At 36.2% G+C, this 279,767-nt stretch overlaps 6 protein-coding genes and 1 non-coding gene across 12 annotated transcripts; 2 read left to right on the plus strand and 5 right to left on the minus strand.

Annotated features, from left to right (window-relative positions):
- Nucleotides 1–8,902: 8,902 nt before the first annotated feature.
- LOC129247168 (sodium/potassium-transporting ATPase subunit beta-2) lies at nt 8,903–182,038 on the minus strand. 5 transcript variants are annotated; one of them, XM_054886153.1, is made up of 8 exons: nt 181,875–182,038; nt 164,721–165,603; nt 67,484–67,624; nt 55,868–55,987; nt 48,770–48,936; nt 48,577–48,687; nt 48,042–48,207; nt 8,903–9,736 (listed from the first exon to the last, which is right to left on the minus strand). In XM_054886153.1, the coding sequence occupies exons 2-8, from the start codon at nt 164,848–164,850 to the stop codon at nt 9,633–9,635; spliced, it is 939 nt and encodes a 312-aa protein (XP_054742128.1). In that variant the 5' UTR covers nt 164,851–165,603; nt 181,875–182,038; the 3' UTR covers nt 8,903–9,632. The 5 variants fall into 5 exon arrangements, with proteins under 5 accessions (XP_054742128.1, XP_054742127.1, XP_054742129.1 ...); XM_054886152.1 differs by having other exon boundaries at nt 181,590–182,038; XM_054886154.1 differs by having other exon boundaries at nt 181,950–182,033.
- Nucleotides 182,039–211,229: 29,191 nt separating this feature from the next.
- Nucleotides 211,230–222,184, minus strand: LOC129247223 (cytosolic 10-formyltetrahydrofolate dehydrogenase). Its single transcript, XM_054886256.1, has 4 exons — nt 221,878–222,184; nt 212,779–214,487; nt 212,321–212,708; nt 211,230–212,143 (listed from the first exon to the last, which is right to left on the minus strand). Exons 1-4 carry the CDS (start codon nt 221,881–221,883, stop codon nt 211,514–211,516), a joined length of 2,733 nt encoding a protein of 910 aa, XP_054742231.1. The 5' UTR covers nt 221,884–222,184; the 3' UTR covers nt 211,230–211,513.
- A 5,924-nt stretch (nt 222,185–228,108) lies between these two features.
- LOC129248742 (putative gustatory receptor 39b) lies at nt 228,109–232,627 on the minus strand. The gene is made up of 3 exons (XM_054888358.1): nt 231,722–232,627; nt 229,471–229,641; nt 228,109–228,189 (listed from the first exon to the last, which is right to left on the minus strand). The coding sequence occupies exons 1-3, from the start codon at nt 232,625–232,627 to the stop codon at nt 228,109–228,111; spliced, it is 1,158 nt and encodes a 385-aa protein (XP_054744333.1).
- Nucleotides 232,628–250,103: 17,476 nt separating this feature from the next.
- On the minus strand, nt 250,104–257,191 carry LOC129248099 (dynein axonemal assembly factor 1 homolog). The gene is made up of 6 exons (XM_054887534.1): nt 256,768–257,191; nt 256,337–256,707; nt 256,173–256,271; nt 255,921–255,985; nt 255,776–255,861; nt 250,104–254,641 (listed from the first exon to the last, which is right to left on the minus strand). The coding sequence occupies exons 1-6, from the start codon at nt 256,964–256,966 to the stop codon at nt 250,275–250,277; spliced, it is 5,187 nt and encodes a 1,728-aa protein (XP_054743509.1). The 5' UTR covers nt 256,967–257,191; the 3' UTR covers nt 250,104–250,274.
- Nucleotides 257,192–260,089: 2,898 nt separating this feature from the next.
- On the plus strand, nt 260,090–274,712 carry LOC129247114 (uncharacterized). 2 transcript variants are annotated; one of them, XM_054886048.1, is made up of 12 exons: nt 260,090–260,443; nt 260,507–260,807; nt 262,672–264,024; nt 264,081–264,596; nt 264,733–264,850; nt 264,929–265,064; nt 268,572–268,701; nt 268,766–268,978; nt 269,496–269,564; nt 272,464–273,207; nt 273,266–273,730; nt 273,821–274,712. In XM_054886048.1, exons 2-12 carry the CDS (start codon nt 260,717–260,719, stop codon nt 274,276–274,278), a joined length of 4,293 nt encoding a protein of 1,430 aa, XP_054742023.1. In that variant the 5' UTR covers nt 260,090–260,443; nt 260,507–260,716; the 3' UTR covers nt 274,279–274,712. The 2 variants fall into 2 exon arrangements, with proteins under 2 accessions (XP_054742023.1, XP_054742024.1); XM_054886049.1 differs by lacking the exon at nt 269,496–269,564.
- A 1,818-nt stretch (nt 274,713–276,530) lies between these two features.
- On the minus strand, nt 276,531–278,670 carry LOC129248381 (THO complex subunit 5). Its single transcript, XM_054887907.1, has one exon. The coding sequence runs from the start codon at nt 278,586–278,588 to the stop codon at nt 276,648–276,650; it is 1,941 nt and encodes a 646-aa protein (XP_054743882.1). The 5' UTR covers nt 278,589–278,670; the 3' UTR covers nt 276,531–276,647.
- A 457-nt stretch (nt 278,671–279,127) lies between these two features.
- Nucleotides 279,128–279,321, plus strand: LOC129249668 (U2 spliceosomal RNA). The gene has a single exon (XR_008582705.1). It is a non-coding gene; the product is annotated as a U2 spliceosomal RNA (small nuclear RNA).
- The last annotated feature ends 446 nt before the right edge of the window (nt 279,322–279,767 follow it).

The raw sequence follows: 279,767 nt of genomic DNA on the forward strand, positions 1-279,767 counted from the left end.
ACGTTCACGATCCTTCGGCTCGTTTTGTTTCTTCTTATTTTTGGTTTTTTATTTTTTATTTTGCTCTACAACTTCCTGTTTGCTGCCATTACTACGCCAATGGTGTGGATACAACCGCTGCTACAGCTCAACGCTCCTTAACTTTTTTAAAACTCTTTGCCGCCATTTACTTTATTAACATTACTATATTATTGAAATGTTAATTTTATAAATTTAGTGTTTTTTTTATTTACTTAATTGTAAATTTTACAAGAATCTTAGTTTTGTTTACTAATTAATTTTTCACCATTTCAGTTGCTACCAGCATTGCATATTTAACATTATTCTCTTCTTTTAATAAATTTAGTTATAATTATCTTAAGAGCTAAACTGCTTAAATTAGAAGTGTATTCTCTTATTAATTTTTTGCTGCTAATTTTTTCTATGCAAATTTTCATTTTACTATTTTAAGTAACTAGTACACCGCTGTCCGTCAATTTTCATTTAAACGTACAATTAAAATAAAAATATTTTGAAACTAAGAAAATATAAAACGAATAATGCAAAATTCTAAAGTAAAGCAATATATTTTTGAGCACGAACAGATTCAATTCAAAAATTAATTTGCTGCAAAATAAAAAAATTAGAAACAATTTAATAAAAAAGGTCCGTTCTATTACTTGTTGTATTTGTTGGGAGCAGCTGGTGCCGCTGGCGTTGAGTTTCTATTGTTGCAATTATCCACGCCCACAACTCACCTGTTGTTATTTTCTAGACTCTACTCTCTCTCTCTCTTTCCATTTTCCCCTTCTTTCTCTCCCTCACACACACTTTTACTTTCTTTTGTTGTGTGAGATATTTCCCGCTACCTAATACAATCTCTTCACGTTGTGTTGTTGTTTAATTTTTAAATATTGCCTTGAATGCGTATTCCACTCTCATCAATGTCATTTTGAGGAAACGTGTTGTGTTTGTAAATATTCGATACCTTAATGTAGGTGGTGCCAATGTGGTGGTTTTATTTTGTGTGGTGTGCTCTGAGTGGTGGTGGTCTGTGATGTTTTATGTCCATGTTTATGTTTTTTCTGGTTTACATTGTGACGATAAACTGACGACGCTTCTGATAAATTAATTTCCATCACCTGCTTATAATTTTAGTTAAGTATTGACTTTTTTTTATTTTTATTTCATTTTTCAACAACTTAATAGTTAAACATGAAAAAATGCATTCAGATTTATAAAACTACAGACACATTATTAAAGTTGATTAAGCTTTCTAAAATTGCTGATTTTCGCACACAATTTTTTGGCGAATTTTACTGGTTTTTTTGTTTACAACGTCCATTCAACAATTACGCATTTTTAACATTTAAAATTTTAGTGTGCTTACACACGTCTTTATGCACCTATATGTATGTATGTAAATAAGCACGTATTGCGTAAGTGTAATGCATGTGTTTGTGTGTGTATGTGTGTATTCAGTGAGTGAGTGTGTGAATAGCTTTGCATACACTCAAATAATTTTTACATACATTTGTGTAAAAAATGGCAGTTTATTCTCCTTTCACATTTTATTCAAACATATCCTTCATCTGTCTTCACATTTTCTTACGAACAACACAACGTGCAAAGAAATGGGAGTTTTCGGTATGATACTCGCGCGTTATGCATGGGAATGAAGCATTTGAGATATACAAATATTTTTAAAACAAATGCATGTATTTGGAATGAATGGAATATTCGAAACACTGGCAGTAATGTCAAAACATACCATACGACCATTAGTTTTCTGTACGGCATTTGGTATGATTGTAAAGGAAACTAGTGGAATTTTTGAAACACTAGTCATGTTTTAGAAAGTTGTACTTACTCAACAGTTTCTTGTAAAGAATTAGTTTTAATTTGAAAGGGAATGAATGGAATTTTCGAAACACTAGTCATATTCTAAAAAGTTGTACTTACTCAACAGTTTCTTGATAGGAATTAGTTTTAATTTGAATGAATTGGAATTTTCGAAACACTCTGAATTTGAAAATGCAGTTGATAAAATGATTGAATACAAGCTAAATAGCACCAAAATTAAGCATTCTTTTTATTTATTCACTTAAGCAAATTTTCGTTCCAAATGAAATTAGTAAAATTCCGGAAGTCGTGAGACAGAATTTGATCTAACCGAAATTAGTATCGTTCTTGAAAGCGTATAATAACTGCTGTATGAGCCAGAATAATATCAATTTTTTTATTTAAGAATCCATAACAATTAACCATAAAATATTAGCACTTTCGAGCGCTTTTTTTATTGAAGTAAATTGAGCTTTACAACACGTCCCGTAATAGCGTAATTTTTAAGAAGCTACAGTACCACTCGTAGTTTGTATGTACATCATGCAAAAATGTGTTAAATGCAACATCAGAAAATGTTCGAAACACAGCATTTAAGGGCCAAGCGTAACTATTTTATTCTCTTACATCTTAGCAATTTTCACATCAAATTAAAGCGTGCCATTTAAATTCCATTCAGGATAGAATAGAATTTCATAAGAAGTAATAGAATTTTTTGATACAATTCAATTTTCTACAATTTTATCATGTTTTGAAAAAAAAAAAATTAAAATCTGAATCTGGAACGATTGGAATATTCGAAGCAAAGCACTGTTGGCTAAAACATACAGTGCTAAATGGAACGGGAATTTAGTAAATTATTTAATATATAGCGTCCAGTTCCCCTGCACGGAATTTCGTACTCTTCTTCTTGCTTTTTAGTCTACGTAAAACTCTTCAACATTATTACTCTCTTTCGCTCTGTGTTTATAGTTGAATCAATAAAAAATAAATACGTAAGTACGACTAATTAAGTTTTTGTTTGTTTTATTATCATTATTATATTTGTTTAGTTAGCATACGAAAAAACATTTACTAGCAAAAAGTTAACATTGTTTTCAATTATCATTAGCAATTTTACTTTCGTTGCAATCCAACACTGCTCTCACCGCTCTCTTTAAGTTTTTTCTCAGCTTTATGATATTTTTTGTTTGTTTATAAATTAATCGCCCTTCACTATTTCGTATTTATTTATATATATTTTTTTTATGCTAATTCAAATAAAATTATACAATTTTCGCTATATATAATATAATATGCCTATTGCCATTATTCACGCTGCGTGGCAGTTACGTTAACGTAACAAACACCTTAACAAACACTTACGAAATCATACTACCTTAGTGGAATATTTGCTGCTTGACTGACACTTCCTTTGTGTAGTTGCTTTCGTATGTGTTGTTATTACTGTTGTTATTGGATGTTACGTTGCGTCAGTTTATCGTCACAACATTGAAATTGATTGACGTATAAAAACGTAACGGCGCATGCACCAACAGCGGAATAAAAAAGAAACGCCACTACAAGTGACAATTGAGGAGAGCATGCGTGCGAGAGCGGTACATACATACATACGTATACTCGTATTACATACAATACATAGTACATACATTTATGGTTGATTAGGCAGTTTAAATTTGCAGTAATAACGTTGCGCGGCACTTTACTTGCGTTACGTTATAGTATGTATTGGGTTACGTGTCAACAACCAGCACAGCACAGCGTGAAAAGCCCATTTGCATTTTTTTATTTATTTGTATTTTTTTCTTTTTACTTGCATTTAATTTTTAATTATATAGTTATATGTACCTTTTTTTGCTTTCTGCTTTCACACAAATCATATAGATACATACATATATATTTATTATATTTATAATTAAATTTTTTGCTTTTGTTGACTATATACGAAGTTACACACAGCTTACATTGGTTTTGTTTGCTTTTTCTCTTTTCTATGCTATTTATTTTCATATAGATTATTTTGTAGATCATTAATTTTTACTATGCATTTATTTATATACTTTTTTATTATTATTAAAAATTTATTTACGCTCTTGTATTTTCAATACTTTTCTAGTGATGATGTTGGATGAGCTTATTGGCTAAAATGTGAGAGATTATGTGGGTGGCCAGCTGAGTGAGTGTACCGTTTGCTTGATTGGTTGAGTAAGTGAGCGCTGTGAGAGCGTATGTTTTCAGTGTTATTAGCGAACGTTAAGACGATTCAACATAAAGTGTTGCTGTCTTGGCTAATATCGGTACAGAAATAAAACACATAAATATAACACGCTTTATTAAATAATGGCGGAAAAATATTGATCTTCACTAGATAATTAAGTAAGTGATTGTAGATGGTGAACTGAGTAAGAAATGCTTTGTACGAAATGTAGGTGTGAGAAGTAAGAGTGAGAGAGTAAGACAAAACGTAGTTAAGTACATTTTGGGCACACCGAGGTTGGTGTCAAAAACAAGTTTGAATTTTAAGAGACCAACTTTGTTTTTATTACTCGTTTACTTGAGCTGAATTATTTCATTAATAAAATTCCGGTTTGTTAAGATTTGTATTATTTTTTTTGTTTGTTTTTTACTAGCTGGTGGGCATTTACTATACTAAATAAGTGTATATATATATTTTTTAAAAATATATTAGATTCTATAAAGCTGGTTGGTCATTTTGTTTATTTTTGGGTGGGTGAAAAAGGCATAAGCGCGAAAAATACTTTGATGAAATTATTAAATAAGCGAGTCATTTGATGCTGGCAGAGAGAAGTAACAGAATTTTGTGAGGCTCTTAAAATATGCTCTACGTGTTTACGCATCAAAGTGAAAACCCTTCAAGAAAACTGGTTTTATGAACCATTTTTATTTATTCTAAATAATGCTTTGGTTTTAATATTGGAATGGGGCATAATTTATACGCAATTGCTTACTAATTGGCTTTTGAATTCCGTTTGTTTTTATTGAAATATTTTTGTTTTTTACTTTCCGTCAAATGCAGCATACGCAAATCACTCATTCCAAATAAAGAAGAATGAAGAAGATGAGCGGGTTGACCGGGTGAATATTCATTTCAAGGAATTGTTTGCTTTGCCTTGAAAGTTTTCTGCCGCAATAATTATGCACCAGCCCAATATAACTCTTTTTACCATTTTCAAAGAAGTAGAATTTCAAATTTAGAATAGAAAATATTTAAAAAATTTAAATTATGATGAGTTCTATACTCTACCATTTAAAGAAGAAAATATTTTCGAAAAATATAAAAACTTTAAAAACTTGCCACAATTTTGCATTATATAAAAAATTATATAATTTTACAAAAAAATTATAAAAATTTTAGACAAAATCATATAAATTATAAAATAATAAATTTCAAATCAAAACTTAAAAACCAAAATTTCATGAATGACAAAAATATATTAATCAATTTTAAGGAATTTTACGACCTAAGCAAAAAAATGCCTTTTTAATACAATTAAAATAAATTTTTTAAATATAACTTTGCCAAAACAAAAATTATATGTATTAAAAAGTTTAATTAAAGAAATTGAAAAACATTTTTAATGTTTTAAGGTTTTAAGATTTTCTGAATTGACAATCTTGATTTGCCAAAAAATGGTATACACATATGTATGTATTTATAATTTTTTTTTTAACATTTTAAATTAAAAAATTTAGTTAAATAAATTGAGGTTAAAAAAGTTAATCTACAAAATCTTAATTGGCCAAAACAAAATTAAATTTTAAAGTGAAATATGTGAAAAAACCTTAATTTAAAAATTTTGAAAAATGAGGTTAAATAAAATTAATAATGAAAAATTATAAAGCGCGCTTAAAAAACGCGTTTTTAATAGAATAAATATACATTTTGTAAATATAAAAATTTAACAAAAAAATGTATATGTATGAAAAAGTTTAATAAAAAAATTGAATAAAAAAATGTTGTTTAATAAAAGAAGTCAATTTACAAAATCTTAATTTACAAAAATATGTATACGTATGTATTAATTTAAAAAATTTAAGTTTAATGAAACAAAAGTTTAATTAAAAAAAATTTTAGAATTTTTAAATAAAAAACGTAATTAAATAAATTAAGGCTGAAAGAAGTCAATTTGCAAAATCTAAATTTACAAAAAAATATATGTGCATGTATGGCATAGTTAAAAAAATTTAAGTTTTAATAAAATAAAAGTTTAATGAAAAAAAATTTTAAATTTTAAATAAAAAAACGTAGTTAAATAAATTGAGGTTAAAAAGGCAATTTTCAAAATCTAGATTTACGGAAAAAAAGTATATATATTAGTTAAAAAAATTTAAGTTATAATAAAATAAAATTTTAATTAAAAATTTTAAATTAAAAAATGTAGTTAAATAAATTGAAGGGGAAAAAGTCAATTTACAAAATTTAAATTTACCGCTAAGTTTCGAAAGTTTTAAATTGAAAGATGTAGATACATAAAAAATGAAAACCTTAAACATTTCTTAGTTGATGTTAAAAGCCTAAAAATTATGAACAAAACTTAAGAAACAAATATTTAAAACAATCTTAAAACAAGGCAGCTGCTTGCGCTGGAAATTAAAATTTAAATTGGTAATTTATGCACTTTTTAAAATTTTTAAATAAATAATAATAATAAGAATAATAAAAATAAGAAAAAACTAAAAAAATCGTGAACAATAAATTTTAATTAAATAAATTTAAAATTTATTTAAAAAAAAAAAATTTAAAATTTATTGTTTAAATTTAAAATTTATTGTTTGAAACTTAAAGTTAAAATATGCATTTTCAATATACATACATGGATACATAGAAGTGCAGCTTTGAAAGCTTAGGCGGAACTTTTTGTATATAGAGAGATTCGTTACAGTGTTGTTAAGCGTAAAGTGTGTGAAGGCTGAACACTTTTGTTTTTGGTTTTCGATTTCGAACACAGTTTAAGTACATTAACCATTAAACAATTTAATTCAACTAACAAAAAAAAGATTACTGAAAAAGTACGCCAAAATATTTAATACTTATTTGTGAAGCATCTTTTTGTAATTTTGCAGCTCCTTTTTTTAGCTTTTTTGCTTGCTCTTATTGTGTGTCCCCGTTGTGTGTGTATGTATGCATGGGTTTGTATGTGTTTTTATGTATGTGGTGTATTTTTGTTAATGTTTAATTATTTTTCACATTCTTTATTTACTATTATTTGGTTTATTTTATTTTGCAAATTTTCCTATTATGAGCAATTTTTTATTTTCTCGCACATTCAATCATTTTTTAAACTGTTTCCTATATTTTCTGCTTTATCATTTATTTGTTTAATTTTCTCTAGTATAAGAAGTGAAGAGGATTAAATTTTATGAAATTCTTTTTGCTTTCAATTTACTTTAGCATTCTTTGCTATTTATGCTTATTTTCAATTTCAATTAAATATTTTCACTATTGATTTCATCAGCATTGCGTCAATGTCAGGTGCGGCAACAGCGCACGACATTTGGGAGCTTCACTGCTAGCTGCTTTTTATTACTTGTTTTAGTGTTGTTTTAATTGTAATTTACTAAAATAATGGGTTTTGTTTTTAATTTTTATTTAAAAATCTACAATTTATGTACTTTGTTTTCTTATTTAATTATAATTTTTTTTAATTATATTTTTCTTTACGTTTATATATTTTTTTTTTATACTATACTCTTTTGCTGCTTTCTTCTTTATTTCATACTTTATTATTATTTAGTTTGGTTTTTTATTTTAAGGGGAGGGCGCTTAGATTTTAATAACAAATTTAAACAAATTTTTCTTTGCATATCTTTCCTTTTAAATACTAATAATAATTTAATTTATATAAATTTAACTTTCACTGACACTAAACAGCATTTACAGCGCATGCGTGTGTGTGTGTGAATGAGTGTGAGGTGCAATGAATTTGTTTGTGTTTGTGGGTGTGGGTGTGGTGTCATATTGTACATGTAGCGTTAAACATATTCATACATATATTGGATACTTGTATGTGTTACTGGGCATGCCCAGTTATTCTTTTTCGCTCCGAAAAAAAATCTTTCATGAGATTTTTAATAAAGAAAATTATATTATAATTAAAAAAAAACTCTCATGCGATTTGTTTCTTCTAGTGCTAGCGCTAATTGGTTTGAAGCGCGCGATCAAACTTTTTACGGAGGCATTTTTTGTTTGTTTATGTAGTGTAGTTTGCTTTGAAATCATATGTTTCTGTGTGTATGTATTGTTATTTACTTTACTTTAAACGGTTATTTTGCATTTAAATATTTTGCTTATTGTTATACTCTCTTCCTGCTTGCTCATTTTGCCACTAAACTGCTTGCTCCGCTTTGCGTTAAACATACATACATACAAATCGCTTAGAAATTGTTTGTTTTTGTATTTATATATATGTACATATATATATATGTATATGCCAGTGTAAGTACATAGTTTATATTTGTTGTATTGTATTGTTTGTTTGTTGCTTTTGTGTTTTTTTTCGCTGCGCTGGTTTTCGTTATTTTTTTTCATTAAAATTTCTCTTTTTTAATCATAATAATAATAATATTTTTTTTTTTATTTTTATTAAACTCGCTTTCTCTATTCAAAAATATCAACAAATCCTAATATGTATTCTCAATAATTAAAATCTACTAATTTTCAAAAAACTTCTTTTTTACTTTGCTATTTTAAGTAGGCGTTAAAGTAAAGAAATACATAAGTACGAAAAAAAGCTTTTGAATTATTATCAAAATTGTAAGCACATTTTGCACTTTGTAAAGCATATTTTTAACTACCCTTTTTCTTACCATAAATCGAATTATTTTTATTATATTTTCAAGTTTTTGCAAATTAAATTTAATTTAAAAAAATAACTTTTTTCCTATCGCTGCAGTGTTTCTTTTGCGTTTTGTCTATATTTTTGTGTTTTTTGCCATTTTACAATTTTTTTCAAAAATTAATTTATACGAGTACGTATGTACATATGTATGTAATAAATGATGCCTTGTTACGCTTTGTCTATTAAATTATTTATTTATAGTATTATTTCTTGCTTTTCGTTTTTTTGTTTTTTCTTATTTTTCATTTTTATTTGGGTTGCTCTCGCTCTATTTTGCAGTTTAATTAGATTGGTTCAATGTGTTTTGTGTAATGTTTTTCTTCGTTCGCAAAATAAATATTTAGCTTTTTTATACTATGAACTTCTTTTTTACTATTTTGCTCACATTTTTAATTTATTTTAATTCATTTATTTATTTTGCTGTTGCTGTTGTTTTTTAACTTTGTTTTCACTGCTCGCATATGCGCCAAAATTTTGCTCTTTATTTTAGTTATTTTTTCGGCCTGTTGTTCTTTGGTTGTTGCTGTATTTTTGTCATGCATTCTTTATCATCTTTCTCTTCTCTCTTCATCTTTCCCTCCACCCCTTCTTATCCCACTTAGCACACATTGCTTGCAATCTACTTGCCTTTGCTACTTTGGCTACTCTTCCTCTCTCTTTCTCTCTCTCTCTCTCTTTCTCTCTCTGTTTCTTTGATCTTTTCTCCACTTTTGCCTCCCTTTCTTTGCATGCTCATTTACTTAATTTTGCTACTGGTTGTGTTTATGTTATTGTTTTCTTTTAATATCTGAAGTTTTTTTTATTTGCTGCTGCGTTTCTTACTTCTCCTGCTAAGTATTCTCTTTGTTTTTGTTTATTTAATTTAATTTTTTTAAATTATTTTTGGTTCTTGTTATGGATTTATTAATTTATTTTATGTGCTTCGTTCTCTTATTGGCTCCGCGCCATTTCTTAATCAACCATCAATTCGAAGTGGACGGATCCTCTCCTTTCGTAGCGATCGTGGAAAATGTTGCTGGCCCAGGCTTTGCATTCAATGTTGATCAAAACGCCGGCTAAAGGAAAAGATGTAGAAAACATTAGTAATAAATAAAAGTTAGCAAACATTTTTATAGAAAAGAGTAAACAGTTTGAAAGCCAACGATAGACTCGACATTATCTTACGTTTCCACCCGCTCCGTAATGAGTCGGATTTAAGTATATCCGGTCAAGAAATGTCAACCCAGTAGCACTCCCGGTACATGTATGGGGAATATTTATGTTGCTAGAACAACAAAAACAACATTTTCTTACAAGCAAGTAAGCGGTCAAGGAGAACGCACCATCTTCTACTCAGCAACTATTAAAGATTTTTGGCGGAAAATTTGGAACAAAAAATATCGAATAATAAAAAAAATTAAATTTAGAAGAAGTTAGGAACTTCGTTGTATATTTTCATAAGTCTTGCACATTTACCAGAGTTTGTACTTGATTTTATTTAGGAGGAACGAATGGAGTTTTCGAAACATTGTGCAAGTTTTTGTAATATTTTCTTAAATTCTAAAGAATTAAGAATTTGTTTATTCATGGCACATTGAGTTTTGTGAAAAGTTGTGAAATTCGCACTCTCTAAGCACAAACTGACATTGTCACAACGACATTGTCACAGGTCACTGCACATTGCGTAGTCATCTGCAAAGGATTGGGATATGATCCACTGGCTACTGTTTAAGAATTTCACCGACAATTACGAATTCTAATAAATTTTTGGAAACTCTCCAAATTTAAAAGAATGTTATCTTGATTTGATTCAAGCAAGTTGAATTGAAAATTTATAAAAATCTTAATTTTTGGATGTTTTCTTTTGTTGTTTGACATAATTTAGCGTATTTTCATATGAAGGAACAAGTGGAATTTTCGCAACATTTACTTTGGAATAACTTTTACAGACTTTTAGACAGGAATAATAAAGTTTTCAGATGATAACTGATTTTACTGCGCGCGATATATGGGACTTAAAAATCGTAACGTTCCACTTATTGAACTTGAAATTCCGGCGATATATTTTCACTGAAAGTCATAATATTCGCTCTATAACTTGACTTGGCTTAAATAGAATAGAATCAAGGCAAGTTTTTTCAGTATTTATAAATGATTTGAAACTGTAGATACCTCCATAACATCAAGACGTATACCACAAATAGCCAAACACCCAAAGTGGGTGAAAACGGCAATTAAATATATATATATATATATATATATATATTTCATATATCATATATATATATATATTCCATTTTTGTCCAGCTTACAAATTTAAAAACATTTTATCTTAATTTGATTTCAAGAATTTGAATTCAAAGTTTAAGAACATTCTGATTTCTATCTTAGTGCTATTAATTTCGTAATAGAAATAGTTAAAATATAGGCATTTTCTTTTGCCTTTTGCCATAATATAAAGTATTTTTATATAGAGGAACGATTGGAATTTTCGAAACATTTACTTTGGAAAAATTTTTAAATACTCGTACAGACTTCTAGACAGGAATAATAGACTTTTCAAATAACACTGTTTTTTTGCATCCACAATTATATTTTGTTAAAGAATTTTACCGTAAATTAAATATAAATTATATTACATCCTTGTTCGGCTTACAATTTGAATTAAAAATTTAGGAAAATATTGACTTCTATGAGTAGTGTGAGTAGTGCTATTAATTTGGTAACTCATACAGTAGAAAAAATACACATTTTCGAACAAATATGTGTTTTCCTTTGTCTTTCGTTATAATTTAGGGTATTTATGTATAGAGGAATGATTGGAATTTTCGAAACGTTTACTTTGGAAAGATTTTTGAATAACTTTTACGAACTTCTAGGCAGGAATAATAGAGTTTGCAGATAATAAGTTTTTTATGTTACAATTTTGGTTATGCCTTTTTATTGAAAGTCATAATATTCGCTCCATAACTTGACTTGTGTTTATAAAGAAAAATAAGTAACTTATCAAAAAGACTTAAATAGAACGTAGCCAATTCAAAATATTTGCTAAAACCCAAACTGTTCTACAGCACAAAAAATTCATTAAATCTCCACATTTAATCGTAGCACGTTTTGGCAATTTTGTCGATAATGAAGGTTTGTAGAAGTATATGTGCAATAAGTGTTTTTTACAAGTAGCGACAGAAGCCCTACTCAAACGCACACTTATTTCCTTATATTTTTATTTTCCTACTTACTGTTCAGCTCCATTTACTTAGTAATAAATACCTGCCGCGCAAGCAATCTGTAAGGTAAAGGCCAAACTTCTTTAATAACTTGTCTGCCTCATAAGCCGCCTTCGCTCATCAATGATGCCTAAAAGCAGCTTTATCAATGCAGAGAGTTGAGTGCTACTAGCAAAAAATACATATAAATAATTCCTATGTTTCATTTTGATAGAACTCGAACTCATGCGTTTCCATTAACTATGCCAATGTACTTTGCGTAAGCACACTCGACCACAGCACAACATTTGCTTGGTACTTAAGGAAATTTCCATACAGCTAAACATGTTTATGAGCAGAGTAAGTAAATATGCAAGTGGATGAGAATCAATAGCCCATTTACATAATCACCCCCATATTGCTTATATATAGGTAGCATACCATATGTCCATGTATGCATACATCGAGTACACACTTATCAGTGAAATCGAATCTAAATGGAATGTCGTTTTTGTAAATGGCTCTTTAATCGTTTAAGTAAATTTGTTCTACTCCAAAAAGCTTTTTCCCAAATCTTTTTATGGCTGCCTTATCGGGCGTTGCCATAGCTCAAGTTTCTGCACCATACAATCAGACACGGCTGAGTACGGGCTTGTAAAACATTGTTTTTGTTCACAGAGATTAAGCTTTAATTTTTAATTGATAAATCAGCGCATTGCAGTCACTTAGAATTAATTTTAAGACCCATATCCATAATTATTTATTAGAAGCGTATGCGCTGATTGCTTTTGTGATTACGTGAATTGTCTGATAAGGTACTGGCTGCCTCATTTAAATAGCTCAGTAGGTATTCAGCTTGCTGGTGGTTTATTAATGAGTCTCATTATATTATATTTTTACTACGTTTGAGTTTGATGAAAAAAATGCATGTCAGTTTTACTTCTAGGAGGGCATGAAATAAGTGTAGGAGAACAATATCTTCATCTGCAGGAATCATTGTGTTCGAACAAAAAGTAGTTCTAAATCTACCAATTTTTTGAGTAGTCCTAGAATGTTCTTAAAATTTTAATAATATTTTGTATCCTGATCTTTAGTAAAAAAAAATTTGCCCGCTTATATCCTCCTTGCAAAACTGAAATAGGCATAGAGTAGTTTAAACTCTTCTTATTTCGTTTTCGATGAATTTTTTACATATCTGACATTTAATACCTGATGTGAACATCCATAGGTATATAGAACATGGTCTAAGGGTAGTCTTTCCATGGAATGGTTAAATTAGATTTAGGTTGAGATTTATTGGAGGTTTGCACTTCGACCTCATGGCTTTTTGTGCCCTCTACTCGTCACAGTACCTCATCCAGACCCAGTTCTCTTATTAAACTTAAGATAGATCTAGGTTGAACTGAGCGTGTTGGCCTTTCTTCAGGCGGTAAATGGCCGAGATGGTTCGTGCCATAGCGCTGCACTCAAGGAGAAAGTGCATTGAAGTCTCGTGGGATTAGTCGCAGAAACGACAAAAAAAGGGGACCATATTCCGATCATCAGATGACAACGCGGTCTGCAATGGCCTATGAGAATGCCCGTGAGCATTCTTAGTCTCTCCGTGGTGAGAGTTATGAGTTTTAAAAAGCTCTTTTGGTTGTACCTCCAGTAAAAATTTCGCCTGGCATATCCCCATAGTTTGGTGCCAAGAATCACCGAAAGATCATTTTTGGATGTATTTATAATAACTTCCCTTATCTTTCCCTCCATGGAATGGTAGTTTTGGCGTTCTTTAAAATTTTGCTGAGACAGTCAAACTTCTGAGAAAAATACCTGTATACATGGTTGAAAGCTAAGATTCCTGGTCTAATATTTTTGTTTTGATTTTCTTTCTTATACTTATAATATAATATATTTGGTGGCATAAAATTAATCATCCAATTTTATTTTCTAATACATTTTTAAACTAAAGGAAAGAAAAACGATCTTTATTTTCATTGCTTGTCTGTTGGTATACTGCGGCTGTCTCGCTTACGACTGTCAAATATGATTTAAATGCGACGCCATTTGCAAAAATTTTAAAACTTCCGATAGGGTGATTAATCCTTACATCCCTTATTGAATACATAGACCTACACGCTGTTTGAATATTTAGAAATTAGAAGTAACTGAATGTTCTCCAATTCCCCCGGTTTAAAACTAATTTTAATTTCTGGAAATAGCGAGACTTCATCAAGTACAAGTTGTACAAATTTTCAAAAATGCCCAAAAACGATATTTTTTCAGTTTTTTAACCTTTCAATTCTAAAACATGATGGAAACATTTTTATTCCAGATTAAATCGAAAAAACTACGAGACGTTTTTTTGGCGCAGAAAGCGTTGAATTTCGTAGGTCTATTTTGTAATTATACGAGTAATAGATACACCAATAAGAGAGGGCCAATACCAACATATGGCTCCGAAGTATGGTGCATGATGAATTTAGTAGAAGAGTTTCTAAAAGTATTCGAAAGGAAAATACTGCGCAAAATCTTTGGCCCGAAGTGAAATTAAGAAGCTGCGAAGCAACTCAAGCAAGTTCAATAAATCGCAGAGGATAAGATGGCTGGGATATGGGAATGGAAAACCCTCGCGCCTAAAAACCATTATAGACTAACGCCGATAGCGGAGAGAAAAAAGGGAATACCGCGTAAAAGAAGGATAGACTGCGTTAAAGATGATCTGAGAACAATTGGAGTGAAAAACTGGCGGTTACCAGCAAATGATAGAGAAGCCTGGAAGAGAATAGTGGAGCAAGCCAAAACCCACCCGGGTTGTAACGCTGACTGATGATGATGAATAGCTATTATAATATTAATTTATTATTACTCTGAACTCCGAACTCCGAACTCCATTACACAATTTCTGACATTGGTAAATAGAAACTTTTAAAAAAGGCCAATTTTAAATGTACTTTATGTCGATGATTTTCCAAGGATACCGGCCCCTTATTCCTCTCCTGTCATTCAGTCTTTATGGATATACTTATAAACGAGTATGTATGTAGTGTTTTACATTTCTGAGTTTAATCGTTCGAGCGATACTAAACGCTTAATATTTTCCTCTCTCATATAACATAACTCGCGTTTGCCGGGTGAACATCAAACGAGTATTACAAAAAAACAAAATATCAACAACTCCGTCTTTAAAATACTATGACTTCTTAAGTACCTAAAACTGAAAACATGTTTTCTCTCTTTCAAATTAGATATCGCCATATGTTTCGACTAGGAACGTCATTAAATTATAATGTTACATTATTTTGTGTTCAATTTATTAGGAAGGATATAAAACAAAAGAGAAAAAACAATATATATAAGGTATTGATTATTTAACATTTTGTATATACATACATTATGACCGTCTATGTGGAAACGAGCGATATTGTGTTCCAATTTCATTAAGGCTTCTTGGTAGACCCTCGTTTTTTCATAAATATAATCGGAGTATCAGTGTGAGTTTATGAAATATCAACCTCAATGCCAACTAGCGACTCCTTTTTTTGGAAATATATGCCTCTTATGTAATTAACACACAGTTTTATCAACATGAATCAAGACGAATTCTAAAGATGGATATTATAAATATCTTGATCCCAGCACCGTCTAGTAGGAGAAACTTAAATTTGACCAAACCCATACTCGTCACTCACATTGGTTTTGAATTTAATCGCAGAACTGTGTAGTTTTTCACAGAATTTGTGTAGTTATTCTGCTTTTTGATTGGCGTGGTAACCGTCTGAGAAATTTGGGTCGAGTGCAGCAACAGCAAGATACGGCAGTCATTGCTTCTTCGTGCTATCCGGCGCTAGTTGGACACACCAAGTTCTTCTACGCACGATATTCTCAGCGCAAACGAGTAATTTTTTTTCTAGCTATGCGGTCGCTCCTCGGCAGGTGATGGCACACCTCAGAGAGTATTTTTGCCAATTAAAAACTCCTAATGAAAAATCATTTGCCGTTCAGAGTCATCATAAAAACTGTAGGTCCCTAGATTTGTGGACAACATAAAGATTCACACCACAAATTGGAGGAAAAGTTGAGCCTAACACTCAATTATACCTTTTATGTATTATATATTTATGATATTTTAATATTCGTATATTTATTATATTATATAATACTTGTCTGCTTGTGTCCGTGTAGCGAAGCATTCCGTAATTACATATTTGAACAAACCTCAAGTAGTCTCATGACAAACGGAAGCGGAAGCAGTACAACAACTTGAATTTTTACGCTGATGAAAATTAAATGCCAACCGCAAATAATAAGGCGAACAATGATAAGTGGAAAGAAAAGAAAAGGAAAGAAAATAAAAGAAAAGTGGCACAATGGTAAACCAGAATTCATGATGAGATTGTATTATATTTATATGAAATATGTATATGCGAGAAAGCGTGCATACTAGTAAGTATAGGGAGGGGTAGATAAGGAGACGTATTATCCATGCAGTGAAAAGCCCAACTCAAGAGCTCGTATTTGATGGGGGATGGGATGATGATGACTAGTACGAAAATGGCTAGAATTGAACCAGTTGCGAAATAGTCAATTTTAAGTATGTCTATTCCGCTATTATTATAAATAGATAAAAATGATTACAATGTTAAAGGTGTATTCCAGTGCAGAATTTTGAAAAAATCGAAATTGTTTTTCATATTTTCAAAGTTTAGACATATAAGAATATGTCATTCAGAGGATTTTTGAAAATTCCTATTATTTTATGAGTTATAGCTTTTTGGGGACAAGGCATCGGTTCCGATCCGTGTTGTCTGAAAACTTTAAACGCGTTTTTCTCGAAACTACATTTTTCAAAACGTTTGACATGATATCTCAAGTTCTACTTAACGGATTCACTTGAAATTTGGTGTGAGTCTTCTGAATACATATTTCTATCGTACAAACTATTGATTTAACAAAACAAAAAAAAATTGTTTACTATTTTTAAAAAATTCAGAACTGTCCAAAAAAGTAGGAAAAATATACTATTTATTTTTTCGCACAGCCGTAATTTAGCAAAAAAAAAAATTGTTTCCACTTTTTTTTAGTTAGAACGATAGTGGCATTCATCTAAATTAAAAATCTTTTTCATTTCTTAGTTTCAGACCATTCGAAAGCTTGCAATCTTGAAACTTCCCACTTCAACAGCTTATAAAATTTTCAGTTTTTAATTTTTTTTATATATTGTTAAAAGATTAATAAATGTCTGGCAAAAAATTGATATATATACTTATATATAATTGGCGCATACACTCTTTTTGGGTGTTTGGCCGAGCTCCTCCTCCTATTTGTGGTGTGCGTCTTGATGTTGTTCCACAAATGGAGGGACCTACAGTTTTAAGCCGACTCCGAACGGCAGATATTTTTATGAGGAGCTTTTTCATGACAGAAATACACTCGGAGGTTTGCCATTGCCTGCCGAGGGGCGACCGCTATTAGAAAAATGTTTTTGTTAATTTTGGTGTTTCATCGAGATTCGAACCGACGTTCTCTCTGTGAATTGCGAATGGTAGTCATGCACAAACCCATTCGGCTACGGCGGTCGCCTCGGTAAAAAATTGATAGTAAAAATACTTTTCGTTTTTTATTTATAACACCCGCAAAAACACCTCAAATTCATGCCTCTATGTACACTAGAATATCCCTTTAAGGATGCTTACAAAGAAGATTAGATGCGATAAATTGTTGATGCGATAAATTGTCTGTACCGTGAATCCAAAAACATAAACTTTTCATTACTTCAAAAATTTATTCTGAAATCAAACGAAAGGCAATCTGTGAGACAAAGGACAATGTACATAATTGCATAACATAATTGAAAATTAAATACCTTGAGATATGCTATTTTTAAAAATAAAATCTTATCCATTCGCACAACAAATTTTAAGATAATAAACAATTTTGTGTAATAAAAAAATATTTTTAAAACTCTGGAACTAGTTTAACCGATTTTATATCAAATTTAACTAAATTTTGATATACTTTTGCAACTAGTCCTAAACTAGTAAACTTCGGTAAAAATTTGACTAGTTGCAATTTTAATCTTTATGAAATAGTTGATTCACTAGTATAATGCTGATGCTTATTAATTCGTTAAAATATATTGAGATATGCTATTTTTTAAAATAAAATCATATCAAATCGCACAATAAATTTAGAGATAAGAAACAAATTAGAGTAATAAAACAAGCTGTCGAAACGTTCGATCAATTTTAGTCAATTTTAAATTAAATTTAATAAAATTCTTATATGCTTATGTAACTAGTCCTAGACTAGTGACTTTCGGTAAAAACTGGCCTAGTTACTTTTTTATTAATTTTGAAATTGTTACTTGACTAGTATAATTTTGATGCTTATTAGTTCGTTAAACATCATAATTCTGTGGCACATGCTACTAGTTCGTTAATAGACACTCGTATGATGCTGAGGCTTACTACAGATACCATATTTAGTACGACATCGCCATGTTAAAAACATCAGTTGCTAGCAATAAAAATAATAATATACGAACTACTTCGGTTGTAAGGTAGTTCAGAACTAGTGAGTTTGGCTGCAGGAATATTACGGCTCACCGCTGTATGTACATATATACACATTTGAGCATATAAGAATAAATGCCATGAGCATAAAGAAAAGTTGAGAACAAAATTATACAAATGGTTATGTGCGTATAATTTTCAATTCTAGTACACTACGAAAAAGGGGACGGAAGAAGGGAAAAAAGGAATTTTTCTTATTTTTAATTTTGTTTATACACTTACAGAAATTTCCTGCACATACCTATGTACCTAACAGGCACATGCGATACGCTGCTGCAATACAGTTTCGCTTTGGTATATACATTTTTTATTGTATTTTTATTTATTCTTTTCGCCTGCCACAAGTGCTTTTCGTTCTTTTCGTTGCGAACAAATAAAATATAAACACATTTGTATATACAAGACCAACAAAACGCTAGCCTTGAAGCATTTATTGTGACAATTGCAGTCAGCAAACACTCGCACACACATATCAGTTTGAGTGAAATACCCGCAGCTGGGGCGACAGGCAGTCTAATACAAGAAAAGTTGCTCATACGCCCCGGAGCATGAAAGGCGTATTGTAGTTGAATACATTGGTGTTATAAGTACATATGCTTACATATTTACGTACTGTAGAGTGTGTTTAAATACACAAATAGAGAGGCTTTGGCAAATGTATGTCAAAACACGCTTTGTACGTACTTATGGATGTATGCGTGCATGTACTTTTAAGATGAAATCATTTCTTATAATTTTCGCTTTATTGCGTTTTTTGTGAAGAAAATTCTCTAGTTCACAATTTTTTTTGCTCCCATTTCCACTATTGTTATTCCTAACATAATTTCTTTGAATAATTCTTCCACATTTTCTTAGTTATTCCTAACATAATTTCTTTGAATAATTCTTCCACATTTTCTTAGTGGAAAATCTTATTCTTATGGCAAATTTAACAAGCGTTCTCACCATTACTTTAATATGAAAAAGTAGCCATGTATGGTTCAACATTTTAGACACGAATTTAAAAAAATATATTTATTTTATTTTCTATTGAATAGGCTTAATAATTCTGGTTACATAGGTGTATACATTTTTATATAGGTACAGGTTGATTTCGAGCGCTTAGCACCAGTCCTACTGTAGCGCTCAATGTACTAACACATCTATTGCCATTAGATTTACACATTAAAACAATAGCTACTTGCAGCGCGGTGAGACTCAGAGACATAGGAAGCTGGACAACAAGGCCGTACGGTCACAGCAAGATCCTCCTACAGGGACCTCCGCAGCTCAAAAACGGATCAGACTACACAGTCCCCGACCTCAACTTCAAGAAAGGCTTTACGGTACGTTTTCCACCGAGAGCCGAGTGGAGCAAAGGAGAGGTGATTGGAAGACACGATATCGAAATTTATACCGATGGTTCTAAGATGAACTGTGGTGTGGGAGCTGGCTTCCATTCGGAGCCACTCAACCTATCTCAATCAATTCGTCTTCCTGATTATGCCACCGTGTTCCAGGCAGAACTTTTAGCGATCAGAGAAGCATGCAAATCCCTAGAACTCTACAAGGTAGTTGGTGCAAGAGTAGCTATCTTCTCAGACAGTCAAGCAGCTATTAAGGCCTTAGACTCCAACTACATTTCATCCAAACTGGTCCTACAGTGTAGAGAGGAGCTGGAACTGCTCAGCCATTGGCTTGAAATTACCCTGATATGGGTTCCCGGTCATAGGAACATACGGGGCAATGAGATAGCGGATGAGCTGCAAGAAAGGGCTCGACACTAGACATAGCAGAGGCGGTGGCAGTTTCCACCCCACTGAATACACTAAAAGCATCTATTGCTTCACACTATCATGCTTTAGCCTAAAGAAGATGGAAGCAAATACCTACATGTATTACAACAAAAAACACATGGCCGTCATACAAAATCCAAAGGACGAATGACCTGCTAGGATGTTCTCGGCCAAACATTTCACGTATCACTGCAACCCTTACAGGACATTGGAAAGTAGGGGATCATGCAGCTAGACTCAATCTACCCTTCAATCCTATCTGTAGAAGCTGTCAAGCGGAAGGGGCGAAGGAAAGTCTGTTCCACTATTTATGTGAATGTCCGGGACTAGCCAGGGCACGACTCCGATCCTTCGGTAAGCCTTTCCTACAGCAAATTAAGGAGATCTCAGTCATCGAGATAAAGGATTTGCTCCTATACTTGGACCTCACTAAAAGGATCTGACTTGGAAACAAAAAAAAAAAAAAAAAGAAACATATCATCATTACACGAGATAGCGGTAGTAAAACGGTGCTGGTCACTAATTAGGAGCATTTCAGCTCAGAAATGTTCAACCACCTCAACAACAACAACAACAACAACAGGTTGATTTGTGTGGCAAAAAATCATTCACATAAGGAATTGCAAACAAAAGAAATACAAAGATAATTTTGAGCAAAAAGCGTCAATCATATATACCTCAAATATGGAAACTAAGAATAATTTATGGAAAAATGCATACATTTTAACTTTTTCCGATTTATTAAGTTAGTCACCGTAAACATTATCTAGTCTGATCACCATTCCCAGTGGCTCATGTTTGAACTCTTTCTTTCGCATTTTATTAATATTTTTTTAGCATTTCTGGGGGTTTGGCGTCGATTTTCTCGCATATATTGGCCTTCAGGGAGTCAAGCGTTTGATGTTTATTAGTGCACACTTTTTCTTTTAAATATCCTCACAGGAAAAAGTTCGGCCCTGTCAAATCAGGCGAGTGAGGAGGCCAGTCCAAATTTTTCTATTTTTGAAGATGAGACGCCAAGAAAGCGTTGAACGAATGCTTGATTTTTGTTTTTTGTATGGAAGAAAATACCCAAAACCGCAATATAAATTACTTAAAATCAACTGGATTTTTGAGGTACTTGAAATTTACGTTTTATTATACAAAAATTCAATAAATTGCATACTGGAAAATTTTCCAAGCAATTCTGACAAATATTTTTTGAGTCTTTTTAAATTTGCTCAAAGTTTGAAACTTCGATTCGATATTTGTCAAAGGATGAACCATATTTGCATAAAAAAATTATTAAAAGTAAATAAAAGACAAACGAATTTTCAAAACTTTTCAATAATCCTTAGTTCTATAGTTATTTAACGCAGTGTATGTAGTTTTTTTGGCATATTCTTGATAGTACTGGCGGTTACCGATGATTTCCACATGGCTAACAAAGCAAAAAATTTATTGCAAACGAAATTCTTGAAAAATATATTTCGTCATAGGCTGCAACAGTTTGAGCAACACAGTCCACCAGCTTTTGGACTATTTTCTGTGGTACACGGTGAAAGATTGAACCAGCAGTATTTGAAATTTTGAGAAGAAACATTCGACGCTAAATTGTCGAGATTGCGACCAAAGTTGTTTCGAAAGTTAGTAGTCGAAGAGGTTTGGAAAGTAAATTTTTAGGTGGCACAAAATTAATCACCCTATCGGAACTAATCAGTTGTACATAGTATACAAACAGATAAGCAATGGAGCGTATAAAGATTTTCACCACTGAAAATAATTTTTTTATTTAGTAAAAAAGTTATTCAAAAATGAAATTGGATGATTAGTTTTGTTCTACGTTGTATATAGTATACAAATAATTGCTGGCACTTGAAATATTTTCACTTAGCGTGCAACTGTTTATAATAACAAAAAATCGCGGTCTGTATTGAATCGCTCGATATTTCTTGTTACTATTTCGCTAATATTATATAAAGCGGCCGCCGTAACCGAATGGGTTGGTGCGTGACTACCATTCGGAATTCAGAGATAATGTAGGTTCGAATGTCTGTGAAAGACCAAAATTAAGAAAAAGGTCGCCCCTTTGCAGGCAATGGCAAACCTTCGAGTTTATTTCTGCCATGACAAAACTCCTCATTAAAATACCTGCCATTCGGAGTCGGCTTGAAACTGTAGGTCCCTTCATTTGGGAAATAACATCAAGACGCACACCACAAATAGGAGGAGGAGCTCGGCTAAACACCCAAAAAGGATGTACGTGCCAATTATATATATATAGATATTTCGCTAATTTCCCAGTTTTCAAAAAACAAAATCATAATACATTGACATGCCCATGAACAATAAAATGCGAAACGGAATTTCACTACCTACAATTATTTATTTTTGAAGTTTTTCTGAATTTTTCATAAAGATACCCTTACTCAAGGGTATGTTTTGATATAATAAAAAAAATGTATACAAAAATAAATGACCTAGTCAGTCACTTCCAAAATCGTTTATATTTTCATTTAGCATTTTAAGAAAAAATGTACTATTATTATTATTTATTATTTATTTATTATTAAATATGATCAAAAAATTATTAAAATTGATCGAAAATTGGAGCCAGTAACCTTTTTTGAATAAAAAATCTCCGATGTGTGACAGAGATATTTTCATCTAATTTGCATTTCAAATTGTGTTTTTGTTTTTGTTTTTTTTTGGCTTCGCCACTGACATCGGAACATGATTTCTATCAAATTGTTCAAGTCTTCAAGGCATATCATCGAGTTTGTGCTCTCAAGTGCGGATGCTTTTGTGTGCAGAAGAAATTTCTCTTTTATTTTGTTATTGTTGGGAACAGCGCTGGAAGTCCTTTAACTTTTTCTTTAAAATAATTTCGTTTACTACCACCAAACTATTTCATTAGAGGCCACCGCTATTCTACATCCATCCACTCACACATACACACAAACCTAAATATAAATCCAGTACTTGAGCCTTCATCCTCAAAACTACCAACAACTATGCCAGCATCTTTGCTATAAGAGTCAACAAAACCTTTTTTGCCCATATCTGTTATTTTGCCTTACCCCTTTACCCTATGCCAGTTGGAAGCAGCTCAACATTTGCCACGCCAATTTGCATGACATCTGTATTGGATTCTCGCTTGCTGCTTGCTTTCATTGAGTTTATATCCTACAAGTTTTGCTATATATTTTAAAAGTTGTACAACAACGCATATTTACATACTTACATTTGTACACTAAAAACAAACACATTTACGTACTTACTCATTTTTGTGTCTTCCGTGCCTCATTTTGATTCTCGGTATTTGTCATAAAACTGTCATTCTATGCTTTTTTGCAATTTATTTGTGGGTGCTTGCAGGCTCTATTTTTTAATGTTTACTTTTAACTTAATTTTATTTATTTGGAATATTTATTTACTTAAGTAAGCGCTTTTTCGGAAGGATAGAAAAAGGAAAGCAGATTTTGTCTGTAATAAATATATAATAAAGAGTTTCATTGGTCCTTTTTTTATTTGAACTGCACAAGCAGAGAAGATGGCAGTCCGACCAAATGTTGTATCTTACTCTCTGTTCCCTTTTTTTCTCATTTTAGTTTCTTGTATTTAATTCGATTTACCAATAAAGCGAACGTAGCTTCGTGGGTTTCGTTGGCTGTATTATGTCGTTGGAATGGATACAAACGTTACGGCTCTGAAAGTATTCGATGTGGTGCCAGCTAGTGGTAGTAGAGGATGAGGAATGCCTCCGCTACGTTGGTAAGATCAGGTGGAGAAAGATTTGGTTTCACTTGGTTAGTCGAACTGACGCCGGCTAGCACGAGAAAGAAACAACTGGCGCGTTTTGAGGTCGACCAAAATCGTCATCGCGTCAATCAAGAAGAAGAAGATTATTGGGTGTTAAAGATATAAGTCGTTCATCCTTCCTCACATTTTTCTTAAGTTCGCATACCTCATCCTGCCGAAGGCGATGCAGAAGCACAAAATATATTCCTTTCATGCACCTTAAAGCAGGTAGGGCTAATGAAAGTGGTAAGGGTGGTGACCCTATTCAGGTTGTTCCCTCGGAAGTCGATTCTACGTTTCTGAAACAACTCGGATTTATATCTTATTATATCATTTCTCGTACATGTATGAGGAGTGTTTATGCTGCTGCAGCAACAACGCCAACCATATTTCGGTTGCCCATTTTACAAATTGTCGACAGCTTCATCGGATCAATCATGGAACACTTCTAAGTAAACTCTTTGAGGTAGAAGATAAAATATATTTAACTCGCTGCAACTCCTGGTAGCATTCCAATAAATACCATCATTTTAACTTTGGTCTAGATAGCCGGGGGAGAGAGTGCTAACATAAAACGGATGGCTGGCCAAGAAAAGTCTGGTCAGAGCGTTTTCTAGCCTACTGCTCAGAAATCTCATTTTTAGATACTGATATCCAGAGAATGAAAATCTGCATATTCCGTCAGTTGCATTGTTGAATTGGTTTTTTTTCCTTTTTGGGTGTTTGGCCGAGCTCCTCCTTCTATTTGTGGTGTGCATCTTGATGCTGTTCCACAAATGGAGGGCCCTACAGTTTCAAGCCGATTCCGAACGGCATATATTTTTTATGGGAGCTTTTTCATGGCAGAAATACACTCGGAAGTTTGTCATTGCCTGCCGAGGGGCGACCGCTATTAGAAAAAACTTTTTCTTCATTTTTGGTTTTTCTCCGAGATTCGAACCTACGTTCTCTCTGCATTCCGAATGGTAGTCAGGCACCAACCCATTCGGCCATGGCGGCCGCTATTTGGGTATCATACTTACACCAAAAAATGACATTCGGACTACAGTTGGAAGCCAGAGAAAATGCAGCCAAGACAAGCATTAATTGCACCTGTAAGGAATCTTGCTAAATCTCGCTAAAAAATAAATGGAAACTTTTTCGAGCTGTCTGTAGATCCATGCAAATGTATGCTGACCATGCGTTGAATGAGATCGACAAACTGCAAACAAACATCATAAAAAGGATCCTAAAGATACCAGACTTCACGCCAAACTATGCAATTTTGCTGGAAACAGCAGCTGAAGAAAGTCACTTTTTTACATTGGGTCTTCACATGAAATATATTTTTAAAACTTTATTTGAATATAAAGAAAGCAGACTTCCGCATAAATTGTCACAGTATTTGGTGGGAAAATCATTTAAATGAAATGGGCTCAGAATTCGGATTAAGTGGCACATCCTTCGCTTATAGGTGCTGACAGAATTAAAGGCCAAACACAGCAGAGAACATAGCAAAGAGGCACTCGCAAGTGCATTATGCATATGCAAATACTTAGTCCAAAGAAAGGCCTACTTAAGAAAAAGGAATTCGGTTTGAGGAGATTATGTTAAATGTCCAAAAATTCGGAAACTTGGTTATTTTATTTATATTTATATAAAGAAAATGGCGACGACAAATTGTAATGTCTTATTAACATATACATTTATATTAAAATAAAATTAAATGTAAAACATAAAATTTTTGAACTTTCTGAAAAAAGAAATTTTACTACTACGAGGGGTGCCTTTTATATGCCGGGATTAGAGAACAAAAACAAATTTTAATCATCGAAAATTACTTTATTGCTTTTTAAAATATTCTCCATGAAGATTTATATACTTTTGCATGTGTTTGAACCAATTGTCGAAGCCCTTTTGCCACACTGAATGAGGTACCTCCAAAACATGCATTCTGAATGCCGCAACCGCTTCTTCAGGTGTCGAAAAACGTTGACCTCTCAGTTTGTTGCCAAGTCAGGACTTTACGGCGGATGACCCATTAATTCGATGTTTTGGGTGCTGAAAAATGCAGTTGTTTGAGCCGATGTGTGAGAGCTCGCATTGTCCTGGTGAAGAGTGATCCGTCTTTGGCGATTGGTTTTCCTAATTTCTTGGAAGACAACTGGCAAACAAATGGTTGTGTACCACTCAGAATTTACTGTTCTGCGTTGTTCTAGTGGAACGGTTGCGACATATTCAGTTTTTCCGAAAAAACAGGCGACCATTTGCTTGGAAGTGCTTCGTGCGGGAACAACTTTTGTTGGATTTGGCTCATCTTGAAACACCCATACAGTCGACTGCTGTTTATTTTCGGGCTCATACGCGTAAATCCATGATTTATCATCTGTCACGATGTCATAGACGTGTTTCGAAGCCCCGCGATCGTATTTTTTGAGCATTTCCTACGACCAATCGACACGAGCCTTTTTCGAGCGATTGAAAAATTGTGTGGGATTCAACGCGAACAAATTTTTTTGACAGTCAAACGTTTATGCAATATTGAATGTATGCTGGTCCCACAAATGCCTATGATTGTCTCAATCTCACGATAGGTCAAATGACGATCTTGCAATATCAGTTCGCGCACAGCATCAATGGTTTTCGGAACAACAACTGATTTTGGACGACCTTCACGAAATTTGTCTTGGAGTGAACTACGACCACGATTGAATTCACCATACCATCGATAAACACTGGTCCTTGATGGAGCTTCATCTCCAAAAAATGAATTAAGTTCATCCATGCAATGTTGCTGAGTTAATCCACGTCGAAAGTTGTAAAAAATAATCGCACGAAAATGTTCACGATTTAATTCCATTTTTGGACCGAGATGAATCTTTTAAGTTACTGTAAACAACACAAATAGCGCTGGTATTTCAAAACGTTCTGAGTACGTAAAAGCCCAAAAATGTATAACTTTGCGATACAGCTGTCAGTTGCCAGATTGCAACACCAGGGTTGCCAAATCCCGACATATAAAAGGCACCCCTCGTACTAATCAATTATACAATCTTTACATATCAATTAAGTGGATGAATCAACTAGCCCCCGAATGGTGCACGTACAATTTATGCTCTATTCTTATATTCACTTCGATTGTTTGCTATTCTGCCATTGCATTCACAGTTAGTGAATTCTACAGAGTTATTTGCTGTGTGGTTGTGGTACGGTGTGATTGACTATCAGTTGGTTATTTGAATAAAGTAATAAAGCAATAACGCTGAAATTTTGCTAGGTTGCGCGTTTACTTTTGATTTGCTTTTGTTTAAACTTTTTCCATTTATTTTATTTCTTCTGGACTGCTTGATCTATTGATTGATTGCGAGTGTGCGCTGTAGGCGGCCAAACTGTATGCCATTTTACTGGCTGCAATTTATTTGTGGTTTACCGCTTCATGTGATTTTTTCGTTTCTCAGCATACTTTTTATTGTTTTTCCTTGCATTTCTTGTATTTGCATTTTGCTTGCTTTTTGCTTCTGTGTATTGAATTTTAATTTGTATCCATCGCCCATCAATGGCGCAAAACAATGCAAGTTAATGCATCTACGGAGTATATGCGTACTATTTACGACGAGAATGCACACACATACATATGTAAATTCATATGCTTATATTGTTGTGTGTGCTTACATAAATATATCTTTTATACAATTTTACTACATACAATATGATACTAATATAGGTATTAACCACATATCAGTAGAATGTTTTCATTTTATTTTTTTTGTTTTTTTTATTAAGTCCTTTGCATCTGTTCTTAAATATATATATACACACATACATTTATAAAAATATAATAGTGATAATCTATTCGCGTATACTTGTAGTTCCTGGGCTTACAACAAAGGCCATTAAGGCCATTATTGTTGTGGCTGAAGCACAGCGTTAATGAGTAAATTACTTATTTATAGCATGCATATAGGCGCCATTTATTTAATAGTCAGCTATTGTAATGAATAGAGCTACTCCTGTGCACACATATGTACATTCATATTTATACAGAAGAGGGAAACTATTTTTATTCTCAAGGTGCTTGTCTACTATAATATATTATTCTATTTTTCTTACATGGAGATTATGTGAGAGAAAAATTCAAGAAAGGCGATTTCATAGGAAAATAAAAACTAGCAAGCGCTGCTAAGTAGAACTGCTTATACAAGATGGCGCAAAACTACATATCCAATTTTGTGTTTAAGTAACTTTTTTACTAAAATAAAAAAAAAATAAAAAAATAATGCTGAGTGATGTAAATCGTTTGACGCCCTATACTACAATAGGAGTTAAAATAAATATAATAATTAAAATAGGAGTCTCCATTTTGACCTTTACGTGCTCCATTGCTTGTCTGTTTATATACTGCAGCTGTATAGTTTACAAAAAACAAGCATAATTGACATACGGCATAATTTGCAAAAATGAAAATCTTCCGATAGGGTGATTAATTTTGCGCCGCCTTGCGCACAATTAGATAATGCTAAATACTACCGATATAAACACTCGATTTCTTGTGCTATAACAAAATCTGCTTTCTCATAAAATACTGGAGAGGCATCACGCTGCTCGCAAGTATTATTCTGGATAAACTTCAACCGGTCGAAATGTCATTACGTGCCGTCCCCAATGAAGCTGCGTAGATCAAGGGGATAGTTTTAGTATATTTATTGAACAATCCTTAGACTGGAAAACTCCGCTTCATATGGTGTTAATCGATTTTACGCAGGCTTTTGGTATCGTTAAATGCACAGTAAAATGGTCTTCTCTGGTGAAAAGAGTTCCTACAACAATTGTGCAGTTCATCAAAGCACTTTATCATATTGCAGACGTAACAGTTCTTCACAATGGTGCCACCAGCACCCCATTTAGAAGAACGCCCGGTGTAAAACAGGGCTGCCCACTGTCGCCATTTCTACTCGCGGTTACACTTGATGAAGTGACGCTTGTGTGGAAAAAAGATGCTATGGATGACCTGGACTACGCGGATGATATTTGCCTGCTTTCGTATAGAAATTTCGACATGCAGGTCTTTTCTAGCCTCTTTAATGAGGTCTTTAGAATGTTGAATTCTGAGCAATTTTTGGTCCTCAGTTAACTTGTGCGGAATGAAACGTGCACAGATCTTTCGTAAGTCCAAATGATCAGTTAAAATCCGATAAATCGATGTATTTTTAATAAATTTACGAACGATTTCGATGATTACTGATGGTTTTGGTATGTTCATTGTCATTTACATCCTCACAACCATCTCTAAACGTTTTTCCGATTTAAAAACAAAATTTAATATTAGCTCTTTGTTCCAAACTCATTTTTGTACCGATGACACAAACATACTGACACTTTAGACGCAAAAACTTCGCTTCCACTGAACCGAATGTTACCAAGCTTTCATTGGAAGTCAGCTAAGGATGTAACTTCCAATGCACTAACTCATTCAAAAGATGGCGCCATCAAAAACATTATTATGACGCAAGTCTTGCTTAGTTTGAACTTCATCTTGTGTGTAACCGTTATGATTCAGCATTCAGGGATATAGGGATATTTTTTTTCTAAACACTTACGGCTCTGCAAAAGAACAACCAACAAATCTCTGCAGCAGAGCTTTTTTGTAAAAGATGTTAGTTACAAAATTAATGTTTGATGTGTCTAATGAGATATTTTTTTGCTTGGTACAACTCTGTTAAGCCCTGAGCATTGCTGAAAATTTCATGAATATATATTTTTTATCTGTTAAATATTTTTATTTTAACATTAATATTATTAACATTTTTATTTTAAAATAAATATCAGCAAAATAAAAATCAATTAAATGCATTTCTCAGTCAGTCTATACGGATGGTTTTTCTCTCAAGGTTCATAGATGTTTTCAATAAAAAATACACAGTTGCGTATACTCGTATAACCGTAAATAAATACTATTCGAAAAATAAAAAAAAATACACTCAAATCTATATATAAGTACAAACATACAAGTACTCGTATAGGTATGCAGCAAGTCTCAACGAAAGGCAGCTACAGAAATCCAAGTAAATTTTTAAGAGCCTTCAGGTAAGTACATACGTACCATACATACATATTTATGTTTATACGAGTATAATAAAAGTATTTACATATATTGCATATTACGAAACGGAAAAAGAAACTGGAGTTGATAGCGCTGATATTTACAGCTCTTTATGTCTGATTTCCGTTTCAGCGCTTGTGTAATTTATTGTTTGCTTTCGCCGAGTCAGTACAGCTGTAACTTAAATATAATACATTTTGTGGATTTTATTCGGAATGAGAGCAAATAAGCTACGGAAAATATTGCGATGTTTGAGAAATTTGGGCAAGAATATTTAAAAGAAATTATATTCAAAAACTACGCGGATCTAATTCTCGACCCAAATTGGGAGACGTCAGAATTCGTTTTAGAGGTATGGTTCCTTCGGCAAAGTTTCTTATTTTGATCCCTAGAATATGATTTTCACAGAGCAATGGGCGATTTTTAAATCGACCCGCCCTAGTGCACATAGTTCGCACATAGGTAGGTAGGTAGGTAAGACGGCAAGAGTACCCCAGGTACACTACAAGTAGCACTTACGTGCCGTTTTGATACCATAGAGTGGACCACGACCTGTGAAAGGATTTAGGGAGGAGAGAAAACCGTCTACAGCCATCCAGTGCTGTTGATGTAGCGAAGGAGAGAAAAGGGATCTAGGCTGGAGAATTTCTTCAAGTCATCCCCAAAGGGCACGCTAAGGAATCTCAAGCGCCTAGCCGCCAGAGCCGGACATTTGCAGAGAAAGTGTTCCACCGTCTCTTTCTCTGCAGGATCCCCACAGCTTCTGCAATAGGGGTTGTACGGAATTCCAAGCTTCTCTGCATGAGTGCCGATCACCCAGTGACCACCGCAATGAATTTGGAAATTGAATGGCGGGGGATTCCCATCACCTTAAGCGTTCTGTTTCTATCGTATTGAGGCCATAGTGCTTTTGAAATAGCACACGATGAGACAGACCTCCATCTGTCTTGCGCTTTTTTTAGAAAGAAATTGTGTAGTTCGCACATAGTTCCGTGGAACTTTTTATACTCTGAGTCAATTTCAGACGATTAAGGTTTCGCGAAATTCGCAGAAATATTTGAAAGTTATTAAAACTAATCCTCTGAAATGTATTTTTCAGATTTTAAGATTGGATTACTAGCGAAAGGTTACTACGGAGATTACTTTGAAGCGCATAAAATAAATATTAATGAAAATGTTTGTGTAAATTTTAATTTTTAGATTAGATTAGGATGAAGAGAATACACTTATACTGCAATATTTACCTTCTTGATCAAAAGGATCTGGGAATAACCACCAGAGGTCGACTGGCTTGGGTTACATTGTTTTTGGGTGGCTGTCACATCTGTGATTAACATTCCCACCAAAATTGTATCGCCATTGCTTGACAGTTGTAAAAGTTACCCCGTCTTGAGCAAATTTACCTCTGCGCGTCTTATCAATTTTTTTACAGTTTTAAAAATGGATTTGCATTTGTAAAAACGAAATTGTATTACATTTTGAGTTTTAAATGGATTCAATGGGACGAAAACCTTAGAAATGTTGGAAAATTGTTTCGGTAATGATACTTTAAAGAAACCAGCCGTTTGCGTTTGGCATGAACGCTTAATAAGGGATCGTGAGCCCATTGGGGACGATGAACTTAGTGGCAGTGTTAACATAAATAAAGTGAAAGAAAAGTTTATCAATAACAGAGCAGAGCACTTGAACAATGCTTATGAATCCGTTCAGGGCATTGCAGTTAATGATTTGGTTTAGGACATATTGCTACAAAGTCATGCTCATCAAACGCATCATCATGGAGATGAGACGTAGACTTATGTGTACAATACGCAATCCAGACATTAAGCGACTGAGTGGAGAACTCCGAATGAATTAAGACCAAATAAACCACGTCGTTTTCAGTCAAAAACGAAATTGATGCGCACGATTTTTATGCATTACAACGGTATTGTACACCACGATTTTTTGATAGAAGGTCAGACAGTTAATGAGACGTTTACGTGAAGCAATTCGCCAAAAAGGAAGGATTGTGGGAAAACAACTCGTGTATTTTGCACCATAATAACTCAGCGTCGCTCAGTGCCTTCAATATCCGTGAACTTTTGACTAAGAACGAAACGAGCACCATCCAACAGCCATCGAATTCAACTGATATGGCTCCCCTGTAATTTGTTTTGTTTAATCGAGTCAATAAACCACTACGGAAAACGCGTTTTAACAGCCGAAAACAAATAGAGGAAAAATCGAAGACGGCTTTGTTGGCTATACCGAATGTGGAGATCGAGAAAAGTTTCGAGAGCTGGATCAAACACTGGCATAAGTGTGTTGCAGTTGATGGGGAGTACTTTACAGGCGATAATCTCACTTTTGGGGATTAAACTTGTATTTGTACGAGTATATTTATTTCTCGTCTCGGGCCAGTGGATTGGCCACCAAGGTCGTGTGATATCACACCATTGGATTTTTATTTGTAGGAGTATATAAAGTCTAAATGCTTCGTGGACAAACCAGCTTCCATTGAGGCCTTCACTACTAAAGTTATTCACGAGATAACGACCGAAGTCGGCCGAACTACTGCGCAGTTGAAGCCAAGATTTGTAGGGAACTATTATTTTTTTAAATAAAAAATAAAGATTGCCCAATCAATTTGAATTTTCGTTGCTTTATTTCAATTTGATCACCCCTTTTAAACCTCAGAATCAAAATACAAATATCAAATAATTTGTATATATTTCGGGAACTTCTTGGTGAAGATGGTACAGCAGTAAAAGTTACTCTTAAAAATGTCATATGCTTATTTAATAATGGATTTTTTATAGTAATGCTGTGTACTCAGTGTTTCACTTTCTCATTGATTTAGTTTTTAAAGGACTTTAAAGTTTCAAAAGATTAAATTAAAAATAAAATGGCTATAAATACTTACACTCACTCTATGAAATGAATATATAGATACGGAACGAATGAGAATATATCTAGCTTTAAAAAACAAAAATTCCTTTTACTTTCCGCCAGGATATATATGGCCCAATAATGTCCTTTGAAAAATGTATCCTTAAATATCCTTGAAATTTCTAACGAGTTATTTACGAAACAAAAACTCTCAAAGGTACTCATATATGTGGTAACTCATACCTCAACTTAGTTCTTCTTGCAGCTTTATAAAAACGTAAACAAATAGTTGAACTGCCTTCCTAAAAAATCAAATATACGCAGTGGATACCTTCGCATATATTTGCCCATTTGTATATAGAAAAATACTAAAGTGAGTTTTGATGCTGAATTTTTATTTTAAGGGTACATACATATTTAATTATTACATCGTTGCATAATTTCTCATAGCCCATCAGTTGAGCGAAAGTCCACCCAACATAATCTATTTAAAAAATGTCCCCGCACGTGCCTTATACGAGTATTTCATACCAACCGCATTTTTCCACACTAAAGATACTTTTCGCTTTGTTTCACCCTTCTAATATGCCGACAGATTTTAATTGTATTCCCTTAGTCACCTGCCGACTAAGTAAACCGGCAATAATGAGCACATTTAATCCCATTAGTGTAGCGTTGCAAGCACGAATAGTGGCGCAGACAATGAAGGTTGGACTGCAAGTTACCAAGCAGCCAACCAACTAGCCGACCGCCAACCAACGCAAACAGTATTATGCATTGCTCGTATGCAACAAAAATTGCAGCTTCAGGCAATCAAGCACTAAGTCACGTACTTCCCGGTGTCACGTTGCTGTCATTGAGGACCTTAAGGGATATAGGTCGCGCATAGTTTTTCTTTTTAATATTTCTCATTTTACACTGCAATTCAGTGCTATGGGGGATTTCGCGAGAGTAAATAGAATTTTAATTTTAGTGACTGTTGTAGGCGATAAAGTGAGTATGTTTGTGTGTAGTGGAAATGTTTATGTAAGTGTTCAAGGTAAAGCGTCTACTCCAATTACGTTGAAGATGCAATTCTTTCCTTTGTGCATGAAGATTTATAGATTAAAAGCTAACAAGGGCAGGAAGATGTAGAGTAAATTCCTTGATTTACGTAGGTGTGAAGAATATTGGCAGATATCGTAAAAGTAGAGAGTGAAATCATTTGATTCCATTTCATGCTTTGGAGCTCATTATTGGCACCTTCAGCCATCTGTACTTTAGAGTGGTAGAAGTTTTCTCTAAAATTGGACCCCACAGAAATCAACTATATGCCGTTCAAAAAGTGGCTAAGTTATCCAATTCCTTTAAGAAGTGATTCTCCATATATCTCAAGCACATTTTTCAAGTGTAAGATGCGCGCTGTAGATACTCTGCTTCTTCCATAGGTCTATAGCTGCTACAGAATTTTTTATGTGAGACTCAAACCCTGATGGTCGTTAGCGCACACCGGCCCCGTTAGTATTTTCGTGAGATTTTATATATTCGTTTTCGAGAGCCTCAGTTAGTTTCATGATCTTCGTTTATCGCTGCATCCAGATAAAGTTCAGATTAGTGCAACTGCTGTTTCAGCCTTTTTCCCCGGTGCTTTAGAAATTTCGAAAAATCGATTTTTTGTTTTTCGATATTTCGAATCTTAAGAATATACTGTGAAATTTTCATACGAAAATTCCCAATATTATAGATTTTAACTAGGTAGAGAGCAGTTCGCGCGCTCTTGCACTTCAAACTTTAAGCTCATTTATCTCCAAACGACTTTTTCGGCGTGGTCAAATACAAAACCGCGTCATTTTGTGAATTTTTGTTTTTTTTTATTCTAGTAGTGGGACGTAGCTTCAGTCATACTGTTCAATATTTTTTTTGGTTTTTGTGTTTCAGATAAATAGAAGAGCCAAAATGGGCAACACCGTCCAAGTCCAATTTTCGGGAGGGCCAACTTTAGCGCCATTTTTGAAATTATTAAAATGAAACATTTTTTTTCCATTTTTGTATGTAAAAGAAGTTAAATAAAAAGTCTAAAAAATTTAAATATCGTTTTTCATTTTTTTACTACAAAAAAAATTCCTGAAAATAACCAAAATTTTGGAGCTCTAGACTACCGGGGCCGCTTAAAGGGAAAAACTTTTATGCTCTGCTTGGAAGTCTTTTTCGAGCTCTCATTTGTTTTACCATTTTACAGAAAACTACTTTGTCCTAGAATCCAGTACAGATTAATGGCTCTGGTGAGTGTATTTTTTGATTAAATGATCGGAGCGAAAAGAGTTATTCGGGCACATCCAAGAGTCAGGTGCTTCGGCTCTTTTCTGCCCGTTGCTCCTTAATGTATTAATATAAGTACAGGGTGGGCTAAATAAGACCTACTAATGACTTAAGACTACTGCCTAGCAGTATGTGCAGTTGAAACCACAAATTAGTATACTACTCCGGCGTTGGCCGCAAAAGTTTTCAATCAATGTTCTGTAAGAAGCTCCTGAAATCGATTCCGGCGTTTCATCCTTGTTTTCGAAGAAATATGGGCCGATATCTCTAGTGGCCATAACACCGCACCATAAAAGTGATTGTCCCGCAACAGATATGAACAATCAAATTCTCTTTTAAAATGCTATAAAAAAATAGTGAGCGTACAGAACACTCTCTAGAGACTTTATATTAATTAGAGTGATACCGAGCCATTGACTGAGCCAGTTGAGTTCCTCTCTACACTGCACTTAATTCTTGCACGGACTTATCAAACGACCCTCGCATATGGAACATGCGTCAAAACCTCTCAACAACTATAAGCTCTTAGTTTCCGTCGGTTCAATTGAAGTGATTGCTTTAATCTCATTCATAGTTGGTGGTGGATTTTCTGGGTCAATCCCACTAAACACAATCTTTGTTGGAGTCTATTCCGCTCTTGCTATCATTTAAGAAGCTTGAGCTCGCTTTCGCTATTGTCCTACGCAATCCAGCTTTAATTATAAGTAATCACCCACAGAGGTCTCCTTGGTCGTCTTTCGTGCCTCTTACTATTCGTGCCGAAATTTGAAATACGCTGTGGCCATGAAACCTCAAACTCATAGAGAACACGTTTTCTAATATCAGTCGCCACTCTGCAGGCTATGGCAAATTTCCAACTGTATTTCTGCCAAGAAAAATGCCTTCTTCGGTTCTGAGGTGGCATAAAATTGTAGGTTCATTTGTGGAACAACTTTAAGACACACGAACATATAGAACGAGGAGCTCCGCTAAGCAACCAACAAAGGATGTAAGTGCCAATGTATGATGCTTTCATATATTTCCATTTTCCGCTGGGTTTTCACGGGAAATACGGTGGCCTTACAATTTTATTATATTAAATTAACTTTTACTGAACTCAAAAATGATCTAGTGGAAACAGCTTTTGCATAATTATTTATTCGTATGTAATGCAAATAAAATTGTACTTTACTGGGTTCCGGGTTACTCTGGAAGAAAAAGTGACAAAATTGCTGATGAACTCGCTAGAACTCTACTGTGGTATCAACTGGCCAGAAGACAGATTCAGGATAAAAAGTTGGGAAAATACTCAAAGAATTACCCATTGGGAAGTCACACAAGAACTTCGTCAAACTAAAAGTAAATAAGAACTTTTACCTACAAAGACAGGGAACTGCATAACATGCGTAAAGTAGACATAAGGAAAATAGTTGGTTTTCTGACAGGTTACTATTACTCAAATTACCATCTCCCAAAAATACACATAGGAAATGAAAATGTATGTAGACTCTGTCTGGAGGAGGTTTCATCACCCTTCTTTTTGGACCTTACGACGACATAGACATAGTGCAGCGAATAAAGATCCAGCGGGTATGTTGCCTGGGTCATGTCGTTCAAATGGATACAAACGCTCCGACTCTGAAAATATGCAATGCGGTGCCAGCTGGTGGTAGCAGAGGAAGACAAAGACCTCCTCTGCGTTGGAAAGATCAGGTGGAGAAGGACTTGGCTTGGTGTGTCCAACTGGCGTCGGTTAACAAGAGAAAGAAACGATTGGCGCGCTTTGTTAAACTCGGCCAAAACGCGTAAGCGGTTATCGCGCCAATTAAGAAGAAGAAGATAAATCATCTAGTGGTCTCTTCTGGTAAGCATTTCGTCAACCTGCTTCATTTCCTTTTCAAATCAAATTTGCTTTCTGGAGCATGTGAACTTACGAGAATCGTCCGCAAGCTATTTGAATTTTCTATTCAAAAATCTGTTCCCGTTTGAGAATAGCAATTCATTATTTTACCTCCTTCTGGCAATTTCTTGTCCTTAATTATAAATAAGTGAGGTTTTTTTCATTTTCTTTTATTTGACTAAGTATGTATGTGAGGGTAAAAGCACAGGCACTCAATAATACCAATAATTACAGTACCCCCCAGCTGGCACTAGTTTTCTTGTAAATACATATTGCCGTTAGCAAATTATCTTTAAATAGCTCACGTTCTGCCACAAACACACATACCAGCTTATAAGGAAAACAATCACAATTCCACCTTCGCATGCTAACCAAAGGAACCCCACCTTTTTGACAGCCAATAAAATAGAATAATAGCAGCAGTGCAATCATAACCTGCAAAAATTGAAGGCTTACAGTTATGCAATGCATAGCGTCGTACGAAGAGGCTCCGCTGCAACTATGCACACACATACATATATACACGTATACTCGTATATATGGAAGTGATGATGACATAACGTGACATGGTGCCCTTATTCCAATATGCAAGAAAAACAGCAACGAGAAATAAAACAACAGCGAACTGTCATACAATAACTGTAACAAAAACAATTTAAAATAACAAAGGGGCATACTAAGCGTACATATGCATTTATGTATGTGTGTGTGTATGTAAAAATATGCAGGTGCACACAGACGTGAAAAAATTCAATAATAATTCGGTTATTTGTGCACCCAATGCAATTCTAGCACAGAAATATATAAACCGGATATTTTATGGGGCGATTTCAATTACGACAGGGACTGAAGGATTACATCATAGCGAGAATGTGGTGAGGCAACAGGGATTAATAAAAAAAGCTGCTAAAATTTATATATGCAGTTAAAAGTAAAGGGTGGACTCTTTTTTTGTTAGACGTATTTTGACAGTAACAGCTATTTAGCATTCAAAAAAGTAACGGAAACTCAAGCCCATATTTCCTTACACTTGAAAAAGGATTTCGAAATTTTGAACATTTTTTTCCGAAGTGACTGAAGAATGGCGCAAGCTATGCCTTTATTGAAAAAAACATCGCACAGATACATTCTTATCTTAGCGGCTGTGTGTAGAAAAAAATGTCTCACATCTAGGTATCTAAAAACCCTCATGTGTTTATTTATTACGCGCCCAAGGCAACAAAAGCTGCTGCCTACTTAAATTTACTGAAAATTGGGCAGTAACATACCAACGAACTTTACTTATAAGATTTGATAAATTTTGAAGAAAGTAGAAGAATGAGAGTAGTAGTAATATTTTCAAAATGCGTGCACTGGGTATATTAAGCTCTATAATTCATTAAATACAAGTATGCACAAACTTTCATATTTTTGATAATTTTCTCCCATTTTCATATTTTTCCATATTTTTTTAACACTTTTTCGCATACCGAGTAAAGTGTCGACAACTATTGCCGCTGGAGGGTGGAGGCTCGCGGCGTCTGTATGTATATAGTATGACAGCATTTAAGTTTGTTTCTACTTTTATTCAAACTTTCTCTTCTTCTCTTCCCTCTTCTTCTCCTTTACACATTGTATATATCATATTTGTATATTGTTTTATCGCTTTTGTTGCATAAATTTCATTGTTCGGGTTCTTGTTTTTTGTAGTTTTTATACATAGCATAAAAGTGAAGCGTCTGCTGCTCTACTTAAGCAAATACTTGCACTATCTGTTTTGCTTATGCAAAAGATCTCTAGCAAAAACAAAAAAAGAATGCAACAATTATGTGCAATAAGCATAGTTGACTTGGTTACAACTTTTGAATGCCTAAGTGGCACATTTGCCTGTGAACAACCTAAAGGGTGTGTTGGTATGTATGCAAAAAAAAAAATCAAAGGAGTGCAAATCCATGGAGGACTCAACGAAACGTCGCGAATAGCAAAAATTTGCACGACTTTTGGTGTAATTAGAATAAACTCGTTTAATGGCTTAGAAATGCTTGATTCACATTGATGTCGAATATCGTACCATTACGACTCTTATAAATGTGACTGCGTTGCAAACACAACTGTAGCGGTATATAGTAGGCGCATTCAAAGCTTTTGTATGAGAGATTCACTCGTGTAAACTGGATAAACTCATAAAAAGGAAGTAAACTTCAGCGATTTGTTTAATCACGATATGCCGTCGCATTGTTTCTACTTTGGTTTGACATAATTTTATTTCCATACATATTCGCTTATACTTGCAAGCAATTCAGCTTATGCGGTGAATGTTCCGGACTTCTTCTTTTATATGTACAAGTATACCTAAGTGAGTATCCAAATGCACATATACAGGCAGAGCCAAAAATGTTATGAACAACATTTGCTTAACAGAAACCATGGTAACATCAAATTAAATACGGTTATATGGTATGTTGGACAATTTTAACATTTTACAAACGAGGTTAGCTAAAACTTCTTTTTTTACTAGTTTTGCTTCCGATTGTATTTCATTTTTCTTTCTTTGATTTCAGGTTGGTGCACTGTGTGGTTTTATGGATTTTAGTTGCGTGCAGAGCAATGAATAAAAGATCGAAGAAAATCAGATATCGCAAAGAAAAAAATGCAACTAACTTCACAGCCGTTGCTAGGGGCATCGATTTTCAAATGAGAAGAAACGTCAAATATATGAGGATCGCCCCAGAACGAATTGGCAAATCTTGGTAAGTAAGGTGTTTTAAATAAATTAACACACATACAATTATATTGCCAGAAAAAACTTTAAACATGATTTACTTACCCTCATTGCAAAGACTTTTCGTTTAGAAATGCCATAACTCGGCAGGCACTTAACTCGCAAACGAACTGTCAGTTTTCGCTAAATTTTTAATGACATGGATTTTAAAAGGTGTAAAAAAATGTCGCTGATATCATGTCGCGCAATGAGTGCGCTCGTGAGGCTACTACTTTGCCGTGAGATATATATGAAATTTCACTCATATTTCACGGCAATGCAAATTGTATGGATTTTTACCGCTACTTCATGTGAAACACAATCTTGGTACAATGCTTCACTTTTAAACAACCCACCACTTTTTAGGGGCTCGAGTTCTAGCTATGTAATATTATTTCTCAGAGGCTTTGCTGTCGTAAGTTCAAAAGACTGGCTTGTCTGTCATAAAATTCATTAGTTTAAAAATTCTTCAGAACGACCAATAAGATTTATACACTTGGAATTTCCTACGAAATGGTAGGATTATTTCGCGTTAACTTATTGGCTTTTACGCGGCTTTTAAAAGTAAAAATTTCCAGTATTCGTGGTTTCTTTTCTTCTCACTAACGTATTGCATTGTTTTTGCATGTTTTTGCATCTGATTGCGAGGTTGTCGTTATTTTGAATGTGCAAGAACTTTTGTATGCCTCTTTTTTAGAAGCCAGTTTATGCAAGTTTTGAATTTAAATAGCTATGAAGTTTGGTTATCAAAATCGAAATCTATAATAGAGTGAATGCAATGCAAACACAAAAGGTGTTGCTGTTGTTGCATCAGCATAAACACTCCCTACATGAGGAATGCTTCTAGAAAGACAGTCCTTGGCCGGATATACCTAATCCGTATCGTTCCGGTATTGTAGAGCCGACAACCGTGGGAATATAAAATCGATGTTGGAGGTGAAGACAAGCATTGCAAATATCGTTTGGATTTCCAATAAATTCCCACGTTGATACTTGCGAGTTTATTGCAAAGCTTATAAATACTTAAAATGTAGAAACTTTAAATTTCGCCAATAAGAAGGAGTTAATTGCCACCAAATTTACGTATTACACAAATTAATAAAAATAATTTTTTAGTTTTCAAAATTTGAAGATTTTAAGTGTTAGTATTTACATAAAAAAGGAAAGTAAATTGCTGTTGTAAGTGTATCACCTATGAAAAAATTTGCTCCACTGATTTTTCTATTTTACTTCTTTGTGGCAGGTTTGTAAGGAACAACTTGGAAAAAATGGTGTTGCCAGATTTTCGAGATTTCACAAAAAAAAAAAATGTTACTTAAATGAGCCACATTAAAGGCATTTTTCAAAGAATGTTTTAAAATATTCAATTTAAAAAATAAAAATAAGAATTCGGTAGAGTTGCGCCTATCGAAAAAAAAAATTTGAAAAGGCATTCAAATATACTAACACATGCAATATAATAACAAATAATGGGGCGTGTTTAAAAAAGTATGAGAAATACTTTTATGTACTGTTGCCATTTATCAAAAAAAAAAAAAAGAAAAACTAATAACAACCAAATAAATCGCCTTCTGCTATTGAATTTCCAAATTGAAATATTGGATGATTCACACATTTTTTGTTATATACTGAGGTGCATTATAAGCTCGTCCTGAAAAGACAAAATGGCAATGGGGATTTATACTTCGACGTTTTGAAGTGTCTGTGTGAGACAATGGGCAAGAAGCGACTGAACAATTAAATAAATCATGAAACCATAAGTGGATTCTAAATCTTTGTAGGCGTTGGATTTTATGAACGAATTCGCAGTAAAAACGCCATTTATGACATCAATCAGCCACTGAATTTATTAGATCTGTCCCGTATGCCTCTTTACCTTTCCCAAAACTGAAATTAAAGCTACCCGTTTGGAGTTTTTTGGGACTATAACCGAAATTATAGCTGGCAGCATTGAAAGCGATGGTGGAAAAAGCATATCAAAACTACTTCAAATGCCGAAAAGAAAATGTCGGCGCATGGTATCTGGAAGAAAATATTTTAGAAGTAACAAAGTCAGTGCTTAAGAAAGTTGTTTTTGAAATTAGTTTGGGAAAAATAAATCCATTATTGTAGTGAAAATGTTTTGCGCAAACGGTTTACAACTATTTAATGGTCGATCTTTAGCTTCTGGACAATGATAAGTTTACTAACATGCCGGTCGGCTTCGATAAGTTCTGTGATTTTATCGAAATTTTCTTTAACAACATAAATGCACGAACAGAATCGTCGAAACCGAAATTCCACGCAATTAGCTATTACAGTATCGGCACCATGAACTCCATTCACAATTTCAGTGACCTGGATTGCATTTTTGCCTTTATCAAAGAAAAACTGTAAAATGTACGGAATTTTCTCTTTGCTGACTTCCAATTGACCGATTTTGGAATGGTAAGTGTGATGTACGTTCATACTACAACCAGGCTTAATAAAAAATATATTTTTCTCTTAAGGGGTAGACTTCTCTCCGAAGCCGCAAGACTCAAAATTTCTGAATTGAACGGTATTGGTGCGTGCTCAATTTTCCATTATTATTATTTTTATTATTATTATTTTTTTTATCATTATTATTAACTGCTATCGCGTTTGTATTATTTTAAATTGATAACAGCCTAACAAAAGATAGCTCACAAGCCCCTCTGTTCACGCTCCTCCTTAATAATTCATCGTCGCCGCACCTGTACTTCAAATTGTCGTTACAGTTATCGAATTCGCACTCACGCTATCTCAACACTGCAGTTGTTGTTGCATTCGCTAACGTCGCTATTGTCTTCATTGGAGCTACCGTTTACTTATCCCCACTATCTTTGCACTTTCCTTTATGAATTGATGCTGCCCAATAACTGAAAATGCGAATTAAAACTATAGAGGTGTAATCGGGGCAAATAGGGTATCAAGAGGTATATTCATAGAAAATTACGCAAGAAATTACCAGAAAATACTGAAGATTTTTACAAACAGAGTACCCGATCTTGTTACATAACCTCAAATATAGCAAAAAAGTCTTTCTCTTAAGAAAAGAGTTTCTCATAAATCACTCATAAATTAAATTGTACTTAACCATAACACATTTATTTAAAAAAAACGCGCATTTTAAAGACAACTTGTCACTCATAAAAAAGCTCTTTAACTTAATTCAATAAAAATTTGGTATTTTTATTATCTTTAAATGGGCATTTTAATGCGTTTTTATATCCAAAGCTAGGCAACAATGCAGTAGCGAGAGAGAGATTTGACTGCTGGAAGGAGAATAACACCAACAATAACCGAAATCACGGGTAATGTGAGGAGATGTTAAAAAAAGTAAAGCTAAATAAAACTTAGTGAATTATTGAATTTATTTTTAAAAAATGTATATTTTACAAAATTATTAACATTACATTTTAATTAGAAGAGGAGAGAAAAATATCATGAAATAAGAACTAAAACTCCGAGACTAAATAACAAACAAATTCTAAATCAAGTTAAAAAATTGGTAACCTGGCCATACTGGTGCTAATACAACATCGCTCGATGTTGAGAGCAGAGTAACGGTACCCCGATAGGCGCCACCTCATTATTCTTTCCATCACGAACATAAGCATAATTTTGTCAAACTATTTTCGCTTATTGCATTTTTAGCTCTTATTTCAGAAAATCATAGAATAGGTAAAAAGTGAAATAGCAGGACATTTCCATTAAATCATAAGCATCTTGTTGTTGTTGAAGTGGTTAAGTATTTCTACTGAAATAATCCTAATTAGCGCCGAACTCCGTTGTAATACCACTGATCTCGTGTGATGATGTCTTGTTTTTTTGTTTTCTTTTTCTCGTAAGAAAGATCCGTCTTAGCTTATGCATATATTTCATTTTAGTAATAAGATCATTCGATTATCTGACGCCGAATAAAGAACAACATAAAATTACAAATAATTAAATTAAATATTTGAAAAGCGTTATTTAACATCGTGAAAAGGGCTTCGCGATTCACCACCTCCTTAATCTATCCTTTCCACCTTGGTCGCTTACTTTCTGGAAGCTCAATTTTCGATGACAAATTCTGTATAAAGTTTGACTGTATATATTGTACCATACCGGAGATCTGTAGTCAAGTGTTATTATTACTATTTTTGGGGATTAATAAAATTGTTGCCTCTATAAGAGGATAGGTATTAACTTTTTTAGGTAAAAATTCCTATTATTACTATTTTTGGGGATTAATAAAATTGTTGCCTCTATAACAGGATAGGTATCCTCTTGTTTAGGTAAAAACTCCTAGACAGGTTTCAGCATCTTGCCTCATTCCTATATAATTTTCAAAAGCATTCTGACACAAGTGATTTTCAAAATATGTACATTATTTATACTTTTATTTATTACTATCTTTTTATTAAATCCACTGAACATACAAAAACTTATTTGCTTCATTGTAATGAATTCTAAAATAAGGAATTTTGCTTTTACTAAAAGTTGGTTAGCCTGTTGCCAAAAAAAATTGTATTGCATATCTGAACCTCTCTTTCTATCTGTTCAAGTGATTGCTCACAGAATTAAAATCCTAAATGACATCTGTCAAGCCATCAGAAAGTCAGTATTACCCATAATAACGTCTCTATTGTGACAGCTGTCAATTACCACAAAGCAAGTGGAAGCAGTGTTGTCATTCTCTATACACGCGCTCATAACAAAACCCACCTGCTTTTCCGTTATTATCGACTTATCATAAATAAATGTATTCAGTTCATGCCAGTCAGTAGTAAGGCTGCAAACAAAAACATAACATTGACTTTCCTTTCTTCATAATATTCCTCATGGCTTTACATATACAGCTGTTCAAGTGAGCAGATTCAATACTTTTCATTGGCATTATTTTATTTACTCAATATGTTTTTAGCAGGTATATTCATGTTTCTTGCTACAACAACTTGCATTTGGTTCTGTACAGTACATTTAAAAAAATTATTGCATATTAATCAAACTACTTCGCTCATAACATTTTTTTTATAATACATAAATGCCTGTTGTTTGAACATTCCAATTCTTGTTAAACAGTGTTGTCAGTGTGGGAAAAATTCTTTTGTGTTTTATAATTTTAACAGTTTAATTTTATTTTAAAGTAACCTGGCTTGCACCAAATCCCTAACTGGTCATTTCTGAAGTCGCCGCCATATCTGCGTTAGGTGTTTGCTCCAGCGAACGTTTCGCAAAATAATTGCGGGATACTGAGGTTGAGAGGATGGCAATTGAAAGAATCACACAATTCATAGATTTAGATTTAGCTTTATTGAGGGCTCATCCATACCCAGTTCCCTTATTATTAAAGATAGAGCTGGGTTGTACTGAGCGTATATGCCTTTCTTTTGGTTACAAATGACCGAGATGTCTCCACCCTACAGCGCTGTATTCAAGGAGAAGGTATATTGAAGTTTCCTTGGATTGGCCACAGAAATGGCAAGGATCAGTGGAAGACATCCCGATCACGTGCAGATGACTATGCAGTCTGCAATGGCCTATGAGAATGCCTGTAAGAGTTTTCAGTTTCTCCTTTAAGAGAGTTATGAGTTTTTTGAACCTCTCTTGCTTGTATCCTCCAGTAAAGATTTTGCTTGGTCTAGCCCCATAATTTGTTGCTAGCTAATATCCCTTAGCCTTAGCTCTTCCCTCCTAGGCTACTCCTTGATGGTGTGTTGTTCCATAGCAAGCAAGGGCTCGGGTCCTATTAATAACGAGGCTGCATTCTCTCTTGCCAATGCGTCCGCTACTTCATTCCCAATTATACCTCTGTCTGCTGGGACCCAAATTAGTCGTATGCAATTGTGCACACCTAACAAATTCAGTTTCTTGATAGACTTAGGGAAGAGTTAGGATTTAATCTCGCAGGAGAATAAAGCCTTGAATGTCGCTCGAAATGGCAATTCGTTCATTCCAGAAGTTTCTGTCCAAGTTAATTTCTGCACATAGACAGATGGCACACACCTCCGCTTGGAAGATGTATGGAAAACTACCCATCGGCATAGGACGCTTGGTTTTGGGGCTACATATTCCAGCGTCTATGTCTTCTGGTGTATTCGTGTGTTTCGTTTATCAGTGCAGGGTACACTCCTGGAGTTTCCTTTCAAATGCAGGTGTACTCCTGTTTACCATGTCATCCAGTTCAGTTCTGAACTTCTTTTTGAATTTGGTGACTTAAGTGGTATCATCTCTGGGTAGCTGGGTAAGTGGGAACAGACTCAGTGATTCCTTGTTCTTAGATAATATCACTTTAACTTTACTTAAGCTTTCTCTAGTAATATTCAACAGTACTCTTGGCTAATAACTATGGCTGGATAACTACATGAAGGAGTGTCAGCTCGAGTATCATCTCAAACTTTTGTAAGATGCCATTAACCAAAGACGAATCGATAAGAAAAGTCTTCCAATCAGGGTTTTTCCATAAGTTATCCAGTGACCCAGAGCACTCAGTGCAGTTACTAAAAATGAAGTGGATGGCATTGATTTCAGCATTCAAAATAGCATACGAGACAAAGTGACAAGGCGTAGGCGCATCCACTCGCGATTTATTAGGTATGGCACCATATATTTTAGCATTAACTTCAATCCACCACGACTTGTAGCCGTGAAACACTTGCGGTGAAAAATGTGATGAATAAAATTATCTAAACTTTAAATTAAGTAGTGAAATTTACTGCTGCCACGTATTCCAATGATTTCAACAGATATGCCGTTTGAATTCAACCTTTAGCAGTTGCCGGTGCGATTCGCTTATACAAGAATTAGGATTTGACTTGATTTGGAGAATCGGCGCTTTGCGCAACTTTTGTGACCATGGTGAAAAGATTTCTACAGGCCAATATTAGACCGTTAACCGGCTCTCAGCGAATTTGACAGAATCAGCTTATGGGCTGACGTAGCAGGAGTTAGGAATTGGTTTGTTTACTAAAAAACTGAAATTGTGTTGGGGATATACGAAAAAAAAGTCAATACAACCTACGTCCATATTACTTTGATGCCGACTGATTGGATGAGCGTGTGAATCATACATACATGTGAAATGATCGTGCAGAATTTAGCTACCGAATCTTCCAAGTGACCTGGCAGCCGAAGTTACTTGCACAATTTTGTGGCATGGTAAATGGCCAAGCCTGGTAAATCTATCATCCTTTTGTTGTGGCCATCTCATGCGTCGTGAAATCGTTGTGTACATGCAGACAGAGAAACAAAAACAACGCATGCCTACAAACTCTCGAATAAATAAGCATAACATAGCCCAACAGTTTTGCTTTAAATTAATTTTTATATCAACCCAAATTTTAGTGCAAGTCAAAAAATTGCTTTCTATACAAATCGTTCCACCCTAATGCTCATAATTGTATGTGTTTACAATATGACGAAACCAAATATGTCAAGATGAGCTTGGACAAAACTTTGTTGCGCACTCACTTCAATCCATATGAGTGTTTCCTTTTCAATGATCCCCTACAAAATTGTATAGTATTTTTAAAATTTCTACAGAACACTTTAACCCTCGAACCCTTTTGTATTGACATTTTATTAAAAATAGAAAAATAGAAATGATTGTAAATCTCTTGTATTTCCTTTTATTTATTTGGAGTATTTTTTATAGATTGATGCGAGTGAAACTTTTATTAAATTCACCACCTTCACTTTTGCTATTTTTGGCCACACGCGTTACACTTTTCGGCAGCCATCATATTTCAAAGCCAAATTTCACTTTTGTGTTAGCTGTCAATTACCACGCGGCAAGTGTCTGCTCCACACGCGCGTATAATAAAACTCACCTGCTTGATAGGGGAATTAATTCCCACCATACCTTAGCGCGTAATCATACCCTGTCAAGCCAATAAGTGCTGGTAACCGTTAGTGCTATTTATTGTTGATAAAAAAAAAAACAATATTGCCTCGTAATATTTTCCAGCGCTTTGGAGGTTAAATTTAGAAAATCATAAAATAATAGAAAGGTAGGTAAATTAAATATCCTCTGCACTGAAGAGGTCTGCGTGGGTCACACGCATTGCTTTGCGCTTGTGTTTTTTTTTGTACTTAATTTACCATTAAAACATCATTACTAATCGGTCTACGTTGACATTCAAGCTGTTTTCCAGTTTCAGCTCATTAATTATACAAAAATAATTGAGATTATTTTCATACGGTTCTACTCACTTTCAACGGTAAATTGTACGGCAACAATGGGTTGTACATAACCTTCGATATTTTTGAATGGGAAATAATAGCCGGGGAAACCCATACGTGGGTAATAGTCACGAGATTTGATATTTTCCACATCAGCAGGATTTTCGCCTTCGCACGAGATCCAAACGACATTAGTCTGAAAAGAGGAATCCGACAAAGAAGATGTAAAATTAAAACAAATATGAGGAAAAGCTTAGAAAAATAGCAGAAATAAAAGGAAATGACAATTACACATCAGTCGACCCAGCTCAAAGCTCATTAGAGTAATGAAATTATTTTTAGCAATAACAAAATTCCGATATAAAACCCAAAAAAATAAAAATATTTTTTTTCGTATCTTAACTGCATTTTGAAAAATTTATAATTTGTTTTTGTTTTTTTTTTTTCAAATTAATTTGTAGTTCCGCATATAGACTGTAATATTAATAGCTTATAAATGAATTGGTTTAAATTTAAGTTTCTCATTTTTATTGTTTTATTATTTTGTAGTGCTCTAAAGACTCACCTGATTTGGTCGCAAGCTCTGTTTCTCTGTAATGTGATTTTTCAGTTCGACAGGCATTTCTTCTGGCAGAGCTTTCGAATCGTTGTAAAGAGACGGTTCCCAGTTGTAAATCTTTAAATGCAAGAAAGATAAAAAAACAGTTATATGTAAATAATTTTTTTTATATTATTTTTATATTTAAATTTCCCTTTACCTTGTTCAACTTAAGGAATATGCATGGCCTAGCCTGATGATAGCCGAAATTGTTCTCCTTTGTGCATGGAGCAAAAGAGTTTGGATCGAAAGCGCATACCTTACCCGATGTTGGTGGATTCTCAAATGAGCAATTCATTTGATTCTGCTTGGGCAGATTTTCATAGGCTGTGAGTGAAGTAAACATTTTGCTTAGTAACAATACCATTAAAAGATGGCGAATGAAGTAAAAGGTAGAGCATAAAAACTACGAGCTTTAATGAGTAGAAGGAAATAGCTATTTAATTTGCTGATAAGCAAGGTGGCGCAAAATTAATCACTCTATCGGAAGATTTATCATTTTTGCAAATGACGTCGTACGTCAATCATGTTGGACCCTTCTGCACAGACAAGCAATGCAGCGCGTAAAGAACAAAATAAAGATTTCCATCACTCAAAATTAATTTCTTTTGTATTTACTAAAAACATGATTCAAAAATACAATTGGATGATTAATTTTGTGCCACCTTGTACAAACTTTCGAGCTTGAAATAATTTTTAAAATTTTTTCATACTCATATCTACTTTTTATGTGTACCTAAACTAACTCAATATTGCCACAATATTCGCTGAGCCTTTGAAGCGTACATGGCATTTGAAGTTACTAAATCTTGCAAAGTTTTACTTTACATACTTTTACATATACTTATAGATACTAGCAAACCCTTTATATGTTAGAATAAGATTACAAGCATATTTGTTTGGAAAATTAGTAGCTGTAGCAATTTTTTGTTTCCCTTTTTCTACTGGACACACTCACTTTTCGGCACCGCTAAATATTATGCCAGATTCACCATTAGGATAACATAAATAGAAAGCAAAATTTAAGCAGATTAACTAAAATTATAAGCAAAATTATACACTCATAGTCAATATAATAGAAGCACTTTAAATTTGCAATTTATTATACTAAAATTTAGTGGGCTATAAAACTGCGTATACATTTTTTTAAATTCTGATTAAAAAGTTTGAAATTTGTATGCAAATGTAACAATTTTGTATTAATTTTGTACAGAGTTTGAAGTTTTCATTTAGACGATATTTGTTGTAGAATGAGTTGTGCTTTTATAAGAAATTAATGAAAATTAATAGAAAGTATAAAAAAGTAATCAAAACTGGTAAAAAATAATGAGTTTCTGTTATTTTGACTAAGAATGTATGTATGCATTATTTAATAAATTTATTAACCGACGAAGCCTAAACCACAGTCCTGATAGCATTACATGGAATATAAATAATAAATCGGCGTCTAATTTGTTGGAAAAAACCATGCCCGTCGACCGGATTTTATGTTTACTATATCCACTCCAAAAGAAGGGTGATCCTGAAATCTGTGTCAAGTACCGCGATATAATTCTAATGTATGAAGCTCATTTTGTGAACGAAAGTGTCTTTCATTAATGAAGTGATTAAATTTGCTCATTGTGCCCCTAGAATTATAAAAATCTAATAACTTGGATATGTGGTCTTCTTCTTCCTTGACTTTCTTTTTTGGGGTACCGTGTCGTGGATTTGCCTTGCTGAAGCGTCTTATTTCATTCGGGAGACATGGCTAAGCCAGAGAAACTGTTGTATTTTTACACGCATAACTATGCCCATGTCCCTATATAGCTCATACAACTCGCTGTTCCACCGTGCACTAGACATCTCACAAACGCAGAGTGGACCAAACAACTTGCGGAATTTTTTTCTTTAGAAGGCTCCCAAAACTTTCACTTTGAATATCAGTCTGGTCCTTCGAGAGAAAGAGATATTTACTTCTCAATTGCCTACTGAACCCAAAGTAACACCCGTTGACAAGAGTTATTCTCCGTTTGATCTCCAGGCTGTCGTCATTTTTGGTGTTGATGCTGGTACTAAGGTAGGGAGTCCTTCAGTTCTGCAAGTACCAATAGTTAGGCGGTACTTTAGTCTGTGGTACCAAAGGCAATTTTAAAATCGACGAACAGTTGGTGTGTATCGAGATGTTTTTCGTGGGTCTTTTCCAAGATTTGGCGTATTGTGAAGATTTGACTTAAGGTGGACTTACCAGGTTTGAAGCCTCACTGATAAGGACCAATTAGTTTGTTAACGGTAGATTTCAATACACTCAACAGGATCTTGTATGCGATGCTTAATCTAATACGATGATAAATCTACTATTGATCAAATATTCACGATACGTGAAATCTTAAAAAAAACCAAAAAAGGCATCGGAATACACCATTTCAGTTTTGTAAGTCCTTTTCGATGACAGAAAAACAAGTTGCCAATTTTCCGCTATACTTATTGCCAGTATCCCCGCAGAACGTATTCGAGCAAACAGAATGAAGTTAAGTGAAACTGTCATCTTGATCAAATTTGGAACAATGCATCATAGAGCCATTTAACAGTCAATGGGGGTGCAAGCAGTTCTTCTTCTTCTCTATCAAGTGTCTTTCTTTCATCTGATGTGGGAGTAGATTCTTCGAGCTGAAGCTTCTAATCGATTAGATAGCAGCTAAACCTATAAAACCGTATAGCAACCGGGCTGTTTATTTGACTTTAAATTGAAAAAAGGCGTAAAATATATGGATCTGAACGAGTGTAATCCGAAATCCGACGTTATTAAATTATGATTAGTATTAGTACAATATTTAATTATTATTCCTGCTTGCGTTTCTATAAAATACAGCTCGCACAAGAATTCCAGCCAAATGGCCGACCTTTGCGTGCGATGGTGTGATGGCGGTCATATTAAAAAAAAAAAAAAATCCGAAAATTTTGAAATTATCTACCAGATTATAATAATAAAAAAAAATCATTCCAACAATATTTCTGTTTTGTATTATTATTTTGAGTTCTCAATCTCGTAAAAAGCACCCGCCGATATTTAATTTCCGCATTATATAACTTGACGAGTCTGCAGTTTTAGCAACTTTCGTGCTCTTGATATTGGTTGCATATGAAAAATAGTTGTTCAGATGCTACTCTCTTAACAAGTAACTGGATCGTGCTTCCAATCTTGTAAAAATACTCGAAACTTTTATTAACTCTAGCTACTGTAAAATTATATATATTAAGTACGCTTGAATTTTTGAGTAACTGATGGGAAGAACTTCGGTTCAATCGCTCTATCTAGAACCTCTACAACATCTAATGGAGCGGAAGCCGCTGTATTGAATTCTATGTAAATTCTTTATTGCCGATTGTCAAAGCTGTTTAGATATCGGAAATAAAGCAGCTGAGTTGCAATCCATAAGAATTTACCTCGACATACTCAACATATGTGGGGCATGTAAATTTACACCTCCTGACACTAACCATTTATTTCCATGCCGCCTTAAGCCTACTAAATTAACACCTCTCTCCCATTTGAACCCAACAGCATGCCACTCTCCTGGCCCTACCGTTAGATGAGATAGGCGATGACAATGGTGGCTATACCGTACTGGCTTGATGGACTGCTACAACAAAAACACCACAGGCACTATTAACTCTCATGTGAATATCTTCATTGATAGCCAGTAACGCTTTAATATGGTAATATCCAATTATTTCTGTAGACTATCATACACACCATGGGTAGGTGAACTTTACTACTGACAGACAAGGAAATGGAAAGGAATGAGCGGGTCGATCTGCTGACCAAAACTGGTTCAGGTCCATCGGCGGTTTACATGTGGAACAGCCATACTTCTATAATCTATTTCATTCACACCAATGAAATCGAGGGCGAACAAGTCATTGGATGCTATTAAATATCGTAATTAAACTCATGCTCGGCTCATATAACGTAAAAACCTTCCAAAAGTCTATTTCTTAACGTTCCAAAGGTTAAATTATAGACTAGTAATTAGGTGCTTAGACGTTTACGAGACACTGCCGTACACTACCTCATGCGGTAAATCTAGGGCTGATGCAAAGTGAAATGAAGGTAATGCTAAGGGTAGTCTGGCGCGCCTTCTTTTTTACTGCCCAACATTTTGCACATCGACCCTTAGCTATCTTTATTCTGTATTTTATTCTTCTTCTGATTGCGAGAGACGGACAAGTAAAATTAACTATATACGAAGCATATAAACGGTTTATAACATCAGGGAGCAGTTCTGACCTATGTGGAAGCAGTGTTGCTTATAAAGGTGCGAATTTAACAAAACCTAACTTGTTATAACTCAACAGCTATATGCACTCAATTAGTAAGATCGGCCAAAGATATGTGTGGTCACAAGTCATAACAGCATTACTGTGTTTTTTTTTTTGCATTTTGCAATAAACAACTTTAAGGGTTTACATTCCTATTCAAATAGAGGCAGTCAAAATTAAAAAAAAAAAATTGGATTTTTTTTTGCATTTTCTTAAAGTTTATATCATAAAAATATTGTGAGAAAATTTGAAGTGAATCCGACAATACTCTTCAAGTTATTCAACACTTGACAAAAGTCGCTCGGCGCTTCGGAGCGTTCGAAAAACTTTAAATGCGTTTTTCTCAAAACTATGTTTTTTGAACTGATGATCACTGTAAATTAAACACCGCTTGGTAGATTTTAATAAAATTTATTTATACTGCTTTGAAAAACATAAAAAGCTTGAAGGATTTTTTTCTCAAAAACTTCGATCTATTTTTAACAATTAATTGTCGGTTTATTTCTCGAAAATCTGAAGAATGTTTCTTGAGGCCGCCATATTGTTAATTTTGAAAACAAAAGCAGAAAAATTATTTATTAATAAAACAAATTTCTCTTTTCCGATTGATTTTAGATGAATCTCCAAGGACTTGTGATGATTACCGCAAGGAACTTCTGCAGAAACGGGATCCACCAAAACAGCAATAACTTTTACAATTATTAATTTTTTTCTTAATTTGGCTCAAGTCAAATCGAAACATGACTTATTAATGCTATGCTTTTATTTTTGTAAAATAAAGCAATTCGCTAGCAAAAAAAAATTATTGAAATCATCATTTTTTCGGACCTCTGAGTACCCCTAACCCCTTAATTTTTCGCTAACCGCTGAAACGAAACACAAGTATATCAATTTCTGATGCCGTATGGTATACTACTGTGGGCAAAAAGTAAGGTGAATTTATTTGTCAAACTTCGCGGGATTAAAATTTCGTTCTAGTTATTTTTTTCATGAGTTGGCAGCACTGTTAATAACATCTGGGCCAACTTTCATGTGAATGTCATTATCAGTAATATATTTACGCTTGTGTTTACCAAACGACCAAGAGTGCATTTTTCGATTTTTACAATGTCTGATTTGATTGAGCAACACATGACCAACACGTCAATAAAGTGAAGGAGTTAGTGCTCAAAAATAGTCGGTTGACTGTTAAAGACCTTACTGATATAATCGATATATCAGAAGGATCTGTGAAAACCATTTTGAAAGACCATTTGGGCCTACGAAAAGTCAAATCTCGTTTGGTACCGAAAACTCTCAATTTCTTGGAAAAAAGTCGTCGCGTTGATGTGTGTGAAACAATGCTTTCAGACTATCAGGACAAGCTCAAATGTATCATTACGGGAGATGAGACTTGGATTTATGCTTACGACCCTTAAACAACCGACCAATCAAACGAATATCGTGCTAAAGGCAAGGCCAGACCGAAAAGAGCACGTCAAAGTCGTTCAAAAATAAAGGTCATGATGACAGTTTTTATGGGCCAACAATTCTTGGTTTTTGCATCACCATAATGCACCGTCTCACACTGCACTCGTTCTTCGTGACCATTTCGCCAAAAATTCCACGCATATCGTTCCGCAACCACCGTATTCGCCTGATTTGGCTCCGTGTGACTTTTGGCTATTCCCAAAACTTAAGAGACCACTCCGGGGAACGCGTTTCGAGTCGATTGAGAAGATAAAAGCTGAATCGAAGAAGGTGCTGATGGCTATACCGGAAATGGACATTTGGCATGTTTCGGGGATTGGAAAAATCGTTGGCATAAGTGTATTTCATCGAGAGGGGATTATTTTGAAGGGGATGAAATTGATTTACAAGAATAAAAAAGGATTTTTCATTTTACAACCAAGTTCACCTTACTTTTTGCCCACAGTATGGAACATTAAGGGGTTAGGGGTAGTCAGAATTTTCAAAAAATTGATTTTTTGTTTTTTGCATTTTCTTGAAGTATAATGTTTTAAAAATATTGTGTAAAAATTTGAAGTGAATCCGACAAATACTTTTCAAGTTATTCAACAATTAACAAAGGGCGCTCGGCCGCTCCGGAGCCGATAGCAAAACTTTAAATGCGTTTTTCTCAAAACTATGTTTTTCAAACTGGTGAACACTGTAACTTAAAAACCGCTACGTAGATTTCAATAAAATTTATACAGCTTTTGAAAAACATAAAAAACTTGTGCCTGATCGAAGGATTTTTTTTTTTTCAAAAATTTCGATTTTTTTTTAACAATTAACTGTTGGTTTTTTTGCTCTAAAATCTGGAAAAAATTTTCTGAGGCCGCCATTTTGTTCATTTTGAAAAAAAAAGCTTCGATCAGGCACAAGATTATCTATTAATAAAACTAATTTTTCTTGTCCGATTGGTTTTAGATGAATCTGCAAGGACTTGTGATGTTCACCGCAAGGGACCTCTGGAGAAACGGGCTTCACACAAACAGCGATAACTTTTGCAATTATTAATTTTTTTTTTTGAAATTTTGGTGAAGTCAAGTTAAAACATGATGTTTTTATGCTATGTTTTTATTTTTGTTAAATAAATTAATTAAGTAGCAAAAAAAATTCGTGAAAATCATCATTTTTTCGGGCCTCTGACTACCCCTAACCCCTTAAGATCTTACTTGTACGAGTAATATCTCCCTTTCGACATAGTTAGAGTTGCGGGGTTATTCCTTGTGATCACATATGCATATATTATTTTTTATTAACGGGTGTTTATTGAAAATATAATTCACTTATGAAGTATTGGATTCCGATTGATATATTGTACATTTTAAATATAACTACAAAAAAAGCAGTTAAAAAATCTTTCTAGATCTAAGACATTCACATAAACTATGAATCCTAAACACTGCACGTATAACAAAAACCACATTTAAAATTTATTTAAAATAAAATGCTAGAAAATTATACTTACAGTGAAGGAATGCAGCAGTTTCATCGACCCAGTATTTGTAGTTTTCGGGTTTCGATTTCTCATACCAGATTAAAGTACTCTCAACATTTGCCTCTGGGGGCATTGGTCGAAAACCAAGACCTAAAAAGTAGAAAATTTAAATGGATATAATAAATTGTCTGAACTCGACTTATAAAATGTTAATACAAGGTGGCGCAAAAATAATCACCCTTTTGGAAGATATATAAGCTTTACAAATTACTTCGTACGTCAATCATATTTGTTACTTCTAAACTAAACAGCTGCAGTATGCAAGCAGACAAGCAGTGGAGCGCATAAAGGCCAAGATACAGATTTCCACCACTCAAATTCATTTTTTTGTATTTACAGAGTCCGGGGCTCGAAGTATAACCAATTAAAAAGGCCATAACTTTAGTTCGGAAAATTACTTTTATTCAATTCAAAGTAAAAAATGTTTGAAAATAATACAAAATTAAGAATCAATTTACTTTTGCTCAATACGACCACCTTTTGCCTTGATTATGGCCTTGAGACGGTGCGGAAACGAATCGCAAGCTGCCCGAATGTGACTTGGTGGTATTTTGGCCCACTCGCAGACAATGGCGTTTTTCAGCGCCTCGAGGCTTGGGAATCTTTTAGTTCGAGCCTTGCTCTCCAAAATGGCCTAGAAGAATAATCCATCGGATTCGCGTCTGATGAATTTGAGAGCCATTGTGTGGACGTTATAAGGTACGGAGCGTTGTTTTTTAGCCTTTCTTGGTTCACTTAAGTTTTGTGAGACGGTGTGGAGTTCTGTTGAAACGTCCATGGACTGCCACCGAAATGTTTGTCATCCCGAAGGTTCAAAGCAAACTCCAGAATACTTTCCCGATAATATTTCGCATTTATCTTGACACCAGGCCGATGAAAACGATTAGAGCGCGCCCATCTGCGGTTACTTGGGGCCAAACCATTACCTGTGGCGGGTGCTGCCTCCTGGCTCCCGCCAATCCATGAGCCGAATTTTCGTATGAATTTTCGGCGGCTTAGAAGTGCTCAGTTTGAAAAATTTTCTCGTCAGAAAACACGATGTTCGGAAATTGATCGCTTTCGGTCAAACGAAGCAACTCTTTCGCTCTCTCAAGCCTGACTTTTTGCTGCTTTGGGGTGAGATCATATTCCTTTTGGGTCTTGTGAGGCTTAACTGTGAGATCATTTTTCAGTATGTGGCGGATGCTACGCTCAGATATTTTCTGTTCTTTCGCCATTTGCTAGGCACTTCATCGTAATGCAATCAATAAAAAATAAAACAAAAAAAAAAAACCTTATGATAAAATTTAACAAAAACTCGCGAAAACATTTGATATTTTTATTTTATCACCATATATATTCAGCACAAAAGGGAGAACAATTCAAAACATTTTTTTACTATGGATTTTTCCTGTCAATTGTTCGCGTCAGTAATTTATAATATATAGTTCCTCGTCACTTTTATAATATATAGTTCCTCGAAAACGAGATTGAAAGCATTCTATTCCCATTTAATATTAAATATACTATTGTAATATAATCCTAATATAAACAATGTAGTCGTTTAAAACAGTGTTGAAATGAAAAAATTTAGAAAAATTTAAAATGTTCCTTATGTTTTACCGCCTTGCTCGGACATTCCTTGAGATAAAGTAACACTTTATTTACCCTTATAAGCAGCTAAATCTCATTTGGAATGGTTTACAAAACAAAGAGATAAGGGAAAGATAAAGTAAGTTTATATGCATCAACCTATAAAAAACTAGTTTTTCGGCCCTAAGTCAATATTTTGAACGTCAATTCAAAATTTCGAATATGCAGTTTTTTCTATTTAACTAGACCTACAATGTGATATACATATATCTCGCAGGAAGTATATTTTCACTGTCACACAGTGTAATTTAAAGGCGGCATTCAAGTTACGTATACGCCCTACCCTCGCATAGAGAAATTGCAACATCTACAAGCAGATGACACATTTTAAGCAGCAATTTATATGATTAAAGCAAAGTCAATTACTAGGCAGCAATAAATTACAGAAAACCCATAAAATTTTTCATTCCTGCAATTAAAGTCACTTATAAATATACTACAGCTGTGCCCACGCGCGCATTTCAATCACCACATTTTTACGTTTAGGAACCTAATAAAAATTCGATATACACATTCAAACTTTGTAAGACAACATGTGCACGCAAATGGTGCCGCAGTAAGAGCAGCAAAAAAAAAAAACGACCAGCTGAAGTTGCTGGCGATTAAATTGAAAGGAGCACGCACCACCACCACCAAATGCTTACTCAGCTAAAATAAATTAAATTAAAATTACAAAAATTCAAGCTAAAATTTCGGCAGCGGGGGAAATAAGACGAAAAAAATATTCAACATATTGTGGATTTGGAACATGGCAGGAGGCGCCTGGCTATACATAAAAGAAATAAATAAAATTGACTTCAACCCTGGCTTGCATGCGAGAATATGTTGGAATATTCAAAAAATCAATAATTGGATGCAGATTAAGCTTTTGCTATCAAAATAGTACAAACAAACGAAAGGGAAGGACGACAAAAAACAAATTTGTATTTGCAAAAAAATTTGCATCTGCAATTTTTTGGCATGTCTTAAGATATATGGATCTTTAAGAAAAGTTTTTTGCACATTCTTGCATGACTCTTCACTAGAACGCAGTTGGCTAGAAAGCAACTTTAGTGCTATAGAAATTAAACAAAAATTTCTAAAAGACGATGTTAGTTACATTACAATGGTGTGCGGTAACTAAATTGTGACGACTCTCTTCAACGGAGTAATAACTTTGACTTGTGTAGTCCAAGTGACACATTTTTGTTCTCAAAAGAAGGAACGAAACACAAAGCAACATCGAAATCGTATGATTGGCGTAGCGCAACCCTCTCCCTTAATTCAAATTTAATGCCCTCGCCAGCCGTAAAAAGCAATCTATAGACCTTTCAAATACTGCTATCAAGACAGCCATGGGATGTTTCCTGATGTCCCACATTGCACACCTTCACAACGAGGTTTCCACGCTCCCAGTCAAGGAGCACAATAAAATACTCAGAAAGCAGTTTCTACTTGGATGCTACTGTAGAGATCACCGGGGTAGATATTTGCTAGAGCCTGAACCACCTTCCAGGTGAATCAGGAGACATCTCAACGACTACACCGACGAGATCAAGAACCAAACACAACTACAACTACAGGACCGGACACTGTATAAACAGACAGTCAATATTTTTGCGTAGAACTCCTTTTCGCATGGGTGGCCTTCGGCCGCGCTTCAAAAAAAATAACTCCCATCAGCCCAACTCCGGCTACGCAATCCACAGTATTTTTGGGTAGAACTCCTTTCCGTGTTAAAACCATTGAACTCAAAATTAAAACGTCATATGCGTGTGTGTAAGAAGTAGGCACAATAATCCCCATCCCCATCATTAACAGTAAACTGAAATACTTCATTTTTGTTCATATTTTTGTTTTCATTTGCAGGCATCCGGCAACACCATATTGTTGTCATTTCAATCTTCTTCTTATTCGCGTTTAAAATTGTAAAATGATTGTATGGACAAATGCATTTGCATTTAATTTTAATGAAAATAATTCGAATATAAGGATAAAAATAAGTAAAAACACGCGTATGAGTGTATATTTAGTGAATTTTAGTAAAGTGTAAAAAAATATATAGTGTAATGTGCCAAATTATAGTGAAGTTCCCGAGGGCATTTTGAAGGCAAATAATTACAAAATTATTATTTCCAGAATAATTTGGCGTTATAAAGAGTGTTCCTTAACACCTCACTAACATCTCCACCAAGTTTCATTAATAAAGACATTATATAATATATATATATATATAATTGGCGCGTACACCCTTTTTGAGTGTTTGGCCGAGCTCCTCCTCCTAATTGTGATGTGCGTCTTGATGTTGTTCCACTAATGGAGGGACCTACAGTTTCAAGCCAACTCCGAACGGCAGATATTTTTATGAGGAGCTTTTTCATGGCAGAAATACACTCGGAGGTTTGCCATTGCCTGCCGAGGGGCGACCGCTATTAGAAAAATATTTTTATTAATTTTGGTTTCACCGAGATTCGAACCAACGTTTTATCTGTGAATTCCGAATGGTAATCACGCACCAACTTATTCGGCTACGGCGGCCGTTAGACATTATAGTTTGCCAAAAATTGCCCAATAGACATTATTATGAATCCCAGCGGACTCAATTTACATGTCCTCTGACCCACTGACCTAACACCCCTCTACCTCTGGGCCCACCCTGTTGCAACAGCACGCTTCCTAAGCCAATCATTAGACAATGATAATCGGTGATTACACTTCACTGGCAGGGTCTAGTGAACTACTGCAACAACAACAGCAAAATTAAGCTCAGACGGACAGTTCTCCGTTACCGGAGCGACCCGGATTTGTATCCGGCCAAGGACTGGCACACCAGCAGCATACCCCGTACATGTATGAGGAATGTTTATGCTGCAACAACAAACAAAAAATCACTCATAATTTCAATTTTAAAACATGCTTCAAATGCTCGCATTGCTCACCACTTTTCATTCCGAATTGTGGGCAATTTTTCCATTTGAATAAGTTTTTTAGGAGTAAATTAATTGAATTTTAGTAAGTATAAAAATCGTTACAAAATTTCTGTCGTCGCACAATTTATAGATATGAGTCTTAATTCGTCATCATTATATTCAAATTTTTATTACAGAGTTTGGTTTTTTATATGAAATTTTCAAAGGAAAAACTATTATAAAAACCTCCGCTTTAAGTCTTGCCAGCTGGTGTTGTTATTCATTTCTTTACTTCAATTTCACTGTCTCGAATGTTGCCGATTATGAAAAACAAGAGAGTTATTCCAACACACCAATTTGGCTTTCGCAAAAATCATTCTATCGACCCAGTTCACTGGGTTGTTAGAACCATTGAGTGTGCCATAGAGGAAAATAAAGTTTGCGCAGCCGTGTTCCTTGATGTCTCGCAGGAGTTTGACAAAGTTTGGCATACTGGTTACCTCTATAAACTATAAATCGAGGAATTTTTTCAAAGAATTATTGCAAAATCCTTTCTTCCTACCTTGATGGCAGATACTTTCGTGTCAGATTTGACAACTCCTATTCTTTATTACATAAAGCAAGCGCAGGGGTACCTCAAAGAAGCATCCTAGGCTCTCTCCTATACCTCTTGTATACGCATTACTTACCGATCCACGAGCAACACGTTAACGCAAGCTTTGCAGATAACTCGGCTATCCTAGCAGTTGGAAAATTAATCAAGACCTCAACTACGAAATTGCAATCAGCGGTGAATTCGATTGCAACATGGGCCAAAAAATGGTATATCAAACTTAATAAATCAAAATCGGTGCACATTGTATTCGGCCTGAAAAAAAAAATATACAAGCCAGTCTAACGAATCTTGCGTGACTATTATCCAACGATTCCAAAATAAAGTGTTGCGCAATATCGTCAATGCTCCATACTATGTGAGAAATCTCGACCTATATCGTGATCTTGGTATGCTGCTCGTCACTGACATGGCAAAAAAGTGTGCCATGGCTCACAGACAACGTCTAAGTACACATGTCAACGCTGAAGCATTGGCTTTGCTCCAAATACTCATCGTCGGTGGGGCAAGCATAACACAATTTTAGACCAGATGGACACCTGGTAGCAGTTGTATCTTAAATATTTTTTACATTCATAATGAATTTATAAATATTGAGGCATCTTAGTTTTTCCTGCTTTTAACATATATGTTCAATAAAAATTGCTCTTTAGTATCTTTACTTAGTTGTACTAAATGTAATTTCTAAACGCTATTCCGTTTATACTTTATGATGCGTTAATAATAAAAAAATAATAATAATTTAATTTAACATTGTTATATTTTTATTTACTCTTATTTTGTAACATTTGATTTACAATATTTCTTAATATTTCTTTTTTTTTAATTCTTTAATGTACATTTTTTTCTTATTATTATTTTTTATTTGACTAAATTTTATTTTATACTATTTTATGTTTTTTTTTCCATTTTTTATTTTAGTGTTTTTTTGTCTGTGTTTTTTTGTATTTTTTTAATTTTTATTTGTTTTCTAATTATTTTTATTTTAATGTTAGTTGAATTCATTTTATTGTAAATACATCATTTTATGGGGTTTTTCCTTTTTTTATTTATTGTAATTTATTTTTACTTTAATTTATTTGACCGAAAGATAGAAAAAGATATACGTAGCGCATTTTAAGTTATTTCTCGCGTTACTTATTTCCTGCTACTATCTTCTTGCAGTTTATTTTATATGCGTACCTCTCTTACACATTTCTGTTTCGAGTGGTGCTGTAAATCTTAATTACCCTACAACACTAATTATGCCCACATAAATCTGATTTAGTTAAAAGTTACAACACCTGATGCATAATTACATGATAGTAGGTAATTAAATACCTCCCACTGATTGTAAGCAAATACATTTAATATAATAAAGCTTTTAATATAAGAAATGTAATTAGGTTTCCATATGTATTTAATATACTAGAATATTGGGTTGGGATATTTAAAACAGTAAAAAGATCAATTTCTAATAACACAGGCAGATGGTGACAGAGCGTATACGTGACTTTTGTTAAAAAAATCAAGTACATAATAAACCTGTAGAACCGACGAGTGTGTACTTTGAAAATATTATCGAAGAAATAAATACGTAAATACGTATATGGTATAGAATCCTAAGTATAGCAACTCCATTCTCAAAAACTGTATACGCTAATCTCCGGAGCGGATAAGCCGAATTCGACGAGATTCCTCTGATAGATAGAATAATCTGAGAAGGTTATATGCTACTTTTTTTATTGAAAATATTATTATTCAGGTGGACTTCAAAAATCAAAATTATGGGTCAATTCACCTCACATTCAGAATATAAAAAGTTTTTCCAGTAAATTGTCCAGTTAGTTGAGACTCGGATTGAGATATTTCGAAAAATTGTGTTTATGTTCCGTTCTAGTTCAAATTCAGAATATGCAAGAATGTTATTTAAATGAACACAGGCTAAAAATGCTCACTAGTACGCACTATAGTCGAGATATTTCGAAAAGAATATGGTTGGTTTTAGGTCAAATTTAAAATATATGTTATTAAGCGACCCTTGATGAGGATGAATGAAATAATAGAACGCTTGAAGAGCTCAATATGCGCTGATTTCGCTTAATATCTGTTTAAAAAGAATCGACGTTATATCTGTTGAAAAAGAAGCAAAGGTGTATAAAAAAACACTTGAATAAGAAAGTGTTAAAATCACGCATTTTTGACCTTGAAATAAATTCTACTTTATTTAATGTAACGTAACAGTCGATTCGAATTGCATTGAAGCTTACAAAAAAATTAAATTGGCTTTCATGGGCGTTTGAACTCTGAAAAACGAAACCCTGTCTGCTTGTTTGTTTGTTTTTACACATTTGTTTCCAAAAAAAAATTAATCGGCGAATTTTCATGGAGTGTTTACATGTAAATTAAGTGTAGAGCAACAGAGTGTAGAGCAATTTAGTGGGTTTATCAAAATTTATTCACACACGCAAAAAAATTAGGATTCATTCTTGACTCTAAATTTACATGGAGTTATCACATAAATAGGGTGGTTAGCAATGTGTATGACAAACTGCAAAAACTAAGAGTATAAGCTACATTATGTCAGTTGAACCCATAGAATATTCCTGTTTATGAGCCGGAAAATTATTTTCCTGCCAGGAGTTGTATTTTCATATAAAAAGTCTTAATTCGGAAGACACTTACTTATTCATTTGAGAGGCTGATATCAGTAAGGTCATGGCGATTCCATAATCCAGTTGTGCCAAAATACAATACCTTAACCTCTTCTAGGATATTTTTCGTCAACATCATCAGAGTCTGAAATCCATTACCTGAGTCAATAAGCGCTGGACTAGACAGACCAACTACAAGACACAAATGTATAAATATTTTGTCTGATTATAGGCGGCCGCCGTAGCCGAATGGGTCGGGGCTTGACTACCATTCGGAATTCACAGAGAGAACGTAGGTTCGAATCTCGGTTAGACACCAAAATTAAGAAAAAGTTTTTTCTAAAGGCCCTCATAAAAATATCTGCCGTTCGCAGTCGGCTTGAAACTGTAGGTCCCTACATTTGTGCGCGTCAATTATAAGGGTAATTTTTTAGCTATTATCTTTTTAAACAGTTCGTTTAAACAGCTGACGCACGTTTCGTGTTTTGTTTCACTGTCAAACATCTTCAGTTTGGTCTATAATTTAACCATAAATCGTCTTACAAACGAACAACGGTTGCAAATCATTGAATTTTATTATAAAAATGCGTGTTCTATTAAGAAAGTTTAAGATCCACTTTTTTATCGAAAAATTGTGTTCAGCGACAAAGCTCATTTTTGGATCAATGGGTACGTAAATAAGCAGAATTGTCGATTTTGGAGTGAAGATCAGCCAGAAGAATTGCAAGAGCTACTAATGTATCCAGAAAAGGTCACAGTTTGGTGCGGTTTATGGGCTGGAGGTATCATTGGACCGTACTTCTTCAAATATGCTGCGAATCGGAACGTAACTGTGAATGGTGAGCGCTACCGTGAAATGATATCCAACTGTTTTTTGCCCAGAATGCAAGAGCTTGACTTGCATGACATGTGGTTTCAGCAAGACGGTGCCACATGCCACACAGCACGCGTAACAATGGACTTGTTGAGAAGCGAGTCCGGTGAACATTTTGTTTCACGTTCGGGACCTGTCAATTGGCCACCCAGATCGTGCGATATAGCGCTTTTAGATTATTTTTTGTCGGGCTATGTTAAAGCTCATGTCTATTCAGACAAGCCTGCTTCAATTAACGCATTGGAAGACAACATTAAAGCATTTATATGTGAGATACCGGCCGAAACATTGGAAAGTGTATGCCAAAATTGGACTAAGCGGATGGACCATTTGAAGCGCAGTTGCGGTCAACATTAGCATGAAATATTCTTCAAACATTAAATTATATGGACTGTACTATCGATTTAAATAAAAATTTCATGCATTTTTCTGAATTTTACGTGTGTTTTTTTGAAAAACTTTCATATAGCTTTTAAAAAATCACCCTTTATATATATAGGATATCGAGCCTTTACACTTTCCTGTTTCTTCCTGTACTCATACTCAATTTATATAATGCATAAGTTGACGTACTTCTAAAAAACTAAAATCTTACTTTGTACTTCATGAATAAGTAAAAAAATAAATATATTTTACTTTCGCTTGACGTAATTTCTCTTGTGCAATAAACCTCATCACTTTCAATATATCCGTGGAAGAGACATTACTTTTCCTGCCTTTGCGCTAATAAAAAACCAAAATGTTAGTTTTTGCATTAAATGTTAAAATAGACAACGCGCTAACAACTGCTAACATAATTATGTAAACACATTTTTTTAATACGGTATTTCGAGCGAATCTTAACTGCTGTTTACGTACCATATATCATTTGACTGAGCAAACTCATATGAAATTATTGTTGTATCAAAACCTGTAAACTCTTTCTCAGAAAACTGATATTGCATCTTTGCTTGCCTAACAGAAAATGTAATATAAAAGACGTATGAAAAGTGAGTGACATTCTTATGAATGTAAGCATTTGCAATGCATATCTTCAGGCGCATCTTTTCTTATCTTTACGAACGCGAGCGCGGAAGCGTTAATTAAATTTTGTGTGGTGCAATTTTCGTACAGCAAATTACTTTTTATTTAATTGTTGACATAAACATAAAAGTACAGAGCTCTTTCTACCATAAATTAATTTCCAGTGATTTTTTTTAGATGCAAACTTTAATTTATCTTCAAAACTTTTATTTTCATTTCAGCTTTTGTAACTTCATGGCGCCACGAATCGCCTTCGGCAAGCTCGATCTGCCTCCTACTTCGCGTCGTCCTATTCAATTGCTAAGTAAATATGGGTTAAAATATACAAACTTTTCTGGACCAAATCTCTTTTGCCAAGTACGGTGATGGCCTTAATCATACAAGGTGGCGCGAAACCAATAATCTAATTTTGTTTTTGAATAGTTTTTATACTAAATAAAACAAAAAAAATATTTTGAGTGTGGAAATCTTTATTTGGTCTTCACTCCATTGCTTGTCTGTTTGTGTGTATACTGCGGCTGTTTAGTTCACAAGTGTCAATTATGAATTGCATATGTTGTCGGCAAAAACTATAAATCCTCCGATAAGGTGATTAACTTTGCGCTACTTTGTGTAAGTGATATTGCTTTATTGATATCTAGCAACGTAACACAGCATAACAAAATTTGGGCTATTAAAGACAAATCTGAATATGATAAATCTTATTTGTTAACAAGGTAGCACAGACAGTTTGGTAGTCACTTGCCGGCAGCAAAGCTAACATGCTAACATATGCCTGGTATGTTGGAAATTTAACATACCTCTTAATTGCTGTTAAGTGCTCTCAGGTAATAGGCTCTGGCTCTGAGCACCTAAACAATAAGCAAAAAAAAAAAAAAAACAGCGAGAAAACCTAGGAGACTTGTGCCTAACTGAAAATGAGAATCGATATTGACAACAATGGTTGACAGCCGAGAATGGAAGAAAGTATGGAAATTTCCTTTGTAAAAAAAATCTATCCGAGAAGTTCATAGAGTTGTTTGTTGTAATTTCAAATAAATTTGGAACTAAAATTAATATGATTGGTCATATGATTCTGACTATTGCTCATCATGAAAAAGCCAAGAGTTCTATCTCCTGTACACAACAAAGTCCATAAAACATGGAGCGGGTAACTTGAAAGTTTGGAGATCATTCTCTTGAAGTGAAGTTGGCCCAATAGGGTGACGATTTGGATAAATTTGCTTATCTTGATATTCTCGCAAAGTTGATGCAGCCATATTCCTTCTAGTCCATGCCATTCAATTGGTTATTCATGCATTATAGCGCCTCAAAGCATGCAGCAAAGGTGGTGAAAAATGGGATTTTCAAGGAAAAAAAATGCACTTCTGGATTGGGCAGCTCCATTAACCGCATTGAAAATCTGTAGAAGGATATCGAGGTTAAAATTGGGCAAAAAGAAAAAATGTCAATGCTCCTATAGCTTTACTTTTTAAGTACAGAATGCGTACATCATTTGGAGAGATGCCAAAAGTAAGTAAGTAATAGAAAGCTTACCTTGCAGGTGAGAAGCAGTTTTGAAAAAGGAATGGATGCTCAACAAAATACTAATCAGGTAAGAAATTAATAATTTGACGAATTTGAAATAATTAATTTATGTTTTTCTTGCAGATCGATAAAAGTGCGCTATTTCAGTGCCCAATTCAAAACGTGATAAATTTTGATTTTTTCGAAATCCTTATAAGAGAAGATAGTATATTTTTATTTATTTTTCGCTTTTTTTTCTTGATAATCCTGAAATAAAATAATATATTTAAAACAAAAACTAAAAAAATAAATGTTTTACTAGAACATCCAGCAAAAATAATCATCATTTTAAGTTATTGAGGCCGAAGTGTGATATTTCTTTGTCCGTAGCTGTAAGTACATATTTTTATTACTCACCTGGATTTGAGCCAATCAATCCATCGTCCATTGTCCACTTAGGTTTATCCACTCGAAGTGTTTGATAAAACACAGCCAACATGGCAGCGAAGAATCCAGTTAACGCCGCATAAAAAATAATGTAGAAAAATAAAATTTTTGCTGCAATGAGAAAAAAACATAGAAAAAAGGAAATTAGTTAAATTGATAGGTGCATTTGCATTAACTTAGCAATTAGAGAATTGTTTTCCATAAAATATTTGTAAAGAGTCTTTCAAAATAAAACACGTAAAAATTTAGACTCTTTCAGGTTTCGTTTTTTTTCATTCAAAATATGGCCCTTAGCAATCATATGCGAAAATTTGAATCATTTAAATGCCCTGCTGGTAGAATCTGCCGAACGGTCGATCCATGAATGCCTTATTATTGCGAACGTCGAGATAACGATGTTGATTGTTTTTAACATAGTAACACTTTGCGCTAGAGTCTAGCAGTCCTCATTCCACACGTGACAGGATCAGTTTCTTGAAATTTTCTCCCCTTCCTTCGGATTGCCGATTTATTCGAATGATTATTTTCATAAGAAAAGTCATGAATTTTGTGATATGCTGTTCTTAAAGAACAACCATTTTTATAAAAAGTTTCAATAATTTGAACGCGCTATCCTATCAAATGACAAATATCAAAGATGACATATCAAAGCTACCGTCTAGGAATTATTCACTACTGACAACTAGGCGTCACTTTTAAAAGACCCTCTATTTTCATATACCATGCATGTTTATTATCGAGGCCCATATGTTCACACGTACATCAAATATTGTTCACGATCACATAACTCCTGTCAACTTCAATTGCTCTTAAAAATGTAATTTTCTTATATCTCTCCACTGACTGAACTGTACATTACAGCTTAATTAAAATTTTCAAAATTTAATTAAGTCATAATAGGCATCGTATGACAAGCATAAGCTGTTATAGAAAAGCAGCAAGGCTGAAAGATAAGCTGACTACTAGTGTGGTTGAGTAATATGAGAAGAAAGGGCAATAATTAAAAAGTTGGTATCTATACGTAACTGCATACTACTGTATGCACATACATATAATACACACTTAGCATAATACAGGTATACAGATATATTTATATGTAGATGCGCAAATACTTTTCTAAATACTTGTGTGAGCGTATAATAAATGCAATATGCATAGAGAGAGAGAATTGCCGTAGAATGTGGTAGAAAAAAATCTTTCTTTGTGAGATCGATGCGGGCGGCATGGGCCTGTAACTTTCAGACGGTAGTTTGAACTAAAAATGGCTGGAAGGCTTCTACCAGAGAGGCGCAATTTGCAAGTTGATGCAATGCACCAGAAGCTTTGTGAGAAAAGTTACGATTGCTTGATAACTCTAGGGAGATAAAATAACATTTTAAAATACAATACAAAAAAGTAGATTAAGGAAATTTCACCGAATATCATGATGCACTGATTTTCGGGTAGTGCACGTAGTTATCCATCTCGTGTTTACCAAATGGAAAGCGTTTTCCTTCTCCATAGTTAGCACTCAGACTCAAGATTAATTCCGTAAGCAGACATGTCTTTGCAGAAAACGCGCACGGTAGGTGGCGCTGGTGTCGATACACTTAAGGAAATCTGTCGGTCGAATTGGTTCATATTTAGATGAGAGAACATATTTTTGCAAAAATTTGCTCCAGTAACTATTTTATTTTTGCTGGAATTGAGATATTTAGGAAAATAGTTTTCATTCGATCTGATACATAGGTATTACTTCGACTAAATGGAGGTAGGTGAAAACAAGGACGATGAAAAACGAAATTGAGTAACTTCGTCTGCCACGTCACATAGGACTCGGCAGCAGAATTCTGCTTTCCATGGCACATGTAGTAGACGAGTTAATTGTTGTTCAGACGACAACGAAGTAACATAGGTGGAGACTGTATTGATTTTATTCGTATATCACCAACACAGTCGCAGATTTTTCGTAAGCAAATCACAGTCATGACTCCGATTACAATGGCCCATCAGCTGATTCTTTCAATTCGCTGAGAGTCGGCTAATCTTGGCCACACCTCTATAAATTTTTTCACCAATGGGGGAAAAGAGTCATGGTGACAGTTGGTGAAAAAATCTGTTTAGTTCAGAAAGGCAAAAGTACAAGTAGTGAATACAAAATTTCACATCACTTACCAATGAACGGTAGATTACCATAGAAATAACAGAATCGGCGCGATATCAACTAATCAGTTTAGTTGCGCTTGCCTGTGAATCATTTAATACCAAGTGTTATATTTTTAACTCTAATCAGTGGATTTTTCAAGTGAAGGTATTTATCATTAATTTTATGCTTTTTTCTTTTTCTCATCAATAAATGGATTTGGAAATTTACATGATTTAGATTAGTTAGGTAGGTGAAATGCTTGAAATACCGCGTTGAGTTTTTTTTATTTAACCTGGTCATGGAATATTAACCGCAGTGCGACGCCCACGCAAGCCACACTCAATCAGTGGCAAGACAAACTCGAATCGCATAAGCATGAATCGAGTTGCCCCTCCAAATCAACATCAACGAGCATATCGCCGATGGATGACAGCCACTAAGCGAGCTCTCCATCTCTAAGTATTTGGAATACGTTGTAACAAATACCGGAGTCAATGAAGATGTGCAGCAAAAAGTAAACTCAGAATGATTAAAATGGTAAACCGGCGTGGTATGCGCCAAAAGGATGCCACTCAATCTAATTTGGAAAATCTATAAAATGGCTGTTCGTCCCACCCTGTTATATGGCACCGAAGGTTGGCTTCTAAAAAAGCTACACGAAAGAAATGAAAATGCTGAGATGGTCAACATCGTTCACAATGCTGTAGATTCGTGTAAGCCGTAAAACAACATTGATTGAGGATCCAAGAAAGCCGTCTACGCTGGTATGGTCACATCCAGAGAAAGCCTGCATCGGATGTGTCAAAGAAAGCTCAAGATATCGTTGTGGTGCTGAAGAAGCCCAGGCGACGCCAACATATATGGACGAAGCAGATATAAAGCGACAGAAATTTTGAATAGCCTAGCTTCACATAGTTGATAGACTGTGCGATGTATTAAAATACAAGCACTCCTTTTGTACCTATAAGCTTTTAAAAAGCTAAAATGGTTTATAGATTTCACTCCACTTGAATACAAAGCATGATATGAGAGGATAACGGTTAAGAATGGGTTAGCTAAGGGGAACATACCGACTTTCTAAAGTAAATTTTGCTACCATGGGAATTCTATGCCCAGAGGTATAAACATTCCACCTTGAAAACAAGGAGACATAGTGAAGACTAGGGGTAAATACTATTCCTATAGGCAAACCAAAGGAGTTTTATATCGATTCAATCGTTTAGTAAATGTTAAAAAAGTATTCATGTAAAAAGGCCTGAAATTAGTGTTGAAATATTCCAAGTTTCTGCACACAACAGATATTCATGCTTTGGACAGAGCGAAAAATCAGGTTCGATCAGAGCACTAATTAGATTGTCTACATATTTAATAACAATAATAGCGACTACATTACACTGAATCAGCAGGCTCATTATGCAATTCAAATGATTTACATAAATGTCAGTTTCGAGAGGAGTAGGAAAAATCCACAATACTTGCGTTTGCTGAAGTAATAATAAGTCGTATATCATAGTAACTTAAATCGACTTAAGGGGTTACGCCACTCTAGCTACTGTAAAAAAGCAGTTTTTTAAGGATTTTTTTTACATTGAAAGAAAGGTGCCAGGAAAAAACTTTTTAAGTATATTATTAAGCATGTATTTAAGTGTAGTTACAAATATTTTTATTGAAAAATATTACAAAATGGCGCCTTTGGAGTGAATCTCTGAACGCGCCCTGCGAAAAAGGCACTTCACGGCAAGCAGTACAACTGACGTAAATGTCCACCTAAACCAAATTAAAAACATTCTTCTCAATCGACGTGAGTATAGCTGTAGAAATACGTACGGGATTTTAGAAATATTGAAATTTGTGTATTTTGCAGATGTTTGAAGTCAAAAGTAGAATTTTTCGTCTAAAATGGAACCGTTAATTGTTTATAAAAATTTTTCTAATTAATTAATAAAAAAATCCGTACGTATTTCAGTGCGGAATAATGTTCTAAAGATCCTTGTACAATTACAAGTGAAAATATTAAAAATTGTTTGTGTTATGCTGCTTGCCGTTTTGAAAAATCACGTTTTGAGATAAACACGCTTTAAATTTGAATAGTCGGTTCAGAGACGTCAGAGGCGCTCGCGCAAAAGTGCGAAATATTAGAGATAAACATTTTTTTCACGCATAGGACTTTTTGTTTTATATTCTAAAGAGTTTAAAGCATCTTTTAAGCAAAAAAAAAAAATTTCGATATTTTGAAAATCCTAGAGTGGCCTAACCCCTTAAGATAAAGTGAATTTTTTTCCTTAATAGTGATCTAAATACAAAACCCTTAGCGTAATTTTGTAATTTCTATTTATTATCGCTATTCCTAATTTATGTTTGTAGAAAATTAATGTGAAGACTGTTGCTGAAATAAGGTAAACTAAAAGTATTACAGAATCAGCCCATAGTTTCTTTCATTCCACTCTTAACTACTAGTCTTAAAAATTATCTTATACAAAATAAATCAAGAGATAAAAATTCAGAAGTTTCTAAAATCTCCACACAAACTCTCACCTGCGAAACATCCAAATAGCAATAACAAATCAGAAATGCAATCAGTGTAATCCGGATTAAAATAAGCTTTTCTCTCTACTCATTTCCCCTTCTTGCTCTCACAATCACTAACAATTGCCATGAGTTGCATAGACAAATTTCTAGTTTCATAGAGCTGATGCTAATCGAATTCGGTTCTATCAGCTGTGGCGCCGAACTGTTACCGCAATGACCTTACGCACTCTCCTTCCCTCCTTCCTGTCTTTCTATATATGTATCTCTATCTATCGCTTTCCGTCTGCCAAAAATGTTATTTGAAATTTGCCTTTGAGGGGAAAACTGGTAACCACAAATTAATGCTACAGCTAAAATTGCTATTTGTGTTTTTAATTTTTTTCTTAGGTTGCCTTATTTCAAGGCGTTAGCTTGTAGACAATTTATTTTAGTTCACCTGTAGTCTGTGTATAAATGTATGGTTCAATAGAAGAATTTGCATTTTAATTGAAAAGACAGCGAAAGTAAATATTGGATATTAGACGACGAATTCGAAAGGGATGGAAGGAACTATTCAAAAATATTGGGTGAAGTAAAAAGTTCTCAATATTGTTTCGCTTTACTTTGGCGATAAAATTATATACAATACGAGGTGTGTTGAAACAATAAGGTGAATTTTCAAAATTTTGCGGGCTACATATCTTCGAGACGAGTGCACCAATATAACAAAAAAATAATCGAAAGTCGAATGTACGTAGCCCGCGTAGTTTGAAAATTTGCCTTATTTTTATTATTTATATTTTTTTCATTAACTACTATTGGAGCATCGATGATCTTCATGATTTTATTAACATTTTCACCGACTGTTCTACCAAAATGAAATCGTTAAAATCATTGTTACCTGTTATCGTCGAGATAATAAAAGTTAAACCTGCCATAAAAAAACTCCTCACAAAAAAACTAAATTATCTTTAAATTATCACTTTTAAATGATCACTTTTCGATTGCGGTTATAAAGCATTTGCACTAAACTTTTCCACGTAGATGAGTAGAAACGGGCGAATTGCTATTCTGAGAGACAGTCAATCGTCACATTGAATTTACTAGCAACGCATAATGGAATCCAGCCCAAATGGATCCCAGGACATGGAGGTATACCTGGGAATTAAGTAGCAGATGTATTGGCTAGGGAGGCTGCGACTTCGTTATTAGTAGGACTCGCGTCTTTCTTTGCCATGGGGCAAAACGCCATCAAAAAGTATCTTAAGGTTACGAGATGTAAGATGACGCTAAACTGGTGAAGCGAAGTCCTTACTGTAGGAACTGCAGGGAACTTATATCCTTCCTTAACGGCAAACTGAGAATACTCAATGGCGTTGCGCAAGGGCTGAAGATTTGATCTACCGACTCTTGGCGTTCCTGGGAGCAATCTCAGGAAACTCCTAACACTGATTTTGGTTTTTGAAGATATTTAAAAAGATTGCCTGGCTTTAGAAAGAGTTCGAATATCATTCAGCAAACAGTGCCTGCTGGTACTGGGGGAAGCGCACTTTGAACATCTAATGTAACTTTGCTGATTTGTTTTGTTTGTTAAAATATAATAAATAAACAGGTGATGAGAAATAAATGTTTCAGAAAAGAATGATTTGCCGTATCTCCAAAACCGACAGTTTTTTTACCCATAGAATTTATGTAAATAATTGGAAGGAATAATTATTAGGAATGTATGATTCATAAGGTATTCAGCCGAGCTTCTCCGACAATTTTCAGTGGCCATCTTTATGTTGTCGCTTAAAAAGAGGGGCCTACAGTTGTATGCCCCCTCCCAATGTTAAATGATTTTACGCGAATATTTATCTTAGCAGCAAAACACTCGGACGTGCGCTGAGAGGGGCAGCTAAATATTTCCCATAATGTGTCATATTCACCGTAGCCATTGAGCCCGTCCTCAAAACAATGGTATGCTCTCCTTGCTGTAAGCTGTATGTAATAGAAGGCTGAGTATTCACAGCGAATGAGGGATTTCTACACGAGGGATATTTTTCACTGAGCCACCTCTGAAGAGAGCTCCAGCTCATACATCCACAAATGGAGCAAATTTGTTACACATCTCTCTCCCTCTCTCTCTCTCTCACTCTGTTCACTTGACTCAAATTAACACCTATTCCAAGAATCAGCAAGAGTTTAAGGAGTACACTGTTAAAATGAACTGGAGGTATAGTAATCAAAAAACAGTTAATCAAAAAACCGCCTGAGTACACAAAAGCAGAATCACATTGAAATAAGTTACCAAGCAGCCGTAGTCATCTAGTTAGCAAAGTCTCAATTTGATGCCTTTCAGCGATCTGTATTTGAGCTTTGACGCAAGCACAGGATATGTCTATGAAAGTGGGCATTTAGAAAGGCCTGTCATACCCAATGATTATGTCTCTGTTTGCCTGTTAATGTGCTTTTCCCCGTAAGAAGGCACAACTGCTACAGAACCTCTTTTTATATTGCGAAAATATGCTTGTTGTTGGTATAAAAAAGAGCAAACGAGCAAACTATTCCTGACTTACAGGAAGGGCAGCAGTTTGAATTACATATTTCCAGGAAATTTATAGATATGCTTTGTAAACATTTATATGCATGTGTGGTGGCATGTGTGTGCATATAAAAATTGTTGGGCATAACTCTTGTTATTTCGACATTTCAACTCGTCAGTAACATACACACAAGTTACTACCGATTGCCAAGCACTATTTCTATTTTCTCTCTTTTTATGTAATTAAAATTGCTTCAAGGACTCTGACTAACAGATATGTGTATATGTATAGGTATGTACACCTGTACATATGTATATCTACATTTTGCTCTACAAATTCGCTTATTTCCACGAAATCCTACTCCGTAATCTCAAAACAATTTAAAGTTAGCTATCACTTTATTAAAAGAATGAACATAGAAAAATAATTACTGCTTTACTTGTTTCAACTTTGTTGCTAGTAACGGGAAAATTGCTTGTAATAATAATAAACTAAAGTGGCAGCAATTTAATTTTTTTTTTTCCTAGTAATTTTACAATTTATTGATTGCAAATGTTGACTGTGCTTTCTGCGCTCTTCCAACCATTTGTGTAGGGAGAAGGGGAAGTGGATGCCAAATCTTTTGGGAGAGCGGGCAACAGTTGACTACAAAGCACTAAGGCTAACTTAATGGAATTTTCTTGTTCGACGAAGTGATGTTTCTGACCTTTTGCGGTTTGCTGAAGTTATTTTGAAAACACAATTTACCATTACATTGGAGGAAATTGGGAAAAAGCAGTAACTAGGGGGGTAGTGGAAGTCTCTTAACACTATTCTTGAACTGTGAATAGAAATATGGAAAATAGGAAAATTTACTAACACTTAAGGAAAGAGAAGTTGAGAAATGAGAAGATGGGAAGATGACTCAGAGCAAGAAGTCTCACCTATAGAGTAGATGTATGCATGAATTTGTGTAAGCTGATAAACGAATTGGAAAGAAATTGTCTTAAGTGGTGTACTCAGTCATAGAAAGTCAGCAGTAGTGCTTCAAGCTAATTACTACTACTACTAGTTTTCTTTAAAAAACCCGATCGAATAATATTTGCAATCGCTGAGGAATTAACTGTTCCTTTCAAACCAGGTGTTGACCAAGTTAAGTTAAGTAAGACGGGCTGCTTTTAAGAGTCCACTTAGTACCCACAATACCACTCTGGCAGCAATACTATTACTTGCTTCTGGTATCGTAGCAAATTACCGATTACTATATAAATATCAAGAGTCGTAGTTGAATGGATTTGCGCTTGACTACCATTCGGAAGTACGCTTGGTTTGAATCTCCGTACAAGAAACATCAAATAAGAAACAAAAAGTTGTACCTAATAGCGGTCGCCCCTTTGGCAGGCAATGGCAGGCCTCCGAGTGTATTTTTGCCATGAAAAAGTTCCTCCAATTGCATATACATATGTATATATAATATATTAAATAAATATGGCTAAAAAGTATCGCGCAAATTCAAGTAACGTGTAAAAAATTAAAAATTATAAAAATTCGAAATTTTTTTTTTACTTTTTATTATTGAACGGAAATTCATTTATCATTTTTTTATTTTTTTTTTTTTAACTTTACAAATGGAAATGCACGAAAATTAATATTTTTACATTTAGCATAACAAATTAAGCTTAAAAACTATTCTCACCAACCAGGTCCAAAAGACATAAAAAATCGAAATATTTGTCTGATAGGCGACTTCATTCTTATCTAATTATATTACCCTCTTATTAAATATTTGATATGCTGCAAATGTATTGGAGTCGACTTTTTCAAAGTTTTCACAGCGAGAGATATTGCGGGCATTCTAAAATCTCAACTCGAAAAAATACGCCGAACTGAGATTTACATGGCTTACTTGGACACGATAGAATGAATTTATGATGAATTTGAAAAATTGAAGTAAATGTTGCAAGAAAGCGAGCATCAAGTAAAAAAGTAATGAGTATTTCCTTGCAAGTACAGGTAACGCATAACCCCGAGCACTCTTCTGCCCTTGCGGAGTCCAGTAAAGATTTTGCCAAACGGCGAAAGCAATCAGCACCTTAGGTGAAACTGAGCCTAAGCTGTGCGAACCCTCTCAGAAGTGACAGTTCATAAATCTAAAACTGCCGATTTCATTCGTTTATTTTATCTATTCGAACTGCCGGTACTTTAAGATTTTCATTAATTTAAAATTTTCTAAGGCGTTCCGGATATATTAATAATTATATAACTAGGGACTTTTGTATTTGCCTCTGCAATACTATTTGTATACAAGAAATAATCGCACAAGTGCCTATAACCATCAAGCAATGAGTTTCGCCTTTTCTTTTTTTTTCTTTTCAATTTCATTACATGGACACTTCTGTAAGACGATCCTCTCAAGGAACACCAAACTCGAAATTTAACCAAAAAGTTATAATTTAAACTATCAAACATTGATGAGTTTGGGTAGAGTTACAGGCCGAGGGAAGAGAAGAGAGAAAGATGCACGTGAATTATTACCTTTTTATTGCGGCTTTATTTACTTGAGCTGGATAGCTTAATTAGTCTCAGTGCTGCTAGCAAAAACGCTGCTACTAATTAATGCCAGCAGCAATCGCTTAGATTACACTCACCGCAGGCGTATAATTTATGTGGACTATTAGGCAGAGTGTAATTATATCTTGAGGATCAGCAAGTCTATGAGAAGAGTTTTCCTTTTATGTGTGATGCGCAATAAGCATTCAGCTTGGTTGTGGTACGCAAAAAGTGTGGACTATTTCGTTAGTTGGTTGAGAGGTCCAGCATTTGATACGCGAATGAAATAGAGAGCAAAAAATTCGCTCAAACAAACATGAAGTGAGGAATACCTGTGTATAAGTATTTTAACAAAACTCAAGATCGAATATGGCTTTGAGATAAAATAATTGATATGGCTTGAGAATGAAACATTAGAGCCACAAATTACTCCAAAGTCTTGATCTCATCCGCAGATTGGAGGACATTATTAGAGATATAATTATAATAGACAATTGTAAGATATAATAGACAGTTGTAGAATATCACGCGATTTAGAGTAAGTGACTTGAAAATATTTTTAAAAATTTAATGCGAATATGTACACCAAGGAACGAGTTTAGTAAGGTCAGCTTCGAGCCAAAGCACATCCTCTCTGTTTCTTATTGAGCAAAAAATTTTAAGTCGTCTGCATATAGATATAGAAAAGCAACCGATAATATTATTTATAAATAACATCGTTATATTCTCAAGAAATAGGAAAACTTTCCTAAAAATTGACAAAATTGCGAACAGTATTGGCCTTTTTGTAAACGAGGTTAAAACCAAATATCTGTCGAAATCGAGGCGGCTTGCACAGATGCTAAATTTCCATGTGGGAGCTTATACTTTTGAAGCACTGCAGCATTTTAAGTATCTAGGAGTTATGTTCGCATGTAGCGGTGATTCAACTTCCGCTGCCAGGGATCGCATTAACGCCGCCAGCAAAGCGTATTACGCTCACCTTAACTTGTTCATGTCCCGACTTTTGTTTAAAGCTACAAAGTTAACTATGTACAAGACCCTTATTCGACCAATCCCAACGTATGGTTGTGAGGTATGGACTCTTAAGGTTGATGACTGCGCACAGACTGCTGGCATGGAAAGAAAAATTTTAAGAAAGATCTTTGAGCCAATAAGAATGGATGATGATACCTACAGAATTCGATTGAACTCTGAACTGAACATTCTTACTCAGAACGAGAAAACTGTGTGTATCCGTATGCCTGCTGGCTGTACCGTGAAGAAAGCCTTGACAGGAAAGCTAATGGGCGTGAAGTCCAAAGGCAGACCGAGGAACCGTTGGATAGACGCACAATGGAACACGATCTTAAGAAGTTGGGAATACGTCAATACGAAGCAACAGCTCAAGAGGAGCAAATTGAAGGAAGCTTTGACGCACCCCGCGTAGTAAAAAGAAGACAAACTTTTAATGGAGTTGCTATGATGAGAAAGTTCTCAAAGAGAAGTACCAAAAGTCCGTTCACATAAGTCTGGCATGAAGGCTTCAAAATTAAAATTATATCTAAGATGTTCTCAGTAGAGACATCCGTAAACTGTTATCAAATTACTTTTAAGTCTTATCTTTAAATATTAATATAAGTAAGGTTTTACAACCATAGAAATGAAATGAAGGAAATAAAAATGAAAAAAAAAAATTCCTGCAACAATTTCCATAATTGCTCCTTTCCACACTATTTTTTTATACTCAGAAAATATTTAGTCTTCCGCCTGCATGTGTCTACCCTTTTTTTTATAGAATAAATGTGGAAAATATTTCACCTCACTTTTGCCGCACTTGCACTTACTTGAGTATTAACATAAGCAACTTATGGCTGCATATATTCGTAGTCGCAAAGAAGGCAAACGCGTTTCTTCCTTGTTTTTATTCGTTCTTTATTTCTTCCACTTTCCTTAGTTACAGTCATTATGCGGATACTTTTAAGAGCACTTCTGTGCGCGCAATTTGTAAAAGATATATAGAATGCGCTTGAAGCTCAAATAAATATACGCTGAAGGCAAGCAACGATACAGTAAATGTTGTAAGTAAGTTGATGTATATTTTTAGCAAAACCATAAGCACCATTATTACTCGTTCTGCGACAGAAAACCAGATAAGAGGTAGAATATAATAATTTTTTCAAAAATAATCTCGTTTAATTTGAATAATTTGCAGTGTGTTATTTGTTGTTGTTGTGTATCATAAACATTACTCCTACATTTCCCAATGGCGCTGGAGTGGCCGGATATAAATACGGGTCGTTCCGGTAACGTGGAACGGATTGTCGTGGGAACGTAAATGTGTATTACTCAAATATAATTCCGTTAAAATAGGCTGAAATGGGCAAAAAGTACCCCCAAAAATATTTGCTAATAAAAACGATTGAACATTTTGACTTCAATTTCGTTCAGGAGCCGGACCACTCTGACGGCTAAAAATAATTTTTTTTGAGGAAGTGCATGTAAAGGGCTTGTGAAAAAAATAATCCGTAATTGTGAAAGTGGCATAGGTAATTTATTCCTCGTTACAAGGATTTCGATTTGAGTAAAGTAAAAAAAATTCTATTATTATTCAAAAATGTGTTTATATATTATTAAAAAAAAATGTTCAACTATATTTAAAATATATTTTAAAACTTAAAATATTATTTAAATATATTTTTTTAACTATATTTAAATAAAATTTTAAAATTTAAAATATAAACATAAATATTAAAAAAAATAAAAAAAAATATGAACATGTCGTGCCACCACATTTCTTTACTCAAGGATTTCGAGTGAGTTATATGCCGCAGAATATATCGAGGTTTTAGAGGCAATAGTGGCATCCTCCAGATAGTATATGCGGTGACAGTCCATACATCATTCAGCAAGACTCTGCTCTTTCACGCAAGGCGATGGACACTCAAGATTGGATGGCTCAAAATTTCCATAGCCACATGACACCGAACTTATGGCCGCCCAACTCCCCAGACCTTTATCACGTGAATTACTACATTTGGACTTAGTGTGAAACCAATAACTATCCCCATAATACCATTTCTTATCTAATGGCAGCAATTAATACCGTTATGGTCAATATGAATAAGGAGCATCTGATTCGGACATGCAATCGTTTCCGCACCCTGATCGAAGAGGTTATTGCAGGTAATGGACATTTTATTGTATGATTTTATAGATATATAATAAAATAATGTTATCTAATGTGAACTTTTATTAAATTTTGTTCAAAATAAAAGCTAATTGGTTTTACTACAAAGTTGTCCTCAAATAACGTAGGCACACGGTATTTTTGGCCTAAGCGACACGAGACTGAAATGGAAATTTATTATGAGTGTTAAGTTTTCCACAAATTTCGCAAAAAAAGGATATTTTTTCTATAAACGAACTAAATAATCAACATACAAATAATTCAATATCATATTTTTTAAAATTTCCGCTGACTCTGGCCTACTGATTGAATATAATATCAAAATGCGATATCTCAGTGAAAAATTAAGATATTTAAGCAAACTCAACGACATTTAAAAGAGGAAGACTTATACTTTAAAATACTATGCTTACTTTTTTATGAAGAGCAAAATCTGCGTAGCTACATAACCTCAAAAATGGGCAAAAACAGCGTTTTTTACACTTTTAGGTTAGGATATCTCAAAATTCTGACGTGATAGAGCAATTTAAGCCCCGGATTCGGATTCTACGCAAAAAATTACTTCGGAAATGACACTACACTTTTATAGGACATTCCGAACTCATTTTTTTGCAGACCTGTGTAATGCGTTCCCATTTCACTTTCGTAGAAAATTAGGCGGCATTTTTGCTCCTAAAAACACACCAAACAGCTTGAACCTAAGAACCGGATGGTGTCCGGTTTTTTACGCCCAAGCGCTGATTTTTCGGACCACAAATAAGCAAACAAATTTTGTTTATTAATTTAATCGTCGAGTTGAAAATGCGCCTCATTTAGTATTTGAACAAATTCAGAGCCATTTTCGACGTACTCCAAAACATAAAAATATAAAAAAGCGATTGTGAGTTAATTGTACCTTATTATTATTATTATTAGAAGGCCATTACGCACTGCGACCAGAGCTGATCTATTGTGAAACGCCTATTTTGTAACCCTAGAGTTTTAGGCTTTTTAAAAATTTTAGTTCTACCTTAAAGCAAAGGAGACAGCGTTTTTATGCAGAATTTTTCTTAGTCTAACACGATTAATTTTTAAATGCCTATATCTGCGGCGTCTTGTTGCTCTCATGCTTATGAGCGCACTAATGGCAACAGTAATAATATTCTCGGTTGAGATAAATGTAGATATTGGAGATCTATTCATGGGAATAGATTGTGCTGTCTGAAGGGTTTGAATAAGGAATATAAACCCTACTGCGAAGTGGCGGTTTCTTAAAACAAGTATATAAAAAAATAATATCTACACAAGTTAATCATTCTACTTTCTTTTTAAATAAATTTTAAATATTAAGAAAAAAAAAATTAAAAACAAAAACAAAAAATTAAATTAAAAAAAATTGTATATTAATTAAAAAATTTAAATAGAAGAAATGATTTTGAGCGATGTACATTTTTATTTTGACTTTTACGCGCTCCATTGCTTGTCTGTTTGGGTGATTAATTTTGCGTCATTATTTTGTATGTAATTTCGTTTTGCAGTTCACACTGTTTTTTGAACGCGGCATCTACTGTGAAAGTAGGCAAGTTTATGTTTTTAAATTTTAATTTTTTTTAATTTTTTTATTTATTTTATTTGTATCTTTATTTTTTTCCAATATTTTTTTAAGCATATGAAAAGATGATACTGAACTTTAAAGTAATCGCAGCCACTATCAAAATACTTAAGATGTTATTAAAAAAGAACCCACCCCGGGGCTCATCCTTGAATATTATTAATTACCGTAGCTTGTTTCATTTCATAAGAATTGTAATACTTAAAGTTCTGTAGGGCATACAAAATCTGGCGGCAACATGAAATGCTCTATTTACTTGTATATACAAACACATATACGCGTACAATTACAATTTTCTCAACTACAGTTATTATGTGTAAATATTATATGTATGATACATCTGAACAATATGTTTTTGCTACGCCAAGGCTGAACAGTAAAAAAACACAAAAAAAAATTAAATATAAAAATGATATGAAACTGTAAGCTAAAAGAAAAGACAAAGTACAAAAACAACATAAAAAACAAAAAAGTAGATATCCATCTAGAGTAGCGAAAATGCCAAATTAGATTATGTAATTTGCGAGTGAGTAAAGTGTAATTTATTTGCAACCTGGCAACAATGACGAGCGTATAAAAATAAGAAAGTTAAAAAATCAAAGCAGGTGGAGGTGCTTTCAGGCCTTCCTCCATATGTTTGTATGTATGTATAAGCATGGCTGTGTTGCTTGTTTTTGAGCCGCGTTAGTACAAGGCCAAGTGAGTGCTCAGTACACATACTACAACAACAAGAACACCAATATTGCGCATATATCTACATACACTTGTGCGCGCTTATATTTGTAGAGATGGCCGTTTGCTTATTCACTACTCTACAAAATGCGTGCCTTTTCTCCTGCTTTCCATCCACTGCGATGACCCACACTTACGTTTTCTCTGGCATAATTTATTGTGAGCGTTGCCGAAGGTAGCAAAGAGCGATAGGAGAAAAGGTGCAGAAAGTGAAATGCTGCCAGCAAAATACATTCGTACTGAAATAATCGTACTATGTATGCATGTGTTTCTATGTATGTATATGTAAACGTCTTTTGTGAATTCTTTCTTATGTGAAAATATCTACTCAGCTCTAATGGCGATGCGTTATGCTGAAAAATCACCAACATATCAGCAACATTATATTCCTTCTCCTTTATGTACGAGTATGTGTGTATGTACGTAGTCATGTGAAACACAATAGCCTTTATGCTTCTATGAGATGTGTAAAGCGTGATTGAGACGGATAAAAATGATTGCATGTGAAAATTAAGGAAAGTGCAAGTGATTGTACAGGTCAAACAGGGGCGAAAAAATTGTCACAGGTGATAAGTGATTTCCGTTACTTGCACTACTGGTATTTACGCGTTTAATCAATTTGAATTTATGTGCATCGAGAGAAAATATGAAAATCGCCAGTAGCTGTTGTCGATGTCAAGGCAGTATTTGTCACAAAGGATCTAAAAGCAAAAAAAAAGTTTACTTCATATTGCACATTAAAAAAAAATACCTTTGAATCAGGCCCCATACCTTCATTAGGGTGTATATTCAGAATCGAAATTAAGCCGGCTCCTTATTTGTTAAAGAGAAGTTTAAGGAAGACCATAGTTCTTTTTAATGATAATTTAATTAGTACCTGGATTTTAGCTTAGAACCGGCTTTAAATTTAAACTCACCACAAGCTGACACTAAATTTGGTTTTAAATAAATTGAAATCTGTCGATGAACGTAATAAAAATTCTTCATTTTCATGACGTTGAAGGAAATTTGGTTTTAAAAAACGACAAAATATTGTTAAGGTATCCTAATCTATTAAATTAAATGAAAATGTTTTTTATGTTATAAAAAAATTACCAAAAATCAACGTGAGCTTAGAGCCACTTTATTGTACCAAATTCAGTGGGCTATACAACAACGCCCTTGAAATTTTTCTGAAAATACGGATTAAAAAGCAGAAATTGAAAATTTGAAAATTCTTAAAATGTTTGATTCTTTTAGACAGATGATTTTTTACGAAATATATTTTTATAAAAACAAAAAAATAAATAAATAAATAATCAGAACATCTGTTATTATTATGAACACAAGTGTATTTCCATATAGCAATCATTTAATTATATTTATTTATTTATTTAATTACTTATTTATTAAAAATATAATTATGAAAAATTACAATACATTACGAAATGAACTAGCAAATAAGATTGGCGGCGTAAAATAATACCAATCGATTTTTTACTTAATAAAACAATTGGCGGCCGCCGTAGCCGAATGGTTGGGTGCATGACTACCATTCGCCATTCACAGAGAGAACGTAGCTTCGAATCTCGGTGAAACACCAAAAATTAAGAAAAAGTTTTTCTAATAGCGGTGGCTCCTCGGCAGGCAATGACAAACCTCCGAGTGTATTTCTGCCTTGAAAAAGCTCCTCATAAAAAATATCTGCCGTTCGGAGTCAGCTTGAAACTGTAGGTGCCTCCATTTGTGGAACAACATCATCCATTTGTGGAACAACACCAACCCAGAAAGGGTGTATGCGCCAATTATATATATATATCAACAGTTGGGTCTGATGATTCGGAAGGAAGTTGGTATAGTCAGAAAAATTGATGCAAGGCGAAAAGCTTCATCGAAAAACTCGTTCCTATTGTATTGTATGCAAGAATCCAGTACGTCAACAGCACTCAAGAATCTCTTATTTTCAGTAAGAGCGCTTCAACTTTTAAACTTTTTTGAATAAAACACAAACGGTTTGACTTTTTTAACTAATTTTTTTTTATTATCGAGTTTGAACATATACATTTAAGTATGAAATTCGATTTCTTTTGCATGACCACCGCGTGCACGTTTTACGAAGTCCAATCGTTGAACCCAATTTTAGACCACTCTTTTGCATAAATCGGCCGAAATTCCAGCAATTTCGCGTTCAATATTGGCTCTGACTCACAAATCGTCGCCGGCTTGTTACTGTAGACCAATGACTTCACATAACCCCAAAACGGGACGGCTTGTTAAATGGATCGTAAAATGGCCGTAATGCTCTTAAAGTAGCAGCAACAGAACGATTATTTTCATAAAAAATTTGCACGATTTGCAATCGTTGCTCAAGTGTGTAGCTTCCATGATGAAATGTATACTAATGAAGTTTACAAATGGCAAGCGAAAAATAAAAAATATTGCGTCGCTCGCCCTCCCTATCGGAAAAAAGTTGAAGCGCACCTATTGAACAACCCTATACATCTTTTTCTTGCCTTCCACCGAATTCATAAATAAATATCACTTCATATTTTAAAATACATTGCATTGTTATCCACTTTTTATCAACCATCTTCGAAATGAGTCAAAATAAAGAACAAAATAAAAAAAATCCTTTTTTGACAAACCAAAATATGTTCAGCGATTATTTTTGCTTCTGTAGGTAGCTCAATGCACGCCAGAACCAATGAAAAAGGTAAGAAATTTAAAATATATAGCTGCGGTACTTAAAAATGAATTACAAATGTGGCACAATTGCCACATATTCCCATAGAAATGAAGGTGTAACTTTTTTTTCGTCTTGTTCGAGGATCCTTCTTGGACGCTATCATAGAACAGGTATCAGCTCGAATTTCGGCATGGGTCTTTAATCTATATGTGAAGATTGGCAGCTTCTCATCACATTAAAAAATATTAGAATTTCTGTTATTTTTGGCAAGAGAGCGGATGTTGAAGACTGACGGCATTGGCCCTTGTCATATAACTGACACTTTGATTAATTTGCAAAATCTAAAAATTGCAGACTAGCCCCAACTCTTTCGAACTCAACCTCAGACAGGCAGAAGTCTTCCCGTCTAATATACGCTTTCAGAGATACCAAGGATCTACCGATGTTTGCCTGGACCCTCCGCTACAAAGGGAAACTTTATCCTCTATCTGAAAATTCGGCTGAAAACTTAACTAAAAGAATCATCTTATTTCTAGTAAATACAGCTCGCATTAACGATGGTACAACTGACCTCAATAGCCTTGTTCTATTGCAGGATTAATCCCAGTGGACACTTTGGCAGAAGAAGCAAATGAGGAGGCTATTTGAATTCGAGGATAGAGCAAGGCGTGACGATATTGCAGCAGAAGAAAGGATTTTGCGCACTGTCAAGACCGGTGGAACAGATCACTTTAGTTAATACCCGATCCAGGCGACGTAGTTAGGAAGCAACCATTTCTTTTTGTTCGGTGAGGTAGGGTTCAAAATGCCTTCGCACTTACAGCGACCGTCGTCTACTGCATCGTGTGGTGTGGCCTTGCCCATGCGGTATAGGTATCTCCGGAAGTATCCGTGGCCTGCGAGAATCTGAGTTAAGAAGTAGTTCACATCCCTGAAGTTCCTCTGGAATCATTTGTCAATTGATGGCATAAATTTCGCCGTCCATCTGCCACTCAGTTCAGTGTCCCATCGGCTTTGCCACCGCAGCATGGTTTGGCATCTCCGTTCTGAGAAGCTAGTGATGACGTGTTTCTTCTTGGAGTTCCACGCATCCATTCGTTCCCGGACCATGAAGTCGACGGGTATCTGCCCGCTGATCACGAAAATTGCAGCGCCTGAGACAGTGCGGTAGGCTGAGGCAACTCTAAGTGCCGCTGTTTGTTGTATAGCTCTAGTCCTTTGCGTCTCGATTTGCAGTTTAGCACAATTCCCCATACTTCGCTGCCGTACAGGAGAATTGAGCTTGTGGCCGCCATAATGTTTGCCAGTAATCTACTTAGAATACTCGTGACCTTTGCTGCTTTGATAAGCGCATGCCGTATCTGGGTCCAGAAAGTAAGCCTGCAGTCAAGTTGAATACCTAAGTATTTCACTACTTTTTGGGTCACTAAGGACGTGTCGCTTATTTGCATGCTGACCTCGAGTGGCATGTGACCTCGGTCATAAGGATCACTTCGGTTTTATGTTTGGCGAGTTCCAGGCCGTGGTCCTCAAGTCATATTTGCGTCCTTAACCGCCGCTATATCATCCGCGTATCCTACTAGATATGTATCTTCTGGCATTTCTATGCTCAATATCTCATCGTAGCTCAGATTCCGGAGAACGGGGCTGAGAATAGGTCCTTGAGCTGCGCCAGACGTTATCGCTTTGGTTTTCTGACCATCTGGTGTGTCGTACAGCACGCTCACTCAGGTAGCTCTGGCGAATCCTTAGCAGGTATGCAGCTATTCGAAACCTTTCTCGTAGTGCCTTTATAATGTCTATCCATCGTAGGCTGTTAAAGGCGTTTCGTACATCAATCGTGGCCAGGACGGGGATGTGGTTCGGGAAGTGGCGTCTGCCTTGAGCGCTGCTTACCACCTCTTCTATTACGCCAAGGGTTGATTTCCCCCGTTGGAAACCGTATTGGCTTACCGATAATCCTCCTGCACTCTTAACAGACTCTGCAAGTCTGCGCTGTTTGGCATATGAGGAAGCAACCATGGGCGAAAAAACTACTGCCTAACTCAATTCCTTTCAGGGCACGTGGTATTTCGATAACAACTCTATAGATTTGGTTATGACAGTTCACCAAACCTCAGACCTGCTCAGAGAGGGAAGAATATGTTTTTCACGTCTAGTGACAATGCCCACGCTATGATACCGAAGCCTCTAAAATCTTATATGGAGAAAGCATTGTGGATTTTATGCTGGACGAGAATCAAACTGGAAGGGAATCTGCGCGCATGTAACACTTATTCATAATAATCTAAGACGCGCGGGTTTTGGTAGGCGTCAACAATAACTCAGAGCCTTTGAGCTAACCAGCCCCGTGAGGTAATACCTTCTTGGCAGTTCCGCGGGGAGGGTGATAGGCGTAGCTGTGGGGCTACAAGTTGGGCACGCTGCTATTCCAATATAGCAGTACTCATGAGAGTTTCCACTTCACGCGGCGTCATCCCAAAAAAATGCCGTGTTCGCTAGATGCTTTATTAGTTTTCCTTCGAATACTCCACTCCATTTAATTAATTTTAGCAGCTTAACAAGCAAAAAAATTTATTTTCATTTGAACTCCTCCGCTTCCAATAACTTATTGCTCCAACTAAATAGTTTCCGATCGTCATTACAGAAAATTCTTTGGAAAATTGCTTACTCAGTTTAGGGCTATAAATAGAAATCATTTAAAGAGGTGTGCGAGATGTGTGTCCCACAGCCACGAACCGCCACACGTCCAACTCACACGCAAAAATGCTTTCTGCAAAGCTTGGTAGATTCTTACTTATTTGCGCCCGTTGCACTTCAAAGCATTCTTCAAGCGTACACGCCCGCCCATACAAATTCTCAATTATGAGCTTGCGAACACGCACAAGCAGTTAGAGAAACTCGTACGAGGCACTAAAGTAAAAAGGCACAAACCAACAAGTAAACACGCAAACAAGTAAAAAAAAAAAAAACAGACAAAACCAAAACGAAAATGTAATGAGATGAATAAACCGAATGTGGAAAATGGGAATTGGAATGTAGGCAAAAGTCAAAAGGCAAGAAGCAGTGGCGGAAAGTGGAGTAAATCGGATGCGCAGCGTTGGAGCAAGCATTGCTGATTTGTTATATATCAATGCCGTGAAGCTAAAAATATATGAGTTCTTTGAGTTTTCTGCTTATTTTCAGACGCACTATTCATTGCACCTCACCTAATATTTAAGACGGTTCCAGGTAGCGACTTCCTTGTAAATTAAAATCGTGATTTTAAATTGCTGCTATTAGTTTTTACTGAACTTGAGGGATACGCAACAAAAATTATTGGAAAAATTCAAAGAGAAGGCAAGATATTTCTTTACTTTAAATTGAACCATCGATCAGGGTAATGGATGCTCAATGCATCTGCATGTAACCGGTTACTTTTTCGTGACAATACAGGTTGGAACTTCACTTATTGCTAAAAGTGGTCAACGATGAACTATGTGACTTCAGCTGTGTCGGGAAAAATCCGTAACGATAACTGGTATAGCACGCGTTGGAAGAAAAAACAGTGACCTCAGATGGCCGCACTAGAATTGAAAGAAAAAATATGAATACAGTAAAACGTGCGGGGAAAACTTTTCATAGATTGGAGCACTAGATTTGAGCATTCGTGAATATAGAAGATTGATCCGATAGAAGAGAGAAAATTATATTATTTTTACTATCATTGACTAAAATCTGCCTGATAGAAGGTACTTTATTGAATTAACAACCTAATGCTATAGAATGACAATGAGTTTGGAGTGCTGTAATGGATGCCTTACTACTTATCTCTATATGCTATATGCTCTCTATGCTACGAAAAAAGAGGTTTTCAGACCAACATGTCGATTTGAAGTGTTGCTTAAGTGTCACATAGGTTTCAGTGCTGCGGAGAGGGACGATTGTGAAAGGACTCTTATTAAAAAAGAATACAGGTGTTGATACCTAAACTGCAGATCTTAAGTTCCAGTGACGGTTTCGATACGTCATCTATCAGCGAACAAGCGAGCATTCTGATAGCTAGAACTGACTCCCATTCACTGGTTCTATAGTGGATGGATTTCTAATAGTCTCCAGCACACGAACCAGCATCTTTTCCGAGACGGAAACTAATTAGCCGTTACTTACAAAGTGTTCGCTATATCTGTGACTGTTGGAGAGGGGTACAAAGTAAGCAATGGTGTAGGTAAAGTGCTACGCTAACAAATCGGATAGCGAAGGGACCTAACAAGGCCTACACGAAAGATTAAACTCGTAAGTACAGTACCGCTACAATTTTATGGATCACAGGGCATGCAGCTATAAGGCTATAATCAACCGACTTTAGTCACAGAAACATTATGACCACAGACATAGTCCCAAGACTGTCTATTTACCAGTCATAATAAATTGCATTTGTACCTGTTCTGGATGGGCCTGTTCAGAGAAATGGAATTCCAAATATGTACAAGGCATCTCAAAACTCGCCATATAATTTATGTAAATGTCTCGCTTTGACTAGATGTGGATCAATTTAAAGTATATTAAAGTATGTGTAGGTGGCTGTATGGTTTTTAAGAATGTAGCTACTAATGACCTCTATGCTTCTTAGCTCTCATTAGTTTGAAGCTTCCTTGTGATTTGGAGGTTATCGACTTCAGATCGGGATATAAAAAATCTTTTGGATAGCATGCACCTCTATTCTTCTATTCATGTCATATCGAGTATCATTTCTTACAAGATGTGACAATTAAGCTTCGAAAATTTGTCACTGAAACTCAAAAAATTAAATTTCAAACAAAATGTTATTATCGACCTTCGCCATAGTCTCCCTCATTATTACAAACTCGCTTCTAGGATTCGAAACACACTTGATAGTCTTCCGAAGTTAGCCCCTTAAGCAGCTCGATTACAGTTTCTTTGACCCATTGCATGCCGCTACGAGAATAAGAAAAAGTTTCGAGTTTTAACGAAATTCTCGTGACTTGACTACCACATTTTATTATTATTTATTATAGGTAGGTAGGTAGGTAAGATGGCAAGAGTACCATTATTTATTATAATTGTTCATAATTTTACCAAAACATTATTATTATTGTTATTGTTGAACCTTACAACAATACATCGCTTGTCTATAGAGATTTTATGTGAATTGGAGTACCTCATCAGGCTTTTAGTTCCTTATTAAAAATTGATTAAGATTTGCTCTGGCTAAGTGTACGAGTGCTTGCTTCGCGGGAGCTGCACATTCACAGACAATGTGATCTGGAGTTTCACCATGAAATTTTCGAAATTGAAGCAGCAAGAGATTTTGTGACTATTAAAACACTCAGGTTAAAAATCCCATTGTATTTAAAGTTCTGGGAAGTAAAAGGGTAGATAGTCCAGGAGGCAAGGAGAGAAGTAACAGAAAGAAAGAGAGAGGGAAGGTAGAGACAGAGAGGTAACTAGACCTGTGAGACTTCTATAGATTCCTTGGCAAATCTGAAAATGTTCTCCAGTTTTAGAGACCGAATAATACTCCTTCCCATGACATCGGAATCCAACATTGAAGAGAAAGAAAAAGTGCTCAGTGCTATTCGCCTCCTTAAAGCAATACAAGAAAATCCGGTCCTCAATAATTCCAATTGTTTTCTTATGCGGACCTCATGTGTTGTGTCCTGTAATAATACCGACCATCAACTGAACGTCTTTTCCTCCAAGTCTTAGAAGAAAGTTCGACAGTTTTCAGGCTTGTCACAAAACACTTTGCAGTTATGCAGCATTCTAGACCGGACTATAATTTTTTACGGAAATTGCATACATAATCGCTGATCCAATTAATGATTTCTGCAGCATTGATTCCAATTATTGGTATTGGTCCCTGTGGGGTAATCACTGATCCAGAGTTGGCCAATTCATTGACAATTTCATTCCCGTGAGCACCGCAGTGTCCTGGAACCCATATAAGTATACGCTTATTTGGTCTTGTAACTGCATTAAGCTTCTTTTAACATTCTTGAATAATCTCTGAGATTTGCGTTGTTCTCCAGAACCTTTAGTGCAGCCTGACTGCCACTATAGACTCCTACCTGTTTCCCGCTCTATGCCCTCTCAATTATCCATTCTGCTACTTTCAGAATGGCAAAAAATTCCGTTTGGAAAACAGTTGCCATTACTTCCATAGCGTAATGATACTTATTAATATCATTTAAGTACCATCCGCCTCCAGAACCTATTTCATTCATGAACCCATCGGCAAAGAAAATATTTAGCATATATATATACAGGGCCCGCCATCTATCGTTACGGATTTGAACTAGGTATTATTTGAAGAATGGTAACACTTAGCTGGCATCTGATTTGACAGAAAATTAGTTTTATTCTTCCGCTGAACGAAAATGGTTGTGTATACGCTCAAAGAACGCTGGGAAATATTGCGGCATTACTTTGAAAATCATGGTACTGTTGCAGAATGTGTACGAAAATTACGTACGGCAATGGGAAGAAGAAAAGCACCGAATGAAGCGTATGTGCGTTACTTTGCGAAAAAAGTAAGAGAAACTGGGTTGCTTATTGACAAACCAACGCGTGACCGACCAAAAACCGTGCGTACACCCGAAAATATTGCTGCTGTGGCCGAGAGTGTTCGTGAATCACTAGGAACATCAGCACCAGGAGCAATTGATGCACTGAAGACCAACATACGCGATGTCATTGTTGAAATACAGCCGCATACAATCGAAAATGTGTTGAAAAATTGCACCGATCGTATGGGATGGTGCATGGCTAGCCGAGGCAGCCATATGAATGAAGTTATATTCCATCATTAACCGGAAGGATTGTACTTCAAAATAAAAAAAACAGTTTGGAAAAATATTGAGTAGTTTCTTTTTTATAGCATTTTTAATTCCGTAAAGTTATATGGCGGACCCTTTAGATATATAATTGGCGCGTACACCCTTTTTGGGTGTTTGGCTGAGCTCCTCCTCCTGTTTGTGATGTGCGTTTTGATGTTGTTCCACAAATATTTATCATACATTTCGCAAAAAAGGTAGATACTTTTTTCTACCAATCATAGCTTCCTCAATTGATAACGAAGACTGCAATGTCCCGTTAGTGAATATGTATTAAAAGTACATAAGTCTCTATCATGGTCAAATACGATCCTATATTTAATGTCATTCTAAAGGGAAGAAGAAACTGTTTGGCTCATCTCTGACTTGAACTCTCCACCTAGTGTCGGACGTTTTCCGTGTTTACATCCGCGCATAGGAAAAATATGATATTGCAGGATTTCATCAGATTAAATTTGTTTTCTCTTTAATTTCGGATTTCTTGTTCCTAACCACTTTGTATTTATTCCATTTCTTCTGCTTCCATGCGACTCTAGACCAAATTTTCCTTCCCAAAATTCAGAAATTCCCATTTAATTTCCCTTTTTAATATCAATCGATTGTCCTGCCTGACTCAGTAATATAAAAATGCTAGAAAATTATGCATCCAACTCTCGTTTCTACTTACATGTATACCCTCGAATAAGCAATAATCCACAATACGCACACATCAAATCTATTGGATCACCATTCCACCCTCCCTCACTACAAACTGCGAGTGTCCAGCGGCTATGGTGTCCCGCGTGGGACAATATATTATACTCGTACTCTGCTTTTGGTGCGGACTTATTTTTCTTTTAATTATCAGAAGTAAGTCTTATATTCGAGTATAAAGTAGGCAATAGAAGAGTGAGGTAATGAGGGAATAAACTGAAATGGAATTAAAGTATCAACTAACCACTGTCCTAAAACGTTTTTACTTTTTTGTTGTTCTCGACGTAATTATTCCGCATTTCGCCTGGATTCAGCATCTCAGTGGTCTTTAGAGATTTGGCTTTTAGTGTCACTTACTTTTGCTTATCACAGCGCTTCTAAAAGCACATTCATGTATGTATGTGAGCTCGTGAACGTATGGGTGTGAAAATGTTTGTGTATATCTATAAATATAATACAGGGAGATAACAGAGCCTCATTGGATCAGCAGTTATTGGTGGCGCATTTGCAAATTTTTTCTCGCATTTTTGACTTTCACTTTTAAGCGGATTAGCGAAATGGCGACTTATAAAGTTGGCTTATGAGTTACTTAAACAAATATTCTGCATTTTTATTCCCGCGTTTTAAGCAAACTATGTAGCTAAAACGAGCGTATTTGCATATGCAAGCGAATACTTTATTACATTCTAAATTAAAAAAGTTGAGAATAAAAATTCAAAATAAAATAAAAACCTCTTTTACCTCTCAGATAACCAGGGCCGAGCAGTTCGAGCCTACATCATCGACCATCTCATTGCATGAATACCACTGCGTCATGCCACCATGGGCTGGGTAATGATATATCTACGACTATGTTCACATTGTACTCTACATTCTTATTGTAGCCGATTCTATGTATTGGAATGACTCGGGTTTTTCTCGACCACGAGCAGCCGCTCCAGTAAACTAGCCGTGTCAAGTGAGCTGAACCTCACCCTCATAATGCACTCTCGGCACTGCTTTCAAACAGCGTGCGATCAAAATCTACGACGACAACAACGAGGCTAAACAAGCGTTAAAGTGGAACCCGTTCCAACAAGCAGGACCATCAGCTGAAAGACCTTGTACAACCTGGCAAAGATCAACCGAATCCGAAATGGCAACTCTGGGCTTATCATGGAGGGAACTGAGAGTTATAGCGCAAAACCGTACTCGCTGGCGATGTGGAATTGTTGACGCCCATGCTTCACAAAGGGTTTAATATTTATGGGTGATGAAGAACCATTAATGGTACCAGTAGTTGACATCAGCGGTGTGAGTTTTTCTGACTATGTTCAAGTGGATGAAGATGTTGCTGTCTCAGGATCACTAAACGATGGCGAAATTTTATCTGCGACAGATGCGAATGAAAAGAGCAACGATGAAGATGAAGACGATACACCAGAAACTTTGGCAGAGGTGTCAGTTAAGGTAGCAAGAGCCTCATTCGATAACTTACATACTCCACAAAACGAAACTGAGGAAACAGCATATCAGGCATTTTTTCTCCTTTCTCCTTTGCTTCGAAGCGAACCTGTATAAATGAGTTCTCTCCAATTAATTCACATTAGGAATATGTAAAACATTAGCAATGAAATAAAAACACTTGATAACTCGAAGTTTTATTTATTTTCTCTTAAAAATTTCGAACCATTTAATATTTCAAACCCTCGATAATTCGTAATATTTTAAGTGTCCCTCGAGTTTCGAATTAACGAGAGTCGACTGTATATTTTTTGCTATCCAGGAAAAACTACATTTTCAGATGAGACTTAGTAGTGCTATATTGCTGCGTACCTATTTTTTTATTTGCTCATCAATAAAATTTTTAAAGCACTTTAAAGCTTCAAAGTCGAAAACGTATACAGAGGTATCCGTGGCGTATACTTTATGCCAAATGAGGGGAGTTCAACTATAACGTTTTTTTTACGTTTTTATAAAACAGGAGTACAACAATATATATATATATACATATATGTCTTTAACATAGAATAAAATACATATATATACACTTCACTTCAAACTCATGGTCTTGTGTGCCCTCTACTCATCAGAGTACCTCACCCAAGCCTAGTTGTTTTCATAGTGTGCAGTCTCAGAGCAAGGAAGGGTTTCTGGTCCTATTGTTGTCAATCTTTTTCCTGTTATACCTCCTGTGTCCTCTGGAACCCATATAAGCCGGAGATATTTAACTTATAAATATATATAAATTTTTTCAAAATAATTCAAAAATTCATTGGGAAATTTCAAGATACATTTTTCAAAGGATATTTGACCTGGCGCAAAGTAAACGAACATTTTTATTAATAGCTTGATATATCCTCTTCCGGTTGTTATCCATATTAGTATAATTTAGTTAGTATAAGTATTTAAAACTATTTTCTGAAAATTTGGTACTTTCAAATTTTAAAGACCTTTAAAAATAAAATTGATAGGAAAATGGAAAGCTGAGTATGAAGCATTCCTACATGTGCATATGCAATTTTTCCTGTATAACTTTTACTGTCGCATGATGTAATATACGATCTCATTATTAGCTGAACCTATCCGAAAAGACAGTATGGCTACTTGTGGACTGTTTCAAGGCTAAATCCTCTCAGAAAGCCAAAACTTCCAAGTAAAAGACACCAACAGAGTCTGGTAATTGCATAGACCTCTCCCTCCTGACATGAATGTTCGCAAAAGTTCTTCGGATTATACTTCAGGGTGCATTTTGGAATCGTCCGTGAATATAGGTACCCCAAAGCGGGGAGTGTACGGTAGTGTATGGTTGGAAACATTGTCTTAAAGAAGTTATCAAGGAGGATATGCCATTTAAGATAGAAAACACTTTGCAATTTCTCCACCTAATTTGGATATTTACTTTAAGAGGAGTTTAGAGTCATAAAAATGTTCGTGCTTGGCGAGTACTAAAGGTAGAAAAAATCGAGTTTTCTTTATTTAGTACTCGACTCTAAAATGTGATACACGGTTGAGAAGGTAATTTTAAGTGCTATATAATAAAGCCATTCGGAAATGCGCCGGTTCAAGGGCTTGGAACTCCAAAGGATAGAAACCAGTTTTTCTAACAGCGGTCGCCACTCGGCAGGCAATGGCAAACCTCAGAGAGTATTTCTGCCATGAAAAAGATTCGCATGAAAAAACATCTACCTTTCAGAGGCAGCTTACAACTATAGATCCCTCCTTTTCTGGGAAACTATCAAAACGCACAAGAGAAACCGGAGGAGGAGCTCGACTAATCAGCCAATAAAGGGTTACACAAATGTTTAATTTCAAGAAGTGTTGTATTTAATGGGGTAGATATTGAGTTATTTGAGTTGAGTAGTTTAATAAGGTATTTCAGAGTAAAAGAATCTGAGAATTATATGAAGTACTCAAAATTATATTTTCAGCGATATATATCGCTTTCAAATTGAGTAATATAAAAAAGAGCTATGAAAAAATTTTATTTTAACTGTTTTTAGTTCTCACCAAAAACCAAAATTTTTATGATCCCAATGATATTCTCATATTAATCTTTCAAACTAGATGGAGATAATATTATACTTATTAACGCGACAAAGCCGAATGTTCATATGCCCGCACTTTACTAAAGTGTCAGCTCAATTAGGCTTAGAACTCTCAGAAAAGAGAGTTTCTTTGTTAAATAGATTTGTCAGTGGCTGGCGATAGATGCCCTTTTTTTATTTATTTATTTCAAGAAGTCAAGAAGTCAAGAAAACATGACTGACTAATAAATATTAATGAAAATACATATATATTGTAATTAAATTTCAAGCGTCCATCTAACTAAACAAAAAGAGAGAGTTCAATAGCACAGAAAATTCCTTCTTTGAAACTAAGAAATCTACAAAGTAAAAATTGGAGATCTCATTAAAATCAGGAAGAGTCCATTCAATAGGAGTATTACTGGCGTAATTTGCATTGAGCTTATTTCAATTGAAAGGAAACCCCTTACAAAGAATTATGGGAAGTTTAAGAAAATTAACACTCCGTAACAGAAAGGGACAATCAATGTCAGGCTTAATAACATTGAAAACAATATAGAGATTTTCTACTTTCTAAAGACTTCAAGTTGATCAGTAGTAAAAGTGAAGTGTAAGGTGGAATAGGAGCAGCAAATTTTAATTATCTTAGTACACATTTCAGAGACACTTTTTGTCCTGCCTCCTGTTGACTAAAAATTTATGGTATGGCTTCCAAATAGTAGACGCACTTAGGCCGAGCCGTGAACTGCTGCTCATGAGAAAACCTTTCGGAAACTTAATTAGTTTTATTTCTCTTCTCTTCCTAAAATGTGTTTTTTATCTTTCCTCGTATGACCATTAAAGTTGGTAAAGCTTACTTGGAGGATAGGCAGAACTGAAATCTGTTTATATACCCCAATAATTTTCAAGTCAATATTGTCAAAATTAGCACTGTATAAAAATGTGTGAGCTCTAAAAATAATAATCATTTGAAGCGCATAGCGCTTACATAAGCGAATGGCAATGTAAATACTAGAGTGTTAGTGTAAAATTTCAAAGCTGTGAAGTAAAAAATTTTAATTTATTTTTAACAGGCATATTTTTGGAGAAAATATTAGCAACAAAGTGGCAGAAGCACATACCTATTAAGAAACAAAACAGGTAGTGAGAGTAAGCACCCCAGCTAATTGCAAAAAAGGTTACCGAATTGAGTTATAGCAAGCAAGCTTTTAAGAGGAAAATTCTCTAGGATATGCGGCTTATGACACACATTTATATAGTAGATACTTGCATGTGTATGTGTTTGTATGTACACTTTCAAACGTACGTTGCTAAGTGACGTAATTCAAATAAGGGGAAGTTGCTAGGCTATTGGCAATCAAAAAAGGGTAATTTTTTTGTTTTGTTTTTTGTGTATAGAGAAAGGAGAGTGAGCGTTAATTGCGGTTGCGTAGAAAATAGTAGGAGCTGCATAACTGAAAATATGAGAAATACTTAGTATATCAAAAGGCAGCAAAATCATAATAAGAGGTGCAGAGAAGCGTAAGAGTATATTCGTGAATGAAAACTTACTCTTACTTTCACTTTGTTGTTCTCTTCGCTTCAACTAACTACGGGAAGCAGATACAGTCGCAACCATGCGCAGCAGCAATTGCGAGGATTAATTGCTACAACTGTGTATTCAGGCATATCTGTATGACACGAATTTAAATTATTGAGAACTTAATTTAAATAAATTTTCGCACTTTAAATTGTGCAAATTATATAGTTAGTAGAGCCTATTTTATATTTTTGACAAAATGTTTTTAAAAGGAGATTTTTTTATTTTGTTCTGTAAAACAAATCCTTTAAAAGATGTGAAAAATCGTAATATAATGTCAGCTGTAATATTTGGTAAAATTTTATGCCGCGGGTTTGGGACTGTATCTCATAAAGAGGGTTCAAGATTTGATCCTTTTCAAAACTGTGATGAATGTCTCGCAAGATAAATACTTCTGTGTATGCAAAGGGTGTTCAGATTGGAGGTACTTTTTCCAATAGGGGGTTTTTGACAGATCACGCGTGACTACTGACAAACTAAATACGTACTTTTTGTCAATACTCATTGACATTTCATCATGGAAAAACTTACAATTGTTTTACGAAAATCGGCACTCTGTAAAAAATGTGTTCATTGCGCGCTTAGGCCAACTTATGAGTCACATAACCCTTCTACCGAACTCAATATTCTGCAAATCATTGGAAAAATTTAGAATAATTTTACATTATTGGATGATACTCGACCGATTAGACTACGTACAGCTCGAAGTGAAGAGCATATTCCGGCTGTAAATGAGAGTTTTGCCGAAGACCCGGAAGAATCGACTCGGTGCCGATCGCTAAACTTGAGCGATTTTACGCAAATATCTACGCGTATAAAATACCGCTCATCCAAAATTTTAAGCCGGCACTTCCAAAGCATCATATTTTCAGCCGTTGGGCTCTTGAGAAACTCGCCGAAGATCCATATATTGGCACCCGAATTTTATTCAGCGATGAGGCCAATTTTTGGCTTAATGGTTACATCAATGAGCAAAATGGCCGTATTTGGGCTGAAGAGCAACCCGAAGCCATTCAAGAAGTGTCATTACATCTATTGAAAATAACCGTTTGGTGCGGCATATGATCTCGAGGCGCCAATGTAACGATGATAAACGACGATACCAGAAATTGCCACAACATTGGCTTCCAACACGACGGTGCTACTGGTCATACAGCCTCTAAAGGAATGGATTTACTGCATCACCGTTTTGGTAAGCAATTTATCTGTTATCTCGGACCAGTGGATTGGCCATCAAGATCGTGTGAAATCCCACCTTGGGATTTTTTATTTGTAGGGGTATATAAGTCTAAATGCGTTGTTGATAAACCAGCTTCCATTGAGGCATTGGAAACCAACATTACTAAAGTATTTACGGAAGGCCGAATTCCGGCATACCCCTTATGAGTTAAACATTTATAACATCTTCATAATTGTGAAAAAATTATCGAACCGCATGCACAGAATCGGGCATGAAACTAATAAATATAACCGTATTAAATAAGGAATTAACAAGTTGATTAAGAGTCGATAAGGAGCATTAAAGGTCGTTAGGGGAAACGCAAATTTTTGAACTAATTTTCTAAGTAATATCCAATTAAAATCAACAGACCCCTCTGAGCTTGTTAAAGCTGCAGAACTTAATCGCTCAAGCACAATTCATCATAAAGGCGTACAATTGCTGTTACAATATTGACCTCATCGGCCATAAGAACCGCGCTGTTAGTTCTGCCTTTTCTAAGCTGAGTAAAGAAGTAAACCGAATGGGTCTGGTGGTGAATGAAGACAAAATGAAGTACATCCTGTCATCAAACAAACAGTTGACAAGCCGTTGACAGTTGTGATTTTAAAGTAGTAAGAGACTTCGATGAAGCGACGCTTTGAGTATTTGAGACAAAGATTCTGCGTAAGATTTTTGGACCTTTGCACGTTGGCAACGGCGAATATCGCAGGCGATGGAACGATGAGCTGCATGAGCTTTATGACGACATAGACATACCCCAGCGAATAAAGATCCAGCGGCTACGATGGCTGGGTCATGTCGTCCGAATGGATACAAACGCTCCGGCTTTGAAAGTATTCGATGCGGTACCAGCTGGTGGTAACAGAGGAAGAGGAAGGCCTCCTCTGCGTTGGAAAGATCAGGTGGAGAAGGACTTGGCTTCACTTGGTGTGTCCAATTGGCGCCGGTTAGCACGAGAAAGAAACGATTGGCGCGCTTTGTTAAACTCGGCCAAAATCGCATAAGCGGTTACCGCGCTGTGGTGTAGATGTTTTGGTTTTTTTCAATCGTGCAAGGTGTAAAGGTTACATTATGCTTCAGAAAAAATGACCTAACAGGTTTATTTTTGGTGAATCCAGCTATTTGTTGCAGCGTTTCAAAATAAAGTGAAAGGAAAAAACTCTTTCTTTAATGCTACTAAGACCAAAGTGAAAGTTAAACGCAGACACGGGTAAGACTCCGTCAGAAAATATGAGATTTGCAAGTGGTCTTTCGATTTCTTTGAAACTTTGGGAAATATTAGTTCTAGGTAAGATACATTCGAGCCTAAAAGGATTTTGAAAAATTTTCAAAATTGAGTCATCTACGCCATGTTGAAAATCGGGACAGTGTTTTTTTCAAAAATCAATATTTCTTGAACCGTTGGATGGATTTCAATGCAATTTACAGACAATATAGAAACAAATAAGTAGTTTAAATTAGTATTATGTTAAAAAAAAAATTTCGAAATTTTGACCAAAAAAAAGTCAAAAAAAATTTTTGAATCAATTTTTAGTTGATTTGGCCAGTTTTTTAGATTTTCTGTTATACACGTAACGATTCCTTATGATTTAACCTTTATTTTGAAAAAAAAAATTTTATGGTGTCTATAATAGTTCTCGAGATATTGCGATTTTAGTCGTTTCAAGAAATATTGATTTTTGAAAAAAAACACGGTCCCGATTTTCAACATGGCGTAGATGACTCAATTTTGAAAATTTTTAAAAATCCTTTTAGGCTCGAATGTACCTTACCTAGAACTAATATTTCCCAAAGTTTCAAAGAAATCGAAAGACCACTTGCAAATCTCATATTTTCTGACGGAGTCTTACCCACACCCAAAACATTTGTTTTGATTATGGACTTTCCGTTCAAGGAAATTGTCGAATAAATAATCTTTCAGTCGAGAAACTTCTCTCTTGATAAATAAATATTTAACCAATTTATTGGGAGGGACTTTAGAAAAGATATATCAAAAAGGCGAAACGGTACAATTTTCACCAGCCTACACACCTACAACAGTTTGTCAAAGGCTAAGCATCAAACGTGCCTTCTTTGCTTACCATTTTATTGCCCTCTTATGTTCCACAGTATAAATCTGCACTATGGCGTTTCTTTGACTTTTTTATCGCCTACTGTTTAATGCCGGTGTCACCAATAATCTCAAAATTGGAATATAAATCACGCTGACTTATATGCATCAGACCATAAATCAAACAGCAAGCGAACAAAAGAAAAAACTCAAGGGAGAAAAACTTTGGAGAGCAGATGTGATAGCTGTATATTTGCACATAAGCAATGGATACCTTTGGTATGGAAATTGGAAAATAGAAAAGTAGCAAGCAATCAACGGAACCCAAAAAAAAGAAGAAAAATAAATAAAAAGGAAGTATGTAAATACAACAAATTAGGAATAAATTGGGAGATTTCTCGCTCTAGTAAAAACGTGTAATAAAGCATTTGAACGGAAGGGGGCGCACTTGTAGTCGTTCTAACATTTCTACCTTTGAGTAAATTAACATTTTTCTGTTATCTTTTAATGTCATTAAATTGAGCTATGAATATTTTAGGTGATGATAGTAAATATACAGTACGGTAGGTTTCTAAGTAAACTAACGGGATGTTTCAAATGCATAATCAAGGGCACATTTGAAGGGTGGGTTCTGCACACATCGGGTCTCTTAAGATGTTAGGCCTCTATGGCGGTGGAAAATAAATACTATACAGGGTGAACGATACATTCAAAACACCATAACTTTTTTGTGTGAAATTAGTTTTTATTGATTTCAAAGACAAAATTGTTCAAAAATGTCGATAATAAGTCGCATTCACTTTGACACCAGGCTCGATAAAAACGATTGGAGAGCGTCCATCAGCGGTCACTGCGGCCCAAACCATTACTTGCGATGGGAAATTGCTTCGAGTGGCCATACGTAGGCTCAAATTTTCGTATGAGCGTTCGGTCAAGTAAACACGATCGTTTTGAGTGTTTATGAACTGCTCAATTGGGAAATTTTTTTCATCAGAAAACACAATGTTACGAAATTCGCTACGTTCGTGCAAGCGCAACAACTCCTTTGCTCTTTCGCACCGAACTTTTTTTTGCTGAGGTGAAAGATCGTGTGCTTTTTGGAGCTTGTAAGCCTTGGAGCTTGTAAGCCTTTTTTGGTCTACCTCCATAGCGTTTTGCAATGCTACCAATATCATTGTAACGTTTTATACTGCGATACAAAAACATTTTATTCACTTTGAGGTGACTGAACTCACGAACAATGGCTGGTTGTGATTTTCCAGCCAAATATAACGCAATCAGACTATTACGTAAAACTGAGACGCAAATGCTTTTGATGGCTTATAAACAATATATTGAACTGTCATTAGAACAATTTTGACGTTGATGTCATGAGCTGTTTTACAGATACAAGCAGTGTGAAGTTCGTAACACTTCATATCGTTCACCCTGTACATATGCATTTTTTTCTGCGGAACGATGAAATATAGCACAATTCTGAATAAATTATTATATTTTTATAAAATAAATTGAAATTTAAATTATTTTTGTTAAGAACACTCTCCAACTACAGCTGTAATTCTTAATTTATTGTATATATGTTTGGAATTTTTTCTGCAAGTCAATGAAATATATCAAAACTCTGAGTAATATATTATATTTTTCTTTCAAAATAATTTCAAATAAATTTAAATAAAAAAATTATATATAATATTTTTTTATTGAAATTTATTACTTTTATTTTTACGATAAATGAAAACAATTCACTTGTACTTATGCATCAGTAAAGCAGCTGATGTGATTTTATTCTATTTATTGGCCTCTAAATTTTAAATTTAAATTTTGTTTAAATTGCGCTATACTGTCAACCTTTGTTTAAGCTTTCTAAAGATTCTTGAGATCAAAAGCAACACAAACAATACATTGCTCTTGTTGTTTTTCCTCTACTGCTATTAGCTGTTCAATGTGGCTTTGTTCGAACATTTTTTATAAAAATAAACCGTAGCAACATGTTTCTCTGTGCTCACATATTTTAGTTACTTTATTTATTTACAATTCTCGTAATATTTTTCATGCAAACTCTTTTTCGTTAATTTTTTATTAAAATATAGTTCATATGACAATAACTTTTGTACCAGAGCTCAAAACTTTGTACAAAACTCACAAAAATTTCACAAATTTCCAAATAATCTCAGCAAAATGCATTTTTAGACAAATTCTATGTATACTATTAAATATAGGCCATCTAAGGTGACACAATTTTAGCCACTCTATTGGAAGGTTTTTAATTTTTTCTGTCGCTCAAAATAATTTTTTCCTTTATTTAGTAAAAAAGCTATTGAAAAACAGAATTGGATGATTAACTTTGCATCACCTTGTATAATAAAGTGTAATCTAGAAGCCGCTGGAAAATCGTGCTGATTTTTGCCAATTTTTTTTGAAAACGGTGCTGAGAATTTTCTTCCATATAAAAAAATCAGTTCTTCCATGCCGAATAGGATGGACTTCAGTGCCATGACTGGAAGCATGTAGATTTAAGAAAATTACAAATCTCAAAGCCAAATCAATCAGACAGCAGTTGAAGTGTCGCTCAAGTGGGACTTAGAACTAACTCAGCAAAAAAATTTTGAACCAGAAAGAGAGCAAGAAGAATATTGGGGAGGTTTTGGCCAAGTAGTTCTGTCAATTTCTGGTTTGCTTTTTGGTTCTAATGGAAGGCCCCCCACAGTTCTGCGCTACTTGTGAATGGCAGCTAATGGTTGGAAGCGATTTATCATAGCAGCCATGCACTTGGGGGCTTGTTTCTGCTTAACGAGAGTCGAACGCAATTAGCAAAAGATTCTACGTCATTTGATATTTAATGCTCATATTAGCCTCGAGCTGGAGACCAATTGAATATAGCCAGAAATAATGGTAGATGCGAGCGCGTCAAGAAGGATGGGCAAATCGAATATCTGTCGCTGAAAATGAAGTTAGCGCGCCAATCTAGAATTATTTCTTTCTTTTGGTAGGTCAAGGCGATATACATGAAATAATAATTCAGAATAATACGATAAAAGAATAATTTTCATTAAAAAACAAAAATAAACAATTAATTACTTTAAGTGGACCCGGTGGTCTAGAAATTTAAAAAAATCGATTTTTTGTTTTTTCGATATTTCGAAAGTGTAGTATCTTAAGAATATACTGTAAAATTTGCTTGCGAAAATTCCCAATATTATAGCTGCTACAGCCCATTAACCTTATCTCGCAACGCATTTTTTCGATCTGGTGCTGTCAAAAAAAAAAAACTATTCGACCGAATTATTTAAAATTTTAATATGTTGTTCACAACATCAATGGCTATCGCCCGTACTAGAATAATATTGGGTAGTCGAAAAAGTCTTTTCGTATTTCGAATCAAACTTCAACTCATTTTTTTATATTTATAATGAACTTTATTAAACCAAATATGTACCATTTTGGTCGACCACCTTTTGCCATTTTTCTTCTAGAGACATATTCCATCAGTGTAAAACTTTTGTGGCGAAAAACTGCGGCAAGTAATTTTCACAGGCTTCTCTTGAAGCCAACTTTACTCCATTAAGGGAGTTCTGCATTTACCGAAACAAATGGTAGTCCGATGGTGAAAGGTCAGGGCTATATGGTAGATGCACCAAAACTTCCCAGTCAAGCTCTCCCAGTTTTTGCCGAGTCATCAAAGATGTGTGTGGTCTAGCGCTATCCTGATGGAAGACGACGCCCTTTCTGCTGATCAGTTCTGGCCGTTTTTTTCGATTGCTTGCTTCAATCTCATCAGTTGTTGCCAGTAAAGTGTAGAATCAATCCTTCGAGCAGGCTGGAGTAGCTCATAGTGGATGATTCCTTTCCAATCCCACCAAACACACAGTACAACCTTTCGAGGCGTCAATCCTTGCTTTGCGACCATTTGTTGAGCTTCACCACCCTTGCCCCATGATCTTTTACGCACATTATTGTCGTATTTGATCCACTTTTCGTCTCCTGTTACCATTCGCTTCAGAAATGGTTCCATTTCATTTCGTTTCAGCAAAGAATCGCAGATGTTAATTCGGTCCATTCAATTTTTCACAGACAATTCATGTGGTACCCAAACATCGAGCTTCTTTTTGTAACCAGCCTTTTTTAAATGGTTCAAAACCGTTTGATGATGAATGTTTAGTGCCTTGGCGATGTCATGGCAGCTTATGTGACGGTCCTGGTCAATCTTTTCCATAATTTCATCGACTTTTTCAACGATGGGTCGACCGGAGCGAGGTGTATCTTTCACATCGAAATTTCCAGAACAGAAGCGAGCGAACCATTTGTGCTACACGAACTGATACAGCATGGTCTCCGTAAACATCACAAATTTCATTGGTGGCTTGCGTGGCATTCTTCCCTTTTTTATACAAAAATTTCAAAAAATAGCGAATTTCTTCATTATTTTCACTCATTTTTGAACAGCTATAACTTTTTTTCAACTTCTCCGAATTTAATTTTTTTTATTAAATGAAGCTTAAAATGTCACCTTTCTAACACCATGTGATATGACACAATGTGATTGGTAGCACTGGAGATAGATGACCCCAACGACATCTATTGACAAAATACGAAAAGACTTTTTGACTACCCAATATTTATATTTCAATCATTTCGTTTTTTTTTTTTTTGGTTAAAAAACTGAAAAAAACCGAGTTTTAGAGTATCAAATGCAAAATCGCGCCATTTTGTCAAATTTTTTTTTTTTATTCTAGTACGAGACATAGCTACAGTCATACCAATTAATATTTTTTTTGGTTTTTGTGCAATTTTTTAATTTTGTATGTAAAAAAAGTTTAATAAAAAGCCTAAAAAATTTAAATATCGTTTTTCAGTTTTCTATTATAAAAAACCATCCTGAAAATACCATAAATTTTCGAGCTCTAGACCACCGGGACCCCTTAAATACTTAAATAGAAATTTTTTTTTTCTATGACAACTCGTGTAACCTTCATACAAGATTGGATAAAATTAATCACCCCAGATTTATAATTTTTGCAAATGCCGTCATACGTCAATTATATGTATTTGAGACTCGCCAGCGAGTCGGCCGCCATATACGAGCAGACAAGCAATGGTGCGCGTACAGGTCCAATTAAAGATTTTCATCACTCATATTTGTTTAAGTAAAAAAGTTATTAAAAAACAAATTTATGGTGATTAGATGAATAAATAAGGTGGCGTAATGATTTAACCAACAGCCGAAAGCCTCCAAAGCTAGGGCTGCACAAGTTTTCGATTATGTAAACATTTTATTGTTATGTAAGCTTTTATAAAATAAAATTTTAAAAAATAATTTCAATCATGTTCTGCCCTAGTGATTAACTGTAAACACAATAGCAATACCATAGGATTACGTACTTTGGACGAATTCTTCGAAAATTGTGGCGAGGCGCGGTTAAAGTTAGGGCAGAATCAGCCGCTAAGGTTATACCGAACAGGGCGCCTTAAGATCAGGTAAATCTACCATAGGTCAGGCACTTCTAGCAAAGCAAGTTAACTTCATCACACTGCGGGTCATACATACTCTTATACCTATAAAATCAAGACCTTGTTAATTATTTTGAAGCCATTTGCTTTGTTTGCATAATAAATGCGATTATTATGACTGCCGAGTACAGCTGACCTCAGCAAATTTAACAGCTTTTCAATTTAGAGCATTCTAATGACTGTTGTTGTGGCTGCTAAATTTTAGTCATTTGCAACTTGTCCAGAGAGTTACCATTGCTAATTGGGCTACTAAAAGTCACGCATACAAACATATGCAAGTAGGTGCATTTATGTATGTATGTGTGTATATTAGGCAGCGCTCGTCAATTCGCATATTTATGCGGAAAGCAGTTAACGCCAAACAACAGATTTATTATCGCCAGCCATCAGGTCGCCAATACGAGTATATAGTACATGAAATGTATGTATGTATGTATGTATGTATGTACATATATGGATACATACTAATTGAGCGGAGAATCAATAAGTTTCGGTCGTTTGTTTTCAGCTATAAAATAAAAAATGTAATTTCAATATTGGCTCGTGCATAAAAATGTTATAAAAGCATTTTCTTAAAAATCTATGCACGTAATTGAGTGTATACGTATGCAATATATGTATATGTATATATCGGGTGTTTTTTTAGCTGCATGAGAATTATTGATATCGATAAGTATGGTTTGACAGCTGAGAATGGCGAACTTTGTTGAAATTTCTGCTGAGTAAGATTTGGTAAGCTATCATGAATCGTTTAACGCCAGAACAACATATTACCGAGTTGTGGAAATTTACTTAAAAAAAACGCTTGCGAGAACTGCATCGAGCACTAGTGGCGTCATCGGTCTTTATTTCGCTCGAAATGAGGAAGGAGCTGCCGTTACGGTGAATGGCCTGGGCTATCGACTGAAGTTTTGTTTCCGAATATTAATCCGCTAAACATCGACGACATTTGGTTCCAACAAGACGGCGCGACAATCGATTTATGGCAATATTAAAGCTACCATTGGCACCATACGGCCAGATTTATTGGAAAAAGCAGTCAAAAATTGGGCTGATCGAACTGAACTCGTAGTTACGGCGTAAATGCCATGAAATTATCAACCAAATTATAATAAAAAAATTAATGTCAACAATATTTCTGTTTTGTATTATCACTTTAAGTTCTCAAGCTTCTCAGTTAAAATTCCTCGAGTTAAAATTTTATTTGATTTAATATTTAATTTATTGAGTTAACCACCGAAAATAATATCGAAAAGATGGTCACCATTTCCAACGACGCTCATTTGAACCCTACTTTGAGCATTTTCTTAAGCACTTCTAGGATTATGGCGACAATTTCACGCAAAAATTGGTCTTCAGGCAGTCGAGTGCTTGAGGTTTATGCAAGTCTTTCTTCTCCCTAAAGAGATTTTCGGAATGTTCCGTTGTGATGAATAATGGCGCACCTCCACAGGATTTTTGCGCGCATCCACAACTTCCCTGTTCTCCAAATTTTGTATTCGAATAAGACACGTATTCCTGCTCGAGAAACTTTACGCTGTACACTGAAGGCGTTGAACGAATGCAGTATTTTTGGCAGTACGCTCGCTGAGTTAAAATATTAGATGAATTATTTTCAAAATAAAATTTCCCAATTTCTGCGCTGTGTATCACTTCATGGTAAAAATTGTGCCGCACAGGCATTTCTAATATAATGTAGAAGAATCAATTCGAGCAATATCTTTCTAAGTGAGTGTAAGTGTATTTCTGCCATGAAAAAACGAATCTTAAAAAATATCTGCCATTCAGAGTCGGCTTGAAACAGTTTTAATTTTCCACTGCTTCATGATTGGAAAGAATAGCATTCAAGTGAAGTAATGACTTAAAAAGTGTTTTGGGACATCCGCTAGATTCACGGATCACTTCAATCCGGAAACAAAACGATCGTCATTTGAGTGGACAGCAACAGGAAATCCTCGTCCAAAGCAGCCGAAAACTCAACAATCTGCTGGAAAAGTTATGGCTTCAGTATTTTGGGATGTGTGTGGTGTAATATTCATCGACTATCTTGAGAAGGGAAATACCATCAAAAATGAATATCATTTAAAGTTTTTGGAGCATTGGAAAACCGAAATTGTGAAAGAAACGTCGGCATATGGCCGAAACAAGAGAATGTTTTTGTTTCATCAAGGCAACACACCATGTCATTGTGTCAGAACTATGTCAATTGAACTTCGAATTGCTCCCACATTCACCGAATTCACCAGATTTGTCTCCCAGCACACCTAAAAAAATGCTCGCCAATAAGAAATTTCGCTCAAATGAAGTGGTTATAGCTGAGGCCTTTTTTGAAGCAAAAGATAAATCGTTCTACAAAAGTGATATGGAAATGTTAGAGCGGCGTTGGAATGATTCCGTTGTTCTTGTTAGAAATTACGTTGTTGAATAAAGCGAATTTTGAACAAAAAAAAATGATTTCTTTGTTAGGCCTGACTCATGTGTTATAAGCACAAATAAAGATTTTTCAGATTATCCAATGCTTTTTTTCACAAAAAGTTAAAAAAAAAAAATTGAAAAGAAAAATTTAATTATATAATAAAAAAAATGTTTTTTATTTATTTATAACCATTTATGCATTACTAAACTAAAGTATAAATAATATGTATTAGCGACAATAACTACAAGGCTTTCAGTCGGTTTAGATCTTTAATTAATTTTTTTTTTTTTAATTTGTTTTAACTTTATTCTGTATACTGTCTATATATACTGTGAAATATCCTTCCTAGTAAAAAAATTTAACATTTCATACGTAGCTCTTAGATAAGCTGCATCGGTCATTTCTTTTTCAACTTTGTTGGTTAAATTTTGTATCCAATTTTTTTTTTTTCGTTAAGCATTGGCATTCTATTTTTTACTCTTTAACTGTCACTAGTTGCAGATGCCTATAAGGTTGATAGATACTGGACTTTTATATATATATATATATATATATATATATATATATAAATATTATTGGCGCGTACACCCGTTTTGGGGGTTTGGCCGAGCTCCTTCTCCTATTTGTGGTGTACGTCTTGATGTTGTTCCACAAATGGAGGTTCGACCGCTATTAGAAAAAACTTTTTCCTAATTTTGATCTTTCACCGAGATCCGAACCGACGTTCTCTCTCTGAGTTCCGAATGTTAGTCACGCACCAACCCATTCGGCTACAGCGGCCGGACTTTTATATATTGATAATATTTATAGCTTAAAATTCCTCAAGTTTTCGCTAAGCTACTTGTGTCGTTTTGAAAAAGTATGTATGTTGAGTATGTCAAGTTAATTTACATATTTATATGCATATATAAGTTTCAATTGTCAATACCAGGTATCATACAATTTTTTTTAATATCAGGACTATATATCTATGGTAGAATAACTACTACACAGTGACTCATTGACAAACGTGGAAAATTTATTTCTTTCCTATTTAATTTTAACGTGATAAAAATGTGTAGACTTTTTTTTTAAATTTGTCGAAGCTCGACATTTGATTGATATGATTTTCATAAAATATAAATCAAATGTCGAACTTCGTGCAAGTTTAAAAAAAAATTCAACAAATTTTTATGAGAATATCAAAGTTTTTTATCAGAATTAAAAAAAAATGGGTGCACATTTTTATAGCCTATTGAATATTGTGTAATAAAGTAAAAGTTTGAGGTGGCGAGAAAGTCGCCTTGATTTTTTATTATTATTTTTTTTTTGTTTTTGCTTTGCTATGCTAATTTTGTTGGTGTTTTCTTCCTTATAGCAGAAATATCGAGCATTCGTTACGAGTATATGGAGAAAATTGATAGGATCACCAACAAAAAAAATTATCCCAAATGATTTCTAAACCACTTCAAACGTGCACTTTATTATATCAAATTTCTATGGGCTATAAAACTGCTTCTACTTCTCTAACAGTGCTGGAGTCCACAAAATTTACAGCGGCGTTAGAATTGCAGAAGTTATTGACATTTTGTACCATCATTTGCTAGGAACTGTTTGATTGCCGCAGCTTACGCTTCTTGTATGCTATAGGCGGCACTTACACGTAATATGCATGCAAATTTACGTGTTAATTCGTGCATTTGTATACGTGCTAATGGCTAAACTCCCAATTTTGACGCCTTCATTTGTAATTTTACACCCAGAGGCACTAATATGCCAAAATAGCGATAACAACTACAATGAAGTGGCAGGCAGGCAGCAGTAGCGAGTCACTCGATTGGTGAGGTGAGAGAAGGGGGAGTGTTGAAAGGCAAGCTATAGTCATTGTCAGAATCATTAGCGAATTCCATAAACGAGGAGAATTTCGCACATGCAGGAAATTGAAGGCAGTATGACGCGCGAAAAAGTAATGCATACATACATACATACATACATACATATTTACATGTATTCATATGAGTTTACTACCAAGAGAAAGGGAGCTTGGCTGATAGCAAAATCACAAGAAAATTCAACACATCAAAGATGCTTACGTGAGCGCTGATGTGGTAGGCGTTAATAAACCGATACATATTCAAGATTGCCTAAGTATGTACATACATTCAAACAAATAGATATGCAATAAAATATTAAACTTATACATGCATGATCTATTTGCGTCTGCATCAATAACAATCGAAGGCCTTTCATGCATCCATCCATCCATCCATTCATTTATTCACTCATTCATTGGTGCTTGCACATTGAGCTGGCAAACAGTTGTTGATTTTATCAACAGATTCGTTGAATATGTCAATTGATTGCCTGTCATGACAACTGGCTATTGCTGTTCTGTTATTGTTGATGTTGTTCTGAATTGTTAGTGTTGAGTGCACGCTATTCATTTACTCAAGCAACATTGTCCCCATCATCAATATAGCCATTGTTTTACTTTATGGAAAAAAATATGCTACTGTTGCCGCTGATAGCTTCAATGATGCTCTCGGTTGCTACTGATTGTTTTTGTTTTTTTATTCTACAAATACTCGTTTAGCATTTTCCACGTTTTTTTACTATGCTTTCCCTCGTTCATGTGTTAATATTTTGTTATTGATTTGTAACAATCCGCTCGTTATAAATATCATATTTATTTGTATCAATTAAGTAGCCGGCTAGTGGCAATTACAGACTTCAATTTATGTTCGAGTGTGATTTTTCGGTGTTATGATACTTTTTTTGTTATTAGAAAGTATGCAATCGTTTATTTGTATTTTGCATTTGGAATTTAAATGGCATCCATGGTATGACGTTAGGCATTTAGTTTGTAGTCAGACATTTCCAAAATGAGTTGCTTTTCACTTGAACAAAGCTGGGAAATATTCAAATCGAATATCGAAGATCGAGTAATTAACCAAAACGGTTGGCTGCGATTTGATTCCATTGTTAAAAGTTACTTACTTACTTAATTAGTTGGCAACTACAACCGATGGTCGATCTTGGCAACTACCAAGATATTGCGCCAATCGCCTCTGTATTGCGCTCGTTGGCGCCAGTTAGAAACACCAAGGGCGGTCAGATCGTTGTCGACTTGGTCTTTCCAATGTAGATGAGGACGTCCGTTGTTGCGAGCCAGTACATCCGCTGAATTCGAATGTGCTTTATTACGTGGATGTCGGTGTACAGCTCGTGGTTTCATCTTATTCGATATACATTATTCACGCAAATCGCACCATTGATCTTGCGAAGAATTTTTCTCTCGAATGCTCCTCTCGAATACTCAGTAGCTCCAAATTTAATATTAGTTTCGAACTATCGTAAATAAATTGAGCGGTGGGAATTAGACATATGCAATATAAAATTTATCAGATTCTATTGGGTACTGGAATAAGTTTCCGTCCTCTCTTAGTCAAAGTTACGAATTAATTACGAAGTGTATGCCATTGGAAGCTACAACTTTACACCATCTTTCAGGCAGCATACGGATTCCTCTGACGAAAAATTTGAGTTCTTTTGACTTAATCCATTCATTGAGCCAGTTTACGATGCTCTCGTAAGAAGTGAACCGCTCTCCAATAAGGGCTGACTGCATTGATCGAAACAGAGGGTAATCCGAAGATGCAATGTCTGGAGAATACGACGGGTGGGGCGAGATTTCCCAATTCAGTCCCTCTAAATATTTCTGGACCAGTTTAGTAAGATGTGGCCTGGCGTTGTCATGCAGCAAAATCAGTTTCATGTCAATCATGTCTACCGTCCCATTCCTGCTATTTTTCTTCGAGAGTTTGATTCAGACGCATTACCTGCAGTTGGTAACGATTGCCGGTGATAATTTCAGATGGTTTAAGGAGTTCATAACAGTTGACACCCTTCTGATCCTACCAGATGCATAACATACTCTTTGAAGCATGAATAGTTTTTTTGGCTATCGATGGACCTGGTTCACCTGGCGGGCTCCAACATTTTCGGCGGTTAGTGTTATCACAATAGATCAATTTCATACGTCACCAAATGTCTCTCGATATCCCACTCCTTCAATCGATGTGGCACCCAGTTACCTGCCTTCTGGACTATTGCGAATGCGTGCAAACGTTTATCGACGGTTGATCTGTAAACATCCAACTCTTTAGACATATCATCAAGGGTTCGACATGCGTATTCATCCAATAATTGTTCTAGTTGAGTATCTTCGTATTTTTCGGAGCCGCGTCGCGATTATTCGCCTTATCACTCTAGTCGAAATTGCCACTTTGGAAGCGTAGAAACCATTCTTTACAATTTGTATTTGATGAAGGGTGATTACCGTAAACACTGAACAATATGCGACACGTTTCAGCTGCACTTTTCTTTAAAAGGTATTAGTATGGCATAACTTCCCGCAAATGCTGTTTTTCGGAACGATCGTAGACATTTTTGACGTAGATAAAAAAGGATATTTACGCTTCAAACGAATGTTAACTACTGCGATCGAGGCCTCACGTATACACCTTCAAATCACCAGCATATTACTAGAGCGAACACAAAAACAATATGAGCAGCGACATCTTTTTTATGAAGGCGGAAATTTATTCCCATACCCAATGGATTTTAGTGAATTTATCTAAAGGGTGTTTTTTTTAGAGGTTAGGTTTTCAAGATGAAATAAAACGTATATAATTTAATGTTATGGCCAAGAATTTAGCTTTATTATAAAGATAAGGGTTTGCCATTATGTTTTAAAAATGATTTCGGGCAAGTGGCCGCCGCGGCTGGCTCGAATAAATTCCAGGCGAGAGGCCCAATTTTCGACCACTTTTTGCAGCAATTGGGGCCGTATGTCAGCAATAACGCGCCGAATATTCTCTTCCAAGACGTCAATCGTCTCGGGCTTATCTGCGTAGACAAGCGACTTCACATAGCCCCACAAGAAATAGTCCAGTGGTGTTATATCGCACGATCTTGGAGGCCACGCCACAGGTCCACGGCGCGAGATAATGCGCTCACCAAAAGTTTCCTTCAATAAATCGATTGTTCCGTTGGCTGTATGGCATGTAGCGCCGTCTTGTTGGAACCAAAGGTCGTCCACATCAACATCGTCCAATTCAGGCACGAAAAAGTCATTAATCATGGCTCTATAGCGCTCTCCATTGACTGTAACATTATGGCCGGCTCCATTTTTAAAGAAATATGGACCAATGATTCCCTCTGCCTATAGAGCACACCAAACAGTGACTTTTTGAGGATGTAACGGCGTCTCAGCAATGGCTTGTGGATTATGTTCACTCCAAATGCGACAATTTTCCTTATTGACATACCCATTCAACCAAAAGTGAGCTTCATCGCTGAACAAAATTTTCTTGTGATGCGTCGCGCGAACCGAACCATTATTTTCGTAATAAATTTGCACGATTTGCAAACGTTGTTCAGGTGTAAGTCTATTCATAATGAAATGGCAAACCAAACTGAGCATAAATCAAGTGACAGCCGTCAAAAAGACCATCTACGAAAAAAGTAGTGCCAACTTGAAAACCTAACCTCTAACAAAAACACCCTTTACAGAGTAGGTATATGAAAAGGACTGTCAACAGCAGTCCATATGGCTGAAGATATGAAATCACAGCAGTAAAGTAACACTGGATGATATGCCCTAATGAAGCACCTATTTCGACATAATAGGGGTTTTTTCACAAAATAAGATTAAGTAACTTTCTATTTTCATTCATTTCCCTTGGCTTTTTAATTCAGTATATCTTTGAGTATGAAACCAAAAATTTAATCTTACCTAAAACGGTAATTTCATTAACCCAGAAAACTATAAGATTCGATATCATTTGTTCTACTTTTCTATTAATTAACTTACAACTATATTACACACGCAAAGCCTGATAAAAAAAATTGACTTCATACTTTCGAATACTATCGAAAAAAATCGAATTTGTAATTTTTCCGCTTTGAAACAAACATTTCTATGCCTGACTTGAACCTTCAAACTGGTAAGGTTAATTAAAACAAAACTGTTTGAAAAACAATTAGAAGCGCCCAAAGCTTTCCAAATGATTACGCCCATCATTTACCTTGTTGACATAACTAATGGACATTGGCTGTCAAACTGTGTATAGGCGGCAAAATGCCGTATCTGCTAATGGTGGCCAAAGTTGTAAGTTACAGTGTGCATTCCCCAAAGGAGCAATGCTTAGTGGATGAAATTCATAAGCCAACATAACGGTGCAGCAGTGGCAGTTTCGCCAAAGCAACAAAATCCAATTAGTGTCGGATATGTAGGGGAAAACGCGATAGTAATTGATGATAACACATTTATCAAGCTCGTATTTTCAGCAACAAAGCACAAAATAAGGATGGGCAAAACACACTTAGGAATCCACAGTAGCCACGAACCATATACAAAAAAATGCGATGGGTGGGATTGGAAAGGCTTGCCTGGAATTGTAAGCAAAAGTGAATGGCTGGCTGTGCCTTCGAGACATTCTTAAGACATGACGAGACTTTACAATGGTTTTCGTTTAATTTTATTTAAAGAAGCGCTATTTTAATTTAATATTTTCGTTTTGAGTTTGCCGCCTTTCCTCAAAGCCGCAATAACTCGATGGCATATTTCGAAATTCAAAAGAAAAATTTGGATTGTAAAATCAAATGAAATGTTACATTAGAATAAATAACTTGGTAGTATAATTGAATAAAGTAAACGATTCAGTACCCAGTGTTACTCACAGGTGACGAGATTTTAGTAAATATGTTTGTAATTATATCTTAATCCAAAGTGATTCTATAGTAACAAAAACGAAGAATGTACATCCACGACCCTTTGTCTACCACTTATTCTTTAATACAAAAATACAGATTACATTTCAATCGAAAAGAGGGGTACCCAAATTTTTTTGAAGGAACGTAATCAGTGTAATTATTGAATTCAAAAAGGGTGAACACCTGAGTTATTCATTGTGTGTTGTGTTTCGTTTTGTTAAGAGAAAAATATTATTTACATATATCTAAAATTTGCCTGCATTATTAACTATCTTGCAAAATAAATGTCCCAAAAGGAAAACTAAAAAATTGCAAGCTGCAATACGAGGCATTTAACTGAAATAGTTTTTTTGTACTCATTTGGCTGGGAAACTGGAGAGTTAATTATTAATAATACATTTTTTGGGAAATTAGGTATAAGCGTAGTCCAGTAGCAAGCTTTATAAACCTATCACAATGGGTTCGTTTCGTTCGTTGAGGCAACGCCTTTAACTGGGGTGACGTTTAAAACGTACCATGGTGCCACGACGAAGGATTGCCACATATAAACAAAAACACAGATGTTCTTGTCGTGAAAGCAAATATGATATTTCGTCGTATATAAAGAGGTTTTTGGTTGTGTGTGATATAGGTATGTTTTGAAATTAATGCTTTTTGGAGCGAAAGAGGGGTTTTAATAGAATTTATGGTGGTGGTAGTCGGTGGATGCGACCACAACTTCGAGACTGGGCCCATATTATTATTATTATTATTTTCAGAACAACTTTTTCAAGCTTTTATCGAAAGAATAAGGGTTTATTTGAATTAAAACAATTATTTAAATTCGATTTATTTTCTTCATTTAATTTGATATAATAAAAATACCTTTGATAAAAATTTGAGCGATACACAAATTTGTTTTATTTAGACAGTTGTCATTTTCGCCGGACTTGCCGTACGGCAGCAGAACGTTGCCATGTTTTGTGCATTCCCGTACGCCATCCCGAACTCATTTGGCACCTTCGAAAAAAAGAAACACATAATATATTGAGCTGTCAGTCGATTTTTTGGCGAACGGGCGCAAAGGACCAACTGTGGGGCCTTCTACATCGACCATTAACCATTTGCCGTTCGGAGTCCGCTTAAACCTGTAGATCCCTCCATTTGTGGGACGACATCAAGACGCACACCACAAATAGGAGGAGGAGCTTGGCCAAACACCTAACAGAAGTCTACGCGCCAATTATTTATTTATTTTGTTATATCGAGGATGAAATTAAAATGCACCACACAAAAGAACTATTTATTTATAATATTTATTTTTTAACTAAAATTATTTCTTTATTTAAACACAGTTCATTCTATGATAAAGACCATATTAAACCAAGTTTCAAACTTCATAGAAGATTTATAAATATTTAATGGATTTCAATTAAAATTTCAAAAATTTGTATACTAAAAAAAATAAAAGAATTCAGGTACGCAGTTTAATAGTCCATTAAATTGGATTATAATAGAAAAAGTTTTCACATTTTGTTGTGTTTTTTTCGCTGGTGGTCTTTTGAATTTATAAATATTCAACGATTTTCCAAAAAAATTTGAATATTTTTTACCAGAACTTAAAAAAATTTCGGGTACGCAGTTTTATAGCCAAATAATTCTAATACCATAAAGAGCAAGTTTAAAATTACTAAAAAATACCGATTTTCTAAATATTTTTTTTTTTGCTGGCAGTCTTGTGGATTTATCCATATAATAAATGCTTGAATTTTTTTTTTGTGGAATAAAACGCAAAAGAAAAAATCGTCAAAAATAAATGCGATTGCAATTTAATATATCAAAATTCAATGGACTATAATGAATGAACTGCATATCCATTTTATTTTTTTAAATTCTGATTAACAAGTTTGAAATTTTAACAAATTTTCATGAAAATCAAAGAATTATATTATTTATATTAATCCAAATTTGAAACTTTATAGAAAAGTTTGAAATTTTAAGAAATTTTCATTTCAAAAAAAAAATTTAAAGAAAATTTTTAATTAAAAAAATAATTTTAATCAGGATTTAAAAAACTGAAATGTATGCGCAGTTTTATAGTTCATTAAATTTTGACATATTATATTAAATTGCAAGGCGAAAATCGCGTTGATTTTTGGCAATTTTTTTTGTTTTGTATTTTATTCAAAAAAATTTCGAGCATTGATTATATAGAGAAATCCATAACAAATTGTTAAAATTTTAAACTTTAAATTTTAAACTCTATAAAGTTTCAAATTTGGATTAATATGGTTTTTTGATTTTCATGAAAATTTGTTAAAATTTCAAACTTTTCTGAATTTCAAAGTTGTTTCAAATTTGGATTAATATGACTTTTTGTCAGACTATGAACTATACTTTTGTAAAAAAATAAATAATCATAAAAAATTAAATAATTAAAACTGGTTAAAATCTTTAAATGCTAAAATATTTTCGTGGGCTCTATGCAGGATTAACAGATTTCGATCAAATATGCGCCGTTTTGGTTAAAAACTTGTGCCCCCTTTAAAAACAATTTCTAAATTTACATTATTTTATGAGCATATTTCGGCATTATTCTACGGTTGGAAGCACCGTATTGCAGTCCCTATCATTACTGTATTGGGTCGAGGCACAATTTCTGTTTTGGTCGCCTGCTCCGATTTTTTCCTGGTAGGGATACTGAATAGCGTACTGATTTTTTTCTTTATTTAGCTCAATTTTGGAATGCCGTAACACAAAGCTGGCTTCATCGAACAGCTCTGTCAGCTGTGCTTTGTTTGAAACCTTAAATCGCCGTATAGTAAAGTTTCAAATCGAAATCTCGGGCTCGAATATATATTTATATAGTTTGAAATGAAACTGATGAATTTTTAAAAATATATTCGTCAATTCGTGGTTTGGAAAAAATCCTTACACACGTATTTAGCTATCACAAGAACTATCAAATAGCAATTGAAAAATGAACCCCATGCATTTTTTTAAATATTTCCACCATTTTAGATCCAACATTTGGTTTTTAAATTTTGGGCATACGACATTCAATGGCAATTTTTTCAAAATAAACTTTCCACTCATAGAAAATGTTTTATATTATAACCTGTTCTGTGCCAGGTCGTTGCTCACTTGACGTAGAATGACCTGTATATGTACATGCATAGGTACATTTGTGTATTAAAATTTTATTTTATAAAAACGTAAATTTAGAATTCTAAGAAGTGAGTCATTTAAAATTTCGAATATTATTAAAAAAGTATTGTATTTTTCATTTTCATTACCACGCCTTCGATTTTGTGACATCTGACCAAATTTTACTTAAAAATTCAGATTGCGTACTTTTACACGCTCGATTTCTAATCGATGCGTGAGTAACCCGTAATCAGAAATATTCTAGATGGTTACACCCATATGTTCTCTAGATGCTTGTGTGTTATTTCTATTACCGCATTTGCCTGCTGACGTTCACCATAGCAGCCTTGACATTTCCACTTTCCTTCTTCGCATGTGCACTTGCGTGTCACTGTGTGTGCAAGTGGATGGAAATTTAATCAGCGAGTTTACCACATTGCAACAACTATGTATCCATATGACGCAAAACACCAGCTGTTCCCACAACAACGGTTGGAAAATAAGAAGAAAAAAACAATAGAGAACCACTTACACCACTAGCACAAGAATGTACTTTATGTACACACATACGAGTATGTTAGTATTAGAGACGGAATTTCAAATTGCAATTGCAAACCACAAATCAAAAAACAAAAATGAACTTGTCTACCTCAGTTGTGACAAAGGGTGAAGGGAAAGTAGCAATTTGAACTAACTGCGAGTAATCGTTAAAAGAGCTGGAATTCAGGAGATTGCAATCGTTGGAGTGCTGCGCCTCTTGTGATGCAGCCGCAACCAATGACATACTGCGGTGAGCGCAACCAAGCATCAGCAGTCGCACTGCCAGCGAAGATGTATAAAGACACACATACACACACCACCCACTTAGCCATCACTGTTCTGATTAAGCTAATGCTAGCTTGCAGTACCGACAAGCATGCAGAAACACGCAGAAAATCTACATATATACAACCTACGCTCTTTCATTGCACTAATGTTTGTTTGCTCATCCAGAGTGAATTCAAATTTCCCCTAAACGTTTTGTTTGTACAGTTTGGACATTTTCGGACGCTTCTCCACTTTATTGCTTCATATTTGCACGAAAGTAGTAATCTTTGTGTTCAATTCATTAAAACAATTGTTGTTGTAATATTGTTTGCTTTAACAAATGTTGACACCCAATTGTGGAATGTGGTATTGCGTTTATACTTAGAATGTCATTGTTCTTTGCCCTTCGAATTGAACAAAATCACAATAACCATTTGAATTAATGACTTCAATTAAATCAAATGGCAATGTGCATATGCACTGTAAACATAACCATAATAATAATTGCAAGTACTTACATAAATTAGGGGTATGAATTTTTTGACAATTCGAAAATAAGACAAAATTTCATGAAAAACTTATAGCAAATTTTTTTGGATGCATTGGGAAAATATTATAATTTGTACAAGGTTTCTTTCGAGCCCTCGCCATTGAGGCATTGAGCATGAGAAAGCAGAAGAAAAAGAACCAAAAAGGTGAACATAGGAAGAAAGGGCGTTGGATTAGTGGATGACGACCAACAGTGGCTAATTACGTTAGTATTAACTACTTCAAGCTGCTGACGAATTTCATCAGGTGTGTGATATTTAAACCCCCAATATCCGCAGATGTAACAAAAAAGTGAGAGCTCAGATGTTTAAATCTTTACCCGACGAGAAAGTACTGAGATGATTTCACCTCGTCCTCTAGACAATTCTTCAGAACAGGACTTGAAGCAATCCTAAGTCTCAGCGAATGGACACCTAGCGGACAACGACCGGTAAAGAGCTGCGGCTTTGTTAGCCTTAGAAGTTCCCTCGAGCGCCCCCCATCCTCCCGTGGCCAGAAGGATCTCGCGACTTTGCATGTTTGCGCATTAGCCCAGCGCTGGTTGAGTTAACGCGAGGCTCATCTTTCTAGAAGCAGACCACAGGTTTTCAAGGTAACTCCAATCCTCTCGTTATGCGATGAAATCATCTGTAGGATCCCTATCTACTAGATCATCAGCCCAGCAGTTTCCGTCTATGCCGCTGTGACGGGAAACTCAAATGAGCCTAATATCGAAGTGTTCGGATGCAATCGAGACTGAAGTCAAGCATTCCCCGACTAATTTCGAACGCACAAACAACGAGCCCAAAGCCCTAATTGCCGCTTGGGTGTCGGAGTAGATATTTAGTTTCTTTACAGTAATTGCGGAAGTACGCAACCAGTCCACACAAAAATTCCTTAATTGCAGCTACTCCCGCTTGGGGAAATACTACCGTGGTCCGGAAGCCTAACTTTGAGCTTGATTGGGAACTCCTCGCAGAATACTCCCCCACCAACTCTTTCGTCCAGTTCCCTGTATGAGTGGAAAAAATACCGCTCGGACACAGCGTGGGTGTACAATGATCCAGCACCATAGGGATGAAGTCAAAGTTTTTAAGAATACTACTAGAGTGTCCGTAGCTTACGGCACGAATATCTCAATCTTATTGCAGTGCGTGCAGTGGCAATTTTCCCTTCAATGTCCATGGGCACCACATTCAGCATTCCACTAAGTGCTAGAGTAGAAGTGGCCCGAAGCTCCCCACTGATACAAATGAGGGCAGACCTTTCAAACCTCTTCAGCTTCTTAACTGATAACGCTTAAATAATAATATCCTCAAATATTTAGGACGGCTTTCCCTTTAAGCCTGTATATTTCACTTCTTTCTTTCTCTTTGATCATTCAATTGCTTCTTTTAGCCACAGAACACTACTTGTGGACCATTCTTAGCCGGCTTCCTCAACTCAATTTTGCAATAATAAACAACATATAATATTTTAACAAATCCATCCAATTTTTGCCCAACATTCTTTTATTCTTCTTCTAAAAATAGGTCAACATGTTGTTTGTAAAAAGTCATACCCCTATTGCCTCATATATATATGTATATATGTATGGTATGTGAACATACATTACGTATGTGTGTATTCGTTTCCCATAACAATGCAAATTTGCAAATGCACCTCATGAAAATTAACAACATGAATGTTTCGAATAAGCAATAATGACTCTGCTTATCACTTTAATATGCTGATAACATACAAGTAGATGCATGTATGTGTGAGTGTGAGAATATAATTCTAAAGTAAATGTAAGAATAAAAAAACGTGAGTGAATTAATTTTATTAACTTTCGATTTCAATGGAAAGCAAATATGCAATGCAGAGGGTTTAAGATCAAGGAGCTTTGTTTAAAAATTATTTATTTCCCACGTACGAGTACTCGGGAAAATAATCATATAACCACTTGAACTCACACCACGTTAAAAAGTGTGGAATTTATTTACAATACCTAATCTATTTCGCTAATTGGTACTTTATGTGAGAGCGTATTGGTTTATCTCGTATTTGATGTTTATAACTTTTTAAGAGTGTAGAAAAAGCCACAGGCAGAGCAAATGCCAAACGAATGGTAGCAAAGAGCATTGCGAAGATAAATATTTAACTCTAGTAGCACAACGCCAAAGCAGATATCAAGCTAAGAGTAGCAAGACCATAATCCAAAAAGTGAAGTTAAAGTTCAGATGGATCATGCACCTTCACATATACCCATTACTCTAAAAAAGTCATATTTTTCAACATTTTTCATTCGATACAAGAGTTGCTCATTGCTATATGGTGAAATAAAAATATGAGTTCAATAAACGTAATTAATTCAACTATTTTGTATTGCGTTCGGAAAATAAGCTTGAAACAAAGATGTGCAATTGAATTTTAGTTGAACTTGGTATTTTTTGTTTTACGGAAATATACCTCTCGGTTAACAACTGGCCTGAATGAAACTGGCGAACGACCAGAAGCGGTCAGAATTGGCGAATAATAAAGGCGAATAAATTGAGTAATAAAAAAGTATTTGTCACAAAATATACACTGATAGTTTTTTTCGTAAAAAGTTCGGTTTTTTCTTTAAAAAGGTGGTATTCAAGAGTAAAGTGGCGGAATTTCGAAACAGTTGATTACTAGTACGACATGAAATAAAGTTTATCAAACTCTTTTTGTGGCATTTATGAATCGAATGAGTTTCTTAGAACAAAATAGATTTTAAGTCGTCAGTACAAAGCAAACTTGGCATATGAAAAACAGATTTTAATGTCATTGATAAATAAGGCAAATAGCAAAGAACCCAAAATACGATAAAAGAATATGACTAATGATTTTCAACAACAACCACACACCGACCATTCAAGATATAGAACTCCAACCAGCGGAGAAATATGGACTGGAAGCCAAAGCACGTTAATTTCTTAACAAGGATTGATGGCGAAACTCTGGAAAAGCCTTAGAGAAATCCGTATATACCACATGAGCGTGGGAATCTTTTTGAAGAGCTGATATACTGTACGGTTCACTTAATTGGAGGCAATAATTTTTATGCAATGAAATGGTCTAGCAACCCGACGTTTTCTCTTAATTCAAATGAAGACTGTTCTTTGCTCGAAAATAAATCTGCATCAAAATATTATACCATCTAATGGTATTTCGCAGCAGTAAAAAAACGTTGATCTATGAAGGATGAAGGTTGGGGCAAATTATGATTTTGATCGCAAGCAAAATCTTAGCTTTTACAATGCATTCAAACAACTTAGGGGTAGTCGAAAGCTTGGATATAGGTCTATAATTACTCACATCATTCTTGTTTCCGCGTTTAAATATTGGTGTAATAAAAGCGAATTTTCACTCGTCAATAAAATTAACTGTAGATAATGATCTGTTAAAAATCAACTGGAGAGGATAGGAAACACAGTTTTTAAGCAGAACCGCTTGTGAGGAGCTATTTTATTTAGCAATACCTTTGGCAACATCACACAGAAAGAGTCTAGGTCAACAGATGAATTCTCATCACACTTAAACTCAGAATTACTAACAGATGGAGGAGTAAAGTTGGCCTTAAATAAAAAGACCATTCCTATAGTTTTTGAGTTAAATAATAAGGGGTATCCGCCCTTTAAAAAAATACTTTATAATTAAAATTTCACTAATCGTAATTTACATGATACCCACTTCCTAATATCCACTTTTTGTTACGAGATATTGTCTGTTACTAAATAATCTATGATCATCTAAGAAACATTAAAATTTAATTAGTGAAATGCCGTGTATCTGCGGATAAAGAGTTCACCGCGATAAACCCAAAGGGCTCTGTGCTTAGTATAAAGAGTTTTTCCACTTTGAGTGTATTGGCCTATCATCAACTGATATGGAAATTCTCTCCTGGACAAATCGGTTTTCTGCAAATCTTTTACGATCGAGCTCCGTAACTCTATTGGTCACCTCTACCATGCAGTTATTAAAATTAATCCCACACCATTCAAGCATTCATTTTTTTCTCGAAACATCATTTTGTAACCTTTTAAATTTTGTAAAAAAGTAGGATGACGCATTATGTTGAATGCTTTGAAAACTTTAAAATGAAGCAAAATAAAATGGAGAAAAATTGCAACATTGTACCTAGCAACTAGCCAGCTATGCAGGTGACGAAAGCGCACCAATACGCGTACACCTTCTCTCTTTTTTCTACTTATTTATATTTTATTATCATTGCCAATGTAAAGCCGTTGCTCATCATACAGTCAAACCAATCCCTGATGAAGGAACCTGTCTGTCTAATGCAATGCAAAACATCAACAGATGTATAAAGTTAGCGTTGGGCTGAAATTGTATGCATTTACTATATGATACAGCGAGGTCTCAATATAGTGAATCTTGATAAAGCATAAAACTTAAGACAATAACACTTTTGCTGTGCCCTCTAAAAAAACGTCGGTGTAGCGAAATTGGCCATACAAAAAAATGCTTCATAGATATAACGAAGAAATGTTGCCCTTGGAAACCTTAGAGTCTCGTTAGTTAAAGCCTCTATATAGCCTTTGCTATACTACTCTTTAGTAGTGCGTTGAGTGCATATTTCTTTCAATTGTTGTCAAAATGAGTGAAATGATAAGAAGCGCATGCATGACTTCGATTTTTTATTATAAATTATACTCGTAGAGTGATAAAATCACAATTTTAGGAACGCGACTAAATTTCTATAATTTATAATAAAAAATCTAAGCAGTGTATGTTTTTCTTTGTTGTTTGAAAGAAAGAAAAAAGAAAATTATAGGTAGGTAGATCAGATGGCAAGAGTACCACTACAAGTAGCACTAGATTGCCGTTTTGATACCATAAAGTAGACCACTACCTGCGAAAAGTGGAAGAAAAACTGTCTACACTTTTCCAGTGCTGTAAAAATGGGATCTACATATATTGGAGAATTGCTTCAAGCTATCACCGAAAGGCACACTAAGGAACCTTAGTGCCTAACCGCCAAACCCGAACATTTACAAAGAAAGTGTTCAACAGTTTAATTATCTGCCAGATCCCCACAGCTCCTGCAATGGGGGTTGTACGGAAGTCCAAGTTTCTGCTCATGAGTTTCGAAAATCCTAGCACTGAGGCCAAAGTGTTTTTGATATAGCACACGATAAGATAGAACTCCATTTGTCTTGCTCTTTTTTAAGAAATAAATTGTGCAGTTTCCCTTTAACAACGGTCAAGAGGGCAGCGATGTCTGAGATGGGGACAGCTAAAACCGGTTCTGTCAATCTTTTCTTTCGGTTCTGTCATCGGCGATTTCATTTCCTTCTATGTTTTTATGTCCTTGTAAGTGTTGTCTGCACATTCGAGACGTTTGATTTTCTCCTCACAGGAATTTACCAGAAGAGAGCTGCAACATGGCGACTACAGGACCTTGAACGCAGCTTGACTATCGGAAAAGATATTTACTTCTCCCTTCCAACAGCGAGGAGATTATATTTGTAACGATTTTTTTTTAATAATTGTGCTTTTTTCGGTGTATCTATAAAAGTAAGGAAGATAAAACGAAGTTTTGGTATGAATGATAAAAAATTGGTTTTTCTATTGTAATAGCAGTCGTCTCTCGACAGGCAATGGCAAACCTCCGAGTGTATTTCTGCCATGAAAAAGCTTCTCAACAAAAAAATCTGCCGTTCGCCACGCCAAGATGCACACCACAAACAGGTGGAGGAGCTCGCCCAAAGACCCAGCAAATCGTGTAAGCGTCAATTATTATTATTATAACAAAGTATTTATTCAAAACGAAGCATTTATTCGTTATATCGAGGCTTCACTGCATGTGCATACGTTTGCACGCACAAGCAGCACGTTTTAATATTTTTTACGTAGTTCAAGGATTTCTACTGCCCTATCCATCACTCGTCGTGTATTTTATTGTGTCGTGTTTGCTTTCATATACTTTTTAATATTTTCCCTTCTTTTTTTTTGCACTGCAGTGCTACTGCATTTTGTGTGGGGCAAATATATGCATCCTTAGAGTGTATGGCTCACCCACTTTCTGTTTTTTCATAATTCTTTACATACCTGTAGGGATAGTTGGCGCACACAGTAATCTTACAGCTTAAAGCTTTTCTTCATTCATTTTTTGTATCAATTTTGTTTTTTTTTCTGTCTTTTGTAACTCGAGTGCGCGTAGTCCTTGTACATTTCCGTTGAGCACATTTTTCAATGCCTTCACATGCTTTTAAATATTTGTGGCATTTTTGTGCTATCCTTTCTTTACTTTAAACATTTAAATTTTTCGTTTTTTTCAACTGCATACCCCTTGAGCTTCTGTCATTGCTTCTATTGAAAAGCGCAGTGCATCCACGCTTTGCTTAAGATTTTCCTTTGAAGCGTAGCTTAAGAAATTTTGCTTGCATTTATTGGAAGCAATTTATTTCTGTATTTTCTTAAATAAATTTATTTGCTATTTAAGGCGTTGATTTTCGTTAATAAAAAAATATTATTGCTGCCCATGGATACTATGAAAGAGTTTTGGCACTTAAGCAAAGTTTTGCTTTTGATGAACTTTTTTTGTTGCTCTTTCATTTATCCTGATTCCAGTTCTATTAGTTAAGTGCATTAAAATGAATTGGAAATGTGCAAAGTTTGGTTAGGCGATGCAGATACTGTTTTGCAATAAGCTGTGCAATTTATTTGGCAAAGGAAGTGTGCAGACGAAGTGCACTTTAGTTTTTAATTATAAATTACGAAAAGTTTTTATTGCCAATTTTGTCAATACTGGTGGCCAAATACTACATATAAAAAGATTTTTTAATTTCATTGATACGGCTCGCTATACAGAGTCTTTCTTGTGGCATTATAACTTTTCAGCAGCAAATTTCATCTTAAATGTATCTAATTTTCTATGCGAAACATTTTTTTTAAGACCTGTGGTGCCGGATGTAGGGATTTTACACCATTTTGTGGATTTTTCACGCAAATTGAGGACAGATTATTTCGCTCGGAGATGTGGATATTTTTGTTTTGTTTAAAATTTCCGTGTTGTAGTTTAAATGTATATATTTTTCTGTCTCCTCTTAAAAATGTCTCGAATATAATAATAATATATACTTTTTGTGCGGTATTATTCAGCGCAAATACTATCTGCTTTGACTGCGACATACCCTATGATCAAAAAGTACCGGGAAGATGATGTTGACTGTTTTCTTCGATTGTCAAGGCGTAGTGCACCGTGAGTACCTTCCATCGGGCCAGACAGTCAATAAAGAATATTATTTATCCATTTTGAAGTGTTTGAGAGATACTGTACGTCGCAAACGGCCAGAAATGTGGGGAAACAATTGTTGGATTTTGCATGATGATAACGCGCCATCGCACCGAGCCCAAATTGTGCTGGATTATTTGACCAAACACCAAGTAAATACCATCGTGCAAGCATCGTATACACCTGATATGACGCCGTGTAACTTCTTTTTGTTTCCCAAGTTGATGTTACCACTTCGTGAAAGGAGATTTCAGTCGATAGAGGAGATCAAAGACAATGCGATGAAGGAGCTGAAGACCATCCCTTCGTCGGCCTACCAGGGGTGCATGGAGGACTGGGTTAAACGTTGGCACATGTGTGTTGCTTCAGACGGGTCATATTTTGAAGGCGACAAAATAAATTTGCCTGAAATTTACTCTGTTTTGTTTTAATTAAACATTCCCGGTACTTTCTGATCATAGGGTATGTACCTCTAACTTTTACTGAAGTTGAACTGTGTTCTTTACTGCTTTACTGCTTTTACTCGTACTGAATACCTTCCAACGATTTTAAAATGCGATTGATACAAAGTGAAAGTTGCAGCGAACTAAACTTTAAAACGATTTGTGTTGTGTTTTCTGAAAGTGTATGTAATTCTATTGATCTTAGAAAAAAATATTAAATGAGCCAAAGCAATTACATACACCTGAAGTGAGTTTAAGATTTCTAGAAAAGCTTTTTCATGGCAGAAATGCATTGAAGGTCTCGTCACTACTTTCCGAGGGTCAACCTCTAAGTGACAAAATATCTTGGATAACTAACAACTTTTTTAAAACTTCGCAAATATTAAAAGCATACAGTTATGACAGTGGGTAGAGGGAAAATTGATGGCGCCCTCTTACAAATTTTATTTATGTGTTTCACCCTTATCTCATTCATAAATGAATGAGCTGTCTAAATGCATTGGATTAATGAAATGTGTGAAAATGTGATAATGTAAAGCGAAATAATTAATGACACTTGGTGTACCCCAGTAGAATGCATAGCAAAGAATGAATGGAAGAATTCACCGCGTAAAAGTACGATTATATGTAACTAAAATATATTCATCGCTAAGCGACAGCAGTTGTATCAAATAATTATAAAATATACGCATATAAAGTATGCATTGTATACAAATATTAGTACGAAACATCGTAATTAGGCCAAAAAAGCTCTGAAAAATTTAATGAAAAAGAGGCTATAAATTAAAATGTCGGATATAATTTTATAACCTTTTAATTATAAAAAAATTAAAAGAAATGAACAACATAACAGAACACAACAGCACATGAAAACATATATAACATAATAAAACATAGCATAACATAACAAAACTGAACATAGAACAACACTAGTTACCAAAACATAAGAAAACATAGCATAGCACATAACATGACATAACAAAACAACAGAGCAGAACAACAACAATATAAGAAAATGTAGTTAATAATAATAATTTACATAACATAATAACACATAACATAACATAACAAAACATAAGAAAACATAGCATAGCATAACCGAACACAACGTGGCAAGCACACAACCTAACATCAAATAAGGAGAATATAAACTCACTGACAAAATTCACAAACAAAAAACAAGAATGTCCATTTATAAAAGGCCTTTAAAAAGATGCGCTTGAATGTTGTTTAAAAAAAAAGCATGTACAAATTTACTCATATATTCTTTCAGGTTTCTCTATTTTCATTCAAAATACGGCTCTTAACAATTATATAATAGGACTATGAATAAGTTCGTGCGGTTTTTTTTCGAAATTTGAAACTTTATTGACGTAAAATGGTTACAAATTTAATATTCAAAGTATTGTCCATCGCTTGCTACTACTTTTTCCCATCTTTCTGGCAATTCACGGATTCCCTTTGTGAAAAATTCGGTCGGTTTTGCCGCAATCCACGAATCGATCCATTTTTTGACTTCATCGTAATTACGGAAGTGCTGGTCAGCCAGGCCATGTTGCATCGATCGGAAGAGATAGTAATCGGATGGCGCAAGGTCTGGACTATACGGCGGGTGGGGTAGGACATCCCATTTGAGCGTTTCTAAGTATGTTTTGACCACTTGTGCAACATGTGGCCGAGCATTGTCATGTTGCAAAATAACTTTGTCGTGTCTATCGGCGTATTGCGGCCGTTTTTCTCGCAGTGCTCGGCTCAAACGCATCAATTGTCGTCGGTAGACATCCCCCGTAATCGTTTCATTCGGTTTCAGTAGCTCATAATACACAACACCCAGCTGGTCCCACCAGATATACAGCATAACCTTCAGGCCATGAATATTCTGCGCCGACGTCGATGTTGAAGCATGGCCAGGGTATCCATACGTTGCCCGACGTTTTGGATTGTCGTAATGGACCCACTTTTCATCGCCAGTCACAATTCGATGCAAAAAAACCTTTCTTTTGTGCCGTTGAAGCAGTTGTTCGCATGCCATAAAACGGCGTTCAACGTCTCTTGGCTTCAATTCATACGGCACCCAATGGCCTACCTTTCGGATCATTCCCATGGCTTTTAAACGTTTGGAGATGGTTGATTGATCAACTCCCAAAGTTTTTGCAACCTCTTCTTGCGTTTGAGCCGGATCTTGATCGAGCAATTCCTCCAATTCGGTATCCATGAACTTTGGCGGCGCACCCTCGCGTTCTTCGTCTTCCAAGCCAAAATCACCACTTTTAAAGCGTGCAAACCACTTCTGGCACGTTCGCTCAGCTAGAGCATGCTCACCATAAACTTCCACCAAGATACGATGACTTTCGGCTGCTTTTTTCTTCATATTAAAAAATTCCCCGCAAAAACACATTATTTGGCACGAAATTCGACATTTTCAAGTGTGGTAAAAATATTGTTGTTTACGCTTCAAATAAAAAACGTATACTGACGTTTGTGCCTTACGACAGTAGCTCTCCAATGAATGTTTGGAAATGTGGATCGATGGAATAATAATCAAGTTACGCCATCTGTTGTAAAACCGCAAGGAACTTATTCATAGTATTATGAAAAATTGCATTATTTAAATGTCCACCATGATTATGTCTATCTACAGGTAAAATCCGCCAAACAGTCAATTCATGAATGCCTCATTGCTGAGAACGTGGAGATATCAATGTTGAAGATTGTTCAGCAACACTTTGCGCTACAGCAACAATATTCTCGTTAGAACGTCCAGCTTTTGGTCTGCTAGTCATTTTTCTATCCTCGACAGAACCACTTTCTTGAAATTTTGTTCACCCATCTTTAATTGTCGACTCATTCCGGCGATTATTTTCATAAAAGAATCATGAATTTTACGATACGCTGTTCTTAAAGGTCGACCATTTTCATAATAAGTTTCAATAATTTTAACGCGTTGTTTTAACATGTAAAATTGTACATCTGTCTACTTGATAAATGTCAAAGATGACAAAAAAAACTTTCCATTTCGAGATTATTTACTACTTTCAAAACGTTACGGTATCAAAGTTTAGTTGTTTTTCGATAACAAATATTTTGTATGGATTTAAAATTTTGTAATTCTAGTAAGCCTGTGCTACTTAGTTGGAGGATGGAAATCAAATGCAAGTTTCACAATGGACCTTTCCGCACAATTTATTCAAAAAGGCCTTTGATATGAAAGATATATCCAAACACAAGCCTGTTAAGCCTCTCAACGTACTCACTATCATACAAAATGATATCTACATACTATATATGTAAAATAAAAAAATAATATTGTATAAAAAATAAAACATATAAAATTAAATGAAATCATTTACTGCATGTCGCACATTTCTTATTTCCTTTTTTGCGAATCCTACCATATATGTATATGTATAGGGTGGGCCATATAGCGTTTGCTTTTTGAACCACCTATTTTTTTGAGAATGGTAACACAAATGACATTACGAAGTGGGACGCTATACGCTTGAACAAAATTGGGAAATATTGAAAACCTATTTCCAAAGTGGTGAGTCTTCTTCTTCTTTTCTGATTTTCACATCGGTGGCTATGTCAAAAAAGCGAAATTGTCGGATTTGGGGGTCAGAAAATCCACACGTTACTGTAGAGAAGCAAATGCATCCACAACGAGTCACTGTTTGGTGCGGTTTTTGGTCTGGCGGCATCATCGGGCCATTTTTTTTCGAATATGAGCGAGGACATGCTCAACGAGTTGTTTCCAAAAATTGAAGAGGATTACATGGACGACATTTGGTTTCAACAGGACGGTGCAACTTGTCACACTGCCAAAGTTATACTCGAACTTTTGGCTACCGTTTTTGAAAACCGAATAATCAGCCGAAATTCCGATATCGATTGACCTCCTCCGAGCTGTGATTTAAGCCCGTTGGACTATATTTTGTGGGGAGCCGTTAAAGAAAAATGCTATGCGAACCATCCAGAGACGATTGATGCTTTAAAACACGAAATCGAAGTTGCCATTCATGAAATTGGAGCCCAAACAATCGAAAATGTGCTTAAAAATTGGGTTGATCGAATGGCCTACTGTAAAGCCAGTCGTGGCAGTCATTTGAACAATATTATTTTTCATTTATAAATGACAATGTTCAATCTTCAAAATAAAAAAAAAAGTTTGAAAAAATATTGATTAGTTTTTTTTATAGCCGATACAAAAAGCAAATTTTACATGGCGCACCCTGTATAAAATAAAATAACACTAATAAATTTACATTCCGTCACGCCATTTCTGTGAACTTTTGAATATTTCCCAACAACAAATTATGACAACCAAACTTTCTTAAAAAAAAAAGGTAGAGAACTTTGTGAAGTGTTCTGAAATATATTGCTTTGATAGCGAGCACATGACAAGCGAATGTATTACAGCTTTTCATATTCACCAAACTGACAGTGTGTCACGAGACAGCAGACATGAAAAATGTTGAAATGTAGTAACAAATTCAAATATATTACATAAGCATCTGTGTACCATATGCATGTATGTATTTGGCAATCAACCGTATTGTATTGTAACTTGTATTCGATTTTTTTTACATAAGAGAGAGGCAAATATTACCGAAGAAGTGTGAGTATTTGAATAAACCTCTCTTACTCTGTGTGTGTGTGTGTTAACTTGCTTTTTCAATTCCTGTTCTGAATGCAAAGTCTGGTTTATCGAAATACCAAAGCAAAAACTATTTCACCACAAGGCTCAAATCGCAATCAAAATGCTGCTTTGTTTTCAGACTCTTGCGCAAAAACCGCAGCTAGCATATTGAATCCTAGGTTGTGTAGAAGGTAAAATAAATGTTCCCTTTGGAGCTATCGTAAGCTCCGCCAACGCCGAGTAGGTGATGCATGACTACCTTAACGCATTTTCCCCCAAAACAATGGAAAAATATAATATTAAGGGGTTACGCCACTCTAGCTACTGTAAAAAAGCAGTTTTTTAAGGATTTTTTTTACATTGAAAGAAAGGTGCTAGGAAAAAACTTTTTAAGTATATTATTAAGCATGTATTTAAGTGTAATTACAAATATTTTTATTGAAAAATATTACAAAATGGCGCCTTTGGAGTGAATCTCTGAACGCGCCCTGCGAAAAAGGCACTTCACGGCACGCAGTACAACTGACGTAAATGTCCACCTAAACCAAATTAAAAACATTCTTCTCAATCGACGTGAGTATAGCTGTAGAAATACGTACGGGATTTTAGAAATATTGAAATTTGTGTATTTTGCAGATGTTTGAAGTCAAAAGTAGAATTTTTCGTCTAAAATGGAACCGTTAATTGTTTATAAAAATTTTTCTAATCAATTAATAAAAAAATCCGTACGTATTTCAGTGCGGAATAATGTTCTAAAGATCCTTGTACAATTACAAGTGAAAATATTAAAAATTGTTTGTGTTATGCTGCTTGCCGTTTTGAAAAATCACGTTTTGAGATAAACACGGTTTAAATTTGTATAGTCGGTTCAGAGACGTCAGAGGCGCTCGCGCAAAAGTGCGAAATATTAGAGATAAACATTTTTTTCACGCATAGGACTTTTTGTTTTATATTCTAAAGAGTTTAAAGCATCTTTTAAGCAAAAAAAAAAAATTTCGATATTTTGAAAATCCTAGAGTGGCCTAACCCCTTAAACCAGTACATAAGCGAAAACAACTTAGTTAGTTTCATCAACTTCAATTTGCCTACATACAAAACAAATCTGCTGAAACTGCAATACGCAGTCTTTTAATCAACTATTGTAACGGGTTTTCCAATAACAGGTGTTAAGTATTAAACAGGAGCGATGAGTAACGATTTTTAATAGCCGGAATTGGATGAAAAAAAAACATTTATTTTCAACAAGACGGCGCTACGTGCTACACAAGCAGCGATCTTTACGGGAAAAGTTTCCGGACCGTGTTATCTCTCGAAGAGGTGATCACAATTGGCCACCGAGATCTTGTGGTTTAACACCTTTTTTTTTTTTTTGGGCCACGTGAAAGGAAAGGTTTACGCCAACAACCCAGGGCCGATTTAAGACCTCAAAGATGGAATTCGTGAAGCTATCGGGGACATATGGCAGCCACTTTGCGATTCGGTTATGGAAAATGTCATGAAAAGGATATTGTCCTATAAGCGTGGTCGTGGTGGTCATTTTCCTGATGTTATTTTCCACTATTATCTGTATAACGAATTAAACATCCGATCATTTATATAAAAAAATAGCATTTTTCTTTTAATATCAAAATAGCACCTCTTATTGGAAAACCTTTTATATATCAAACCTAATAAAACACTCACTTGGAACTCTCATCTGGAGAAAGTTACTGCAAAAACCATAAGAGTATTTTTTACCTGCGCAAGACTTTTTGAAAAAACATGGGGACTAAGCCACAAAAATACGTACTACAGTTGTTAAACTCATAGTCACTTACGCTCCCCTAGCACGGCAGCCTAAAGTTAAGCAACGAGCGGCGGTAAATGAACTTAACAAATTGAAACAATGAAAGCATGCCCAACTGACGCATTAGGTGTTCTTATGTATACCACCGCTTCCCATTTTAATTGAAAGATAAGCTCGTTTGTGCGCTTTAAGATTAAAAGGCATCTTCGATCTAAAAAGTGGAGACATGAAAGGATATTTAAAGATCTTACTTTCGACATACTCCTGCTTTCGATAGGGTTGATACATTACCACCCAAGCCCATTCTCTTCAGGAACTTTCAAATTCTTAATAATGCATGTACCTACGGCCTGGAACAATAATTCTATCACCTTCAAACTAGGCTCCCAGATATGATTTACTGATTGAAACTTTAGGGAATCAATTGGCCTAAATTCAAAAAATCGATTTCAATGGTTTCTTACACAACAATCTTCCAGGCAGAAATAAATGTCATCTAAAGATGTGTGAGGGAATGTCTTCGAAGGAAATTCAGAGGAATCTAAATTAATTTACATACTTTCAGATAGTCAGGCGGCTTTGAAAGACCTTCTATCAACTGTAATCACCTCAAAAAATGTACTTGACTACCTGGACCTTCTTAACATGTTAGGGAATTTCAGCCCAGTATTATTAGGTTGGGTCCCTGTACATGAGGAAAATGCAATGGCTGATCATCTAGCTCAAAAAGGGGCAAACATGTCTCCAATTGTTCATAACCATTCTTGTGAACTTACAGAAGATCACATTAATGAATTTCTCAGAAAGTGGAAGGATATAAAATGCATTGAATACTGGCGGAATTCTAAAGGTCAGCTACATGGGAAACACTTTCTAACGCCGGATAGAGAAATTTCTGATAAGCTACTTCCACTCAGCAGATTAGACTTTTAACTGATTACTTTACAGGCCAGTGTAGTCTTAAATTCACTTAAACAAAATTGGTCTCTCTAAGACTATCATCTGCCGATTCTGTGAAACGGACTCTGAAAATTCAAAACGCATTCTTTGTGCATATCCTGCAATAGGCAGAAAAAATCTACACTAACTTGGTGATATTGCCGAGATTTCATATAAATTATGGAACTATAAGCCCCAGGAATGAAGCAACAAATGATATAAAAAGTTTTTCTAATAACGGTCACCTCTCGCCAGGCAAACCTTCGAGTGATGAATTTCTGCTATGAAAGACTTACTCAGAAAACACCATCTGCCGTTCAAAGGTGGCAATAAAACTTCCATTTGTGGAAAAACAGAAGGCGCACACGAAAAATAAGAGCAGGAGCTCAGCGAAACATCGAACGAAGGGTATAAGCGCCAATTATTAATATTATAATTTACTATATGAATATGAAGGTACATTTGAGCCTTACTTCTCTACTACTTATGAATGTACAAGTGCATGTGTGCTGGTTGGCATTGAAGTTCGGCACGCAATCTTCTACTCGTTTTTGCAAGTTTCTATTGTGGCACACAAAAAATAAATTTAGTTTTAGCCCAAAAAAAAAAAATTCTGAACACTTTATACTTCCCATCATTTTCTTCTGTAATTTCAAAAAATGTTTCGCATCTGATTTCCATAACAGAAAACTAATCAATTAGAGGCAAATCAAATGCCGTCTACTAAGCAACCTATACAATTAAACATTTATTGTAAAAGTATGCAATCGTTTTGGAAAGTCAGATAGTAAAAATTTTTATTTTATTCATATTTCAAGCTTTTTATTAGAATTATTTTACAATTTATTTCATACTACCAATTAAAGATTTCATTTATTTACACATTTTAAGGCGATACATAGATGAGTTCATATACACACATATACATACATTTACCCGCATAGCTGTTTACAAATGCACCTACATTCCCTTTAACGGAGAAAAACGAATTACGGGTAGAAATTTAAGTTAATCCATGTTACAACAACAACTACGTTAATTGAGTACAACTTAAAAAACTCCATGATTTATTTTTGTTTGTTTTTATTTCCACAACTTTGTGTTGTTGTTTATTATTGTTATTTTTAGTACATGAAAATACGTCACCCAATTAATTTCTCGCTTGCAGACGCATTTTAATTGCCCGACAATTAAGCGTGCGGCAGTCGCAAGTGATAGTCGATTAAAATGTTCTTGTATATGTATATAAATGTGTATGTATATATTTACATATGTGCGTATGTATGCACGAATATAATAGCAAATGCAATGCAAATAAATTGATGAAAGGCAACACAATAAAGAGACGGAAAAGAAATTTAGTTTTTTTTATATGCATTTTTTTACAATAAGTATAAGAATAAGAAGTAAAAACTTAATATTTCTAAGAGTATATATACATATGAATACACGAAACCCATACTCAATTTTACTAAGCGATACAAGGTTATCTTCCCCTCTAGGGAAGAGTGGAATACTAGCCTAACATGGCCATGTAGTCATGTGTCGCCATGACACGCAAAACTCGTATACAGGTGGACCCAAAACGCTCAAGTGGATAGGAGCAGGAATATTGGGACCTAAGGCACACAAATCTTTAACACTGAGCACAGATGCGACAATTTTCCATGCGCCATAATGGAAAAAGTGGAAGTCGTATAAATGGATCCAAATAAAACCAAGAACGACACAAATGGTCTTAATCGCTCCAAAAAGTTTCTAAACTGTCTAATCAACACGGCAAAGTCTGACCGAACTCTAGGTAAAAAGGGCCTTTGATTACTCTGTGGAGCACTTACACGCCACAATGGAATTATCTAGCACTAGTTTATCCAGGTTCTGCTGTGATGAAAAGGAGCCCATGTAGCACTTAATCACCAACTGTGGTTGGTCACAGTTGACACAGGTGACACAGAATCTTAGACTCGCACCTACTAAAGCATGAAGACTTACAAATGCTCCCTTCTAAGCAGCTGGTTCGATTCCTCGCAATACTAAATAATTAATTTTAATTAAGCACTTAAGCGCGCACAATATATCAATCTGGTCGCAGAGCATAAGAGCCTTAGCCTTACCCGTACAACCATTACCATTACCTTATACATACATACATGCACATATATAAGTATTTACGTGTATGTATCTGTTTTTTTGCTATGTCATGGCCGCATAAGAATGTTAAGATCGCTAGTGGCTGAATATATTTTTATTATCAAAAAAAATATTTAAAAATATATCTAGGTTAAATGGTTGTCTTTGCGAGGGGCCCACTTGGACAAAAAATATAAATTCGTCCGTTGTGATAAACAAATATATCTAAGAACTTATTAAAAAAATTTAAGTTTTATATAAAAATTATATTATTCAATATTCTATATTATGGAAGTCAACAATATTAAGACCTATAGTAGCCGCATGTAAAGGGTTTTTCAATAAGGGCGGGTAGATGTTGAAATGGAATAAAATGGCGTTTGCTGTGTGGCACGTAGCGCCGTCCTGCTGGAACCACATGTCGTCTAGGTCCATATGGTTCAATATGGGCCATAAGAAATTGGAAGGGCCACCACGTCTACCGAAAAATGGGCGCAATGCGCGCAACGTTTGCGTTAATGAACACTCATTTTGATAATAAAGTTTTATCATTTGAACGTGCTGTTCAATCGTGTAACTTGCCATGATGATTTGCCATAAGCAACTGAATAATAAACAAAAGATTTGACAGATGTCACCAAAACAAAATAGCTGCCACAGGGCGCCAAAATCGACCCGCGCCAATTGATAAACCCTATATTTATGTATAATGGATTCTTAAAAAATACAATAAATATATGAAAAAAGTGTTAAAAAAATTAAAAGAAATTAAAAAAAAAATATTATTAAAAAACATTTTTTAAAATTTATATTCAAATGATGTTTTACGATTTCCCAGATTATGAAGGCCTAACAATAATAAGAACTCTGTATATATATCTTTATGTAATAAACTATTCTTTAAAAAAATTAAACAAAAACTTGAAACGAAAAACGTTTAAAAGTATTGAAATAAATTTGAAATATTATAAAAATATAAATGCTTAAAAAACAAATATTAAAAAAAAAGTTTATACCCTAAGAAACAATTTGGTATTACGCAGAAATTTGATGATATAAAAATACATTATGAAACATTCGATGTTGAATATTAAAAAAAAAAGTTTAAAAGAAAGTTTAAACTATCTACTTTAAAAACTATAATTACATTATTGAATTTAATTAAAAAAAAATGTTAAAAATTGTTCTGTATTATACAAAAATTGTATATTATAAAAATATATTATGAAATATTGAATGTGGACCGATAACTATAGTGGTCGCATATTTATAATTTATGTTTAAAAAAAGTTTAAAATCATTATAAAAAATGTTGTTATATAAAATACATTACAAAATTTTCAATGTTGTCCTGTCGTAACAATATTAACATCACAATGGGTCGAACATGCATTTTTATAAAATATTCTTGTTATCGAGAACAATATGGGCCGTGTAAAATATTCTTTAGAAAAATTCAGAAAAGTTGAAGAAATTATGTATCATAAGAATATATTGTAAAATATTTAAGGGTGTCGATTCGTAACGACATAATGGGGCGTACAGTTTGTATAAAATATTCTTCCAAAATTGGTAAAAACAAAACTATATTGTACAAAAAATATAAAAAAATATTAAAGAAATTTGTGGAAATGGTGTGACCTGCAATTTTATCCCGCCTCCGAACGCCAGATATTTTTTTTATGAGAAGCTTTTTTATTGCAGAAATACACATGGATTGAGCGGCCCGTATAAGAAATGTTTTATCTATCATTTGGTGTTTCATACCGTACTGTGTAATATAAATATAATATAAAAAATTTTTAAAATTTTCAAAAATGTAATCTTCTATACTATAAAGCTGAATTCTGTACGTTGTCCCCCCCTCACTACGAAACAACAACACCAAATGACGTAAAAATTTGTATACATTCATATTTTCACCCAATAAAGGTTATATGCATGTTTTTATAATGGAACTCCCTTTCCACAACCCCCATACCGCGCCACCACTCTCATTCGTCACTAATAATCGAATATTTGCTTAAATTTAATCTAAAAAATCTTAGTTTTTCCTATTTCCCACTATTTATAGCACACTCTTCATAATCCGCACAAGCTGTTCAACTATGACCCAAATGCAAAGTTCAAAAACGGTTTGAGATAGAAAATTAATAAAAATAATTTTGCTTGATATTTTTCTGATTGGTTGTTTTGGTTTTATTCAACGCGGCATAGCAACGGATGCCGGGTATTGTAATTTATCGTTATTAATAAAAAATTATTTTCTGTGAAATTATTGTTTGTAATTCTTTGATATACATATCTTGAATCCCTCAAAACTACTCCTAAGCGAGCGGGGCCGCAGGTTAAAGCTAGTATTTTTATATTACAAAATTTTATAAAGAATTACTGAAAGCAATTAATAAAAAAATATTTGAAAAATATTTGATAAAAATCTATATATATAAAAAGAAGTTACATTTCCATGGTAATCTTATAACTCAAGAACCGCCGAACCGATTAACACAAAAATTTCAGAGTTCTTTTCTATCTTTGAGGAGGTGGTTTGTGTGAAGTTTGATTGAAATCGGTGCAGCCGTTCCTGAGTTATGAGATTTTATGTGAGTAATGGTTTCCTCTCATACGAAATGCCTGTATGGGAAAAACAACAACAAATACACATCCGCTTATGAGCGTTTCTGTTGTACTGTTGTGGTTGTAAGTGTATTATGTTAATATTAATTTTGGACGAAAATATAATAACAACTGGAGCATTCAAGGAACTGGAAAAACATTTTTAACTTTATTTATTTTAGCATAATTTATTTAGCGTAAAAAATTGAAATGGAAATTAAAGAATCAAAGTTTAATTACAAGTTTTTATCGGCTCTTTCACCTTACCTATATATATATAGGTGACCACCACAATCAAATTTAAAAAAAGTACAGAAAAGGCTATTGTGACATCTTTAGAAAGTACGTTGAATGAAAAAAATCAACTAATTCAACTGTTTAAACATTTTACGAGTTCTATAAAGAAAACTTAATATGAAAAATTTCTTGCGATATAAAAAAAACATTTTATGTATGGTGGTGCGAAGCCCACTGGGAAATGCTAGTATATTATAAAATATATTATGTCTGCATTTGTTAGGGATTATGTATAAATTTACTCCAGCTTACTATTTGATTTCAAAATTTGTCTACACAAATTTTCAATTAGTTAGTTAACATTGAAAAATTCAATGATACTCCATTCACATTTTTACGAAAGCAAGACCCAATAACTTAAAATAATATTAGTACAATTATAGATTTATTCAACAAAGTAATTTTTCTGAAATTTATGTAATAACAGACTGAACTGATTATTATTAATGATTACTCATTTTTCTCGGTTTACAAAAAGTTAAAAAAGTAAAAAAAACACTGAATACACATCGATTAAAGCGAAGAGCGAGTACAAATACTGAAATTGTTTGTTTATACATTTATTAATTAATATTTGATAAAGAAATGCACTGCTAAATGTATACAAACCAGCACAAGTGTGTACACAAACTCGCTTAAGCACACACACATAGGTAATGAATGTAATTCAAAGTGAAAATCAAACGCAAATGAATTTCACATTTTCATGTATTTATGTGCATGTTTATATTTTCAATGAAATGCGGTTCATATACACTTACATATGTACATATGTACATATCGAGATTTACAGAATTTTAATGAAATTCCACTAAATCTGACAATAAATGAAGTAAAATGATAACGAAAAGCGGTAAAAAATGCTTGCAAAGCATGGTGGGTATACCATTAATTTTTTGTGTTGTTGTTATTTGTAAAGCAAATACATATGTACATTTTTGCTAAACATGCTGGGTATACCAATAACTTTTTTTTTTTTTGCATTTTATTCAAATATTTTTATTTTATTTTTATTTGATTTCTTTATTAGTTTTTATATTAGTTTATTTTATCACTGAAGCAATTTTACTTCAAACAAATCAGTTGAAATATAAATTCGTAAATACCTCACAACCCAAATCGAAGACTAGGCAGATTTTTTTTTTCCGTTCGTCTTCACTTGAATAGCTAACAAATGGCTTTTATAACTTTTTTATGTCTATGATACTAAAATGGGATAATAGAGAAGCCATGTGCTTTTAAATGAATCATTATTCAATTTCATACATACATACGTACATACATATGCTTATACATGGTTAATGGTTAATGCTTATACATACTATACATTCCATTTATATTCACTAAAATATTTTTGACGCCAGAATCCATTTTGATGCTACAAACACGCATAGATAAGCAATTCAAGTTTGCAAGAGTATCAAAATACAATATGAAGAATGATAGATTACAGTATTGCGACATCCGCGAAAGTATGTTATTTATGGCTGTGACGTAAAAATTGGGTAAACAAGAGAGAGCGAACGACGTAGTAGGTATGATAAATTCCAAGCAGTCACTGTGTGTGTGTGTGCTCGCAAGGTCCCAGTCGATAAATGAACTCAAACAAGCGGAACGTTCTAACTCGATAGCTTAATGGCTATCAAAATGGGACCGGTCATCAAAAGGCCGGTGGTCGCATAGGTTGCCGCAACGAATTAACGAGTGCAGCTGTGGCAAACACGGAGACGTTGATTTTTTCCTGACGCAGCTTGTAAGCGGGCATGGGTGCATCCAAAAATATCTGCATCACCTAGACTTGGCTGTTAGTCCTTATTGCCCAGAATGCTTGGGCGAAGAGAACGCGATAACTTGCAAAGAAAACTGGTGTGTTTATAACACCCAATAATCTAATCACATAAAGGCTTGAGTCGGAAAGCGTGGAACTTCGCAACGTCGATTGGAGGCGAAGGAATGATGCTAAACGAAGGCAAACGAGGCTAGACGAAGGCAGCAGCAAGAACCACTGCCGTATTGATAAAATGCAGCAAGACGAACACCAGACAAATATAACTGACAATTGTGCTTATTGCTCACAATGGCCTCCAGACGTAATTACCAAATCGGTATCCCTGTAGAATCAACCGTCGGACTTGAGGTGTTTTTAGTGACTTTCGATTTCTTTTACATCTCATAAAAAAAAATAAAAAAAAAAACAAAAAAAAAACAAAAAAAAAATACATGTGAAATGTTGAAGAAATCACAATCGACATGAGAATTCGTCGTCGTTGTCAACTTGTTGGCCTTTGTCCTTCGACTACGTGGAAAGTTTTACATAAGGATCATTGCTTATGTGTCTATAAAATACAGTTCGTGCTAGAATTGAAGTCAAATGACCATCGTTTGTGCCGCATTTTTGCTGATTGGGATTTTTTAAGATTTATTATACAGATTAATTGGAAAAAGTAAAAAAAAAATTGCACAGGTCGAATGGACCATATAATATAGCTGCGACGTATGTCAAATCCAGAAAATAAATGCCATGAAATTATCAGCCAGATTATAATAAAAAAAAATAGTTCGAAAGTTCTAAGTTCTAAAACTCTTAAAATAAACATCCTTTACTTTTGAGAAAAATTTTGGTTACCACGCCATCGGGGACTCGGCAGCAGAATTCTTTACGCTCATTTTACCGTTTTACACGTATTCCTATGCTCTCTTATCAGTCGTTGTTCAGAGAGTCTCAGTTTTTGACGACCTCTGTCGTAAACAAAAAGCTTTCATAGCGCCAGTTATACCAACAAATCAGCTGATGCCTCCAAACTTGCTGAGAGCTGGTTTACGGCCCTTTACTGGTCAAATTCTTTTCACCATAGATATCACTATCCATGAGAAGTTCCCCAAAATAACACCTAAAGTGCAAATTGCGTTCAGAATAGTTTCCTGGGAAGCACTGCGAGTTAATACTTTTCTATTTTACTTTATTTTACTTCAATTACATTCATTTCACTTAGTTTTATTTATTAATTTTTTTTATTTATTACTTTAATTAATCGCTCTTTATTTTATTTCATTTCATGTATTTCATACATTTACACAATTTTAAGCACATTTCTTTGCAATTCATTTCATTTCTTAAATTTATTCAAATTTATTTTATTTATCTCTTTATTTTATTATGTCCCTATTCCTCCTTCAAGTCCTTTCAATTCAATTACAATTCACTTGCTAGTTCCGCATTCAGGTAAAATAACTGTATGTACGTATTAAAGTAACGACAATTATAGAAATTGTTCGCCGTGCAAATTTAGTTCACTAAATTTCCGGGCCAATTTTCTACCCCATGCATTCCACTTCTCACTTCCTATTTCCTCTCATCTACACTCAGCCTCAATGGAAATTCAAGCATTCCCTTTCCGGTTTCCGTCTTTCATGGCCATTAAGTGCAGTCAACTTTTCTGGCATTGATGGCAGCAGTTTTTAATGTTGAAATTAAATACCCGTTCCCCTAATTTCCACCCACTCTCCTTGTGCTGTCTGTTGCTCCCTTCGCACTATCTCATTTCACGTACCATTTTTCTCCAATGACAATTCTTTTTTTCTTTAATTTTTTGTAAGAATCAGGAATAATACATGAAAATCAATTTATCAGCATCAGCTGCCTCACATCATTTCCATCTATACAATACCATCAGTGGTGGCCCGCTGCAGCAGCCAACTTCATTCGTTCCGCAATTACATGCAATTGTCGTCGTCGTTGTTGTTGCAAATGTCGTCAATAGCAATGTAACTACATAATAGCCCCACTGTAGGTATGGCTGTAAATACATTTGTATGCTTGGAAGTAGTTATGTATTTTGTGGCGAATATGTGAAAAAACGATTTTCTACCGGAAAAAGAAGAAACAAATTTACAGCAATAAATTTGCCGATCACTGCTGAATCCAGCGCCAAGGATTTATTTTGTATGAAGGTTTATGTGAATGTAACCGGTCGCAATGCGGACTGCAAAATTGATTACAAAATAATTGAATTATTTATTATGTTGGTGACGTCTGCAGCATTTCTCTAATCGAGTGAGCTGCTGCAACTTTGGCTTGTAGAGGAAATAAAATTTGTCCATTGTGATAAACGTATTCTTGACCAAATCTCTATCACCAGAGTTGTGCATGACGTTGAAACAAAGCTTTTACAAGTTCGAGGCTTTCCATAACTTGTGATCACATTAAATTTTCACATTATCTAAGGCCCAAGTATACCTTAATAGCTTTTCAATGGAATGTTTGCTCATGAAAGACATAGATTGATTTTAGGTTTGCCCTTTGACCTCATGTTTTTGTATGTATGTGGCTTTCTTTTGGCTGCAATTGGCCGAGATGTCTCAACTTTCTTCGCTCTATAGCGGCACATTCAAGAAGAAGGTGCATTGGAGGCTCCTGAGATTGGTCACAGAAACGGCAAGAGTCAGTGAACCATATCCCGATCATCTGCAGTCTTCAGTGGTAATGCACGTGAACATTCTCATATCCCATCCTTTGGGAGAGTTATTAGCTTTCTAAACCTCTTTTGGTTGCACCCACCTAGTAAGGATTTCGCCTAGCGTAGCCCCATAGTTAAGTATCAGCTATCCTCCCTTAACCTTAGCTATTCACTCTTAAGTTTCTCCTTGATGGTGTGTTGTCCCGTAACATGGAAGCGACTATGCGTCCACTATTTCTTTTGTGTCCTGAGACCCAATTTAGTCGGATGCTCCTAAGAGATTCAGTTTTTCAATACACTCAGAGATCAATTAGGGCTTAATCTCACGGGAAAACAAAGCCTGACTGTCGCTCGCAATGGTAATTCGCTAGTTCCGGAAAATCCTGTCTAAGTTAAACTCGGCACATAGACATATGGCATATACCTCCGCTTGGAAAACTACCCATCGGCACAGAACGCTTGGCTCTGAGGCCATATATATTTCAGTGCCTATCCCTACTGGTGTATTCGAGTATTTCGTTTATCAGTGCAGGGTACACTCCTGGAGTTTCTTTTCAAATGCCGGTGTACTCCAGTTGGCTTTGTCGTTCACTTCAATGCTAAACTTGGTGATATCATCTCTGGGTAGCTGGGTAAGTGGGAGCTGCAGACTAAGAAATTCTATGTTTTTAACCGCCATTGCTGGTTATTGTGGATTTTTCGGAATTTGAAAAGTAAAATTGTGGATATGCATTGGCCTTCTTTTCCCTTTCCCTTTCAAATCAGTTTAAATAAATATCATTTCGTATGTGCTAGCGTATTTCATTTGCCTTTTTATGCTCTTAACATTTTCATATCGCAGTATCGCCTGAAAATGATGCTTTAAGCTTTTGTAATTAAACAGAGTTTACAAAAAGTATAATTAACAGGAGAAATTCATTATTAGTAAAAGTTTTTCAATTAGCAAACAAAAATAATCACCGTATAGTGCAATTTTAACTTTACACTTAACGAATTTGTAGAAACAGAGCTCACTCGCTTTAAAACTATTTTTATGCTTTTTTTCTTGTAAAGAATAAGTTACTCATTTTCCGGTCCTCTCTACGTACTATATAAATACACTGCCACCCTACATGCAGTCCGAGCTTCCTCAAGCCTAAAATCCCCTTACAAAACAGTGCGCTGGGTTATCTTACAGTTGCGGGGTGAGGTACATACGTAAGTCTTGCAGTAAATATATAATATAATCTGAGTTAGGATTTGGTAGAATAATACAGCAGTAACAATCTCTGCGTATACCACTTATACAACTGACCCCTCAAAAGTAATATTTTGTACACAGGACTAGTGGAAAATTTTATAAAACGAAGGTCACTGCATTAAAAGGCGTTTTTACTGGCTATTCGGTTTTAATAAATCATTGCTTTAAGTGAAAAAATTAAGTAAAATCAGGCAATTAATTAAAACCAGGCGAAATCTGATTTAGAGCCAATTAGAGCCCTTTTTCTTTGCTGTAAAGAATTGAGGCAGCCTAAAAAAATGAGATTGAGAAGATGGAATGGGAGCCAGAAAAATGGTATTGGCGTAACACAGTATGGAGTGTATCTATTTTCCTTTACATTGTGTTACTACCTTAACTATTTTAATGAACTCATGTTGGACTATCATTCGGTCGGTTCCGGGCTCGTTGCCTTCTCGAAACATGGAATATCGGCATTCATAAAATAAAATATTTTTGTAGTAGTCACCGATTTGCAAGCGATGCCACATCTCTATGTACATTTCTGCGATAATAAACAACTCATAAAACATCGCTTACCTTCAGCAGAGGTATAGAATTGCCAGCCTTTCCTATTGAAGGACATCAGCAATGCATATTACGGAAGATGTGCAGCCAAAGAATGTTTAGGACTTCGATTTATTTTTATAGGACCTCGATATTTTATTTATGTATTCAACTACCCATTTATTTATTTATGCATTTATACTAGGGTATATGTAAATTTTACATTTAAGTAGAAATACAAGAAAACTTAAACTAAACTCCTTAAAAAAGTGATTCAAAAAATCCATCAAACGATTTTTTGAAACTAAAAAATAAATCTCGTCATGTTTTAAGATTCTATTGAACTCAATTAAGGCACTGGTAATAGGAGAATTATGAACATACAAAAACCTAAGAAGTCACACATAGAAAAGCTCTGGGCAAGGATGTGGTCTGGCGGGAATATTAAGGAAAATAACTTCAAGAAACACGGGACCATCAGCAATCGTATCAAAACAAATTAAATTAAAAAAAAATAGCTGCAATTCCTAATATTTTTAACTACTAATATATATAATCCACCGCTGTAACCTTACAGTTTCGGAGATCAATAATAAGTAACTTGGGTATTTATTATGCCCCTACTCACTTATCTTTTAAGGGTGGATAGGGAGAGTGGATAGATAGAGTCGAAAGTCATATCGTTCTACCGGTATAAACATTATCCACACATATATGGGGTATGCTGCTGGAGTGAAAGTCCCTGAACGGATATAAATCCGGGTCGTTCGGGTTCCGCAAATCTATCGTGGGAACGTGTGGCATCGAGGTTTTTGCTTTATTTTTACAAAGGGAAAGTTCCTCTTCGACTTTGGTTTAGAAGATGCCGCCGACAAGTTATTCCACATTGTTTATCAATCCAGTTTTTCAATCACAATGTTACCGACCTTACTTTCTCCATCCAATCAATTCAAGGTGAGAAAAATTTTCATTTTGAAATTTCTCTCCCATTCATTAAAAATGGATCAACACTTAGAGTACACTAAATACGCTCATCTTACTCATCTTACTCATCTCCCATCCGGCAGAAACTTACTCGCAGATTTACCATTACCAAATACATATTATATATTCATTCTGTTCTCATCACTTTAAAGCGGACACAGAACCAACAACCTTCGTTTTGCTGCCTGCTATGCTACGCACACAAAGATGATAGATTAACAGGTTTGGCTATCCGAAGCAAAATTGTGAGAGCACTTTCGACTGCCACGTCATTGGGGATTCAGCACCAAAATTCTGTCCAATGAGCCGTTGTTCAGATGGCAACGAAGTGACATCCATATCTCCAGCACAATCTCAGTTTTTTCGTAAACGAAGTGCCGAGATAACCCAGGTGACATCAGATGATTGCTTTAAATCGGTGAGAGCCGTTTAACGGTCGGATATTGCTCTGCTTCTGCACGCTAGTAATTTATTTACAAGTATTTACATACATACACATACATATATGTCTTGTATATATGAATAAATAAATATATATATATACATATATACATCTGTATGCATGTCGGTTAGTGCTCACCCTACGTAATTAACGTAAGTGGCATAAATTCCATAAATTCCTTACTCATTTTTGGTTACTTGAAACTACAAATAAAGCAACAAAGCACTAGAAGTCCTTAAAAACTTCTAAAAATGTCTAGCGAAAGCAAAAACAAAGAAAATTTAACCTACTTATTTATATGAATAATGTATGTATACTGCAACGAGTTGGCAACCACGCCTGGTTATAAACTTTCCACATCCCCGCTTGTAATTTCACATAAACTTACACAAATACATGTAAAATTTCATATTTTCTTCAATTGTCCTTTTTCGGCTGTCAAACAATTTTTAGATTTTTCCATTCCAACACCAATAACTCTGAAGCCACCCATTACGACTTCATAAATACACAATTTTACCGTTCTATCGCATGTAGCAAGGCTAGATATACCTACGTATGCATGAATGTGTATGTTTGTATAAATATATTATATTTTGTTGCTTTTTTTGGCAATCACATTCTCAAAAATGAGGTTACCATTGATTTTTGTTTAATGTCACAAAAATTTACTTACCATACGTATATACATATCTATGTACAAGAGGTACAGTGGCTCAATAAAGAACTCGGACATATGCAGCTTCAAATTGAAAATTGTTGTAAGAAATGCAAGTTAAATTTTTTTATTTTTATATTTTTCTATTGGCTATTCAACAAGGCGTTTAAAAATAGTATTAATAATTTACAAATCCATTACCTCCTTGTTAAAAAAAATGTATCATGCAGCATTCGCAAAATTGATGTGAAAAAAGAAGTCGAACACCTGGCATTATTGTGATTGTTTGGTACTTTAAAACGGGAAATTCCACAATTAATTTGCTCTCGATTTTAGAGTGCAAAGAAAGAACCAAACGTAATAAATTAAAATAAAATTTCAGTTTCCAAATTATAAACATAGGTAGACAGCGTGGACAAAGCCCAATTGAAGTCAGAAATTTATTTACTAGTCATCATGAAAAGGGAAAACCCGTCCGACTGTATACGACGTGATAAAACGTTTCAAAGAAACAAAATACGTGGAAAATAAGAAGAAATCGGGACGACCAAAACTGTTTTTGGATGCAGATAAATGGGGGAAAGTGCAACAAATTATGAAAAATCCAAAGTTGAGCGCCCCTAAGCTCGCAATAGAAGTAGCCCAATACCTTAATAATAACTGCAACCCCGAAAGTATACGTATAGTGTTGTGAAGGAATAATTATAATGGAAGAGTTGCACGAAAAAAACTTTTGATCAACGAGATTAACCGACACAAAAGAATAAAATTCCCGAAGCGTCCTTAGGATAAGGATTTCGAATGCTGGAAGCATGTTTTATTTGCAGATGAAAGCAAGTTTAACATATTTAGGTCAGATGGACAATCATATGTGTGGAGAAGACCTAATGAAGAGTTGCTGGAAAAAAACTTACTACCAACAGTTAAACGTGGGGATGGGTCGGTAATGGTATGGGATTGTATGTCCGCTGATGGTACTGGTAACTTGTGCTTTATAAAGGACAATATGGACCACGAACAATACCTTACAATTATAAAAGAAAGTTTGGGCCAAAGTCTTGAACAGTTGGGAATTAAGGACAATTTCCAGTACTATCAAGATAACAATCCCAAGCATAACACACTTGATGTCCGTCTATGGCTTATGCGCAACTGCCCTAAAGTACTTGAAACACCTCCACAATCTCCAGACATCAATGTAAATGAACATCTGTGTACTCACTTGGAAAACCAACTGAAAATTCATGTTATTAGAAACAAGAAAGAGCTAGAAGATGATATTAAAGAAGAGTGGGGGAAAATAGAAGCTGGTCGAATCCATGCCAAGAAGACTGACTGCTGTGAAAACAATAAAGGTTTGCCGACTAAATATTAATTATATCATTTTTCTTAAATATTATTTGCATAACTGTAATTTATATAAATGTCCGAGTTATTTTTTGTCATGTAGTTTGCTAAGTTTTTTGTTTGTATTTTCTATGTACGAATGAGTTGAGGTTTGCTTATGTTTTTTGTAGTTTTGAAAAATACACATGAATATATATACAATCTTCAACATACCATAGCATTCGAATGTAATGTGTAAAAGACATCTATGTATACTGTAGGCACATTGAAAGTATTATCAAAAAAATTAGTGAAGATTTTGAAGGGAGTTTAACGAAATATAAAAAGGCCATTACTAAAAACTTCGCCTGCCTACTTTTTGTTTGAATGCGCTAATCTCTGGATTGGATGCATTGCATTGAAGTGAAGTGGCTTATTATTGGAGGATAGATGAACTTTCTCAGCTCATTTAAAGGCTACTTCTATTTATATTGAAAAAATTACAATCCTGATGGAGCAGGCGTCAAAATATTTCCAAAAATTATATTATGGTACAATTAATCTCATATTCCAAATATGTATTGGCTAAGTATAAACAAATGGTAGGAGACACTCAAGTTGAAATATTTCGAACAAATGCAGAGTGCCTTACACGGGGAAATTGTCCTAACTCAAACAAATAAAAAGGCACAACAAAAACATACACCAATATAAGTACATACAAGGCAACTCATATGACTAAAAACTGCATTTTCATTCCCAAAAATCTTATGCATGAAAAAAATCGAAGATCATAAGGCCTTACAACATTTTATACACAAAACAGATTAATGAAATACTAAAAAGTTAATAAAAAGCAAAATGATATAAAATGTTGGTAACTTTATAAAAGAATAACAACAATGGATTAAGTAGTAAAATTGGAACACATTTCTTTTACATTTTTTGTTTATGGTCATGAGCTGCAAACACGAAACTTTCCAACGATTAGTCATGCCAACTGCAGCTTATCAATAACAAGAACAACAATGGGTGTTACGTGACAACTTTACACTACTACTTTCGTAAATGTGTGTATGTGAAAAGAAACTCCACCCGAAATGCTCCCCAAAGCGAAGGCGAGCAACTACAACAACTCGTACTTTAGCGACCACAACCGAATGTGTAAAGTTGCATGTAAGTATATTAGTATGTGTGTGTGTGTGTATTCATTGTATCTCATCGACCAACAGCCAACTTTAAGCAAACGAAGGGTTGGCAAACAACACTATTCAGTTATATCGATCGATTTAATGCGTGCGGCTGTGGGTGCGTGTAGTGTAGTGCTTGTTTAACTTGGATTTTGGGGGAGATAACCACACAAAACACTTCTCCTTACAAGTTTATTGAATGTGCAATGTGTACCCTGCTGGGAATACTTGAACTCGACTAAAGTTATACTACAAATTGTGTGATGTATTTAGTTAGTTATTATTTAAGAATTTGTAAAAAATAAAAATATATGCAAATTTGTTTATTGCCTCAAAATTATTTTTCCAAGTTAAAAAAAAGGTTTTTCGGTACTTCTTTGTGGGTTTTTTTTTCTTGGTTAGTTATTAATTAAAATTTTCAGAAATTTTAAAATAATTTTTAAACCTAAAAAATAAAAATAAATGAACATAAAATTATGTTTTTTAGTGCTTCAAGAAACTAAATTTGTTTGTTTGGATATTTAGTTTTATTATGTAATATTTACTCTTGAACTTTTTCAAAACTTTTCAAGCTCTTCACTAATTTCTTGAATGTCCAATGTATACCCGCAGGAAATACTGAAATAGGCTAATAAATTCTAGTTCAGAATTAGAGCTATGAATTTATGCAAATGCGAGCCAGTCTAAACTAAGATTTAGTTAGAATTCTGTAGTATTTTGGACTGTCCACAACATTTTAATTTTAGGAAATAAAAATACAAATTTTTGTTTTAGTTGTTCAAAAAATATTTTTTTAGTTTTTATGCCACTTAAAGATTTGTATAAAATAAAAATATATAATTTTCTTTTTAAATAAAATTCTTTTGACTACAACTTGTATTTTATTAGGAATAAGGTTTTATTTCATATGATGATTTTTTCGGCATTTTTGTAGGACTCGCATTTTATAACTTATTATAAAGTTTTTTTAAATTATCTTACTGCCGCAAGAAAACCAAATTAGTAAAAAAAGCAAATAAGAAGGGGAATTTTGTAATGAATTCGGACCATAAACGCAGTTGATGGGGAGTACTTTGAAGACGCGGAATAAACTTGTGTTAAGTACTTTCTAAATATATTCCGGGAACTTTTTGATCAAGTTGGTATTCCAGTCTTGGACATAATGATTGCTTCTTACCGCCGCCAGGCAAAAATAAAATAAAATTTTCAAAAGCATGCATGTTCGTAGGCAATATTTTGAAAAGCAATAAAGCCATTATCTGGCATAAATACTTATTTTTACTTGTCTATCTAAAACCTGAAGTAGCAACCCTTTTACCAACAAAATAGAAAAAAGTTACTGTGCCTGTGGTCTATGTATTAGTTTTTAATTCAGGAAGTATGCATTTTCCTCGTTTTATCTACATCGCTAATTATTGTCTATTCACTAAAAACTACACACAATATTTATAACTTGTTCGCGCCGCATTGAGTCGCTTCAATTCGTTATTTCATAGGCGCCAGATGCGTGTGAAATGAAAAATTGTAAATAATTGTCATTATTTGCATGCAACATTGTTTTCCATTGCTCTCGCTACCAAGCTGATATATTACAAATTACTTCTTACTTCAAAATTCATTGTTCGAAACTACTATAGTTAGCAATACGAGTACGCTTTGCCAGCCGTTAGCAGAGCATGACTAGTCGGCATTTGCTAAAGGTCGGTATTTAACTGTCAAGGTGATAATAAATCAAAATACAATGCACGCACGATGATCAGTCGTTGCACGAAAGCAAAGGTAGAGCAATGTAGAGTAAACTGATAAGCCACTGAAAACCTGTCATAGAAATCGATGTCAATATGAAGAAGAAAGGCTACCGCAGAATCTTACAAGCCACTTTGCCACAGTTTATGGAAAAATATGTTTTTTCCGTCAATTAAATAATATTTTTCGGGGTGACATGAACCCCAAAAGAGGTTAAAAATTAGCCCAAGGATCACAAATTTCATGTATTTCAATAAACATTGCAGAGCCCAGATTTACGCGCGATCGTCGAGTTTTCTATAATACAGTAGGAGAAACCTGCTAAATATGCCGCGAGCTTTAGTGCAAACAGAGTGGCTGGGTGTTTTGATCAACAAAAGATAATTTGGTTGAAACGATGCTGGAACTTATTCACAGCATTATCAAAAATTATACCTGTGGAAATGTACTTAACTTAACCACCACTAAGAAAAGATGGCGATTCATGGGCTTTTACACATGATAAAAAAGCAGCGACACTGGGAAACTATTTGAAAAAAGTCTTATCAAATGACGAAGATAAACAAATTGAGACGAATAATAATATAAATACTAATACCATCACAAAAATGAGCAAGACAAGTACACAAGAACTGATATTATACATCAAAACTAGGATTAGACATTAAAAAGCAACCAGATATAATGAGCTGACGGGCAAAGCACTTACGGAAGTAACAACTGAGGTTTACATAGCCCTTAGAAATGTGTTTAACAGCATGTTCCGCTTACAATACTCTCCAAAAAATATGGAAAGTCGCTGAAAGCATTGCGCTACCAAAAGCGGGTAAAAATCCAAACGCTTTAACTTCATATTGACTTGAAACTGACTTGACTTGACTCGAAAAATATTATTCCATATCATCAATTCGGTTTTCGAAAAATACGTCAGAATTGGGAAGGGCCGCTCCGAGCCGATTGATACCAAACGAGGTTTCAGACGGGGTGATGTAAAAGACTTTGTTTATTTAGGAACCAGAATTAACACCAATAAAAATGTCAGCCATGAAATCCAACAGAGAATCTCTTGCCAACAAGAACTACTTTTGACTAAGTAGGCAATTGAGTAGTAAAGCCCTCTCTCGACGAATAAAACTGACACTCTACAAGGCTCTCGAGAATCCCATCCTAACGTTTGGCGAAGAAGCGTAGACGTTGACAACATCCGATGAGGCGTTGCTTGGAGAGTTTGAGAGAAAAATTCTGCGAAAGATTTTTGAACTTTTGCACGTTGGTGACGGCGAGTATCGCAGACGATGGAACGATGAGCTGTTTGCGTTTTACAACATAGACATAGTGCAGCGAATAAAGATCCGGTTAAGTTGGTTGGGTCATGTCGTTCGAATGGATACAAATGCTCCGGCTCTGAAAGTATTCGATGCGGTACCAGCTGGTGGTAGCAGAGGAAGAGGAAGGCTTCCTGTACCTTGGAAAAATCAGGTGGAGAAGGACTTGGCTTCACTTGGCGTTTACAACTGGCGCCGGTTAGCACGAGAAAGAAACGACTGGCGCGCTTTGTTAAATTCGGTCAAAATTGCGTAAGCGGTTATCGCGCCAATCAAAAAGAAGAATATCATCAATTTGGTTTCCGAAAAACACATTCAACCATCCAACAAATACATCGAGTTATACAAAATATAATTTAAATATGGAAAATAAACCACACTGCGTTACTGTATTTTTAAAGGTTGCAAAAGCATTTGACCAACTTTAGCACAAAGGTCTCTACATACTCAGGACTGCAATATTATTTAATTATCAAGAGCTAACTTACTAGTCGTTGCTTCCACATAAAATACAAAGATACAAATTTCATATACATCCAATAATAGCAGGAGTTCCTCGAGGCAGCGTTCTAGGACCACTGCCAAACGTCTTATGTACCTTTGGCATAACGCTTTCGGACGAAGCCAACTCAACTTTAGACGGACGAAACTAACTCAACTATAGTAATATTTGCAGGCGACACAATTTTATTGTCATCTGACAAAAATCTCTCAATCGCAGCAACAAAATTTCGGATGTACACCAACAATGTAAAGTAGTGGTTTGACAAATGGAGTTTAAAAATAAATGAAAACAAATCTGTAGAAGTAATATTTACGACAAAACCAAAGGTTGCTGCTATGGCGGTTAAGCTCAACAATAAAAATATGACAATTGAAGCAACTGCAAAAAATGGAGTCCATCTGGACTCAAAATTAACTGGAAAATATCTCATCAAAAAGAAAATAAAACAGGAAAATTTTCAACCATTGTATTGGATAGTACGCAGAAATTCGTACTTTCTTTACTGGGAGCAAATCAGTGAGTTGAGCCATCAGTGAGTTAAGGGGAATAACATGCTTTTTTGGAGCGTGCCGTAATTGACTCTCTGATGGAAGCCTGAGCTATCACCTCCACGCGGTAACGGCTGGAAACTTCTGTGTATTTGTTGGTTGACGTAGTTTGTTATTTTGTTAACAAATGCTTTAATCGATAAATACGCAGAAGGCTAAGATAGACAGACTCCTAATCCAAGGCGGAACAGCATATGCCGAGGGATGCGTGGCTAAGAGGATGCTTAGTCGTGAATATGCGAACTCCGGATACCTGGTGACCTCCGGTTTTAATTAAATGCCTTCCCGCGGTACAAGGGCTCTGCCGTGGGTGACCTCCCTTCCCTAATACTCGTGGGAATCACATGGAAAAATCACAAGAAAAAACAAAAACCAAACACGACGAATCTGCTGCTGGGCAATCGTCGTCGGTCAACTCGACCGAATCAGCCATCGGGCTGAATAACCCTCTTTCGGCTGCGCGCAGCGTTGTTGGACATGCGCCTAGTCAACCTTCAACAGCATCTACTTTGGCAGGTGCTGCTGATAAGAAAATCCCCGCATCAACATCCACACAGGCTAATGAAGACCGACCTTTCCTGGCTCCTAGGCCAACGTCGGAACATTTAGAATCCGGTCATGAGTCAATGGACTCCTCTGATACCGACACCCTGTGTGGAGACAACAATAGTGTTGTCTCAGAAAAATCTGGATGCACGGTCATTGGTTCAGACCTTGGTAAACTGAACCTAACATCTGGCTTCGTCAAAATGAAGTCAGCTGAGAAAAGGCGTTTCAAGCAAGCGATGGCAAGTGGTCACTCTAGAGAGAAGGCTCTGGAAATAGCAAGAAATGCCTCCACGGCGAAAAGAGTGCGCTCGGAAGAGTCAGCCAAAGAAACACCAGGTGGCAAAAAACCCAAAACGTCTTCGCACGTGGGAAGGCCAACTTTTAGCCAAGTGGCTAGCATTGCTCGGCTGGGTATTGTCCCTTCTGATCTAGCTAAGTCACCTTTTAACAAAGAACAATTGGTTCTTATTCAAGAAACGGTTATTGACGTAATGATCGAAGTCGACGACAATAACAAGCCAGTATTTGAGGGTGCAATACACAGGAACGGTTGGTTGCTGTTTCTTTGCTCCAATAATGACACGGCCAAATGGATGCGAAGCAATTTCGATCTTATTAAGAAGAAATGTGGGTTAGAAATGATGCTCGTGAAGGAAAATGATTTTCCTAAAACGTTCATCGTGAGGGGTTTCTTCCCACAGAGTATTGAACTCTCTAACGAGAAAATTCTTGCGACCATTGGGGTCCAGAACAATCTGGCAGCCAAACACTGGAAAGTGATTCAAAGGTCGACCGAAGGTGCCTTACTTCACCTTGTCATGACGGTTGACGACGAATCGCTGAGTAGGCTAACAGAGCTGAAAGGCAAAATTGCTTATCGCTTCGGCCATGTGCGCCTTATCCTCAAAAACAATAAAGCGGGGGTAAAGGCAGAGGAAAGCGTTGGTACAGCAGAGCCACTGGGCGCGCAAGAAGTACCTGCCGCAACATCCACAAGTAGTGCTGTTGGGCATACTGATGAAACGGCACCCAAAGAGGTGGAGAAACCCTCAACAAGCAAAGCGGCGTTAGAGCGACAAAACGCGATAAAGGTCGTGAAAAAGGCTACCGCTGCAGCTCGGCACACACAGGTGCCAAAGCAAGCAAAACCACGGCCGGTGGGGGGTCATAAGGACCACAAAAACAAGGGACCTCGGGGCGCAAGGCTCCAGCACCTTGTGGCAGAAAATAGCCAAAAATGAGCACATTGAAGGTGCTACAGGCGAACTTGCACCATGCCACAGGAGCATCAGCCACCATGTGCAAGAGATTCGCCGAGGAAAAAATATCCATAGCTCTACTACAAGAGCCGTGGGTATTTGGTGGTCAAGTTAAAGGACTATCTAGCAAGGAATGTAAGTTGGTTTATTATCACTGCCCGCGTCCAAGGGCTGCGATAATGGTAGACAATAACACTAACTACTTTCCACTTTCAGAGTTTGCCAGCCAGGATCTGGCAGCTATCCAAATAGAAATCGCAACGGAAAAGGGGACACAGGAAATTGTTTGTGCGTCTGCCTACTTCCCGGGCGATTCCAACGATATACCTCCTGTAGAGGTGCAGGCGCTTATTGAGCACTGTCACTCACGGAACATACAGTTCGTGATCGGATGCGATGCAAACGCGCATCACTGTATCTGGGGCAGCTCGGATGTCAACAATAGAGGTGAGTCTCTCTTAAATTATCTGTTAAGCAAAAACGTAAACATCAGTAATAAAGGTACTAAACCTACGTTTATTAACGCTATTAGAGAGGAGGTACTAGACCTTACTCTAACAAGCCCATACATTGCTAACTTCGTGAGAAATTGGCATGTGTCTGACGAAGCCTCTTTGTCAGACCATCTACACATTAGGTTTGATCTACCAGGTAGAAGTGATCTCAGAAATGAGGTCTTCGATCCTAAAAGAACTAATTGGAAACGATATCAGGAATTACTAGAATCAAAGGTTGATTCACTGCCTATCAACATAAGTTCTGTTGGTGAACTAGATGAGGCAGCGTCTCAACTAAGGGATGCAATAATTTCAGCATACCACGAAAGCAACGTAGTCAAAACACGTAATGTGACTAGAAAGGTCCCATGGTGGAATGATAAGCTTGCCAAAATGCGTAAAGAAACAAGACAACTTTTCAATCGTTGTAAACATACAAAGGTATGGGACGACTACAGGGTTGCTCTGACAAATTACAACAAAGAATTGAGAAAGTCTAAACGCGAGTCATGGAGAAGATACTGCGAAAGTATTATCGAGGCGCCAGAGGGCGCCAGGCTCCTTAAAGCTTTGTGCAAGGAACACTCAAACGGTGTTACAACTTTAAAAAGACCAGATGGGTCGTATACAAAAAATCGGAAAGATACTTTGGAATATATGCTTCAAGTACACTTCCCGGGATCTATAGATACGTCATCGACAGTGAGGGATGATCAGTTAACACCAGACCAAGGGGTCGTGGCTAACAAAAAATCCTGGAGTCTGTCAGGACGTATCTTTACCCCAAACAAAGTACGGTGGGCCGTTGGGTCCTTCCAATCATTTAAAGCACCAGGGGTAGACGGTATTTTTCCAGCCCTCCTCTTACGAGGGATAGAAATACTAATAAAACCACTTGTTGCCATTTTTAGGAATAGCTTTAGTATGGAATACATACCAAACGTTTGGCGTAAGGTCAACGTGATATTTATTCCAAAAACGGGCAAGAGGTCCAGTGAACTTCCAAAGTCATATAGACCTATTAGTTTAACTTCGTTTCTCCTAAAAACAATGGAAAGATTGGTGGATCTTCACATTAGAGAAAATCTAGAAAAGAACACACCTTTGCATAAATCGCAATACGCATATAATAAAGGGAAATCTACAGAAAGAGCTCTTCACTTTCTCGTATCAAAGATAGAGAAAGCTCATTTTTCTAAGGAAATCGCCTTATGCGCATTTTTAGATATCGAGGGTGCATTTGATAATACAGATTATCGCTCGATTGATAGAGCATTACAAAATAAAAACATTGACAAGTCGACCACAGGGTGGGTAAAGGCAATGCTGGAAAGCAGAGAAATCAGCTCATCTCTAGGAGATGTATCAGTCTCAGTCAAAGCATTAAAAGGATGCCCCCAAGGTGGTGTTTTGTCACCTTTATTATGGTCCTTGGTTATTGACGACCTCCTAGTCAAACTAAGTGAGTTAGGCTTGGAGGTAATTGGCTATGCTGACGATATTGCAGTGATTATTCCTGGCAAATTCGACAGAACAATATCCAGCATTATGAATCAAACATTAAATTTCATTCTAAACTGGTGTCGTGCAGAAGGACTTTCTATAAATCCCAGCAAGACTATTATTGTACCTTTCACAAACAGATATAAGTTGGACCTTGGTTCAATTACTGTCGAAGGAACAAATATAAACTATTCCAATGAGGTCAAATATTTAGGAGTTGTTCTGGATAAAAGATTAAATTGGAACTCTCACCTTAAATCGGTGATAGATAAAGCCACCAGAGCCATGTGGGCATGTCGCAGTCTCCTGGGGAGAACATGGGGTATTGACTCCAAAATGATTCATTGGATGTATACAATGATGATTCGACCAATCATTACCTATGCGTCCCTTGTTTGGTGGCCCAAAACCACACAAGAAACAGCCAAGAAATTACTGGCAAGTCTTCAAAGGCAGGCCTGTTTGTCTATAACAGGTGCCATACGAAGTTGTCCTACAACTGCAATTGAAGCGATAGTAGGATTATCCCCACTGCATATATTCATATGGAAATGTGCAGCTAGAAATGCACTAAAAATGCAAATCTTGTCAAATAAGGAATACAGTGACTTTGGTCATATGAGTATTCTAAGAAAAATACCGGATAGGGATATTAGCTGTTCATTAACAGACTACATGATTCCGAAACGGGTCTTCAATAGAAATTATGAGATAATTATCTCAGACCGTGATGAATGGGAAATTGGAGGACCTTGGGTTAACCCAAAAAGTCTGAAATGGTTCACTGATGGTTCAAAAACAAATACTGGAGTCGGTGCCGGGATCTTTGGACCCAACACAAAAATTTCAGAACCCATGGGCAAATGGCCCAGTGTTTTCCAGGCCGAAATCCAAGCGATTTCGATCTGTGCACTGACAAATCTAAAAAGGGGTATCAAAGGGGCCCACATAACTATATATTCGGACAGCCAAGCGGCACTGAAAGCACTAATGTCTCATTCTTTGGAGTCGAGAATAGTGGAAGAATGTGTAAACAATCTTCAAAAATTAAGTACAAAAAATACGGTTGTACTTTGCTGGGTTCCAGGTCACTCTGGAATCGAGGGTAACGAAATTGCTGATGAACTGGCAAGGGCTGGATCGACATCAGACCTTATAGGACCAGAACCATATTGTGGTATCAACTGGGCGGAAGCTAAATCTAGGGTAGACCAGTGGGAACATACTCTCAGAATAGCTTACTGGGAAGATAATCTGAAACTTCGTCAAGCCAAGAGGTTGGTTAGACCTTTTACCTACAAAAAGGAACTGATTAACTTACGGAAAATAGATATCAGGAAAATAGTAGGCTTTCTTACGGGCCACTACTATCTAAACTATCATCTTAACAGAATTCAACTTCTCAGGGACACTGAGTGTAGACTCTGTTTTGAGGATGATGAAACAACGGAGCACTTATTGTGCGAGTGCGTTGCACTGGCTAGAACCAGAATGCAAATTTTCCACCGTGATCAACTGGATCCGGAAGAAATAAAGAAAGCTCCTATTACAGATATACTAAGGTTTATACGTATAGCAGAAAAATTGTTGGAAGAACATGGCTTTCAACCAACTCCTTTCCAAAGGCAGAGAACAACTAGGCAAACTAGAACCTGATGTAGTGGTCGGGTAACTTTCGCGGATGATCAGAAAGATCATCCATATTAAATTAGGTAGCTTGACACAAAAGATCTTTTAGGTCGCAGTGTCGGTCATTGGACCACCTACTAGGATAAATTAAAAAAAAAAATTACTGGGAGCAAAATAAAAAATGCAACTCGTGTATCAGCTGATTCACGTTAGTATTGCCCAGCGTGATTTTTGACTTTATACCGATTTTTCAAATGATAATATTTTCAAGCGCTGCAAAATTTTAAAATTAATCAAAATCTACATTTGTTTCGCATTTATCATTGAATTTTGACTTCTTCTTTGCACTCACATCGAGTACAAAAATCGAAAATACTGTGATTTAAAAATTAATACTGATAATTTTCTATAGCAGCATCGCCCATTGGCATTTGCACTTAATTATGAGTCGCACTACTAACTTTTTATATTTCCCCGCTTTAAGCACCGAAACAAAAAAACATGCACCAAATTATGCCCACCAGCGTACATGATTTGTATTCTACTTGCGTAGCTACAACCTCCCGCATACAACCTAAAGCAGTTACGTAAGCTATTTCAACTAACTGAACTAAAAGTAATTGTTTTGAAGTTTTTCAGTCAAAATATATAATAATACATCTGACAGCTTAACGAAAATATAAAAGAAAAGTGGCAGCTGACAATTATATTACGTGAACTGTAGTGGTTAGTTGGCATGGTAAGCAATTCAATTTATTTCAGTTTCGAAATGTAGCAGGCAATCATGGGGGACTTATACTCGTACACTCATCAATATTTTTACCCAGCATTTATACAGTCGCTCACAGCTTGTTTGATACAGATACGATTTTTTGTAAATTTGTTCTATATTTAAAAATATTTTGCGAAAATGGAAAAACGGAGTGCTCAGACTTATTATTTATTTTGCTTTATTTAATTGCTCAACATAAAATACAAAAAAGTGTTCATTCATTTCATTGTAGTGCCAAAAAAATGCATATAGAGAATTCACGACGCAACATAAATGATACAGTTAAAAGTACTGTTATTTCCGACGCAAGTTTTAGTGAACGAAATTACATTTTTAATATGCGAGAGACTAAATTTTATGGGACCGATTACTTCGATGGAAAAGCGTGAATTAGTTTTGGAGCATTTCAAAAATATCTGAAATTGTTCATTAAAGGGGTCCCGGTGGGCTAGAATTTCGAAAAATCCATTTTTTGTTTTTTGATGTTTCGAAATCGTAGACTTTTAAGAATACACTATCAAATTTTTGGCAGGATATTCCCAGTGCTTTCGAATCTACAGCCATTTTAACAGGTAGAGTCAGATTCGTGACTCGGCCGCTCTTAAAACTTTAAACTCATTTATCTCGAAACTACTTTTTTGGTCTGGTGTTGTCAAAAAAAAAACAAAAAAATATTCAATCGAATCGTCAGAAATTTTAATATATTATTCACAACAGTAATGGCTATCGCCCATACTATAATCATATTTTTGTTCAATTATTTTGTTTTTTTTTAATAAAAACTAAAAAAAACCGATTTTTAGAGTGTAAAATTTTAGTCGCGCCATTTTGTCAAATTTTGTTTTTATTCTAGTACGAGACATAGCTACAGTCATATTGATTAATAATTTTTTTGGTTTCAGATAAAAAGAAAAGAGCCAAAATGGACAACACCGTCCAGATTCAATTTTTCGGGAGGGTCAACTTCAGCGCCATTTTTAAAATTATTAAAATTATTGTCTGTAAAACAAGTTAAATAAAACGCCTAAAAAATTTAAATATCGTTTTTCATTTTTTTATTGTAAAAAAAATCCTGAATATACCCTAAATTTTACAGCTCTAGACCAGCGGGACCCCTTAAGTTCGTCAACAGTTCAGCACATTATTAAATGCCTTTTGCATGAAAACCGTGTGGTAAAAAGGGGACGGCAGGCCCCCAGAAAACTTTCACAGAGATAGAGTATCAGAAAAGAAAAATCCAGCAAAAAGCGCTCCAAAGTAAACTTAAATAGCCAAAAATGATTTAGAAAAGAGTTGCCATCCAGAAACTATTCGAAGAGTACTGAGAGAGCAAATTGAAATGGTACAATAGCCCGTAATAAACCATTCGTAAGTGCAAGGAATAGAAGTAAGAAATTGCAGTTTGCGCGTGACCATCTAAATAAGTCCCCATTCTGAAGGACCGTACTTTTCACAGACTAGGTAAAAATAAACTTATTTCAACAAGATGGCAAACCTTTTATAGGGCGCTAGGCCAAGCCCCAAAACTTGTGAGCTACTATAAAACACGATTGTGGCAACGTTATGGTTTGGGCATTAGATTAGATTTGTGGGTGGTTAGACAGGTCCAAGCACTCAGTCAGGAAGACCATTGTATGACACCCAAATAGATTACAGGGGAAGGAATAGAGAGACAGATATTATATGGATGGTAAGATTGAAAAATTGATTTGAGGTCGCTCTTCCGCGAATATTTTCATTGATGAATCTAAAGATATCCGCAAGAGGAAGAGTATGAACTAATTCTAAAAAACGCCTGACAGCTACAGAGAAAATGCCTTGCAGTGTCATCATTCTCTCGGCAGGATAGGCATATCGGGCTGTCTACGACCCCTATGGCAGCTATATGCTGACCACAGGCGTTCTGGCCTGTGATTACACTCACCAGTACTCTCAGGTACTTCCTACTAAGCTTTAGGAGAAAGAATGCTAGTTTTCTGTGTGGTTCTTTCACAAAGCACTTGGCTACTGTGCAGGATCCTAACTCAGACCAACGTCTTCTATGGGTAGGCCTCATGAAGTCGTCAATCCATAGTTGAATCGATGCAGAATTGACACCTAGTTTAGGGCGCAGTGGTATGCTAGCAGAGCCTTCATTACCCAGTTTATCAGCAACGGGTGACATATTAGACATGGGCATGCATGTCATCAAATGGAATGGGAAATTTGGCCTTTATCGAAGAAACAATAAAAAAAATGTGTTTATTTGAAGTTTCTGCAAGAAAATATAATTCGAAGCGCTAGAAAATTACACATTGAAAAAGGCTTTCGATTTATAGATAACGACGTTGAGCACAAATCACAAATCCTACTAATAAATAATAGTTACTATATATTATAAATGTCCCCACATTGTTGAAACTCCTGCATAATCACCGGATTTGAACGCCATTGAAAATTGGTGGTCGGTTTTGAAGACAAATATAAGAAAATATGGTATCCATAACAATCTGATGAATTTTAAAAATTAGAAATACATAGTTGCTCTTTTTTAACTGCATCATTTAAGCTGCGGCGTGAGTTTTCTCTAGGATTTTTTTATTTTTATTTTTTTTTTTTGCGTTACAATGAAAGTAGTGGCCACTTTTTTTGTATTTTATGTTGAGAAATGAATTAAAACAAATTAAATGAAATATCTACATACTCTGTTTTCCCATTTTGATAAAATATTGTGAAATATAGAACACGTTACAAAAAAATTGTATCTGTATCAAATAAGCTATGAGTGACTGTATATTATGCAGTAATGTTGCTCAATTGAGCAGTAATGAATAGACATACCTAAGAATATCTGTTATTTTATTTTCGGTTATGTAAGCCATATTTTGAATATTTGTGTATATTTCATGTACTTGTGTATAGGGTAACTAAATACTTGTAACATAATATATATAAATAAATATACCCATCCATAAACCCTTAAGTTGAGCCTTCAAATTTTTTTTTTTTTTTTCTGTCTCCTTTTTTTCTTTTATTTGTCTCCTTTTTTTCTCTTTTCTTTTTGTTTTTTTTTTTTTTTTTGTGTACTCACCCCAACTGCCTCCTGTTCGGCCAAGGCATTGGCTAGTTTCACTGTTCCATAGGAATTTTTTGAAACCCTCCCATTTGCCCATCTTTGGCGGTGGCGAGTAGTATTGTTCTGCTATCTTCTTGTCGGCCATTTTTGCTGTCTTGTGCTTTTGCTCTGAAGTTGTTGTTGTATTTGTGGGTATGCGGTTTTTTTAACTGCTTTTTAGTGGTACTTCAACTTAGTTGTTCTACTTTTATTATCTGGTAAGTAGTTGGTACTTTTTATTTGACTGTCTTCTCGTTTCGATGACTTTGCTGGCGTAGCAGTTGAGAGGGTTTCTTTTTCACTTCAAATACTTATTTTCAGTATTTTTTTTCTTCAAATGTTTTCTAACATTTATTTAATCTAGTTCTTTTGATTCGCCTATTTTTGTGGTAATATTTACTGTTCATACACTATGTATGTATGTTTATACTATGAAATATAGAGTAGTTCTTTATTTGGTATATTTAATGTTTGACTTTTTGCTTAGTAAACTGATTTTCTACTAACTGTATTTTTACGTATAACAACAAGATTATTAGTTTTGTTGTGTTTGTTTTGTTTTTGTTTTTATTTTTGTTGCTGTAGTTTAGATTTAACTTTTCTTTGCTTTTTAACTTTAAGGAATTACTTTGAGTGTTGTTGTTTTATTGAACTCTATTATTTTTCTTTATTGAAATAAGTTTTTGCCTTAATCAACTGAATCGAAACATTTTTATTTTTATTTTTTGTTGGTTTTTCGTTCTCACTTTGATGTTCGTCTTAGAATATTGGTAATAATTTTATAATATTATTAGATACTGTGAATACTGCGAGTTGGCTATTGCAATTCGTTAATTTTGAATATTAATGCTGTTGCCACCTAAAGGAGATGAAAGAGTGAAAGTTTCCATTTTAATTAAAATCTGCATTGTAATTTGTGAATATTTCATAAGCTCTTCGAGGTTTGACCGAGCTGGAGAGTTAGTGGTGCAAAAATAACAGTTGCGAAACACAAAGCTCTCACATTCCCTATACATTTTCACGCAATCACATTTATTCATTCATTGCTTACAAATCACTTGTGCTCCAAAAAGTTCTCTGCTTCTAATTAAAAGTAACCTTAAAAGTGTTATTTCATTAAAGAAGAAGCTTTCATTATTTTATCAACATTCACACACGAAACTTTCTCGAAGCTTTCAGCAACTTTCACATACCTATACAAAAAAACGCTAATTAGCAGTACTGTTTCTCTCGTTTCATTGTATTTCTCTTAAAAAATATTTATTAGTAAATTTCTGAAATTATCTAAGGTAAAAGTGACTTTCACAAAGGTATACACTATCGAATGGACTCCTTACAAATAGTGCTCACTTAAAACCTACATCTTTACCGACATATTGCACATTGGCTAGCCTGAAAAACTCTTAAGTAACTAAGGGGTGACCCTTACAAAAGTGATTTTGTGTCAATATTTGTCATGGTGCTCGCCCAGCGCAGATAGCTAAAGGGTTAGAATATAATGGAATGGTTTGGACTTCGACCTCATGGCCGTTTGTGCCCTCTTCTTATCCCAGTACCTTAACCAAACCCAGTAAACTTTAGATAAAGCTTGGTAGGGCTGAGCGTAGGTATATGCCTTTCTTCGCAACCTTCTCTGCGCTACTGCGCTACATTCAAGGAGAAGGTCCATTAGAGTCTCCGCGAATTGGTCGCAGAAATGGCAAGAGTCAGTGGACCATATTCCAATCCTGTGCAGATGACTGCGCAATCTGCAACGGCCAGTAAAAATGCCCGTGAGCATTCTCAGTTCATCCTTGGGGATGGTTATCAGTTTACTAAACCTCTTTTGATTGTATCCCCAACTCACTCTTGAAGTTTCCTTTCAAGTGCAGGTGTACACCAGATTACTTTATCGGCCAGTTCAATTCTAAACTTCTTCTCAAATTTAATGACTAGCAAAAAATAGCTTAAGGGTTGCCCGCATTATCTCTTCTAGGACTAACCACCTCAAGATTAACCTGCATAGCTCTGTAGTTTATTAGACATAGCATCTCTTGCAATTTAACTGTGCTCTGGTACTCATATAAGCTTGATATTAACCTGTGTCTTGAAATTTGAATACTAAAAATGCGCATTATTTATATTTTTGGGGGTCCTCAAGCTCAAACTAATAGTAAATAAAAAGCTACAGCACAATTTTAGCAAGGTGAGCTGTTAGACAGTAGATTAATTTAGAAAAAAGTTCAACAATTCAAAAACTGTAGTAAGAGTAAAAAAAGCTATCTGGATAGTTCATAGGCCCGATGGGTAGTGATTTTTTCGCTCGACGCTTGCTATGTTTACAAAAAAATCGTATAGAGGAGAGAAATCTCGGACAAGCATCAATGCATTAGAAAATACTGTAGTAGCTTAAAGGTAACTCTGGGAATAATTTTTCTGGTCAGCGGTCCTCTGAAGGAGCCTTCGGACTTCTGTGAATGTATTGCAATGATGTTGCATTCAAAAGCTATTTCATTTCAGTAACAATTAGGCCTGAAGGCTGTTAAAACAAATATAATTGCTTTATTTACTGTTTGCTTTAACAATTCGTCAAAGAAATATTTTTTTAGTGGAATACTCGAATTGAATTCAGAAAACTGTCTCTGATAATCTCAGATGTCACAGCACCAGGTATCACCCATGATTCTGTGACTTATATGTAGCGCTTAATACATCTTATAATAATATACATCCCAATTATACATCCTAACTTCATCAGGAAGACGGTATTTTCCTTGATATAAATTTTGGTAAAAGATTCTAAAAACTCTAAAAAATTATTTATCTTATACTCTATTTAAATTTTTTTTAAATAATGGCAATGGGGAAACATATGTGATGACTCTGTATCTCTAATTTGCTGGAAGAACGTCATGACCCAAAAAATCAAAAATTCGGGAAGAACGGCTTCAAAGTTTTTAATTTACCAAGTAAAAGTAAATACACATTTTTGACTTATGAGGTCCTTTTACTGGATACATAAGCAAAAAAAAATTTGTTTGGCCTATAACGTTCTTCCAGTGGTATCTTTATATAATGTCTTCAGATTGGCTTGAGGTACTACTGGTAATTTTGATGATTTTTCGTTCAATTTTTAATCTGCTACTTGCATTTTTAGAATTTGAATTTAGTAGTGAGCAGCAACCTCGAAAACGTCAAAGTGGGCAAATATCGGCTCTACCATTTTGAATTTGTCTACTTACAAAACTTAGCACATCAATACGATTTAATAAATATTTTAAATTTTGTTCATCCTTTTAGAGTTTGCGGAGCTGTTAAAGGGCAGTGCACTGCACGAAAAAAAATTCTACCTTCCCCAATTCCATTTACTGATATTTCGGCAAATCCAGCAAACGCTTCGAATGGATTACATAAGTATATATTTAATTGGCGATTACATCCTCTTTTGCGTGTTTGGTTTAACTCCTTCTCTTATTTATGGAGTGAGTGTTGATGTTGTTCCACAAATGCCGGCACCTATAATTTCAAGCCAACTCCGAACGTTAGATATTTTTTATGCGGAACTTTTTTATGGCAGAAATACACTCAGAAGTTTGCCATTGTCTGTCGAGAGGCGACCGCTATTTTAAATTTTTTTTTTTCATTTTGGTATTACGTGCACGAAGATTTGAACCTACGAACCCCGAATGGTACTCACGCACCAATTCATTCGGCTACGGCGGCCGTTTGGCCCCTGAACGCAAGTGAAATATTTACTCAGAGTGCGGGTGTTTTTCGTTAACCCTTTCGAACTGGAAATTACTGTTGGCTGTAGAATATTGAGATATATTGTACCGACTGGGTCAGATGCTGGATGCTCTCAAAAAAACAATGAAATAAGTACAGTAGGAAACTTCGAAACTGCTAGGTGATCTTAGCAGTTTACCTATACAAATGTTAGGTTTTATAAAAACTGGATTTGTAAGGATTCAATTATACTCCAATTTGTATCAACCTGCTCTCCTTTAGTGATCAAGTGATTTAATAATAAAAGAAAGAGGTATCTTTAAAATTCCTTCAAACTAAGCTTCCGCTGAAGTTATTGTGGGCCGAGTTTAGGTTTCCTGCAAATGGAGGGTTCTGCCTACGTTCCTACGACAGTCGATTCTACGTTGCCGGAACGACACTAAAACCTATTACTCAGGGGCCAATCGACAGACACCAGTAGAACTATTTCCTTATAAACACAAATTCTGCACCTCCAAATCCAACGTGCATGCTGCATAGCATAGGAGGCCTCATGTTGCATTCGGTACAAAATGAATGGATGCTGATGAATTATCAGATGCCGCTAAAAGCTACCTTTAGCTGAGCCAAACATTCTTGTAAGAAGGTATTTTGGCAAGGTTTCGGGTTAGTAAACGTTGGTAAATCAGAGCGAATACCTCAATAATGCCAAGCCACTAAGTCAAACTTGTATAAAAGCTTCAACTTAAGTCAATTCAAATATGTCTATGCATGAGTTTACTCCTCATAAACTATAGTCCTCTTGTCCAAAGTTTATTGGCTGAACCAAATAGCTATTCAAGAATCAATTATCGCGCGGAGGCGACAGCTGCCGCATGTTCTGTTATAGGGAAACTCTATTCTTATACTATGCTTTTCCAACGCAATATTTCCTTGAGAATTCTCCTGCCTTTCATTTACTAAGCTGTTCTTATCAGCTCTATCAAAGCTGCATTTCTAATTAACCCTTTGGATATCTGACCCCCTCGGGAGTCCAAAAAAGTACAATTGTGTTCTACTGTGGATTACCCCGAGAGAGCTTCCCAGTGCCACCTCTACGGGAAGATCCAGAGAGGCTCCTATATTTTATTGGGCTCGCACAAGGCTCCTCCTCTTATTTGTGGTGTACTTCTGGATGTTTTTCGCACATGTGCGGACCCACTCTTTTATAAAAGGCTTTTTCATGGCAGAAAGGCACTCGGAGACTTGTCATTGTTAACCGAGTGGCGACCACTATTAAAAAAGCCTTGTCTATCACTTGGTGTTTCGCTCTACCTATGGGTTCTACCTACGGGTAGTCATGCACCAACCCACTCTGCTACAGCGGTCACCGCAAGGCTCCTACCTTAGTTAATTCATTCACTAGTACTCATTTTCTTTGACGCCACTTTGAAATTCATGATAAGAGAATATCCAGATAAGAGAGATGATCAACGACTGGGAAACTGAGTGTAGAAAATGTGCAATATTCCTGGCTAACTAGAATTTTTTTCTAGCATATTTTCTTGCTTCGGCTGCACTTCAGATTATCTAGACAAGATTATTTGAGACAAGATGGCAGGCAATTTATTAAAGCCTCATCTACACAGAGTGCACAAATTGCACTACCGGAAGAACCCGGATTTATATATATGTTTTAAACTGTTGCAACAATAATAAGCACTTAAAAAATCCCTCTAAACAAGGTTTAAAAGTCATTGAAAAGTCGTTGATGCTTTAGAACTTCATGTCGTACATGAGCCCGGAGATTTTTCAGTACGTGTATTGGACAAGTAGCACTCGCTTTGAGAAAATTTTTTTTCAAATAAATAGATTTTGTAAACTCGTTCTGGAGATGGAATCTGGTCTATTGAAGGCAGTATTTGTCAGTGCTCTCGCTTATGTCGACCTATTGCCTCAACGCGTTATTTCGCATCTTCTCAAAAATAAAAAGGCTATTGACAATTTTTTGTCATTTAGGAACTTGTGCAATAAAACTGTATATTCTGCATTCAAACACATAAATTTTTCTGAATACACATTTCCAAATTAAAAAATTATACACGACAACTCCCACAAGATTATTTTATTATCAAGGAGAGGTTTATGGTCAAATGCCGCCAGCTGCCGCGTACCATCTGAATTCCTCTAGTACCTCTTCTCATATATCACAACACACTGTCGCACTGAATACCGCTATACACACAACTACTTATATGTAAGTTATGCCTCTTTTATAGTTCTCTTCACTGCAACTGCTATGACTTGTCCACAGAGACAGCACAAGGACACCTCAATCGGCTGAAAACCTTAGGCTTATATCGATATTAAAGTGCCGAAAATTGTATTAGTAATTAGTCATCCCCGTTTAGATGTTTGCTGCTTTTAATTTATACATAAAATAATTGAAAACTTTTTTTTCTAAAATTTGGTTTGCCGCTACTGCACCGCGTATTTGCTGCCATCAAAAATATTACTGCCACTACCAGAAAGCTGTCTAAGTTTTGTGTCTGTCGCTGCTGCTGTTGTCACAAACAGAAAATACGATTATGTAACGGCACATACTCAGTAAAAGACCGCAAGTGAAAAGATGAAAATTTGTCCGTAATATTACCGAAAGCAGTTAACGAGGCACAATGGCCAGAGTATGTCACGAGCAACGAATACGAATGAGGAAGAATAGCGAAAGCCGAAAGCAAAGAGAGACACGAGTCACCGAAAGCTGCATACGCTGCTCGTTTCATACACCACAACACAAACACAGAAAATTGAGAAATCGGAAATGTGCTAAGAAGAGAGTCGAAGTGTTGCTACGAGTAAAAATGGCGGAAAAGAGAATAAATAAGGCTGAGGGATTACGCGGTGTGTGTGAGTGCTAAAATGGCAGAGAAAGCCATTAACTATCAGTAATGGAAAAGACGAGGCGAAAAGCAAAGAATAGTGAAGGACGAAGCACATGGAAGATTCGAATAGCGAACATGAAATTTATTGGAAAGTTGCTAAGCCAGAAATGGGAAGCAACGTAACAGAAATGGATATTGGCACATCTGCTAAGAATAAAAATACTAAATTACGTAGGTAAAGGAATGCTGCGAGTAATCTGAGCTTACAGTAGCCACATGGAAAGTGTATGAGGCAAGAGTGAAAAAAATGTCACTTATGCAAATAAAAATGTACTGGAAAAATAATGATTTACTATCAAAAATCACAATATCGAAGAACTCGACATTTGAGGTATGCAATTCACTATTGACTTAAACAAAAAAATTTCCAATTATAAATTTTTATTCAATACAATTTATTATCGACTTGACGCCCCTATTTCTAATACATATTTCATATGCTTTTTAAATAAAAAAACAAAAATTCTATAATATTTTTATAATTGTTATGATTTTTTTAAATTTGTTCTTTTTCGACTGTTTAAATTATCCGCGGTACAAAATATGTTGTGTTTGCAATCGATGTGTCGTTATGCAGAACTACTTACGGAGTCTACTGAATTACATTATTTTTAGAATATTATACCTATTTGGATAGCTAGAAAGGCATACAGTGTGGCCGGCAGCGTCCAAACAGATTTGTGTACTTATTTAATGTAATAATGCCAATTACGCAGTGCAGTGAGCCTTTATTTTTGTGATGTGATTTCAAGTGGTTACTTGTTAAGACAAGGAGATATAGAAGGGAATAAGAAGCGTTTTGAATTTGCATTTCTGATAATTCATCCCAAAGCACCGAAAATATTATATCTACAACCGAGGCCGCTAAGTAGGGGTTTAACTAAAACAACCACAAAAGTGATGACAAAGACATTACAAATTTATTCGTAAAAACTCTTATTCTAACCCTTAATCAAGCGATTCAAAGGCTTTCGACAAAAAGCGTAGACGTCTCCATTTGTACAATCAAACGGAGATTGAAGGAAGCTGACACGGGAAATCGGAGCACACTTCAAAAACCTCTTTTGACTGAATCACATATTCATAAACGTCTAGTATGGGAAAACGCAAATTTGAATCGTTATTGGACCCAGTTTATGTTCGCAGACGAATCATCTATTGTTGCTTGCAATTACTGGAAGAAAGCTTCGGTTGCTAAAGGCACAAAATTTGTTCAACAGACTGTTAAACATCCGCCCAAGGTCCATGTCTACAGATACTTTTCTTTAACTGTCTTTACACAAAATCGCGACGCAAAATTTACGATCAAACTTTGTGAGAAATGTTTATTAATACGTGCGAAGAAGCTTCATGAACCGAAGGCAGCGGATTACATCTATCAAGGAGACCAAAGCCTAAAACTTCGTAGTCGACTTTGCACTTCTTGGAAAGCAGAAAGAAACATATGTACAACAGCTTGATTGGTCTTCGTAAAGTCGGGATGCAAATCTAATTGAAAATGTGTGAGCTCGAAAGCCATGAAAGCGAGGATTCGGAGAAAAACTGCTTGCCACGACACTAAAAAAAATTAGAGGGTCTTCGTCCAGATTATGCTAAAAAATAAGCAAAAACTCTTCAATATGACATATAACTATAGCGGGACCTAAGTATTGAAATATTAAACTAAAAATAAAAGACAAAATCTTTACGAAATTTTACTTTAAAATTTTTTAGGCGAATTTGTTTTATGAAACGCACTGTAAAATGATTTACGGAATAGTTTCCATACAATTTTTTGTTAGATGATGTGGAGTATGAAACAGAAGAAAACAGGGACACTTAATGAAAACTGTAAATTCAAAACTTTACCAAGTAACCATTTTTAACTGTCAGCGTTAAAATTAATAATTAACATAATATAAATTGAAATAACTGTACAATAGATCTTTTTTGGTCGCAGTACGCAGTAACCCAATAATAATACTTTTAAATAAAATAGATAATACATCGCGCCCTAACATTAAAAAAAAAGCAACAAAACCAAGTATAAATATTTTTTTAATAATCTTCAAGTCTAATATCTCGAAAACGGTGAAGTTTGGGACATCATATCATTTAAACAGAAATTACCTAAATTATAATATATTTAAGTATCTAAAACGGTTTTCCCGTACCCCTATGCACAATGCACTATGGTACGCCTAAGCAGCTTTTTTTCTTAGTTCCTTGTAACTTAGTTTGAATGTACTTACTACAGATTTAAAATTGCATAAATTACAATGTTGGTTGGCGGATTATACATCCTTTAAGGCACACATGAATCAAGATGTAGGTATAGTCAAGTAAAACGGAACTGCATACTGGGAAATAGGAATTCACCGTCAAATTCAAAACTTAGGGCCGAAAAAACCAATTCTTCAAAGGCTTCACATATACATTCCCGTTTCTTTATATTTGTGTATTGGGTGAGAAAATTTGGGCAAAAAGTAAGGTGAATTTGGTTGTAAAATGAAAAATCTTTATTTATTCTTGTAAATCAATTTCATCCCCTTCAAAATAATCCCCTTTCGATGAAATACACTTATGCCAACGATTTTTCCAACCCCCGAAACATGACAAATAGTCCATTTCCGGTATAGCCATCAGCACCTTCTTCGATTCAGCTTTTATCTCCTCAATCGACTCGAAACGCGTTCCCCGGAGTGGTCTCTTGAGTTTTGGGAATAGCCAGAAGTCACACGGAGCCAAGGCAGGCGAATACGGTGGTTGCGGAACGATATGCGTGGAATTTTTGGCGAAATGGTCACGAAGAACGAGTGCAGTGAGTGCAAGAGTTGTTGGCCCATAATTCTGGTCCTTTTAGACGAATTGCTTCACGTAAACGACGCATAACGCTCAAATAATATTCCTTATTAACAGTTTGGCCAGGTGGAAAGAATTCATAGTGCACCACACCACGAAAATCGAAAAAACTGCCATCATGACCTTTATTTTTGAATGACTTTGACGTGCTCTTTTCGGTCTGGCCACGCCTTTAGCACGATATTCGCTTGATTAGTCGGTTGTTTCAGGGTCGTAAGCATAAATCCAAATCTCATCTCCCGTAATGATGCATTTGAGCTTGTCCTGATAGTCTGAAAGCATTGTTTCACACACATCAACGCGACGACTTTTTTTCAACAAATTGAGTTTTCGGTACCAAACGAAATTTGACTTTTCGTAGGCCCAAATGGTCTTTCAAAATGGTTTTCACAGATCCTTCTGATATTTCGATCATATCAGTAAGGTCTTTAACAGTCAACCGAGTCAACCAAGTCATCAACACGTTCTCGACCCTCTTTGAAGTCTTTGTACCACTTATAAACATTTTTCTGCGACATGGTCGAATCACCAAATGCCTTCCGCAGCCGAAATTTCATTCCGCAAACAAAATTTGATGGCACGTCTCTGCTCAATCAAATCAGACATTGTAAAAATCGAAAAATGCACTCTTGGTCGCTTGGTAAACACAAGCGTAAATATATTACTGATAACGACATCCACATGAAAGTTGGCCCAGATGTTATTAACAGTGCTGCCAACTTATGAAAAAAATAACTAGAGCGAAATTTTAATCCCGCGAAGTTTGACAAATAAATTCACCTTACTTTTTGCCCAATGGTCTTCAAAAGCTGACACCTAGCTGCTTACAATAGCATATAAAGTGTGAATATATCTTAAGGGATTATATACAGTTAGAATTTTCAAACAATCGATTTTTTTTTCTTAATATATATATATTTAAAAATACACACAGAAAATTTAATATCGTTCCGGTGAATATTTTCGAAGTTACACGTAAATTTGAAAAAGCGTTTGAAAGTACAAGGCAAACTTTAAATGCGTTTTTCTCAAAATGGTGTTTTGAAAGTCGGTAACCCACATTACTCGAAAACGGTTAAACCAATTAGTTTCAAATTTTAATACGAGCTTCTTACAAATATATTTTAGTAATTTTTTTATAAACAATTTAAGGCCGAAATTTTGGTCAAAAATTGATTTTTTTTTTTTGAGAAACCGCCATTTAGTCAAAAAAAAATATTTTGCTTATTCCTTCGACTAATTACTCAATTTAACATTACTCTAAAGAAATCTGTTTGGGTTTTTAGAGGATCCAGTTCAAAGATATAGTGGTCAACGCAAATCGTCTTTTTTTAAGAGGAGCTCTCGGAGATCAGCTGTAGCTCTTTTCTAAACAAATATTTTTACTAATACTAAGTCTTAAATACAGCTAAAAGATAACGTAATGTGTATAAAAATTTTTAGATCAATAAATTTAAAAGTTTTCTCAGTAAAAATTCTGGAACATTCGCTTTTTTCGGCCTTCTAACTGTATACAGCCCCTTAAGGAAAGCCGGATTACGAAGGCAAAACAAAATAAATATTTCAAATTTTTCTAAACTTTTGAATTTTGATTAACATTTTTAACGACTGTTTTGTTTATCAGCGTGTAGACTAATCTAAAACGTTTTTCAATAGGTGCGCTTCAACTTTTTTCCGATAGGGAGGGCGAACGACGCAATATTTTTTATTTTTCGCTTGTCATTTGTAAACTTCATTAGTATACATTTCATCATGGAACGCTACATACTTGAACAACGATTGCAAATTGTGCATTTTTTTATGAAAATAATCGTTCTGTTGCTTCTACTTTTGGCTCAATGGCTTTGTCAACAAGCAAAATATGCGTTACTGGGCAGAAAGCAATCCACACGTTATTCATGAGGCACCGTTGCATCCCGAAAAAATCACTGTTTGGTGCGGTTTACTTGCCGGCGGCATAATTGGCCCATATTTTTTCGTTGACGAGAACGATCGCCACGTTACTGTGAATGGAAATCGATACCGCGACATGATAAACGATTATTTTTGGCCGCAATTGAATGGTATGGACTTATACGACATGTGGTTTCAACAGGACGGGGCCACAAGCCACACAGCACACGCTACAATTGATTTGTTGAAGAGTAAGTTCGATGAGCGCATTATTTCCAGAAATGGACCGGTCGAATGGCCGCCGCGCTCGTGTGATTTGACGCCTCTAGACTATTTTCTTTGTGGTTATGGGAAGTCATTGGTCTACAGTAACAAGCCGGCAACGATTTGTGAGCTCAGAGCCAATATTGAACGCGAAATTGCTGGAATTTCGGCCGATTTATGCAAAAGAGTGGTCGAAAATTGGGTTCAACGATTGGACTTCGTAAAACGTGTACGCGGTGGTCATGCAAAAGAAATCGAATTTCATACTTAAATGTATATGTTCAAACTCGATAATAAAAAAAAAATAGTTAAAAAAGTCAAACCGTTTGTGTTTTATTCAAAAAAAAAGTTGAAGCGCTCTTACTGAAAAACGCTTTACTTTCAATTATATTTCAACGAGCTATAAACTATCAAAATCCATCCACGTTCAAATTTGACTCTTTTATTTCGTCATAAAAAATCACTCTGCATATTCTGGAAAACAAATGAGAATTGGGGAATTTTTTATGAGAAAAAATGTGCAAAAATTTCTAACTTTTTCACCAAATAAATATAACTAAAATTATGGGTGAGCATAAGCTTCAACCTATGAAGAATTGGTTTAGCGGCCCGACACCTAGATTTCGAGGCCCAATTCAAAATTCTACGTATGCATTTTTTTCTACTTTACTACTTTTTTCTAAAACACGTACAACTCTGGGAAAATGAATATTCAAAATTTTGGGGAATTTTAAGGGAATTTTGCAGGTAATTCGGCAATTATGACATCTAATTGGAAATCTCATCGAGTATTTTGGTAAATATTACTGTCATTAGTGAAAGGAAATATTAAATAGTTTTTTAAATATTTGGATTCATCAATTCAGGCAGAGTTTCTTCTAAGTTGCTTATACTGTCATTGCCATCTGTGCCAAATGCTCTTACCACATGTGCTTTTTGAAGATTAAAAAGTGGAGTTAGCAAATTTGGCCAATATTATTATTGATCATGAAAATTCCAATAAATTTGCTTTGCGGAATAGAATTTCGTTTCTAAAACAATGAGAATATTACAATAGGTGTACTGTTTACAGATTACTATTATTATTATTATGAGAGGTTTTAGCACACCGAACTCAAAGATCTATTGCGCACCATTAAGGGGTTAGGGGTAGCCAGAATTTACAAAACAATGGACATTTTTTTGCACTTTCTTAAAGTATAATATCATTGTGTGAAAATTTAAAGTGAATCCGACAATACTTTTTGAGCTATCCAAACTTAAAATGCGTTTTTCTCAAAACTATGTTTTTTGAACTGGTGATGATGGTGCCTGATCGAAGGATTCTTTTTCAACAATTTCGATTGTCGGTTTTTTCTCGAAAATCTTAAATACATTTCCTGAGGCCGCCATATTGTTAATTTTGAAAAAAAGCTTCGATCAGGCACAAGATTATCTATTAATAAAACTAATTTCTCTTGCCCGATTGATTCTATATGAATCTCCAAGAACTTGTGATGATCACTGCAAGAGACTTCTGGAGAAACAGGTTCCACACAAACAGCGATAACTTTTACAATCATTAATTTTTTTTTTTTTTTTTTGAAATTTTACTAAAGAGAAGTCGAAACATGATGTATAAATGCTATTTGATTGTGATTGTGCCACAAATTAACATTTTTATAGTTAATAATAATAGGGTTTTTGATAGACAGGAGTGACTGCTGTCAATTTTTTTTCCGTATTCATGACATTTCATCATGGAAAAACTTACGCCTCAACAACGTTTACAAATCGTGGACTTGTCTTACGAAAATCGACGCTCTGTGAAAAGTGTCCATCGCACGCTCAGGCCAACTTATGGTGTTCGGCGATAAGGCCCCTTTTTGGCTTAATGGCCACATCAATAAGCATCATTGTCGTATTTGGGCTGAAGAGGAACACAAAGTAATTCAATAACAGCCATTACATCCATTGAACATAACCCTTTGGTGCGGCCTATAGGCTGTAGGTATCATCGACCCATATTTCTTCAACGACGAGACTGACGCCAATATAACAATGAATGGTGAACGCTATCGCGTAATCATAAAGGACTTTTTGTTGCCGGAAGTTGAAGCCCGCGATCTTTACATCATTGAGTTCCAGCAAGACGGCGCTGCTCACCATACAGCATTTGAAAGTATGGATTTACTGTATCGTCCTTTCGCTGCTGAAACTTATCTCTCGACTCAGACCAGTGGATTCGCCAACAAGATCGTGTGAAATCCCACCTTTGGACTTTTATTTGCTTATTCATGACGGTATGTAAATACTTTGTATGTAAATACTAAAGTTATTCATGAGATACCGACCGAAGGCCTCCAGCGAATCATTCAAAATTGGTGAGTACGGTGCGCCGAATTACGGCGCAGTTGCGGTAAACATTTGAAAGGGGTTATTTTTAAAAAATAAATGTGATTAATGGTTCTACACAAAAATAATAATGATTGCCTAATAAATTTGAATTTTCGTTGTTTTATTTCAATTTCAAATCCGATACCTCTAACTTGATCGTCTTTTTTAACAAAAATGTGTTCGGTTGTTTTTTTTTTTTTTTGGTGATTTAAAGGTATCGATTTTTTTCTCTGGGCAAGTATAATCAAAACTTTGACACATACCACCTTGAAAAGCCTTTTGGGACCCAGCTTCCACCAAACTGTCTTTAAGTTGTGGCCTTGACAATCTCATACCGCCTCGGCGCACGAATGTTTCTTGTTTGAATTTTGGAAGCAAAAATGTACTCAGAGGCGTTTGGTAACAACAGCCACAAGGCAACCTTTATTGGAATTTTTTTTTTAATATTTTAGATGTGTACTTGGCTGGCAGAAATCCTCTAACTAAAACTGTGTGAAAGACAAAGTATAAAGTTCTTAAACTATCCATACAAACACTTGGTATTACTATGGATGTATTTCCGGTCAATGTGTAAAAAGTATTTTCTATTTCTATACCACATCTTCGTTCATTTAAAGTCTCAGGCCGCGAGCTTGGGGTCTTTATTCCTGTCTGCCTCGTAATTTGGGTCAATTAAATATTTACTTAGGTTAATATCCGATTTTGCATTTTATTCTGCTTTCCGCACTTCCATTAATACCCTGACTAGGTCACGCTGCAAAGTTGTTTCACCTTTCCATATTCTTGCAAGCTAAGCAAAATATATTGTAAATCCAAAATAGCACAACAAAAGAAAGCCATATGAGGCAAATCTGCATGCATGTATGTACATATGTTTGTAAATAAGTAAGGGTGTAAGGTAATGAAAAAGTGAAAGTGAAAAATTGCACATAAAAAGTGCCGCGGGTAAAGTAGACAGTTTTTTCTTTCTATGAAAAAAAAAATAAAAATTATGAGAAAAGTGGATTAAGTATTCGAGAGAAATCGAATTGAAAAGAGGTGCTGTGCAAATTTTAACACTCACAGCTCACTCGTACTAGCATGATATTTTTGATTGAAGCTTAGAAATCATATTGAAACTCCGAAATTATATTCGTAAACGGACTTAAGTCAAATTAATAGTCTCAATGTGCAACCTTAAAGGCATCAAAGATATGCCATCAGTGCAGTGATGACAAGGAAAATGATGACTTTATCCATTTCATCAATGCTTGTTATAGCAGCATAGTTGACTTGTGACGTTCAAATATAACATCAATGACAGAAAATTAATTGAAATAAAAAGAAAAAAAATCGAGGAAATGGGAAAAATCGTGAAAGGCTGTATGTTATACTAAAGGTTTCAGATTGCGCAAGTATGCAGCGAGTAGCGCAGGAATTCTCAAAAAGAACACACGCTTATGTGGCAGCAGGCAACAAAAGGAAATAAAAGCGAAAGAGGACGAACAGCGGGCGGAGGACGACTATTGTGTAAAAGCTGTCAGGAATATACACATCCAAATACTATGTATGTATGTATGTATAAGTATGTACATATGTATGTAAATTTCTTTGCATGAAATGAGCGAACGAATCAGCAAAACTTCGCCTTACCCCAAGAGACTGGCCAAGCGAGCGAGTGAAAACTTCTTAAACAGAAACCCCGAGCGTGTATGGGTATTACAGAAATGCTACCGAAAAGCGACTAACCGAAAATTAGACAGCAAACGGATTTCGTATTCGGAATCGTATACAAATTTGAGCAATGAAGCGAGCGCAAAAATGGAGGCGTAGAGGGCGCGACACTAAAAAGGAGGAGTAGGCAGGAGGGGTTTGCATATAGCCTGGCAGCACCAATTCTTTGCTTAACCTATGCGCACACATACAGACAAATTCCACACGCACGCACACATACACTTAATTATATATGTATGCATATATATATGTGTATATGCGAGTACATAGACGTCTGCGAGGAGGCGTAGCACTTGGAGGCGCGTAGACACAAACACAAAATACGTGTCACTAAAGCACTGGCACACTGCTGCTGCTGTATTATGTATTATATTATCCTTGCTCGTATCGGCGGCTATTAGTTGGAGCACTCGAATAGACCGCAGTTACACTTTTTTTCTTATTGCATATTGTATAATGAGAGCTCGGCTTTTGCTCGCCCTCTATCGCCAACTCAAATTCACTCTCTCGCTCGCTCACTTGCTCTCTATCTCGCAGGATACTCGCGCTGCCGCTATGGCGCCTAGGTTTGCGGCGAAACTGTTACAAAATCAGCACATTTTTTCACGAAGTTTTTCTTTTCATATAATTAAAAAAAAATAATTTTGAAATAGATAAAATATGTTTTGAAAACTGAAATTATTGCTCGCCACACTTCAATTGACCACTAACAATTCATTTTTGTATTAAATATGCCTGCTTAGTTCACCCAATGTATGACTTAAAAGCTTTTCGGTAGGCAGAGTGTGATATAACACATCACATATTTTTTTCTTAGCTGTCCTTGAAAGTCCTTTTGATTTTCACTCGTTATTAACGCTTTTGGCAAAAAATTAACGCGAATATTTTACACCAGCTTTTATTTGTGCAGCCGAAAATTTCTATTATTTGGCGAAAAATCGAAATTCTGTATGTATTTGAATGTGATTGGGATGTCATATCCTTATTTTCTTTGCACACACACACACACACATGCACACATTTTAAATCGCATAAGGCCAGCACACACACTCATAGTCTACATAAAATTTTCAAATTCCTCACAGAAACGCGTTTTTTTGCATTTAACTAACATAAAAATACTAAAATTTACGTCAATAGATTTCAGTACTCTTCAGCCAATGTCAAACAAAGTCCTTCGTCACGCAAATCCTTCACAACTTTTCAATTTCAACGTTCGATTTTTCACCAGGCTTTATGTAATTTTCACGATGTAGTAGCACCAGACGCGCGTTGTGCAAGTGAGAAAGAGAGAGAGAGTGTCTAGTATCCAGCAGGTCGACTTCTATGAAATTTCAGAAAGTTTTTCTTCTTTTTTTCATTAAAATATGCACTTTCACTAAAATTGTTCTTCAGAAAAAATGCAATTCACACACACTTCTACATAATTTGCAATATATAATATAGTTTAGTAGAAGCCTTCTTGCTTTTAATTTGGCTTGACTTTGCCTACTGCTTTTGTTGTATTATAATCCGCACTAAACGACGAGTCGAGGAGCTACCGTCCACAGTTAAAACGCCAATGATAGTGTCTTCGCTGCAACTGACCGAAACGACTTGTCGTGCTGGTGCTCTAAGCTGGCAAACCTCACCGAACGGTCAACGTTATCGCTGCTCTGCATTGCAATGCGCTTCGGCTGGAAGCGTTGACTAGAAATGTGCTAAAAAGCTACGAAAGTGTGAGTATTGTAATAGATTATTTGTAGAGCTTTTATCGATGCTTTCAAACGGGGCCATATACACCACAACTGAATTCTTACGAAAGCAGGTGAGTGTGTGTGTGAAAATAGTAATACGAGTGGTTTGAAAATAACTGCAGAAAATTTTATATAAAATAGTTTTGATCCCGTTTGTAGCTTTTGAACAGCCTAACAATTCTAGAGAGCTCTCCCACCCATGATCTCATACCAATCTAACCTGGAAGAGAATGAATTAATTTAGTGTTTAAATTTTAGTATATGTTCTGCCGAAGCAAGAACAAAGCAATCTGTAGAGGCTTAAGCGCTAACTCGGACTACGTTATTCCTCAAACTAATTTCAACGGGGAACCTAAGATGGTGTTAGAAAAGGATGGATGGCGGAAAGGACCACTTTCAAAGCACCACACTTTCAACATATGCACAAATGGTTTCACAGATGGAGGAGGGAGTCGGAGCCGCAGTATTTTCTCCGGAATTAGAATATGAACAGTCATTCAAATTACCGGACTACTACAGTGAGTTCCAAGCTGAGATCTACGCGGCAACGAAAGCCGTAGACTTTTGCCCTACAGAGCACTTCTCCGAACTCTCAAATACGAATTTACATTGATAACCTAACAGCCATAAAGGCAATAGCAGCTGTAATGACAAACTCACACTGCATACGACAATGCCGGAAGAAGATGGATGACCTAGAAACTAAGAAACAAGCCACCATCTACTGGGATCTTGGACACAAGGGAATTGAAGGAAACGAGAAAGTAGATATGCTAGCCAATTCAGGTGCTAATCTTCCAGTAGCTAGCACGACCGGTATACAACCACCTTTCTGCAAACAACGACTAGATATGTATATATGCAGCAATGCTTCGAGAAGCGAATTCTAGGTGAGAAAGAAACAGCTCATGCAGAATCGCGAAAATCATACTACGCAAACACAATGCCAGGTCTACAAACTATATTTTATCTCTTTCCAGGAAAGAGTGTAAGCTTGTAGTAGGGATACTGACGGGACAGAACGATACATGCACAATATATAACGAAGTCAACGCGAGAGGAACCCTGGAACACCTACTCTGCCACTGCCCTGTACTGAGAAGAACAGGAATAAACTGCTTAGTTTCTGCATCGTTTCCAACATTAAAAAGTATGACGGATCAAAAAATTAGCAGCCTACTTAAATTACCCAAACTGTTATTAAAGAAAAAATATAAGGTAAACCCTCCATACCAACACTTGGAATCTTCTTCTTCTTAATTGGCGCGATAATCGCTTCCGCGATTTTGGCGAAAGCGCGCCAGCCGTTTCTTTCTCGTGCTAACCGGCGCCAATTGGGCACACCAAGTGAAAGGAGGCCTTCCTCTTCCTCTACTACCATCAGCTGGTACCGCATCGAATACTTTCAGAGCTGGAGCGTTTGTATCCATTCGGACGACATGACCCAGCCAACGTAGCCACTAGATCTTTATTCGTTCCATCGCCTGCGATATTCGCCGTTGCCAACGTGCAAAGGTTCAAAAATCTTACGCAGAATCTTTCTCTCAAACACTCCAAGCGTCAGTCACCAAATCACCGTCTTTGTTCTTATAGGAAAACGCCCCGGTCTTGAAACCTTCTGTAAGCCGCCGAACTTTCTGGTAGAATTTTCGGGAGTTGTTCCTATTGGCCAGCACCTCAAGCTCCTCGCACTCACGTATTTCGGCCTCTCGTTTTTCTGTCGGATAATACGTCTTTCTTCCTTTCTCAGCTCTCGGTAGCGATCCCACATGGCTCGCGTTGCGCCCGATCGCAGCGTGGCTCTATAGGCAGCATCTTTTCTTTCGGCGACAGCATGACATTCCTCGTCGTACCAACTGTTTTTCGGACTCGCCGGAATCCGATTTCTTCTTCGGGAACGAGAAATGTTGCTCCATTGCTCGTGCATGCCGGATTGTTGGGGAGTGCTCTCTGAGAGCAGGAGTGAGAGTCGAGTGGCGAAACTTCTGGCTGTCTGTTGTAATTGCAGCGTTTCGATGTTGAACATTCTTTGCGTAGGTAGATGTACGCTTTTTTCTTCACAGCACAGAAGCGTGTGTGCAGTTTGGGTGCAACAAGGTAGTGATCCGAGTCGGTTTTGGGTCCTCGGATCGTACGTACATCTAAAACACTGTAAGCGTGTCTTCCATCTATCACAACATGATCGATCTGGTTTCGTGTTTTTCGATCAAAAGACAGCCAGGTAGCTTGGTGTATCTTTTTATGCTGGAGTCTGGTACTGCAGACTACCATGTTTCGGGCCCCGGCGAAGTCGATCAGCCTCTGTCCGTTACCGGAGATTTCGTTGTGCAGGCTGAATTTTGCGACTGTGGGACCAAAAATTCCCTCCTTGCCCACCCTGGCGCTGAAGTCGCCAAGCACGATTTTTATGTCGTGGCGGAAAAAGTAAAAGTTCTAAATTACTTTACCATGCGTTTTCTTTGCAGCTGAGTAGTTCGTATCCTATTTGGCTTCAATGCTAGCAGCTGATATTTTTAAAAAGATTATGTCCTATGAAAAAAGGTCCACATAAAAAACCATATGGCATTCGGCTTAAAACTGTAGATCCCTCCATTTGTGGAACAACATCTGGACACCCGTCACAAATAGGGGAAGAAGCTCGACCAAACACCTAACAGTACAGTATTTTATGTTCTACAAAATGTAGGTACAATAATAGTAATACTATTTAACTGTAAGCGATATCGAGTATCAGCATTACAAGGGGATTCAAAAAGTACCCGTATTAGATATGAAGACACCATTTAAAAAAAAACTTTTTTTTTTTCAACATAGTTTCCTCTTAGAAAGATACCCTTCTCCCAGCGCTCTGGTCATTTTGTTAACCCCTCCAAAATATAGTATTTGCGAAATCTCCCCATTACGCTTCTGTCTCGGCGATGACTTCCTCGTTCGAACTAAATTTTTTCCCACGAGCCCTTTCTTCATGTTAGGAAAAAAGAAAAAGTCGGAGGGAGCCAGATCGGGTGATTACGGGGAGATTGGCAGCAATTCGTAATGCAATTCATGCAGTTTGGCGGCGACAACTGCGAATGAATGTGCTGATGCGTTATCGTGGTGGAACAACACCTTCTTTTTCGCCAAATGTGACCGTGTTTCCTTCAATTTTTTGTGAATGCGGTCCAATAACTCACTGTAGTAATGTCCAGTGATCGTTCTTCCATTTTCTAAAAACTCCATGAAGATGATACCGTTCGCATCCATTTTTTTCATTAATGTTTAGTTTCTGGTATATAATGATAAATCCAGGTTTTAGCAACGGTGACAACTCGAAGCAAAAATTCCTTCGGATCTCTGTAGAGAATTTCAAGCATATAAAGATTTTAGAGCTAATCAGTGAATATCTTTTCATAGAGCGTTAAAATTTAAATCATAAAATTATTAGATAATCTATTAGAGTTAGTAAATTTTACGAATTAATTTTTTTCTCTCAAAAAGCCCATCATTTTTTGCAGTATACAATCCTTATTATGCTTGTAAGACCCTATTCTTAGAACAAACATAAGAGAGCTTTCAATACAATAACTCTTTCCGAAATCCAATACTAAACTATACCTTTCCCTGATTGGAAGCGAAGTCGTGATTGGAATATATAAGGGGTGAATTTAGTAGTTACTCATTTATGTAGTTCCATGGTAGGTGCAGCCCCACAAGCCACAACAACGGCCAGTCTGGCAAATTCCAATACACTTTGTTATTTCGAGTATTTGTCTGAAAAATGGGCATGCGCGGCGAAAATATTTGCTAATACAGAAGGCAAAAGCACACAGAATTTCATAGCCATGCGTTTTGTTGTCTCATATACGAATAAGTGTGTACGTATGTATGTACAGTAATATGAAGGAATGTGATAAAGCTGTTGGGAAACGTCTAAAAATGTGGAAAATTGAAAATACGAAGCGAGTACTTTTATTGATTGATTTCAATATAGAAAATGAGAACTTGAGAGCTTGAGAAGTAGCGAGCACACCAACGAATATCGAAGAAAGAGTGGCGTTGTGTTCGATTATATGAGAATTGGAGAAGTAAGAGAGCGCATTCACAATTTCTGTTGTATAACTATAGGCGTATAAGTAAGTATGTGAAAGGGTATGTGTGTGTATGTACAAAGCGATGGCATATATATTGACCATATTTGTATTGGTGTATTGATGAATAGATGCGTTAAAACTTTTGAAACTCTGTTAAATTTTAAATGCGATATTCATTATTACTATAAATGGGTTAAATAAGTAGGGGCAAAATCTGGCTACCAACTAGAGAGTTAGAGAGAGCGCAATAAAGCGTTAATAAAAAACATGTCGTTGAAGCAATGGAGTGCAGAGTGGCAAGGTTTGGAGTATAAATGGAATACAAGAAGAATTTTAAAGTTGAGAATGTGTTGTGATAGTGGCGATTCAAATACGTATTATGCTTGTATGAGTGTGTCACAAGTAATTATGCAATTGGGTGGAAAGTGCAACAGAAAGCAGTGATTGTGGTTGAACTTAGAGGCACCTATCGACACTCTGTGGTGGGTTGTAATATTTTTTGACATTTTTTTTCGATTTTTTCTATGGATAATCTTTAGAAGCTTTGAAACCGATTATAATATGGGATGATATAGCTGCGCGGAGTACCTTAACTTCATGAAATATAAAATTTGTAATAACCAAAGGAAACATTTCATATGCATGTTTATTTATTTAATTACTAACTTATTTATTTATCTATTTTTCTATGGCCGCCGTAGCCGAATGTGTTGGTGCGTGACTACCATTCGGAATGCGAAGAGAACGTAGACTTGAATCTCCGTGAAACACCAAATATAAAATCTCCTCTTAAAAATATCTACCGTTCGGAGTCGGCTTAAAACTGTAAGCCCCTCCATTTGTGGAGCAACATCAAGACACTTGCCACAAATACCCAAAAAGGGTGTACGCGCTAAGTATATATAATATATATATATATAGTATATATATATATTTCTCCATGTATTTATTTATTTATGTACTTTTTGATTTTATTTAAATATTTCTATTTTTATCATTTATCCATTTTTGAATTATTTACTTACTTCCTTGTTTTTTTACTTATTTTTATTTCTTTATTTTTTATTTAATTACCTATTATTTATGTTTTATTATTTATTTTTTTAATTAGCTGTTACTTATTTATTATTTATTTAATTACTTATTTATTTATTATTTAATTTTTTATCTGACTATTTATTTATTTTTCTGATTATTAATTTTTTAACTCTTATTTCTATTTATTTAATTATTTATTTATTTAACTATTTTTTTATTTATTTGATAATTTAATTAATATACCTTTTTTCTCTTTATTTAATTATTTATTTATTAATTTTTTTATTTATTTATTTATTTACTTGTTTATATTTTTTTAAATATTCATTCATTTATTCGTTTTTTTATTTTATTACTTTTTTTACTTACCTATTTATTTATTTTTATTTTTTATTTATGTTTTAATTTTTCAATTTTTTTTATTTATTTATTAACTAGGTGTTGCCAAGGACTCTGCCCGCAAATGTTTTTTTTTTTGTTTATCATATCTACCGACGCTATAAAAGTTTTAACATATTTAGTTTTTTCTTAAGTATTTATGCAAATAATATAATAACTTAAAAATTTCGGCATAACTAAACATTTGTTTATCAAAGGAATTTATAATTGCCGCCCTCTGGTCTCGAATATGGGTCATCGAGATCAAAGCGGAGTTTCCATGAGAATGAGTTTCCATGTTTCCTTTAACTTGAAGGCCAATTATTCGGAATTCTCTCCTTTTAGGCGTTTTAGCTCAGGCTGTACCAAAAGCCATTCTACCCTAATGTAAAAGTGGTGCGCCTCTTTATTCAGCACCACGTAATTTATTAGAGCGGATGTCATATCGGAGAATAAGAGTATGTCATATCGGAATCAGCAAAGGGTTACAGTTTCCTTGACTTTTATGGCGCACGTATAAATAAACACCCTATGATTTAATAAAAAAGGGATTATTAATACAAAATATTACAAGATTTATATTTTTTTCAAATGGCGTCTTCCGTCAATAATATAATATTTGACCCTTGTTGACTAGACTTTCGTCCTAATTGATTTTATCTGACTTCAACAAAACGCGCTGGTCGTTTCTTACTCGCTCTAACCTGTTCCTCGAGGTTATTAAAAAAACACCTGGTACAGCAAAGTCCTTCCCAGTTTCCGCTTTCCATCTTTTTCCTCTGTTCCCACTAAAAGATATATATGAATGTGGTGGATTGGTTGGTGGATCTTTACTCGCAGGACTTCGCCTATATTTCTTTAAAGCTTATACTTACTGTGATTTTTGTATAGAATAGAATGAAATACAATGGATTTTTGCACCTCAACCTGAAGAACTTTTCTGCACTTTGCTAAACGCAATACTTCATCCAGTTTCAGTTCCCTTAATAAACCTAGACTCCCTACCTACCCCGCCTCCAGTTTTTCGGAGCACATCTACCTTTCTTCTGGCTGTATCAGGAAGAGATTACTTCTGCTTCCCGGAATGACATCGGATTCGACAAGCAGATGTAGTGCTGTTTCTGGAGATATGAGCGATTCGATGTCAAATGAGCCAAGTAGTTTAGACATTTTCGTCAATTTTTTCCGTTAATTGGTTTATTTGTAAACTTGCGTAAGTAAGAAGTAGGTAAACAGAAAACATGTTGAATAAAATTTATAGTTTTGAGATTTATTCAAGATTTATATTTTTTGTACAGAGTTAAAAAAAATTTTTTTATGAGACTAAAAACTCTTAAAACAATTTTATATATTTGTTGAAATTTTTGGGGACACTTTTTCGTTATAATTTTTGAAAAGCATCCCGGCTCAGATTATTTCCTAATTTTATACAATTTTTTTTTTGTAATATTTTAACAATGATAATTTAAAAAAAAGTAATTTTTTTTTTAAAATACTGTACCAAAATTTTAAGCCTTGAATAAATATCAAAACTAGTAATTTGTTCAAATTTTTTTTTGTTTACCAATTTTCAGAAAATATTACCGCTATGTCCAAAATACTTTGATCACTTGATTGGGAGCCGCCCGCATAGTTTTTATTTATGGAGGCAGGAATTTCCTTCCCTGTGAGGGATAGTGCGTTCAATTTTACAGCAGGCAGCAGGCGGTCGCCGTAACCGAATGGGTTGGTGCGTGACTACCATTCGGAATTCATTCTCTCTGAATCTCGAATCTCGGTGAAACACCAAAATGAAGAGAAAGTTTTGTCTAATAGCGGTTTCCCTTCGGCAGGCAATGGCAAACCTGCCATGAAAAAACTACTCATAAATATTACGCCAACTGTGAACTGCAAAAAGTTTATTATGAAAAGTTGTTTGATGGTAAAAATACACTGTCAGCAAAGAACTCGACCGATGCTACAAAGAACTTGTAAAATTTTTTTTCGGAGATGGGGATCGAACTCGTTACCTGCCTCATGTAGTTATCTACCGTAAAGGAAATCCAGTAGGCGTCATATCTTATTTTATAGTTCTACCTCTTTAAAAAACAAACTTAATAAGTTCAAATTTTTGCATGCGCCCGCTTGAACATTTCCTAAAATTTTAGCTCTATTAAAAATATTCCCAAATTACCGAAAATAACTCGCAACTAATACCCGTGACCTTTTTAAGCCCGCATTAGCTTGACCTCTTACCTAAACTGCGTACGCTTCCCCATGAATATGAATACGTTCATGCCTATCATCTGACCTAACAAAAACAACCACGTGACTCACAACCAACACTCCGATGTATGCAAATCACACACTGGCATACTTCTATTTCTAAATGTTAAACTTAACATCCTGACTAAAGAGGCCACAGGCCACAGGCCACACACTAAAATCCCCTACAAAAGTTACGTCATTCCTCAGCTGTTGTTACCTAACCGAAGTGGAGCAGCAACAAGAAAAGCAAATACTTTGAAGGATATGGGAAGGAGCGCATGCTTTTTTATGCATTCTCTCTCGCGCCCACTCTCTACTCTCTACCCATAACAGAATAGGAAATCAAATTTGTTGTTCTTTTCATTGTAGCCCTACAGCTATTTGTGAGTTCTGTTTTGAGGGCAGTTAATGCATAAGTACTCAGCAGTGCAAGTATCTAAATAGAAATGTATGTAAAAAAAATCTTGTTTTCCGACATTGTAGCATACAAATATGGCGCTTTGGCGCCATAATAAAAATTCACACCCACACCTGAAATGCGCGCTACCTTCGCTGCTTGATGATGGTAAGTTCTCACGGTCTCAATTTTCTGACACTTTTTTCGGCATAGTCTCATACTCACTACCTATGCATTTCATCGGTAGGTAAGAAAGTGGGTGATTTTGTGAACGAAACGCAGTCAGGGAGCTACGTTCCAAGAGGTCGATGTATGTGTGAATGGATGAGTGTCACCAATTGCGTCCGAAGTCCTTAACGCTGTGGTACGAAGGACTAGCTATTCGATTTGCCGATATGCCTTGTACTATCTATAAACAGAATACGTACATATGTACATAAATAAGAGAAGAAGAATATCCGCAAACAAAGCTACCTCAGTGTCGTAATCATTGGTTTGTCGGAATTTTCATTATAATTTCTTTTGCTTTGAATTTGGGTAACTAATATTCGTTTACTTATTTGTATTTGTTGCTCGTTACGCAGCTTTTTGCTGACACCAGGTCTCTTGGGAGGTGTCAGCAGCCAAATGATTGCGGTGTTTAGGCACGCAGGCACGCAGCCAACATTAGGCCAGGTGGTTTAATAGGCTACGCAAAGTCTCTTACTTTTTTTAATATATTTTCTTCCTTTTTCTTTTTCATTTGCCTACATTTATATGCAGTAAAGGATGTTCGTCTAAGAGGTGTAGAAATATGATAAAATAAAAATAATAATAAAATAAAAAAAGTTGTACAGAAATAGGTTTTTTTATCGGTAATGATGTTACGTGATGTCGGTTGAAATGTTGCATATTCTAATCTAGAGCGAACAATGCAAGTAAAAAGTAATTCGTGAGTGGAGGGGTGCGACCTAAGATTGAGTAAGAAGTGGATACAATAAAGTTAATGTGACTGTTGAATGAAAAATGTGTGTCAAAGATCACCTCTAGATCTTTGAGTTCATGAACAGTTTGAAGTAAAGTATTTTCAACGCTATAATATGACTGGAAAACATTTTGAGTTTGGCGAAAGTGACATGAAAACATTTCTTAATATTTAGAGAGATGCCAGAGTTACTGCACCAGCGAACGGGCGCATTAATTTTCATTTGTAACATAGGAGCATTCTCATTTTTTCTAATGGCAGAAAATAGTTTCAAATCATCAGCAGACAGAAGAAAGTTGGAAAAAGGAAACCAGGTACTAATATCATTAACAAATCAAACGAAGAGGAGAGGTCCTAAAATGCTGCCTTGTGGCACCACTAAAGATGCATAGAAAGGTTCCGAACATTCACCCTCCAACATTACCACACATCGTCTATCGGATAAATAAGATTTCAACCATTGAAAGAAAACAGAATAAAAACGAGGCGAGGCTAATAATGTACGTAATAGAATTGTATGAGAAACTCTATTAAATGCTTTAGATAAGTCCGTGTAAACACAATCAACTTGAAAACTTTCAGCAAAAGTTGAAATGCAATATTCGCCAAAAGCAGCCATGTTGGAAACTGTAGTCCTATCCGAGATAAATCCATGCTGATTGGCCAAGATTAAGGTCTTAGTTACAAAGTACATATTTTCTTTTACAATTCCATCGAAAAGTTTCGATATAGAAAGCTTCGAGATCGACCTATAGTTGCACACATCATTCTTTTTGCCACTTTTGAAAATAGTGCCGATGGTTGTGATTTGCCAATCGTTGTTAAGAACTCTAGAAAATAGAGATTTATTAAAAACTATGGAGGTTGAATTAGTTTTAGAGGTGACACACAGATGGCGCTATTTATCACTTTATCGCGTTGGCAATACTGAATATATATTCATGACAAAGCCTCATCCCCAGGCTTTGTTAATCAGTATCTGTCATTTCGCTGAAGTATAAACAACGCAGTGTTTTCGTGCTCCGAGTATGTCAACTTTCGTGCCGTCGAAACGCAATTTGCGGGAAGCTTTGCTTTTCTGCTTCAATTTGAAAAAAAATACAGCCCAAGCCCGTGAATTGCTGCAGGAGGCCTACCCAGACCATACTCCGTCGATTTCAACATGTGAGTACTGGTTTCGACGATTCAAAAGTGGTGATTTTCACACCGAAGACAAGGAGCGTCTTGGCCAGCCCAAAAAGTTCGAGGACGCGGAATTGGGGGAATTGGTAAACGAGGACTCGTGCCAAACCCAACAAGAGCTTGCTGAATCATTGGGCGTTGATAAATCAACCGTTTGCAAGCGTCTAAAAGCGATGGGAATGATCCAAAAGCAAGGACATTGGGTCCCGTACGAGTTGAAGCTGCGCGACGTCGAACGGCGATTTTTTACGTGCGAATTGCTGATCGAGCGACAAAATCGGAAGGGTTTTTTGCATCGGGTGGTGACTGGCGACGAAAAATGGATCCACTACGATAACCCAAAACGCAAAAAATCATGGGGTTTGCCCGGCCAAGCAGAATATTCACGGCAAGAAAATCATGCTCTGCCTTTGGTGGGATCAGGTCGGCGTCGTATATTTTGAGCTACTCCAACCGGGCGAAACAATCACGGGGGATCGTTACCGACTGCAATTGATGCGTTTAAGCCGGGCATTGAAAGAAAACCGGCTGGAAACGGTAAAAAGGCACGACAAGGTTATTTTGCAGCATGACAACGCTCGGCCGCATGTTGCTCAACCTGTCAAAAAATACCTTGGAACGCTTGGCTGGGAAGTGTTACCTCACCCGCCGTATAGTCCAGACATAGCTCCCTCCGATTATCATTTGTTCCGGCATATGAGTCTCGATTTGGCGGACCAGCGGTTCTCCTCGTACGAGGCTACCAAAATATGGGTTGAGTCATGGATAGCCAAGCAGCGGCCAGAATTTTGGAGAAACGGCATCCGGAAATTGCCCGAAAGATGGGCGAAAGTTGTAGCTAGCGATGGCCAATACTTCGAATAAAATATTTTGTACCGTTTTTTCACAATAAAGCCCCAAATCTTCGAAAAAAACCTTTAAAACTAATTCAACCTCCCTAGTTTGAGAGGGATGAGAATAGCCGAGCAGTTTTTAGAAAGAATTACGGACAGCCCATCCTTATCAGTCTGCGAAGATTTTTTTAAACCCAAAATCCCATTCGCAATGTCCAGAGAAACATGGTTTAAATAGTCAAAATTCAATGATGAAAATAGATTATCACGGCAAGAAGAAAACGAGTGCGTATCATCACTAGTAAAATTAGATTTGAAAAAAGCGGCAAAAAAATTTGCTACGTCTGTAGGAGTAGTAGCTGGTTTGTCAGTAAAGCGAGCCGCAGAAGGGACTTCAGCGTTTGAACTTTTAGTTTTACCAAACCGCCAAAGGCATTACGATTAGACTTAATATTCTCTTCAATCCGAAGAATATAGTTCCTGTTCAAAAATTTATTTAAACAGTTGAATTTTTTTAAGCATTGCTGATAATTTATAAAAATAGATTTATTCTTAGATTCTAAAAATTGCTTATGAAGCTTATTCCGCCTTTTTTTAATTTTTTTAAGTTGATAAGTGTACCATCGAAGCTTAAAAGCTTATTTTTTAATTTGTGGTACATAATTCATAAAAATTTCGAGCAACTGCAACCCAGAAAGCAAATATTCCCAGTTGATGTCATGTAAAATGCTGTTTAACCTAGAAAAGTCACGAGAGGAGAAATTGAAAGCAAGTTCCTCGTCTTGTTTACTACTCGCAAATTCGTAAAACTCAACATTGAGTATTAAAGTTGCATGATGTTTATCGTCAAGCGAGAAGGATGAGAAGCATTCAGAGATAGAAGTATTAATATTACTACTGACGAATATGAAGACATTTGCTAGAGACTGAGGCACCTCCGAGGTAAGAGGCATCTCTTCGACTACATTGACTACATCCAGAGTCAAACACGACTGCAATTACTGGATTATACAGTATATAGACAGACATTAAACGGCATCCATTGGGAGTCTCTTACCATCTTACCACCTTTCAAAGCACTCGACTACCGAATGCCGTCATCGGAGCTCAACCACCACCCATTGCAGGCCAAGAGCTTCAGCTGCCTCGTAAGACCCATAACATTGGCTCAATTACGTTATGGATATTGTAGCAGGTTAAACTCCAGCCTTTCCCGAATCGATCCCTACATACTCAATGTACATATATGTTGGGCATGTGAAGATACGCCACACAATACTAACCACCTATTCACATACCCTCTTAAACCCATTAACCTAACACCCCTCTCCCTCTGGACCCACCTCAATAGCAATAAGCAATGGAGCACGTAAGGGGTTAAATAATCGTTTTCCGCTCAAATTTCTTACAGTAGGACACTTTTCGGACTAATAAATTCTGTGTGCTCAGAATATGATAGCGGGATACACGTCTACTAATGAAAAGTTCATATATTTTAGTGCTGCACCGCCACACATGGAAAAAATTTATCATCGCACTTAACCCTCGGTTGGGCACCTGGGTCTGGCCAGACGACTTTGGACATGAATTTTACATATTTCTATTATAGCTCATAACTTCAGCTTCCAGATAGCTTTCTAAAATTAAATTTTCTATCGATTTACAGATATAACCTTTTCAAAAGGATCCTCGAGGTCAAAAAAAGCCCGGACCCGGGTGCCCAACCAAAGGTTTTAAAAAAGGTATCCAAAGGGGGGTTAAATATGTTCTGTCAATTTTCCGCATAAAACTAAAAGAATAATCATTAATGCATGATTTTTATATTAAGAAAAATCCGTCCTAAGTTACTTTCGATTGTTACGTAAATATTTTTCTTTATCAGCACCAATGCAAATAACCCTAGAAACTATTAGATAAAGATATTCATCAAAGGTGGCATAAAAAAGGGAGACTACTACTGAATTGTGAAGAGCAAACGATGAAGTTATTGACTTGACTTTGTGTTTTTGTCATTCGCAAACAAATGATAGCAGTGAACAAAATCAACTATCGTATTTTTAAAGGCAATCAAATTTCGCTGGAGAAACAATTAAGTTAACAAAGAATCAGGAACCTCAACTGCAGTCGGAAGCCCTCTTCAAGTGTGCAAAAATACGTAAACACTTTTATATTTCCCTGCATTTGGTTTTGGAATTAAGCTTTGCTATCTAATAGGATTTTGAGGAGCCACCAATTTTGGTTTAAATATTGCCAGTACTTAATTCCATATAAAATTAAGATAGTTAAAATAAATAACTATAAATTGAAAATAATTCCGAAATAGAATTTTCTGCCAACACACATCAGTAAATTATGCAATGTATTTATGAGCACACTTAAGTAAATCTTCCGTAAGCTTTGAGTTAAATAATAACTCCAAGTGGCCTATAAATTTGAATGTAAGCACACACACACATGTTTATCTATACACGTCCATTTTTATTTGTTTAGCAATTCAAAATCGAGGCACACAATTGAAGTCCGTTATGTATATGTGTAAGTATATGTATATAAAACAGAGGAAAGCTAATAGGGCTAACAGGTATGAGATCGGCTTTTTTAAATGATAAAATGTTTGTGCTTTGTAAAAAAGAGTTACGCAATTGCAGTGAAAATTAAAGTACGCCGAATTATAAGAAAATAACCGAAAGTGACAGAAGTAAGATTTTAAACTTACGGAAAGAAAAATCCATTATCAGGTAAAAAGTGAATAAATAGTTTTTGGAAAATTCGCTTGCTTCGTGAAAAAGAAGGATACTTCTCGAAAAAGATTTATGAGGCAACCAGTTATGTGAGGAGAAGAACCAACTTGCATAGATTATTTCAACAAGACTAGCAGACTACCTCGAGAAAGGAGAATTTGCGAAGAGATTCAAGGCTTGATTTCATCAAAGCAGAGTCCTTAAAAAACCAAGACACCAAAAATTAAGAGAAAAAATATCGCCGAAGACTTCAAGCAAACAACATATGAGGACACGAAGCTGCAATTCCGGCCTATTAAAAAACAAAAAAAAAAAACAAAAATGGATAAGTGGCGCGTACACTTCTGTTAGGTGTTTGACCGAGCTCCTCCTCCTATTTATGGCACGCGTCTTGATGTTGTTCCACAAATGGAGGGACCTACAGTTTCCAGCCGACCCCGAACGACAAATGGTTTTTTATGAAGTGTTTTTTCATGGCAGAAACACACTAGCCGCTAGACCGCTATTAGAAAAAACTGTTTCATTTTGGGGTTTCATGCACAGAGATTCGAACCTACCCACTTCCGAATGGTAGTCACGACACAACCCATTCGGCTACTGCGGCCTAATGCTCTTATGAAACTCGACTAGGAAATTTCCCTGCATAAAAAATTAAATGAAATAAATTAAAATCCTATTCGTTTTTGTCTCGTGGCATTTCGTAGCCAATTTTTGATAGCCGAGCACCCCGGAAACTTCAACTTCTTGTCCTTACACGTTATTTGCTACAAGCTGCTGATTTAACAGCTCAGTATTTGATATGGAAAATATTCCAAAAGCTCCTTCATTGGGTCAAACAATGTCGAAATTGTACCGTAAATTAGTTGAAAAACATTTTTTTCTCAGATGGGTCGAAATTCCTACCTTTGGGTTTTGATGGTTTGTCGCCCTAAAGATAATAACGAATTTACACTACGCTGATTTGTGTGTTCAATATACCGTTATGTAATGTGATAACGGATAGTCTGGTGGTACTTTTCTTATGAAGGAGTTGGTAAGCTGTCCTAATGAATGAAACCAGGCTTTCATTATTTTCCAAGAATGCGCTGGCCTAATAATAACTCCGACTTCAGCCCCTTAGAACACCTGACCTGCATTTTGCAGACGCAAGTAACAGAAAGTACTCTCAGGACCTTACCTTTATGTGGACTCTTAAATACCAGCTTATATTAAGGCCACTTGATGAATTAGTATCGAAAGAAAACAAATACTGAAATACGTATGTGTGATCAGAATGAAGTAATACACTGCAAGAAAATGCCATAACGTTCTACTACAAAGTCCTGGGACTTACAAAAAGCTTTAAGGTTATAGATTTTTAATAAAACCGATAACGATTAAATTTTAATTAAGAATAAGAACTTGAGAAATACGAGTACTATATAACCAGTTCGCGGTGTGGCAACTAAGTTCCGAAAATATGGCAATAAAACACGAGCTAATAAAATTGCAAGCAAAAGCTCAGCTTACCTAATAGTATTCCTCAAAATCTATATAACGATTGGAAGCAACCTTGTAAATCGTCCGAAGTTAACTTTTGCAGTACCGTATTTACAGTTTCCGTAATCGCGATAATAAATTCATAGGAAAAATTATCGGTGGGCAATATCAGGTCTGCAGAGTGCGTGTCGCAACCTTGGATTGTCTTTTTTCGCCAAAAACTATTAAATAATTAAAAAATCCAGACACACAGAAAATGTTGTTTCCACTCCACCACACCAAGGATCTGGTCACTCTCTGTACAGCAGATTTGGACATCCGCGCTTTCGTATCCGTTTTTACTCGCTGCAGACTTTAATTATGGGCTTCAAGGTTATATTCTCATACCGAGCTAGTCTACTAAATTCTAACGATAAACTTTTTTCTTTCGAACGTTGAACGATTAAAATATGTGCAAATTTGTAAAATTTAGTTTTTACAATATAATTTTTTCTAATCCATCGTTTTCATACTTTTATACGGATGTGACTAAGATGAACTTATTTTAGTAAATTGTAGATTTCCTACTTAGCATCTGAGCGTTTCTATGTCGAGCGATCCAAGTTTTTTGAACATTTCGGTACATTTTTCCAAAACTATATTTTGTCCTTAAGAACTAAAAAAAAATTAAATGTTAAAAAAACCGTAGATATTTTGTACCAATATTTTCAACGATGAATAAATCTGAAAATTATAAATTTGCTTTTCAATAAATTTAGTAAAGCACAAGAGAAAAAAGGTTGCTATATGCTCAGACTCACTCTCCGCTCTTAATTCCATAGCCAATATAAATAACAGCGACTATTACCCAAACAAAATCAGACATATTATCACACAACACTACCCAAAAATTATTTTAATATGGGTGCCTGGGCACAATAATATTGTTGGGAACAGCCTCGCTGACCAATCCGCGAAACAAGCTCATCGAAGCCCAGTAACTAGCACAGACAATTTCAACTTACTCGATATTAAAAATCATATTAAACAACACTTCTACAACAAACAACTCCTTGAATGGAATCTAACCAATGACTGGTATAAAAACGTTAACTACGCAAAGACCAATATAACAGATTTTCTACAAAAAACTAATAAAAAACCTTCACGACTAGACATTATAAAATTCGAACGCCTTAGGTTAGGACACACGAAAATAACACATGGCCATCTTATGAATAACACAAACCCATTATATTGTACTTGCAACACAGATATCTTAGTCACAGTAACTCATCTTCTACTGAGTTGCCCCCTGTATGCTACCTGTAGAGAACAAATATTCACTAACACAAACCCAATTTCACACCTCTCAGTCCCTTCTCTTGAGTCAATATCCCTAATAACAAAATTCCTCAAAAGAACCAATCTTTACCATAAGATTTAAAATAAAATTGTATCTACTAAGTTTAAGAATGGAAGTATGTATATGTATATAAAATTATCGAGCTTAAGGCCTCGCTGCTATAGCTCCTAACTTAAAATAGCTTATAAGATTTATGTTGTAAGCTAATTTTATATAAATAAATAAATAAATAAATTTGCTTTTATTTTTTTTCCAATTTAAATATTTCTTATTATACTCAAGCGTACGAATAAAAGAATTTTCAGAAAAATTTGTGACAGAGTCAAAAATACTTGGATCAAGTGACACGGAATTGCCCATCTGTCAAAAGAAACGTAATTGAACTGTGACAGCTGTCAACACGAAGTCCTGCTAAAAAAGAAATGGGGAAAGACCCTGTATCATAATTACCTACTGATTTTATTTATAGTCCTCATTATCCGGAAGTGGTCTGAAACCCCAATAAGCTGAAGACGGTCCCATTATGCATATATAGAATGTTTTTTAGCTGCATGAGAATTAGATTGAAATGACTGATTGCCCATAGAAAGGGCACACTTGGAGGAAAATCAAAAATTCGCCCATTGTGACTGCATGAAAATTATCGATATCGATAATTATGACTTGACAACTAAGAACGGCAAACTTTGTTGACATTTCTGCTCAGTAAGGTTTGCAAGTCATCATGAATCGTTAAAGCCAGATCAACGTTTCAAAATTCTGGAAACTTACTTTGAAAAAATATATCGTAGTTCATAGAGTGAAATGTTGAGAAGACGCCGAAATGTCGATTCGTCGTCGTACTCAACCTGTTTGGCCTTTGTCTTTTTATCTTTCGACTACGTGGAAATTTTGACTTATGTGCCTATAAAATACAGCTCGTACACGAATTGAAGCCAAATGATCACCGTTTGCGTCTCATTTTTGCTGATTGGTTCGACTCGATTTATTATTCAGATTTGTTGGAAAAAGATAACTCGTAACCGCGGCGGGCATATGCCGGATATCATCTTTAAAAAATAAGTGGCAAGAAAGGATCTACCAGATTATAACAAAAAAAGTTTATTGCAAAGAAATTTGTATTTTGTATTATCAGTTTAAGTTCTCAAGCTCGTAAAACAACACCAGATAAATCTTCAGCGTCTTAATTTTGTTCAATTTCAATAAAAGATTTACCGTTTTGGTACACAAATATGTGCTATTTCGAAAACCCTTTGGCCCCAGTACAATAGATGCAGGACTCAAAAAGTGCTGGGCACTCCAAGCCATTCAATTTCCTTACTTGTAGCCGGAAAAGCTAAGTTTACTATTTCACCTGCATTGCAGAAGCAGTGGGGACCTTTCAGAGAAGGATACAGTTGAGCACTTTCTCTATAAATGTCCGGACTTCGCAGCTATACGATTAAGGTCACTGAGTGATCCTTTCTTCGATAGCCTGGGGCAGTGCGCCAACCTAAATCCCATCAATCTGCTCCCACATCAACAGCTCTGGCTGACTGCAGATATCTGCCTGTTGAAAGTCTCATAATGGTATCAAAACGGTGCTTGAATGCTACTTGGGGAGTGCCAGAGTGGTACTTCAACCATTTCAGCTACCTACCTACAAAAATATTAATATAAATCCCATATTCCCCAATTCCAAAATAGCTCTAGAACCATTTATGTTGAAATACTGGAACTTAGTATGGGAATACACATATCAATACCCTGCTATTGGCCAAGTTATAGGTAAAAGAGTAGGGGACATAACAATGGGAAGGTTCTGGAATTTGTTATGGCTACAAACATATATTCTTGTATTTTTATTAGCCGAATTCCATTCAATAGTCCTTCTTAGCGTGAGTATACAAAATTTCGATCTTCCAAATATAAAACTGCATTTGATTACACTCAGATAATAAATTGACTGTCACGCCCAAATAAAAAAAAAACTATCATTTCTATTATTGTATAGCACAAATCCACTTGCCCTAAGGCTGTCCAAAATCAACTTGTCATTTTGACATTTGTGCCGATATGCATGTGTATGTATGTAGTCGTATGTATGTAAGTTTAAAGCTATCATGCAAAAATATACCAACCAATCACAGATACACACATTACATACAAATAGGACTGCTTATCACACCAATAAAATCAAGTTATTCTACTGTAGTGCATTAAGAAAGAACATTGCATGCCACAAACATAGCCTAGCAAAGGACCTACATTTTTTGTACATTAGGGTGCATCACTCAGCATACCAAAAAAATCATTTACGATTTGAAATATCGCCTAAAATCTCTCTATTTTAATTTCGTTCATGAAATGTTTAACGGCGGCCTCTTATCAGTCGGTTTAAAAAAATCTATTTAATTTTTACTGCAATCGATAGATATAAAGGGTGGTTAAGTTTCAAGGGCGATGTTGATTTTGAATAAAATACAATTTGTTTAGGAAATTATTGTCATTTCCCTTTATTAAGATAATAATGGTATGGCTCAATTACGTATAGAACCAAATATCGGCCAAATGACCGCCGCGGCATCGGCGGCACACCTCTATCCGATGGTTCAAATTTTTGATGACGCTGAGGCATAATTGAGGTTCTATGCCGTTAATGTGCCGAATTATCTTGAATTGTTGCTGGCTTATCGACGTACACCTTTTCTTTCAAATAACTCCGAAGAAAGAAGTCCAACGGTGTCAAATCACATGATCTTGGCGGCCAATTGACATCGCCGCGACATGAGATTATTCGGTCATCAAATTTTTCGCACAAAAGAGCCATTGTTTCGTTAGCTGTGTGACAAATGGCACCGTTCTGTTGAAACCACATATCGTCCACATCCATATCTTCCAATTCGAACCATAAAAAGTTCGTTATTATCTCACGATAGCGCGCTACTCACAGTAACTGCCTGACCAGCCTCATTTTGGAAAAAATACGGCCCAATGATGCCGCCGGCCCATAAACCGCACCAAACAGTCACTCTTTGTAGGTGCATTGGTTTTTCGGCAATTACTCTTGGATTATCTTTCGCCCAAATGCGGTAAGTCTGCTTATTGACGAATCCACTGAGGTGAAAATGTGCCTCATCACTGAAGATGATTTTGATTTTGATTTAAACGCCCGTTTTCATAATAAGGCTGAATAACTTTAACGCGTTACTCGACTATGTATCTTTCCATGGTTCAAATTGAGTTAGTCTGAAATTGAAAAATGTCAAATGAAATGCGGAAATCTTGATGTTTAGGTGTGGTTCACATTCAACATCGGCTCTTAAAATTTAACCACCCTTTATTATAGGAGAATATGCCCTCAAAATTTTATAGCGGAATTCAAAGTGATTTCGGGGTTACAGGCCTGTGTACCGTCCCTGGTGTGAGTATACTGTCTACCTTCTGAAAACTTTGAAACAAGTTTTCTCAAAACCATGCTTTTGAAAATGGCTTGTAAGATTAAAAAAAAGGACGAAAGTTATTGTTTTAAACCGATAATCTATATAAAGATAATTAAAATGCGCCACTAATTAACTAACAAAATACAAAAAAAAATCTTTCTTTAATGTTGTTTAACACCTTTAAAAAAAAAAATAGCGAAAAAATCACTTTTTTCAATAATTAATTCTGTGTGCATTTTTTTCATATTTTTAACCAAGAGTAGTCTATTATATTCTGAATAAGGCACTATTTTTCTTTTGTGTTTCAGATGAAAACTACGACCGCAATCTTACACGCCATTTTACTAGCGCGCAACGAGAAGCTGTGCGAGATCCCTCATATGTCCGCCATTTTGTTTATTTTATATTCCTGTGTTTCACTTTTTTCGCCTCGAAAAAAAATTGAGAAAAAACACCTTTTTATGAATCCACTGATAAGAGGCCCCCCTTAAACATTTTTATGCAACAAGTTTTCTGCTTAAACATTTCTATCATATAAGGGATTTTCGGAAAAACTATCAAAAACCTTAGCTTGTAAACTTAAATGATAATACAAAACAGAAAAATTGTAGTAATCTTCTCAACACTTCGCGAACAGTTTTTTTTAAGTAAATTTCCACAATGGCGGCCGCCGTGGCCGAATGGGTTGGTGCGTGACTACCATTCGGAATTCAGAGAGAGAACGTTGGTTCGAATCTCGGTGAAAGATCAAAAATTAAGAAAAAGTTTTTTCTAATAGCGGTCGCCCCTCGGCAGGCAATGGCATACCTCCGAGTGTATTTCTGCCATGGAAAATCTCCTCATAAAAAAATATCTGCCGTTCGGAGTCGGCTTGAAACTGTAGGTTCCTCCATTTGTGGAACAACATCGAGACGCACACCACAAATAGGAGGAGGAGCTCGGCCAAACACCCAAAGGAAGGGTGTACGCGCCAATAAAAAAAAAAATTCCACAATTTGAAAGCGTTGATCTGACGTTAAACCAATCAGGATGACTTGCCCAGCTTTACTGAACAGGAATGCCAACAGTTTGCCATTCTAAGCTGTCAAACCATAGTTATCGATATCGATCATTCTCGTGCAACTAAAAAAAAACCGAAATTTTAAAAACTAATTTTATTAAAAAAAATCGACTTTTGAAGGTATTTTCAAATCGGATCAATTCATATAGATATTTTTGCAAAATATTTTGATGGAAATTTAAAAAAACATAATTGCGGACAGAAAACTGCAACTTTTTTTGTATATATATATACTAGGGTAGGCCAATTCTTACGAGACAGTTTCTTTCGCCATCGTTCCTAGCACATTTTCCAATAGAATCCTTTTTTAATATAATATTTAAAAAGTCCATACAGTTTGCTCTGTAGCGCCGTAATGGGGTATTTTCAATAAAAAAAATTGTTAGGTTAGGTTGAGCTAGTTGACTTGTAGTCACAGAGAGGTCCGGTCGATAGCATTACCAGATGGAATTCATTAGTTATGCGTTTTGAAATAGTCCACCCGCATGATGCCTGTTTCTATTACGAATTTAAGCAGGCGTTTCGAAACCACTACTGAGATGCCTTCCAATCCATCAAACTGTGTTGCCCCCAAATATGTTAAGCGTGTTTTGAATAACACAGGACAACCGCAAAGAGGATGATTGACAGTTTCCCTTGAGCCCTGCATTAATCGCTGCCCGGGATTCATATCTTATAAGCACACGCAGCTACTGGGCTATCATAGATATACAATCTCGTCGTGTTAGTGATAGTATAAGTCGAGTACGACTATGATCGTCTTGATTACACAGAATCTTAGCATTTATGTAATTGGACAATTTCTCCCACCTTGTCCTGAATTTTCTGATCATTTTGTCGTCTAGTTCGTTGTATAATATTCGTATTGGCCTTGGTATTTTGTTGACAAAATCTGAAGATAGAGTGACCCCATTTCTCATTCCCTTCAATGCGCTTATGGCCTTGAACACTATAGAATTTTAGTATACAATTCGCTGCCAGCCTTTCTACTGCCTGCCTGCTCAGAAGAACGATGTCAGACGTTGTACTAAACCATGTACATAATTACCTTAATGGCTGTCTAAATATTTTTGTAAAAGTTAACCTTAAAATTTGTCTCAGTAGTATCAATAGCTAGACCTACTGCCTTTCTAACTGCGAAAATCCCAGCTTAAAATACACTGCAGTGATCTGGAAGCTAATACAACTCGCTTAGGTCTGACTCATTTAGGTCTAAGTCACATTAAAACTACCCGTATAAGAGTTAAGTGTATTGCGTTTGGAGCTAAAGAAGTCAGGTTAAGTATGTAATCAAAGACCTGTGGTTGGAGTCGTTCTTAGTGCTCCCGTAATACGTAAAGCAGCTAGTCGCTGAACTTTTGTCATAGGCGTAATTTATGAAGATAAATGATATCTACGAGGGGTGCCTTTTATGTGTCGGGACTTGGCAACCCTGGTGTTGCAATCTGGCAACTGACAGCTGTATCGCAAAGTTTGACATTTTTTGGCTTTTACGTACTCGGAACGTTTTGAAACACCAGCGCTATTTGTGTTGTTTACAGTAACTTAAAAGATTCATCTCTGTCCAAAAATGGAATAAAATCGTGAACATTTTCGTGCGATTATTTTTTACAACTTTCGACGTGGATTAACTCAGCAACATTGCATGGATGAACTTAATTCATTTTTTGGCGATGAAACTCCATCAAGGACCAGTGTTTATCGATGGTATGGTGAATTCAATCGTGGTCTTAGTTCACTCCAAGACGAATTTCCTGAAGGTCGTCCAAAATCAGTTGTTGTTCCGAAAACCATTTATGCTGTGCGCGAACTGATATTGCAAGATCGTCATGTGACCTATCGTAAGATTGAGACAATCTTAGGCATTAGTGGGACCAGCATACATTCAATATTGCATAAAAATTTGACTGTCAAAAAAATTTGTTCGCGTTGGATCCCACACAATTTGTCAATCGCTCGAAAAAAGGCTCGTGTCGATTGGTCGAAGGAAATGCTCAAAAAATACGATCGCGGGGCTTCGAAACACGTCTATGACATCGTGACAGGTGTTGAATCATGGATTTACGCGTATGAGCCCGAAAGTAAACAGCAGTCGACTGTATGGGTGTTTCAAAATGAGCCAAATCCAACAAAAGTTGTTCGCGCACGAAGCACTACCAAGCAAATGGTCGCCTGTTTTTTCGGAAAAACTGAACATGTCGTAACCGTTCCACTAGAACAACGCAGAACAGTAAATTCTGAGTGGTACACAACCATTTGTTTGCCAGTTGTCTTCCAAGAAATTAGAAAAACCAATCGCCAAAGACGGATCACTCTTCACCAGGACAATGCGAGCTCTCACACATAGGCTCAAACAACTGCATTTTTGAGCACCCAAAACATCGAATTAATGGGTCATCCGCCGTGTAGTCCTGACTTGGCACCGAATGACTTCTTTTTATTCCCGTACGTAAAAAATAAACTGAGAGGTCAACGTTTTTCGACACCTGAAGAAACGGTTGCGGCATTTAGAATGCATGTTTTGAAGGTACCTCATTCAGAGTGGCAAAAGTGCTTCGACAATTGGTTCAAACGCATGCAAAAGTATATAGATCTTCATGGATGATTAAAATTTGTTTTTGTTCTCTAATCCCGACATATAAAAGGCACCCCTCGTATTTATATACATTTTTCGTATAAAAAAATCCGAAAGTCGGAGTTTGTATTAAAAAAACAATAATACATACAGTGGCCAATATTAAACTTTATATTATCTTGGTAGCTAGGATGGGCTCTGAGGCCAACTTCTTTGACCACCGCCGTTAAAGCGACGGTTAGCAAACGGGTTACTCTCACCTAAAAGTAAACTTGGTAGGCTGAGAGAGGCTGCAGATGGACAAAACTGATGTTACCTATCATGTCTAACCGACTGTCACAGATTTTCCTGTCATTAAGGAGAAGGGACTGTAGGCAGCTCGGCATCAGCTCTTCTTTGGCACTGATGTGTTAAGAAGCGACCATTTTGGCTCATTGGCACCACAAGATCTGCCCATATTTCTTTGGAGGTCAGGTAGATTGAAAGAAAAAGAAAAGGGAACCCGAGTGCAGTACAATGGACTTAATGTTGTGTGAGTCGCGACAAAACAAAGAAAAAAAAATTACAGAATATCTTTTTTTTAAATTTGGGGTCAAAAATTTACTTTAGAGCTTTACTCTAGTAGACTTTTTTTTGTTAGGATTATATGAAGAATCCGATTCTGCCAGGAACGATGTCGAAAAAAATTTGCCCGCCCTAATAAACATATGCATATATGCATAAGTTCTTACTAATGATGTCAATATTGGCCGAGAATTTTTATCCCGATATGTCGGGATTTTTTTTTAAGTAATAGCGGAATTCCGGGATTCAACCAGGTTTCAATAGATTAAAGCGTTTAGAATTTTCGTAAAATAAAACCATTTCAAATTTAAGACAAACTGATTTTAAAAATCACATATTATTATTAACAGCAAAGCGTAGGGTAATCCACTTTTTAAGTTGCATTTAAAAAAACCATGTGGTTCAGGAACGTATACATCACAAATAAGAATGCAAATATAAGGAAACCATTAATGCATAAGTAGATGCTTTTTTTTAGCTTGATTTGAATGAATGCTTATTCAGTTCGACTGAGTACGTTGATTTATTTGTAAATATTAATGATGCTGTCTTCAATTCAAATCAATTTGCAACATTTTGTATCAGTAAATTCAAAAAAATCCTTGGAAATTCACCAGCTTTTATTGTAATCAAATTTTGTAATAAACACATTTTTACTTCATTAAATATTTCGGGATCCCGAAATTAATACAAACTAGTCCTGAAATTTTCGGGACCTAAACAAACCTCTAGAGCTGGCATATATTTATGTATGTTAGTCAAACCAAAGTACAAGGCATTGCAAAAGACAAGCATTGAGGAAAGCAAAATAGAGTAGGGGAGGGTTCTGCGACATGTAGGGGTAGCATACAAATGGGCTGAGTATTCCAGAATAATACTCGCAAGCATGAAAGTGAGTCAGTACATTGAAAGCATATTTTTCTAGTTATTTGCTCTCTTGCTGTGTGGCTGACGATTAACAAAATAGAAATTCCAGGCGCACAAATGAATATTGAAGAAGTTTCTGCGTAGAACAAAAGAACAAAAACAAATATGAAAAGTATGAAAATGCATATTCACATTTATTTAATAAATGCATATATATGCGCATCAGTCTGAATGAATGTGGGCATATTTACGCACGAATACCTGTATGTGTGCACATACAAGCAAGGCATACATTTGGGCGCATTTACGTGGCATATTTATGCAGGTTCATGTGTGCGGTAGTTACTAATAGAAAGTAAAATAACTGCGCACAGACATTTCCATGCTATTGTTTCTATGAATGCTAAAGAAATGTTCGTATGACTTGATGAAAGTAGGACTGTCTCGCAGGCAGTCATTTCGAATAACTCACATGCAGATGGGAATATTGGTGAGAGTCTCCATAAATGTGGTATGTGGGCGTGTGTAGAAGTAACTCTGTTGTATTATACTAACTTGTTAGCTTGCGAATGGGCTATCGGCAAATCCCGCCAAGACTGGTATTGTCCTCTTTACCAGAAGGAGGAAGCTTGATGGACTCGTTCTGCCAAAGCTAAAAGGAGTCACAATCCAGCTATCGAAGGAAATTAAATATCTTGGAGTAATCCTCGATAGTAAGCTCCTATGGAAATCACACGTTGAAACAAAGGCATCCAAAGCACTGACAGCTTTCTGGCAGTGCAAAGGTGTCTTTGGGAAAACGTGGGGTCTCTCTCATAGCAAGGTCGTATGAATCTACACGGCTATGATAAGACCCATTATCACCTATGCATCAGTGGTCTGGGTGAGTAGACTCTCTCTAGTGGGAGTCAGGAGCACCTTATCGAGACTACAACGCACTCTGGCCATCTGTTGCACCGGAGCTTTTCCGACTACTTCAGACCCGGCACTAGATGCTCTGATTGGTTTACCACCACTTGATGCTTTCATCCAAGGAGAGGCCTTGAAGGCCATCTGCAGACTGAAACACAATGGGAACTGGTACGGCCCTTGCCCGGCATTGGAACACAGAGAAAGCATGGACATCGATCCAATGATTCTCTCCATGCCCCTTGACTCCATGCCATCAAGAGTCGTACTTGTTCTACCAGAGGCTCAGTTGTGGGAAGACTCAGAAAATGAGCCCGGTGGAAGGCAGATCTATATGTATCTGCAGCGACAGCCAAGCAGCGCTTATGGCCTTAGACAGCCCTCAAACCACATCAGGGGTAGTGAAGTCCTGTAAATCCAGGCTGAACTATGTCGGCAGACATAACAGCCTGATGCTAACATGGGTCCCGGGACACGTGGGTATCGCGGGTAACGAGACCTCTGACTCCTTAGCTAAGATGGGTTCTGAGGCCAACTTCTTTGGCCCAGAGCCCGTTTTGCCACTCCCTTCTGCGGCCATCACAGCCACGGTTAGCAAATGCGAGCTTGGCAGGCTGAGAGAGGCTGCAGATGGACTAAACTGATGTTGCCTGTCATGTCCGATGGACTGTCGCAAAAACTTCTGTCATAAAGCAGTGCAGACGGCTGGTTGGACTGATGACGAGCCACTTTCTGTGGGCGAAGTACATGGAAAGGTTGGGCATCTCAGACAGTGTACTCTGCCCAGCTTGTGAAGAGGAGGATGAGACGGCGGATCACTTCCTGTGTGTCTGCCCCGCCTTCGCTCGAATCAGGTTTGAGGTCTTTGACACTGATGTGTTAAGAAGCGACCATCTTGGCTCCTTGCCACCACAAGATCTACTCAGATTTCTTCAGAGATCGGGTAGATTTAAAGAAAATTAAAAGGGAATCCAAGTGTAGTACAATGGACTTAATTAATGTCTGAGTGCTGCACTTGCTAGTTGTCCCGACAAAAAAAAAATAAAAAATAAAATAAAAAAAAATCTTGTTAGCCAATAAACGTGCTAGTGCCAGAACTGGCATTTAGTAACTAGATTTGTACCAGTGCGACGGTGACTAGAACTGAATGGATTAAAAAATCATCTGATGAAGTTTTTACAAAGAAAATTTTAAGAAAACTGTAAGGATACTTCACTTAGTTGTGTGTCTAATATTATTTAATGCAATTGAGAAGTCCTGAATGAAATTTTAAGTTAATAAGAAAAAAATATTTTGCACCAGAAAAAAATTAGAAAGAAACAAAACAAAAAGAACATCTTTCAATTTAAATGAAATGTTAAATTTCCAAATTAATTCTTAAATATCACTTATGTGCCCGTATGTATAACCAATTATTTATTTTATTTAAATTTCGACTTAGCAATGCCTGTCCATCCTGTGCAAAGAATAACTCGAACAAAAATGCAGGCATCTTAAGAAATCTCGGGATATAAATTAGCCTTTATAAAGGGTCAGTTGATATAGAGTTAGGTTCGGTCGCCTCCGGAGCAAGGGGGCTCACTTGCCCAATGACTTAAATCCGCCCATTTTAGTAACACTAAACGAAAATAATGGCTGTAAAATTAGAAATTGAGAATAGAAAATGTTGTATGCTAATGAGAGTTGCGGCTTTATAAAGTAAGGGAAATTTTTTTTGTTCAATAAATGCATATGAACTCAAAATTATTGTGTATGTTTATATTATCATATAATTGGCGCTTACACACTTTTTGGGTGTTTTGCCGAGTTCCTCCTTCTATTTGTGATGTGCGTTTCACAAATGGAGGGTCTACAGTTTTACGGCGCCTCCGATTGGCAGCGCCGGAATAGTTTTTTATGAGAAGTTTTTTCATGGCAGAAATACACTCGGAGCTTCGCCGAGCGGCGATAGCTGTTGGAAAAAAAATTTCTGTCATTTTGTGTTTCGCCCCGAAAACGGGTTTTGAAGATCGGGTTTTTGCCTTGAAGGTGCTTTGAAAAAGTAAAAAAAACCCTTCTACGTGGCTCAAGCCCAAATCATTAACTACACCTGACGTGAGCGGATCCATAGGCAATGTTCAAGTCCTCTGCCAACTAGCTGATGGTTAATTTTTGTTTATTGATCAACTTTTCTTCCATTCATCAGTTTTCGATTTCGACGGCCTGTCACTACTTCGTCATGCTCGATGAATTCACGATCTCTTCTTAAGCGTTCATGCCACTCGTAAACAGCTTTCTTTAGAGTATCATTACCGAAACAATTTTCCAACATTTCGAAGGTTTTCGTACCATTGAATCCTTTTTATAATACAAATTCGGTTTTGCAAATTTAAATCCATTTTTAGAACTGGAAAAATTCGCAAACAAGTGCAAAGGGAGATTTACTCAAGAACGCATAACTTTTACAAATGTCAAGCAAAGGCGATAAAATATTGGTAGGAATGTGAAGCACCTAACAAAAAAACACACAAAATCATAACTACGTTGATTTATCTGTATCAGCTTGTAGTTATTCCATTAACTTTTTGATAAAGGTGGTATATATTTTTTAGCCTTTGTTACTGATGCAGCCTCCTTTCACCACATAGCCGTCGGTATGTATTGTTTGAGTAGAGCAAACGCGGTGGATACTCCATTTTACCCAAAGCAAAGGTGGATTGTGTTTTTTTTTTCAAATAAATTGGTGCCACAAAAAATACAAAACACGATTTCTGTCAGATATCTAACGTGGCGGCTAAGAAGAGGATTGTATCAAAAAAACTGCTTACGATTCAAAAGTATGCTTACATTTTCCTCACACTACACTTCATTTTCATAAGCCGAGATTAATAAAATTTTCAAAGATTGATAACTAGTAATAATTTGAATATATATGTATGTAGATTTATTTCTTCAAATGTAAAATATTTAACAATAACAAAGAATTATAAAAATAAAATTACGGATATTTAAAATATTTTTTATAACTTTCCTTATAAATTGAATACGAGTAGCAAAATATTTTTTATTAATATTCACATTCATTTCCTACTATTTAAACTTAACTTTACTACTTTGATATGTTTTAGAAACATAAATTCTAGAAATTAATAGTCTTAAATAGCTGCCTTACGTTTACATACATTTTTATTTTCTCTTATCCTACAATCGTCTTTCGCTTGCTTTACGTATTTACTTTGCACTTCCCGCCCACATCTCCAATCACTCACGCTAATATTCAATAGTCACACACTTGGTTTTCAAATACTCATTGAGCGCCTCCTGTCCCAGATCCTTGCCAAAACCACTTTGCTTGAAGCCACCAAATGGTGCAGCCACATCAGTCTTATTGTAAACATTCACGAATACCGTACCCGCCTCCACGCGATCGGCAAAAGCCAAAGCCTTGCTAATATCTTTGGTAAAGACGCCACTAGCCAGACCATATTCACTACGATTCGCGCGCTTCATCACTGAATCCACATCACTGCCATTAAACTTGGAAATAATCATAATGGGACCGAAGGACTCTTCTTGCGCAATGTACATTTCATCCTCGACATTGGTGAAAACAGTTGGTTCGAAGAAGTAACCCTTAGTATTAGGTACAGGTTTGCCACCATAGACTAAGGTGGCTCCCTCTTTGACGCCACGTTTACAAAACTCGTTGAGTTTGTCGAAATGCGCCTTATGATTTTGCGGGCCATGTGCTGTGGAACGATTCAGAGGGTCACCAATAGTCATAGTGCGGATATCCTTAACAACGCGACGCACAAATTCATCGTGTATGCGATCCTCAATGAACAGACGACCGGCAGCAATGCAGTTCTCACCCTTATTGAAGAACACCGAAGACATACCCTATGGAGAAGTAGAAAGAGGCTTAGAATGCATTTGCATCTAGTTTGCACGGAAGAGGTGATGCTTTTTGAAACTCAATATTAGAAAAGGTTCATTTCAACCTAACTAATTCTAATTTTAAAGTTTTAAATCGACTGTCTAAAATCTCAACGAAGTGCACAGACACTTTTTACTTACATGTTTGACGGCCTTATCCAGATCACAATCGGCGAATATAACCAACGGACTCTTGCCACCCAATTCCAGCGAACACTTTTTCAGATTGGACTCAGCACAAGACCTCATGATCACTTTGCCGATGGGTGTGGAACCAGTGAAGCCCAGTTTTCGTATCAAAGGATGATCGGCAACTGCTTGCCCTGCACCCGAACCTTGGCCAGGCACAACATTAATGACGCCTGGTGGGAAGCCAGCTTTTACAGTGAGCTCTGCAAACTTTAGCGCCGTAAGTGGGCACGTTTGCGCCGGTTTGATGAGGCACGTATTGCCGGCAGCAATGCAAGCAGCCATTTTCCACGATAACATCATAAGCGGGTAGTTCCAGGGAGTTACAAGACCGGTGACGCTAAATAATAGAAAAACCAAAACTGTTAGCACCTCTCAGTGGGTGAGAAATCACGCTCCTCAAAACTTACCCAATTGGCTCACGCTTCGTGAATGTCAACACATTATTGGGTCTAGCTGGGTTTACTGGTATGGTGCTACCTTGTATCTTGTCACACCAGCCAGCAAAGTAACGCCATGCATCGATCGACATGCCAATGTGCGTTTTTAGTGCCAGCGTATAAACAGCGCCCGAGTCCACCGATTCAATTGTGGCCAAATCCTCTTTGTACTGCTCCATCAAATCAGCGAGCTTCATCATGAGCTGGCCACGCTGACGCGGTGACACTTGTTTCCACGAACCATAGAAAGCATTATGAGCTGCCTGCACAGCCTTGTCGACATCACTACGCGATGCGCATGCGACTTTGCAGATTAGCTGGGCATTAGTGGGGTTCTCAATGTCCAATGTTTTTTTGCCCTCAGAATTGACAAATTCACCGTTTATAAAGAGTTGGGTTGGCACGGGTATTTCTCGTTTGTTTGCGCGCATAATGAAGCCTTCGAAGGGAACCTCTACAGACGAAGCGGAGCTACCTTGACGCATATTCTTAACGATCTCTACGAAAAACTCTTCGAACACCGGTGCCATAAATACATGTTCATTCTCCAATGGCACATCAAAAGCATCCTTGCACTCCTCCACTAAACGCACTACGTCCATGGAGCCGGCCCCTGCCGCAAAAAAGTCAGTATCCGCCTCAATAGTCGCCTTGAGAATAGAGCTCCAAATACCACGCAATATTTCTTTCCTCAACAACTCATCCTCGCTAAATTCGGTGATCTGTGGCTGATCGCTCTGCTTAAACCAGTCAGCGGCGTTGATCATCTTGGAGCCCTTCTTCAAGCGGCGCACATTAACAAAGTTACCATCCGTACCTTGAATGAGCAGGCCATCTTGGTGTATATACGCCGGCGACTTCACGCCTTTCAGTTTCAGCGAACCCAATTGTTTCACCGGCCCAGCAGAGTAGATGTGTGCGCCGAACAGGCGAATCTTCTCCTCACTGCCGTCCGTTTTCAACACTACCGCTATAGCGCCGGGTTGTGAGTCCAAACCGCGCACAAAGTTGAAGATATTACGTGCAGGCTGATTCAAATCGATAAATTGATTCTCCTCCTTAAACATAGCTGGATCATACGTGGCGCCTATGTCGGTTTGTGTAATTTTTGGCGCCGTACCAGTGGCGACTAAATCGACAGCAGCACCCATTGACTTAACGCCCTCGGGATAAAGAAACCGCTTGTAGATGGTGTCTAGCGTATCGGTAGGTTCCACCGGTGTCTGCTTTTGTAACAAAATCGGGCCCGTATCGAGACCATCATCTGCCCAAAAGATAGTGAAGCCGGCATCCTCATCACCCTCGATCAGCGTCCATTGTATAGCACTGGCGCCACGGTGACGAGGCAAAATTGAGGGATGATAACAAATGCTGCCCAAATCTGCGCCATCGATTACTTCCATTGGAATGAATTGCGAACAAAATGGCAAAACATTGAGCGTAGCTTTGACGGATTTGTATTGCTGGAGCACCTCGGGCAGGGCGACGCCCTTCTTGCGCCACGAAGAGAATTTGAAAACGGGTATATTATGTCGGGCCGCAGTAGTAGCTAAGATATCCTCGCGACTACCCTTGTCCGGTATGGTGAAAACACCAACAACATTGTACTGTTTTTCCAATAACAATTCCAATACATCAGCAGCAAAGTTACTCTGGCCAATAATGGCGATACGTAGAGGCTGCAGAAAATGAAAAAAAAAAGAGATCAGACAGGTAATAATATTTAAGTTTACAAGCAGCAATCATTGTAAAGTGTAAAAGGAAGCTAGAGATTATTCATTAGCCCATTAAAGTTGTGATGTGTAAAAATGAGCTCGCAGTTAATAAAAAACACAAATACCCGGTAAGAGATGTAACGCTTTCAGGAACTCAGCAAACGCCTAATATCATCTTCTCTCAAGACAAAATATCTCAATCCAATTACATCAAACATAATAACTAATTTGCTTTGCTGTGAGATCACACGAGAGTTTAGATATTCGATCAGTCAACACTGATGCGATAACATACAGCGGAGAGGTTATGAGAGGTTTTCTGAAGCAGTGGCCAACCAAAAATTTCAGTGAGAAAGAGTCTGTGTTTCGGTGTAGATTCGCCAACGTCAAATAAGGCTGGCGCTAAAGAAGATACATAGATTTACCAGGTTTGGCCATTAGGTATAGTGGAAAACAAAATTGTGCGAGCAAACTTCGTCTGCCACGTCGCAGGATTCTTAGCGGCCGATTTCTGTCCGCTCGTTTCACACGTATTCACACGCTCGTCCAATCAGTCGGCAAACGAACTAACATGAGCGAAGGTTACGTTGATTTTTTTCGTATATCACTAACGCACACCTTCTAATCACTAACAGTCTCTATTAAGCAGATCTTCTGCTACGTCAGTTAACGTCGGTTAACGGTCTTATATTGGACACACCTGTAAAAATCTCCCCACCATGAAAAATCTCTTCACCACACTCTCTCGCCCACACAGGTGGAATTTGCGGTTGCTATTTGCGCATTATTTCGGTTGTTCAGTATAGAACATTTTGCGCGTCAAAATTAGCATGGCACAGTGTAACAAATGCCAGAATTCTGTTGTGCTAAAGCGAATGACGAATGGTATTGTAGATTCACACCTATTGTTGACCGACTCAGAATGTAATTCGCTCTGATGACGGCCAAATCGGTATCTGAGTTTAAGTTCGCAAAATCGAATTGTTTACAATTTGTGTTTTTTATTTTATTTTTAGATTCAATAAATGTCAATGTCAAATTAATAATGAAAGCTACACCTCTTTGGTAGGAAGGATGTAACCTATATCGGATGGGTCTGTCTACCAAGACAGATTTTGGACTACATTTATGGACTGGATCTAGTTTTTTTTTCTTTTTAAATGTTTTTCTGGTCGTATTACTTTGAGTAATGCAGCAACACAAGATCTTTTAGTCTTATAGTGCCGTGGGTTCTGTGGGGTTAGCGACGCGATAGGAGTTTGGTAATGCAACAAAAGAACTCACAACCCAGTGTCTTGCTAAGGTCGCCTATTTGTCAAGAAGGAACAAGAAATCTGCTTACTGAGCAAGACTTTTATGTTATTGAATCATGCAAGCCCACAGTGTATCATGCTAGCAATGGAGCGCGTAGAGTCAAAATAAAAATTTTCATCAAAAAAAGTTCCTCAAAAACAAAATTGTATGATTGCATTATTGGTGGCAAAATCATAGAAACTTTCTAAGCCTTGCATATATTCTAATTTGCATAGCTCAACATAGGCGGCCACCGTAGCCGAATGGGTTAGTGCATGACAACTATCCTCCGAGTGTATTTCTACCATGAAAAAGCTTCTCATAAAAACCATTTGCCATTCGGAGTTGGCTTAAAACTGTAGGTCCCTCCTTTTTTGGAACAACACCAAGACGCACACCACAAATGTATACGCGGCAATTATATACATATTTATATACAGTCTATGTCAGAAGAAAAGAACCGGTTTTTTTCTTGTAACTTCAAGATATATTTCGTTCTGCTTTTTAGTCCCACACAAGGGCTACGACGCTAGGGCTAACTCAGGTTAGTGTCGTTCGAAACTTTCCCGTAAACGCAACCAAACAAAATTGAGTGAGAAGTACGCAAAGCATTTCGAGACGGTATTTTTATGCACGCATTCGGTGGACCAAAATTATCTTACGGCGCGGTTGCAAAAGTGATTAAAAAATAAAAAAAGTTTGTTGTGGTGTGGAATCAGTGGCATAAGGTGTAAAAAAATTTTAATGACTTTTCCGAGCGCGCCTTGAAGCGAGTGACGACAAAAAAGCAGGATAAAGTGATCGTCCAACTTTTTAAGCGAGACCCTTCTGTGCGACTACGACAAACACGATCAGTTCTTGCTAAAAAGGAAATAGATGTGAGTATCAACACCATCGAACGACGACTAAAGGAGGCGAACATATCCTACCATCCCACATCATCAAAACCACTGTTCTCAGAAAAACACATTGAGAAACAACACAACAAAACGTCAACCCCATTAAAGATGTGTGGGGAACTATGAAAACGCATCTTGTCGGAAGGCCAGTCCACGATTTAAAGCAACGCGTGCGTCAAGTTCGCAAAATCTAGTTCTGTTTGTCGAGGAGCTTCGCAGAAAAGCTGGTTCAAAGCATGAAGAAGATGCCAGGCTATACTCGACAACGATGAAGACTCCACTAGTATTGAGTGATTGCGACTCGTAGAAAAATTTTAAATATATATGTTTTATACTGCACGAATAATCGCGGTTACGTTTCTCTGACACAGACTGAACAGAAACTAAGCCGCAGAAATATTTGCAGAATATTTCTTATTAATAAATTTTAGCTAAGCTATGGATTTTGTTTTCAAAAACAAACAAAAAAAGCAAAAAACAAAAAAAGTATTGTCATATAAACGCAACCAGTTGAAACCAGTATCGATGATAGCATTTTTGCTCAACGAAATAAACAAATATATAACACGTAAAGAAATTATTTGCTCAGAGCTGATAAAAATGTTATTTTGTACATTCACGCAAATACAAAGTGAATTTCACATAAAACTAATTTACGTATAAATAGTTGTTCCAAAAAAAAAGACGAGGTTGTTGCACTAGCGAACTCATTTACATTATCAAGCAATATAATAATATTAAATATTGACCTACATACATACATATATGGAGTACAAAACTAGTTTGGCTAATCAAAAAATAAACAAAAAAAGGAACGACACAACAAAATGCCTGAGTACGAAAGGGATAGAGCTTTTTATGTTGTATAATTTTTCTTAAATCTGGAATTACTATTTATTACCACATTCAGCGTTCCTAAAAAGTCCAGCGTAACAACTTTCAGAGCTTTAAAACTTGATGAAACTCCAATGAACTTTAAATAATTGTTCACCATTTATAACAACCATTCATTTTTTTTTTTTCAATTTTGAGCAAACGACATACGAAAGTTATTTTTTCTACATCAACTTTCCACCCGTACAGAAACTTTTTAATCATAACCAATTGTGGGCGAATAGGTGGCTCACTTGGCTTGGAACGACCCATATAGATTTCAATTTCGTTTCTCATTTAAAGAGCGGTCTCAAAGCGATTGAGAGGATTTTCGCAATGGAATTTAGTGGCTGCATAGTCAATTCAAGGCGAAGAACAAAGTAGACAACGATTCTTCATACAAACTAAATTCTGGGTACGACCTTTCAATACGAACTTTTTGTTTGGCTGCCAAGGCTTAAGTGTCAAGGGGCGAATGAATGCCCACACATAGTGAAGAAAACCAAGAAATTGAGGTTCAAAATAATTTTCCATACTTGCCATAATCTTCAATTACTTAAAACAAATATTTAAAGCTTATTAAATCCTTAACTTTGTTGAAGCCCATTTTGAGAAAAGAATTTACAAATTTGTAATTTGGGCCACAAATTTAAAACACTCCTTCATATATAATTCAAAATTAAAAGCAGAAAAACTTAAAGTTAAAAGCAAAAATAATAATAAAAAAATTCTAGAAATAGGTCTGTTCAAGTAAGAATTATCCAGTAACTTGTCAGTAATTTAATTTCCGAGAATTCGCTCTTAAAGAGAAAAATATCAAAGCAAAGTGAACGCAAAATCAGTAACAATTTGCAAGTTTTATGAACAGCTGATTAAATTGTTGGCAGGAAAAAAACTTTAAAAACTTTTTAACTTGAACTACCTCGTATTAAATTTTGAAAAAAACTAAAGCAAATAAAATGCAAAATAACGAGCTTCGAAATCACATGATTTCATTTTGTCTACAATAATTGGTTGCATTTCATCATCGCTGTCAGATGAAGAACATTCCATTAGTTGTTTTCTCACTTACAAATTCTTACAAGTGAAAATGTATCCAGTAAAAACTTGAAGCTTCCCCTCAAAATAAAATGTTTGCAAGTTTTTTGGCTACATGAATTCCAAAACTTGAAAGTTTTTATAATAATAATTGCTACAAAATATTTGCTTCATGAACAGACCCTATTGTACAGATATATAGTATATACCTATATATATAATTGGCGCGTACACCCTTTTTGGGTGTTTGGCCGAGCTCCTCCTCCTATTTGTGGTGTGCGTCTTGATGTTGTTCCACAAATGGAGGGACCTACAGTTTGAAGCCGACTCCGAACGGCAGATATTTTTATGAGGAGCTTTTTCATGGCAGAAATACACTCGGAGGTTTGCCATTGCCTGCCGAGGGGCGACCGCTATTGGAAAAATGTTTTTATTAATTTTAGTTTCACCGAGATTCGAACCAACGTTCTCTCTGTGAATTTCGAATGGTAATCTCGCGCCAACCCATTCGGCTACGGCGGCCACCGCCTATTGTACAGAGCCATAAGTAAAAACACTCTCAGCTGTTCGTCAAAAAATGCCCACAGCTGAAATCACCTGCTTCCAAAAAGCTCTTTCATGTGATTAAATTTCATAAAAATTCGTTTCAAAAAATCTAAAATATATTGTAGAAAATGTAGTGTGAATAAAATTATTGTGAAAATGAAAATATTGGTAATTTATTGCTCCATGAAAATTATAAAGTTTGATTTCTGTTATAAAAAATTATCTGTGGTTTCCTAGTACGTTTGATATTCTGGGTATAGGTGCAACGTGGAATATCAAGAAGTTAATCAAACCACAATTGACTCAAAATTGGTATGTTTCCACATTCATGCTTCTGGCATTAGGAGAACCATATATATAGATCGATTCTTTATTTGCTCATGATTTGATACTATTTTTCATTTTAAAATTCAAAAAAAAAAGTTCAAAATTACAAAAATTCAATTGAAAATTAAAAAAAAATCTATTCAAAATTAAACAAATTTATAAAATTTGAGTAAGCTCAGCCAATACACCCGTTAGCCGAAATTCAGTTACTTTTTAGAGTCATATATTATTTTGGAAACGACGGCTTATTACTCCTCAGAATCTCCATTGCCACTCAGTAGCATACCGCAGAACACAATGAGTAGCTTACGCTGGAACACTGTAGCGAAATATTTCGAGCCAGTTTACTAAGAAAATCTGTGACCGAAATGAATGTACCCAAGTTAGTGCACCCAGCCCAAGAGCTGCAGCTTCCCATTCAACTCAAAAACTCAACATATCAGACACTACTTTTACACAAAGACTTCAGAATATTCGTCAACAAGGTCCAATTGGTTCTGCAATTGAAGGCAAACATCCATCCACCTCGTGTTCGCTTCAAATTTTTCTCCTTATATATAGCAGTTCGAATTGCACGTCAAATTCGCTAGTAAACTCATATCTCCTGACGAGGCACATTTTGATCTCAGCAGGAATGCTAGAACGTAAACTGGGAATCCCATCTGGGGATCGGTAAATACACACGAGATTGTCGAAAAGACGACACATTCACAAATGCTGGCACTTGTTTTGGTGACAGATTTTATTTATTTTTTTTCGAAAATGCTATCTGCAACGCCATTACGGGCAGCCACAAGCGCTGTAAGGCCGCCTTTGTCAAACATTTGTAAGCTAGAAAATCGATGTTACGCGAACAATTTAGGAGCTTAAAGCGGCATTCGTTAGTGATCGGGTGTGAAACTCGCTATGGGTACGAAACACCAAACCTCAAAGTGTATTTCTGCTATGGAAAAGCTCCTCATAAAAAATCATCTGCCGTTCGGAGGCGATATGAATTTGTAGATCCTTACATTTATGGAACAAAATTAAAACGCACACCTCAAACCGGAGGTACATATAGGAGGCATATATGTACATATATAATTTGAATAACGCCTGAGCCAGTCGGGAGATAGAAACCGCAGCCGCCGGTAAAGTATTAGAAAGCTGGGCTGACAGGATATGCATCACATTGAAATCAGTCGAGACTGACATAGGTATGAATAAAATATACAGTACTCCATAAATCTGTAGGTACCTATAGGTAGAGAAACCTATATTTATTCTGTAAGCCAAGCGATGACTAAATCTCTTGGCGGGGTTGTCACTAATTCCATCATTGTTCGCATATTACTTTGGCTCGTCATTCTTTAATGATACTGATGACTTTAAGGGTATAAGTGTCAGCCAGATCAAGAGGTTTGCGCTTAAAACAAAATGGCTTAACGAGGAGTAAACGGTATCTACTACTGTGGTATCACGGAGACAGTCCACCAACTCACTTAGGTTTAAAGATCGGCTGCCACTTCTACCTAGACGTTTATTGCTTGCTTCTCTCTTATGAAATTTTAATATAATTTTTAACTAAACAAAACAACTTATAAACAAATTTCTTCCTGCGCCTTTCTTAGCCAAAGACTTTTGGAATACTCGATTTCGAAAAATACATAACAATCATTTGAGGCAAGGCAGGCAATGGCGGTCGTCCGAGTATATTTCTGCCATAAAAAAACTCCTCATAAAAACCATTTGCCTTTCGGAATCGGCAGTAGGTCCCTCAATTTGTGGCACAATATCAAGACACACGCCACAAATAGGAGGAGGAGAGCGGCCAAACACCTTCTCAATGATTAGTGAATTATAATAATTTGGATCATTGTCATAAAAATATTTTTTTATATGCCAATGTCACTTAACTAACTAAATGAAATTACATTTTTTTCCTCAATTTTAAATTCCTCAATTTCTGAAAAATTTCAATTTTGAAAAAAAAAAACATTTTTTTTTTTGCTTTCTGCCTATTCTGAAAAATTTCAATTTTAGAAGAAAACATTTTTTTTTTGTGCTTTCTGCCTGTTTGAGTAACTATTTAATAATCAAATAAATTTAATTTTTTATAGCGCAACAATGTAATAATTTTGCTGCAATAATTTTGGTATAGATCAACGACCTCACTGGTGTATCAAATTCAATTATTAGTTTTCTTAAAAACAAACTCTCCTAACAGGCAAACATTTATTGAAACAATAAACATTTTTCAATTGTAAGCTAATTTTAATTAAAATATTCGCATTTTTTGCGACAAACTTCTTCGTCTCACAAGCCTCCTCAATACTCCTATAAACGAATTTAACTTAATTAAAAAGAAAAACTGTAAATAAACATTTTCCAATACTAACAGCCATTTCTTTCGTTGCACTTCCTCACACTTGCACTTGTACTTGTTTTTATTTTTGAAACTGCTTTCCTTTCACTTGTGCACAATTAATCACAACAAAATACTATTTAAATTTCAGCCAAGTTAATTCAACTAGGAAAACTGATCGTAGTTAATCGGTATATGCCACACTTCACTTCGGTACAAGTAATCAAATGTACATGTAGGTATGTATAGAGGCACAGCTTATGCAATTCCTTTGAAACAACAGCCGAGTCGTGCACAAAACCGTCTGGCTGTGATGAAAAACTAAACACTTTTGAGTGATCACCAACCGGCCAACTGATATTTATATACTCAGCAAGCGACCGGCAAATCTACGTATACGCGCACGTCTACTAGACAATAAAGGAAAAGTAAAGAAATAAAAATAATAATGAGACAATGATTAAAACAAAATATTAAAAACAAGTGTAATAATAATTTGATAGCGTTTGGTTTTTAGAAATATACAAAATGCATACTTATATATACACAAATTCATATATGTACATTGGTGTTAGTGCGGCTAGCAATTGATGGTGCTGTACTTGAGGTCTCTAGAGATTGTGTTTAGAGCACTTTCTTCTCATTTGTTGTTGTAGCGTTGTTAAATTCTAATGCGAGTGAAGTAGTGGAGCTTTAGATGCGCTTCTTATCAGTTGAACTGAGAAGAAGCATCAAAATTAGCAATTTTTTTATTTTGTTTTTTGCCATTTTTTTTCTATTTGCTTTCTGAAAGTTGGTAACGCAAATGTCCAAGTTCAGCTTATCTTTACACGTATGAATGTAAGTATGTATGTGTGCACAAGTTAATGTAAGAAAGTGCAATCGCCAGCATTATAATTGCAAGTACGTATTCAACTCAAGTGTCGGTTTTTGCGTTTTTGCTGAAAGCAAAACAGCCAAAAGAATATTTCTAGAAATATTTCGGTGTATGTATGTGTATGTATGATACATATGTATGTCATTTTTGTTTTGGCTTAGCTTGTTTTTTATTTATTATTATTTAGTTTCGTTAATCCAAAAGGTTTTAAGATGGGTAGGGGACTAGCCTTCCACACCGGAGCCTGATTCCGGTGCTGTCGGCTTTACCTCTTTAAGGGGGGGGTAGGGTCACAAAATCGAAATTTTTTTTCTTCACTTATCTTATAGTAAATCATTTCAAGAATGTTGTGTCAAAATTTTAAGTGGATCGGAGCAGAACTCTCAAAGTTATAGCCTTTGTAGGCACTCTACCACGAATGCGGAGCATCGATAATTTCTCAGTCATTTTTTCAAACGCGTTTTTCCCGAAACGACTTCTTAAAAGTCGGTGCCAATCACAACTCCGAAACTATTCAACCGATTCTTTTCAAATTTGGCACACGTTTTCTAAATCAAAAATACCTCCCCCCTACACTGTTTTTTTTATTTTTTGTTTTTTAAGGTTGTTTTTCACTTACAAATATGGCGAAAATTTTCGCCAAAAATGCTCGTTTTACGTTTTTTTGCCACCAAAACTACAAAAATGAAAAAAAAAAAATTTTATTAATGTAGGGGGGAGCATTACGTCATACTTTAACTGAAAAATTCGACTTTTTTAGTTTCAGATGATTCTACGACGAATGCCGATTGGCACCGCAGAGCACCTCTCGAAAAACATATCTCCAAAAAAACTCTGTCATGGGCTTATTTGTCAATATTTTATTATTAATATTTTTTAAAAACTTATTGAAAAGATGTACAATAACATGTAACTGATTTTATTAAAGTATCTTAAGCCATATTTCTGTAAAAAATTCACAAAAAAAGTGTTTTTTTAGCGCTAAACCCTACCTCCCCCTTATATCTAGGCTAGTAGATAGACGAAGAATTTCCTCCACGCAAATTGGAAGATTATACCGCCTTTTACTCGGTCGAAGGAGCCTCGTTGGCAAAAGACACAGGGAGCCCCAAGTTTAAACGGTGGGTGAGGTTGTTGGGTGAAAAAGATTGGCTAGGGTTTTTCATTTAGGGGCGCGGAGAAAATATATACTAGTATATATTTAATAATGTTTTATTATTTATAGTGTTATTTAGTATTTTTTTAATATTATTTATTAATATTATATTATAATAATATTTATATTATAATATTAATCAATTAACACAATTTTATTATTTTTTATTATTATTATTTATTATTTTGATCATTTATTGATAATTTACTGTAATTTTATAATTTTTAATTTTTTTATATTACTTTCTACGTTTTTTAATTCTATTTTATTTCTGTAATTACACTTATTTTAGTCCAAGCGAGCTGGTAGCACTATTCACTACTGAGACGACGGCTTTAATGATGCGTAAGACATTTTAAATCACGTCGCCTGCGAAAAAAAAATTATTTATTTTATTTTAATCTTACTTAAATTTTCTTTTATTTCACTTAATTTTACTTTATTTTATTTAATTTTACATTATTTTAGTGGACTTTATTTATTATTATTGTATTATTTCATTTTATTTGAATTCAAAGAGTAAAAAATAAATAAATAATTGGCGCGTGCACTGTACCGTTAGGTGTTTGGTTGAGCTCCTCCTATTTGTGGTGTAGGCCTTGCTGTTGTTCCACAAATGTTTTAAGCCGACTCCAAACGACAAAGGGTTTTTATTAAGAGCTTTTTCATGCCATAAATACACTCGGAGGTTTGGTATTGCCCGCCGAGATCAAAGTAATTTTACTTTACTTAAATTTATTTCACTTTCATTTATTTCCTTTTTGTTTTTTATAATTTCCTTTGTTTGTTTTTCAATTTTTTATTTTATTTTACTTTAATTTATTTTAATTTATTTGAGCTTAATCCATCTCGGCTATTGCCGGAGATTACACATTCCGGATAATATTTTCAAGAGATTGTGCTCTGGTGGAGCGTAGTCCAAGTTCTACGCCCATGCGATTACTATTGCTTAAATATTTAAAAATCTATGAACTTTTGGACATGTGTCCAGTATGGTCGACTTCTGCATGTCTTCTAAGAGGTGTTGGCAGTCATACTTCTTCGAGTTTTTTATTAAATGCTTAGGCACTAATCCAGTGGACGATATAATTATTGGAATTATATTCACTTCCCTCGCTTTGTACATCCGTTTAAGTTCTATAGCCAAAGCTGCATACTTCCATATTTTGGTGGAGTATGTGCTTTGGATGTTCCGATTAAGGGGCACCGCTATATCGATTACTTCGATTGTTTTATTTATCTTGTCGAACAAGATGATGTCAGGTTTGTTGGCAGCTGGGGTTTGATCTGTAGAAATAAATTTGTCCCAGTACAGTTTAAAATTTGCATTTTCCAATATTGCCTTTGGTTCATATTTAAAATACCAAACTTCTGCTTGTAAGATACCGTGTTTTATCGCAAGTTGTTGGTGGAGGATCTTTGCTATATTGTTATGTCTCATGACGTATTCACGGGGGTATGCAAGTATGCTACATCCAGCATATTATTTTATTTTATTCTATTTTATTTTATTTTACTTTAATTTATTCATAAAATTTTATTTTCTATTTATTCTTTTTTCGATTTCCTTTATTTCTTTAATTATACTTTTACTCGTTTTATTTAATTAGAAACAAAATTTTTTTTTTACTTTATTTTATATTACTTTATTTGACCTGGTTTTATTTTAATTCACTTTGTTTTATTTTATTTTTTATATATATGTATTGTGTTTCATTTTGCTTATTTTTTATTAATTTTTTAGTTTTTTAATTACTTACTACTATTTATTATTTACTATTTTTTCATTTTGTTTTATTTCATTTTCTTTTTTATTTTATTATATACTTATTTTATTTTATTATTATAATTTTTTTATTTAACCTTTTCTAAATTCATTTCATATTATTTTATTAGACCTGATTTTATTTTTATTCATTCAATTTTTTTATTTTGTTTTATTTTACTTTATTTTATTTTTAGTTATTTAGAATTTTTTTTTTTTTTTTGTTTTAATTTTTTTTTTCTTTTCAATTTATTATTTTTATTTATTTCATTTTATGTATAAAATTTTCTTTTATCAAATTGTTTTATTTGTTTTATATTGTTTTATTTGACTTGATTTTATTTTTGTTCATTTAATTTTGTTTGTTTTTTTTTTTTATTTTACTTTAGTTTATTTTATTTTAATTTTTTTTAATATAACTAGTTTTTTTATTTTAAATTTCTTTAATTTATTTTGCCTCGATTTACTTAATTTCATTTTTGTTTATTTTTTTATGAAATGATTTCGTTGAATTAAATAAAAAGCAAATAAATATTTAATAGTTTGACTGCCCATCATCCAAAAATTTTTTTATTTATTTTATTTAACTTCACAAAATTTGTTTTTAATTTTATTTTGTATACTTTTTTTAATTTTATTCCTTTATTTTTATTTATTTATAGTTTTTTATTTTATTTACATATACATATATTTTTAGTTAGTTACAATTTATATTATTTAAATTTTTTTTTCTACTTAATCTTAGTTTATTCTATTCAAAAGCTTTTTTATTATTTTAATTTAATAATTTTTTAGTTTTTTTTATTTAAACTATTTTTTTTACTTCATATTATTCTTTTAATTAAACTTATTTTTTTAATTATATTAATTTATTTTTTTCATTTTGTTTATTTTTTTTCTTGTTGCTTGTTGAGTTAAAAAAAAAACTTATAACGAAATATGAAGCAAATTATTTTTCAAATATTTAAAAATTTGACTTAATCTTATCTGAATCTAAAAATAATTTTAGACACACTATCTACGGATCTATAAAAAATCTAAGTAGCATTTTTGATTAAAACGAGATTTTCACGATTGGTTTTAATCATTTTTCACTCAACTGCATGCATACAAACATTCATAAACATTTTGTGAAGTTATTTTATCACTTGCAATTTGAACTCCAGATAAATATGTACGTAGAAATGTAAATTTAGTTGGAAAATGTGCATACACATACCTATGTACGTATGAAAAATAAAAGTGTTGCCGGCAAACCAGTTTTCCGAATGTTAATTCGTTATTGTGCTGAGTGACGAGCCCCTCGGAGCGCAAATTTACAATTCATTCATTCATAAAGCCATTCCTTTACATACAAACATACCACATTTAATTATTGAAACGAGTGTACCACTGTATTTATTATTTCCGTAATACTCACGCGATACCTGTGTACTTCCTTTTACTTTTCCTATGTTTATTTATTTCGTTGATAAGTCAAGCAGAAATAAAGAAAAATTAAGTTTGAGCTGTTATCAAAAATTTAGAGTGAAACCATACCGAAATTGAACGACTATCAGCGACCTGTACGACCTAATCTTGCCGGAAAGATGCAAAAATGCTCTTTGGGAGGGGAAATTTTCTAACTAAGTTTTGTTAGCGGAACGGGCTAGGGATACCCCTTCTTGGCTTTATATGTTTTTCGCCAGCAGAAGCACCTTTTGCTTATGAGAGTGAATTTTCCAAATTTAATTTTACTAAAACAAACTCAAAATGAGTGCAAAAGCCTACTAATGACTTCTTGCGACCTTCTGGTAGACGTAGCTTTCTTTTGAGAACTTTTAAATCAACTATATATGTATATTGGAATGTTTTCAATAGAGCTCCCCTTACTAAACAGAAGCTGCGGGATGTGAGCCCATTCATTCATCTTGGTCGGTTAAGTCTCAGTATAGTTTTCCGAAATAATAGGGCCACTTGCCCAATTTTTCTAAAAGGAGGGACCATTTATAAGCGTTTTCTGGAAAGCTCGTTTAATATTAGTTTGGGAAAAAAGAAATTCATTATTTTCGCGTAATTTTTGTGCGCAAATGATTTAAAACTGTTTTTCGGTCGATCTTTGGCTCCTGGGCGATACCACGACTACTAAAATGCCCGTCAACTTCGATTATTTCTCTGATATTATCGACATTATCGACATCTTCTTTAACATCAAAAATGACTGAACGGAATCGGCGAAATGACGAAACCAAAATTGCACGCGGCCTGGCTTACATTTTCACCTTTATGAACTGAGTTTTCTCTTTGTTAACTTCCATTGTTAACACCCTGTAACTCACAACTGAATGCAAAAACAAAATTTTTCGACAGCCATTTTTTTTTCTTATATTTAAAGTAATAATCAAAATGCTCATAGAGTTTTTATAATTTTCTTTACTGAATTCTTGACCGGACTTGCTTAAGAGTAGTTATTCTGAGTTCAGCTCATTCATTCATTACCGTATTCACCAGGATATATCCAGCGGAATTGTAGTAATATTACCAAATATGTGACAATTGAAGTAAATATCTGAAAATTTGAAAAAAAAAAATGGTTTTATTAAATAAATGTAATGACATACTAAAGCGTGATCAAGTTAGAGGTATCGGACGACGAAAATTCAAATCGTTTGGGCAATCTTTATTATTTTTGTGTAGAACCATTTATTACATTTATTTTTTAAAAATAATCCCTTTCAAATTTTGGCTGTAACTGCGCCGTATTGCGGGCATCCGTAAACACCGATTTTGAATGACTCGCTGGAGGATTTCGGTCGGTATCTCGTGAATAACTTTATTAATGTTGGCTTCCAATGCCTCAATCAAGTGGGCAATCCACTGATCCGAGACGAGAGATAAATTGCTCACCGAAATGACGACGCAGTAAATCCGTAAATCCATTGTTTCACGGGCTGTTTTGCCAGTAGCGTCTTGTTGGAACCAAATGTTGTGGAGTTCACGGGCTTCAAACATTGGTGCCAGTCTCGTCTTTGAAGAAATATGGGCCAATGATTCCTCCAGCCCATAGGCCACACCAAATGGTTGTTTTCAATTGATGACTGTACTTGATTGACTTCGGGTTGCTCTCTGCCCGAATATGGAAATTTTGCTAATTGAAGTAAAAAATGGGTCTCACTGTTGTACACCATAAGTTGTGCTGGGCGCGCGTCGAACACACGTTCCGCAGAGCGTCGATTTTCGGAATGCAATTGTACGATTTGTAAACGTTGTTGAGACATAAGTCTTTCCGTGATGAAATTTCAATGAATACTGAAAAATACTGAAAAAACAATGCATTTAGTTTGACAGTAGTCACGCGTGATCTATCAAAAAAACCCTACTGGAAAAAGTACCTCCAATCTGATCACACTTTATAAGTAGGGAAAGTTAAGCTTCTGTCCCTTTCCTCTTTCATCTTAAGTTTTACCCAATATTGTGGTGGTCCGCGATAGACCTTTTATGGTAAGATGGTGATGCTACCCGCCTCAATTAATATTTTGTTTAAAATTTTACATACAAGGTGGCGCAAAATTAATCGGAAAATTTCAAATTTTTTCTAAATAGCGTCGTAGGTCAACCAGATTTCCACTTGTGAACTAAACAGCTACAGTATAAAAACAGATAAGCAATGGAACCCGTAAAGATCAAAATAGAGATTTCCATCACTCAAATCCTCTTTTTTGGTATTTATTTAGTAAAGAAGGTATTCTAAAACAAAATTTTTGATTAGTTCTGCGCCACTTTGTATAATACTGAAAAAAAAATATTTAAAATACTACCCATACAACAACAACTTGCACATGCAACTCACCTTCATAAGCAGTCGTAGATCCAAAGTCAAAAATTCCTTCACCACTATTACCATAGGATCTTGTTGTATTTGCATTGCGAATTCCATTAGCAAATCGTTATAGATTTTGGTATTTGTATATTTATGCTTACTATGTAATAACCGTTGCACTAAAATGCTAGTAGTAATTGACTATAATATGGAAAAATCCAAGTGTTATTACAAAAAAGAAAGGAAAAAAAGAATTAAATCAAAAAACATTTCATGATGGTCATCAAAAGACTGCAACGTCACATGAAATGGTTCAAAAAGTAAAGAAGCGACTTCAGCGAAATCTCCGATGAAGTCTCAATCACACCAAAGCATCATGAAGTCAGACTTGAGAGAGCGAAGGAGTTTCTTCACTTGGCCGAAAGCGGGCAATTTTCGAACACTGTGGTTTCTGAGGAGAACATTTTTCAATTTGAGCACTTCGTAAACTCCCAAAACGATTAACCAACTGTTCATACGAGAATTTGAGTAATCGATTGGCCACTAGGAGGCAGCACCCGCCGCAGGTAATGGTTTGAGCCCCTGTAATCGCAGATGGGCGCTTTCCAATCGTTTTCATTGAGGATGGCGTCAAGTTAAATGGGAAATATTATAAATATAAAATATAAATCAGGAAAGTATTTTGGAGGTTGCTTTGCAACCGTGGGCAGACAAACATTTGAGTGGCAGACCATGGACGTTTCAACAGGACTCGGCGCCATCTCACAAAGCTCGAGTGAACCAAGAATGGCTAAAAACCAACGGTCCACACTTCATAACGTCCACTCAATGGCTCTCAAATTCACTAGACGCGAATCCGATGGATTATTCTCTTTGGGCCATTTTGGAGAGCAAAGTCCGAACTAAAAGATTCGTCCGCGTGTCGGCCAAATACCTGCAAGTCACAATCGCGCGGCAATTCGTTTCTGGACCATCTCAAGGCAATAGTCAAGGCAAAAGGTGGTCATATCACACATACATATTTTATTCTGAATTGAATAAAAGTAATTTTCCAAACAAAATTTATAGCCTTTTTGATTGGTTACACTTCGGATGCCGGACCCTGTATGTGCAAATCACACCGATTTAGAAATCTCTATTTTTAAGTGCGTCCGTTCATAGGGTTCACCGTGAATTGAAAGCTTCAGGCGGCGATGCAGAATCTGTTAGAAAACACAAAAAACACGAGGCACATTCTGGCACTGTCGATCTGCAGATTTATTCAACAATTGACCATTGACGAGGGCCCTTACGAAGAACTTAATGTTTCTGAGGTTTTTATCCGTCGAGTAGTCCATGAAGATATGCGGTATGAATCCTACGTTATGCGCAGAAGACAATTTATGTCGGAAAACAAACACGAGAACAGATTTCTGTTTCTGGTTTTTTTCTGACAAAAAAAATTTGACCTAAAAGTCAAACCGCACAAATGAAAGATGGATGCGATCGAATCCTATCGTCATGCACATGAAACTTCAAGCCACTATTATGATTTTAGGTGTTGTGAGCAACAAAAGACATGTCCATGCCACCACACTTATTTACACAAGGATTTCGAGTGAATTCTGCTGCATACATCGATGTTCTAGAGACAGTAGTGAAACCCTAATGGCGTTTTCAAAGTCGGTGACCAACATTACTCGAAAACGACTAAACCGATTAGTCTCCAATTTTAACACGAGGTTTTTGGTCAAAAACCGTTTTTTTTTTTGAGACACCGCCACTTTGTCAAAAAAAATTATTTTGTTTATTACTTCGATTAATTACTAGATTCAACATTACTTTAACGAAATCTGTTTGGTTTTTTTAATTTCAGAGGATTCAATTCAGAGATATACTGGTCACCGCAAAACGCCTTTTTTGAGAGGGGCTCCCGGAAATCAGCTGTAGCTCCTTTCCAAATAAATATTTTTACTATTATAATATTATACTAAGTCTTAAAATCCATAAATTTAAAAGTTTTCTCAGAAAAAATTCTGGAAAATTCGCTTTTTTTCGGCCTTCTAACTATATATAACCCCTTAAATATCGGTTGCACCCTGTAAATATACCTATTCATACATATTATTAGGTGTGTCACTCTGTATATATGAGTGTAGCCGCATATATGCTTAAGTTTCAATCGCTTGCCCAGTTTTCTATGATTCTTACAATTTTTTTATAATATTTTTGAGTATCTTCAGTTTTGGTAATAAAGGTTATAATTTTCTACTGACCATATAAGTCATGGCACTTCACTCACCTGCTGCTTACAATTTTCGCCGGAGTGGCACATATATGCTATAATAGCCATCAGTGGGAGTGCAGTTATTATTGTTATGTAGATGAAATAAAACTCGACAACATTTGATAAAATCAGAAATGTCCAGTAAATATTGACGGTAAGATCTAGAAAAATCGCTGTAAATATAGCGCAAATCGACCAACCAAATAAATCGTCGATCATTAGCGACAACTTGCGTATTTCTCCATACACCAATTTCAGTTGCAACATATAATCAAAAGATTCCAACATTTTGTAATTCACATCCAAACATAAACGCCGCTCCCTGGGCACACGGCAGTTGACCACCGAACGTAACTTCATGTTCACGTGTCTCATATAGAAGTCGATATAGTCCATATAGACGATGACCAAGAAGCAACGGATGCGCAATACCAAACTGCTGCCGCATGCATACCAAAAGTATCCATAATAGTATTTCATTGAAATCAGCACCATCGATAAGATTATGCTGCCATAGACAGCACACGAATAACACAAATATTTCAAATACTGTCGCCGCCGCAAACTCCAGCGGCAGAGACCGGTTTGTAAGCGTTGCTGGAAGAGCCACACAATATGCTTGGATTGTTGCATAAATACGAAATATTGCCGATAGGTGCACATCACTTCCAACAAACATACAGTGAATGTTACAGTTTGGCTGAGGAAAACCATGATGGATATAAAATTCGATACGACCGCCCCATCCTCCAAAGACTGGTTGTATATCCCAAGGGCGGTTAGAATCCAATTTACCGCAAGTAGCACTAATGTGTAGATGCGCTGCATATACTGGAAATCACGTTTGCGATTGCGGGCAGCATATGGCACCAGACCAACGATGCTCAACCACTTGAGAACCGGTTGCCATTCATGCAACATGTTGATGATGGCGAAGTTACACAGTCACAGCAGTGAATATTCTGGCAATACAGGAAAGTACAATAAATATTTCAAGGATTGTCTGCAAATGTTTGTATGTATGGTGCACATACAGAGATACATATGTCAATAGGTAAAGATTATCCACTCATTTATCGAAACAACACATTGCACTATCGCAGAACATTTCTTTAGTTGTAGATAGCGTCCATTCTAATTGATGTGCAGCACTTAGTTTAATTCACCGGGGTAATGGCGTGTAAAGAGATATACGAGTACGAGTGCATGTACTCGTATCCCCCAGTGCATGTAATCTCCTTCCACTAGCATTTTTTCCACTTACAGCGGAAGTGTAATTTGAGGAGATGAAGGTAATTTAATGTATAGGAAAATTGAAAAATTCAGTTCTAAAATGACATTCAATTGGTAGTGAAACGAAATAGGTCAGAGGCATATAAAGCGGCGCTGTTTGGTGATTGAAAATACGCTTCGAAACAGTTACTCGTACATTTGGTAACATAAACATTCTACTGGAGGAAAACTGTATTCAGTTTCGTTGTGCCCGACTTAGGTTAGATTATCGTTGAGGTTCGCCCCTCATTGGGATTGCACAAGCGGATTAAGTCGTAGGTCCTGATAGCCAGCACTCTTTGTTTTACATATTACTTTTAATATTATCGGCCACCATAGCCGAATGATTTGGTGTGTGTCTACCATTCACAAGAGCACAGATTCGCAACTCCGAACATAAAACATCAATTGATAGAACTTTATAAAATTATAAAGGGTGTTTTTTTAGAGGTTAGGTTTTCAAGATGAAATAAAACGTATATAATTTAATGTTATGGCCAATAATTTAGCTTTATTATAAAGATAAGGGTTTGCCATTATGTTTTAAAAATGATTTCGGGCAAGTGGCCGCCGCGGCTGGCTCGAATAAATTCCAGCCGAGAGGCCCAATTTTCGACCACTTTTTGCAGCAATTGGGGCCGTATGTCAGCAATAACGCGCCGAATATTCTCTTCCAAGACGTCAATCGTCTCGGGCTTATCTGCGTAGACAAGCGACTTCACATAGCCCCACAAGAAATAGTCCAGCGGTGTTATATCGCACGATCTTGGAGGCCACGCCACAGGTCCACGGCGCGAGATAATGCGCTCACCAAAAGTTTCCTTCAATAAATCGATTGTTGCGTTGGCTGTAGGGCATGTAGCGCCGTCTTGTTGAAACCAAAGGTCGTCCACATCAACATCGTCCAATTCAGGCACGAAAAAGTCATTAATCATGGCTCTATAGCGCTCTCCATTGACTGTAACATTATGGCCGGCTTCATTTTTAAAGAAATATGGACCAATGATTCCCTCTGCCCATAGAGCACACCAAACAGTGACTTTTTGAGGATGTAACGGCGTCTCAGCAATGGCTTGTGGATTATGTTCACTCCAAATGCGACAATTTTGCTTATTGACATACCCATTCAATCAAAAGTGAGCTTCATCGCTGAACAAAATTTTCTTGTGATGCGTCGCGCGAACCGAACCATTATTTTCGTAATAAATTTGCACGATTTGCAAACGTTGTTCAGGTGTAAGTCTATTCATTATGAAATGGCAAACCAAACTGAGCATAAATCAAGTGACAGCTGTCAAAAAGACCATCTACGAAAAAAGTAGTACCAACTTGAAAACCTAACCTCTAAAAAAAACACCCTGTATAGAGTCCGGCACTCAAAGTGTAACCAATTAAAAAGGTTTGGAAAATTACTTTTATTCAATTCAAAGTAAAAAATATGTGAAAATAAATTAAGAATCAATTTACTTTTGCTCGATATGACCACCTTTTGCCTTGACTATGGCCTTGAGAAGGTCCGGAAACGAATCGAAAGCTGCCCTAAGCTGCACTCGCGGACAATGGCTTTTTACAGCGCCTCGAGACTGATGAATCTTATAGTTATTTGCACCTGGGGAATTTGAGAGCCATTATGTGGACGTTATGAAGCTCGGACCGTTGTTTTCAGCCATTTTTGGTTCACTCGAGCTTTGTGAGATGGTGCCGAGTCCTGTTGAAACGTCCATGGTCCACGAGCAAAGTAACTCCTCCGCTCTCTCAAGTCTTGAACAATCGCTGGTTGTAATTTTCAAGCCAAATATAATGCAAACACACTATTACGTTTGAAATCCATTACTGATTTTCTTTTTTCGCGTTTACTGTTGGCAAAATGCTTAAGCGCGCTTGTAAGCAAAACTCCGGACTGTAATATAGCCAACTAAATGCATGGGCATCAGCTGCGCGAGCGGTCTGAAGTTTGCTACACTTCGTGTGCCGGACCCTGTAGATATATTTTTTTCTAATAGCAGTCGCTCCTCGGCAGTCAATGGTAAACCTTCGAGTGTATTTCTGCCATGAAAAAGTTTTCGTAAAAAAATATCTGCCGTTTAGAGTCAGCGTAAACTGTAGGTCTCTCCGTTTTGTGAAAATGTCAACACACAAACCGCAAATCACAGGAAGAGCTCGGCCAAGCACCCAAAAAGGGAGTAAGTGCCTAGTATATATTATTTATATATTTATTTATAAATAGTCAGTCTGTCTGATAGAAGCCGAGCCGACAAAATTCAAATTTAGATTTCCGTTATTAAAAAATGTAAATGTTGCCAAATAGGCGTATCCTTTTTGCAATACGCGTTGTAAAATTTGTTAGTTTTGTGAAAAATTTAGAAATCGTACGTTGACTTTACAAAATGAATTCCGCGTATAAAAAACTATTAGAAGCAGTGTTCCTATGTACACACTCTAAAGGTCCAAAAATGTCGGATGCATCTGCAGCAAAATACTTGAAGAAGTAAATGGGTGCAACGTTAACCTACGTTACAACGTACGACCTACCCGGACGAGGACCACAAAGAATTCCTCCCCAAAGCAAGATCAGAAAATTATTAATTTGTTTGCGGCAAAACCGGACCTATTGTAGCGTGAAGCTGAAGCAGTTTGCAGGAAAAGTGGTAACACCAAAGACACGATTCGAGGACGTTTACGAGCAGAATACCTCAAATTCCGGAGTACATTGAAATATTCGCTGCTCTCAGCCAAGTCCTGCTCCACCTGATCTTTTCAACGCAAAGAAGGCCTTCCTCTTCCTCTGCTACTCCCAGCTCGTACCACATCGAATACTTTCAGGGCCGGATTGGTTGTATCCATTCGGACGACATGACCTAGCCAACAAAGACGCTGGATCTTTATTCGTATGTCTATGTTGTCGTCAAGCTCATACAGCTCATTGTTCCATCGCCTGCAATACTGGACATCGCCAATGTGCTCTCAAAAAGACTTCTCATCGATTTTTGTCTTCGTTCAAGCTTCTGCGCCATATGTTCGGACGGTCATGATGAAAGCCTTATAAAGTGTTAGTTTTGTTCGGCGAGAGAGAACTTTACTACTCAATTGCCTACTTGGTCCAAAGCAGCACTTGTTGGCAAGAGAGTGATAGAAAAAAATTGCCAGTGCTAAGACTAATTCCCCTTGGGGGAACCTGTTATCCCTATAGGGCGCGTCCCCAGGTGGTGGATAGGGGAACGCCTCCCAGATATGGAAGGCAGGAGAATCGGTCTCCCGCGAACCACACAGGTCGAAGACGTAAACTTCGTTAAAAAAACTCCCTCAACCCAAGGTGTAACGCGACCCGTGCCTATTGGGTGGGTTTGGCAGCCGGGGGATAAAATTAGGCTGTCTCCTAACGGAGCCCTCCTGATATCAGGCCGCCTCAGGTTGTAACGGTGGCCTTACCATGGTATGGGGCGCTGCCATGGCGGACCGTTTATTTCCCCTCCATCCTCATTGGTCACCGCACATGGCGACATGGGCAGCTCTTTGGAAGGGCAGGTGACCGTAAGAAACAGACAAATGAACAAACAACAAAAAAACAAAAAATCGGATAACGCTACCAAACGGACAGACAAACAGACGGACAAGCGGACGGACCCAATGACAAAACGGACAGACAAACGAACGGACACAATCGAGCTGAGGAAGTTGGGAACTCCCTCAGAAGACGAGCTCTTGGCTTCTAGTCAAGAGACAGTTGATGACAAAGCTGTGGGCCACAGCACGCCATCAACTATAAATCAACCGATCACATCCGCTGATGCCAAGGGGCAAAAGCGTCAATACCCAAAAAAAGGCCCGTCTAGATATAAGCTTTACCAGCGGTCTCTAGCTATTCTCGGCACAATAAGCAAAAATGAGGCCGAAGGTAAAACTCATCCCAAAGATGCGGCCGATAAGGCAAGGTGCCAAAAGGTGGTCGATGAGTACCTGGCGTTCCAGGCCACCCAGAAGGCAGAAGCCGTAAAACGCAATCGTTCGCAGGACGAGGGCTGTAAAACTGCGAAAAAGCACAAGACGTCTCACACTGCTCTGACGCCCAAACCAGCCAAACGCGCGTTTAACGAGGTGGCACGGGATCACCTGCAAACGGCGTTGGTGGACGAATTAACGAACCGCGGTAAACCTGCGTTAGAAAGGTGGTCCGAAATCGAGGCACGGCTGTCTCGCATTGTCGTTGATCACGTCATGGTAAGCCCGGAGGGTCAAGTGCCAGGTTATGATTCAATGGAGGTGGTCCGTGGATACAGGGTGATCAAATGCGACGATCAGTTCTCTGTTGATTTCCTTCAAAACGCTATTAGCAAAATCCAGAGCGACTGGGAAGGTTTGAGGCTCAAACTAATCCCAGCCAGTGAGATCCCAAGACGACCAAGGGCTCGTATCTGGATACCGAACATGGAGTTCGAAGCTAAGCAGTTAATACCATACCTGCAAGCACACAACCGCACTGTTCCAATGGATGACTGGAGTATCATCAAAGCGGAGGCTCCGCAAAAGAACAGTGTGTCCTTCCTTCTCCAAATCTCGGAGGAGAGTATTGAGCCACTGGGAAAAGTGGACAACAAACTTCGGTTTGGCGTGAGGAAAGCGCATCTGAAGTTATTCCGTTCTGCAAATCCGGAGGATGAGCAGGACGAGGTTGACGACGCTAATGAGTTGCTCATAGGCATGCAACTGGAAGAAGCCGGGTCCACCCAAAACGATGGCGCTAATGAGCAGCATACGGGCATGCAGCTTGACGCCCCTAAAAAAGACCAGTAAGTATGGGTCTCAAGGTTGTCCAGATCAATCTGCAGCACTCCAGGACTGCAACGGACAACCTAGCCGTTCTCCTATCGGAGGAGGACGTAGACATCGCACTGATACAGGAACCCAGAGTGCGGAGTACTGAGGTAAGCGGATTCTCTCTCAAAAACTACAACTTGTACTATAAGCGGACCCAGGGTAACCCCAGGGCATGTATTGTAGCAAAAAAACATCTAAATGTATTTTTAATCCCATCCTACAGCTCATCGGATGTGACGGTCATCGAAATGGAGGCTACTGACGGCGTCAGGATCAAAATTGCCTCCATCTACATGGCACACGACCAACCAGCACCACCTGACGAGGCTCGTAGGCTTGTGCTTGACTGCAAAAACAGTATCCTGCTACTAGGTTGTGACGCCAATGCGAGGCATCCCCTATGGGGGAGTACCGAAACGAATGATCGAGGTGAGTCCCTATATGAATTTATCATCAATACTAACCTAACAGTATGTAACAGGGGTAATACCCCGACTTTCACCTTTCCAAGCACGGAAAGCTTTAGAGGATGGGCGGAAGTAATAGATGTGACATTACTGTCTGAAAATACTTCAGTGAGGGTAGAAAATTGGAGAGTCTCAAGCAAAAAGTCCTTTTCGGACCACAGCTGGATCCTCTACCACCTGGATCTTGAGGTAGATCCACCCTTACCATATCGAACACCACTTAGAACAAATTGGAAACGGTTCAAAAATGTAGTAGGGAATAGGATAGGAACGATTCCGATCCATCAAATCACTCTCGCAGAAAACATTGAGAGTAGGGTCACAACATTGGAAAAGACATTCAGTAGGGCCTACAAAACGTCATGTCCAATTAAATATAGCAAAAAATCCTATCCTCCTTGGTGGAGCAATGAGCTCTCAAAATTAAGGGAAGAAGCCAGATCAAATTTCAATCTCAGCTACTCAACAGGTAATTGGCAGTTGTATAGAGAAAGTCGGAGACAATACAAGAAGGCAATCAGGGCCGCCAAGAAAGAGAGCTGGAGAGATTTCTGTTCTTCTATCGAATCTACCAGAGATTCTGCGAGACTTAGCCGTATTCTGTCCAAGGATCATTCAATGGCTTCTTGGGTCAAGAGGCCGGATGGCACTTGGACTTCTACGGCGGAAGAGTCTCTAGAACTTCTTTTAGATACACATTTTCCGGGATGTAGCACCCATGACAGTGATGCTGGGAGAATCCGGCGGAGCCGATATGACCCACAGCATCTTGTCGATGTAATAGTTACGAAAGAGAAGGTTGCATGGGCAATCAAATCATTCTCACCTTTCAAATCTCCAGGCCCTGATGGGATCTTTCCTAAGATGTTACAGGAAACTCTTGATAGTATTCTACCATGGCTAATGGAAATTTTCAAAGCGTGTCTAAATCTAGGTTATATTCCAAACAGTTGGAAACTTGTTAGGGTCGTCTTCATACCAAAGGCAGGCAGAAGAGGACATGAATCAGCGAAGGACTTTAGGCCGATCAGTTTGTCGTCCTTCCTTGTTAAAACTTTGGAACGGCTTTTAGATATGCACATTAGAAGTTCGCTGGAGAGCTTTAGTATATCAACTGCACAACATGCTTACCTCAAAGGCAAATCGACGGAGACAGCGCTTCACGAGGTAATCCGAACAATAGAGGGGTCTCTAGTAAACAAACAGTATACGATAGCAGCTTTTTTTGACATAGAGGGCGCATTTAATAACGTTAGCACGAATGCTATCCAACGGGCGTTAATAGACTTAGGGGTGGAAAATTGTATCACCAATTGGATCATCTCTATGCTAGAAACCAGGATCATTAGAGCTAATATGGGTAACATCAACATAACTAAGAGAGTCCACAGGGGTACTCCACAGGGGGGAGTACTATCTCCACTTCTTTGGTTATGTGTGATTAGCAAAATCCTAATAAAACTTAATAGAGGAGGGGTAAAAGCGGTGGCGTACGCTGATGATGTGGTGCTAATGGCGTCAGGACAGTGTCCTAATACGATCAGTGGGATCATTCAAAGGGCGTTAGGCGAGCTTAATTCTTGGGCAACAGGCTGTGGCTTAAGTTTAAACCCGCGTAAAACAGAACTCATGCTCTTTACCACCAGATACAAGGTACCAAGCTTTACCCTACCAAATATTAATGGACAAACCCTCTCACTTTCACCCAGTGCAAAGTACTTAGGGGTAATTTTGGACTCCAAACTTAGCTGGAAACTAAACGTCGAAGAACGGGTAAGGAAAGCTGAAATTGCTCTATATGCCTGTAAACGTATGCTTGGAAGAAGATGGGGTCTTCAACCTAAGCATACATTATGGTTGTACAAGGCGGTTATACGACCAATTTTATCGTATGGTTCGGTAGTTTGGTGGAAAGCTCTAGGGAGAGATTACAACATCAAATTACTCGGCAGAATACAAAGATCAGCCTGTGCAATAACGGTCGGCGCAATCAGATCATGTCCTAGGGAGGCTCTGAACGCACTGACATACGTTATTCCAATAGACCTACATATTAAGAAGACGGCAACCATGAGTGCATTTAGGTTAAACGAAGCGGGCCGCTGGAAAGAAAACACTTACGGTCATGCCAGTCTACTATTGCGGCAAACTCAGTTAACCTCGGTGAGGACTGACTACATCGTCCCGACGGTAACATTCAATAGGAATTTTGCCACTCTCTTTCCATCTAAGGAAGAGTGGAATAAGGGATTCTCATTAAACAACTTCGACACTACAGTCTATACAGATGGTTCTAAAATGGATTGTGGTGTTGGAGCTGGTATATATTCTCATAGACTTAAAATTGAAAAATCTGTGCGCCTCCCCAATACCTGCAGTGTCTTCCAGGCGGAAGTACTGGCAATTGGGGAAGCTTGTAGGCTACTAATCACAGACTTCTCTTTTAAGAGCAATATCGCTATTCTCTCGGATAGCCAAGCTGCAATCCAGGCACTGGATTCAGCGACTACAACCTCAATGGTGGTGGAACAAAGTAGGAATAGCCTTTCCACCTTGAGCGAAAAACATAATGTTACCTTAATCTGGGTCCCAGGACATCGGAATATTGAAGGTAACGAAAAAGCAGATGAACTGGCAAGAGGGGGATCTGCCATGAATAACGCTCTTGCAGAACCGGTATTCACACCATTAGGTGCAGTCAAGAGTACAATTTCCCTAAAATACCTCCGAATGGCGGAGTGTAGATGGAGGGGCCAGACGAAATGCAAAATCAGCAGAACGTTATGGCCCACCTACAACCTTAAACAATCATCAATATTGTTAAACATGAAACGACGGGATGCCTGGAGACTAACGGCAGTCATAACTGGCTTTTGGTCTGTCGGAGAACAGGCAGCCAAAATGGGCATCCCTCACAACACATACTGTCACAGTTGCAAACAACCGGAGAAAAAGGAAGCAATCTTCCATTTCCTCTGTGAATGCCCTGCCCTATGGAAGGACAGAATGTTAACCCTGGGCAAACCGCTGTTCGAGGAGCTCGAACAACTGTCTGGCTTAGAGGTCAACAACCTAATAAGGTTCCTGAACCGCACAGACTGGGTATAGTCATGCCGTAAATAACAAGTTGGTAACGAGGATGTGGCAACAAAATGGTGCGGAAGCGCTAGTTGGATTCAGGATGAATCACCACTCTAACCAACCAACCAACCAAGACTAATTCAGAACCAAATTGGGCAAACTTAAATCCCGAATGAATCTTCACTTTGGACCAATAGTTGCATACGTCGGTCCGGGTGTGCTACGGATAATCGACAACTTCAACAAGCTGTTAAGCATCCAGTTAAGGTTCATGTTTGGAGCTGTTTTTCCTAAAAAGGATTTGACCATTCATTTATGTTTCCCTCCAATTTGAATATAGTTTTGCTAAATAAAATTTACTATAAAGCTTTACTGACAGCTGTGAATATGTTTGGAAGAACTAGCGTCGAAGGCGAGGCTGTATAGAGTGGGAACAGCAAAAAGAGATTGAAATGTTGGATTGGCCTTCGAAGTTGCCTGATGCCAACCCTATTGAAAATGTTTAGGCAATAGTTAAGTTAATAGTTAATACTAAACTCGAAAGAAAATAAATATGAGCGGTTGAAGAGTTATCAGGCAAATTCGGAGTCGAGTACCTCCATCACTTGCGCAGACTTCACAAAGCATGGCTCGAAACTGTGAAGTCATTATTGCTAATGGAGGCGACTATAAAGCGGGTGTACGGTATTTAAAGGCAACTTGAAAGTAAAACTAATTAGCTTTGACTTTGAACAAAATTGAATGAAACTTCACGTATTTTTGACACAACATTAACTTATTATAAATCAATAAAATAATTAAAGAATATGTTCTTTAGGAGTCCGGTGTTTTGCGCTATAATTGAAGAATATGACATTTGCGTAGTTACTTTCCTAATAGGAAAGGAATTTACATGAAAGTTAATGTTCTCGGAAGCACTGCGAGATCTAAGCCATACATTGATTATATCATAGAGATCTTACAAAGCCAAAACAAGTTATCTCTTGAGGCAGAGGCAAAGACACAAAACACCTGCCTAATTATGTTCATAGTAGGTAGTGGCGCGTAGTTATACCACTGCATAATATCCTGTTCTCCAAGCGATTTTCTCTATACTATTTGATTGATCAAATATAACTACGCAGACCTTTATGAACTCTCACCCAGTAAGTGCCTTATGTAATCCGGAGGGACAACTCGAATTTTCTCCGTGGGACCCGCGTAATACTGACACGACAATGTTCTGGATAATATAGCAATCTCTCTCCAGATATGTTGATGCTCTTCCACAAATGGAGGGCCTACGGTTTTACGTTGCCTTCGAAAGGCAAATGGTTTTTTTAGGAGGAGCTTTTTCGTGGCAGAAACACACTCGAAGGTTTGCCATTGCCTGCCAAGAGGCGACTGCTATTAGAAAAAACTTGTTCTATTATTTTAGTGTTTCACGGAGGTTGGAACCTACGCACTTCCGAATAAACTTCAAGCACCAACCCATTCGGCTACTGCGGCCTTCGGAGCGTTTAATTATGCAGCTACAACGACGCCTTTCGCTAATAATGTGACTAGTGCAAAACCAATAGAAAATTTGCAATGAAATTGGTTCGACTTGACTTGACAGATAGCTGACAGACTTGCACTCGAATTTATCTCCTGTTCAACGTTTGTTTTCCTTTGATTTCGTAGCCAAATTTCCATTTATTCCATTTTTTTATTAAATGACGTTTGCTGCGTTAAGCATAGCAACCAACCAGTACATTTTTATCAATTAATCTTTCATACGACTGGCCGAGAGGCCAATAAAACTACGTCAGTTTCCCAAAAATCACGCTAGAAACTTTACAAATAGCTCAAAATGTAGATCTGTGGATCTGTGGATCTATACAGACATCGGCACAGACAGTCGTACAAAAAAATCCCCAAATCAGGCTATCGGTAAACACAATGTTGAAGAAAATAAATACTCTTATCAAACCCCGGGCATATAAATTCCCCTTCGAGAATTGCGTTTTATTTCAATAAATATGTATATAACTATATTACAAAAAACTGTATAACATAAATAGGTTAAAAGCTTTAGTTATTGTATAAAAAGGAGTCCCCGTGTAACAGGCGGGTTTTTACACGTCGCACTGAGGGATGTCATGGATAGAGGGTCAGTAATTTATTAAAATTTACAAATTTCTGTATCAGGTGAAGCTGGCACTTGAATGTGCATATATGACCGTAATACGGCGTATATTTTCTGGAGTACTGGATGCCTCATTTGTTCCGATTACCTAACTTTACTAGCGTCGTCCAAGCTGATATACCAAGGATTGAAGTATTGGAAATGACTGCCAAAGGGTAGATAAAACGGGCATATTTTCAAAATGCCCAGCAACACTCTTTTCCCTGGCATCACCTACAAATATATTTTTTATGAGAAGCTTTTTCATGGCAGTAATACCCTCGGAGGCTTGTCATTGTTTGCCAAGGGCTTACCGCTATTAGAAAAAACGAGATCAACGAATGAGAAACCCATCCTAAAGCAAATCAAACGCAAAAAGTGACGAAGGATAGGCTATATAATTAGAAAACCATCAGAGAGCATCACAAGAATGGCACCTGGAATCCGCAAAGGATCAGAGGTCACGGTCGGCCAAAGAATGCTTGAAGAAGGTCTATTACCGCGAGCTAGCAGATGCCGATATCACATAGGACGGCACAAAAACAACAACCCAGAACGGTGTGTACGATGGAAGAGTCTTGTCGAGGCCCTACCCTCCCGAGCGGAGTGAACAAGGAAAAGAAAAGTAACAAAAAAATTATACGCAAGATCTTAGGCGCTGTTTGCGAATGTGATGGATACTGAAGAAGAAGCACCATCTAAGCTTTATGATGAAATGATCCTATTAAAACGCATAATAATGCAAGGATTGCACGAGCTTTGACAGTTCTTTGAGTTCTGTGGCAAGGATGGTAGAACTTCGGTAGAACTTCGAAAAGATCATAGGAAATTTGTTTGGTCTCAGCCCGAACCGACAAACAGTGTTTTGCAAAATAAGAAGAACAGCCACTCTATGAAATGGGGCCTCTTGGTAATTACTCCGCTTGAATGAGTCGCTCGTGCAACAGCCTGCACCCATATTAACTTCCAGTAATCCGAACGATTCCGACTTCCAGCAAACGATTTTAATGCTTATAGGGAAAACTATACCAAAATTGGATCCTGTCAAGTGAGTTTCTAACAAACTACAATGGCTGTGTCACCGCATAATCTGAATGTTATTCAAGGTGTCATTGGCAGGCGCAAAATGGCTCCTCGCTAAGAAGGTCGCGTAGAAGCATCGGTTAAAAATATAATAATAAAAGAAAATATCGTCTTCAACAATCTCAAATTAGGTTGAAAGCTACCGCAGTAACGGTTCAAACAAGAAGTAGCTGCCGTAATAACGGAACAGACGAGTACAATTTTATAATAAAAAAATAAATAAAAAAATAAAAAAAATATTAAAAAAATTGGAATACTCTGACATTTTCTGGATTTTCATTCTGCCATTGAAATTATAGTTAAAAAAAAGAAGAAAAAGAAGAAGTCAATAACTCTTGGAAAATACAAGTTTCAAGCCTTCGGGTCTGTTATCTATTTCATTTAGCAAATGTCAAAACGAAATTTCCTGGTGATGCTCCATTGGCAAAATCTATGCGAGAGTTTAATATTACATATATTTGTGGCCTCTTTAAACCTTCTGATTTAGATAACGTTGATGCTTGGTGTAAAAGAAATAAGTTAGATTTAAATATATGCAAGTGTTTTTATATTTCTTATGCTAAATCTTGTTCTCTTATATCCACTTCCTACCACATTTGTGGTTCTAGTTTATCCAATCGAAGTGAAATTATTGATCTTGGTGCGGTATTTGATTCTAAGTTCTCTTTTCAAAGAAATTTAAATTACACCATTTCAAAGTCTTATTCCATACTTGCGTTTATTCGACGTTTTAGTTCGGACTTTGTTGATCCATATACTCTAAAGTTGTTATATACGTCTCTGGTGCATTTGGAATTGGAATACGCCATCTTTATTTGGAGGCCATATTATGTTTGTCATATTAGTTGCTTGAACGTGTCCAGAAAGCTTTTGTGCGTTATGCTTTGCGTTCTTTAAAATTCACTGATCCAATTCCAACCTATAAAAGTCGGTGGTTGCTCATTAATCTAAAATCACTAGATATTAGAAGGACTAATCGAGAAAATCAATTTCAATATTCCTCAGCGAAGTTTACGGAATCATGGTTTTTTCTGGCTAGGGATAGTGAGAACTAATTATGCTTCCAATGCTCCGATTTCTATAACCCTAAGAGAATTTAATTCGCTTTCAAATCATACTGGCCTGGATTTTTCTTCCACAAAGAACCACTTCAAATTGATACTAAATTAATTGTTGAACTAAATTCTTAGTATTATCTAATAATCTGCCTCTGTAAATTGTAAGAAATGTTCTTCTTTCACTTTCACTCATTACAATTGAAATTAGTTAATTATAAGATTAATTTTCCTTCGATTAATTTATTTAGCATTAACCTGTTTTCATAATATGTAAGAAATACTGTATTTTTTAGACTATTTATTGAATAAATAAATAAATATATTAAATATTACATACATAAATATATTATAATCCTTCGTCAGATTTTTGGCTGAGCTCGTCCTCCAATTTGTGGTGTGCGTCCTAATATTTTTTACACAAATGTAGTGGCCTACAATTTTACGCCGCCTCCGCACGACAGCTGGCTTTATGCGAAGAGTTTTTTCATGACAGAAATAAACCTGGAAGTTTGCTATTGCTTGCCGTCGGGCAACTGTTTTTGGAAAAATCTTCTCTATCATTTGGTGTTTCATCTCTACTGTAGGTCTACCGAAGAGTAGTCACGCTCACACCCATTCGGCTACTATTAATCCTGAAAAATTACTGTTCATAGAGTGAAATAAAAAAAAAATACTAGGGATAAGTTCTAGTTTATGTATTTTGATCCAGTGTTGATCAATTAAGGTGCTTAAACTTAGGTCAATACTGAAATTTGTTATCAACAACTTTGTTTTTAAAAATTAAATTAACTAAATTAGCAATTTATTCAGCATGAAAGCATATGGTCATATACATATATTTTACTAAGGAAAACAATCAAAATTGCACCAGTCATGCCGAACTTTCTTATCATCAATATTAAAATCATCTCACACATACCTGCAGGTATGTATGTATGCATATGTATGTGCCTAGAACATATGAAAATGTTCCCATGTGTCTAATTTCATAATAGAATTCAAAATAACATAAACATGAACGCATATTTAATCAAGCTACTGGCTATTGTTAGTGCAGGTCACTCGAAGTAGATGAACTGGTTTATTTAAAGATTCCTATGCAAAAACAGAATTCATTAAACTACGTATACATATAGATGTATGTATGTATAGATAAAATTGGCGCCAACGCCCTTTTTCAGAAACACTCTAAGCTCCTCCCGCAATTTGTGGTGTACATCTTGATTTTAGTCCACAAATGGTCCATACTACTGTCTGCACAGGTGGTTCAAAAATGGATTGTGGTGTTGGAACAGGTATACTTAGGCCTGCCATAAGTTCTGTTACAAGTTAAGTCCGTTATAGATATGAAATTATAATACTATTTTTAATGAAATGAATTTTATGTAAATATTGGAAAAAAATTTATACTTATCATTCGAAATGGTCACCATTTGCTCTTATATACACCTTCAAACAATTAGGCCATTCAGCTACTGCAGCACGCGCGGTTTCCATGGCTATTGACGTCGCTGCTCGAATCAAAGATTATTTGAGACTCTCCAAATCTCTGTGAGATCTTTTACAGGCCATGTTCTCCAATTCTGACCACAAACTGTAGTCCAATGGATTCAGATCTGCACTTCCAGACGGTCCATATCTTCTGCGGCTCTGAACCCAGGAATATTGTTTTTAGTATTTTTTGTCTTATGGGCTGGAGTGAAATCTTGCTGGAACATCCAATGCCCTCCATTGAAGAGAGTACTACACATCTGTTTCACACCACCTTCTAAGACATCCTCCTGGTACACTTTTGCCCCGGTCTTAACCCTTTTTTCGCTTAAATGAAGAGATGCCACGTTTTTACAAGACACTCCCCACCAAACCATTACGAAGGCTGGATGGTGGCCACCCTGAGCCCTTGGAACAACATTTTTGGGGTCTTCAGAAGTTTTAGTATAGATTTGATTATTAAAAACTTCTTCAATAGTGAAAATTTTCTAATCTGTGAAAAGAATATTTTCTTGGCGGTTGACCGCGTGCCACCAAAGAAGCTGCTTGCATCTGTCGAGTCTAATTTTCTTCAAGCGCGTTGTCAAAATATGATCATTTGAGCGACGGAGGGCTTTCATGTGGAGGTCATCTCTAATTAGTTTTGGCATGGCTCTAGCCGATAAATTCATTTCGCTGGTCATGATTTTCTGCTTTCTAAGGAGATTTCTCCGAATTCTTTCTCGAAAGGCTTTTATGGATGCACTAGTTAGAACCATGCGAGGACGACCACTTCTTTTCTGTCTATCACTTCAGACGTTTGCGAAAAACGATTGATCGTGCAGTAAACAAACATTCTTGAAATATTAAGTCCTTTCAGCACTTCGTAAATCTAATTCATCACTGCATTGCGATTTTCCTTAGCTCACCACTCCATTGTTAACAAGCGAAATTTGCAACGAAACTGAATATAATTTATGAGTAGACAATGCATACGAGCAAAAGCAAAAATACCGGGACTTTTTTCTGCGAATTTGTTCTCGCCGTATGTATGTAAAATTTGTCACAGAATTTATGGCAAGATTAAGTATATTCTCATAGCCTTAGAACTGAAAAATCTGTGCGTCTTCCAAATCCTAGCAGTGTCTTCCAGGCGGAAGTATTGCCAATAAGGGAAGCTTGTAGACTACTAATCGCAGACTTCTTCAAGCTGCAATCCAGGCACTGCATTTGGCCACAACAACCTCTAAACTGGTGGAACAAAGCAGAAATAGCCTTACCACCTTTAGCGTAAGCCATAAAGTTACCTTAATCAAAAATATCTACGAATCGCGAATTGTAAATTGGGGGATCAGACAGCCTCCAAAGTCACCAGGACGTTATGGCCCACCTACAACCACAAGCAAAAGTCAACATTGACAAATATGAAACGAAGGAATGCCTGCAAACTCATGGCAGTGATAACTGGCTTCTGATCCATAGGAGAGCAGGCAACCAAAATGGGCATCCCTTACAATATATTATATACTGCCAATCAACTAGAGAAAAAGAAAACTATATTTCGCTTCCTCTGTGAATGTGCTACCCTATGATAGGCAAGAATATCAACCCTTGGCAAACCGCTTTTTGAAAGCCTCGGCGAGCTGGCTTGTATAGACGTGAACAACTTGATAAGGTTTCTCAATCGCAGAGACTAAATATAGTCGTGAAGAAATAATCGTGTAACTTGTTGGTAGCGAGGATGCAGCAACAAAATGGTGCGGAAGCGCTAATTTCATTCTTAGTGAATTACCACTTCAACAATTTAACCAACCAATTCACAAATGGAGAGTCTTACAGTTTTAAGCCGACTCTGAACAGGAGATGGTCTTTTATGTCTTTACTACTACACTTAAATATATTATATAATACAATGCTTCTATGGGTAATTGTGTCGAAACTGACACCTTCTCAGATCAAGTTCGTATATTTTCTACATATATAACTTTCAATTTACTTTTAGCTATTTTCCCGACTCTTTTGGACGAAATTTTCTTTGATCGTGATTTTCAAGATTTTCATGGCAGGAACACAGTCGGAGGCTTGCCAGACAATGCTGCTGAGGGGCGCTAGAAGAAACCTTTTCTAAGATTGGTGTATCCCCCTGGAGTATTCGTATCTGTGCACTTCCGAATGGCAGTCATGCACGAACCTATTCGGCTACGACTATCGCCATAAAAGCAACAAAAAAACGGAGTGGTAACCGATGCATTCGAGTTAATGCCATACAGTAGATAGGATATAATAAAATGTACTCGGTCATGTGTAAGATTTTTAAACAAATGCTTGGTCCCACTTGACAACAGATTCAAGTATCTCTCTATAAGTATCTCTTACAGGGATTATTTAGGTATAATTAGAGGAACTATTGTACATTTCTTTAATATCGCCACATTGTCAGCTGACATGCTTACGAGCTTCTATTGACTGAGTACTAAGAAGCTTGCGTAGACGAACGCTGATCTCGATTCGAGCACAGTTTGAGTGCTGCAACGATTTAAATGTTGGATAACCTGAAGACCCTTTGTTAGCATGCAAAAGGCACGATTCGTTTACATACCTCTCAAGTGTTTCAACTTATTCAACCGGTTTGCGCCGGTTTCTGCGGTGATTGCATGCGACAATTGGTTTTTATTTATTCTCTGATAAGAAATACTCAATAATTCAACTGAACTACTTATATTACATCAGCTGTTTGTTTGCTTGATTTCTATTATTGAATTTATTAATAATCACAATAATCCTGTCCTAACTGATAGCGATGCGTTCATGTCAAACCGGTTTGAGGTGGTTCGTTCGCATTGCCAAACCGGTTTTCATAGAGATTGTCGTTAATGGAATAAAAGTTCAAAAGACCTAATTAACCAATTGATATATTTTTGTTTCCATATAAATATTAAGCTCATGTCTGACGCTAGTCAAAACAACAGTGATTACAAATCGGTTTTGTAAAACACCGAAATGGTTAGATTTTTTGCAAAATCATTCAACAATTTCCATTTATTTTCATAAATTTTTATTAAAGTATCGGCACATGCACGAAATATCGAGAACATACGAGATAACTAGAATGTGGGCTACCTGTGGGCTACTAAAAAAATATACCTACATTGATTTTGTGCGATGCCAGAAATTGTTTATGCGTTATAGGTAATCTCCGCATTGACCGAGATCTCGTTGATCACCTCATCGTCCTCGCCGATAACTTGTAGACTGCATTCAATCATATCAAACTCATTCTCCTTGGCAGCCTGAATTTGTGCATCCAAACTATCGTTGGTATCGTCGTTGAACTGCTTTAGAATTGGAGACTTCAGTAGGTTCTCAAGACTGCGCGCCTTTTCTATATTGGTGGGTGAAGGTTTACTACTTCGCTCTGCGGTGTGAGATACGTCGGTGTTTTTTAAAAGTTTTGATGTGGTCTCAATAGCATCTATAACTTCTATCTCCTGCACTTCTTCAGGTTTAGTATTACCAGCAACAAAATATTCAATAGTGTTACCACTTAAAACTGGAAATTCTTTATACTCCTCTGACAAATCTTGAAACTCAACGTCATCCATTGATGCCTTGCCGTCCTTGCCGAAGTAGCTCTGCGAGTGTCTGTCAAAATTTTCCATATAACCAGTGTTTTCGTTATCAATAATTTGCAATTGCTTTAATTTATCTTCAGCCATTTCCGTGCGATCTGGATCCGCGATCCTGTTCTTAAAGTTGTTTTCTGTTTTATTTTCTGTGGACACGCATGTCTGCTTAGGCTCTTCAACAGCTCCAGTGGTTGTAGTTCGACGCTTTGTTTCATCATCTGATCCGCTTACTTCCTTTGACTGAGCATCCTTTTCCACCCGCATTTCGTCTTCGCTAATTTTTTCTACTCCAAAACTACCCTTCTTCTTTACTATTTGCATTTCATCTTTTTTCAGCGCCTCTGTTACAATTTTTTCCATTTCTTCTTGTCCCATTGGCGCATCCGCAAACTCTTTCTCTTCCACAATTCCAAAGTTCAACAACTTTTCATATTCCACAACTCCACGCGCTGTTTCCTTATCTATGCCATATTCTTCATAATTACTACCATCAAAGTTGAGCACGCTATCTACCACTTCTCTGAGGCGTTCTCGCTTATCGGCTACCACTCCTCTATCTTCGAACAGCATTGCTTCTTGCTCAAGTTCTTCACTCTCTATTTCTTTGTACACTTCTATAGGCTCCTGGCGCAACTCGTCACTCTCAGCACTCCTCTCACGGTCATCTAGTTCATCGTAACTTGTATCTAATTCCTTTAATTCCTCCTCCTCACTTTCGCGACCCAATGCGATACCACCCCTCTCTAACTCAAGTGGATTCTCAAATATCCCACATTTGTGCAATTCGGTTACGTCTTCCATTGACTGTTCTTCTTGTATGCAATGCAAAACATTAAACTCAGGCTCATCATCAGCATGCAACTTGGACGCCATCTTACCAAGATCATTATCGTCTAGCATATCTCTGAAAATGCTCGGTATTGGAAATTGTGCGTCCAGTTTCGTGATGTTCATAAAATTATTGGAGTTGTCCCCATCAACCTCACCGGTATGACTGTTGTTGGTACTTAGTTTGATAACTTGCATAGCCTGCTTTGAAAGTGTCGGCTTTACGTCCTTCTCCGATGCTTTTGCCTCCAAATTACTGGCTTCCTTTTTTTCTTTTTCCCTTTCCTTCGTACGTTGCACCATCTTCTGTAATAGATCGTTCTCTTCGGTGATTAGAGGATCTGTGGATTGCGTAACGTCCTTGTGCTCCTCAAGACCCATCATCTTTTGCAGCATAACATTTTCATCATCCGTCAAATTCAATTCTTTCTTACTCTCCTTTATGATCTGCTTGAGCTCGGTGTAGCTGCGTGCACACTCTACCACCCCATTCTCATCTTCTTGCTTAATCTCTACCTTCTCAAAGTCTAACTTGTCAATGAAATCCTCATCGATGCCACGAAATCCAGTCGACTTCGATGGCTCCAATGAATAGAACTGTTCGCTATCATCCTCTTCATCTGCCTCCCGCTCAGCATCTTCTTTCTCTTTCAACTCATTTGCTTTTTGTATCAATTGCATAGCTGGTATGCGTTCGGTTGGTCTATAGTGAAATTTGAAGCTGCTACCACCCTCCTCTCGGCGTACTTTCCCCTCCCACAGTCGAATCGCCTCAGCACCTCCTGCACCACTCTGTGAACAGTCTGTTCTGGGTCTGTAAGGCAACTTGGCCTCACTCTTATCTCGGCACACTTTCGCATCCCACACTCGCATCGCTTCAGCGCCGACTCCATTATCTGATTTTGCCGACTCATAGCTATCTGAATCCTCACTATCGCTATAATTAATTTGACTTTCAGGTAAATCCTCTATCTCGCCTGTATCCTTCTTTACCACCACCAACTTGCCATCCACTACTTCCAAAGTATCATTGTATTTGTCTTTTTGAGCATAAACCCGGTCCACAAGTTTGCGAACACGCTGAGTCTCCCGGTTTCTCTCCGCAGCGATTTGCTGATCTAACAACTCGCTGGTGTCTCCATTAAAGTCTCGCAGGTTGGGCGAGTTTAAAAGTTTTTGTAAGCTCTCTGACTTTTGAGCTTCGGTGGATGTATGTTTTTGGCAAACAGCTTCTCTAAACTCGCGCTCCTTACGTTCCTCCTCTGCTTTGTTCTTGCGTGCTATTTCTTGCAGTAGTTCATTGAAGGAACTAAGTACATCACGTATACTGCGCACTGGCGGCTCTGGTGGTTTTTGTGGATCTGAGTAGCTGTACTCTTCGTCTGATTCAATTTCACCAAATTCATAGCTTTTAGGTTTAGTTGATTGGTGGTCGGTTCTCTGTTCCACTAAAGTCAACTCATCTAGAAGGTCTTTAATTATGTCTTCACAAATTTTTTGCGTGTTTTCGCTGATCTCTTTGTCACGATATTTAATCTCCTCGCGTACGTCTTCCTCGAGTGCTTGGCGATATGCTGTATTGATATTATAGAGCTGTTCATTCTCATCCTCAAGCTTTTGTAATAATTGGCGCAATTCACGCTCTTCACGTTCGAATGAAGTATAAACTTTTTCCTGGCATATAGTTTCAGAAGTATTTTTCTCAGTTTCAGTGTTCATTTTCTTGGTTAGCGTATCGATAAGTGGCATAGTTGCCTCGATGAAATCGCCAGGCACATCATTACGTAGTACTCCTACATTGGGAAGCATACTGTTCAATGCGTCAATCTTCTCAAGACTGCTCGCCTCGGGTGGAACATCGCTGCTGCTTCCCTCTCCTTGCTCTTTTTGGCATACTTCCTTACTAGGGGCAGTTGTTGTGCCAATCTCCATAACCCCTTCTACTCGCGCAACATGTTCTAATACAGTAACCATATATTTCTCAGGGGTGAGATCCCTGTGCAGAAGATTGAAATTTGCAATGTGTTCCTCGAAATCTGTGTGAATGCTTTGAGTGTTCTTTATAAGTGTTGTTTCAGCATTCAGGGCCTGCTTGTCCTTCTGCATTTCTTCAATGAAATTCCCCATATGCATCGAGAGCTCTTCAAAATCATCAACCACTTTCTTATTAACCTCCTCGCATTCTTTCTCGTACTTCATTTGCTCAGCGTCTTTTACTTTAAACAACGCAATATTATCCGGTGCTACGCATATATCTTCGCTATCCCTGTCACGAGTTTCCATAGCAGTCTCTATTATATCGAAATGTTGTGCTAATCGTTCCTCCTCTGTTTCCTCCGCTTCCAAATGCTCTTCAACCTCAATTTGTAATTTTATACGTTTCTTCGGCGAAGGTGTTGAAAGATCATTCATTGCGATTTTACAAATCGCGTCGACTGTGGCATTATACTCATCTTTAGCGACGTCATCCGAGTCAGAGAGATTATCTACTGGCAAACGCCTGCCAATGTGACGAACTTTCTGCATAACAGCCGGTAAAACCTCTGTGGCCAATAGATGATCAATTACGCCGTTTGTTATGACAGCATTTTCTTCATATCTCGTCTCCAGCTCAGAAATCTCTTCAATAACCACACGCTTCTCTTCAACGGTTACATCTTTACTCTCTACCTCACCTTGCTCTTTCATTGTGGTGGTATTAACAATATTCAAAATGCTTTCCATATCATCATCTCTTGCTATATGTAAAGCTTGAGATTTAGTGGTTGGTGAATCGTTCGTAATCTTCTCGTCTTTGTCTAGATTCTCACGCAATTCGATGGACTTCGAGTCAGTGGAATTATTTGCATCTGAATCAGTGGTGCCTAAGACCGAAGTTGACGAGCTAACATTCATGTCTGAAGATGTTTCCGATATGCTACTCTCATTCACAACCTCGTCCCATATGCCTAGTTCCATATTTATGCCAGCATCTACTTCTGCTTGGCGTTGACGCTTCACTTCGGCACGATCTTCCTCTGAATCTGAGGAATTGAAAAGAGCATCCTGTTGGTCTGGTGGCTTATGTTTGTTTCGCATGCGAATCGTAGCTGAAAAATAGATTAGAATGAAAGAGTTAGAGTAGAGAAAGCTTTAAATGCTTTCACATTCGAGGAAAAACATTTTTGTAAGATATCCAATATGGATATGGAAAATGATAGAATTCAATTCGCCTTGAACAAAATTTCACACAATTTTTGCAATTATTATTAGGTATGGGAATAAGTTTCCGCCCTCACGAAAGAGGTGTCGCTGCTAATACTATTTTTGTGTTCGCTCTAGTAATATACTGGTATTTGATATGTACATATATGTGAGGTTTTCTGAATCGCATCGTCACTGGCGATGAAAAATGGATCTATTAAGATAACCCTAAACGTCGAAGATGTTGGAGCCAGCCAGGTGAACGAGGTCCATCGACAGCGAAAAAAAATGCATGCCTCAAAGGTTATGGTGTGCGTATGGTGGGATCAGAAGGGTCTCATCTATTATGAACCCCTTAAACCATCTGAAACCATCACTGGCGATTGTTGCCGACTGCAGTTAATGCGTTTGAATCGAGCTCCTAAAAAAAAGCGGTCGGAATAGGACGGTAGACGTGACAAACTGATTTTGCTGCATGACAACGCCAGGCCACACTTCGCAAATTGGTCCAGAAATATTTAGAGGGACTGAATTGGGAAATCTTTCCCCACCCGCCGTATTCCCCTTCTTGCCGTCTGTTCCGATCAATACAGTCAGCCCTTATTGGAGAGCGTTTCACTTCTTACGAGAGAATCGCAAACTGGCTCAATGAATGGATCAAGTCAAAAGAACTCAAATTTTTCATCAGAGAAATCCCTATGCTGTCTGAAAGATGGAGTAAAGTTGTAGCTTCCAATGGCATTTACTTGGTAATTAATTCGTAATTTTGGCTAAAAAGGACGAAATACCCGTCATAAAATAATAATGATAATACACAATAAAATTTTACAAAAATGAGCCAATGAAATTTTTGGTTAAGTGTCATTTTATAAAAAGTATTCGTTTTTATATCATTTATTCCATAAAATAAGTTAAATAATAAAATAAAAAACTAAAAGTTCACTTTGACTATTTCTGCATGCATTTCCATATGGCATTGGCTCATTTTTGCACCATACCGAATCTTCATAAATATTTTCAAAAAATCACACTGCACCTACCATTAACGCTATCGCGTATCTTGTTACGTTCCTTACGGTTCCAACGTTCGTGCTCTTTACGCTCTCCTTCATAGCCCCCTAGTTTCCTGCAAAATTTCAAAGGATAGTCAATTTTTTGCCTATCAACAACAAACCTATGACCTACCAAGCCTCTGCGCATGCGCGATCTTTAGGAAATACAGGTCGACTATCTAAATAAGTTAATTCTTTCTACACAAAAAACGAAACAAACATAATATTCCGCTATAGTAACAAATATAGGATTCATAAAGTAAGAACTCCATATCCAAGCGTTCCAAGCGCTATGGCTTTCAGCGCTTTATTCAGCTATGATTAGCCGGCCTGGAATGCTTGGTATAGATTTCTAGTTTAAATTTCATCATTTACGTTTACTTACACATTCCAGTATTAGAGTTTTTCGGTATTGTGGTACTTTGGACACCACCGGATTGCCTTGCAATACCAACACACGTAATTGCGGCATTTTAGCAAAAATCTGGAGTAAAAAAAAAATTAGGCCAACCACTTTACTTACTTACATTTCTTGGCGTCATTACTCACCTTCACCACCAATATATCATCGATTCGATTATTTGACAAATCCAGCACCGAAATTGTTCGACAATTTTCCAAATCTTTAAGACCATCAAAGTCCTTCAAATAGTTTGAGGATAAATTTAAGGTACTCAACACTGGCAACACTTCAAAACCACAATTCTCGATTTTTCTTATATGATTCGAGGCCAGATTAAGGGTGTCTAATTCCGCACAATGTTCCAAATTCTCAATACGTTTTATTAAATTGTTTTGCAAGAATAGACACTTGAGTTGCTTTTGATTGTCCAATCCCTGTATCTCGGAAATGGCGTTACACTCCAGCCAAAGGCATTTGAGCCCGGTATACTCCTCCAAGCACTCAATGCAATCGATGCCTTTATAAAGAAAATACGTTTAAATAATTAACTCTTCCCCATGCTTCAAAATTAGCTGACCTTGATAGTGCAGATAGAGCACATCGTTCAACGCTGGCGTCTGATAGAGTTTATCCTTTTTGCATAGCTCTTTTAGTCGCTTCTTAGTGATACGCGTTATACCGGTGATTTCCTTGCGTGCATTGTTGTTATTGTTGTTGTTGGTGGTGCTATATGAGTCGGTGCCTTTGCTAACCCCGCCGACATAATAGCGTTCCATTGCCGATAACCGTTATGGCTTCGGCTAATTTTCGCTTTGAATTAGAATTTTTTGAACGCTTCAGCTTTTTTGATTACTCGTCTATTGTTATTATTGTTTTAGTTAACTGCCGTGTTTTCTGTAATACTTTTTTTTCGTTTTGTATAATCGTTATAATTTATTTTTTTTTATTTTATTTTTATTTGTTTGACGATAGTAAAAATACACTTTGAATTTCTACTCAAATTGATGATTTCCTCTATGATTATTGATCACACAAAGTTGTTGTTGGCAACAGTTGCTCGGCATTGTTGAAAGTTGCAGTGTGGTGGGCAACTTCAAATTGGTTTTCAATATGGTGAATATTGGGAAGGACGCCGCATGAGCGCCTTTACTTGGCATCTTTGGCAGGCTTCGCAAGGACCAATTATTTTCTTATCTCACTGCCAGAATACCAAGCAAAGGGATGAAACCGCATTTGCAAGCTTAGCCTTCTCAAGTACATATTTTGATTTGGAATCACTAATTCCAACGTTTACTTACATACATACTGATGAACTGTTATTTCTGTACTGCTGGGGGGGAAGTGTATTTGTTGAAGGTGACCGCACAATGTCTGATTTGCGGTGGTGTTAGCCGCTTCCTACGCTAAATACGTTCATAAGCGTTTTAATATCAATACCTGCTATTTCATCAGCAGGCGTAGCAAAGAGATGAGAGCCAAGATACTTAAATCTTAGCCCTGCGTGCAGATAAAGAGGGAGTGCCGAGATGATTCCATCTCATCCTCCATACAACTGGCGCAAAAATGACCTCAAATAATGCCATTGGCACGTATACCTTACAGCCAATGTACACCCACGAAATTCGAGAGATAGGATTTTGTTAACCTCAGAAGAACCCTCGAGCGCCTCCGACCCTCTCGTGACCAGACAGATTTCGCGACCTTACAAGTTTGTGTACTTGCCCAGCGCTCGCTGAGTTGACGTGATCAGACCATAGGTAGTCAACGGGAACCAAATCCTCCGCTTTCGCGAGGTAACTACCTCACAGGTAGCCCTGTCTAGCCAACTCATCCATCTCGCAGACGAGCCTTATATCGAAGAATTCGGATGCCATCGAAAGTGAAGTTAGGCATTCCCAAACAGTTTCGAGTGTACCATCATCGAGTTCAGTACCCTGATTCCCGCTTGGCTGTCGGAGTAGATATTAAACGAGAGGTACTAGCGCACATAATTTTTCAACTCAGTGAGACCAGGCCGCACTGGTATGTGAGAAATGTTAAAATTGGTTTATGCACAACTCGCACTGTGTCACCTCAAAAGATTCGTTTCTGAAAATAATTTCTGAAAGAACGATGTAGGTGAGTGATCGGCTGCTTTTTTCAAGTGACCTGGAACCGACAGACTGCTGACGGAGCTATTCAAATAGGGCGATGAAGAGCTGATTAGTTGCATGCATCAACTCCTCTGCAGAATACGGTTGGACTAATGCGTGTGTGTCGACTGAAAATTCAATTGTGCGCCTTTCAGCTTTCAAGAACGATAATCCTAAAATCTTCTTAGTATTGTATATAAAATTCTGTTGAACCTTTTCTGTGAATAAGTAAAGCCCACCTCAACGAACTGATTAGATTTTACCACTGTAATTTTATATTAAAATAAAATAAATAAATAATTGGCGCGTACACTTCTTTTAGGTGTTTGGCCAAGCTTCTCCTCCTGTTTGTGGTACGAGTATTCGTCTTGATGGTCATGACAGAAATGCGCTCGAAGGTTTGCCTTTGTCTGCAGATGGGCGACCGCTATTAAAAAAAACTGTTTCTATTAATTTGGTGTTTCATGCACGAGTATTTGAACCTGTGCACTTCCGAATGATAGTCATAGTCACCAAGCTTAGGTCTAGTAAATCTACCATCAAGCAGATATTCGCTTGAAGAAAGATTCGGTATCTGCAAAGCATTGAATGTTAAACCTAAGCTCTTAAGCAGCTACTGTTTCAATACCAGCTGCTATTAACGAATTAAGATCCAATATAATAGGAGAACATGAAGCTTTGTAAGTTGATAGTTCGGCAATGTGTTTTGCTTTGAACGACCTTTCGACTTATTCCTATTCGTGCCCACGGCAGTCGGTTCTACGTTACCGGAACGACGCAGGATTGTCACTCCAGCAGCACTCCACGTACATCATATTGAAAAGATTTCAGAAAATGTACTAAAGATCAGACAGTTAACCGGCTCTCAGTGAATTTGAAATATTCAGCTGATGGGCTGACGTCACCGAGGTCATGATAGCGATTTGTTATGAAGAAATGAGATTCTGTTGATAATATGTTATTACAAAAATCAAGGCAATCTGTGCAGATTGGCCGATTAAATGAATACGTGTGAAATAAGCGGGCTGAACTCGGCTGCCGACTACCCGGTGACGTGGCAGCTTCGTTACATCTACTGGAAGAAAATATCCTTGAAATATAAAATTTTTGACTGTAAAAATACCGTGTTCACTTCAAGGGAGAAAAGTTGCCTCCTTTGTCTTCGTTCAGTGTTGTATATTTACAATTGAACAAAGAATTTTTGTCTTATTACACTTATTTTGAAATCAAAGCTGAAAAAAGTAAAAGGGAATTAAAAGGCAACAACGCTTTACTATCAAATGCCAATTGTCAGCTGATTACTTTTTTGCCAAACACCGATTAAATCACTATTCTTGCCACCGTGACACTTCGTGTATAAGCGCTTTCGTTACACTTACTAAAAACAACATAGCATAAAACTTCCACGTAACGAAGCAAAAGCTCGATGTGAATACCCCTAATAATAACATCATGTGACAGGCAACGAGGTTTATATCCTCGCCAGAATGAATGCGTTCATCTGATGCTCTTATTTTTATACAACTGTTATCAAACGTTATATTTCTATTTTCGTACAAAAATCAAATGTACTTGTATAGTACTACAAATTGATGATAAACTATACACCTGTACGAATAATTTTATGATGCTTTTTATAGTTTAAAATTATTTTATGATCAGCACATGCAACTCATTATATTAATACAACCCTGCAGAAAACAGCTGCGCAAAATCATTGACAGCTGTCAACCAAACAACACGTAAAGACCAAGAAACAAAAATTTTGCAAAGAACATAAAAAACAAAAAGACGTGAAAGACTGCAATAGACGTGAAATGCTGAATTAACGAAAATTAGTATTCTTGAGGAAATACTTTTTATTTAAAAAATTGCAAATATTAAAAACAGAAGTGTGTTTATATTATGAGTGTTGATAAGCTAGAAAATATCACAGGAATGTGAAATGTTTGTGTGGTCGATACCAACGTTTTCCTTTTGTTATTGTATACGTAATTCTTCGATGGGCATTCATCTAGCCATCTACGTTTTATCTTTCCCATAATAAATGTGATTGTTGTTTAACCTGAAGCACGAAGGTGCAGGTGTGTCAGTGGCAGTGTAATAACATTATTTTAATAGGTAAATATTACATTACAACTATTTTTCTACAAAATATAACGCAGCAATTTGTTGAAATTTCAGACGAACAAAGGAAAACGACGGCGCAGACGGATGGAAATAAACGCGACATATCAATTATTGTCACTTGCTGTTATTGTTTGTTTGTGTGTGCTGTATTTTTTAATTGAATCTCCTGTTGAGAGCCATTAATTAAAAAACAAAAATAGAAACAAAAGAAAAAACACACCCTGGGCAACTACAAGACATAAGTTATGCTTCATAAGTGCAGAAATGGATCCACAAAAAATTACTGAATTAGCCGATTTATTACGAAAAAATGGTGATAAAATATTGAGCTCGGAATTTTCATTAACACTATCAGGTACACAAGATTTTCGCTTGTATGTAAAAACTAACTACGTTACTTGTGTATTGAATTTGTATCAAAATCATGGACGGAATCAGGTTTATAGAACTTTACTTGAGAGAGCATTTATGCAAAATAATAGATAAGCATTTAACCTTAATAGTGCCGCCTCAGCTGGGTAGGTTCGTACATGAAGGTTCGATGCCCGCTGTGTGCATGGTAGAAAAAATGAGATACCGCCGTGAAAAACTTCTCTTAAAATACTGTTAAAGCTCTGCATTTGTGCGTTAATGGAAGAAGGCAAATCACAATGTTGTTGAGAGGATCGGTTAAACAAATGATGTGTGCGTCATTACATATGTATATGTATGAAATAGCGCCGAATTTGAATTTCGTATTTATTTTTTGATGTCATTTTTTATTGTTATGGGTACCTATTTATATGCATACTTACTTTTTCTTTGCCTTATTATTATTGCTACATTTTTTTATTTATTGTTTTGGTATGGCATATTTTAAGCACATTTTTATTCGTTAAAACATACCCAGATATATTTCGCAATTACGCTCTTTTATGTCTTGTGCGAAAAACACAACTACTTTTGTATTAAAGAGACATTAATATAATACATTTATATTTAGAGATTAAAGCGCATTACATAGAGCATGGGATAACCTAATTATGAACTGCTACAATTATTGGGTTGACTAAAAAGTTTGGTAAGCAAATATACACAAATTTAAACGATTTTGCCATTTTCTTCGTCGTTCTATAGTGCCGGGACTGACTCGGCTGACTAAAAGCCTCTATTAGACTTTACTCCATAAAAGGAGTTCTATAGAGACCCAAAGAAGGTGTTTGTTTGTTTCGTCGGGATGGGTCCAGAGGGAGAGGGGTGTTAGATGAGTCGGTTTTAGGGGGCATGTGAAAAGGTGGTTAGTGTCGTGCGGGGAGCCTTCACATGCCACACAGGGACAAGGAATAATTGTAAATGCATGTGGTTAGGCGTTGTTAGCAATGATGAAACTTGAAGCCTTTTCCGCTGAATTTTTCGCATTATTCAAATTATTCTATTTTACAATAAAAACTCAAATTGTGACCTAATTGATCAAAATACTCACTCATGTACATACATTAGATTAGAATAGATTGATTTGAGGTTTGTGCTTTGACCTCATGGTCTTTTGTGCCCTCTACTCATCACAGCACCTCATCCAGAGTTCCAAGATAGAACTCAAATAAATATTATATAACTTAACTAGGCCATTTATAATATTAATAAACTTTTTGTATGACCCAATATAAGCGTGCATTTCATCAAAAACAAAAATTAACTTTACCTTAGTAAACTGAAATGTGTTTTCTAGCTTTATCGCTTGGTGACTAATTTGTGGTCTATGCCAATGTGTATTCTACATTTTTATTGGGTTGTGTACGTTGTGCACACAAATGAATCCGAAATAGAAATAATTAAATCTAAATTAGTGTATAAATAATCACACTACTTTTCGCCAAATTATGTCGCCTATTTAACATCCTTTCGCTTTTGTAAAAAGTCAAGTTATACTTATGTATGTATGTATGTATGTCCACAGTCTGCGCTAGATCAACAAAAGTAAGATTTTTACATTGCGCTTACATACATACATACGTACGTAAGTATGTATGTAGTCTGAATAGTTGCTATTGTTATTGCTTACATTGTTTTTTTGCTATTGTTGTTTGCATCATTGCGTAAGGCATAAAATGAGCGCCAGCTTGATGTCGATCACAACAACTAAGCCCCTTATCATTTATTATTGATTTTTGAACCGATCATGCAAAGCCTTAATGATATTCTAATAATATAAATGTAACTATGTGTGTAATTTCTTGCAGGTTCACTGCTGCGCGCACTTAACGACTCATTCACACTGATCACAGATGGCGCTACAGAAATTGGTGCTTCTCCACAGACCTTCCAGGTCGCCAAACCGGTCAATTCGAGATCGCCCGTTTTCACGGATCTGCAGCTCATCTACGATTTTGTGCAAAAAACACCACTACTTTGCATTGTCCATTATCCCACTGATGAGTACTTTGAAGGTACAATTGATATCAGCAAATTCCGCGCCTTACGTCGTCTAGAAGTGCAAAAGACTAATGTACGCCAGGTGGTTGGCATACAGCGATTGCGAGCGCAACTACAGCAACTCATTTGTGTGAAAAGTCTCAGTAGTGTGGAAGATATTATAACGCGTTGTGGTGGTGACAACTCGAATGGTTTTGTGTGGAATGAATTGAAAATTGCCGATTTTAGCTATAATAGTTTGCAACGCATTGATGGCGCATTAGAATTTGCACAATTCTTACAACATCTTAATTTGCGCCACAATCAGCTGCGCAGCGCAGAGGCTGTCAAGTGGTTGCCACACCTTAAAACATTGGATTTGAGTTATAATTGCTTGCAATGTGTGCCACAATTTCACATGGAGGCCTACAAGCGCCTACAATCGCTTAATATAAGCAATAACTTCGTGGAGGATCTCATGGGTATTGCCAAATTGGATGCGCTCACTGATTTGGATTTGTCCGACAATTGCCTACTTGATCATTCGTGTTTGCTACCGCTAAGCGCCTTAGTAACTTTGAACTATCTGAACCTCTATGGCAATCCATTGTGCTGCCACCCCAAGCATCGACTGGCCACTGCGCAATTCCTGCACAAAAATACCGCCACCGTGAAATTCATATTAGATTTTGAGCCGCTTTCGAAGAGCGAAAAAGCGGTGACCGGCAGCCAACAATTACGACACGTTGGTGCGCTCAATCGTTACGCTCAACGGTCGTCTTCCACCTCAATTAATAGCAGTCGTGTGCCATCCTCAACGCAAACTCCTGCCTCCAGTGTGGGTTCACTGCGTTCCTTCAAATTCAACGAAAGCTTAACAGAGCCATCGGATTCGCTTAAAACAACTGATACTACGGTGAATTCGCGAAAACAACCATCTAAAACACGTACAGTAGATATATTGGAGGCTGACGGCGTGCTTTCTCAAACGTCTGATGAGAAAGATGAGGTAGTGGTAGCCGAAAAACTGAAGCTAGTGAAGGTAACTGTGAAAAAAGCAGACATATCAGTCGATGACACAAAACACTTGGAAGCAAAGAAGCAAATTGAAACACTGCGCGAAAAATATGGCGCCAATTGGCTGCAATCCGGCAATGCAGAAATAATGCAGAGTGTCTTAGGTGAGTCACGTAAAATAAATCAAAATTTAAACTTATTATTAATTCCTTTTTCACAGGCATTGAAACCACAAACGGCGCGTCTGTGGATGCAGCAGTTGCCACAAACACTTCAAGGCAACTTTTTGATGACTTTTTGGGCGAGCTTTCTGAATCAGCGCTTGCAACAGCACGCCCCACGCCACAATTACAAAATGATGTCAATGAAACACTAAATAACATAGTGCATTCATCGACACCCTTGAGTGATAGCTTCTTAAGTGGCGATGTACCTAAACTGGAGATTTTCGTTTCACCAATCAAGGAGAATGGTCCAAATGCCAATGCTGATGCAACATTGTACCAAAGTATTGGCAGCACTAACTCTAATGCTAATGAAAATCATACGCTTTATCAATCGGCATATGCTGATAGTACAATAATGCAATCGGTAGGAGATTCGTTGAATTCTGCTTTGGAGCAGAATACAGAACAGTCGAATACGAGTGACGATACGGCAGCAGAGGTCGAGTATGACGAAGAACCTCTACATTTGAAGGATGTGTATTCAAATGTTGCAGATGATGAGCCCGAGGGTATGTTAATGCTGCACAAATGTGCAATTTGAATAGGGTTAAGAGAAAATATTTATGTATTTAAAATTCACAAATATATTTGCTTTATCATACAAAAGTTTTTTTTTATCCTACATTCCAAATCTTTTTTTTTTAGTCTCCGAACCTGAAGATGACGAAGTGACTTATATAGTATATACCATGCCACGAAATGAGGCCGTATTCCTAACCATATCCGAAAATTATTTGCGTGTACGCGATACCTTAACACAAAAGTAATTAAAGCTCTTTTATTTTTGTTTTTTTTTTTTTTTGATAAATTTTAGATTAAAAATCTTGTATTCTAATTTTAGAACTATAACTAAGTGGAGCTTGAAAATTTTAGAATCCTGTGATCGCATAAAATCAAATACAATACGCATTAACTTCGATACAATCAAGGCGGATAAAAAAGAGCGCATCTATACGGTTGAAGATGGATTATGCCAGGTAGGTGGAAATTAAATTTCATATTTTTTCATAACTCTTTTAATTAATGGAAATTAAGAGATTTGTTTAATTAAAAAATTTTTTTTTATTTTATTATTATTTTAAAACCTTTTTTAAAAACCTTTTTTAAAATATCCTTTATGATGTAAATATAATTTGGCAGCCAATGATATTAAAAAACATATAAATATATGTAATTGATGTAATCGCCACGGGGAAATTAATTCTCGATCCCTCGGCAATAACTTCTATATCATCTGAATGTATTTGTATTTGAACGTATGTGTGTAAAAGGGCCATCAATTCTGCAGCATTCTCTAAAAGTATTTCGGTAATATTTTGCTGTGTTTAAAACTCATCTTTTAAAGAACGAAATAATATTTGGAGATGAAACATTTTTTTATTTTTTATTACTGCGGCATTCAACTCAGGATGAGAAATAATATTAAATAAGAAATTAAATTACCCTAAAGTTATTTCTTTGGAAATTCTGTTCAACATGAGTTACAGTGTTTTTTTTTCACCGAAAAATATAAAAAAAATGTTTTTGACGCAGATTATGACTCTTAGAATTATCCTCACGACAGTCGATTCTATGTTAGCGGAGCGAGTACGGATAACGACTATCACTCCAGCAGCATTGTCCGAGCGCTTATGGAGAATGTTTATGATATTACAACAACAAGACGACAGTTAAAATATATTAATGTATATAATTATGGTTAGTCTTACTATAGAAGAACGAATTCAAGCAGCTAATAGAGCGTACGCATCACTTACAAAGCTTTTTAAATCAAAACTCCTTAACAGACACTATATAAAACCGTAATTCAACCGATGCTGTGCTATGAGGCTGAACATGTACGTTGAGTGAAAAATATAAAAAAAAGCTGCAAACATTTAAAAGGAAAGTTCTCAGAAAAATATTTGGAGCAGTCACTGTTGCACAAGACGAATGGCGCATACGAAGGATGACAAACTGGACTTATTACGTGCGTTACATCAAAGCGCAACGAATCCGATGGTTAGGCTACGTTATGAAAATGGACAGTTCAAGAGCACAAAGGAAAATTCTGGAAGCGAATGAATACACAAATAAAGAAGAAGGAAGACCAAGATCGAGGAGGATAGACGAAGTGAAACAATACTTGTAAAAGCTTAATCTAAAAAACTGGAAGGAAACGACCGCGGATAGAGCAGCATGGATGTGTACTGTTCAGCAGACCAAAGCTCACAAGAAGCTGTAGCGCCAAACGATGATGAATTATGGTTGTTTGGTTGGTAGAGGTGCTGGCTGAGTGACACATCCCAGACTCAATTAGCACAAAAGGTGCCATTTTGGTACACCACTAGTAGAACCACTGACGTTATTTAGTCAAACCATCTTGCTTTGACTATAAATCTGCCTATGTCATCTATTTTCTGAAGATTCTTGACTTTCTTAAGAGCTCGCCAGTTCTGAACTTGTAATAATCTGGCCAGGTTCCCTTCGCTATTTTGCAAGTAACGGTGTTGGTCCATCTGTCAACAGCTTGCTTCTAAAATTGCAAGAAAATCTCCCTTTTGTAGACGTTTAGGGGGAATCCCACTGCTATCACTTCCAATACTCTAGAGGAAGCCCCTTGTCTTACCAGCTCATCAGCTTTCTCATTTTCTTCTATGTTCATGTGGCCAGGTACCCACATGAAAGAGATGTCTGTCATACGTGCTAAGGCATTTAGTTATTCTTTGCATTGTCTGACGATCTTTGAATTAATTGTTGATGACTTTATAACTAAGTTGGCTGCTTCCCTTATCCCAAGAATCTCTGCTTGAAAGGTCCTATTCCAATTCCACAGGACTTTCGAGGTCTTTTGAATCGGTGTAAAGTGCATAATTTAACTCCCATTCCTTTAGCTTGCGAAACATTACCTTAAACTCTATTCTGAAGTTGTTGTTGCTGTTATAGCAGTAAGAGAAGCCCCGTCAGTGTAGAGTATATCATCGATCGTCTTCATCAGGCTCATCTAAAGGTAGGCCCAGGAAACATGCTGTTTCGACAGGTTGGGTCCAGAGAGAGAGAGGGGTGTTAGATGAGTGGGTTTTAAAGGGCATATGAAAAGGTGGTTAGTGTTGTTGTTGTTGTTGTAGTAGCAGCATAAACATTCCCCATACATATACGGGGAATGCTGCTGAAGTGACAGTCCTTGGCCGGATATAAATCCGGGTCGTTCAGGTTACGTAGAACCGACTGTCGGGGGAACGACTGGTTAGTGTGGTTAGTGTCGTGCGGGTTGCCTTTACATGGCGGACATAAGTTCGGTATGTCGGGGTCAATTCTGGATAAGTAGGAGTTTAACTTGCTACAATATCGAGAACGTAATTGTGCCAATATTACGCGGGTTTCATGGGGAAGCTGGAGCTCTTCATGTGCAATGGGTGGTGGTTGGACTCCGATTACGGCATTCACTGGACGGGAGCTTATGAAGGTAGTAACAGTCTCCCGGTGAATGTCGCTTAATGTCTGTCTAAACTGTCCGGTCCAGTAGGTATCTGTTTGTTTTGTCCTGGATCTCGTCGGCGTAGTGTAGTATGTGTCTCCTGACGTGCCTGAGAGGCGGCTCCGGCTCAAGCAGGTGTCTGCAAGGGTGAAACCTACGGTAGCGCCCCAGCAGGAACTGCTTGCTGAGCAGTTTGTTATGCTCTTTGAAAGGTAGCATATTGGCCTCGTTGTGAAGGTGTTGTATTGGGGACATCAGGAGGCAGCCCGTCCCTGTCCGAATGGCAATGTTTTGGCATGTCTGAAGCTTTATCCACTGCGTGTCCCTAGTTCCAGGCGACCAGACAGGCACAGCATAGTTCAGAACCGGCCAGCCAATTGCCTTAAATGTCAATAGCAACAATTCTTTGTCTTTGCCCCAAGTGTTGCCGGCAAGTGATTTGAACACCTCGTTGCGATTTTGGACTTTAGTGGCAATTGCGGTTCTGTGCGCAAAGAGCGAGAGCAAACTGTCGAAGGTTACACCCAACATTTTGGGATTGTTTACCGTCAGAATTGGTGTGTCATCGATTTTCACCTTCAGGGGCAGTTTGGTCTGCTTTAGTCCAGGTCGCTGTGGACTTTGTGGGCGAAAGTTGGAGATTCCTCTATTCTGAAATCTAGGGGAGTGGTGATGTAGTCTGTAGTTTTCACTAAATCGACTCGAGAAATGCATAGAAATTTTTTTTTTCTGCACCTCTCAGTTTAATTTGGATTTTTTTTCAACTATAGATGTTGTTCTTGCATCAACAAGCATTTTTGGGGAGTGCTGTTAGAGTGCCAGACCTTTGTCGAATATAAATCTAAAATATTTTTCGGTCTTTTTTTTTTTTTTGCTACTCGAAAATAAAGAGCACAATTTTAACGAAAATTTCCCACTAACTGTTGGAATAAATTAATGTACTTCTATATAATTTGCCTTTATGCAATTCTTACTATTAGTTTGTAATATAAAATTTACTTATTTACTAAATCGTTCGCTTTCCTAGGAGCTTGAGCGCAAATTGCGCGATATTCTCTCCCAACGTGATCTGTCGGAAATGAATCAAACCGTCTATCGCTGCGTAAACTGTACCTGTCAATTCACAGCGGAGAACAAAAAGATGCCGCAATATCAGGGTAAAGCTTTCAAAAAATATATTTAAAATAAATTGGTGTAGTATAGAATTTTCCTTCTCTTTAGAAATATTCTGTCCTTACTGCAAAAGCAGTTTTGTCGCTGAAATTCATGATATACCCAAGCCTCAGCCGGAAGCAGCTGCCGAAAGGCTCTCACCTGCAGCTATAGTGGAGGAGGAATCACCATTCAACATCAGTACGCCATCGACACTGCAGCAGTATAGCAATGCAGCATCTAACATTGATGTGGTTAATGTAAATGATACAAATAGTATTGGTAAGTTTACTGGCATTTCAAAAGTGGAGAGCTTAAATTATTCTCATTTTTACACTAATTTCATTAAGATTTAACTTTAAAATTGAATTTTGGTGCTAGTTGTATTATTTTGAACGAAATGGATATTTTCAAAAAAGAAATGTTTAGCTGTGATTCGTAACTTGTGCTTTGTCAAAAAATTGTATTGTACTTACATATATTCATAGGTTAGGTTGGACTTGGTCGATCCTGTAGATCGCACATAGACCAGAATCTAACCTAACCTACATACAAGTATATTCATATCTTTATACATATCCGCATTCATTTATAATCCTTTTATTTTAATTTCTCAAGAATTTTTAATACTATTTAATGCAATAATATTTTTATTTCTTTTCTACATTTGCATGCTCTTCCACGGTGCAAACAAACCAAAAACAAATCCACTCAACTATCTTACAATAATCATGCTTACTGTTTTTGAATTACAAATTTAAAAAATTATAACTGCAACATGAAATGTGTATTGCTAAAGTTAATGGACCCACCAGGCTTACCGCAATTAACACACCAAAATATAGGAATCTACTACAAGGGCTAAAAAGTTAATATCTCTTACTTGAGGTTTTTTTAAATTGTGTATATAGCAAAAGCAGCATTGATTTAAACAAATTTTTCGCAGTTTACATTTTTGAAGAAAATAATTTAAAAGAAAGGCATCCTTGAGATTGCACTAATCAATGCTTCTTCCATATTTATTTGTATATATGTTTTAAATCTAAACCCTGCGCCCAACTCAGGGGTTGAACAAGAAAAATAGGCAGCATACCATATTTTGTGAATTGAAAATATCGAAGGAAAAAAATTAGAAATTTTTTTTTTTGTTTTTTGTTTTTAATAATTTCTAGCTATCTTCTACGGAAACACCTCTCAAGCTTTAATATCGTATCGTATGATAAATATAATTTGGATTGTTAACAACCCCAAAATTTTGGGTGGGAACGTTTGCTCCCCTTCTCGACGCTTAGAATGGCAATTGTCACTAACGTCCATTGTACAACAATGTCCTCTAACCACTGAAATTGCTAGCTGACGCACGTAAAGCAAAGCCAAAGAAATGTTGCGGACGACATTTAAAGCAATTGACCGGTAAATTACGCTATGCCCGTCTGGTCGACTGGCACTAGTGATTCGCTGTGAACAAAGCCAAGGCCTATCAAAATACTGATATCAGAACAGTCACGAGAGTTCTCCTGATGTCTCCCCTAAAACACATTCCCAATGAAGCTTTCATACTCCCTATCAAGGAGCTGTGCTCAGCAAACAATTTCTGTTTTATGTTATCGCAGAAATCATCTCTGCAACTACTGGATCGGACAATATATAGACAAACATTCATCGGGAGACTCTCGCCACCTTCCAAAACTCCCGACTCCCGAATGACGCCCATTGTAGACGAAGAGCTTCAGCTGCCTCGTGAGATCCGCATAACTTTAGCTCAATTACCATCTGGTTAAACTCCTACTTATCACATGCCCTTTTAAACCCCTCACCTAACACCCTTCGTCTTCTGGACACAACCTGTGCAAACAGCACGTTTCCTGGGCCTAGTGCTAGAAGAGTTAGACGATGACCACTACATAACACTGGCAGGGCCTAATGAACTACTACAACAACAACAACGAAAATAGATCTAAGCAAAAGAGATGCAAAGCCTGCTAAGGCTTTTTAAACATTTTAATACATCCTGCGGTTGCGTAATTTATATGAATGCACGGGAATACCACCAAAGTAGTGCAGCGTTTTGCTGTCTAGTGCAAGACATTCACAAAGAATGCGTTCTGAATTTGCACTGTTCATTCCACAGAATCGTCAGATGAGGGACAAATTTTGTTTAAGTGATATCCCAAGCTACAGTGGCCTTAAAAGTCTTAAATCTACTCTGTTGCGCAAAAGTAGGTTTTCAGAAATTCTTCTGTCCGACGTTCTGCTTGATTGGCGCGATAACCACTTAAGCAAATTTGGCCGTGTTTAACAAACCGAGCCAGTTTTCTCGTGCTTACCGGCGCCAATTGGAAACACCAAGTGAAGTCTACCTGATATTTCCAACACAGAATTGGCTTTTCTCTTACGATACTCGCCATCGCTAATGTGCAAAGATCCAAAAATCTTCCACAGAATCTTTCTCTCAAACACTCCAAGGGACGCCTCATCGGATGTTGTCATCATCCAAGCTTCTGCGCCATACGATAGAACGGGCATGATGAGAGCCTTATAGTGTATTAGTTTTGTACGCCGAAAGAGGGCTTTACTACTCCATTGTCTACTTTATCCGAAGTAGCACTTGTTGACAAGAGAGATTTTCCGTTGGATTTCAAGGTAGCTTTTCACAAATTCCTCTGTCTGACGTTATGATATTCAGTAGATAATTCATATTGAATACGGGGCTACGTTACCTGATATATGACTTAGAAATTCGCAACTCTTAACACAAAAACACTTTTGAGGAGCAGGCCTCAAACTCTATTCTATGTGATGCGCTCCCTTCTATAAAATATTTGCGCACACATAGATGAACCCATAGTCCGTTGGTCCTTACTGGACAACCACCTCCTATATGACATTCCTGTCGGTTCTTATATTTATTACTGGACTGATCCAAATTTATACCCTGACAAGAACTATCAGAAGCATTCGCCAGAAATTTATAATTGATGTTTTATGCTCTTACAATAACAACATCCGATATACCAGACATTTTTATATATAATATAAAATATAAGAAATAGCAACCCTACCGGCCAACTCCCATTTAATGCGAATTTAGATTTCCGTCATAATTTACGATGGGATATTTAAAGTTGACAAAAACGGTCAATAACAATGTTTTTTTTTCATATAACGGATATTTTTAAAATCACAAAATATGTATGTATATTTTGCGGTAACTTCAAAAATAATTCCCAAAGGGTTTTTTTTATTATTTCAATGCCTAGAATTTCTTACAGTCATGCGAAGTCGGCTTTTTTCGCACCCACGGATTTTTTGTTGAATTTTGAAAGTTGTGCGTTCGCAAATTATTCGGCCTTGAAAAAAATTGTAAATGTACTCGTATAATATTTTTTGTTGCTTTTTAGAAGTTAAAATGTTGATAAATTTACGTTTTCTGTAAAAAATATTAAAAAGTTTAGTTTCAAATTCAAATTTTAGCCTTCCTTCCTCTCCTAAAAACAAAATTATTTAAAAAAATAACAAATTTTTGCCATTGCATACTAATAATAGAAATCCGAAAAATGCACCAATGTGGGCGTGTTGTCATGCATAATAAAAATATAATATTAACATCATTAATTTAACCCTTACAACAGCTTGGGTGCAGGGTAGATCTAAGTAGTATAACATTTTTGTCACAAATCATCCGCTATTAAAATTTAAAATTGTAAAATGTTTCTGTTTTTACCGCCTCTCACCCAACTCTATTAAACAATCCAACAAACGTAAAGGTTCCGCTAATTCACTAAACGAATCCTCGTCCTGCTCGAAAATTACCAACTCACAAAACTCCTTCGATTCTAATCAATCGGTTGTGGGTAGCTCCAATACGGAACGTAAGCAGGAGTTCAACGGTGAAAGCAGCGATATCGATATAATCTCCAACCCCAGTCAATCGAGTATTGAAGTATTGGACCACCACGCCAGCCGTAAGGCGTCTGAGGAGCGACGCCTGGCGCATATGGCGGCACCGTTAGAGCCGATCTATGACTTTAGCTATACCCAAAGTTTCATTGAGCGAGAATTTGGCAATACAGCTGCGGCGGTCGCGCTAGAAAACCAAGCTAAAACACAAAAAACGACAACAGAGAAGGCACCAACAACAGCTGCACCAGCTGCTGAGGCAACAATGACAAATAACGCTGCAGTGCCACCAGCTGTCACCGCTGTTGGTGCTTTGACACATTTGCCGCTCATTGAGAGCAGTTCCTCTGGCTCGGTCACGGATAGTGTATGCACCGCATACGAGCAACAACAGCAACAACGTTTGGAAAAAACGCCCTCCTCCGATGAGCTACTTTCGAAGAGCGCAGAAGAGGCGATTTTAAAAAATCTGTTGGCAGCTGAGAGTGCTGCACAATTGGTGCAACATAGCCTCACGCCAGAGCAAACGAAGCCGACAAATGGTAAAACTAACGGACAAAATGTGCAAGCAACGAAAAAAGAAGACAATAAAGTTTCATCCATGTTTGGCGGTAAGTATAAATTCTTCTGAAATAACCAAAATTTAAATTAATTTACTTCTGTTCGCAGCTCTCGTTCAGACAACGAACAGCCTCATGTCCAGCTCGAGGAAAGCAAATGCACAAACAAGTGAAAAAGAATCTACCTGTCAGCCATACAAATACAACTACGCGGATTTCAACGATGTAGACCATCGTCTGAAATTATACTTCTATCAAACGAAATTCGATGAGAATGAACAGTTCAAGTGGTTGGCGCGTGGACGCATATTTAATGGCAATACCAAATCACTTTGCCCAGGCATAGTCGTAATGTCCACCTGCAAGTGTTACCTAATGGAGGCGTTTGCACCCGAAAATGAAGACGTTACCAAGTGGCTGCGTTTGTTGGTAAGCGTCACCGCAGATCGTTTAGAATGCATACAACTGCTGCCTTGGAAAATGGGTTTGGCTTTTATGTTGCGCGATTGGGGCAATTTCCTACTGCTTCTACAGGATATCCTTCGCACCGACAGTTTATTGTTGTACTTTGCAAGTAAGTAAAAGTAAAATTATTTTCGTAAACAGAAAAAAAAACAATATACTAATAATATCTGTGTGCATCTTTCATGCTATTATCGTCTAGATAATTCACTACCCTCACAGTGCGAACTCAAATATCAACCATCTATCGAGTTATTGAAGCGCCTCAATACAGCCGTCAGAGACGAACAGCTGAAAATGTGCGCAATGCTCAATGCCTGCATAGTGACATGTGGTCAAGCAAAGCGTAGCTTGAGCACTTGCACCCTACTAACTACCGACACACACCTGTGCATTAGTTCGAGTAAATTCGATTGGTTGACTACCTCAGAGTCAGATGCGGAAATTGAGATTTGTCTGACCCAATTGATGTCGAATCTCGTTGAAGTGGAGCATGTTGATGCTAATACCTTTACAATAAATTATTTAGACGAAACTCAGGATCAGAGTGAATTATGGCAGTGCGCATTCGAAACGAAAGAGAATGCAGATAGTTGCTTAAATGCTATAGCACAATCGTGGGAGAAACTTTTTGGCGTGCCACTCTTAAATACATCGTGAGAACTACGTATTATCACAGCAATTTTTAATATAGGACATATATATGTATATATATAAATATAAATATATAGACAAATCGTTTTTTTTTACTAATTCAGACTAATAAATGTTGGGTGCAGCGAAAACTAATAGTTGAAAATGGTGATAAAGCCATATGTAATGTAGACAAGTAAAAGAAAAAGAAGAAAAAAGGTGTGCTTCAAAAATGTGTAATTATTTATACTGTATACAATACAAATAATTTTATATATCTGTGTAACTGCATAGCGTACATACATATTTACATTTTATCTATGTACCTACAGACAAGCATATACATAGAGACGTTCTTTACTAAAATAACAATTCATAGAACGTGAACTTTACAAAAATGAGTGTATATTTGATCATTGTTTGATTTTTGTTCATTTCCATTTTGACAATTAAAACTTTATGCAAAGAAATAAGTCATTTACTTTTAATTGGAGGTTAGCAAAAAAATTGTACCTTTTAAAAATATATAAATACATGAAAATCATGGCTTCGGCTTCTCACCACAACTGTCCGGTCGGCCCAGAATAATATGTAAACCAGGGCTTTCACTTCAGCATCATTCCTAAAATGTGATGGTGAATATTTTGAGATGTTGTAACAAATTTAATCATATATATATATATAATTGCCGCGTACACCCTTTTTTGGGTGTTTGGTCGAGCTCCTCCTCCTATTTGTGGTGTGCGTCTTGATGTTGCTCCACAAATGGAGGGACCTACAGTTTCAAGCCGACTCCGAATGGCAGATATTTTTTTTTGAGAGGAGCTTTTTCATGGCAGAAATACGCTCGGAGGTTTGCCATTGACTGCCGAGGGGCGACCGCTATTATAAATAACTTTTTCTTAATTTTTGATCTTTCACCGAGATTCGAACCAACGTTCTCTCTCTGAATTCCGAATGGTAGTCACACACCAACCCATTCGGCCACGGGGGCCGCCGTATTAATTACATATATATATATATATTTATATACATACATGACTTACTTAGATGGCACTAGAACTGTATGCCAGTTTTTGGTCGAATCTAAAGCATTGTGGCATCTAGCTTGATTCGCTGATTGCTGGTGCCAGTTGGCGACACCGAGTGCTGCCTGATAATGCCTCACTTCCTCTTCCTCGTCGACCACCAGTGGGTTACCTCTCGAAAGACTGTCGTGCCGGAGCATTTTCGTTCATCCTCAAGACATAGCCAAGCTGCTGTATTTTAATACGCTTCACAACGTCCACGTCTCGGTATAGTTCATACAGCTCACTGTTCCACCGCATACGAAACGCATGCATATACATAAATATATATAATTGGCGGTTACAACCTTTGTTGGTTATTTCGCAGAGCTTTTCCTACTAAAAAACAATTTTAAAACAAAAATGAAGAAACCTGCCTCCAAACGGCAGATGGATTTTTTTGGAGCTTTTTTCATGGCAGAAATACACTCGAAGGTCTGGATGTCTAGGATGTTACAACAATAGAAACACAGCTGGGATAACGGATTATAACTGTGTAAAGTTGTATTTATTTTATTATAAAATATAGTTTAATTTATTATAAAATATAACTCTTGTATTTTTAACCGTAATAAAAACGCCGATTACCAAACGGAATGTGTTCTTTCCAAGAGCTCGCAGGCGTTTTATAGGCAAAGGCAATCCTATTATAAAATTCAAATTTAGAGTTTGAATAAAGGCATCTAGTAGTCATTAAAATTTTGGGGCATTGACATATAAGAAAAACTTTAAATTAAATCTTAACAAGTAGAATGTATTGCCATATAGAAATAAATACATTAATAATTTCTAAAATTTCTTAAATGAATTCTGTACTCAAATATAGTTTAGGTCTATTGTTTAACAAAAGTTAACAAGCGTCAAAAAATGTAGCTGATATCTTTCCTCGGTAATCGGGTCTACACTACAGCAACTACCTGGATTTAAACCAGTCTAAGGGCATCTCAGCAGGCTTGTCCAAAAATGCATGTGGATGTTTTATGTTACAACTGAGCCTTTCTTACAACGAGAAGCAATAAGTTTTGCTTACCGCTACAAAAGCAAACAATTCCGTTTCTTCTAAACACGTCGAAATATACATATGTATATGTTTTTTTAATCTTTACTTTAAACGATTTTGGTTATTAAAATTAAATGATCAAACTCATGGCTAGCATTGCACTTTCAGCTATTTAAGAGTATTTTTCGCTTAGACTCAAACAAATTTACACATATTTTTATATTTATATATTTTCCGTAAATTTTTGTTAACATTAAATCCCATAATTACAAGAATTCCTATGTATTTTTAGATTCACAAAAACGAATTGCAAATATAATTCTTAGAACTTACTGCTTAAATGTATTAACAGTACCGCCTTCAATATAACGATATGGTCGCGCACGTATACGTTTTGCGAATGCCTTTATATAGTGTTTCTCACGATGATATTCTACTGGATTGTAAAGTGGGCCTTCTGTCTCCAAGAATATATCGAAACTGTACATAGTACGTACAAGTTGAGTCGCCAACAACGCCAATGGATGCTGTAACATAGACTGCGTCAATGAGTTTGTCCAGAACTCCATTGACTTTACTGCCGCGCTGTTAATGGCATTATGCTGACCATTCCAGTAAATGCATATGAACCAAATAGGACTTTCAGATGGAAATTTGCTACTTATGCTAACTAAACACTCCATTTTGGCTGAGCCGCGAACAACCACAGCGCGATAAAAAAGTTGATTACCATTGTTAATTTCACTATCAGTGGAAGGCGATGACGCCAAGTACTCTTCATAGGTAAGTGCTGTCCACTGTACGAGGCTACAGGCGGGACGAGTTGTGGGCAAGCGTTCTTCTTTGAGATATAAATCGATTTGTTTTTGCACTAAAGCGCGTATCTGTTTGATCAAATTCAAACGAGAGGTCCATAGTTGTTGTATTGATTTAATTAAATCAGGTATCATTTTCTGTAACTGTGGCTGCTCGTTGCGCGTAACCTCACCTGATGGCGCTATGGCATTAGCTCCGTTAAAAACCTCAATGCAACACATGGCCTGTAGCCAGCGGTAGGGACGTCCGTATTCTTTACAATTCAAATAATCTACACATTCTTCTGCTGTCATATTTATATGCTTCAGCTCATATTCGGCACCTGGTACGGGTATAGTATCACCCATGTCATCGTCATGCAGATATTTGAGTACGTCTTGAGTTAGTGATACGTCTGCGAAACTTTGATCGGCATCACTCAAACTTACAACCGTTGCTGCGGTGACAAAGCCCAAGCGCTTAAAGTAGCGCAATTTAACAGCTATGGACTCTTCCATACTTTTAGCGCCATTTCCAATTGTGAAGCGCACCTCAAGTGGATGAGGTTGCAAAACGCGTTTCCTCTGTTCTTGCAATACATCTATTAGCAATTCACTGTTACCGCCATGGGTTTTACGTTTTTTTGTAACGCTTCCCACGTCTAGCTCGTCCGTGTCCGAACTGGCCCCACTCTTAATCACCTCTGTCTGTGCTGCTATTTCCAGTTGACGCACATCATCTTCACTACCCACCACAACTACACAAACATCACTTTCTTTCGCCAACTCTAGAGCGTGTATGTTCATGTATGCTAGATAAAGAGGTTGAGGCAAAAGCTGCACCAGTTGCTGCAATTTCCATTCACGATCCATCGGCACTTGGAGCGCTTCTTGTAGGGGTCGTGTGGCTTTTAACAAAGTGCGCAGGGATGGCGCGAACGATGTAAGCTTCTCCGTTTTCAAAACGATATCTCTGAATACCTGTTGCTTTGTATTGAGTAATTCCTTGCATTGTGCCGACAATTGTTTACGCAAATTCAATTCTCGTTCCAGCCGTGCCAAATGTTTAGCATGCCCTGACAATGGCGACACATCTTTGAGCACTAACGATTTGTCGTCCTCTCCTGCCTCTTCGTTCTCTGGCACCAATTCGATGTCCTCATCTTGACTCTTGAATTTGTGACAATAACGTATCTCACGTTTCAAATGGTTGACCTCGTACAGCAAATTCTGTAGATGCAGTCGATTGCTGTCTACGCGCACTTTTTCGCGGTGCAAGTCTTCACGTCCAGACCGTAAGCTATACTTAACCATACGATTTACTTTCTTGATCAACACAAACAGCAACGATGCGTACTTGCGCTTCTCGGTCAATTCATCGCCACGATCACGTTCTGCGGTGCTGTTCTTCATCTTGAGCACTTCTTCAAAGATATTGCGTAGTGTTTCGAAATTTTTATGCAAAGAGTCTGCCATTATATAGAAAATTAAAACGTTTGTGGCAAACAAAAATATATTGGCATAAGCGCAGAAGTAAGTTGACAGCCGACAGCAGATACAAAACTGTTTGACAGTAGTGGTTGAAAATTATCGATAGCTTTATAAACATTTTGCCATTACTATCGAGTGCTCCCCAATTTATGTTATAAGAAAATTGGAATATCATAGTGGAATGATACAAAGTGTGCAGGTAACATTGACACTTCTTTTCAGTACGCTGATTTGGCAGTTAAACAGAATTTTTTGAAGTGAAAACTTCTTTAGAATCGTTGGGAGTGATTTGAGAAAAAGTGAAACGAAAAAGCGACCCTCTTGGCTGCGAAGCATTATATTATATGTTGATATATGTTTTTTTCTTGTGATTCGAACCAAGGATTTTGGATCGGAAGCTCACATTGCTAGTCGCTCGGCTACCGCGCCATGCTGTCGGCGCTGGCCTAAAAGTTATTTAGTTACGAAGCGTTATATAATATGTTAATATAAATAATTTTTGTGAGCGTGTAATTCTCAAAAGGTTTATTAGAAAATCTATTGACTAGGTAGTGTGGTATCTGTTTTTGTCAGCTTAACATCTGATAGATCCTCCGTCGGAGGACAACAAATGTTAAACTGATTTTTGGGAATGGGCGGAGTATTTTAGGGGCTTGCTCCACTTCTGCCACGGGTTGGCCCGGTATTGCAGTACCGCCGGGATTTCGGCCTTGAATAAATACAAGAAGAAATATACTAATACATTTAGCTTTGGTGGGAAGAGCCATAAATTTTTATATGAATACAAGTAGACGAAAATGGAAGAAATTTGTAAGTCTGTTTCTTCGGTCCGTTTGGGTATTTTTTTTGACAACATCGAAACCAAAGCATTTGTATCATATTTTAGCTATCATAAGCCACTCATATCATTTGTTGAAATTGAAAACATTGAGGATGAATAAAATATGAACTTTATAGCAATATTATAATGAACCTATAATTATCCCGCTCCTAATGCTGCTTTCGTCTCATTCTCTCTTTGTTTTACGGAAGGTTTCACTTCTATCGCGTCTAACCGTTAGACTGGTATTTTTTTTATTCTGCCTCATTAAAAAAACAAAAAAAATTTAAATGAAACATCAAACAGGCTGGCACACTTTGTGTCGAGTGTTTTTTTAAGCTTGA

Source organism: Anastrepha obliqua, chromosome 5 (genome assembly GCF_027943255.1).
Source record: "Anastrepha obliqua isolate idAnaObli1 chromosome 5, idAnaObli1_1.0, whole genome shotgun sequence".
NCBI lineage: Eukaryota > Metazoa > Arthropoda > Insecta > Diptera > Tephritidae > Anastrepha > Anastrepha obliqua.

Excerpts from the sequence above, each read along its gene's own strand:
- LOC129248742 (XM_054888358.1), bottom strand. The coding sequence starts at position 232,627 with ATGTTGCATGAATGGCAACCGGTTCTCAAGTGGTTGAGCATCGTTGGT. Across the intron at positions 229,642-231,721 it reads GCGAAAATTGTAAGCAGCAG|TCAATTACTACTAGCATTTT; the intron begins GTGAGTGAAGTG and ends TCCATATTATAG. Across the intron at positions 228,190-229,470 it reads ATCTACGACTGCTTATGAAG|ATATTTACTTCAATTGTCAC; the intron begins GTGAGTTGCATG and ends TCAAATTTTCAG.
- LOC129247223 (XM_054886256.1), bottom strand. Across the intron at positions 212,709-212,778 it reads ACGAAGCGTGAGCCAATTGG|CGTCACCGGTCTTGTAACTC; the intron begins GTAAGTTTTGAG and ends TCTATTATTTAG. Across the intron at positions 212,144-212,320 it reads TGGATAAGGCCGTCAAACAT|GGTATGTCTTCGGTGTTCTT; the intron begins GTAAGTAAAAAG and ends ACTTCTCCATAG.
- LOC129247168 (XM_054886153.1), bottom strand. The coding sequence starts at position 164,850 with ATGGCCGACAAGAAGATAGCAGAACAATACTACTCGCCACCGCCAAAG. Across the intron at positions 67,625-164,720 it reads CCGAACAGGAGGCAGTTGGG|CAAAAATTTTATTTTTCTAC; the intron begins GTGAGTACACAA and ends TTCTCATTGCAG. Across the intron at positions 55,988-67,483 it reads ATTGATTGGCTCAAATCCAG|GTCTTGGTTTTCGACCAATG; the intron begins GTGAGTAATAAA and ends TCTACTTTTTAG.
- LOC129247114 (XM_054886048.1), top strand. The coding sequence starts at position 260,717 with ATGGATCCACAAAAAATTACTGAATTAGCCGATTTATTACGAAAAAAT. Across the intron at positions 260,808-262,671 it reads ATTTTCATTAACACTATCAG|GTTCACTGCTGCGCGCACTT; the intron begins GTACACAAGATT and ends AATTTCTTGCAG. Across the intron at positions 264,851-264,928 it reads CGCGATACCTTAACACAAAA|AACTATAACTAAGTGGAGCT; the intron begins GTAATTAAAGCT and ends TTCTAATTTTAG.
- LOC129248099 (XM_054887534.1), bottom strand. The coding sequence starts at position 256,966 with ATGGAACGCTATTATGTCGGCGGGGTTAGCAAAGGCACCGACTCATAT. Across the intron at positions 256,272-256,336 it reads ATGATATATTGGTGGTGAAG|ATTTTTGCTAAAATGCCGCA; the intron begins GTGAGTAATGAC and ends TTTTTACTCCAG. Across the intron at positions 254,642-255,775 it reads GATACGCGATAGCGTTAATG|CTACGATTCGCATGCGAAAC; the intron begins GTAGGTGCAGTG and ends TCTATTTTTCAG.
- LOC129248381 (XM_054887907.1), bottom strand. The coding sequence starts at position 278,588 with ATGGCAGACTCTTTGCATAAAAATTTCGAAACACTACGCAATATCTTT.